This window comes from Schistocerca americana, chromosome 8 (genome assembly GCF_021461395.2).
Source record: "Schistocerca americana isolate TAMUIC-IGC-003095 chromosome 8, iqSchAmer2.1, whole genome shotgun sequence".
Lineage (NCBI taxonomy): Eukaryota > Metazoa > Arthropoda > Insecta > Orthoptera > Acrididae > Schistocerca > Schistocerca americana.
Genome location: NC_060126.1, coordinates 397,711,255 through 397,999,612, shown reverse-complemented (window position 1 = coordinate 397,999,612; position 288,358 = coordinate 397,711,255). Strand labels below are relative to the sequence as shown.

The 288,358-nt window shown below is 44.3% G+C and overlaps 1 protein-coding gene across 1 annotated transcript; it reads right to left on the bottom strand.

Annotated features, from left to right (window-relative positions):
- Positions 1 to 120,334: 120,334 nt before the first annotated feature.
- Positions 120,335 to 236,812, bottom strand: LOC124545886 (brain-specific homeobox protein homolog). The gene is made up of 7 exons (XM_047124846.1): positions 236,719 to 236,812; positions 184,947 to 185,076; positions 176,130 to 176,335; positions 172,479 to 172,555; positions 152,155 to 152,177; positions 121,208 to 121,259; positions 120,335 to 120,404 (listed from the first exon to the last, which is right to left on the bottom strand). Exons 1-7 carry the CDS (start codon positions 236,809 to 236,811, stop codon positions 120,335 to 120,337), a joined length of 651 nt encoding a protein of 216 aa, XP_046980802.1. The 5' UTR covers position 236,812.
- Positions 236,813 to 288,358: the final 51,546 nt, after the last annotated feature.

Sequence of the window (288,358 nt, the reverse complement as noted above, 5' to 3'; positions counted from 1 at the left end):
TACGTTCTAGAGATGGGCAGTCCGCTCCTTGTTTCAAAGAGCCAGACCCTTCAAAAGAGTGGATGATGGATGACTCAGAAAAACTCATCTTATTTCAAAATGATTCTCTGGTGGCTGTAATGAACAGAATGAAAATTCTCTGGTAGGCTGCTGCAACGGCGCCCCACGCTACATCCTTTAGAAAAGGTTTCCCAAGATACAAAAAAATTGTTATAGGCCATGTGCACATGGATCTGCATATCTTGTTAGTACGTGGAGCTTTTCTCATCCATGATAACAACAGAATCTAAAGAAAGCTCCTTTTTTCAGTTTGTTGGCTGTCAGGCTATATCCATTCAGCCATCTCAATAGTAATCCCAATTATGGTGGTACGAAAGTAAGCACAACATGACACCTAGTCCTCGAGTGGAAAAAAAAAATCTTTGAGTCGGCCGAGAATCGAACTCAGGTCTCTTCACTTCATAATCCTCCACGCTGACTACACAGCTACTGAGGGTACCGACAGACTGTGCAATATTATACGAGGGCAGTTCAATAAGTAATGCAACACATTTTTTTTCTCGGCCAATTTTGGTTGAAAAAACCGGAAATTTCGTGTGGAATATTTTCAAACATTCCCGCTTCTTCTCGTATAGTTTCATTGACTTCCGACAGGTGGCAGCGCTGTACGGAGCTGTTAAAATGGCGTCTGTAACGGATGTGCGTTGCAAACAATGGACAGTGATCGAGTTTCTTTTGGCGGAAAACCAGGGCATCTCAGATATTCATAGGCGCTTGCAAAATGTCTACGGTGATCTGGCAGTGGACAAAAGCACGGTGAGTCGTTGGGTAAAGCGTGTGTCATCATCGCCGCAAGGTCAAGCAAGACTGTCTGATCTCCCGCGTGCGGCCCGGCCGTGCACAGCTGTGACTCCTGCAATGGCGGAGCGTGCGAACACACTCGTTCGAGATGATCGACGGATCACCATCAAACAACTCAGTGCTCAACTTGACATCTCTGTTGGTAGTGCTGTCACAATTGTTCACCAGTTGGGATATTCAAAGGTTTGTTCCCGCTGGGTCCCTCGTTGTCTAACCGAACACCATAAAGAGCAAAGGAGAACCATCTGTGCGGAATTGCTTGCTCGTCATGTGGCTGAGAGTGACGATTTCTTGTCAAAGATTGTTACAGGCGATGAAACATGGGTTCATCACTTCGAACCTGAAACAAAACGGCAATCAATGGAGTGGCGCCACACCCACTCCCCTACCAAGTTTAAAGCCATACCCTCAGCCGGTAAAGTCATGGTTACAGTCTTCTGGGACGCTGAAGGGGTTATTCTGTTCGATGTCCTTCCCCATGGTCAAACGATCAACTCTGAAGTGTATTGTGCTACTCTTCAGAAACTGAAGAAACGACTTCAGCGTGTTCGTAGGCACAAAAATCAGAACGAACTTCTCCTTCTTCATGACAAAGCAAGACCTCACACAAGTCTTCGCACCCGAGAGGAGCTCACAAAACTTCAGTGGACTCTTCTTCCTCATGCATCCTACAGCCCCGATCTCGCACCGTCGGATTTCCATATGTTTGGCCCAATGAAGGACGCAATCCGTGGGAGGCACTACGCGGATGATGAAGAAGTTATTGATACAGAACGACGTTGGCTCCGACATCGACCAGTGGAATGGTACCGTGCAGGCATACAGGCCCTCATTTCAAGGTGGCGTAAGGCCGTAGCATTGAATGGAGATTACGTTGAAAAATAGTGTTGTGTAGCTAAAAGATTGGGGAATAACCTGGTGTATTTCAATGCTGAATAAAACAACCCCTGTTTCAGAAAAAAATGTGTTGCATTACTTATTGAACTGCCCTCGTATTAACATATAAAACACTTCCAGCACAATGTTTTCGCGTTTCATTTGAAAAGAAAACCTCAAATTTCAGAAGCTCAGTAAGTATCCCACTTTTAGGTGAGTTGTTACTTATTATCTTTTGACATTGTATCGCATTCTGGAACTGTTGTCAGCGATCGTATAAGCCATAATCTCCAGCCACTGTACACTGGGAGCATATCGCAAGGTGATTCAGGCATCACTGCCATCCCAATAGCCCGCATCTCCCATCACTCTAACCAATCGGACTGTAAGCTGTCCACTAGCTCACTGTTCTCCAGTGATCAGGGATCAGATCACAAGGTAGCTCATTGCTCCCCACCACTCTTACGGATCGGATTGCAAGATAGCTCACTGCTCCCCACCCTTCTCACAGATGAGATCGCATGGAGCAGATCATGTGGTGTCACCGCCAGACACCACACTTGCTAGGTGGTAGCCTTTAAATCGGCCGCGGTCCAGTAGTATACGTCGGATCCGCGTGTCGCCACTGTTAGTGATTGCAGACCGAGCGCCGCCACGTGGCAGGTCTAGAGAGACTTCCTAGCACTCGCCCCAGTTGTACAGCCGACTTTGCTAGCAATGGTTCACTGACAAATTACGCTCTCATTTGCCGAGACGATAGTTAGCATAGCCTTCAGCTACGTCATTTGCTATGACCTAGCAAGGCGCCATTATCATTTGCTATTTATCTTGCGATGCATGTACCGTCCGACCAATGTTCACCAATTATGGATTAAAGTTAAGTATTCCAGCAGCTATGTACCTTTTTTTACTAGACTCAACTCCTTTAACTGTTCCAGACCTCACGCCAGCCTGCGTGAGCTTAAACGCGTGCCTTTCGGCTTCACCTCCAAGTGGCTTGGCTGTCTTGCCAAGTCACAACAGATCACATGGCAACTTGAGGTGTCACTGTGTCGTCTGTGGCTCTAGGCACAGTGATACAGCCTGCAAGTCGCTTTCCTGACTCAACATTTCTCTGTCTGAGTTCAACTTTTTATAAAAGTTATGGTATGTGTAAAATATAATTATTTTAATGTATTTGATAGGCCATGTATATGGGTTGTCTCAGAGGAAATTGCTAATAATGAAGGATATGGCACGAACGATCACTTGAAGCAAAAAACTAAATGTGGACATATCCCCCGTTCCAAAGTGTTTCTGAGACTACCACATTTAAAGTTACTATTGTAGGTTTTCTTGAATAACTCGAAATTGCGGCCTGTAGCGAAAACGTGTCGCAGTACAAAATTAAACTACATTTAATTTCCTATAAAAAGGTCCTATTCATTTTTTCTCTAGAACTTATAGTTTGCGTGAAGAGAACGAGAAATAATGAAATCTCGCGTGATGCACGTGCGTTAAGATGTAGCCAGGTTTTTTTAAAGCCAATTGGAGGTAGTTTCCCAACTTGATAGCCCTCATGTCCTCTATCATATTATTCGTCTCGACTTCGTCTACACTACTGTGGTACATTGTAAACAATGTAAATGTACTGAATAATAAAGAAAACACATAACAATGTACATTAAATATGTTCTATCTCGGAAACCATTCAGAATGGTGCATATGTCCACACGTAGTTGTTCTTCAAATGATCGTTCCCTTCATCCCCGAATATTGACCATTCGTTCTGGGACAACCTGCATGTTATGTTTAATTTTTTAGTTATTCATTTAACCGCGACAGATCAGTGCCTTCAGGACCCCTCTTAAATCAGACCACAGTTTTATATGTAATTAAAAAACTTATTAAAATCACAGTTACTTAAAAAGATCACAATATTTTAATACGATATCTCTTCTTCTTCTACCTGAATATATTAGGTATTTGGCTGTCACGCGCTCTTGGTTGAAATGGTTGATTTTCCTCGGTCTTCCCAAATATATTCTGCCTACTGGGTAATAGTATCATAAAGAATGCACCCAGCTACTCTTCTTAGGAATCGGTTCTCTAGTGTTAGTATTCTGATGGGAACGAGCGTTTCTGCTGTGTTGTCCTGCGAAAAGCTTAAAGGTCTAGGGAGCAGTAGTTATTGTGAACAGTAGTGGCTCAAAATAAGCTTGATCGTTTGGACTGTAACGCCTTGCTGTATAGTAAATGCCGATCTGAAGGATTTTTCGACGGCGCTCACAACACAAGACAGAATTTTTCGCGACTACCGTCATTTTCCTCCGTGAAATAACCAGTGAGTCTATGCTTGGTTTACGCTTCAAAATGGTTCAAATGGCTCTGAGCACTATGGAACTTAACATCTGTGGTCATCAGTCCCCTAGAACTTAAAACTACTTAAACCTAACTAACCTAAGGACATGACACACATCCATGCCCGAGGCAGGATTCGAACCTGCGACCGTAGCGGTCGCGCGGCTCCGAACTGAGCGCCTAGAACCGCTAGACCACCGCGGCCGGCGGTTTACGGTTCAATGACGGTTATCGCTAATGATAAGTAACGATCTAATTCCTTGGTTGGGACAAAGGGATCACCTGGAGCTTCTACTTTGCCTGTACTTCTCTAGAAAACACAATCTTTTGTATAGGACATCTGGCCTTGTGTTTTAGATTAATGTATTGGAATGCCTTAGTTATCGTTTCTCTCAAATTGATTGACTCTGTTTGCTTTTCACTTGTAATCAGTTTCATTTTCAATGGTAGGAGGTCGTTTGTAAGTCCGATGTGCAATGTCTCTGAGATTCATGAACTATTTTAGTTCCTCCACCAGCTAAGGTGCAGGTTTTCCCTTCAGGTTTCGGTATTTGGGAAAGCATATTTGTTATGTAATCTAGTTAGTTTGGCAGTAAACCCATGGAGCTTGACTTTCAAGTTCAGGAACGGAACGGAAGTCGTCTCCCAAATTCTTTTGCACCTCGGATGCCAGTTCAGTACACTGATACAATTGAAGTCTCCGTATGTTGTCATTTTCAGTTTATTCCTTGGATATTTTAGAAAGTAAGTCATGAATATGATGTTGTGAGCTGATTCCAGGTACTAATTTCTTTGCTTGTGGATTTCGTAGCAAATATATGTATGAGGGTTTGACTATAGGCTGCACTGTGGGTACGTGCAAGCTGAAATGCTGTTACATTTGAAGAAGACACTACACATGTGAATTTCAAAGTGAAGGGGCACAATATTGACGTGTTATTAGTATTATTTGTATACTTCCAAGGCGAACCGAAGTTTGAAAGGTTAGTTTTGAAACAGGCTATCCCACTTACTTGCACAGTCTGTAGAGGACGCATATTAGGCAAATTTTTTAGGGGATTTGATATTCACGAACATATATTCGCTTTTTTTGTCTTCATTACTATTGGGTATGAGTAGCAAGTCAAAGCGTTTGTATGCCGCTACTCCACCTCCTCACCTTTTACTACTGGGGTGGTTTAGGACAATGAAGCCTATATTTACGGGACTGGAGAGCATTCTTGGCTTGAGACAGGTGTCCATGCTCGTCAGAAGAAAGACATGGATGTAGCTATTCTGAATTATATGACGGAGTTCGTCAAAATGAGTTGAAAGTGATGGCTAACTATGTTCTACAGTCACAATAACGATACACTGGTAGAACCTGTGGCTGCTTGAGTAGACAAATTCGTGTCTCCTAACGCACAGACTTTACATTACATTTGCACTGCTTTTTACCACCTTTAACGCACCATTATTCTGCCATCTCTTGTTCACAGGCTTTGTAGCATAAATTTGGACATCACATTATTCAAAATTCTTAGCTTTCAGCAGTGAAATCCTCGCATATTATCATGTTTGCCTATTTCAGATCTTTTCGTTCACGGTTTTGGATCTAGGTTTCGCAGATCACAACTTCTACATCCTACTCTATAACATCTGATTGTGGAATGTGCTGCATGTATATTTGTCCTCGCTTTAATCTTTTACAAATTAAAATCGCTATACTCATTTAACTGACGTTCGAAGCTCCTCTCGATGTTCTTCCATGTTTGCGATTTAAAATTGGGTTGTTCTGAAAATCAGTCTTATGTAAACACAATGAGTTTATTTTTGTATTTACCCAGATATGTTTCGACACCTATGTGTCATCTTCTGTGGGTAATTTTTTTTTAATTTTTTTATTTCTGTAAAGTACAATATCAGACTTTATAATGATTTAAACGTTTTAGGCCTAAGAATTACAATATGTGCAATTTTCTTTTTTTTTGTTTAGATGCTCACCTTAGAACTACATTGTCAGATGAACTGAATTATTATACACCGGTTTTTGTGCTCCTTTTCGTGTTTTTCTTTTTGACAGCATGTCATCTGCAAAACTAGCCATGAAGAACCATGCGTATTTATCAAGAACTGATCCGTGGGTAGAGGTTATGTGCGTTTCTGTACTTACATTTTTCGTCGTGTTTCGTGTCCGGTTGGTGTATCGATCAACTTCTATTCAGTGCAGTATCCACAGTTTTTCACACAACTAGTTCACCTCACATGCACTTACACAAAATGTGGCGAAACGTGATCCCAGCAGACCCTCCTGACTCCATTGTCAGTGAGAGGTGTTAGGTTATTGTTGTTGCTCACTTATTCATCGCTGGTCTTGTATTTGTTGTGGCGCTAATTTTGAATGTTTCGTCTGAACTGGTGCATTGTGGCTGCCGGGAGAGGACTCAATGTATGTAATGTGTATATGTGTGTGTATGCGGAATATGAGAGAGGGAGAGAGAGAGAGAGCTGGAATGAGGGGTTGGGGATGGAACCGAGAAAACAGATCCCTGTATGCTGTAACAAAAGGCGAAAAAGAGCACAAAAAATCGGTGTAAAGTAGTTCATCTATCGATGTAATTCTAAGGTGAGCGTCTAAGCAAAACAAAGAAAATTGCACATATTGTAATTCTTAGGCCTACAACAGTTAAATTATTATAAAATCTGGTATTATACTTTACAGAAATAAAAAAAATATAAAAAAAATTGAGCCATGGAAGATGACACATAGGTGTCGAAACATGTCTGGGTAAATACAAAAATAAACTAACTGTGCTTGCATAAAGCGGATTTTCAAAACAACCCAATTTTAAAATTGCTATGTTGTTAGCAAAAAATTTAATTTTGCCAGCGTACTTTTCAGTGCTGCACAACGTCATCCACATTGCCTTCGCCTAGATGAATTACGAACGATGTTCGGTACCATTTTACCAAAATGGAAAAAAGGAAAATGGCGCTGCTGTCAGCAGATAATTGCCATGGCCTCTGGTTCATCATCATACTTGAAGAGACATGTAAAATCTAAACATTCTACAGTACCTCTGGAACGATGTGGGTCAGGAAGCCGGTTAAGGACGCCATCAATCGATGCACAAATTCGACTAATCATTTCTCGTGAACCATTCTCATTGATATCTGCTTCCACCTCGGGTGAAGATATTCTCCCAGAAAGGCAAACTGAGTCTCAAGCTGTATCCAGCCCATCAGTGTCATCGGGTTCTGGACCAAGTCCTGATTTATTTCCTTTTGTGATGTCTTCACCCTCAACTGCTTTTCATCTACAACAACTAATAAGTCAATCTTTTAATATTGTGAAGCCTCTCACATTAAATAAAAGTATGGCATTAGATACACAGCTTTTAAAAATGATTTGCGGAGAATACCATCCTTTCTCTATCGCTGAAGACACAGAATTAAATTATATGCATTGCCCAAATTTTAATTTACAAAGTCGATAAACTTCGTCAAATTCTCTAATTCCTAGTTTGTATCACGAGTTATTCGATAAATTAAAAATTATTTGGCCACTGCAAAGGTAGTCTGCCTTACGTCTGTTACTTAACGAGTGTAAATAACATTAGTTATGCTCTCACTGCACATTTCATAGATGAGAAGAGTGAACTAAAGTCATATCTTTCACACTTCTCACAAAAATGGCTCTGAGAACTATGGGACTTAACATCGGAGGTCATCAGTCACCTAGAACTTAGAACTACTTAAACCTAACTAATCTAAGGACATCACACACATCCATGCCCGAGGGAGGATTCGAACCTGCGACCGTAGCGGTCGCGCGGTTCCAGACTGAAGCGCCTAGAACGCTTCTCACAGTTGGAAGACAGACGCACTGTGGAAAACATCTCAGACTGGGTAAAGTCTGTTATTTTCAAATACAATATCGATTTTGAAATCACCTCCATACTAACAGACAATTCGTCGAATGTGAAATTGACTGCTATGTTTTTCGAACTTCCACATATCCTATGCTTTGCTCATTCTTTAAACCTCACTATGCAACATGTAATTCAGAAGTCCACACAGAAAACAGTTGCCGAAGTCAAAAGAATTATGGTTTTTAAGGAGAGGCCCTTTGGTCTAAGCAAACTTGCAGGAATGCATGAAAATTTTAAAAATGACCCATTGAAAGTGAAACTAGGTGTCCCAACCACATGGAATCCCACTTGTGAAATGTTGGAAATATTTACTTTAAGTAAGGATCCCATAATTTCCAGCCTCGCTATTTTAGGTGCAAAATCGATCACCTTAGACATTTTGGGAGATAATGCAACAGGCATTACAGATTTTGAAAGTTTTCGATGAGTTAATCAAAGATGTGTACTCAGAGAAAACAGTTTCAAATTCAAAAATGAAAATCTTGCCCAGATGAATGGAATGGCAACTGAAGTCTTTTAAACACAAAAATGTAAAATGTCCCCAAGAAGTAGATTTATTTGTTTATAATTTCCTTAAAGGGTTATCAGAGTGGTTTGCCGTTATCTCCAGAAACGAATTAAGCGGTCGGGTTAACGTTACTGGACCCCCAATTCAAAAGGCAAAGATTTTCAGCAGACAAAACATTTCGGGATTGCTATATGAAGGCCATTGCAGAAATGAAAGCATCGGTTGTTCGACAAGAAAAAACAGCTCATTTCTCAACCAGTTACCACACTAATGCATGAAACTTCTTCAGCCTGGGAGGAGTTTTTGAAGAAACTATTGGTCAGCTTCAAGTAAATCACGAACCGGAAAGTGCCGCAGTTGTCGACTAGGGCAAATATTTAGAGGAAGGATATTTGTCGAGAAACAACGATCCCTTAAATTGGAGGGAAACGAGAAAATTACCTTGGCCAACGCTGTCTGAATTGTTTCAAAAACTTTTATGAATCACAACATCAGTTCCCTGTGAATAAGTATTTTCAAAAGCAGGACAAATATGCACTGCGAAGGGAAACAGACTCACATCGACTAACATGGGTCAGATGTTAATTATAAATGACTATGGTGATTAATTTTTCCTTTTTGGGGTACATATATGGTAATACTGACAGTAAATTACGACTACAAATATACTTTAATTACCGTTACGTTATAATTATTAAATTTTATTTTTTCCAATAAAAGGCCCAAAATATAACAAGAATCAGTCTTAAGTCTTAAAAATTTTCCACTCGATAATAAAGATCTAGGATTTTGTTGTAATATTTAAAATTTTTACAGCAGACGGTAATTAAAACTTTTATATCTCAAAATTACGAGGGGACATTACACAAAGGGATCAAATGACAAAAATACAGGTTTAGTTACCTGAATTACAAGCCAATGTGCTCTGCTTTTACTTACTTTGTGAGTGTGTGGTGAGTTTGAAACATAATTAGTTGATTCTAGTGAGTAACCGGTTCTGATTCGATCTCTGAAAAGAACAATTTTCTCCATATCTAGCATGTCTACTGCAAGTGCACAAACGTAATTGCCCTATAGTGCAAAGCACTACGAAGCACCTGTGGTGAAAACTCGCGGAAACGACGAATCGATATCAAACACTGTTGACGTCTTTTGATGACCGAAAGAGACTGCTACTTTTTAATGTCAAACAAAACAGGATTCCAACTATTACTTAAAGGATATCCCTTATCTCTGTTTATAATATCCTCAAATGGGTTCAAATGGCTCTGAGCACCGTGGGACTTCACGTCTGAGGTCACCAGTCCCCTAGAACTTAGAACTTCTTAAACCTAACTAACCTAAGGACATCACACAGATCCATACCCGAGACCGGATTCGAACCTGCGACCGTAGCGGTCACGCGGTTCCAGACTGAAGCGCCTAGAACCGCTCGGCAACACCGGCCGGCTATGATATCCTCCGACAGCCAGATTTCAATAGCTTCTTTCTCTACACGGATCCAATAATGCGACGAAGGGGAAGCCGTTTGCGTCTAATCATACAACATATTATGCCCGTCGGTAAGACAATGTTCCCGGCTACTTCCAGTTCCAGACAGAGTGGTGGGTTTGTGTGCTTGGAGATAGGTTCCATTTGTAGTGCGCTTAGTGCTGTGTGTTTTAAGTATATGAATCCTAATTATGATATAGTGTGTGTTTTATTAAGAACACCCTTTTCACGTTGTATATAGTTTTGTAGCACAAAATACTGGATCGTGGTTTGACGGAAACGGAAGAGAGATATCGCGACTGTGAAAAAAATCAGTTTGTTTGCCCTGCCGACACCACAAAATTTGGAGAATACCACGCGTGATTCCCTAGGTACAATCATGGTTCCATAGGCAACTGCAAACTTTTTCCAAGCATGTTGTCTTACACTGAATAGCCAAAGAAACTGGAACTGCCCAACTCCGTCGGAATGCACAATGAACATGAATGGATGCAGGTGATCAGACAGGATGCTTACGTACGTGTCACCTGTCAGAGTCGTCTCTAGACGTATCAGGGGTCCCGTATCACTCTAACTGCACAAGCCCCACACCATTACAGAGCATTCACCAGCTTGAACAGTCCCCTGCTGACATGCAGGGTCCATGGATTAATGAGGTTGTCTCCATACCCGCACACGTCCATCCGCTCGGTATAATTTGAAACGAGACTCATCCGACCGGGCAACGTGTTTCCAGTCATCAACAGACCAATGTCTATGTTGACGGGCCCAGTTGAGGCGTAAAGTTTTGTGTCGTACAGTCATCAAGGGTACACGAATGAGCCTTCGGCTCCGAAAGCCCATGTCGATAATACTTCGTTGAATGGTTCACACGCTGACTCTTGTTGATGGCCCAGTATTGGAATCTGTAGCAATTTGCGGAAGGGTTGCACTTTTGTCTCGTTGAGGGATTCTCTTCAGTCGTCGTTGGTCCTATTCTTGCAGGATATTTTTTCTGCCGCATCGTTGTCGGAGACCTGATGTTTTATCGGATTCCTGATATTCACAGATACAGTCGTGAAATGGCAGTACGGGAAAATCTCTACTTCATCGCTGCCTCGGAGATGCTCGTGCGCCCACTATAGCTGCACGATAAAACTCACTTAAATTTTGATAACCTATCATTATAACCGCAGTAACCACCGACCTAAGTGCCGTGTTCTGTCTGTTTACATGTCTCTTTGTTTGAATACACATGCCTATACCAGTTTCTTTGGCGCTTCAGTGTATATTAACGATTATGGCGATTACCTTTGAAATAATAAACAGTTCACTAACTTTTTTTCCATCTGACTCGTTTGACTGCTCCTTATAACTCCCTACTCAGTCATGTTGCTAGCCGGACGGCCGGTAACATTTCGGAATTCACGAGTGATTCCTGTTGTTTGACGCGGTATTTCAGAGCGAGCGTCCTCCATGGTCGATAGCGGCTGTTCGTCAGTAAATGAGGTTTGCGTAGTCTTGGTATACCTGTGGTTGTTCTTTCGCATTTCCACTTCGCAGTTACATCATCAACCATCATCAACAGTCGATTTTTTTAGCTTTAGCAGCGTTGCAACGCCCCATCTGATTCATTGACTGCCCCTTTTAACTCCCTGCTCACAAGGGAACCTCCCCATCGCACCCCCCTCAGATTTAGTTATAAGTTGGCACAGTGGATAGGCCTTGAAAAACTGAACACAGATCAATTGAGAAAACAGGAAGAAGTTGTGTGGAACTGTGAAAAAATAAGCAAAATATACAAACTGAGTAGTTCATGGCAAGATATGCAACATTAAGGACTCTGGGACCGCAGCAGCGCCGTGGTCTCGTGGTAATGTGAGCAGCTGCGGAACGAGAGGTCCTTGGTTCAAATGTTCCATCGAGTGAAAACTTTAATTGTTTATTTTCAGTTTATGTGACAAACTCTTATGTTTTCATCACTTTTTTGGGAGTGATTATCACATCCACAAGAATACCTAAATCGGGCAAGGTAGAAGAATCTTTTTACCCATTCGCCAAGTGTACAAGTTTGGTGGGTCGACAACATATTCCTGTCATGTGACGCACATGCCGTCACCAGTGTCGTATAGAATGTATCAGATGTGTTTTCCTGTGGAGGAATCGGTTGACCTATGACATTGCGATCAAATGTTTTCGGTTCCGATTGGAGCGGCACGTCCTTTCGTCTAGTAATCGCACGGTTTTGCGATGCGGTCGCAAAACACAGACACTAAACTTATTACAGTGAACAGAGACGTCAATGAACGAACGGACAGATAATAACTATGCAAAAATAAAAAAAGTAAAATTTTCACTCGTGGGAAGACTTGAACCAAAGACCTCTCCTTCTGCAGCTGCTCACTCTACCACGGGACCACGGCGCTCCTAAGCTCCCGCTCTCCTTTATGTTGCCTATCTGGCCAAGACTGATGACCAGTTTGTATATTTTGCTTATTTTTTCACAGTTCCACACAACTTCTTCCTGTTTTCTCAATTGATCTGTGTTCAGTTTATCAAGGCCTATCCACTGTGCCAAGTTATAACTAAATCTGAGGGGGGTGAGATGGGGAGGTCCCCTTGTCAGAGTCATGTTGCTAGCTGTGTAAGGTGGCATCATTTTGAGCCACATTACAACTACCACTCCGGAAAGAAGACCCTTCAATAGTATAAACATCGAGACAGGAAACCATTAACGATACTGACATCGGCTAGGGATCTTAATTTGTAGCAGAATATCTGCACGTTGGGCGATAGTGAAGAAGACGGAGACGGGAGGCTGGCAGGAGAACAGGAAAGACACAAGCGAGGCAGGCAGGCCTGAGAGCTGAAGACAACAGCGCCCGTAAGCTACTCTGGAAACCCGAGGCGGGTGGACCGCGGCTTAGCGGGAGCCACGTGGCCGAGGACAAGGAGAAGACACAGGAGCTCACTCACAAAATGCGTGGCGGCGTGTAGGTGGTTTTCCCAACGGCCGGAGCGGAAGATTCTGGAACAGTCTGGAAGCTTCTAGAAGCTTCGGTCGGTTGCAAAACAGAGATTGGTCGGCGCTCGGAAACGAACGCCTTCCAGCAACATGACTGGCCACGCATATTAAAAGGGGGAAGAAAAAAGAACAGGAGCTACGAAAAAACGTAGCGACTGTGAATCACTTGTTCCTGGGGCATCGAGGAGAGAGGTTGGGCCTGGCGAGGTGTGCGACCTCGTTACTGGGACAGAGTACTTGTAGCGAGAGCCTGAGGATCGTCTGGTGTTCCACGGCAGCCGTGCAGGTGCCTACGGAAGCTTTTGGTGAGGTAGAATTTATGTTATCTCGCTGAGGCGAGAACCTTTGCAGCGATAAGCGTTAGATCACTATAGTCGTGCTTTCGCAACGGCGGTTAGGGAAGTAAAGTAAGTTGCTGATCACGTGTCTTTTACGTTCTATGCTGAGGCTTCACGTTGCTAGTCGCGAGTGTAGTTCTCAATATAATTACAATTGCCATAGCTGATGTCAGTATTCCGCGCTTGAGTTAACGACCGCGAATATATCACAGGACAGTGACAGACAGAGAGATTACCAAATGTGAATAGGCAGAACTAAAATGTTGCTCGTACTGTGTAATCCTGTATAGAGTAAATTGAGAAAAGTAAAGAATTTGACACTACTGAGTGTATCATTTCATAGCTAGTACTTTCCTCGGTCATTTTATTATCTCCCTATTTGTGTATTTCATGTTTGCAACCACCTGGTGGAGGCAATGTTTGTAGGTCAGCACATCTGAACATTCTAGCGTATACTGAGGATATGGTTAGAAACCAACCAGATTTGCATACGACTAGTTGATGTCACATATAGAGCAAAGGATAAGCTTACCTTTCTGGAGAGCGTATATGTGTCAGGGCGACAAATTAGCGTTATAAAATCCGTTGTGCAAAATTTTTCACTTATACGTTCGGCTCGCAGGCTTACCCATCAGCAGAAAAGAGCAAAACAGAAGCGGTAGCTTACGGCTGGACAGCCGGTAACATTTCTGAATTCACGAGTGATTCCTCTTGGTTTTTCACTTGGCATTCCAGAGCGATCGTCCTCAATGGTCGGTAGTCACTGTTCGTCAGTAAATGAGGTTCGCGTGGTCTTGGTATACCTGTGGTTATTTTTTCGCAGTTCCACTTCACAATCACATCATCAACAGTCGATTTGCGTAGCTTTATTAGGGTTGCAATGCCCCTGATGGATTTTTTACTCGAGTGACTTATAATGAGTAGCTTCGTTCCTAGCCGCCGAGCTCTACTGACGGCCTGACCTACCCACTCTGCAGGTGCTGCTTCTTACTGACAGCAGAATAATCAAATGTTCAAATGTGTGTGAAATCTTATGGGACTTAACTGCTAAGGTCATCAGTCCATAAGCTTACACACTACTTAACCTAAATTGTCCTAAGGACAAACACAAACACCCATACCCGAGAGAGGACTCGAACCTCCACCGGGGCCAGCCGCACAGTCCATGACTGCAGCGCCTTTGACCGCAGAATAATTCCCGCCGCCTTCTGTACTGGCGGGTGCGTCTCTCGTCACATCTGGCGGTCAGTTACGCATTACACAGTAGCTTAGCGATAACCTGGCGTATTGCTTCTATAACGTATCTTTCACTCTGCAGCGGATGTACGCTGTGCTGAAACGCCACGGCAGATAAAACTATGCCAGAATTACGCTACGAACGCTCTCACAGCTTCAAGCATCTTCGCTAACGGAGCCTGTATAAGCCCACAGTGTTCACCCACCTTCGTACCGCACATTCAAGTGAAAAGCGAGTGCGCAAGAAGCGACTGAATGCATGACGCGAGGGAAGCGTGGACAGATATTAGTGTCAGCCAGGGCAGTGCAGCGCAGCTAGTCGTTATGGTGAGTATCCTCCATCAGCGAGATGGGCGACGAGAGATAGCGAGCGGGCACTCAGCAGCAGCGGAGGGTGGCGGGAGAGGGCGAGAAGCGGTCGGCAGCCCCGCTTAGCGTCTGCGCTGGCGGGAAGCAGATTTTATTTTGGCGCAGCGCCGCCCTGTGATTACGGCTAACAAGGCTGACAAAACGTTTGTTGTGGGGTGAGCGGGTCGTAGGGGCCGGCCTGCGTAATAGACGGCGTGCGCTCTCAGGCACGGCCTGTCGGGAGAGAGAGAGGGCGGGAGGGTGCGCCTCGCGGATACGGTGGGACGGGCAGGATCAAAGCGGAGCGGCAAATGTCATCACACCTGACAGGGCCAACACCGCGACACGCCTCCCGGTCGTTTCTCTGGTATAAAACGACGTCAAGGAACGAATCACCACATAGGCAGGATAGCTGTGCATATGTACTGACTCAATCATGAAAGCTTACACAGAAAAAAAATCGTGAAAATACAAGGTGTACAACAATTAAAAGAAAACAGCCCTCGGCCACTAATTTTTAACGAATTAACCGGCTTTCAACACCGCTAGGAGTGTCTTCCTCAGAATTTAAACTGAGGAAGGCACTCCTAGCAGTGTTGAAACCCGGTTAATTCGTTAAAAATTAGTTTAAATTCCGAGGAAGACACTCCTAGCAGAGTTGAAACCCGGTTAATTCGTTAAAAATTAGTGACTGAGGGCTGTTTTCTTTTAATTGTAACTATTCACGGTCTCTGACCGTGCAGCCATGAACAAAATTTTACAAGGTGTACAACTTTGTTTCCGCCGTTTGCCGATAGGTGGCTGCATCGGTAAGTAGCGGTCGAGAGAAACTGATCGGAGATGTCAGGCAGTTGGCTTGGACCTCGGTCAACATAACCTCACTGAAACGTTAGTCGATTTGTGCCTGCATCATAAAGTTGTTCTTGATTGAAAATGTCAGCTTACGAGCTTAATCCTCGTCATTTGCGGGAGGTGTTGCTGTTTTGTTTCAGAATGAAGAAAACAGCGGTTGAGTCTCATCGAATGCTCTCGAGCACGTATGGTACGGACGCTATTAGTGAAAGAACTCGCCGTGAGTAGTTTCAACGCTTCAAGAACGGTGATTTTAACGTCGTAGACCGGCATGGTGGTGCAATAGAGAATGTTTTCGAAGATGCAGAATTGAAGACATTGCTGAGTGAAGACTCGCGTCAAACTCAAGAAGAATTCAAACTTCCTGGAAGATCAAAACTGTGTGCTGGACCGAGACACGAACTCGGGCCCCCAGGCTGTGGCTCCACAATATTCTTTCTTCCAGGAGTGCTAGTTCTGCAAGGTTCGCAGGAGAGCTTCTGTAAAGTTTGGAAGGTAGGAGACGAGGTACTGGCAGAAGTAAAGCTGTGAGGACGGGGCGTGAGTCGTACTTGGGTAGCTCAGATGGTAGAGCACGTGCCCGCGAAAGCCGAAGGTCCCGAGTTCGAGTCTCGGTACGGCACACAGTTTTAACTTGCCAGGAAGTTTCATATCAGCGCACACTCCGCCGCAGAGTGAAAATCTCATACTGGTCAAGAAGAATTGGCACGATTAGTGGGAGTGACACAGCAAGTCATTGAAAAACGTCTCAAGGCTATGGGCATGATTCAGAAAGAAGAAGGAACTTGGGTCTCGTGTCAGCTGAAACCAAGAGACTGCGAGGTGCCAGGGCTAGCAGTGTATTTAACACTAAATTCTTCTCGAATCTTCATATGGAAATGATGCTCTAAGCCCCCCTTTTTTAACTCCTACTTTTGCTGTTGCACATGGATTAAGAAAAAACGCGAACTGACTGTAATCGACCCTGCAAGTGGAGTAGAAAAGAGTTTGACACCTGCAATAATTTAATTTGATAGACATTAATTAAATAAAGGAAAGTTTCAGTAACGTAGTGAGAAGTGAAAGGGTTGCTCTACCGACTAACAGAATGAAAGTTCTGTCCAAAATACTAATTTGATTTATTATGAATAAACTCAAAATTATAAATAAAACACATGAAACATTTACAATACATCAAACTGGATCAAATTGGATACTCAAATAAATGCTGTGAAGGTGAAGTTGTCCATAAACTAGATTGTGACATTTATGACGAAGTGGTATGTGGAGCCAATTCCTTGCAGCTCAAATATTAAGAGAAACACCCAGCCAACTCAACATTAATTGCTGCTACGGTAGTGATAACTCAGACAATGAACACCCAAGACAGAACAAAGTTAGAAAAGACGAACAGGCGCGCTCTGCTGAGCTCTGATTATCACAGTGCAAATTCCCTAGTCTGCCGGTGCTGCGGACATACATTACCAAGCTGTCTTCTTAACGGCAAGGACACAATCTGGCGTACCAGAAGCGATGGCTAGTTGCTTCGACGTCCCATCGTGGTGATGATAATGTCGCGAGTATAGCCCGAAACAAATTGTCCTGGTCTGGTTGTTCCAGACTAATGACTTCCTATCAATACAAATGCGCCTCTGAGGGAGATGAAGAAGGCTCACCACACAATCACTGACAGTACAGTGATTGATTTTAACAAGCGAAGTCACACAGTAACTCCGATACAGTCAACTTTAGCCAAAACTGCCCAAGACAGACAACATAGGCCGCTTGTACACAGAACGCTCAATTGCCAACTGTACTCGGAATGTTACATTGAAGTCGAAACTTCAGCAACTTCGTTAAACAGTTACAATCAAATAAAAGTATATTAGACAGCCAACGGAAGGCAGGTTGTCCAGAGCAGCGAGAGCTCAGTCTTGTAACCTACTCCGACCGAAAGGCGAGAGCCGACTCCCACCAGAGCACCCGTACAAACCAAACGCAGAACATTCCCGCCCCCACGACAGTGGCCGTGGTTAAATGTTGCAATCAGCAACTCGAAAACCCGCGGAAAATTCCACTCTATTGCTGAAGCACTACCATCCCATCGATGGAGATTCTTGGCGCCAATTTCTGTGCCGATTTTGCTACGTCACGGAGCTATGCCCTGAGAAAGCCAATCACAGTTACGATTTTGCAGAAAACGCGGGAATTTGCCCGCCAAGACTGCCTGGGGACACAAGTCATTCCCACGCCTCGCTGGTAGCCCACCAGAAAGTGTTTTCGCTAAGTTTCTGCGAAGTAACGGAATCTCTAACCCAGCCGCTCCTTCAGGCCCCTGTGAGCGTGTCTCCGCCGCTATTATGACAATGTCGGCATCTGGAAAGCATTCACTCGACTCCCTCACACCCGTTGGCTTATCCCTTTCAAGATCAGCAGAGCCCATCTGTCACCGGACCACCCGGGTGATGAGAGACACTGCATGTGAAGTCCGCGTGTGAAGGAATAGCAACTTTTCACCGCATGTAATTAGAGAGGAAAATCGAATTACTCAGAGTAAGATAGAAATATGAGAGGGGGCTTCTGCCACCTCTCAAGACGTTGAACGGCGTTTGTGTGTTTGTGAACAGTTGCTTCAGAGGCAAAAACGGAAGGGATTTCTGCATCGAATTGTGACCGGGGCGAAAAATGGGTTCATTGCGATAACCCTAAACGCAAAAAATCATGGGAATATTCTGGCCATGCTTCCATGTCAACGGCCAAGTCGAATATTCACGGCTCCAAGATAATGCTCTGCATTTGATGGACGAGCTCGGCGTCGTGTAGTATGATGTGTTAAAACTAAGTGAAACAATCACAGGTGCTCGTTATCGAACGCAGTTAATGCGTTTGAGCAGAGCGTTAAAAGACAAACGGCCGCAATACAGCGAGAGGCAGGATAAAGTGATTTTGCATTTGCAGCACGACAACGCTCGACCCCACGTTGCAAAAGACGTCAAAACGTGCTTGGAAACGTTAAAATGGGACGTCCTGCCCCACCCGCCGTATTCTCCATACGTTGCTTCCTCTGACTGTCACCTGTTTAGAACAATGGCGCATGGCCTGGCTGACCAACACTTCCGATATCACGAAGAAGTCACAAATTGGATCGATCCGTGGATCGCATCAAAAGATGAACAATTTTTTTGTCGCCCGATTCGTACGTTGCCCAAAAGATGGGAGAAAGTAGTGGCCAGCGATGGAAAATACTTTGAATGATACATGTGTAACCAATTTGTTTCATTAAAGCCTCAAATGTTGGGGAAAAACGGCGGAAGCAAAGTTGTACTCCTAGTATGAAAATTAGCTGTAAACCTTGTAAGACGTACAATGCAAGCCACTTTCGTCAGTTCATTAAGAGGCCATAAGCACTGACAAGCTGCTGATTTCATGCTCACTGATTGAGAGCTGGAGGTAAGAAATGGCGCATTCACGTCTCATCTATAAGTAATCGGCCCCAACCGCCGTATACTGAGGCACTCAAATACCAAGCAATGCGGAGTTCGAGATTTCCAGTGACAGCAGCCTCGGGTGAACGAGCCTAAGCAAATACTAAGTGACTAAGCAATAAACTCTGTTAATCTTGAACACCAAGAACGATTTACAAAAGCTCGTCTGTACTTACCTCTGGCCTGTGCTTACTGGTTTCCATCGTACATTTGTCTACATGTACTTACAGGGTGACAATTATGAAACTATAAGAAAAAAACGTTGAGTAGTTACAAACTATGGCGTGCACACACTTTATTCAACACTAAAGATATTCGGATTTGGGTTCGATATGCCCACCATCATTGGCGATGATGCGGCGCAGACGAATAGCGAAATTCTGCATGACCCGCCGAAGTGTCGGAACGTCGATGCTATAGATGACTTACTGAATGGTTGTTTACAGGTCAGCAATGGTTTTGGGGTTATTGCTACACACCTTGTCTTTAGTATAGCCCGACAAAAAGTAGTCGCATATGTTTGGATACAGTGAATAAGGCAGCCAGTCGAGCTCCATGCCAGTGGCCTCTGGATACCCCAGAGTCAGAATGCGATCCCCAAATTGTTTCTCCAGGACATCACACACTCTCCAGCTCCGATGGGGCTGAGCTCCATCTTGTATGAACCACATTTTGTCGAAATCAGGCTCACTTTGGATAATGGGGATGAAATCATCGTCCAAAATCTTCATGTTCCGTTCGGTAGTCACTATGCCACGGAGGAAGATCGCACCGATTATTCCATGGCTTGACATCGCACACCATACAGTCACCCGTTGAAGATGAAGGGACTTCTCGATCGCGAAATGCAGATTTTGAGTCCCCCAAATGCGCAAGTTTTGCTTATTGACGAACTCATGCAAATGAATAGGGTTTCGTCGCTAAACCAAACCATACATGAGCATACTAATTCCTGTCATGCCCCTCGGCCAACAGTGCAGTTTAAACATCATAACCCAAACCACTCAGATGACGATTTAATATCATATACACTCCTGGAAATGGAAATAAGAACACCGTGAATTCATTGTCCCAGGAAGGGGAAACTTTATTGACACATTCCTGGGGTCAGATACATCACATGATCACACTGACAGAAGCACAGGCACATAGACACAGGCAACAGAGCATGCAAAATGTCGGCACTAGTACAGTGTATATCCACCTTTCGCAGCAATGCAGGCTGCTATTCTCCCATGGAGACGATCGTAGAGATGCTGGATGTAGTCCTGTGGAACGGCTTGCCATGCCATTTCCACCTGGCGCCTCAGTTGGACCAGCGTTCGTGCTGGACGTCAGATCACGTGAGACGACCCTTCATCCAGTCCCAAACATGCTCAATGGGGGACAGATCCGGAGATCTTGCTGGCCAGGGTAGTTGACTTACACCTTCTAGAGCACGTTGGGTGGCACGGGATACATGCAGACGTGCATTGTCCTGTTGGAACAGCAAGTTCCCTTGCCGGTCTAGGAATGGTAGAACGATGGGTTCGATGACGGTTTGGATGTACCGTGCACTATTCAGTGTCCCCTCGACGATCACCAGTGGTGTACGGCCAGTGTAGGAGATCGCTTCCCACACCATGATGCCGGGTGTTGGCCCTGTGTGCCTCGGTCGTATGCAGTCCTGATTGTGGCGCTCACCTGCACGGCGCCAAACACGCATACGACCATCATTGGCACCAAGGCAGAAGCGACTCTCATCGCTGAAGACGACACGTCTCCATTCGTCCCTCCATTCACGCCTGTCGCGACACCACTGGAGGCTGCACGATGTTGGGGCGTGAGCGGAAGACGGCCTAACGGTGTGCGGGGCCGTAGCCCAGCTTCATGGAGACGGTTGCGAATGGTCCTCGCCGATACCCCAGGAGCAACAGTGTCCCTAATTTGCTGGAAAGTGGCGGTGCGGTCCCCTACGGCACTGCGTAGGATCCTACGGTCTTGGCGTGCATCCGTGCGTCGCTGCGGTCCGGTCCCAGGTCGACGGGCACGTGCATCTTCCGCCGACCACTGGCGACAACATCGATGTACTGTGGAGACCTCACGCCCCACGTGTTGAGCAATTCGGCGGTACGTCCACCCGGCCTCCCGCATGCCCACTATACGCCCTCGCTCAAAGTCCGTCAACTGCACATACGGTTCACGTCCACGCTGTCGCGGCATGCTACCAGTGTTAAAGACTGCGATGGAGCTCCGTATGCCACGGCAAACTGGCTGACACTGACGGCGGTGGTGCACAAATGCTGCGCAGCTAGCGCCATTCGACGGCCAACACCGCGGTTCCTGGTGTGTCCGCTGTGCCGTGCGTGTGATCATTGCTTGTACAGCCCTCTCGCAGTGTCCGGAGCAAGTATGGTGGGTCTGACACACCGGTGTCAATGTGTTCTTTTTTCCATTTCCAGGAGTGTAGTTCAATGATTATCACCTGGTAAGTCTGTATGTCAGTTTCACTGTGAGATGTACTTGAGCCTAAGCGTTCAATTGGAGCAACAAAATCTGGTTCAGTGGCTCAAATGGCACTGAGCACTATGGGACTTAACATCTGTGGTCATCAGTCCCCTAGAACGTAGAACTACTGAAACCTAACTAACCTAAGGACATCACACAACACCCACTCATCACGAGGCAGAGAAAATCCCTGACCCCGCCAGGAATCGAACCCGGGAACCCGCGCGCGGGGAGCGAGAACGCTACCGCACGACCACAACCTACGGACAACAAAATCTGGCACTTGCATGGTTCGTGGTCTGTAGTACTACACTACTGGCCATTAAAATTGCTACACCAAGAAGAAATGCAGATGATAAACGAGTATTCATTGTACAAATATACTAGAACTGACATGTGATTACATTTTCACGCAATTTGGGTACATAGATCCTGAGAAATCAGTACCCAGAACAATCACCTCTGGCCATAATGACGGCCTTGATACGCCTGGGCATTGAGTCAAACAGAGCTTGGATAGCGTGTACAGGTACAGCTACCCATGCAGCTTCAACACGATACTACAGTTCATCAAGAGTAGTGACTGGCGTATTGTGACGAGCCAGTTGCTCGGCCACCATAGGCCAGACGTTTTCAATTGGTGGGAGATCTAGAGAATGTGCTGGCCAGGGCAGCAGTCGAACATTTTCTGTACCCAGAAAGGCCCGTACAGGACCCGCAACATGCGGTCGTGCATTATCCTGCTGAAATGTAGGGTTTCGCAGGGATCGAATGAAGGGTAGAGCCACAGGTCGTAACACGTCTGAAATGTAACGTCCGCTGTTCAAAGTGCCGTCAACGCCAACAAGAGGTGATCGAGAAGTGTAACCAATGGCACCCCATACCATCACGCCGGGTTATACGCCAGTATGGCGATGACGAATGCACGCTTCCAATGTGCGTTCACTGCGATGTCGCCAAACACGGATGCGACCATCATGATGTAGTAAACAGAACCTGGATTCATCCGAAAAAATGACGTTTTGCCATTCGTGCACACAGGTTCGTCGTTGAGTACACCACGACAGGCGCTCCTGTCTGTGATGCAGCGTCAAGGGTAACCGCAGCCACGGTCTCCGAGCTGATAGTCCATGCTGCTGCAAACGTCGTCGAACTGTTTGTGCAGATGGTTGTTGTCTTGCAAACGCCCCCATCTCTTGACTCAGGGATCGATATGTGGTTGCACGATCCGTTACAGCCATGCGGATAAGATGCCTGTCATCTCGACTGCTAGTGATACGAAGCGGTTGGGATCCAGCATGGCGTTCCGTATTACCCTCCTGAACCCACCGATTCCATATTCTGCTAACAGTCATTGGATCTCGGCCAACGCGAGCAGCAATGTCGCGATACGATAAACCGCAAACGCGATAGGCTACAATCCGACCTTTATCGAAGTCGGAAATGTGACGGTACGCATTTCCCCTCCTTACACGAGGCATCACAACAACGTTTAACCAGGCAACGCCGGACAACTGCTGTTTGTGTATGAGAAATCGGTTGGAAACTTTCCTCATGTCAGCACGTTGTAGGTGTCGCCACCGGCGCCAACCTTGTGTGATTGCTCTGAAAAGCTAATCATTTGCATATCACAGCATCTTCTTCCTGTCGGTTAAATTTCGCGTTTGTAGCACGTCATCTTCGTGGTGTAGCAATTTTAATGGCCATTAGTGTATACGTGAGTGTGTTTGCCCCAATCTTAATGCAGTCATAGGGTGTAGTGATCACTTGTTCTGGCAAATGACTGGAGAATCTAGTAAGTCTCATCTACCTTTTTTTTAACCAAAGTCTATGCCCTTCTGCATGTTTATTGCAAACATGTGAAAGACCAATAAAAGCAAACCAGTAAGCCAACCCAGAGTCTTATTTCCGTATCATCATGATACTCACCTCTTTAGGCTAACATCCTTCTCTACTGTACGCAATGACAGAGACCTGCAAAATCTTAGCTTTTACTCCATCGGCATTTCACTCCTGTCACAACCGCTCGCATACCACGAAACAGATGACTAAAATTCCCGCTTCACCCCCCGATCTGAGCGACGGCTATTCGAAATATAGGGTCCGATCGATCGCGAAATGGAAACCACTATGAAAGTCCAATGAAGTTTTCCATAGATGTGCAGGGCAGTGTCTATAGTACGACTGTAGATCGCGTCACGTCGCTCTTTTCCGTTCTGAGCGCACAGTGAGCACTTAAATATGCATAGAAAGTATTGTCTCCCGCCAAGTACGAGTGCCTGTGACAGATTTCGCCTGATTTCATGCAACCCAAGCAACGTGACTGTCACGCATTTCCTTCTTCATGTCAATTCTCTGCCGCACACTGCAGGAGCAATTAGGACGCTGTTGCAGCGTTTTCGGCGGTAAGTGTTTGATCATCCACCATACAGCCAGGACTTGGCTCCCTCGATTTTCACCTCTGCTCACATGAACTGCAGTGTATGAAGACAACATTTCGGTACATACAACAAGCTGCAGATCAGTGTAGAGAATTGGCAGAAAGCACAGGCAGCAGCCTTCTATGACGATGATTTTAGAAACTTGGTACAACGCTATGACAAATCTCTAACTCAGAGCGGCGACTTTGAACAGAAGTGGCTCGAAGGTGTAGCTAACTGTTGCTAATAAAACTTTTTTGAATTTCACTGTGCTTGCCATTTCGTACCGATCAACCTCACTTTCCGAATAGCCCTCATGAGTATGTCGTGATTGACGTCGGGTTAAGACAACAAGATGGTAAAATATGATCAAAAAGTCGCACGTCGCAGATACATCGAACGCAGGCGTTGGAAACTCATGGTGCTACAAATTGGAGATAAACGCCTGCATTCGATATACTGTTCAAGAGCTGGAATTTGAAACATTCTAAGTGTAATATTTTCACGTGTTCTAGGACTTCTTATAGGTCCCTATACATATTTCAAGTGCCAAATCGTGGAGAAAATGTTTAAAAAATTCATTACAAGATGATGCATGGTCTTTGTGCCAGGTATTTCCGTCTCTATAGGTTCCAGAGCTAAGCGGCAAGGTCTACATCTACATCTACATGATTACTCTGCTATTCACAATAAAGTGCCTGGCCGACGGTTCAATGAGCCACCTTCATGCTGTCTCTCTACCGTTCCACTCTCGAACGGCACTCGGGAAAAACGAGCACTTAAATTTTTCCGTGCGAGCACTGATTTCTCTTATTTTATCGTGATGATAATTTCTCCCTATGTAGGTGGGTGCCAACATAATGTTTTCGCAATCGGAAGAGAAAACTGGTGACTGAAATTTCATGAGAAGATCCCGTCGCAACGAAAAACGCCTTTGTTTTAATGAATGCCACTCCAATTCACGCATCATGTCTGTGATACTATCTCCCCTATTTCGCGATGATACAAAACGAGCTGCCCTTCTTTGTACTTTTTCGATGTCATCCGTCAGTCCCACCTGATGAGGATACCACACCGCACACCAGTACTCCAGAATAGGGCAGACAAGCTTAGTGTAAGCAGTCTCTTTGTTAGACCTGTTGTACCTTCTAAGTGTACTGCCAATGAATAGCAGTCTTTGGTCTGCTCTACCCACAATATTATCTATGTGATCGTCCCAATTTAGGTTATTTGTAATTGTAATCCCTAAGTATTTTGTTGAATTTACAGCCCTCAGATTTGTGTGACTTATGGCGTAATCGAAGTTTAGCTGATTTCTTTTAGTACTCGTGTGAATAACTTCACACTTTTCTTTATTCTGGATCAATTGCCACTTTTCGCACCATGCAGATATCTTATCTAAATCATTTTGCAAGTCGTTTTGATCATCTGATGACTTTACAAGACGGTAAATGACATCTGCAAACAATCTAAGACGGCTACTCAGATTGTCTCCTTTGTCGTTAATATAGATCAGGAACAACAGAGGGCCTATAACACTTCCTTGGGGAACGCCAGATATTACTTCTGTTTTACTCGATGACTTTCCGTCTGTTACTACGAACTGTGACCTTTCTGACAGGAAATCACGAATCCAGTCGCACAACTGAGGCGATACTCCTTAGGCACGCAGTTTGATTAAAAGACGCTTCTGAGGTACGGTGTCGAAAACCTTCTGGAAATTGAAAAATATGGAATCAATTTGACATCCCCTGTCGATAGCGCTTATTACTTCATGAGTATAAAGAGCTAGTTGTGTTTCACAAGAACGATATTTTCTGAATCCGTGCTGACTATATGTCAATAAATCGTTTTCATCGAGTTACTTCATAATGTTCGATTACAATATATTGCATGGGGGCTTAATTAAATAAAATGCAAATAATTTTAGTAGCTGTATGTCCGATTACGCTGTTTCGTAAACGGTTGGCCCTGACTAGTTTTTGTACGCAATCTGACTGCATAGAATAACAACAAACAATGAAAGAAAATTTTCGTTAACACAATTAATTAATTAAGTCCCCAGCAACTATGAAACCTACGAAACCAAAGCACAAGTATAACTGTTCTGTATGTGGAAGTGTGACTCAACGCACATCTGGCACCGTTCTTCTTCAACAAGACAAGAATTTTTAAATACCAATTTTACTGACGTGATAAAAGAAAATTAGAAATACTATAATTGCGCAAGAAAACCAGAATTACTCTCTAATACAAGAACACACGCCAGATGCTTTGTTGACTGAACCTGTAATGACGCATTATTTAGGACACTGAAATAACGAGAAAAAAAAAGGAAAGTAGTTTGTTACCTTAATTTATATTGATGAAAAGCACTCTAAACATTACAATCTCTCCACACCGACTCGCTACTACCACATCTCAACCAGAACTCTCCAATATCACATCTCAGCAAGCACTCCCTACAAACAATCTCTGCTACGAGTTCTTAACAAGTACTGACTGCTACGAGTTCTTAACAGGCACTGCCTACTACGAGTTCTTAACAAGCACTCCCTACTACAAGTTCTTAACAAGCACTCTCTGCTACGAGTTCTTCCCAAGCACTGACTACTACAAGCTCTGCCCAAGCACAGTGGAGGCGGCTGAATAATACTCTTTGGCGCAATCTCTGGCGCAGTGGCTCAGTGTAGCCACCTTTCATATGCCCCTCCTCCACAGGCCAGAATTTGATTATATTTTTGCCAGCATTGGTGGTGAAAATACCACCAAATTCGTCCACAAAAATACAGACAAAAATAAAAGATAATATTAATACCTAAATATCACATAATTAGTTAAAATTTTGGCTTTTCACTGACCTTTCAATAACCTAATATATGAAATACAGTAAGCAATACAACTTCTTTTCATACACGTGACTTTACATAAGAGTTCACACAATACACAAAAAATCAGTTTATACAAAAAAAACATCAACAGGTGACATCTTTTCAGTAGAAGCAATCCATCAGTGGCACCCAGCAATGTTGAGTAGGTGCAGACAGCAAGAAGTAATATCATTTCAGTAGAAACAGTTCTAACAGTGGCACCCAGTAGTGTTGAATAAGTGCAGACACCAACAAGTGACGTTATTCCAGTAGGATCAGTCCATTAGTGGCACCCAGCAATGTTGAGCAGGTGCAGACAGCAACAAGTGACATTATTTCAGTAGAAGCAGTTCATCAGTGGCACCCAGTAATGTTGAGCAGGTACACACACCAACAAGTGACATTATTTCAGTAGAAGCAGTTCATTAGTGGCACCCAGCAGTGTTGAGTAGGTACACACACCAACAAGTGACATTATTTCAGTATAAGCAGTTCCATTAGTGGCACCCAGTAATGTTGACAGGTGCAGACACCAACAAGTGACTTCTTTTCAGTAGAAGCAGTCTATCAGTGGCACCCAGCAATGTTGAGCAGGTGCAGACGCCAACAAGTGACTTCATTTCAGTAGAAGCAGTTCATCAGTGGCACCCAGTAATGTTGAGCAGGTGCAGACACCAACAAGTGATTTCATTTCAGTAGAAGCAGTTCATCAGTGGCACCCAGTAATGTTGAGCAGGTGCAGACAGCAACAAGTGACATTATCGCACTAGAAACAGTTCCATCTGTGGCACCCAGCAATGTTGAATAGGTGCAGACACCAACAAGTGACATTATTTCAGTAGAAGCAATCCATCAGTGGCACCCAGCAATGTTGAGTAGGTGCAGACAGCAAGAAGTAACATCATTTCAGTAGAAACAGTTCTAACAGTGGCACCTAACAATGTTGAGTAGGTGCAGACACCGACAAGTGACATCATTTCCATAGAAGTAGCTCCATCTGTGCACCCAGTAATGTTGAGCAGGTGCAGACACCAACAAGTGACATCATTTCAGCAGAAGCAGTACATCAATTGCACCTAGCAATGATGAGCAGGTCCAGAGAGCAGTCCATAATATTCACTATCACTGATCACACTGTTCATCAGAGTTTATTAGCAGAAATTAAACATGTCCTAGTGGCACCAATCATGTAGAAAAAGTACAAGTAACAGTCCATATTATTCACTATCCTAATCACACAGTTCATCAGCAGAAATTAATCATTCCTAAGTGGCACCCATTATGTTGAATAGTGCAGGTAACAGTTCATAATATTCACCATCACTAATCAGACAGTTCAAGCATGAACAATAGTTTGAATACACATACAAATGCTTTTACAATGCTCTTACACTAAACATACAAATTCTAATAAACACACAAATGATATCCGATAATTGTCATATTAACTATTACAAATACTCAAATATCAGTAAACCTATAATATTTATGGGTGTCAGTGCAAGCCACTACATACAAATAAAATAATATTTAGGAGATAGGTGGGTAGGATTAGGAAAGGAAAACACACAAAACACACTCACTCATCTTTCATCCACATTAAGTACTACTGTGTAATAGAATAGTGTTAACTGTGTAAATGCAATTCTGTCAAAATTTGATGTTCATCATGTGTATCAAGTAGTAGTGGCAGCAATGTATAACAGTCAATAATAGTTAAGTAAACGTCATAGTCATCATGTCAAGACCAATGTTTGCCAAGCCAAATCAAATGTACTGTTGCTGAACAACTGTCAGTGAGCCAAGGTATGCAAATACTTCCTCTCTCCAAAAAAAAGTATATACTGCTTAGTGATTTAACAAAGTGTGTGTAGACAATCTTCCTTCCACTTTAGTGTTCTAGTCTGCTATCTTCATCCTCCTTGTTCCATATAGACCAAAAAAAAAAAAAAAAAAAAAAAATGCACCTCACTTACTTTACCTCTTATACACCAAAACTCTAATAATCATCAGCATCACATAATCTCAATACTTCAATAATACCTCTTACGTCGATACATATAAACCTTATCATTAATAGCATTTACCTTACCTCTTGTCCACCAAAACTCCAATAATCATCAACTTCACATAATCTCAATAATACCTCAATAATACCTCTTCAATACGTCGATACATATAAACCTTATTACCAATATCATTTCACTTCCATAACAACACTTTCCTCTAGTCAGTCTCCTCGAACAAGTGCAGATAAAATCCTAATGCAAACCTCATCATCCCATACAATCCGAAGACACAATATCCACACACAACCTCTGTGTAATCCATCTGACCCAAATCTTCTGTCCATCATTAAATAAAAGAAATGCATACATGACCTCTAACAGACTTACTTCGAATAACTCTCAGTAATTAAGTACGATTACGGAGTGTGAATGATCATAATATTTCACAGTGTGTACACCACTTCAAGAATTATGGCAAACAGAAGCAAACATGTGGAGTATTTCTTGTGTCAAGTGTCACTTCCTATTTCAATTGCTCACGAAAAATGCAGTGTAATAACTGTCAATGGTCTAAACCTAGTTTTGGTATGTCATGTCGTTAGCTTCCTTCCTATTAGCATAAATTTATACAGCTTCCATAAAACCTCAGCTCATGTGACTTCTATGAAGTTTCTTGTACTAATGTCGTTCGTCGGATTATAGCAGTTCATTTTCTTATATTAAAAATATAAGGCACTGAGCGTAAGCAAAAGATGCAATAGCGAGTAAATATACCAGTAGTGAACAGAATGTCAACAAGTGGATGCAGCACAATTCTTACAACGAGGCTCTGCCAAGCGAACAATCTATAATTAATACAATAATGTGACCTAAACTCTATGTTTATACACAGTATATCAGCATTTCTATATACCAAATTAAAGAGTAGTTATGACAACAAAACAAAAATGTGTAAATATGCAATCCATAAGCATAGCAGCAAACAGGTCATTAGCATCATATCAGCATAAGCAAATAAATGTTCATATGTAATCTTAATAAGTAAACATGAAGGCGCAAGCAGATAAATCACAAAGTATAACTTACATACCTAACCACATCAGCACAATTAATCAGGTTACAATTATAATTTAAATAAATAAGCACAGCAGGCACATAATAAAAAAATATGACATCAGTGAAAAAGCATTGCAGCCAAGCGATGCATAATATATACAAATAACAACCCTGTTCATTAATAATCATTGTCAAAATCAGTTAACGTACGCAAGCACGTCGCTTCACAAGTAAATTCATAGAACATGAAATTAGCACAAAGTATGAATCACGTAATCGCGAGCAGCAAATTACTTCTAAAGTACGTATCTAAGTGGAAATATGTTACCTGAAAAATGAACTCAATTAATAGTTACCTTTTTTAGTTTATTAGTTTCTTCTTCGAAATTACATTCTTCCTGAAAATTTCTCGATAGCAAGTCGTCTTAACGTCGGACACGCACAGAATTTACCTGAATTTCTTAAATATTTTATACAACCGTATCCTGAAAAATACTGAATGTTAATAACAGAATTCATCGAGTCACTATAGCTTTATACTGAATTTAATCGGAGAAATTAGACTGTGTATTTGTTTACGGCTGTCTGTGCATTCGCACTGAGCGCTCGATCAGCTGTAGGCGCGTGACGTAGGAAGTAATTGTTTGCGGTCAACGACTGCCTTGTGCGGCGCGCAGACTTTACTGTTGCTTTGAGTATGTGCCGCCGCCAAAACACAGCGCGGTATCCTTGTATTCTCTGCATGTTTACATGTAGCTGTTAGTTTCTCTAAAGTATGTCATTCCACAAAAATTTTAACGTTAGATATGTGATGCATTCCCTTAGAGCGTCGTGATTTAAGAGTTTCTACTTCGACAGCGTTATCATGAATAATTTTGCGAATTCTATATGGACCGTTATAAAGCAGAAAAAATTTGCGACACAAGCCTTTTCCTTTGTGAGACAAACGGTGGGACTTAATTAATACCTTTTGGCCAACTGAAAAAGTTTTTAAACGACCAGGACGCTTAGCTGATTTCTCTCTTCTAGCAGCCGCAGATGCAATATTTTGCAGAGCCAGGTTCACAACTTCAGAATGCCGCAGTTTCCGTGAAGGCGGAAAAGGAACGATTTCAGATATGCGATTTGTCGGTGCTTTGTTTTTTAATATCAATATAGGCGGTAAATAAGTTGAATCATTAGGAAGTTCATTCAGAATGTTCTGAAAAACATGAAGATACTGATCCCACGTTCTGTGATTCTGATGACAATAAAGACGACACAATTTATTGATTTCCTTCATCCATCTCTCTGAAGCGTTAGATTGAGGGTGAAAAAGTGAAATGATGATTGGTTTAATTTTACGACGCCGTAGAGTACGAAGCCAAATTTTAGAACGGAACTGTGATCCATTATCTGATATAACCTTATCAACATGACCAACTTCTTTAAGAAAATGTTTGATGAAAGCATTAGATACTGAACGAGCTGTTGCTTTGCGTAACGGTGTAAAACACACATATTTTGATGTCAGTTCCACTGCTACGAAAATGTACGAAAACCATTAGTAGATCGAACCACTGGACCGAACAAATCGACTGCAGCCATGTCCTTTAATTTCGCTGGAATGATAGGAAACAACGGTGCTCTGTGAGAAATTGTTGGCGGCTTAGCCTTTTGACATAATTTGCATTTGGCCAGAACAGATCGAATACGTTTTTCCATATTATTGAAGTAGCAATTTTCCCGTAATTTATGAAAGCATTTTCTGGGACCAAAGTGTGCATAACTGAAGTGCGTATACCAAATCAGCTTATTAACCCACTCATCAGGAATACAAACTAACCAAACAGAGTTGTCGACCGATTTTCGTTTAAAAAGAATGTCATTGCGAACTAAATAATGCTGTCTAATCGCTACGCTTTCCTTTCTCCTCCACTTCTCCTTAATGTCCTTCCAGATTGGATCCTTATTTTGCTCCTTAGCGATGTCCTGGAGCGAAGACGAAATAAAGTTCTCAAACGCAACACCTTGAATATACCTCAAACAATAATTGTTTTCTATGCAGTCCTCTTCAGCACTTTGTTTCAAACCCATAGGTGCACGTGATAAAGCATCAGCAACAATATTTGAAGAACCCTGTATGTAAACAATACTAAAATCAAACTCCTGTAGGTACAACGCCCATCGTGACAATCTGCCGTGAGTTAATTTTGTTGACATAAGAAATTCCAGAGCTCGATGATCGGTATAAACCTTAGTATGTCTGCCAAACAAAAATGTGCGAAATTTTGTGAAAGCCCAAACAACCGCCGAAGCTTCAAGTTCCGTTATCGAATAATTCTTTTCTGATTTAGAGAGAACACGACTTCCAAATGCAATAGTCTTCTGTACTACAACGCCGTTTTCTTCTATCTCTTGAAATAAATGTGCACCTAGGCCTTTGTATGATGAGTCCGTCGCCAAACAAAAATCTTTAGATAAATCCGGATGTGAAAGAAGTGGAGCAGCAACTAAAGCATCACGAAGTTGTTCAAATTCTGATTGAGCTTCCTCATCCCAACACCAATTAGAATTCTTTCCGGATAGTTCACATAAACGAGGTGTGGCCAAATCGTCCAATTTAACAAAGCGTCTAAGAAAATTACAGACACCAAGAAAACTACGAACATCACGTTTTGTGGTAGGAACAGCATAATTACGAATAGCGTCTAATTTCTCTGGATCAGGAAGAATACCTTCTGTAGAAATAATGTGACCGAGAAATTTCACCTGAGAACGACCAAATTCAGATTTTTCTAAGTTCACTGTAATGCCAACTCTTGCAAAGATGCGTAATAATGAATCCAAAATTTTGTTGTGCTCACTCCAAGAACGTTTAGCAATAAGAATATCGTCAACATATGAAGTAATATTGTCACGAAGATAAACAGGTAAAATTTCATTTAAGCTACGAATGAATGCTGCTGAAGATACAGTAAGTCCAAACGGTAATTTCCGAAACTGGTAACAGTTACCAAAGGCTAAAAAGGCCGTGTATTTTCTACAATCAGGGTGGAGTTCTATTTGCCAAAAACTTGCGCGCATATCAATCGTGGATAAAACTTTAATTCCATGAAAATGTTGAAGAAGTTCATCTAAATTTTGTGGACGGACAGTTTCAGGAATGATGATATTATTTCTCTGTCTGGAATCCAGAACCAAACGAATTGACCCATCCTTTTTAAGAACAACGTGTAATGGGCTGGTATAAGGACTGACTGCTGGCTCAATAATGCCCTGATCTAACATGTATTGAAGTTCATTCTTAACCTTGTCTCTGTAAGCCAAAGGAATTTACTTTAAATAAATATTGTAAGCGTTGCATAGTTCCTGTGTGATGACTAAACACTGTAGCATGTGAAGTCAAAATGTGGTGCAGCTCTTCTCTTGCAACGTCATCTGGCACTTCAGCTTTCTTAACCTTTTCATTAATTAATTCTTCGCTATTAATTATATCATTCATCGCGTCTCTGTATCTATTGTCATTGTCATGAATAAACACACTGTCGTCATAATGCTCAACGAAAACATCAGAAGTAAGAAACCTTAAACATTTTGAATCTGATTCAGATCTTGCTAAACACTCGAAAAATTTCAAACATTTCGGCATTCCGGCAACAGTCAAATTCACACTTCCTTCTTTAAAGTTCAAAATTGCCTTATGTGCGTTAAGAAACTCCATACCTAATATAATTTGTGTACTGAGTAATGGAACAATAATAAAATTAGCAGAAAATTCGTATCCTTGACAAATGAAATTTAAGTTGGTCTGTTGTTTAACTTCCACACTTTTTCCAGGAATCGCTCCTCGAATTGTAGTTTTTGAAATAGGTAACACAGGACAGGCAATAGTTCTTTCACATATACGAAAAACTGATTCACTAATGACGTTCAATGGGCTCCCAGAATCTAAAACTGCAGTGAATTTATTCTTACCCACACATACTTCAATAACAGGATGTAAAAATGCGTCTACATTATTTTCCTTTTCGTCTAACAAAATGTCTCTCATGTCTTCCAGGCGCACGTAGTGTAAAGTCGTAGTGTCATTACTTTCTGAACCGTCTATATTGCTGCCAGAAGCCGAAGCTGCAAGTCATTGTCGATTGTTTGCGTCAGGTCTTTGATTATTCGCGTCATTTCGCGGATCAATTTCTACTATTTGCACTTGTCTCTCTGAAGTTCTGTCACGTGGAGGATGCCAATTAGGTCCTTCCTGTCTGTTAGATGCAAATTCTTGGCTGTGTCTGTTATTAAAATTTCTATTTTCCTGTCTGTCTGCATGACTACTCCTCGTATAATTTCTACTGTCACTTCTGAAATTATTGTTGTATCTACTACCCTGGTTATTTCTGTAGAAAGAATTTCTATTATTCTATGAATAATTTCTGCCTTGATGATACCGATTACTGTTTCCATATGATTGATCATTCCGGTACGAATTACCGTTGTTATAATTGTCTGTGTAATTTCTGTTAGAACGTCTGTTATTGTCATAAGGCTGGTATCTATTGTCCTGTCTGTTACGTCTGTCATTCTCAAAATTACCCCTATAACGCCCGTTCCGATCACTATCCCTTTTCTCTGAAAATCTATTGTAATTACTGTTACTGAAAAAGTTACAAGAAGTCCCGTCGTCGTTGTCATACTCAAGTTCTTGCAACAAAGTCTTAAAAGTCTCAATGTCGTCTTTACATCTTCCGGCTAAAGCAATTTGTCTTATGGATTGTGGCAGCTTAGTTAAACAAATGCGAATTAATTCAGTCGGGCTATAAGGGTTGGAAAGGAACTGATTCTTTCGAATCATGTCTTCAAAATATTCTGCTGGCGTGCGGAATTCAGACTGTCTGAAATTACGCTGCATAATAAGACTATGTTTGACTCTGTCTTGTGTGTTTTCGGACCAATATGCTGATAGAAATGCATGATAAAAATCATTCAGATTATTACAATCTCTAATGAGTGCGCGCATCCGCGTCGCCGGTTCGTTTTCTAAATATCCACACATAAATTCCAGTTTGTGACTTAGTGGCCAATTTGGTGGAAGTGCGTACATAAATTGATCTAACCATGCACATGGATGTATGTCATTCTTAGAATTGCGGAAGATCTTAAATTTCCGGACAGTCAAAAAGTGTTTATAGTCCAAGTTTTCGCCTCGTGGCGACAAAGACCTACCGCGTCTGTCCCAGTCCGAATGTCGATTATTGTAAAGTTCGCGCGCCTGGCGCTCTCTTGTTGCATCCCGTAAATGAAACAAATTATTTTCTTCAAACCCTTCTGGTATCTGTGATACTAAATTTCCTTTGCCGTCTTTTCCTACGATTTCGCCTTCAATTTGTTTGACTTGCTTTTTTAATGCCTCAAATTCCCTTTTCACGCGTTCATTAAATTTTTCCTGATTTTCAACATGCTTATTTATGTTCTGATACTCTTCGGTTTCTGCAAATGGTAATGGAGCTGTATCATCCGAATCTCTGTCCCCATGTAAACTAAGATTTGTCAATTTATCTGAAATCTCCTCAACTCTTTCCGATAAGTCACCTATTTGTTCTTTCTGTTTATTTACGTCTTTCGTAAGTGTCGTGACTCGGGTTTCAGTATTGACACATTTAGTAGTTAACTGTTCATACTGTTGTGTTAGGTTATTTAATCTGTCATTTGGTACGGATTCCTCGATTCTCTCAAGTATTTCTTCCTTACTTTTTGCACGTTGTAAATTTAACTCTGAAAATTTCTGTACTATCACGCGATCTCTTTCTTCCTGTTCTCTATCCTGTTCCCTTTGTCTAATCTCTACTGCAATTAATCTATTATTGTGAGAATTCAAAATCGGTTGTACTTCTTCTCTGATTTCTTTCTTTAATTCATCTTTCATATTTTTGAAACATGTCCCTATTCGTGAGTCTAACCGTGTTTCCAAAGTTCCCATCTCTGTTTTAATTGATCCAATCTCTGTTTTAAATTCAGATCCTAACCGTGTTTCCATTGTTCCCATATCAGTTTTAATTGTTCCTATCTCTGTTTTAATTGTTCCTATCTCTGTTTTAATTGTTCCTATCTCTGTTTTAAATTCAGATCACAAAGTTCCCATCTGTGATTTCATTGTTCCCATTTGTGAGTCTAACCGAGATCCCAAATTTAATATTGCACCCATCAACTGCTCCATATTAAATGGTTCAGAATTCTTTTCGCCCCTAACATTTCCCGCAAAACTAACTTCCTTCGTCATAGCTGTAAGGCTATCTGTGTCCGATACTATTTCAGAATCTTCTGTCGTTAATCACGTATTCTGTGAATTTTCTGATTGAGAAAAATTTTGAAATGGTTCCGGACTATTTTCCCGACTTATTACATTGTTTTCCACTTCATTATCCATCATACTGTTTTCCTCTGTTGGCGAGTTCGCCATGTTAACAATTTCGTTATTCTCACTATTCATCATTTTTGCCTTTTTCATTGATCGCGTAATCATTTACAAAATATACAAAACTCGTCACTGTACGAAAATTACACACAATGACTCTTTATCTCCAACAATACCATTCACACGAAATGTTTCCCTCAAAGACGATTAACGATCAATTGAAATAATTGCACTAAATTGTCAAATGCGTATACAAGACAACAAATTAAATTCTGAAAAAAAAGAATACCATTAGAAGAATGACAACTACCAAATCTACACACGCAATATAGACTACAATTACTAAACTACAAATTACTACAACAACACTACTGTCTACTATTTTTACAATCAGAAGAATTCCAAGGGACGATCCGAAGCAGCGGTCGCCACGTGCATGGGGGCAAGAACGAAATGAAAATTTCAGTTAATACAATTCATTAATTAAGTCCCCAGCAACTATGAAACCTACGAAACCAAAGCACAAGTATAACTGTTCTGTATGTGGAAGTATGACTCAACGCACATCTGGCACCGTTCTTCTTCAACAAGACAAGAATTTTTAAATACCAATTTTACTGACGTGATAAAAGAAAATTAGAAATACTATAATTGCGCAAGAAAACCAGAATTACACTCTAATACAAGAACACACGCCAGATGTTTTGTTGACTGAACCTGTAATGACGCATTATTTAGGACACTGAAATAATGAGAAAAAAAAAGAAAAGTAGTTTATTACCTTAATTTATATTGATGAAAAGCACTCTAAACATTACAATCTCTCCACACCGACTCGCTACTACCACATCTCAACCAGAACTCTCCAATATCACATCTCAGCAAGCACTGCCTACAAACACTCTCTGCTACGAGTTCTTAACAAGTACTGACTGCTACGAGTTCTTAACAGGCACTGCCTACTACGAGTTCTTAACAAGCACTCCCTACTACAAGTTCTTAACAAGCACTCTCTGCTACGAGTTCTTCCCAAGCACTGACTACTACAAGCTCTGCCCAAGCACAGTGGAGGCGGCTGAATAATACTCTTTGGCGCAATCTCAATATGTTCTAAAACCCTACTGCAAATCGACGTTAGTGATATAGGCCTGTAATTCAGCGGATTACTCCTACTTCCCTTTTTGGGTATTGGTGTAATTTGAGCAATTTTACAGTCTTTAGGTACGGATCTTCCTGTGAGCGAGTGGTTGTATATAACTGCTAAATATGGAGCTATTTTGTCAGCATACTCTGAGGGGAACCTGACTGGTATACAATCTGGATCGGAGGCCTTGCCTTTATTAAGTGATTTAAGCTGCTTTGTTACACCGAGGATATCTACTTCTATGTTTATCATCTTGGCAGTTGTTCTTGATTGGAATTCAGGAATACACTCCTGGAAATGGAAAAAAGAACACATTGACACCGGTGTGTCAGACCCACTATACTTGCTCCGGACACTGCGAGAGGGCTGTACAAGCAATGATCACACGCACGGCACAGCGGGCACACCGGGAACCGCGGTGTTGGCCGTCGAATGGCGCTAGCTGCGCAGCATTCGTGCACCGCCGCCGTCAGTGTCAGCCAGTTTGCCGTGGCATACGGAGCTCCATCGCAGTCTTTAACACTGGTAGCATGCCGCGACAGCGTGGACGTGAACCGTATGTGCAGTTGACGGACTTTGAGCGAGGGCGTATAGTGGGCATGCGGGAGGCCGGGTGGACGTACCGCCGAATTGCTCAACACGTGGGGCGTGAGGTCTCCACAGTACATCGATGTTGTCGCCAGTGGTCGGCGGAAGGTGCACGTGCCCGTCGACCAGGGACCGGACCGCAGCGACGCACGGATGCACGCCAAGACCGTAGGATCCTACGCAGTGCCGTAGGGGACCGCACCGCCACTTCCTAGCAAATTAGGGACACTGTTGCTCCTGGGGTATCGGCGAGGACCATTCGCAACCGTCTCCATGAAGCTGGGCTACGGTCCCGCACACCGTTAGGCCGTCTTCCGCTCACGCCCCAACATCGTGCAGCCCGCCTCCAGTGGTGTCGCGACAGGCGTGAATGGAGGGACGAATGGAGACGTGTCGTCTTCAGCGATGAGAGTCGCTTCTGCCTTGGTGCCAATGATGGTCGTATGCGTGTTTGGCGCCGTGCAGGTGAGCGCCACAATCAGGACTGCATACGACCGAGGCACAGCCAACACCCTGCATCATGGTGTGGGGAGCGATCTCCTACACCGGCCGTACTCCACTGGTGATCGTCGAGGGGACACTGAATAGTGCACGGTACATCCAAACCGTCATCGAACCCATCGTTCTACCATTCCTAGACCGGCAAGGGAACTTGCTGTTCCAACAGGACAATGCACGTCCGCATGAATCCCGTGCCACCCAACGTGCTCTAGAAGGTGTAAGTCAACTACCCTGGCCAGCAAGATCTCCGGATCTGTCCCCCATTGAGCATGTCTGGGACTGGATGAAGCGTCGTCTCACGCGGTCTGCACGTCCAGCACGAACGCTGGTCCAACTGAGGCGCCAGGTGGAAATGGCGTGGCACGCCGTTCCACAGGACTACATCCAGCATCTCTACGATCGTCTCCATGGGAGAATAGCAGCCTGCATTGCTGCGAGAGGTGGATATACACTGTACTAGTGCCGACATTGTGCATGCTCTGTTGCCTGTGTCTATGTGCCTGTGGTTCTGTCAGTGTGATCATGTGATGTATCTGACCCCAGGAATATGTCAATAAAGTTTCCCCTTCCTGGGACACTGAATTCACGGTGTTCATATTTCAATTTCCAGGAGTGTATTTACTTCGTCTTCTTTGTTGAAGGAGTTTCGGAAAACCGTGTTTAATAACTCTGCTTTAGTGGCACTGTCATCAGTGACTTCACCGTTGTTATCGCGCAGTGAAGGTATTGATTGCGTCTTGCCACTGATGTGCTTTATGTATGACCAGAATCTCTTTGGGTTTTCTGCCAGATTTCGAGACAGAATTTCGTTGTGGAAATTATTAAAAGCACCTCGCATTGAAGAACGCGCCGTATTTCGATCTTCTCTAAAACTCATCCAATCTTGGGGATTTTGCGTCCTTTTAAATTTGACATGCTTTTTTCGTTGCTTCTGCAACAACGATCTGACCCGTTTTGTGTACCATGGGGGATCAGTACCATCACTTGTTAATTTATGTGGTATATATCTCTCTATTGCTGTTGATACTATCTCTTAGAAAATATTCCACAACTTTTCTACTCTTACATGATCAGATCGGAAGGAGTGAAGACTGTCTATCAGCTTTTTTAAATAGATATACTTTGCTTTTCTTTTTGATGGTAGTAGGTGTTACGGTATTCAGGCTAGCACCAACTGCCTTGTGGTCGCTAATCCCTGTATTCGTCACAACACTCACTGTTTGTCCAGGATTATTTGTTGCTAAAAGGTCAAGTATGCTTCCGCAACCATTTACGCTCCGAGTGGGCCCATGAACTAATTGTTCAAAATAATTTTCTGAGAAAGCATTCAGTACAGTTTCGGATGACTTTTTATGCCTGCCGCCGGCTTTAAACGTATAAAGTTTCATGCATATCGAGGGTAGATTGAAGTCACCACGGACTATAATTGTATGAGCGGGGTACTTATTTGGAATGAGACTCAAATTTTCTTTGAACTGTCCAGCAACTATGTCTTCTGAGTCGGGATTTCGGTAAAACGATCCAATTAATAGTTTAGTCCGATTGTCAGATATAACCTCTACCCATACTATTTCACATGAACTATCTACTTCAATTTGGCTACAAGGAAAACTACCTCTGACAGCAATAAATACTCCACCACCAACTGTATTTAATCTATCCTTTCTGTACACTGTTAGATCGTTTGAAAAAATTTCGGCTGAACTTATTTCCGACTTTAGCCAGCTCTCTGTGCCTACAACTATTGGAGCTTCAGTGCTTTCTAATAGGGCTTGGAGCTCTGGCTCTTTCCCAACACTGCTACGACAATTTACAGCTACAATACAAATCGTTTCTACAGCTACCTTACTGTGTTTTACCTGCCCACTTTCTGACGGACGCCCCTTCTGTGGTTCCCTGAGACCCTCTAACCTAAAAAACCGCCCAGTCCCTTCCACACAGCCCCCGCTACCCGTGTAGCCTCCTCCTGTGTGTAGTGGACTCCTGACCTATTAAGCGGAACCCGGGAACCCACCACCCGATGGCGCAGGTCAAGGAATCTGCAGCCTACACGGTCACAGAACCGCCTGGGGCTCTGATTAAGACCCTCCACTCGGCTCTGCACCAAAGGACCACAGTCGGTTCTATCGACGATACTGCAGATGGTGGTTAATCTCGGCAGCAAGACTGGCAGTCTTTACCATTTCCGCTAGTCGCTCGAAACCAGACAGAATCTGCTCCGATCCAAAGTGACACACGTCATTGGTACCGACATGAGCCACCACCTGCAGCTGGCTGCACCCTGTACTGTTCATGGCATCCGGAAGCACCCTTTCCACATCCGGAATGATACCCCCTCCGGAATGCACACAGAGTGCACACTGGCTTCCTTTCCCTCCATTTAGTTAATGCACGGTTTGTGTGCTAAGCAGACTACATATTTTGTCTTTGCCTGTATTTCAACATCGTCTTTATAACGGAAGGAGGTAATTTGGGTTTCAAAAATAGCAAAATCCGTAGAAGTCAATAGACAAAAAACGTGTGTCTGGAAAATTTTATAAAAGCCGTCTCTTCCTCTCACATTTGACACTTGGAATGTTTGACGTTTCCAGTCTTCAGGTGATTCTTGATAATTCGATCCTCGATAAATCGTATTTCTTCATAAGTCGATCGTGTAGCGAGTTCCACTGAAAAAAAAACCTCGATAAATAGAAAAAATCCTATGCGTTTTCGATAAAATGAAGTGAATTTCATGACATACCAACTTGCTACAATTCTGTAACTCGAAGTCAGCGGCAAGGTAATAGTCAAATGCATCGCTGATAAGTGGTTTTGAAGTTGCAGCACGTCCTAGAATTTCCTGCTTGTGGAGCTCCTTTCGAATTGTTTTGCTGCTGACAGGGATCGCTAGCGCTATGTTCAGATCTGCAGTGATTTCTGCAACGGACGTTCTCTTATTTCTTGTCACACTCCTCTTGAATGACGGTCTGCCATGATCACTCAACACACGCTTGTGTCGGCGTTGTGACTTAGCGGGTGGTATTTTCCCGTTTCCCTGTATGTGGTATAAATGTACGATACGGTTCGCCTTGAAACACAGAACATTTCGGTTCGCATGATTACGGAAGCACTCAGCTGACGAGAACCAACAATGTGCCCACGTCTGAACTGGCTCAGCTCCGACATAGCGCACTACCGCCTACACAGAACGCTGCTCTGACAACGACTGACCCTTACACGTATTGAGCATACCGCACAAGTGTCGTTCGTGTTCAAATACAACAGTGCAACCAATATGATTGGCTAGCATATGCACTTAGTATGTTCAAGTACACATTTTTCGCGGCGTTTCCATGTTTTTGTCCAACCCATGTAAATGCTGGCAATAATGCGTTGTGTATGTGCCGGTTGGTTGTATGCAATCAGTGCAGTAAAAAGTGGTCCGACATCGAGACGTGACAGAATGGCAGAACTTGGAGCAAAAATGGCTCTGAGCACTATGGCACTTAACATCTGTGGATGCATCGCACCATTTGCAATCTCCCCCCCTCCCCCCTCCCCCCTCCCTATATGAATGAAGCACCACCACCCTAGAACCTCAGAAATTGTTGCTTTCATTGTGGTCTTTGGTCCGAAGACTGGTTTGACGCAGCTCTCCACGCCAGACTGTCTTGTTCAAGCTTTACCATCTCTCTCTAACTACTTCGACATAAATCAATGTGGATCTGCGTACTGTAGAAAGCTCCTTGGTCTCCCTACACAATTTTTATCTACCACAGCTCCCTCAAATACTAAACTGACGATTTTTTGATGTCTCGGGATGTATTCTACGAGGGTTGGTTCAAATGGCTCTGAGCACTATGGGACTCAACATCTGAGGTCATCAGTCCCCCCGAACTTAGAACTACTTAAACCTAACTAACCTAAGGACATCACACACATCCATGCCCGAGGCAGTATTCAAACCTGCGACCGTAGCGATCGCGTGGTTCCAGACTGAAGCGCCTAGAACCGCACGGCCACACCGGCCGGCGAACTTGGAGCAGTTCTTATAACACTAACAAATGGGTTCCTTGAAGTGAACTGATTACTTGCTGTTCAAATGCCATTTTTACTGACGCGCAACGGGCGCAGCCCATCTTAGAATGTCAAACAACTGTCTTCATACAAAACATGGCGTCCTCAGTGGTGAGCAAGTACGCATGTGACGCCATATTTTGAATGACGGCAATTTATTTGATTCTGGAGATCAAAATGCCATCGCTGACAGCTGCACAAAAAGCAACACTTCTACTATGGGCGAAGCAACACAGAAACTGCTCAGGAGCTGCCTGGAGGCGTGTGATATGGTACGACGAGTCACGATTTTACCGCTTTTCAAATGATACCAGGAGTTGCGTGCACTGACAGACCGATGAGGCATTTAACCAGCAGTTGTGGATCTGCCAGTTCAAGCAGGAGGCAGTTTTGATGATTTGGGAGCGGTTTTCACATCATGACTCGGACCCATCCACTCACGTTACAGGGAAAATGGAGCAGCATTTTCCTTTGACATTATTGGTGACCAAGTGTTGTTAGTTTTATGAGTACGCTATGGACATGGTCTTCCAAAATGACAACAGCCATGTTATCACGGTTCCATGCGTAGGTTCCCGAGTTGAAAAACTAGAAGCAGCCTATGACACCTTGACTGTCCGCAAAATCGCTCGATCTTAATTCTGTATAAAATTACTATACAGGGTGAGTCACCTAACATTACCGCTGGATATATTTCGTAAACCACATCAAATACTGACGAATCGATTCCACAGATCGAACGTGAGGAGAGGGGCTAGTGTAATTGGTTAACACAAACCATTAAAAAATTCACGGAAGTATGTTTTTTAAGAGAAACCTACGTTTTTTTAAATGGAACCCCGTTAGTTTTGTTAGCACATCTGAACATATAAAGAAATACGTAATCAGTGCCGTTTGTTGCATTGTAAAATGTTAATTACATCCGGAGATATTGTAACCTAAAGTTGACGCTTGAGTACCATTCCTCCGCTGTTCGATCGTGTGTATCGGAGAGCACCGAATTACGTACGGATCCAAAGGGAACGGTGATGGACCTTAGGTACAGAAGACAGTGGAACAGCACATTACGTCCACATGCTAACACCTTTTTATTGGTCTTTTTCACTGACGCACATGTACATTACCATGAGGGGCGAGGTACACGATCGACGGGCGTTTTATAGGACGTGGAGGACGCATAAATTGGCCAGCCCGTTCTCCTGATCTTACACCTCTGGACTTCTTTCTGTGGGCTACGTTAAAGGAGAATGTGTACCGTGATGTGCCTACAACCCCAGAGGATATGAAACAACGTACTGTGGCAGCCTGCGGCGACATTACACCAGATGTACTGCGGCGTGTACGACATTCATTACGCCAGAGATTGCAATTGTGTGCAGCAAATGATGGCCACCACATTGAACACCTATTGGCCTGACATGTCGGGACACGCTCTATTCCACTCCGTAATTGAAAACGGAAACCACGTGTGTACGTATACCTCACCCCTCATGGTAATGTACATGTGCGTCAGTGAAAAGGACCAATAAAAAGGTGTTAGCATGTGGACGTAATGTGCTGTTCCAGTCTCTTCTGTACCTAAGGTCCATCACCGTTCCCTTTGGATCCCTACGTAATTCGGTGCTCTCCGATACACACGATCGAACAGCGGAGGAGTGGTACTCAAGCGTCAACTTTAGGTTACAATATCTCCGGATGTAATTAACATTTTACAATGCAACAAACGGCACTGATTACGTATTTGTTTATATGTTCAGATGTGCTAACAAAACTCACGGAGTTCCATTTAAAAAAACGTAGGTTTGTGTTAAAAAACATACTTCCGTGCATTTTTAATGGTTTGTATTAACCAATTACACTAGCCCCTCTCCTCACGTTCGGTCTGTGGAATCGATTCGTCAGTATTTGATGTGGTTTACGAAATACATCCAGCGGTAACGTTATGTGACTCACCCTGTATATGTGTAGTGCCTGTTCTTTCGGATGTGCCCTTCAGGGTGGAAGCATCCTTGGTTCGATTTCTCGGGGGATCATGCTAAATGCTGCGAGCAGTGAGGATGGTGGACAGGGGGCGCTACGGAAGTAATGAGCGACAAGTTGAGAAGTCGAGTTGCACGGGAAGCGTGCTCAGATAGCCAAAGCTGTTAAGGTGACCACTTGTGGAAAGCCGGAAATCCGGATTCGATTCCTAGTCCAGCACAAATGTTCACTTGTCACCAATGAATTATTTAAATGCCTTTATGTTTCTGACGTCAGTATTTCTCTTTCATCCTGTGTAAAATGTCTGGGACTACTTGGGACAGAAGGTAACAGTAACAAATTGGTGTCCCTACCGGACTTAATCATCAGTTATTTGCTTCATTAGGGTACAATATACCTGAAGAAACTTGCGGACTCCGTTCCCCGCCGAATTGAGCCATTATTAAGGCTTAAGGCGGAATTACTCGGTATGAGCGTGAAGTCTCCTGGAAGTGACTAATTTTGTGCCACATGTGCTTACTGCAGTAGCTGACGGCAATAACAAATACTCAATAGCCACGTCTCTTTAGTATATCTGAGATAGTCTACATTGTGCTGCCATATTTCTGACACAAAAAAAAAAAAAAAATTCTAGCGGTATCACCTAGAAACTTACTATATGATATCAGTCACCACAACTCGGCTAACAAACTATCTATGTGACACGAATTACGTGGCAGGCTGGTATCAGACATCTGCTTCTGAAGCTAGAAGAAGCGATAAACATTCTCCATACTTTGACCTATAGGGAACATTTCTAATTCTGTCCACATGGCTGGCGCAACCTCAACTGGCTTACAGTGCAGTCTTCTACCACTGAGACACCAATTTAGAACTCGCCATATCAGGCAAAATTCTGTGCCGCTGCTTTATAATTTATTCTGATCAGCCAAAGTCCTATGACCACCTGCTTAAAAGCCTGTTGGTGTTTCTTTGGAACGCGACACAACAGTGATTCCGCATAGCATGGATTCGAAAAGTCGTTGGTAGGTTTCCAGAGGTATGTTGTACCAGATTTCAAAGCATGGCACACTTAATTCCCGTAAACTGAGGCCGGTGGTTTATGGGTATGGAGCTGGCTCCCAACAGAGCCCCAGAAGTGTTCCCGCAGAGTCATATCAGCCAAATTTGGTGGGAAGGACATCGACGAAAATTCACTATCATTCTTCTCAAACCACTGCAGCATGATTCTGACCTTGTGGCATGGACAATTATATTGCTAGAAGATGCCACCGCCTTCGGCGAAGATGTAAAGCATGAAGGATTGCAAGTAGCCTACATTAATGTTCATGTAATCCACAGCTGTCAGGCGGCCTTTGACTATTACCATATGTCCCAAGGAAGCGCAGGTCAGTGTATCACGCACAGCGCAGCACTGCTCCCTCCAGTCGGTGAAACTGTGCGTGAGTAGTGGGACAAAGTTCGTATGACCCCATTCTCCATTGTTGCCAAATTTATTCAAGATGGCGAATCCAAGATGGCGAATCCAAGATGGCGGTGATAGATATGGCAACGTCGCATTTACGTCATGTTGGGAAGACCAAATTTTGGTGGGAAGATAGATCAATGGGGCTACCTCCACTAATCTAACCCCTCCCCTCCCCCCTCCCCTCTGCTCCCCCAGATAATACTGGGAAGTTCAAATTCCAGCAGGACAATGTAACACACCACAGCTACCTCTACTAACCTAAGAAAATGGCGGGAGAAAGGGCACTTGGGCTAACTCTACGAACCCAAGTCATCTGACCAACACCTCATCCTAGGAATTGGTGGGAAAAGAACTCAGACTGTTCTGGGCTGCTGGAGAGAGGAAAGAGTGTACTTTATTTATTTATATTTTATTTAGGGACAGATTAGACATTGTATATTTATCACACTGATGCAAAACACTCATCCTGACCTGGTTGAGATCGCAGTAAATAGTCTACAGACCTGCAAACTACTCGTAAATAATGCAGTACACTGATGTGCAGAGATGCAAATAACTCGTAAATTACCGAAATAATGCAGTAAACAGCATACAGACGTGCAAAATACTCATACATCACCGAAATAATGCAATACACTGATGTACACACACGTAAACAACTCGTAAATTGTCAAAATAATGCATGAAAAACGCTCTGCAGACACGCTCGCTAACTATAAGCTGTCGAAATAATGCACTGCACAAACACTCAGTGCATGTATCAGCGAACTGTTCTAATGCACACACACTTTGCCGGGATAGCCAAATGCTAGCCAGTAACGGAGTGCGAGCTATTGCTCTCAGGCCGCTGCCGATGGCAGGTGAAAGTTACGTCTACAGATAGAGTTCTTCAAGAGTTATACTGACTCTCATGTGTATGTAAATAAGAGGCTAGTAACCCTCTGGGCCGCACGCGTATGTTTACTGTTGCTGGCGCGAAACCTCTCTACCTGTGGATACTGACGTCAGAGGTCGCGCTATAGAAATCTGTTTCAATGTTTCCCAGAATAGCCCAGGCTGCATTGTTCCTAGCGACCCCAACAGGACACGTGAGAAGCCTCCGTCCACATATGGGCATACCCAGCCACCACGTGTACCTGCTGATCCAGTGCAGGCCTAATTGCCAAGCGAGAAATGTCTGCATAGTGACTCACCCACACAGGTACAATTAAATGCTCTCAATGTTATACTGATGTCTCGTGTCTATGTAAATAACGGCCAAGCCCCCTCTCTGAATGCACTACAGAAACCTTCTGAAATGCTTTCAGAGACTTTCAACGAAAATAGTCCATAATAACACTGAAAGCTTTCTCCCTCGCGGTCCTAAAAGGACAGCCTATCCATTACTTATCAGTCCCTTCTAGGAATTGGTAACTTTTCACAGAAATAGTTAAACCTCGCGTTTGTTGCAGCTTTCGTGACGTCTCAGCTTGCCTGAATGGAAATTCCTGTCCTAACAGAACCTGTTCAGGAAAATAGCCCAGAATAACACCGATTGCATTCTTCCTGATGGTCCTAACGAGGCACCCAGTCCATCACGTGTTACTCTTCCTGAAAATCGTTAAGTCTTGCTTTCAAGAAACATCACCGAAACACAAAGTTCTCACTGCTGTGTAGACCCCTCTGTGCCCCACCACAAAGGCTTTATAAATCGGGGTATTGCATTATCTCGGAATGAAGTGTTTTTTTTCCAGACAAATACCGTGACACTGAATATAGACGGTGCTCGCTGCGGTGCTTAGTATCAGACCAACAGTATGGTTACACGTTGCTGACGGTGCAACCTCGTAATATGTTGTTGTTGATGTTGTGGTCTTCAGTCCTGAGACTGGTTTGATGCAGCTCTCCATGCTACTCTATCCTGTGCAAGCTTCTTCATCTCCCACCTACATCCTTCTGAATCTGCTTAGTGTATTCATCTCTTGGTCTCCCTCTACGATTTGTATCCTCCACGCTGCCCTCCAATGCTAAATTTGTGATCCCTTGATGCCTCAGAACATGTCCTACCAACCGATGCCTCCTTCTGGTCAAGCTGTGCCACAAACTTCTCTTCTCCCCAATCCTATTCAATACTTCCTCATTAGTTATGTGATATACCCATCTAATCTTCAGCATTCTTCTGGAGCACCACATTTCGAAAGCTTCTATTCTCTTCTTGTCCAAACTATTTATCGTCCATGTTTCACTTCCATACATGGCTACACTCCATACAAACACTTTCAGAAATGACTTCCTGACACTTAATTCTATACTCGATGTTAACAAATTTCTCTTCTTCAGAAACGGTTTCCTTGCCATTCCCAGTCTACATTTTATATCCTCTCTACTTCGACCATCATCAGTTATTTTGCTCCCCAAATAGCAAAACTCCTTTACTACTTTAAGTGTCTCATTTCCTAATCTATTTCCCTCAGCATCACCCTACTTAATTCGACTACATTGCATTATCCTCGTTTTGCTTTTGTTGATGTTCATCTTATATCCTCCTTTCAAGACGCTATCCATTCCATTTAACTGCTATTCCAAGTCATTTGCTGTCTCTAACCGAATTACAATGTCTTCGGCGAACCTCAAAGTTTTTATTTCTTCTCCATGGATTTTAATACCTACTCCGAATTTTTCTTTTGTTTCCTTTACTGCTTGTTCAATATACAGATTGAATAACATCGGGGAGAGGCTACAACCTTGTCTTACTCCCTTCCCAACCACTGCTTCCCTTTCATACCCCTCGACTCTTATAACTGCCATCTGCTTTCTGTACAAATTGTAAATAGCCTTTCGCTCCCTGTATTTTACCCCTGCCACCTTCAGAATTTGAAAGAGAGTATTCCAGTCAACATTGTCAAAAGCTTTCTCTAAGTCTACAAATGCTAGAAACGTAGGTTTGCCTTTCCTTAATCTTTCTTCTAAGATAAATCGTAAGGTCAGTATTGCCTCACGTGTTCCAGTATTTCTACGGAATCCAAACTGATCTTCCCCGAGGTCGGCTTCTACTAGTTTTTCCATTCGTCTGTAAAGAATTCGTGTTAGTATTTGCAGCTGTGGCTTATTAAACTGATTGTTCGGTAATTTTCACATATGTCAACACCTGCTTTCTTTGGGATTGGAATTATTATATTCTTCTTGAAGGCTGAGGGTATTTCGCCTGTTTCATACATCTTGCTCACCAGATGGTAGAGTTTTGTCGGGACTGGCCCTCCCAAGGCCGTCAGTAGTTCCAATGGAATGTTGTCTACTCCGGGGTCCTTGTTTCGACTCAGGTCTTTCAGTGCTCTGTCAAACTCTTCACGCAGTACAGTATCTCCCATTTCATCTTCATCTACATCCTCTTCCATTTCCATAATATTGTCCTCAAGTACATCGCCCTAGTAATAAAATTACATAATTTAGAAAGTGATTCGGCTAAGGAAAATGGTATGAAACCGGCATTTGCAACTCCTTCACGCCGCCGCCGCTAGATATTTCTGCAGTATTTGTAATGCATTCTGTCTCGATGCCATGTCAGAGGTTTGGTGATATATCGACTGGGTTATAGGCGATGGTTGATTGAGAAGGATCACAAACAGTAGATGGTGTGCTGATTGAGGTCATAAGACATGTACAGTAGCTTTTCAGATCTCTAGTGTTACGCTATCTGCTAGAAATGCTGTCTGGTCTTTGGTATCAAGTCTCTCCATTCAACCACATACCGGCGTTGGATCCTGTGGAGAAGTCCTTTATGATTACAGCCACTAGTGAATCATATTTCTGGCGCTGTCGAACCTTGAAAAGAGTCACCTTTCTCGAACCTATCTGCTGCAGTAAAATTCCAATGTTGTTTTAGGTAGTCGCTACACATCTTCCAACTGCTGCCATTTATGTAGCTTTATGCATGTGATCGTTCCAATTTAAGGTAGAACTGAGTAGAAGTCAGACAAAGCTATATCTACCATATTCTGCAACCCATGTAGAAACAGGCAAAGCTGAGTTAGTGCGACCGGACCATGTTCTGACGATTAGATGGAAAGGGGAACATACTGTCATAGCTCCACCAACTATGCACGATGTGTAATGTCAGCGACAAACGAAGCCCGCTCCTACAACACGAAGAAGTATAAAAGACAGTATGGGAACTGGGTGCATCGCATCCTCAAACTACGTACAAGTACGGCTGTCCAAAGCAGATCCATGTCCCTCAGGGTCCATTCGTGTCTATCACCCCAACACGCTGTCTTCATTATTCTGTAGCATCCAGCAGAGAAAAATTACGAACAATACAAGCTCCACTAACTTCACCTGATAGAGAGCTCGATAAATTTTTTTATCATATCTCTCTACTCCCATATACCGAAAATAAATACCGTATGCATGCCAGCATCGAGCACATGTGACAATCCAATTAAATATACAGCTATTGATCCATTCCATGGACCAGTGTAAAGGTGAATCGCCTGTACTGTAGGAGGATGACTGCATCCCACAAAATATACTATAAGTCGAAGAGACTCTCCCTGTGACCCTGTGTCATTGTTTGAAACATTGTTTTTTCTGCTGTAACACACTTTGTAGACTGCCATATTTTTTTTCCACCACCGCTGCAAGGTCTGTGTCAGGTTCTAAAGTGACTTTAACACGTTCCAATCCATTGCTACTCACTGAAAACTACACTCCTGGAAACTGAAATAAGAACACCGTGAATTCATTGTCCCAGGAAGGGGAAACTTTATTGACACATTCCTGGGGTCAGATACATCACATGATCACACTGACAGCACCACAGGCACATACACACAGGCAACAGAGCATGCACAATGTCGGCACTAGTACAGTGTATATCCACCTTTCGCAGCAATGCAGGCTGCTATTCTCCCATGGAGACGATCGTAGAGATGCTGGATGTAGTCCTGTGGAACGGATTGCCATGCCATTTCCACCTGGCGCCTCAGTTGGACCAGCGTTCGTGCTGGACGTGCAGACCGCGTGAGACGACGCTTCATCCAGTCCCAAACATGCTCAATGGGGGACAGATCCGGAGATCTTGCTGGCCAGGGTAGTTGACTTACACCTTCTAGAGCACGTTGGGTGGCACGGGATACATGCGGACGTGCATTGTCCTGCTCGAACAGCAAGTTCCCTTGCCGGTCTAGGAATGGTAGAACGATGGGTTCGATGACGGTTTGGATGTACCGTGCACTATTCAGTGTCCCCTCGACGATCACCAGTGGTGTACGGCCGGTGTAGGAGATCGCTCCCCACACCATGATGCCGGGTGTTGGCCCTGTGTGCCTCGGTCGTATGCAGTCCTGATTGTGGCGCTCACCTGCACGGCGCCAAACACGCATACGACCATCGTTGGCACCAAGGCAGAAGCGACTCTCATCGCTGAAGACGACACGTCTCCATTCGTCCCTCCATTCACGCCTGTCGCGACACCACTGGAGGTGGGCTGCACGATGTTGGGGCGTGAGCGGAAGACGGCCTAACGGTGTGCGGGACCGTAGCCCAGCTTCATGGAGACGGTTGCCAATGGTCCTCGCCGATACCCCAGGAGCAACAGTGTCCCTAATTTGCTGGGAAGTGGCGGTGCGGTCCCCTACGGCACTGCGTAGGATCCTACGGTCTTGGCGTGCATCCGTGCGTCGCTGCGGTCCGGTCCCAGGTCGACGGGCACGTGCACCTTCCGCCGACCACTGGCGACAACATCGATGTACTGTGGAGACCTCACGCCCCACGTGTTGAGCAATTCGGCGGTACGTCCACGCGGCCTCCCGCATGCCCACTATACGCCCTCGCTCAAAGTCCGTCAACTGCACATACGGTTGACGTCCACGCTGTCGCGGCATGCTACCAGTGTTGAAGACTGCGATGGAGCTCCGTATGCCACGGCAAACTGGCTGACACTGACGGCGGCGGTGCACAAATGCTGCGCAGCTAGCGCCATTCGACGGCCAACACCGCGGTTCCTGGTGTGTCCGCTGTGCCGTGCGTGTGATCATTGCTTGTACAGCCCTCTCGCAGTGTCCGGAGCAAGTATGGTGGGTCTGACACACCGGTGTCAATGTGTTCTTTTTTCCATTTCCAGGAGTGTAGATGTCAGACGATATAATTCATGTTTTTACTTCTGTTACCCTAACACCACACACACACTATATGATTTTAAATAAAAGATGGTTACAACATAAGGAAACTGGAAGAGTTAGGCTGCATTGTAGAGAGTTTCCAAACTGCTGTCTGAAGCTGATAGTCGACCTCTACATTTAAACACATCTGTCACATGATGGATGGGGTGCCTCGTTAGAAACAGGTCCTGTTAGGACATGAATTTCCCTTCAGGCAAGCTGAGACAGCACGAAAGCTGCAAAAAATGTGAGGTTTAACTATTTCTGTAAAAGTTTACCAATTCCTAGAAGTGACTGATAAATAAAGGAGAGGCTGTCCCATTAGGAGTGAGAGGGAGAAAGCAATCGGTGCTATTCTGGGCTATTTTCGTTACTCAGTTTCTGAAAGCATTGCAGAAGATTTCCATAGTGCATCCAGAGAGGAGCTTGGCTGTTATTTACAGACATGAGACGTCAGTATAACATAAAGAGGTTTTAACTGTACCAGCACTGTTGAGTCACTATACAGACATCTCTCGATTGACAATTAGGCCTGCACTGGACCAGCAGGTACACGTGGTGGCTGGGTAAGCCCATATGCGGCCAGAGGTGTCTCACGTGTCCTGTTGGGGTCGCTAGGAACAATGCAGCCTGTGCTATTCTGGGAAGCAGAGGTTTCGCGCCAGCAATGGTAAACACATGTATGCAGCCCAGAGAGTGACTCTCCTCTTATTTACATACAGATGTGACTTCAGTATAGCACTCGAAGAACTCTATCTGTAGAAGCGACTTTCACCTGCTGTCGACAGCGTCCTGAGAGCAATAGCTCACGCTCTGTTGCAGGCTTGCATCCAGCTGGCCTAGCAAAACATGTGTGTGTTGGAAAAGTTCGCTGATATGTCGCATTTTTTATGTGCACTGAGTGTTTGTGCAGTGGATTACGTCGACAGCTTATAGCTAGCGAGCGTGCCTGCAGAGCGTTGTACATGCATTATTTTGACAATTTACGAGTTGTTTACGCTTGTGTACATCAGTGTACTGCATTATTTCGGTGATGTATGAGTAGTCTGCACGTCTGTACGCTGTGTACTGCATTATTTCGGTAATTTACGAGTTATTTGCATCTCTGCACATCAGTGTACTGCATTATTTAGGAGTAGTTTGCAAGTATGTAGACTATTTACTGCGACCTCAAGCGCTTCAGGATGAGTGTTTTGTATCAGTTGTATAAATATACTATGTCAATTCTGTCCCTAAATAAATTGTTCCAAAAATAAATAAAGTACACTCCTTCCTCTCTCCAGCAGCCCAGAACGGGCTGAGTCCTTTTCCTGCCATTTTTACCCTCCAAACTGCAATCTTGGATTATGTCACAGTAGAGATGATGGCGCCCTCTAGTGGTGGTACTGTGTACAAGGTCAGTTGGACTCCGCAAGTTATGGTGAACACACTGGATGGCGGTACTGCTTCAAATTGTTTAAATAAAGACCGCATAAAAAATAAAGACTTATATCCATCCTATGCAGCACAGGCTGAATCCTTTTCCTGCCAATTCCTACAATGAGGTGGCAGTCGTATGAATTAAGTTCGTGAAGGTAGCCCAAGTGCCCTTTTTCCCGTCATTTTCTTAGGTTAGTGGAGGTAGCGATGGTGTGTTGCATTGTCCTGCTGGAATTTGAACTTCCTGGCATTTTCTGGGGGAGGGGAAGGGAGAGGGGATGGGAGGGGAGGAGGTTAGGTTAGTAGAGATAGCCCAATTGACCTATCTTCCCGCCAAAATTTGAACTTCCCAGCATGACATCATTGCGATGTTGCCATATCTATCGTCGCCATCTTGAATAAATTTGGCAACAATGGCGAGTGGGGCCATACGAACTTTGTCCCACTACTTGCATGTTTTGAGCACCTGCAGGAAGGAGTAGCCAGATACTAGTAGCGATGTGGTGTACCAAGAACCGTAGTTCGTCCAACCAAGTGAGACCTTTTCGTTGGTTAACGCTCCACCACCTGCCCATTAGTATCGTAAAGGACGATGTCGTTGGGTCAGCATGGGAACAAGTTGGAGTCATCTGCTGCGAAGCCCTACGTTGATTAGTGTACGCTGAGGGATGTGCTAGAGCTTTCCTGTTTTACAGAGTGCCAACCCTTCGACTTTCACATCATGTGATGAGGTGTGGATATCCCACTCCTTGTCGCCGACTCATGATTTCACGGAGATTGAACCACTTTCAATAACTCCTCACTACAGTACCACATGAATAGCTGACCAGCTTAATCGATATGCTCGTTCTCAGGCGCTGGGCCATAGCATTCTGCCCTTTGTCAGAGTAGCTTATGACGGTGTATTTCCCCATTTGCGCATCATATCGTTGTTGGAATAAGTTCCCATTTACCTCTGCTCCACTTGTATACCTCGCTTACACTTCACGAATCCGCAATCACACGAGAACCAGGATGCCTTCAATATTAATTGTGTCCTGAAGGTGTTAGAGTCGCACCCTAGCTTGGAGGGAGGCTTCAAATTATTGTTAAAGCAGAGTTGCGTTATTGTCTCTGTGAGGTATACAGATATGGCAGCCCAGAATGGCCACCTCAAACATGCCCCGAACGAATAAATGGTATAATATGGAAACATTTCTAACACATAGAGAAAAAAAGAGTTATATCGTCGCTGGGCCGGAAACGCTTTATTGTCATGTTACAGCTCAGTTTCTGCAACTCTTCAACATGTTAATCGTGGGAAACACAGGAAAAGAAAGTATCAGTACAGTATGAAGCATTTTTATAAATTAAATGTTCAAAATGCCCTTTGTTCACAGGCATATAGGCATCAACCCTCTGTCGCCTTGAATACCTAATGCACTGAAGTATATCTGGAAAGTTGCGTCTTGTTTCACAGCCTTCCACAATACAGGCAAGAAGTCTCTATACATCTTCTTTCGGCGTTACGTCTACAGCGGCATTCAAATGCCCCAACAAATACAAGTATAGCAGATGTAGGTCTAGAAAGCCTGGTGACCAAGGAAGTGATTCAACTCTGCCTACCCATCTGTTACGGAATATACTACGAGTATTTAGAAGCCTACGAACATTCATACTGAAATGAGGATCAGCTCCATCGTGCATGAACTACATGTTTTGTTGCAGTCGTAAAGGAACTTGTTCTAGCAGTACAGGTAAGTATTATCTAATAAAGCATGGTACGTTTCTCCGCTGAACATGGATGGAAGAACAAAAGGCCCTAACAAACAATCACCAACAATTTCGGCCCAGTCACTGACAGAAAATCTTTTCGATAATGTGACTGAATAATTTCTCGACGGTTTTTCCTTGTCACTAAATTTTTTTTCTCCTTCCAGCATTGAATTATTCAGCACAAACTTTTGTGTTCTGTTTGTTAATTATGATTCAAAGCAGTTGTTTTTCCCACGATTAATGTGGTTGAGAAGAGAATAGAAAATAGAGGAGGACCCGAAACTGAACCTTGTGGGACTAACTTCATGATTTATTCCTTGTCATTAGCCTTTTTTGCCCTTCCAACATTGTTTGAATTATTCAGCGCAGCGTTTTGTATCCAGCTTGTTAACTATGACTCAAATCAGTTGCGTTTCCCTCGATTTAAGAAAAATAGAAAATGAGATCTAACGTGGAAATAAAGCATTTCTGGACCCCTGTCCATGTAACACTTTTATTCCTCTATGTGTCAGGTATGTTTCCTGATGGTTTGGCCATACCTATTTGTTGCACCTTGTATCACGCTGTGTCGAGTTTTTTGATATATGCCAGCAATTTTTACCGTTTATAGCTGCCGAATTACAAATCTGACATTTCTTATAATTTAAATTACATTGTTTTTGTATTGTGACAATAGGATGAGCCTTCGAAGATTTTTTTTTTTTAAATAGAGGTGGAGCCCCTCCACGCCCATACCGGCATGATGGCCAACACAAAAGGTCTACTGCCATCTCTGCATAAGCGTTAGTGTTCACTAAGGTGAGGCGTCGCAGGATGTGGGTACTGCGATGTTTGCGTACGTCTGGTTAGGATTAACCATTAATACGCGCTCATCTGGAGATAGATTAGTCGAAATCTGACGAAGGGTAGCGGTTCGAAGGGCAGAGGAAAAAAAGTGCCAAGGCAAGAGCCAAGGGAAAAAAACCTCTGCGAAAGTTAGGTCGGGTGGTAAGAGCAGTAGCGGTTGTCTTGCTGCCTGCGATAGGTTGTGCAAGGATAGGCTTTGTTAGTAGTGGGTATCACGCATGTCGATACCTTGACGTTGTGCGTTTGAGCTGCTCGGCGGCTGGCGCTGGGTGCTGGTACAGAGTCCTCGTTCAGCGTCAGCAACCTGCAACAGTTAGGTTTGTTATCGATCTTGTGTCCGATAGGTCATATACCGGAGGCACAGTGTGAGGGAATGTTGGCAGATTGTTTGTGCGTCTGTGGGCGAGCTCGTCGGTGTCCCTGCTGTGGCTTGTTGGTCGGCTCTAATAGCAGCTGGTAGTTGCCAGTCAGTGTTGCTGGTATGCAGGGGCTTACCGACGTTTGTCGCTGTTTGCGTATGTTAGTTTACCATAGGTGGCTATGCCCTAGCTAGCAGTGTCTTTGGCCGCTTGTGTTTCCACCTGTGGTTGTGATCGTAGTTTCCCAGAGTGAGGATGAAAGGATTGTTCGAGTGTCTGTATAGTCGTGTGGCGTGTTTTTTGAATACTTCCTTGAGGGTATCAAGGCGGTATTCATGGTGAAGATCCACGGTGCGTGTGTAGCGTGGAGCGTTGCTAATGATTCGTAGCACCTTGTTCTGTATGATCTGCAGGCGGCGCAGTCGTGTAGGAGCTGCATATCCCCAGACGGGAGCTGCGTACGTCATCAGAGGCCTAATCAGTGTCATGTATATGGACCTCGACACCCTCCTATTCAGTGTGCTTTCCCTGTTGAGCATTGGGTAGAGCTGTTTGAGCCTCGCGTGCGCTCGGTTGGCAACGTATTCGATGTGGTCCCCCCATGTAAGTTTCCGGTCCAGCCAGACACCAAGGTACCTGACTTTCTCTCGGAAACCTATTGGGCGTGTATGTAGTGTTATTGGTCTACAGTGTTGGTGTTTGCGCAGTAGTTTCGGTCTGCGTGTGAACAGAACTGCTTCGCACTTGTCGACGTTTACTTTAATACGCCATCGCTCCAACCAAGGCTCAGCTGTTCTGAGTGCTGTCTGTATTCGTGAATTGATGTTCGACGGTTTCCAGTCATGCGCGAGGATGGCTGTGTCATCCGCGTAGACGGCTAACGTCGTGTTTTGTGTCGCTGGGAAGTCATTAATGTATAGGTTAAACAAGATGGGCCCTAGGATGCTCCCTTGGGGTACTCCAGCTTGGATACCGTGTTGTGTTGATTGTTTATCCTGCGCGTTAGTGTTGAAACATCTGTCCGTGAGATATGAGTGTATGAGACGTACGAGTCCGTCTGGGAAACCAGCTTCGCTTAGTTTGCGTATGAGTCCGTTGTGCCAGAGACGATCGAAAGCCTTTTCGATGTCTAGGAACACGGCCCCTGTGGCTTTGTTCATGTTGTAGCCGTGTGTTATATGCTCGACTACGCGGAGGAGTTGTTGTGTTGTCGAGTGGTGATTCCTAAAGCCGAATTGCACCGGTCTTAGGGTGTCGTTGGCGATGCAATGCCTAGTGATACGTTTTAGTATTACCTCCTCTACAATCTTGCTGAGCGAACACAGCTGACTGATGGGTCGGTAATTTTGTGGGAGGGAGTGGTCTTTCCCTGGCTTCCTGAACATCAGGACCTTGGCCGCCTTCCAAAAGTCAGGGAAGTGTTGGTGTGTCAGGATGGCATTCGTTAAGTGTGTGAGGTATTCTACGGCTTTATCCGTGAACTCCTGGAGGACACGGTTTTGAATGCCACCAGGCCCAGGGGCTTTTCTAGCGTTGGTGTGCTTGATAGCCCACGTGATTTCATTTGTGCTAGTACGTCTTATTTCGTTGCGCGAGGGCTGGGCTACAAGTCGTGTAACCTCCTGGTCCGTTTCAAGTGTGAATGCTGGGTCTGAAAGAACCAGATTCGGCATGAAGGACGCTGCAAGTGTTGTGGCCTTTTCCGTCGCGGAGTAGGCTGGGCCGTCTGGTCCTTGTAACGTGGGAATGTAATGTTTCTCCCTGGTGAAGTGTCTGGCCAGCTGCCACACGCCAGGACGTGTGGTATCCAGCCCAGCGAGTTTCTGTCTCCATTGCTCGTTTCTGAATGTTTGTATTTTATTCCTTCGAAGAGGATTTCAGTGGCATAATGAGTGTGGAAGTTTATCAAACAGCAACGAGATAACAGTGCTACATAACAGCATTCTGCCGTCAGAAGACGAGATCCCAGAAACTTGTGTCCTTCTGTACCAAATGTAAGCGGGCACGTAACTCAGGTATGGTTCGTGTTTATCATTATTGTTGTCATATCAAGTGCCCAAATGTTGACCTCGAACGTTGTTTCCCGGTATAAAGCGATTTCAGACAGACTATACTCCACCCTGAATTTCATCTGGACTTCGCGGAGGACGCACCTGTGTTATGCGGCATTTCGCGTCTTCGGAAATCGTCCTTATTACTTTTAGACCTGTCTTCTCAGTATTCGTTGCAGTTAAAAGTCAAGGGGTGTTAAATCTTGTCAACATGCAGACGTCTTCGTGTTTCCAGCACCTCCGATCCAACCATCTCCAAATGATCTGTGAGGGAGGTCCGTCATTGTCTGTGGGGACTGGTCGGGACGTGCTCAATTTTGACACGACATGGATTGCCTATTGTCCTGCGGGATCTGTTTCAACAGCTGCAGCAGCAGATATATTAGGAACAGTAGATACTTGTGGCTATTTAGAGTCTCATGAATGAAACAGGGATTAAAGATATGATTCTTCGAAAGCCGCAAAACATGTTAAAAAACGAAAGACGTTGCTGATACGCACATCTCAGCCAGAGTGGACTTCCGTCTGGCCAGTAGTTCATAACACCGTGGTTGATATGTACATGGTCTGCTTACGATACTTAATTCGTAAAGAAGATCTTACTTAGAAACGTAGTGTCAATTTGCAATTTTTGTAGACACCAGTCGTAGAATTTTTAGCGATTTTGGAAGTCGTTGCCACGACAATTACGGCAGAGCAAAATAAAGAGAGCATGAAATGTATTATAGTGTTTTCAGAGCACACCTTTGGATGACGCTGGCTGCACGATTGAGTTGTCTCGTAGGGGCCTGTGGATTGTGCGTTACCGTTGCTAAAACGGTAGTTGCGTCTCTCTATTCAGCCTCTTTTCATTTCTGCTTTACATTTTATTATTCTCAGATCCAGTTTCTTTAAAATTTTTGTGTGAAGTTTGCAAAGACAGATTGTATCGGCTTGGCGCCGTCAGGATACAGCTGAACATAAAATCGCACTGCCGACTCTGTTTGCCAACTGTCGTTCCCATTTTGATAGTCGGAATAGCTTCATGAGAAAGTCGTCTGTTGTTACAACAGCAGAGGGCAGGCCGACAGGCTTCAAGAGCGCACGTAAGCACTCGAACCATACCTACGTGCTTGCTTCCACTGGTATACACTACTGGCCATTAAAATTGCTACACCACAAAGATGACGTGCTACAGACGCGAAATTTAACCGACAGGAAGAAGATGCTGTAATATGCAAATGATTAGCTTTTCAGAGCATTCACACAAGGTTGGCGCCGGTGGCGACGCCTACAACGTGCTGACATGAGGAAAGTTTCCAACCGATTTCTCATACACAAACAGCAGTTGACCGGCGTTGCCTGGTGAAACGTTGTTGTGATCCCTCGTGTACGGAGGAGAAATGCGTACCATCACGTTTCCGACTTTCATATGGTTCAAATGGCTCTGAGCACTATGCGACTTAACTCCTGAGGTCATCAGTCCCCTAGAACTTATAACTACTTAAACCTAACTAACCTAAGGACATCACACACATCCATGCCCGAGGCAGGATTCGAACCTGCGACCGTAGCAGTCACGCGGTTCCAGACTGTAACGCCTAGACCCGCTCTGCGACTCCGGCCGGCCTCGACTTTCATAAAGGTCGGATTGTAGTCTATCGCGATTGCCGTTTATCGTATCGCGACATTGCTGCCCGCGTTGGTCGAGGTCCAATGACTGTTAGCAGAATATGGAATCGGTGTGTTCAGGAGGGTAATACGGAACGCCGTGCTGGATCCCAACGGCCTCGTATCACATGATAGGCAACTCATCCGCATGGCTGTAACGGATCATGCAGCCACGTCTCGATCCCTCAGTCAACAGATGGGGACGTTTGCAAGACAACAACCATTTGCACGAACAGTTCCACGACGTTTGCAGCAGCATGGACTATCAGCCCGGAGACAATGGCTGCGGTTACCCTTGACGCTGCATCACAGACAGGAGCGCCTGCGATGGCGTACTCGACGACGAACCTGGGTGCACGAATGGCAAAACGTCATTTTTTTGGACGAATTCAGGTTATGTTTACAGTATCATGATGGTCGTATCCGTGTTTGGCGACATCGCGGTGAACGCACATTGGAAGCGTGCATTCGTCATCGCCATCCTGGCATATCACCCGGCCTGATGATATGGCGTGTCATTGGTTACATGTCTCGGTCACCTCTTGATCGCAATGACGGCACTTTGAACAGTGGATGTTACATTTCAGATGTGTTAGGACCCGTGGATCTACCCTTGATTGAATCCCTGCGAAACCCTACATTTCAGCAGGATAATGCACGATCGCATGTTGCAGGTCCTGTACGGGCCTTTCAGGATACAGAAAATGTTCGACAGCTGCCCTGGCCAACACATTCTCCAGATCGCTCACCAATTGAAAACGTCTGGTCAATGGTGGCCGAGCAACTGGCTCGTCACAAGCCAGTCACTACTCTTGATGAACTGTGGTATCGTGTTGAAGCTGCATGGTCAGCTGTACCTGTACACGCCATCCACGTTCTGTTTGACTCAATGCCCAGGCGTATCAAGCTCGTTATTACGGACATAGATGGTTGTTCTGGGTACTGATTTTTCAGGATCTGTGTACCCAAATTGCGTGAAAATGGGCCCTTTTATCACGTGCATTTTTTTCTTGGTGGAGCAATTTTAATGGCCAGTAGTGTAATTGGGAGGACGGTGGGATTGAGATTTGCGGCGCTGTGGCCTTGTTATCGTTTGATTGTGTTCCATACGTACTACAGCATTGAAGTTATCTTGAAAGACTCTTGCTAATGCTACAGCAAACAGTACATACACTCTCTGATCAAAAGTATTTTATGTACTAGTGCAGAATTGACCGTTAGATATCTCTACAAGCGGGTCCGCCAGTATAGAAGAATATGGGGAATATTGTGTTGCCAGTAGAGAAGCTATAACAGAAAAATAAATTAGTCATTAGACGTCACCTGAGTAACATATCCATCAGTGACATTTCAACGCCGGCCGTGGTGGCCGTGCGGTTCTAGGCGCTACAGTCTGGAACCGAGCGACCGCTACGGTCGCAGGTTCGAATCCTGCCTCGGGCATGGATGTGTGTGATGTCCTTAGGTTGGTTAGGTTTAATTAGTTCTAAGTTCTAGCCGACTGATGACCTCAGAGGTTAAGTTGCATAGTGCTCAGAGCCATTTGAACCATTTTGAACCATTTCAACGGTTCTAAAGCTCCAGATGTCGATTGGAGATGATGGAATTGTGAAGTGGAAACACCAAAGAACAGCCATAGCTAGACAAAGAGCACGTAAACCTCATGTACTGACGGACAAAGGTGGTCGTGCATTTGTAACACCGAAAATGCAGGTAAGATACCTTCTGCACCATCCAGAATATCCGTTGATAACTTGTACTGTACTTCTAATTCTGAATCAGGAAGCTTTATCACAGACACTATATTTAATACACAATCGATGTAATAGTTTATTTATTTCTGACTGTATATAATTGACTGTAATTATAATGAAAATTTTGTAAGTTGGTGGGTAATAGCCAAGGGAACTGTATTTAAATGTATCGATAGCAACGACGAAACGGCCGTAGCTGTGCCGTTGTTTATCTTTGCGCATGGAGAGTCTCTGTCGCGTTGCCAGCAGAGAGGAAACAAAGCAGCTTTAGTCATGAAGGAGTGCGGAAGTGTTTGTTGGGCGCTCCCGCAGAAGCGAGGTGCGGCTAGCAGTGTGCGGCTATCTACATCTACAGCTATATGGATACCCTGAAAATCACATTCAAGTGCCTGGCAGAGGGTTCATCGAACCACCTTCACAATTATTCCAATCTCGTATAGTGCGCGGAAAGAATGAGCACCTATATCTTTCCGTACGAGCTCTGATTTCCTTTATTTTATCGTGGTGATCGTTCCTCCCTATGTAGGTTGGTGTCAACAAAATATTTACGCATTCGGAGGAGAAAGTTGGTGACTGGAATTTCGTGAGAAGATTGCGTCGCAATGAAAAACGCCTTTCTTTTAATGATTTACACCCAAATCCTGCATCATTTCTGTGGCACTCTCTCCCATATTTCGCGATAATACAAAACGTGCTGCCTTTCTTTGAACTTCTTCGATATACTCCGTCAGTCCTATCTGGTAAGGATTCCACACCGCGCAGCAGTATTCTAAAAGACGACGGACAAGCGTAGTGTAGGCAGTCTCCTTAGTAGGTCTGTTACATTTTCTAAGTGTACTGCCAATAAAACGCAGTCTTTGGTTAGCCTTCCTCACAACATTTTCTAAGTGTTCCTTCGAATTTAAGTTGTTGTTCATTCTAATACCTTGGTATTTAGTTGAATTTACGGCTTTTAGATTATACTTATTTATCGTGTAACCGAAGTTTAACGAGTTCCTTTTAACACTCATGTGGATGACCTCACACTTTTCGTTATTTAGGGTCAACTGCCACTTTTCCCACCATTCAGATATCTTTTTTAAATCATTTTGCAGTTTGTTTTGATCTTCTGATGACTTTATTAGTCGATAAACGACAGCGTCATCTGCAAACAACCAAGACGGCTGCTCAGATTGTCTCCAAAATCATTTATGTAGATAAGGAATAACATACGGCCTATAACACTACCTTGGGGAACGCCAAAAATCATTTCTGTTTTACTCGATGACTTTCCGTCATTTACTACGAACTGTGATCTCTCTGACAGGAAATGGCAAATCCAGTCACATAACTGAGACGATACTCCAGAAGCACGCAATTGCACTACGAGCCGCTTGTGTGGTACAGTGTCAAAAGCCTTCCGGAAATCCAGAAATACGGAATCGATATGAAATCTCTTGTCAATAGCACTCAACACTTCATGTGAGTAAAGAGCAAGTTGTGTTTCACACGAACGATGTTTTCTAAACCCATGTTGACTGTATGTCAATAGACCGTTTTCTTTGAGGTAATTCATAATGTTCGAACACAATATATGTTCTAAAATCCTGGTGCATATCGACGTTAACGATATGGGCCTGTAATGTAGTGGATTACTCCTACTACCTTTCTTGAATATTGGTGTGACCTGTGGAACTTTCCAGTCTTTTCCTCGCGCTAGATTCGTTAACCCGCGAGTATTGACAGCACGGCAGGAGTGGACAGATAGAGATGCTGCAATTCTAACTGCTGCCTGCCCCATAATTATCCGTGGCTCTGGAGACTACTCGGGCATCTCAAACAGCAGCAGCAACAGCGGCAGCTCAGCATTGTCGTCGGCTACATTCTTCGTCGTCCGCTCATCTACAGCATCGTAAGACTGTAAACTGACAGATATTGTGGAGGCTTTACCCAGTTGCATGTCTTTCACAAAGTGTGACTCACTTGAATAATAACCTGCAGTAGTGAAAACTTGTAAGGTTCCTATGTTGTCATTCTCCTCAGGCATAATTTCCAAGCATGCTCCTTTTCCTTTTCATGCAATCACCGAGTGTCGTAAATATATAAAAACTGATTTGCTGCCGGTTTGTTTGTTTGCTAATCAATAGTTTCAGTCCTTACCAAATAAAGAAACGTGGATATACGTTACGAATGCAGAAGTCGTACATGGTGATGGTGAAGATGTCTCATCTTGGAATTACGGATGCAAAGACAAAAGATACCTTTGCTCAACTCAAGTTCCTTCGAGACGACAATGCAGAAATGCTGAAGAATATTGTCGGCAGTTATGTATCTGTGACAGACAATGACACCTCAGGACGAGGAACAGACACATGATCGTTAGTAAGCACGTGTAGACAGTTGCATATCATTGTTAAGGATGGTATTGTGTCCTGCATATGTCTGTAATTGAATAAATGCATTTCTTTCACTTTGTGGCTGATTATTTTAATACTACGCTTTTAAAGAAGATTATTGTGTATCATGTTTGTTGGTAAATATAATGCCTTCAGGAACACCTTCACAGTGTACTGTTGTTTTGGAAAACTAATTAAATTTCTTGGGTAAAAATATGTTTTGTTGCTTTACGGTCTAAGTACGCTACTTTTACACTACTGGCCATTAAAATTGCTACACCAAGAAGAAACGCAGATAATAAACGGGTATTCATTGGACAAATATATTATACTAGAACTGACATGTGATTACATTTTCACGCAATTTGGGTGCATAGATCCTGAAAGATCAGTTCCCAGGACAACCACCTCTGGCCGTGATAACGGCCTTGATACGCCTGGACATTGAGTCAAACAGAACTTGGATGGCGTGCACAGGTACAGCTGACCATGCAGCTTCAACACGATACCACAGTTCATCAAGAGTAGTGACTAGCGTATTGTGACGAGCCAGTTGCTCGGCCACCATTGACCAGACGTTTACAATTGGAGAGAGATCTGGAGAATGTGCTGGCCAGGGCAGCAGTCGAACATTTTCTGTATCCAGAAAGACCTGTACAGGACCTGCAACACGTGGTCGTGTATTATCCTGTTGAAATGTAGGGATTTGCAGGGATCAAATAAAGGGTAGAGCCACGGATCGTAACACATCTGAAATGTAACGTCCACTGTTCAAAGTGCCGTCAATGTGGACAAGAGGTGACCGAGACGTGTAACCAATGGCACCCCATACCATCACGCCGGGTGATACGCCAGTATGGCAATGACGAATATACGCTTCCAATGTGCGTTCACCGTGATGTCGCCAAACACCGATGAGACCATCATGATGCTGTAAACAGAATCTGGATTCATCCGAAAAAATGACATTTTGCCATTCGTGCACCCAGGTTCGTCGTAGAGTAGACCATTGCAGGCGCTCCTGTCTGTGATGCAGCGTCAAGGGCAACCGCAGCCATGATCTCCGAGCTGATAGTCCATGCTGCTGCAAACGTCGTCGAACTATTCGTGCAGATGGTTGTCTTGCAAACGACCCCTTCTGTTGACTCAGGGATCGAGACGTGGCTGCACGATCCGTTACAGCCATGCGGATAAGATGCCTGTCATGTCGACTGCTAGTGATACGATGCCGTTGGAATCCAGCACGGCGTTCCGTATTACTCTCCTGAACCCACCGATTCCATATTCTGCTAACAGTCATTGGATCTCGACCAACGCTAGCAGCAATGTCGCGATACGATAAACCGCAATCGCGGTAGGCTACAATCCGACCTTTATCAAAGTCGGAAACGTGATGGTATGCATTTCTCCTCCTTACTCGAAACATGACGATAACGTTTCACCAGGCAACGCCGGTCAACTGCTGTTTGCGTATGAGAAATCGGTTGGAAACTTTCCTCATGTGAGCACGTTGTAGGTGTCGCCACCGGCGCTAACCTCGTGTGAATGCTCTGAAAAGCTAATCATCTGCATATGACAGCATCTTGTTCCTGTTGGTTAAATTCCGTATCTGTGGCATGTCATCTTCGTAGTGTAGCAATTTTAATGGCCAGTGGTGTAGGTTCGAAAACTGTGACTCGTTTAGAGATATGAGAGTGCCATGAATATGATTCACCAGTGGCTGTAATCATTAAATTAATCTCCTTAGAATCAATGCAAGTGTTTAGTGGAATAGAGATATTTGATTCCAAATCACAGACAGAATTTCTAACAGAAATCGTAACACTACAGATCTGAAAAGCCCATTTATTGGTCACAGGATTTTGTGCATTTCTTACGACTTCTATCTAGAATTGCATTTTGTAAATGATGCCTCACATAACTCACCATCTACTGTAAGTGGTTATTCTCAATCATCCATCTTCTTCCCTCACATATAACCCAGTGGAGGTAACACAGAACCTCTGTTACACTGTCTACATGGTATCAAGATAGAATGCATTACAAATACTGTTTGATAGTGCGGGAAATATCTGGCAGTGGCATGAGGGAGTTTCAAATGTCGGCTTAATACCATGACCCTTTGCCGAATCACTTTCTAAATTCAGTGAGAAGGGTGGTTTTATTACAAGCTTATACAGCTGGCAATGTGCACCCGCATTTTCGGTTTGTTAATACACGACCCCGCGATCACTGTCCGTATTCAACGTCACGGTATATGTATGTAAAACCACTTCACTTGTAAACAATACCATACCTCGATTTATAAAGCATGTACAGTTTTATCATGGATATTGTTAGTGATACTTGTGTGTGGCTCTAGAACAAAGACGCCTTGTTATCCAGGTTGACAGTAACTTAGTGATTGCGATTGTGTCTTTAATAGCTGGTCGCTTATAAGACGATTATGTCTGTCCTCCTAAGACGTGTCACTGGTACCATTTGCAAGAAAAACAGCGGGGGCATGTCCATCCATCGCAGATTTTCTCTCAGTATTGTTTGGTGCCACCAGCATTCTGTTCTTGGCAATGTATTACACTTAGCAGGGGGTGTATGGTAAATTAGTTGTGATCAGCAGGCTTGTAAAGTAGGTGTTGGGGCTTACAATTACTGTGGTTAATGTTAAGACAGATGCAAAGAAAATGGCTTTGTCCAGTCGTAAAGGAGGTATGGATTTCACGTTGAGAATTGCGTCTTAAATGCATCAATAGCCATAAGGGGGAGATTATTTACGGCCATAAAGAGGATATTGATACTGATATCTCAACGTGAGATTTGTCATAGAGCCACAGCTGCCAGGATATTGTCCTCACTGTCGAATGTCGCGAGACTGGGACTGCAATCGTAATATTTAATCGTAATTACAGTAATAAATATGTGCCTTGTTTCCTATAACAACTGTGCCTGCTGTCCAGGTGTGTGGTGGAGGTAGCTGGTGGCCAGAAAGAATTGACATTTCCAACTTAAGACTGGTATATAGAAAATTTCCAGCCTTCCGTGTAATCGGTTCTTCCTCACAGCTGCAGGGACAAGGCCCGGCGGTGGCATTTGTGGTACCCTCTGGGTAGCTGAATAGTGAACTAGTATTCAGCATGCACTTTACTGTCTGTTTCTTTTGACAATTGAGTGATTCAGTATCGATTACTGCCAAGTGTTGGCGCTGGACATATTGCTAGCATCAGAATTTCTATCACCCCAGCCATCCCTGGGAGACCTCCATGGCCGAGGTGGTGCACTCTAGGAGACACACACATCCACGATTGTAACTGTGGTCATGGCGGCAGTTTTCTCCTGCCTCTGAGCGTTGGCACTGGCAGTTTACGAGAGAATGAGTGCTCTGCATGTCGACGTCTGGGAGGTGAGTGGGCTGTATGTATGTGTTTTCAGCAATCTCGGGCATCTAGCAATGACAGCTAAAAGGATCAAGGTTTAGTGCTTCTCAATACATTGCATTGCACTCTGTATGTAAGTGGTATTTGTTGTTGTTATACACTATCACGTGGTAGACTCTTTCCTCCTCCTCCTCCTTCTTCGTCCTTGTGTAGCTGAGTGAACAAACTTAGCGGTCGGGAAATGCGCAACTATGACAATATGAATTCACGCCGAAATTTGAAATTCCAATTATCGTTTTATACTGCACAAATTCCAATCAAGACATCAAATTCCCGATTGGTCAATTCATTTCACTAGTGGTACTGCGAGCACACATATCAATCCAACTTCTCTACAGACTGTTTAAGGACATAGCTCACAGTTGAGTTGAAATTTGAAATTTTCAGCTCCCTCCAGTGTAATGGACTTTCTACCAAACGATGTAACTGTGCCAGTATCACCAACAGGAGGCAGGGGGAAAAAGTACAGAAGTGTTTGGAAACCGGGCAGTTACAGGATCGAATCCCACCAAATATATCAATTCTAGTATCCACAAATAGGCTGCATAGAAAAACTGTCCTGATTTAATTAATTAGTCAATCAGTCTTATAGAATGAGGGAATATTTGCAAGACATTCACAGATGGTGATTTACAGGTATTCACTGCTTTGTTCAGAATATGAGAGGGGTTGGTGTGGAACATGACAGATACTTTTCGGGCAAGAAACAGCAACTTGAGAGAGAGAGAGAGAGGCAAGTGTTTGAACAGGAATTTCTCAGGTGTCAATATCAAAGAGTTGCCGCCACCTAAAACTTTGCTAAGGGTCGTGTGATCAAAGGAGGTCGACATCCTGTCCTTGGTCGGTGGTCTTTACTATCGTGATCGATATGCTGGGTGTCTTTTGACTTCCGTGGCGGCGCCCAGATGACAGACACATGTGTGTAAAACCCCAAAAGGCGGCTACTATACCCCACTTCATTCCATTCCTTGGTGCTTACAGTTATTACATCGTGGGAAGCGGGGGTGGAGGGGTGCAGACATGAGCTCTACCAAAGTGGGGGAACCCTGTCTCCTGCAAACTGATTACATAAACAATATACATCAATATATTATTGACATTTATTTGAGTTTCATGTCATGAGATCCTTCCTTTCCACCACAGCGAGTATTTTTCCTGCCAATTTTTTCTGGGAGGAGGGGGGGGGGGAGGGAGGGAGGGAGGGGGTGAGGGTTGGGTTGGGACATCCTCTAGTGGTGGCACTGTGAACTAGCTCAGTCGCTATCTGCCCTGCAGGGCGAGCACATAAAGCATCTGATTCCACTGATCTTGTGTGGAAGGTGCGTGTGTGGGAACAAAACAGGAAGTGAGTATGGTTGTTGTTGTTGTGGTCCTCAGTCCAGAAACTGGTTTGATTCAGCTCTCCATGCTAGTATATCCTGTGCAAGCCTCTTCATCCCCAAGTAGCTACTGCACCCTACATCCTTCTAAGCCTGCTTAGTGTATTCATCTCCTGGTCTCCCTCTGCAATTTTTACCCTCTGTGCTTCCCTCCAATACTAAATTGGTGATCCCTTGACGCCTCAGAACATGTCCTACCAACCGATCCCTTCTTATAGTCAAGTTGTACCCCAAATTCCTCTTGTCCCCAATTCTGTTAGAATCACCTCATTAGTTACATGATCCACCCATCTAACCGTCAGCACTCTTCTGTAGCATCACATTTCAAAAGCTTCTGTTCTCTTCTTGTCTACACTGTTTGTCATCCATGTTTCACTTCCATACACAGCTACACTCCATATAAATGCTTTCAGAAACGACTTCCTGACACATAAATCTGTAATCGATGCCAAAAATTTTCTCTTTTTCAGAAACGCTTTCCTTGCCATCGCCAGTATACATTTTATATCCTCTGTAATTCGACCATCATCCGTTATTTTGCTTCCCAAATAGCAAAGCTCATCTCTGCAAATTTCAAAGGAAACCAACATCCAGTATCACGCATTCCTCTGTGAGTGACCGGCGCCTCCCAGTCGAGTACTTAGGGCTCAAAGGCTTCCGACAGTCTGCCACATGTGGTATGGTGCAGTGTGTGTCGGAGTACATGAACTGACTGGCATGTCTTCCCTGCAGTTGGTGTGAATATAATGTGACAAGAAGTTTAAGTTGCAGGCTCGTGTTTTTCATACAATTATAGTAACTTTTTCTGGTGTTTCACTCATTCACCACTCTTTCTTTGTAGGTAAAAAGAATCCAACTATTTTCTTGACACCTACTCGCTGTTTTGTGTCACAGTGTGCCGCCCCATACAATACTGTATATTATTTCATCCCCTATTTCACCACCTAAGTTCGTTACGTATGTAATAATATTTCATGATGATTCATTCATTCTGCACTCTTTTCTTTTGAGGTAAACGTCCAGTAATCCCCATGATAATTTCTCGGATATTTCGTGTCATAATGATTCGTCCCATACGATATTGCACAGTGTTCCATCTCCTATTATAATTATTTGGTGTAGGAGCCATATTTACTATCCTCACCCACTGCAAATATCAACCATACGCTGAAGACCTTCACTTATATCTAAGTGGAAGTCCAACAAACTTGCGCACAGCCATCCAATATCTAAAAGCTGACTTGCTTGTCTTTACCGGGTGGGCGCAGAACGCCGGCCGAAGTGGCCGTGCGGTTCAAGGCGCTGCAGTCTGGAACCGCGAGACCGCTACGGTCGCAGGTTCGAATCCTGCCTCGGGCATGGATGTTTGTGATGTCCTTAGGTTAGTTAGGTTTAACTAGTTCTAAGTTCTAGGGGGCTAATGACCTCAGCAGTTGAATCCCATAGTGCTCAGAGCCATTTGAACCATTTGGGTGCAGAACATAGGTTTTTAATTTAACCTATGTAAAACGCAAACAATCTTAGTCGGTCACAGAAGACTTATTACCACGCGGATCAGAGAATCTCTTCCACGCTTAATCCTAATCGGCACAAAAATAAGCTTTTCCACTCCTGCAAAGAACTTGGAGGTAATTATGGACCACCACTTAGACTGGACTGAATACTCAACTGAAGTCTTTAAGAAGGTGCTACCGTCACTTTATTCACTACAGAAACTTAAAAAAGTATTTCCTTTCGAACTTAAGAAGGACCTCGTAAAGTTACTAATACTCCCAAACTTGACTAAGGTGCTGCTATTCCACAACGACTTTCGTACGAAAGCTCACACAGGTTGGAACTGGCGTTGAAAGCTTGTGAGCGAGACATTAGTGACGTACGCTATTTCGACTGCATCACCCCTCCCTAAGAACAATAATCATGGTTGCGTTCTGTCGTAGAGTGTATCATATTCTATGTTTTCTCTACCGTATATTCAATAGTTTCACTCCGTCCTCTTTATCTTAAACTCTTACACTACTACCTGAACAGCACAGCAAAAATAGCCTTTGTCAACAGGGTAAAATCCTCTCTGTAACATTACGTAACACTGCCATGTTCTCTAAATCATTTTCAATTATCAGGAACACAACTTTAGAACAGTCTTCCTCAAAAAACCAGAGAAATAAATTCCCTCCAAACTTCAAAAGGCAGTTAATGGCCCACTTTCTATCACAGTAGCCATCCCTCTCTATACTAGTCTGCAAGTCACTCTCGTCATTTCCCATCCCCCATAACTTTTCCATCCCCCAACTTCGCAGATTTCTTTATTTAAATTCTGTTCGTTCCTAACAGCCACTGTCACTGTCATTTCAATCTTCTCCTCTTTCCATATCCCTTCCGCTTCTATAATACAAAACATGTATTGGAGTGTGCTAAACTAATGTACAAGGGGTGGACAAAATAATATGAACACCATGCAATATAGTATATCTTGTTGCACGTTGGCACCACTGCACACGTGTAAATACTGCTACACGGCTGCAGTGCACAGCTGACTTGGAAAGCCTCGGAGGTTACCTTCCAGTGTACTTTACACTTCGTTCTGCAACAGTGAACACAAGCGATCTCTCGGACATTCAAAAAGGGCAACCCGGTAGTGTAACCGACACGAAAACGGCTGAATTGTTTAACGTTTCACGAGCGACAGTATCAACGGTAATAACAGGACACACGAAAAATGGTAAAACATCGTTGACGAAGAGAAATAGGAAACGTCGAAAGTAACTGCCTGTGACCGACGAGAATTGAAAAGAAAATCGTGACCAGAGAACACAAAACTACTGCAGTAAAAGTGACTGCACAACTCAACACTCACTTGACTGATGCTGTGTCGAAAAAAGCGGTACTGTGGGAACCTCACCAGGCTAACATTCACGGAAGGGCTATAATTGCTAAACCCTTACTGTCGGAAGCCAAAGCAAAGCTGTGAAAGAAGTAGCGCCACGATCATAAAACCTGGGCGCTTGATGACTGGAAGAATGTGGTATGGTCCGCTGAACCATCGTTTACATTGTTTCCCACAAACTGCTGGGTCTGTGTATGGAGAACACCAAAAGAAGCATACGATCCGGCCTACCTCCTTCCTACGGTCAAGCATAAGGGAAATTGCGTAACGCTTTGGCCGGTTACGTCGCGGTATTCAGCTGATCCTACCATTTCCCTTACTGTCCGGATTAGTGCGAATGAATATCTCGACATCTTCGACAACGAAGTGCTTAGTATTACTAGCATATTGCTGCAGAACATTGCCACACTCCAAGATGATAGTACGCCCATACACACAGCCAAAACGGTTCAGGTATCATTCGTGGAGCATCCTAATATCATCATACGTCTTCCCTGGCCAGCACAATAACCTCAACATCATTGAAAAGTTATGAGCAGTTTTATGGCACAGGCTGAGGACCAGATTTGCAGCCCTAACATCGTTTATGAAATTGGCGCTTATTTTGGTGAAAGAATGAGAGAAGCTACACTACTGGCCATTAAAATTGCTACACCATGAAGATGAAGTGCTACAGACGCGAAATTTAACTGACAGGAAGACGATGCTGTGATATGCAAATGATTAGCTTTTCAGAGCATTCACACAAAGTTGGCGCCGGTGGCGACACCTAACACGTGCTGACGTGAGCAAAGTTTCCAACTGATTTCTCATACACAAACAGCAGTTGACCGGCGATGCCTGGTGAAATGTTGTTGTGATGCCTCGGGTAAGGAGGAGAAATGCGTACCATCACGTTTCCGACTTTGATAAAGGTCGGATTGTAGCCTATTGCGATTGCGGTTTATCGTATCGCGACAGTGCTGCTCTCGTTGGTCGAGATCCAATGACTGTTAGCAGAATATGGAAGCAGTGGGTTCAGGAGAGAAATACGGAACGCCGTGCTCGATCCCAACGGCCTCGTATCACTAGCAGTCGAGATGACAGGCATCTTATCCGCATGGCTGTAACGGATCGTGCAGCCACGTCTCGATTCCTGAGTCAACAGATGAGGACGTTTGCAAGACAACAACCATCTGCACGAACAGTTCGACGACGTTTGCAGCAGCATGGACTATCAGCTAGGAGACCGTGGCTGCGGTTACCCTTGACGCTGCATCACAGACGGAAGCACCTGCGATGGTGTACACAACGACAAATCTGGGTGCACGAATGGCAAAACATAATTTTTTGGGATGAATCCAGATTCTGTTTACAGCATCATAATGGTCGCATGCGTGTTTGGCGACATCGTGGTGAACGCACATTGGAAGCGTGTATTCGTCATCGCCATACTGGCGTATCACCCGGCGTGATGGTATGGCGTGCCATTAACCAATGCTCTCGGTCACCTCTTGTTCGCATTGACGGCATTTTGAACAGTGAACGTTACATTTCAGATGTGTTACGACCCGTAGCTCCACCCTTCATTCGATCCCTTCGAAATCCTACATTTCAGCAGGATAATGCACGACCGCATGTTGCCGGTGGTGTACGGGCCTTTCTGGATACAGAAAATGTTCGACTGCTGCCCTGGCCAGCACATTCTCCAGATGTCTCACCAATTGAAAACGTCTGGTCAATGGTGGCCGAGCAACTGGCTCGTCCCAATACGGCAGTCACTACTCTTGATGAACGGTGGTGTCGTGTCGAAGGTGCATGGGCAGCTGTACCTGTACACGCCATCGAAGTTCTGTTTGACTCAATGCCCAGGCGTATGAGGGCTGTTATTACGGCCAGAGGTGGTTGTTCTGGGTACTGATTTCTCAGGATCTATGCACTCAAATTGCGTGAAAATGTAATCACATGTCCAATGAATTCCCGTTTATCATCTCCATTTTAATGGCCTGTAGTGTATTCCGCGAAGAGTTGCTGCTGTTCTCAAAGCCAAATGTGGCCCATATCTTTGGTTCAAATGGTTCGAATGGCTCTGAGCACTATGGGACTCTACTTCTGAGGTCATTAGTCCCCTGGAACTTAGAACTAGTTAAACCTAACTAACCTAAGGACATCAGACACATCCATGCCCGAGGTAGGATTCGAACCTGCGACCGTAGCGGTCGCCCGGTTCCAGACTGCAGCGCCTAGAACCGCACGGTCACTTCGACGGGCCCCAACTCTTTATCAATAAGTAAATATTGTGTATATGTCAGGTGTTCATATTATTTTGCCCGCCCCCTATATGTCATTCTTAATCCTCTTTATTATTATTAGTGTTAACTATTATTTTCATTATTATTACTATTGTCAGTTATTATTATCATTATTAGTGTCTATTATTATTATTATTATTATTATTATTATTCCTGGCTGAAGACTCGAATCTGGTCGGCTAGCCGTGCGGAGTGGTCGAGCGGTTTGAGGCGCCACGTCACGGACTGCCAGAAGTTCGAGTCCTCCCTCGGGCATGGGTGTATGTGTTGGTCTTAGCATAAGTTACTTTAAGTAGCGTGTAAGTCTAGGGGCCGATGACCTCAGAAGTTTGGTCCCTTAGGAGTTCATACACATTTCTTTGGTCAGGCTATATAAGCAATAAATAAATACTTGACACAGGTGGAGACTGCATGAATGTACCGTAGTGGCCACCTGTAACAGCAGCCCGCTCTGCTGTGTAGCCCACCTCACTTCATCTCACGTGGTGTCGCTCGCTACTGGAGTTCCAGCGGCGAGCTCTCGCAGCGGGGAACCCCCTCAGAGAGGGCTGGGACTGGAGCGCCGGCCACGCGGCCGCCACGTGCCCGTCACCTGACATCAACGTCAACACTGACGTTACGCCCCGCCCCTAATTGCCGTGGAGGGCACCCGAGCACGCTTCTGCTCTCATTGTCGGACGATGGCGCTCCGTGGGTCCAGCCCAGTCCCTTCTGCTTCAGGGACAGTGGTACGGGAGACTGGTGAGCCACTGCCACCTGCTAAGTAACTTGTTTGTAACGCCATCTTCCGGTGGAGTAAGGGACTACGGCTGTTCAATGTTCAATAAAGACAATACCAATCGCTGTTACATAGGTTTATTTCTAAGCAACCGGTTTCGACGTTACTGAGCCGTGGTAAAAAATTCCTGTTTTGAAGAGCGCGCCGCAGCGCGTTGTGTGAAGCAGTCGCCCTCCGTTTCTGGCGGTGACGCCGCTGTGGTAATCGCAGCTTTGGTGTCTCCCTCTGGTGGGAAAGCGGAAAGGTTGCCTGTTCACGTGTATTTAAGCGGCGCTATCAGCTCGGCAGGGTGTCAGTCGGAGTGAGGCTAGGTCAGTCTCGCGTCACCAGTTGCTGGTCTGTCTCTCGTTTGCATTTGTGCGGCATACCAGAACTCAGCAAGTGGTCGCCCAGTCGGGGCTGAGTTCCTGCATCTGAGTCTGCGCGTTAGGCCTCCAGTCTGCTCGAGTTGCTCGGACAACGGTCATTGGCGGTTGGATCGGCCGGTCGGTTGGTCGGTCGCGCACGGAGACACGAGATGACTTGTCCGACTTGAGCGTCGGCGCATGTGAGGTCCCCAAGTGAGTCCAGTGGGCAGCGCCGTGTAGAAAGGGGTAGTAGCTTCGCGGTTCACACGAGAGCAACAGGAGCGAAACCACGACATCGGGCTGGCCGGGGCGAGCTGCGACGCCGTGAGACGGGAGATCGGCGCGCCTTCCTGCGTCCGTTGAAGTGGCTGGCAGCGGACGGTTCGGGAGAGCGTTGAGAGGTGCTGCGCCAGGTCTTCGCCAGAAATAGCAGTTTTTAGAAGTTAATTGACTGGAGATATGTTGTTTCATTTGCTTGTTAAATTCTACATGTTTTCGTGGTGAGGTCACCAGCCGCTTTGTTTTGGGGTCGTCCCACCATTCTTCTCCGTTTGCCCACCCGCGGGTAGGTGGTTATATGTGAATTGGGTGGTCCGTTTTTCCCTTGTGGAGTTGGGGAGGTTTAGAGCAATCTGCGGTTCGGGTTGCTTAGTAACCCTCCCCCCCCCCCCCCCCCCCCACGCGCCTGTGTATCTGTCTTGTTTGTCGGATTCGGTGTTAACGAATTTATTGCTTAAAGGCCGAATTCTTGAAATATGTTTTTATCTTGCCTATCGTCTTGCGAGGTGGTATATATGTAATGTAGAGCATGTTGTACATTTTATGTAAGTCTACATTTTATAGGTTTTATTTAAATAGTCATTTTAGGTTATAAGGTTGCCACCCTTCCACCGTAAGAGTCCTTTAAAAAAAAATTGAACTTTCGATGGCAAATAAGTTGAGTGTTGTACCATTTCCATCCCTCCTACGTGATGCATAGTTTACGTGTTTGTGTGAATTGTTATAAATTTTTGTTTAAAGTAATCTGGTGTGTTGCAGATTTGCACCAGTGTACTCTTTCAGAGGTTGTTGTGAGCGGTCATGACTACGGCTGTGTTGAAAGGGAGCAGGCAAGCTTTTCAGCCCGAAGACTCATACTGTTAATATTGTTCTTTCTGCCTCTAAATAAAATTGTAACTTGATATTTCGAGGATGTTTTTCTACTTATAATTTTGAATCTGTTTTTGGAAAGCTTTTAGGAATAAAATTCACATTTGTTAAAAGTAATTTCATTTGCCATAATTTACTTCCTGGCAACTACTTCCACGCTCACCTAGTGTGATTAAATGTGTTAATGTTCTTCGCTAGTAAATAAAGTAAATTCTTTAAGGAATGATTTTGAAAGTAAATTTACGATTCAGTTACACTACGTTATCTTCAGGCCTAAATTGTGGAGGACATAACAGAACAATGGATTTTACCGTGTATTATGGAGTTTATTAAGACTGAGTTCTTTTAATTAAGGAAATTTACATGTAACACTTGCAGCTTTTAAGCAATACGCTCTGTATTTTAATATGATTTTTTGCTCTGATACAACATGCACTGTATAATTCTCATTACGTAAAGTAATATGCAACACTAGATTCTTTTTGTTCTGTATTTCAGTATGTAATTATTTTTCTGTTATATCCTCCACAGTTTATGCCTGAAGATAACAAAGTATAACGTCGATACCGGTTGCCTAGAAATAAACCTATATCACGGCGGTTGGTATTGTCTTTATTGAAATAGCATGTTAGTACACCTTTGAAACCCAATACAGCAGCGATTATTCGTGACATGGATTGAACAACACATTGGAAGGTTTCCGGAGATATGTGGCACAAAATGTCTAACCAAGTGCCGTAAATTACGGGCCGCTGGTTCGAGGACACCGATCTGGGCCCAGTAGCGTACCAAACCAGTTCCATCGGATTTAGATCAGTCGATTTGGTGGCCAATAAATTAACGCGAGCTCGCTGTCATAAACCACCATAATTATGGCCTTGTGAAACAGACAGTTATCGTGCTGCAAGATGCCGCCACCACCGTGAAAGGCATACACTGATCAGACAGAACATTATGACCGCCGACCTACTATTGATATAACCCGTTCAGGCGATTGCAGCGTCACCTGGCGAGGAACGACAGCTAGTCACACACTAGCACGGTGCATATAGTATCTGTGAGAATGCTGTGTGTGTTTGGAATGGAGAAGACGAGCGATGTATCAGAGTTTGAGCGAGGGCAGGAGGCTCAGCACTAGCATTTCGGAAACTGCACGACTTGTCGGGTGTTCGAAGAGTGGCGTGGTGAGTGTCTTCAACACGTGGCGAAACCAAGGTGAAACAATGTTCAGAAGTCGGGCGCCCACCACTCATTACAGATGTCGTACGAGGTAGGCTGGAGAGACTGTACAAGTGGCGAACTGTGCCGGAACTAACGTCAGGATCTATCAAGGCCTCACATGTTTCCAGTTTACATCTCAGGATTTGTAAATATTACAGGCTATAAACAGTTTAAGTTCACTTACATGACTATGCGTCACAGTGAGGCAAGGGACAAAGGAAGAACACCATTTCATTATGAGAACGAAGTCTTTCGCAAAGGCACTTATATGTAAAACATTCTCGGTTTTCTTGCCGCGTCAATTCGGGATAAAATCTCAAGCTTTCGACGATAGCCTCCATCATCATCGTCAGGGGCAACTGACTGTCTTCACTGCTGCCCTGGTGACCTTATATAGCCCGTGGACGGCTTCTGACTGGTCGGCTTGCGATTTGACTGTCTTCACTGCTTATTTTTTCCCTTTATTGTTAATTTCACACCTGATACAGGTAGGCCAGCAGCGGCATACTACGCCGCTTTTCGGCCAAAGATACGACTAACGATACAAAAGGAGAGAATTGCAGAACAGACATGGTGGACATACAAACTTAGACATACAAAATCAAAACACACGAAGCCGTTCACAGGCGCAGTGTACAAAATAAAAACGTTCAGAAACGTGGACACGCACAGAGATGACACACGCGAACGTTGGAGCACAAACGATGAAATACTGGAACACTGGAAACACGAACACGACGGCACACACAAACACTAGGCGATGATCTCCGGCGCGCGAAAGTTCACTATACGTGTACGAGTCTGCCAAATAGGGGAAAAGTTGGAGGAGGAGGGAGAGGGGAGGGTGTAGATGCCAGTGGCAGAGGAGATGGGTGGGGGAGGAAAGAAGGTAGGGGGAGGCCCAGGGAGAGGAGGGAGGGAGGAAAGAGGAGGGAAAGAAGGGAGAGAGGGTGCCTTTGGGAAAAAACACAGAGGGTGGATGGGGGTATCATAGTTGGTAGGAGGGGTTGATGGAGGGGAGGAGGGCATCATCAGAGAGTTGGTGGAAGCCACCTTGGGTGAGGGTATGGAGAGTGGAGAGGTGGGCAGCAGGTGGAATGTGGGAATACAGGCGCAGCAGCGGATGGGGGTGGGAGAGGATGGTAGAGAGAAGTGGGTGAGGGGGATACAAGTTTGCGAGAGGTGTAGAGGATCCGTATCCGTTAGAGGAAAAGGACTAGGTGCGGGAACGGGATGAGGTCATATAGGATCCGCGCGGGGGTTGGGGGGGTGGATGCGATAGGCGACGTGGAGAGCATGGCGTTCTAGGATTTGTAAAAGGTAGGAGGGACAGAGAGTCAGGCAGGATGAGCGTAGCAGAGGATAGGGCGGATGAGGGATTTATAGATGTGGAGGGTGGTGGAGGGGTCCAGACCCCATGTACGGCCAGAAAGGAGCTTGAGGAGACAGAGTCGGGAGTGTGCCTTGGCTTGGATAGTCCAGAGATGGGGGGTTCAGGAGAGGCGACGCTCAATGATGACACCAAGATACTTGGGGGTGGGATTGAGGGGGATAGGACGGCCGTAAATGGTGACATAGAAGTCGAGGAGACGGAAGGAAGGGGTGGTTTTGCCTACAATGATCGCCTGGGTCTCGGTGCCTTCACTGCTGCTGTCGTGGCCTTATATAGACCGTGGACGGCTTCTATTGGTCGGCTTGTGATTGTTCGGCCATTATGTACTGCTGTCGCAGACGGTGTGAATGTGTGCGGTGGTGGGGACGTAAACCTTGGAAGGGATGTCTCTGCTGCTTCTCTGCATCCCATGCACTGCTCAGATAGTATCCGCTATCACGGTTAAAGTTCTTCTCACTCATTCTTATTTCAACAGCCTCCTTAACAGAATCCCAGTATGTGGAGGCATGGGACAAAATTTTTGTTTCATCGAACAGTTTTTATGTTTGTTCGTGAGCCTGTGTTCCGCCGCCGTTGGCGTTCTGCACAGCGGCCGGAAACGCTACGAATGGTCTGACCTATATAATTCCTTGCACATTCACAGGGGATATTATAAATTCCAGGGACCCTGAGGCCGAGACTGAACTTAATTTTCTTAGGAGGACGAAAAATCGGTCTTATACCCCCTGTCTACCCAGATCTCTTTCTATTTTGTCGGATATAGCGCCACAAAAAGGAAGAACTGCAGTCGGTGTTTCATCCTGTGAGTGTGCAGCATTTACAGGTTTCCTTTTCTTGGAGAACGTTACCTTCATATGGCGTGCACCATAGCCATTCTTTCGGAACCCGTACTTCAGATGGTTAATTACGGACTTCATAGCAAAATGGCATCACTATTGGAAGACAGTACGTACAAATGTCTTAAAAGAGACCTTACTTTGACGTACAGCAGGTGAGCCGTGGTAGATTTGCTGTTTTGAAGAGCGCGCCGCAGCGCGTAGTGTGAGAAGCAGTCGCCCTCCGTTTCTGGCGGTGGCGCCGCTGTGCCAATTGCAGCTTTGGTGTCTCCCTCTGGTGGGAAAGGGGAAAGGTTGCCTGTTCACGTGCATTTAAGGGGCGCTATGAGCTCTCTAGAGGGGAAGTCTGGTCAGTTGGTCAGTGTGGGGCTAGATGTGTTAGGCCGCCAGTCTGCTCTAGTTTGCTCAGGCAATTGGCATTGGCGGTTGGATCGATCAGTTGGTCGGTCGCGCACTGGGACACAAGATGATTTGTCCGCCTTGAGCGTCGGCGCATGTGAGGTCGCCACGTGAGTCCATTGGCCGCGCCGTATAGCGAGGGGTTGTGGCTTCGCGGCCGAGACGAGAGCAACAGCAGTCAACCCACGACATCGGCTGGCCGGCGCGAGCTGCGACGCCGTGAGACGGAAGATCGGCGCGCCTTCCTGCGTCCGTTGAAGCGGCTGGCAGCGGACAGTTCGGGAGAGCGTTTTGGGGGTGCTGCGCCAGGTCTTCGCCAGACATCGCAGTTTATTAGGAGTTAAGTGATTGGTGATATGTTGTTTCATTTACATGTTAAATTCTACTTGTTTTCTTGGTCAGTCTCTCGTCCATTGCTTGCCCGTCTGTCTCCCATCCGCATTTGTTAGGCAGTTAGTGTCTGTCTATCTGTCTGTCGGTTTGCCGTACGTTAATAGCTGCCTCTGTCATGTTTGCGGGATTCGGTGTTAGCGAATTTATTTCTTGAATTGTAACGGCCGAATTCCTGAAATATGTTTTCATCTTGCCTATCATCTTGAGAGGCGGTATATGTGTAATGTAGAGCATGTTTGTACATTTTATGTAAGTCTGCATTTCATGGGTTTTTATTTAAATGCTCATTTTAGTATATAAAGTTGCCGCCCTTCCACCGTAAGAGTTTTCTTTTAAAAACAAGTTTCACTTTCGGTGGCAAGTAATTTTTTTTAATGTGAGTGTTTTGTACCATTTCCATCACTCCTACGGGATGCATAGTTTATGTGTTTGTGTGAGTTGTTAAAATTTTTAGTTTAAAAATGGCTCTGAGCACTATGGGATTTAACATCTGTGGTCATCAGCCCCTAGAACTTAGAACTACTTAAACCTAACTAACCTAAGGACATCACACAATCACACACATCCATGCCCGAGGCAGGATTCGAACCTGCGACCGTAGCAGTCGCGCAGTTCCGGACTGAGCGCCTAGAACCGCTGGACTACCGCGGCCGGCTTTTAGTTTAAAGTAATCTGGTGTGTTGCAGATTTGCACCAGTGTAGTCTTTCAGAGGTTGTTGTGAGCGGTCGTGACTACGGCCTTGTTAAAAGGGAGCGGCAAGGTTCTCAGCCCGAAAGCTCATACTGTCAAAAAAAATTGTTATTTCTGCCTGTGAATAAATTGTAACTTGACATTTAGTGGGTGTTTTCTGATTATAATTTTTAAATTTGTTTTTCTTTTTTTAAAAAAAGAATGGGTTTTTAGGAATAAAATTTCCATTTCTTGAAAGAAATTTTTTCATCAGTTACCCACTGGCAACTACTTCCACGCTCACATAGTGTGATTAAATGTGTTAATGTTCTTGATGAATCGCTAGTAAATAAAGTAAATTCTTTAAGAAAAGATTTTGAAAGTAAATCCACGGTTCAGCAGGCAAGCCATGGAGCTACTGAAGAATTCTGGTCTGCCAGATGATGTTACGAAAAATCTCAGAGTCCGAGCTTGTAGACCTCCCAGGTTGTACGGACTACCGAAGATCCACAAGGATAAAGTTCCCTTGAGCCGTATTGTCAGTGCAATTGGTTCTCCTACCTACAAGCTGGCCTAATACCTAACAAAGTTGATGACTCCTATAGTCGGCCGGTGTGAACAACACATAAAAACTCCCAGGTGTTCATTGAGAAAATAAAACAGGTTAGAGCTGGTCCAAAAAAACATTTTAGTCGGCCTGGTTGTGCTATCACTGTTCACAAAAGTTCCTGTGGAGGACTCTTTGGAATTGCTGGCGGATCTTTTTCCTTCTGGAACTATAAAGTTGTTCCGGCATGTGATGATGACCACCTACTTCTTGTATGGTAATAAATTTTGTGAAATGACGGACGGTATGGCGATGGGCTCTCCGTTGTCTCCATCATTGGCTAACATTTTTATGGAGAATTTTGAGAAACGTGCATTAAATTTGGCTCCCCTCCGTCTATCCTTATTTTGTCGTTATGTTGACGATACATTTATGGTTTGGCCACACGGCGCAGAAGCTCTCGAACAATTCATGGAACACACGAACAGCAAACATCCGAAAATCCGGTTCACTGTCGAAATGGAGAAGGAAGGAAGGCTGCCATTCTTAGACGTTTTAGAACGGCAGGCGGACGGGCGTCTCGGCGGCTCCGTGTGCCGTAAGCCGGATCGTCGGAATGACTGGACGATCCATTAACACCAGGATCAAAGAGCATAAGCGACATTGCAGGTTGGGGCAGGTGGAGAAATCGGCCGTGGCAGAGCACGCACTGAATGAGACCGCCCACGTAATAAAATTCGCCGACACGGAAGTTCTGGCTGTAGAGAAGCACTATCACACGCGCTTGTTTAGAGAAGCTGTAGAAATACAAAAACACGCGAACAGTTTCAACAAGAAAGAGGAAAGCCTTAAGGTAAACGGATCCTGGCTTCCCGTACTGCAGCGAACGACCGTCGCAGGTAGCAAGAGGAGAACCGCACCGGAAATGACCGCGGAGAAGCCCTCGGACGTTGGCGCGCCAGGTACATATAGTCTGCGGCCGCGAGCTCGGCTCCAGTTCACCACCGGCAATGGAGGGTGAAGCTTTGACAATGCCAGCCAATCGTGCTGGCGAAACGTCAGAAAAATCATTATATGAACGCCGGCCGAAGAACCCGAGACAGAAGCCAATAGGCTCAAAATGGTTCAAATGGCTCTGAGCACTATGGGACTCAACTGCTGAGGTCATTAGTCCCCTAGAACTTAGAACTAGTTAAACCTAACTAACCTAAGGACATCACAAACATCCATGCCCGAGGCAGGATTCGAACCTGCGACCGTAGCGGTCTTGCGGTTCCAGACTGCAGCGCCTTTAACCGCACGGCCACTTCGGCCAAGCCAATAGGCAGTTTGTCAACAAGTGGCCACGAAAGCCTTAACAAAAGTGAAAATGCTGCGCACTCACAGGATGAAACACTGATTGCGGTTCTTCCTTTTTGTGGCGCTGTATCCAGCAAAATAGCAAGAGTCCTGGGTAGACGGGGTATAACACCGAGTTTTCGTCCTCCTAAGAAAATTAAGCAGATGACGCGCCCTGTTAAGCACAGCCTCGGCCTCAGGGTCCCTGGAAGTTATAATATCCCTTTTGAGTGTGGAAGCAATTATACAAGTTAGACCATTCGTACCGTTGCCGACCGCTGTGCAGGACACCAACGGCGTACCAAAAATAGAGATCTGGAGAAATCGGCAATTGCGGAGTACAGCCTCACGAATAAACATAAAATACTGTTCGATGAAACAAAAATTTTGTCCCATGCCTCCACATACTGGGATGCTATTATTAAGGAGGTTGTTGAAATAAGAATGAGCGAGAAGAACTGTAACCGTGATAGCGGATGCTATCTCAGCGGTCGAGGGAAACGAGCCCTCGACGCGGAGAAGTAGCAGAGACATTCCTTCCAAGGTTTACGTTCCCGCGGGAGCGATGGCGCCACCAGCGCACACATTCACACCGTCTGCGACATTTATTTATTTATTTCGTGTTCCATAGATCTATATGGGAACATATCCCTGGATATAGAACGAGTCAAGGTTTTTACAGATTATTGTTTTGTGCACAGATACATTGATCTTATAATTAGATTAAAGAAACTGTGAGGTTTAGCATATACCCTTACATATTAGTTAAGATACAGGACATCTGAAAGAATATACAGTCATACATAAATTTGGGTATTGTATTAAGTTACACTGTACTTACAGAGTATGATTAATCAGTTGCAGAGGGCACACAGTAAGGTTTAAGCACAAACAAGAGATTCTATGCAATTTTGCTAAGGAATTCATCAATACTGTAACAAGATCCATCTAAAAGGAACTGCTTCAGATTTTCTTTAAACTTTGGCATGTTTCCAACCAGTTCTTTAATGTCCGGTGGGAGGGCATTAAAAATCTTGGTGCCACTGTGTAAAACCCCCTTCTGGACCATACTTTTCGTTTTTAGCTCATAATGGATATCCAGTTTCCTTCGGGTGTTATAACTGTGGTATGAGCTATTGATTTTGAATAAGTTGCTATTTTTTGAAACAAAGCACATCAGGGAAAAAATATATTGGGCAGGTGTTGTAAGGACTTGTAGAGCTCTAAACAGATCCCTGCACGAGTGCCTAGGATGTACTCCACACATAATTCTTATTGCTCGCTTCTGTGCATGGAACACTTTTTTTGCTATTGGTTGATTCCCCAAAATATTACACCATAGGCCGTAAGTTGGTGAAAATAGCCAAAATATGCAGTTTTTATTGTGCTCATTTCCCTAGTGTCTGAAATTATTCTTAAGGCAAACGTTGCTGAGCTTAGCCTTTTGCACAGATCTTGAAAATGGTGGTGCCACTTCATTTTGCTATCTATATGCAGACCAAAGGAGGATATAAGATGAACATCAACAAAAGCGAAACGAGGATCATGGAATGTAGTCGAATTAAGTCGGGTGATGCTGAGGGAATTAGATTAGGAAATGAGACACTCAAAGTAGTAAAGGAGTTTTGCTATTTGGGGAGCAAAATAACTGATGGTGGTCGAAGTAGAGAAGATATAAAATGTAGACTGGCAATGGCAAGGAAAGCGTTTCTGAAGAAGAGGAATTTGTTAACATCGAGTATAGATTTAAGTGTCAGGAAGTCGTTTCTGAAAGTATGTGTATGGAGTGTAGCCATGTATGGAAGTGAAACATGGACGATAAATAGTTTGGACATGAAGAGAATAGAAGCTTTCGAAATGTGGTGCTACAGAAGAATGCTGAAGATTAGATGGGTAGATCACTTAACTAATGAGGAGGTATTGAATAGAATAGGGGAAAAGAGGAGTTTGTGGCACAACTTGACAAGAAGAAGGGACCGGTTGGTAGGGCATGTTCTGAGGCATCAAGGGATCACAAATTTAGCATTGGAGGGCAGCGTGGAGGGTAAAAATCGTAGAGGGAGACCAAGAGATGAATACATTAAGCAGATTCAGAAGGATGTAGGTTGCAGATGAAGAAGCGTGCACAGGATAGGGTAGCATGGAGAGCTGCATCAAACCAGTCTCAGGACTGCAGACCACAACAACAACATGCAGACCGATGAATTTGGAGGACTCAACCTTCAAAATCTCGTGCTCACCCATTTTTAGGTTCATTTCATTAGTAATATTTGTGTTGGAAGAGAAATGAATGTAATTTGTCTTTTTTAGGTTGACTGTAAGGCCATTAGTTTCAAACCAGTTTGTCAAATCTGCAAAAGCTTTATTTGCAGCCTCATTTGACACATTCCCTGAGAGATTATTAACTGATAAAATGGTGACGTCAGCAAACATGAGTATTTTCCCATATTCTGTGCATAGTGCTAAGTCATTTATAAATATTAGAAAGAGCAGTGGGCCCAATACTGAGCCTTGAGGTACTCCTGCAGTAATGGAGCCCCATTCTGAAGATACCTGGCCACCATGCAGTCCTTCCACGATTACTTTCTGCTTTCTACCACACAGATAGGATTCAAGCCACGTTCCTACGGTTCCACCCATTCCTAGGGTCTTGGCTTTACTCAAGAGAATATGGTGACTTACACTGTCAAAAGCTTTTGACAGGTCGCAAAATATTCCAACCGTCATCATATTATTATTTATGGCTTCCATAACATTGTCAACAAAGGCATGTATTGCATCCACGGTTGATACCCCTTTCCGAATATAAATTGGTCACATAAGCCCATATTTTAGCTTGTCGGGAAAAACACCTTCTTCCAGTGACGTATTACTAATATGGCAGAGGACTGTACTTATTTCTTTACAACAGTATTTCAGTAACTTGCTGGAAATGTTGTCAACTCCAGCAGAATTTTTACACTTTAAAGACATAATTATTTTTTCTAATTCTATCACTGTAGTTTTTCGAAGATGCATCTCATCTATTTTGTTAGTTAAGGTGTTATGCAAGTATTCTGTAGCTTTCTTTACAGAACCCTGGCATCCCATTTGGTTGGTGACTGTTAGGAAATGATTGTTAAAGATATTAGCCACCATTTCGGGAGCATCCACCGAAAGGCTCCCAGTTCTTAAGTTAATCACTTCTTTGCAGATAGGCTTTCCCCTTCTCGCTTTTAACAAATTTGCATATGGTTTTCATTTTGTTATTACAGCAGTACGTAATCGCCGACAAATCACAAGCCGACCAATCAGAAGCCGTCCACGGGCTATATAAGGCCTCCACAGCAGCAGTGAAGACAGTCAGTTGCTCCTGACTATGGCGATGGAGGCTATCGTCGAAAGCTTGAGATTTTATCCCGAATTGACGCGGCAAGACAACCGATAATGTTTTACATACCCTTTCATTATATCAGGTGGTTATAATTGAAGTGCACCTACTCACAGATGTCTAGAGTGGGCTTTAATTATCGCACGACAGCGAAACTTCGTAGATAATCTACTGCGTTAATTCGGAACTGGTTTACGCTGGAGCAAATTAGTTCCAGTTTTAGCTACCAGGTGCACATCTAGCGCTGTGAAGAAAAAATAATTACGGAAATGTTTTCGTATGTAAATGATTAGGAACGGGACGTGAGCAGAAAGAAACAAACAAGTGACAAAGACATAAAGCTGATTTTGTTATTAACTGCCGCTTAGATAGTTTGTTTAATATGAGCACCGAATATGCCGATGAGATGCTGCATCCGTAATACGATGTGATCAACAGTTGCTCGCAGCAGTTCCCGTGGAATCTGAGCAGCATGTTCATGTATAGTGGCCTTCAGATCAGACAGAGACAGAAAGTGTTCCTGGTAAAAGCATTATTTTAGATTCCCCAGAGTCAAAAGTCACATGTGTTCAGATCAGTGATCTTGCAAGCTATGCACCTGGAAACCCTCTGATGATAACACGTTGGTGGATAATTGCATCATGCTCATCTTTTTACTGGGCCAACGATATGAGGTGTTGCGCCGTTTTGTATGAAAACAGTGCTTTCCCCACAGGTCCGCTCTTCGAAACCAGGAACCACATGCTGAACAGGGGGGGTGTCGATAACCTAACCTACCCTGTGGGTGGATTCACTTCAAAGAAGAACGGTCCGAAGGTAAAGGTGCTTGTGAATCCTCACTACACAGTCACACACGGCGAGTAAAATGGTTCTTCGTGCGCAACATACGGTTTAAATTCGTCAGAATGCGCTACATCCTGTAGCATAAAATGTATCTCGTCACTCTACAGAATGTTTCCCGGCCATACGGCATCAACTTCAGTCCGTGCCAGAAATCAAAGAGCAAATCCAGAACACTGTTGCGGATCATGATGTTTCAGTTGCTGTGTTTGTATCTTTTCCGGATACAAGTAAAAAACACTGCAAAACTTTCTGTTCTGTTCGCCCTGGGATGCACAATTTTCGTGACACTGCACGACATCCTGCACTAAGCGTGGCATTTGCTGTTTGAGCAACAGCAACCTCGTCCATAGCTTCCATTGAGACAGGGCATAGTCCTCATCCAGGTGCCACATCAGGTTCATCCGTGGTTTCGAATTTGGTTACCGTCTTCCTTAAACCATTTAATGACATCGCGCTTCTCCTGAAACCTTGCAGTCGGTGATTCTCAATGCAGCACAGTAACTGCTACATAAGCCACGCTACGGCTTGTCAAATGACAGAGTCGACGTCATACCGTCAAATAAACAGTGTTCAGGACCAGAATGCTCCTGATGGCCATAATAGGAACCAATTTGTTTTCCAGCATATATCGTTAACGTTAACGCTTTATCATATCTACCAAGTTTCGCTGCCATTCGACAGTTGCAGCGCACACAGGACGTCCGTGAGTAGCTGTATTTTAATTTGTAAGGTGGCTATAATTTTGCACTTTACAAGCACCCATCCACATTCTTTGCCGTGATCCACAAACACAATTAGGTATCATGTGATAGATTGTACATCGTATATATGAATATATAAAGGAGACTGACATTGTCACGTTGTTGTTGTTGTGGTCTTCAGTCCTGAGACTGGTTTGATGCAGCTCTCCATGCTACTCTATCCTGTGCAAGCTTTTTCATCTCCCAGTACCTACTGCAACCTACATCCTTCTGAATCTGCTTGTGTGTATTCAACTCTTGGTCTCCCTCTACGATTTTTACCCTCCACGCTGCCCTCCAATACTAAATTGGTGATCCCTTGATGCCTCAGAACATGTCCTACCAACCGATCCCTTCTTCTGGTCAAGTTGTGCCACAAACTTCTCTTCTCCCCAATCCTATTCAATACTTCCTCATTAGTTATGTGATCTACCCATCTAATCTTCAGCATTCTTCTGTAGCACCACATTTCGAAAGCTTCTACTCTCTTCTTCTCCAAACTATTTATCGTCCATGTTTCACTTCCATACATGGCTACACTCCATACGAATACTTTCAGAAATGACTTCCTGACACTTAAATCAATACTGGATGTTAACAAATTTCTCTTCTTCAGAAACGCTTTCCTTGCCATTGCCAGCCTACATTTTATATCCTCTCTACTTCGACCATCATCAGTTATTTTGCTCCCCAAATAGCAAAACTCCTTTACTACTTTAAGTGCCTCATTTCCTAATCTAATTCCCTCAGCATCACCCGACTTAATTAGACTACATTCCATTATCCTTGTTTTGCTTTTGTTGATGTTCATCTTATATCCTCCTTTCAAGACACTGTCCATTCCATTCAACTGCTCTTCCAAGTCCTTTGCTGTCTCTGACAGAATTACAATGTCATCGGCGAACCTCAAAGTTTTTATTTCTTCTCCATGAATTTTAATACCTACTCCGAATTTTTCTTTTGTTTCCTTTACTGCTTGCTCAATATACAGATTGAACAACATCGGGGAGAGGCTACAACCCTGTCTTACTCCCTTCCCAACCACTGCTTCCCTTTCATGTCCCTCGACTCTTATAACTGCCATCTGGTTTCTGTACAAATTGTAAATAGCCTTTCGCTCCCTGTATTTTACCCCTGCCACCTTTAGAATTTGAAAGAGAGTATTCCAGTCAACATTGTCAAAAGCTTTCTCTAAGTCTACAAATGCTAGAAATGTGGGTTTGCCTTTCCTTAATCTTTCTTCTAAGATAAGTCGTAAGGTCAGTATTGCCTCACGTGTTCCAGTGTTTCTACGGAATCCAAACTGATCTTCCCCGAGGTTGGCTTCTACTAGTTTCTCCATTCGTCTGTAAAGAATTCGTGTTAGTATTTTGCAGCTGTGACTTATTAAGCTGATAGTTCGGTACATTGTCACGTACACCTTGTAAATAATTGTTAACGTCTATTGCATGAAAGGTGACGGAGTGTCTTTATTAACATACTAGTGGTTGGAGTGACAATGGAAATGAAACGGCAGGCGGAACTGAAGCCCTGGGTGGAAGGCACACAAAGGTATGTTGGTCCTGCTTAAAAACAGGAAGTACCAAGACAGACAATCTGGGCACCTGAGGGCGAAGATACAATACAGGGGCGGCCGGCCGCTATCGGTCGCTATTGTAGTAGGGCCGGAAGGATAACCGGATAATACTTCCGAAATCTGCAAATCTTGGACGCAGGTGAGAGGAACGAAGAAGCGGCACCTCGAAAATCACACAGGCTGGGTTATTTCCAAGTATTTTTACTCAGAAGTGTACCATTGTACGAGTATAGGTTTTTCCTCGCAAACTTTCCGCGCTGGACTACAAAGGACTAAAATATGGTTGGTCGGCGTTCGGAAGATTTTGTAGAGAAGGAGAATATTCCGTGGTTTCGGGAATATGGTTCGTTTTCGAGAATTACAATGGTGAGGGGCTGAGCCTTGCTGGGAAGCCAGCAGTGAAGAAACGTGGTCTTCTGTTTTGAGCGCCCGTGTGTGACGGTCGCTCGGTATCAGCTTTTGTTGGTACAGACGAACTTGCTGTCTTTGCCCTCATGAGAGTTTATAGTTAGAACTGTTAGGCCCTGTACTGTTGCGAACCTATACGATTCCGGACTTCACCTCCGTGTTGAAAGTCGTCGTTGAGTACGCAGCGTTCAGTAATTGAGAGCACTTCCTCTGCCTATACTTACGTTGAGACGTTGTATGAACTCCGTCCTTGTGGCTGGGAGTTCGAATGAATGGCTCTGAGCACTATGGGACTTAACTTATGAGGTCATCAGTCCCCTAGAACTTAGAACTACTTAAACCTAACCAACCTAAGGACATCACACACATCCATGCCCGAGGCAGGATTCGAACCTGCGACCGTAGCGGTCGCCCAGCTCCAGACTGTAGCGCCTAGAAGCGCTCGGCCACACTGGCCGGCTGGGAGTTCGCGTTTCTTGTCTGCAGAACACAGAGAGGAGAAGACAGTATTAGAGTACATTAGTCAGAGGACCGCCTTCTGCCGTCCTGGTGTTTGAAAGAGTTTATTTGTGGCTGGAGTTCTTCCATCGTCGCAGACGAGTACCAGAACCATCACTTCGACGCACCGGACGCAGTACATACGGTGATATCGCAAATTGCTTCAGCTTATTAGGGCTATAAAAGCTAAACAGCTGTGATCACGTTAGTTTATTTCCACTAAGGTTCCACACCACCGTAGATCATCTTTGAAAGTAGTGTCTTCCAGTGTTTGGTACGTAGAAGATGTCAGTCATTTCACGTTATTGAAATTAGATCGTGCAGTCATAAGGGGCAGAGTTGGGAAATTGATTAGTAATTTTACTTAGGAAATGTAAACTTTGTAATATAAAGTTTTTTTTAAAAATCTACAATAAATATATAAGCAGGAACAACGTTTATCATTTAGTAGTATTAGTTGCCTTAACTATTCATTTGTGCTTAGGTTGTAATTTATATGTTAAAGTCCATTAAGAGATCCTAAGATCTGCTTCAGGGGGTAGTCAGCCAGTGCCAAATCTTCATTTTAGCGTTTATCATTTTCCGTTGTGCACATTTATTTTTACACCCGTCTGGAGTGGCATCTTGGAAATTATAACCACCCAATATAAGTATCATGTTCCTGACTGTAGACAGCCATCGATGCCACAGTACCATTATTGTAGAATTATAGGTGCCCTCGAGAAATAGACAATCTTTGTCACGAGCATGCTCGCGGTATAAAGCATAAGATGAAAACGTTGAGATCTGAGGTTCGCGTGGGAAAGAATTTTAGTATTACTTCTTCAAACAGCTTGGACGATGCAGAATATGCCAGCGTCACAGGTCACGCCTTAATCTGTAACACATCATTTCCTAAACACCTGTGGAGGTTGTTCCTTACAGAAGTACTTCAACAGGAAGCAGAAAATGGCCAATCGGGATACCTACATTTTACTGGCTGAAAAGCCTATGTACCAAATAATTTTGTGGAGCAGAGTGTACTTCGCGTAATCGAGGAGTTGGGTGGCAGACCTTGAGGATTTAGGTTGTGTTGTGCACCCTCTGGGACGGAAGCAGTGTTCTAAACTGCGTTTCTGAAGTCAGTAGGTGGTGATAGTGAGTGATAAACCAAGATATTTTTTCCATTGTGGAAGGTCTACGAGGATTAGAAAATGCGTTCCCTCGTACCAGTGTGAAAGTGTGCTTTAAACACTTTCGAGTGTTCTAGGCGTGTGGATACCCATTAAGGACGACCCTTACAGCAGATCACGGAATCAGTAGCTGGGTGGACGGGGTGATCTAGTAAATGAGGTGGATTTGGCAAGTTTTAGTAGAAGTGGAGAAATTATCTTTGTTTCCGTGGGAATTTGAGAATGATATTTTTGTGTGAGGCTTTCGCTTATCAATACTGAAATGTATCCTTGTTTTATTTATTATGTGGAGATTATCGATGGTATTTTTTAGGAGTGAGATGAAGGAGGTGGAGGAACTGTAGGTGGTGAATATACTCCAGTTCAGTGGACGGACCTCGGAATCTTTATAAAAGTGCACGGTTACCGGATGTCTGGCAACCATTATACCAATCGTTAGAAGGATTTTTATTGTTATCCGTCTTATATATGGGAATATGGCTCTAGATTCAGTCGAATCTCGTATATTTGGATTGATTCCCCTGGTGTGAAGATTTTTCCGTTTAATATTGATTACAAGACAAGTAGTTCATGTTTCTGTACTCGTTTATATGTACTACGGGGGTCACCATGTTGTCACTTCGATCAAAGAACAAGCCTCCCTTGGCCAGAATCTGTACTTGACACATATCATCTTTCGCTTATACGAGTCAGGGCTATACTCCAGTTTTATCCTAATCATTTGGTGGGTCTTTTATTCAGAATAGTTTTACCTCCACTCTCATGATCGTTCTCTGAAATGAGTGGGTAGTCAATGTGTTTAAACTAGTAATTTTATACAAGAATAGGTTTATAAGGATAGGAGAAACGAGTGAGCACTTATGGTATAGTGATGACATAAATGTTAGACTTTAGTCTCCAGGTAAGTGGATGGTTAGGCGTTTTATTGATTGTTGTTGACTTATGTCAACCTTAGACTAGATTCATATAACAATACGAGAGTTATACTTTGTATATCTTACTGTGTACTCTCCTTTAGTAATTAGTTATTAGAGGAACTACAAGTATTTTACATATGTGACGAACTATTTTGACTGACAACATACTATTTACTTCTATTTGGAGCACTGTTATGTACTTGATCGTTCTTTTACTAATGCAGGCTTATTAGAATTAAATTATTTTAGACCTGGGTTACGGCCATAAATGAGACACCAACATTGAAATTGTACATTTTGGTGTCATGTTGGCTTACATTTCTCTTGTTGGAATGAGTAGATTCATGAACTGACTCATATGTATTTATTTTACACCATTGACTACCTTTTAATATATTAACTGGATTCCATACCATTATTCCAGTTCCTCCTCACTTGTGTTTCGTATCGTTATGAATGAGGTTGTTTAAGTAACCTATTTCACTTTGTTACTTTATAGTGATGACGATACAGTGTTATACAAACGTAACTCCTTTTCACCTTTCCCACTTTTCACTATTTATAAAAATACCATACATATGTCTGATTGGCAATGCATATTTTCCTTCCTGTTAGCTAAATTGTGCACACAAAGAAGGATTTAGGGTATTATTATTCGCTTTTAACACATTTTAGTACTGTTTCATGCCTAAATTATTATCTCTAAGAGTAAAAGTGTGTTACCTAGACTTATATATAATCCCATTTTATTCAAATGTCTGATATAGAACTGTAATGGAAATAACCGTGTATATATAAACTCATTTGTACTTGTTTGTACCATATAAATTGCTAATGGCAAGATAAATTGCATCTTAATGAAAAGGAACGAAATGCAACTATTTTTAATGAATTCATCCTTTATATAATATGTTTATAATATATTTATTTTGTACAATAGCTCACAGACTACTGATGTCTCACATTGTTTGTTTTATGTGTGGTGCGTTATATAGGGTCTGAAGATGGCGTTGACGCAACGTCGAAACTAGTAGCCAAATAAGTATGAAATCTTAAGTACAGCTGGAGGAGTTTAATTTTTAATAAAAACTTTATAAAAGTGGTTGAATTGCTACAGGGCTTCTAAATATGTACTTTGCAGTATCAAGAAACGAGATTAACGAACCCTATTTCAATTGATTATACATGAGTAGGAATGCAGAAAGACAATCCAGGTCTGTCAATCAACATTTCTACTAAATCAGCAATACACCGCTAAATTTTTCCCGCGTGCCTCACATCGACAAGAGAGTGTAGACGCTGGCTGCAGCCCAGTCAGTTTCCGCAAGACGCCACCGAAGTTCCGAGCAGAGACGAAAGGAACGTTTCGAATCCCCTCGCCTCCCCAGGATCGGGAACTATACGAGTTGCATTCAGAAAGTACAGTGAGGTGACTAAAGTCATGGGATACGTCCTAATATCGTGTCGGACCTCCTTTTGTTCGGTGTAGTGCAGCAACTCGGCATTGCACGGACTCAACTATTCGCTGGAAGTCCCCTGCAGAAATATTGAGCCATGCTGCATCTACAGCCGTCCATAATTGTGAAAGTGTTACCGGCGCAGGATTTCGTGCACATACTGATCTCTCTACGAGGTGCATTCAAGTTCTAAGACCTCCGATTTTTTTTCTCCGGACTGAAAAGAGATAGAAACATTGTTTTAAAATGAGGCCGCGTTCATTGTCAATACGTCCCAGAGATGGCAGCACCGTACGGCAGATGGAATTTTACCGCCAGCGGCGAGAATGAGAACTGTTTTAAATACTTAAAATGGCGACGTTTTCCTTACTTGAACAGCGTGCAATCATTCGTTTTCTGAATTTGCGTGGCGTGAAACCAATTGAAATTCATCGACAGTTGAAGGAGACATGTGGTGATGGAGTTATGGATGTGTCGAAAGTGCGTTCGTGGGTGCGACAGTTTAATGAAGGCAGAACATCGTGTGACAACAAACCGAAACAACCTCGGGCTCGCACAAGCCGGTCTGACGACATGATCGAGAAAGTGGAGAGAATTGTTTTGGGGGATCGCCGAATGACTGTTGAACAGATCGCCTCCAGAGTTGGCATTTCTGTGGGTTCTGTGCACACAATCCTGCATGACGACCTGAAAATGCGAAAAGTGTCACCCAGGTGGGTGCCACGAATGCTGACAGAAGACCACACGGCTGCCCGTGTGGCATGGTGCCAAGCAATGTTGACGCGCAACGACAGCGTGAATGGGACTTTCTTTTCGTCGGTTGTGGATGCCATTTTTCAATCCAGAAACAAAGCGCCAGTCAGCTCAATGGAAGCACACAGATTCACCGCCACCAAAAAAATTTCGGGTTACCGCCAGTGCTGAAAAAATGATGGTGTCCATGTTCGGGGACAGCGAGGGCGTAATCCTTACCCATTGCGTTCCAAAGGGCACTATGGTAACAGGTGCATCCTTCGAAAATATTTTGAAGAACAAATTCCTTCCTGCACTGCAACAAAAACGTCCGGGAAGGGCTGCGCGTGTGCTGTTTCACCAAGACAACGCACCCGCACATCGAGCTAACGTTATGCAACAGTTTCTTCGTGATAACAACTTTGAAGTGATTCCTCATGCTCCTTACTCACCTGACCTGGCTCCTAGCGACTTTTGGCTTTTTCCAACAATGAAAGACACTCTCCGTGGCCGCACATATTCACCAGCCGTGCTGCTATTGCCTCAGCGATTTTCCAGTGGTCAAAACAGACTCCTAAAGAAGCCTTCGCCGCTGCATTGGAATCATGGCGTCAGAGTTGTGAAAAATGTGTACCTCTGCAGGGCGATTACGTCGAGAAGTAACGCCAGTTTCATCGATTTCGGGTGAGTAGTTAATTAGAAAAAAAATCGGAGGCCTTAGAACTTGAATGCACCTCGTATTATGTCCTATGAATGTTCGGTAGGATGCATATCGGGCGATCTGGATGGCCAAACCATTCGCTCGAATGGTCCAGAATGTTCTACAAACCAATCGCGAACAGTTGTGGTCTGGTGACATAGCTCATTGTGACCTATAAAAATTGTATCGTTGTTTGGGAATATGACGTCCATGAGTGGCTGCAGATAGTCTCCAAGTAGCCGAATATCAAGAGGATCCATTCCTTTCCATGCGAACACAGCCCACACCATGTGAGCTATCGAGCATTTCCCTCTCATTTAAATGCCACAAAGAGCGCAGATTCGCCACGAGATGGGGAAACAGTGTATTGTGTTGAATGAGGCCTAAGCTCTGTAGCCTTCGAGTGAGACAGGCAAGAACCTACGTCACAGGGAAACCCCTTAGAAGCTGGTTGTGGCCAAGGAGACAGCAGTGTTAAAATGGCAGACCTAAGATTGGCCATAATGGGAAACATTAATGGAAACTATTTAATTCTGTAGTACAACAGGGAATGAAGCCACAGTAATTTTAATCTACGATCCTTCATAAATTTTCGTGATCATCCCAATAAAACTTGAATATCTATAATAGTTTAGGATTTACTGTTAAAGTGAAATTTACAAGTTTTGTAACGAAGAGCTGAATGCTAAAATCGGAACGCTTTGGTCGATCTTAACGATCGACGTTTCATATAGAAGTGCATCATTAAAATGATAAATTTAGTAAATATCAACTCTGTAACTTTATTTGCTTAGAATATATAGTAAATTTAAATTATCAGTATTTCCAGTTAAGCAGCAAATCATCATTTCCTCCACACAAAAAAAAAAAAAAAAAAAAAAAAAAGGTTCAAATGGCTCTGAGCACTATGGGACTTACCTGCTGAGGTCCTCAGTCCCCTAGAACTTAGAACCTAAGGACATCACACACATCCATGCCCGAGGCAGGATTCGAAGCTGCGACCGTGGCGGTCACGCGGTTCCAGACTGTATCGCCTAGAACCGCTCGGCCACCAGGCCGGCGCGCCATGTGTGAAATCTAACTTTTCGTGTAAATAACGAGGTGGAGTATTGGACTTGTGTTTCGCGATAAGATTGTGAATGATCGAACAGTGTCAATTGATATGCGCTCGAGTGTAACAGCAACTCTAAATGCCACCACTTTCGCTATTAGTTTTGCCGGTCGTGGTGGCCGAGCGGTTCTAGGCGCTTCAGTCCGGAACCGCGCGACTGCTTCGGTCGCAGGTTCGAATCCTGCCTCGGGCATGGGTGTGTGTGATGTCCTTAGGTTAGTCAGGTTTAATTAGTTCTAAGTTCTAGGGGACTGATGACCTCAGAAGTCCCATAGTGCTCAGAGGCATTTGAACCATTTTGAGCTATTATTTTGCTTTCTGAATAAACATAATTCTAACCAAATCGCAACTGTGTGGCCTATATCATTTATAGGTCGTTAATTTAGTTCCCGATATTATTATCACTGTTATTATATGTTATATTAATTTTGTATTTCGCGAACTTGCCATCAGCTAGACAGTGTAACCAAAGGGTCACAAGTGTCTAATTAAAGACGTGCGGTTCAACCCCTAGACGAGTTTGAGCCAAGACATTTCGATGAAGGGGAACCGCATGTGAGACCGAACATCTTTGGTGTCCAAGTAACCGAATATTAAGAGGACCCATTCCATTCTATGCGAACACAGCCCACACCATCATGAAGCAGAGTGCCTTGTTGATAACTTGGTTCCATGGCTTCGTGGGATCTTCGTCACACTCGAAGGGGAGTAATCTGAGCAGCCCACGGTTTTCCAGTCGTTTAGGATGCAGCAGATATGGTCACGAGCCCAGGACAGGGGCTGCAGGCGATGTTGTGCCGTTAACAAAGGAGCTCGCTTCTGTCGTCTGCTGCCATTACATATTAACGCCAAATATGGCTACAATCCTAACAGATACGTTCGTCTTACGTCTCACATTTTCCTCTCATTTAAAAAAAAATGGTTCAAATGGCTCTGAGCACTATGGGACTTAACAGCTGTGGTCATCAGTCCCCTAGATCTTAGAACTACTTAAACCTAACTAACCTAAGGACATCACACACATCCATGCCCGAGGCAGGATTCGAACCTGCGACCGTAGCAGTCGCACGGTTCCGGACTGTGCGCCTAGAACCGCGAGACCACCGCGGCCGGCTCTCATTTAAATGCCACAAAGAACGTTCTAAGCTTCTTTAGCATTGATGATGTTAATCCTGTAACAGCGCCAGCACCATCATCAGATTTGTGCTGACGTGCATAAAAACGCACATAAGGACATGTCCAGTGTTCCGTATAGGCAAGCTGTGGGTAGTCTGGTGTATAAGTCAGTAGGAACACGGCCGGCATTACCTTCGCAGACAACAGTGCCCAGCCAGCATCTTGAGAAACCAAAGAAAATTCGTTGGAATTCTCTGAAAATGTTAATGAAATGTATTGAAGGCAGCCGGCCGGTGTGGCTGTGCGGTTCTAGGCTCTTCAGTCTGGAACCGCGTGACTGCTACGGTCGCAAGTTCGAATCCTGCTTCGGGAATTGATGTGTGTGATGTCCTTAGGTTAGTTAGGTTTAAGTAGTTCCAAGTTCTAGGGGACTGATGATCACAGATGTTAAGTCCCATAGTGCTCGGAGCCATTTGAACCTTTTTTTTTTTTGTATTGAAGGCAACACGAACTACGGACTTTACTTTCCTTCAAAACATAAAAATTAAATGTGCTGATGATGTGGAAACAAAGAACCTCGCAACTGTTGCGTTGTTAAAGCTTGGTGAATCCACTACAGAATTGTTGCTTCAACAATCAATAGCTGTTAGCGGCCACTACAAGTGAGGCGGAATATACTGCTGCTGGTCGGACAGTGAAAGAAATTGTTTGGGTTAAGAATTTGTTCAATGACCTGGCTTTCAACACAAAACAACGTTCTACATTGGCAATTTCAGTACAGTGAGACTTACTAAAAACAGGAGTTTCATCAAAGAAGTATGCACATTGATGTGCATTATCATTTTGTGCTCAGTAAGTACAAGGGGGATGAACTTGTACTGGATTATCTTCCACTCAAGGACCAGCAGGCTGATTTACTAACCAACCATTACCAAACATTACACTTCAAGTGCAGAAGAGGATGCTGAGCATCCGAAGCAATAAGTGCAGAGACTTCTAAACCCTTGATAATAAATTTTCTTCTGTTTAAGTCGGAGTGTCAAAGTGTGTAAAAGAAGGACGAATTTATTTTTGTTGTATACAGGGCGATTTTTTCTCACCGCGTACAAAGTCTAGGAATTGATCGATGAGAGGATACGGAATAAAAAAGGTCTAATGAACTTATGTCCGAAAACGGATGGTTTCCATGCTACAGACCATTTATTCAATTATACAGCGCTATTACAAATGATTGAAGCGATTTCATAAATTCACTGTAGCTCCATTCATTGACATATGGTCACTACAGATACGTAGAAAAACTCATAAAGTTTTGTTCGGCTGAAGCCGCACTTCAGGTTTCTGCCGCCAGAGCGCTCGAGAGCGCAGTGAGAAAAAATGGCGACAGGAGCCGAGAAAGCGTATGTCGTGCTTGAAATGCACTCATATCAGTCAGTCATAACAGTGCAACGACACTTCAGGACGAAGTTCAACAAAGATCCATCAACTGATAACTCCATTCGGCGATGGTATGCGCAGTTTAAAGCTTCTGGATGCCTCTGTAAGGGGAAAACAACGCGTCGGCCTGCAGTGAACGAAGAAACGGTTGAACGCGTGCGGGCAAGTTTCAGGCGTAGCCCGTGGAAGTCGACGAATAAAGCAAGCAGGGAGCTAAACGTACCACAACCGACGGTTTGGAAAATCTTACGGAAAAGGCTAAAGCAGAAGCCTTACCGCTTACAATTGCTACAAGCCCTGACACCTGATGACAACGTCAAACGCTTTGAATTTTCGGCGCGGTTGCAACAGCTCATGGAAGAGGATGCGTTCAGTGCGAAACTTGTTTTCAGTGATGAAGCAACATTTTTTCTTAATGGTGAAGTGAACAGACACAATGTGCGAATTTGGGCGGTAGAGAACCCCCACGCATTCGTGCAGCAAATTCGCAGTTCACCAAAAGTTAACGTGTTTTGTTCAATCTCACGGTTTAAAGTTTACGGCCCCTTTTTCTTCTGCGAAAAAGACGTTACAGGACACGTGTATCTGGACATGCTGGAAAATTGGCTCATGCCACAACTGGAGACCGACGGCGCCGACTTCATCTTTCAAAAGGATGGTGCTCCACCGCACTTCCATCATGATGTTCGGCATTTCTTAAACAGGAGATTGGAAAACCGATGGATCGGTCGTGGTGGAGGTCATGATCAGCAATTCATGTCATGGCCTCCACGCTCTCCCGACTTAACCCCATGCGATTTCTTTCCGTGGGGTTATGTGAAATATTCAGTGTTTAAACCTCCTCTACCAAGAAACGTGCCAGAACTGCGAGCTCGCATCAACGATGCTTTCGAACTCGTTGATGGGGACATGCTGCGCCGAATGTGGGAGGAACTTGATTATCGGCTTGATGTCTGCCGAATCACTAAAGGGGCACATATCGAACATTCGTGAATGCCTAAAAAAACTTTTTGAGTTTTTGTATGTGTGTGCAAAGCATTGTGAAAATATCTCAAATAATAAAGTTATTGTAGAGCTGTGAAATCGCTTCAATCATTTGTAATAACCCTGTACATTCTTCTGCGTCCTAAAGCGCGCTGTACGATGCAGCCACACTTACAGTATGCGTGGTTTCCTCCTAGAGCAGGCTCGTCCAAACTGTGCCCCCGGGGCGCCAGCGCCCGCGATCGCCCGCGGCCAGCGCCCCGGGCGAATTCGTATGTTGCTGCATTGGCCGAGCCGTGTCGCTCAGCTGGCCGTGCGGTCCGCCCGCAGCGCCTCGCCATGCCCCTGTACACGCCAGCAGCGGCCAAAAGCGACACAAAACCGTTAGGCAACAGACGTAAGGTTACAGTGGATCGAGATAGTTGGTCAACAGCAGCAGACAAAAAGAAAGAGGAGCGGCAAGTCCGCACTATATAAACCAGAGTGGGAAATTAGTTTCCTTTGTACTGCAGTCAAAAATCGTGCCAAATGTTTAGTATAACATCGGAACCTCACGTATTTAAAAAAGTACTCGATTGAACGCCACTTTAATACCTGTCACAAATATCAGTTCGAAAATTTGTCGCAAGAGGAGCGCCAGTCAAAGCTTGAAGACCTGAAAGAAAATTTCAAGCAGTATTACAGTGAAGTAAAAAAAATGGTTCAAATGGCTCTGAGCACTATGGGACTTAACATCTATGGTCATCAGTCCCCTAGAACTTAGAACTACTTAAACCTAACTAACCTAAGGACATCACACAACACCCAGTCATCACGAGGCAGAGAAAATCTCTGACCCCGCCGGGAATCGAAGCCGGGAATCCGGGCGTGGGAAGCGAGAACGCTACCGCACGACCACGAGCTGCGGACAGTGAAGTAAGTGTCTCCTATCATATCACTCTTTATAATTTATAAAGATGATAAATAAAACTATATTTTATAATATGTCACTTAGCAATGTGCCAGTTATCGAATATCAGATTGCCAGCAACAAGGAACATTTCTTTTCGGTTAATTTTTGTATTTGGGTTGCATTAAATCGCGTCGCACAGACGTAAGAAAAAGTTTCAGTGCGTTATTTTTTGCCACTTTCTGAAAAGCCGTCACAAACTCTCTCTCGGGCAGCAAAGTGTCATTAAGACTCATTCTTTGTTTTTGTATATTTGTGTTTTTAGGGATGGGAAAACATATGTTGTAGTCTGATCTATATTTTAAATTAATTAAAACGCAGATATTCCAATAGATAAAAATTTATTTTGCGACGACATTTCGCTGTCCTGAATAGCGTCTAAGGCCGCTTTTTGGAGGAACTGGGGGGAAACGCACCTAAAACCAATCTTTTCTTGTTAGATTTTTTATTTGAGTTTCAATGAATGAAACAATTGTTAAAATGATAAAACTGTTTTAAAAAACAGGATTGTACAAAATTAATCGTATGTTCTTTTTTGCCGTGGTAGGAGCAGGAAACAAGTGGGCAAAGTCTGCGCACAAGTTACAAATGCTTGCTGAGAGTTGCGGAAGCAGGTAAATCCTTTGCGGCTGGGAATCTCATCAAGAATTGCCTGGTCGACTCGGCGGCTTGTATTTGTCCAGCAGACCTCACGGAAAAATTTGAAAAAGTAGCTCTTTCGCCTCAAACTGTTGCTCGCCGAGTCGGAGATATGGTCTCAGATATGGAGCAGCAATTAGTGGAGAGAGCGGCAAACTTCATTTCACTTTCTATCGCTCTTGACGAGTCCGAGGACGTTGCGGACATATCTCAGCTCGTCATATCCATTCGAGGTATCGACGTCAATGTGCGTGTCACCGAAGAATTTCTCGACCTTATACCACTAAAAGACACAACCACGGGTTTGGATATTTTTCTAGCAGTGGAAAACGTGTTAGAGTCAATGGGTTTAAAATGGGAACGCCTGACCTGTATAACAACGGATGGATCCCCTGAGCTACGAGGTATACGCACTGGATTTCTGAGTTTTGTCATGTCAAAAATGGCTGAAGTCGGCTGTTCCTTATTCGCGGCAGTCCATTGTCTGATACACCAGGAGGCACTTTGTGCGAAGATTGTCAACATAAAAAATGTTATGGACACAGTTCTCCGAACGGTTAATTATTTTCGATCGCATGGACTCACACATCGCCAATTTAAAGAATTTCTGGCTGATATCGAAGCGGAATACCCCGACATCCCCTACCACGCCGAAGTAAGATGGCTGAGCAGAGGAAAAGTGCTTCATCGGTTTTTCTCCTAGAGAGGCGTAATAAATACCTTTTTGGAAATGAAAGGACGTCCAGAAGAATTACTTTGTGATCCTATGTGGGTGGCGAATATGGCTTTTTTGAGTAATCTTAGTCGTCATTTAAATACTTTCAACATTTCACTCCAAGGCGAAAATCACGAGAACGGTTGCGCGAGGAGAATTGGTGTCACTTTCCTGCACTAGACAGCGTTGGAGAAGATGTGGATTTTTCAGATTATGTTCAAATCATTATCGAATTACAAGAATAGTTTGAAAACAGATTTTTGGTGATAAGTGAGCCTCAGCCGCCCTTAGATATATTTGTTCGCCCGTTTTCCCTTCGGGCAGAGGACGTCTCATAAGTGCTTCAACTAGAGCTGATTGACCTGCAGTGCGATATCCGCCTGAAGGACCGCTTTCTTACGTGCAAAACTCTGGATGACTTTTACAGTTGTCTTCCACGAGAGAAATATCCTCTTTTGCACAAGCACGCGGCCAAAGTTCTGTCAATGTTTGATTCCACATATATTTGTGAGCGCTTTTTCTCTCTGTTAAATCTTGCTAAAATTAAGAACCGTTCATTACTTGGCGATAAAAATTTGACTAATTCTTTGAGGTTAGCAGTCTCACGGAATACTGTACCAAACCTAGACAAAATCGTTTCTTCGAAAAAGAAACACATATAAATGTGAACTGTCTTCTTTAACAATGTTGATTGTAGGAATTAAAGAGCTTTATAACATTAATTGTGTTTTTAATAAGTTTTCAGCCTTGGTCAGTTAAAATTATTACGTACAAAACAGCAAACTAAGCATCCAATTTCTGAACTCTGAAAAGTGATACAAAAAGCTGTAGCACAAAGTACAACAAAAAATAATTACTTATAACTACTAACAGTAGGAATGAGACTTTATATCGCTTACATAAAATTATTTCTAAAATAGAATATTTATGACTAGTTCATTTAAGAAACTGATATTTTTTCAGGAGACGCCTATTGCACATACGACGAGTGTGCATGTACAGTACTAGTAGAATCAACCTGTGGGTCATAAAACTACTAAGTTGTTCTTCGATTCTTGTTTTTGATGTTGTTTTCTAAAGCTTTGCCCAGTAATTCTGCCACACGAACACTAGTTGTTACCTCAACAGTAAATGGTTTTCTTGTTTTACGGCTCATGGACCGCTTTTACAGAGCTGCGCTTCCTTTGTTAATTTGTTTGCGTTAGATCTGACCGTGGGACAGTCCAGCGCAGAGCAGTGCTGTTCGCTATCACTCGCTCCACAGCTCGCTCTCTCGCTGCTACGCCGACAGTAGCGACACACGGTCGCGGACGGGGCGCTGAACTGCACTGCCTTGCGCCCCCGGGCGCGATTCTTGGATGAGCCTGTCCTAGAGGGTAGTACTGTTCCTCATACGCCGTACCCTAGCGCCCTCTCCAGCCATAGTACACACATCAAAAAAAGTTCTGCATCACCCCGGTTCCCAGAACTCCTGAAGTAAGATGTTGACTGTGGATACTGTATCAAAGACACAGTCGCTTCGACTGTTCAGAGACGTCAATAAACCCGCCCGAAGATGTAAACAACCATGCATGAGCAGCGCCTATTAGACGGAGGGGGTCCGACACGGCGATCAGTTCCAGTCATTCCACCAGGGAGGTACACGGCTCGTGTTGTCTGTAGTTCAACCATGTCTAGACGGTCAATACCGCGGTTCGATCGCGCCTTTGTGCCAGGAAGGACTCTCAGCAAGGGAAGTCTCCAGGCGTCTCGGAGTGAACCAAAGCGATGTTGTTCTAACATGGAGGAGATACAGAGAGACAGGAACTGTCGACGACATGCCTCGCACAGGTCGCCCAAGGGCTACTACTGCAGTGGATGACCGCTACCTACGGATTATGGCTCGGAGGAACCGTGGCAGCAAGACCACCTTGTTGAATAATGCTTTTCGTGCAGCCACAGGACGTCACGTTACGACTCAAACTGTACGCAATAGGCTGCATGATGCGCAACTTCACTCCCGACGTCCATAGTGAGGTCCATCTCCATAACGACGACACCATGTAGCGCGGTACAGATGGGCCCAACAACATGCCGAATTGACCGCTCAGGATTGGCATCACGTTCTCTTCACCGATGAATGTCGCATATGTCTTCAACCAGACAATCGTCGGAGACGTGTTTGGAGGCAATCCGGTCAGGCTAAACGCCTTAGACACGCTGTCTAGCGAGTGCAGCAAGGTGGAGGTTCCCTGCTGTTTTGGGTGGCATTATGTAGGGCCGATGTACACCGCTGGTGGTCATGGAAGGCGCCGTAACGGCTGTGAGATACGTGAATGCCATCCTCCGACCAATAGTGCAACCATATCGACACCATATTGGCGAGACATTCGTCTTCACGGACGAAATTTGCGCCCCCATTGTGCACATCTTGTGAGTGACTTCCTTCAGGATAACGACATCGCTCTACTAGAGCAGCCAGCATATTCTCCAGATATGGACCCTATCGAGCATGCGTGGGTCAGGATGAAAAAGGCTGTTTATGGACGACGTGGCCCACCAACCACTCTGAGAGATCTACGCCGAATCGCCGTTGAGGAGTGAGACAATCTGTACCATCAGTGCCGTGATCAACTTGTGGATAGTGTGCCACGACGAATACAGTCATGCATTAATGCAGGAGGACGTGCTACTGGGTGTTAGAGGTACCGATATGTACAGCAATCTGGACTACCTACCACTTCTGAAAGCCTCGCTGTATTGTAATACAACAAGCAATGTGCGGTTTTCATGAGCAATAGAAAGGGCGGAAATGATGTTTATGTTGATCTCTGTTCCAATTTTCTGTACAGCTTCCCAAACTCTTGGAACCGAGTTGATGCAAAACTTTTTTTGGTGTGTGTATTTGGTAATGTTGTCTCCGATTCACTTCTCTTGCTGACTCACTTTGTAGTGGATGTGATACAGCTTTGAACACAATGGTTCCGCATTCGAATCGAGAGCTTACCGACATTGTCTTTACCTACCGAAAGGCAAATGGCAACGGGCGGTGGGCAGCAAGGTTGTATCAAGAGACCTATCCCTACCGACAAAAACCACAGCATTCAGTGTTTCGCTGTTTGTCTGAGACAGGGTCGTTTCAGGAAGCAGAAAATCATGAAGGAAACACCCGAAATATTCAGACACCAGACTTGGAGGAAAATGTGATTAACACTGAGGAAGGCGGCCGCCGTGTCAGTACCAAGCAGTTGGTTCGTCAGTACAGGATAAGCCAGACGACCGTGGGGAACATTCTCCAAGACAATTGTTAATGCCGTTATCACTTACAGCGTATGCAGGGCTTACTAGAGACAAACTTCCCACGGGTTGGAGGAGCTTTGTCACTGGTTTCTCCACCAGGCAACCAGGATTACTTGTATAATATATACACATTCACAGATGAAGCCACCTTTGTGGTATCCTTAACTTCCATGACAGTCATCTGTCGGATGGTATGTAGAACCATCATGGTATGGTGACAACGAATCATCAACATCGGCGTAGCTGGAATCTGAGGACCGGGATAATTGGCGACCATATTTTGGGACCAGTCTTTCTTCCACGTCGCCTAGGGGGCAGAACTATCGCCGTTTCTAGCGGGTGGCTTTGCCTCCGCTGCTAGAAGAAGTCCCATTGATGATTCGTAGGGTTATGTGGCTGCTACATGATGATGGTCCAGCCCACTTCACCGATAACGTCTGGATGCATCTTAATCGTCTCTACCCTTGTCGATGGATCGGACGAGGGAATCCAGTTGCATGGCCTCCTCGTTCACCGGATCTCAACCCGCCGGATTTCTGGTTATGGGGCCATCTCAAAAGTATCGTGTATGCAGGGAGCATTACAGATGTGGAGACAATGGAGGAACGTATTCTTGCTGCCTTTGAAACTGTTTGGATGCAGTCTGGCCGATGAACGTGTAAGACTGAAAACGGTACGGCGCGTACACACATGCTTTGAGGCACAATGAAGCCATTTTCAACACATATACACTCCTGGAAATGGAAAAAAGAACACATTGACACCGGTGTGTCAGACCCACCATATTTGCTCCGGACACTGCGAGAGGGCTGTACAAGCAATGATCACACGCACGGCACAGCAGACACACCAGGAACCGCGGTGTTGGCCGTCGAATGGCGCTAGCTGCGCAGCATTTGTGCACCGCCGCCGTCAGTGTCAGCCAGTTTGCCGTGGCATACGGAGCTCCATCGCAGTCTTTAACACTGGTAGCATGCCGCGACAGCGTGGACGTGAACCGTATGTGCAGTTGACGGACTTTGAGCGAGGGCGTATAGTGGGCATGCGGGAGGCCGGGTGGACGTACCGCCGAATTGCTCAACACGTGGGGCGTGAGGTCTCCACAGTACATCGATGTTGTCGCCAGTGGTCGGCGAAAGGTGCACGTGCCCGTCGACCTGGGACCGGACCGCAGCGACTCACGGATGCACGCCAAGACCGTAGGATCTTACGCAGTGCCGTAGGGGACCGCACCGCCACTTCCCAGCAAATTAGGGACACTGTTGCTCCTGGGGTATCGGCGAGGACCATTCGCAACCGTCTCCATGAAGCTGGGCTACGGTCCCGCACACCGTTAGGCCGTCTTCCGCTCACGCCCCAACATCGTGCAGCCCGCCTCCAGTGGTGTCGCGACAGGCGTGAATGGAGGGACGAATGGAGACGTGTCGTCTTCAGCGATGAGAGTCACTTCTGCCTTGGTGCCAATGATGGTCGTGTGCGTGTTTGGCGCCGTGCAGGTGAGCGCCACAATCAGGACTGCATACGACCGAGGCACACAGGGCCAACACCCGGCATCATGGTGTGGGGAGCGATCTCCTACACTGGTCGTACACCACTGGTGATCGTCGAGGGGACACTGAATAGTGCACGGTACATCCAAACCGTCATCGAACCCATCGTTCTACCATTCCTAGACCGGCAAGGGAACTTGCTGTTCCAACAGGACAATGCACGTCCGCATGTATCCCGTGCCACCCAACGTGCTCTAGAAGGTGTAAGTCAACTACCCTGGCCAGCAAGATCTCCGGATCTGTCCCCCATTGAGCATGTTTGGGACTGGATGAAGCGTCGTCTCACGCGGTCTGCACGTCCAGCACGAACGCAGGTCCAACTGAGGCGCCAGGTGGAAATGGCATGGCAAGCCGTTCCACAGGACTACATCCAGCATCTCTACGATCATCTCCATGGGAGAATAGCAGCCTGCATTGCTGCGAAAGGTGGATATACACTGTACTAGTGCCGACATTGTGCATGCTCTGTTGCCTGTGCCTATGTGCCTGTGGTTCTGTCAGTGTGATCATGTGATGTATCGGACCCCAGGAATGTGTCAATAAAGTTTCCCCTTCCTGGGACAATGAATTCACGGTGTTCTTATTTCAATTTCCAGGAGTGTAGTAACTGTGGCTGCATGGTACAGCGCGTATTAGACTACAGAGCAATACATGATTGAATAAATGGTCTTTAGCATGGAAACCATGCGTTTCCGGACGTAAGTTCATTGGGCATTTTTTTGTTCTGTATCCTCTTTAGTTTCTATAAAATCGTTTGAGAAAGACTGCAGGCTGCGCGCCTCGATTCTGTTATCGCTGATTCTGTTATCGGCCTCCCCTTCTGAACAAACTAATGAATTCGCCCAGCGCTTGGAACGAAAACTGCTCACTGCGCATCGGCCACAGTAACCTGCAAGAGCTATAAGCAACCTGAAACCTGGATTTGCAGCAATTCCCTGCCAGTTTCGAGAGGGCTGTTCCTGTTGGAAAAAAATCTTTGTTTTCGTTGTGAGCTATTGGTGTCCTGTCGTAGTGTTGTGGAGGCGCTGTCTAAACCTTGCCTCAGTGAATGAAAACTTTGACGTTTCATACAGATCTTGAGGTCGTTAAATTGTGTGCAGTTATGGTGTGTTGGGCCAAAAGTTTTTCTGCCAGAATAGGGCAAAGGCTGCTCTCAATCTAATTTGTGCGATTCCCGAGTCAGTTCGCGAGTTTAAATTACTATCCTGCTTTATAATTGGTGTTGCGATACAGGCCGTAACGGCCCTCTTCCTAAGAGTCCTGAAATTTTCAACTCTTTCCTTGTCGATTGTATAGGTAGTCTTAAATAAACTTATTGATTAAGCTTCCTGGCCTCTTGTTAATTTGTGTGTTCATGGTTGTCAGTAAACTGCGACATGAGTTTGAGCATGGTGTTAATTTAGACTTCTAGGGGTCTACTGTTTACCGTATCTAACGGCCGTTAATTTTTGGACAACATGGTTGTGGAGAGAAGCAGCGATTAGTATAATTAATTAGTAATTCAAAAACAGTCTTAATCGCATTTATTATTATTACTTCTTTCTTGTCTCAGACGTTATGTCTGGTTAAAAATGGAAGGTGACGCGGACCTTGATCAAGCGTGACTTCCTTTTAACTGTACGGTATATGTTACATTGTATTTAGGAACTTTCGGGTAATTGAACAAGTGTCAATAATTACAGATTTCTGTAGTTGTATATATAAGTTTGGATGTAGCTGCATTGCGTTGATGTACTGGTGGATATTGTGTGGTATGACTCCTGTAGTTGATAGTATAATTGGTATAATGTCAACTTTATCCTGATGCCACATGTCCTTGACTTCCTCAGCCAATTGGATGTATTTTTCAATTTTTTCTCCTGTTTTCGTTTGTATATTTGTTGTATTGGGTATGGATATTTCGATTAGTTGTGTTAATTTCTTCTTTTTATTGGTGAGTATGATGTCAGGTTTGTTATGTGGTGTTGTTTTATCTGTTATAATGGTTCTGTTCCAGTATAATTTGTATTCATCGTTCTCCAGTACATTTTGTGGTGCATACTTGTATGTGGGAACATGTTGTTTTATAAGTTTATGTTGTAAGGCAAGCTGTTGATGTATTATTTTTGCTACATTGTCATGTCTTCTGGGGTATTCTGTATTTGCTAGTATTGTACATCCACTTGTGATGTGATATACTGTTTCTATTTGTTGTTTGCAAAGTCTGCATTTATCTGTTGTGGTATTGGGATCTTTAATAATATGCTTGCTGTAATATCTGGTGTTTATTGTTTGATCCTGTATTGCAATCATGAATCCTTCCGTCTCACTGTATATATTGCCTTTTCTTAGCCATGTGTTGGATGCGTCTTGATCGATGTGTGGCTGTGCCTATTATTATTATTATTATTATTATTATACCACCAACCGGTTTCAACCCGAGGTAGGGGTCATCCTCTGGGCGTTTACACCATTGGTCGACTGCTAGTGGTGTCACTCCTGTCTGCATAACGGCAGGAAACTGTCTACTAACAACTAACTATAGTTTCCTGCAGTTATGTAGACAGGAGTGACACCACCAGCAGTCGAGCAATGGTGTAAACGCCCAGAGGATGACCCCTACCTCGGGTTGAAACCGGTTGGTGGTATAATAATAATAATATTAACAATAAATGCGATTAAGACTGTTTTTGAGTAATTGATTAACGGCTGTTAGCTGCAGGCCAAATTACTCTAATTGCGTAGCAGTAGGAACAATTCCCTGAAAATTCCTCCAGACTGTAATTACAATTTTGGTGCTAGTTGGTGAAATACGAGTGTTGACACATTAATATTTATTTACAGCTCGTACAAAACAGATATGTGTTTCAAAGTTTTACTGCCGCGCGGGGTTAGCCGAGCGGTCTCAGGCGCTGCAGTCATGGAGAGTGCGGCTGGTCCCGGCGGAGGTTCGAGTCCTCCCTCGGGCATGGGTGTGTGTGTTTGTCCTTAGAATAATTTAGGTTAAGTAATGTGTAAGCTTAGGGACTGATGACCTTAGCAGTTAAGCCCATAATATTTCATGCACATTTGAAAGTTTTACTGACCTTCAAAGTAGTCACCAGCATTGTGTATAACCCGTTGACAGCGATGTGGAAGGTGTAGGATACTCTTAGCAGTGCCAGTTGTGTTGACAGTTCGATCGGCGCGGTCTATTGCCCGACGAATTTGTAACAGTTCTGAAGCGAATGCCGTGAAGTGTTTCCTTCAGTTTAGAAATCAAGTTGAATTCACGAGGGCTTAAGTCAGGGGAGTGCAGTAGATGGTATAGCACTTACCAGCCCCATCAGTCAAACAAACCAGTAACAGCTTGCACTGTACGTGCTTGAGCATTGTCCTGCAAAATGATGGCCAGGTCCTGCAGAAAGTTTCATCACTTATGTCTCTAAGCTGGTCGTAGGTTGTGATCCAAAAATGAACAGCATAGAGACAGAAGTGATCACACTTTCTGCAGGATCTGAGCATCATTTTGCAGGACAATGCTCAAGCATGTACAGTGCAAGCTGTTACTGATTTGCTTGACTGCACCAGCTGCACTCCCCGACTTAAGCCCTCATGAGTTCAATTCGATTTCTAAACTGAAGGAAATACTTCACGGTATTTGCTGCAGAACTTTTACAAATTCGTCGGGCAATAGACCGCGCCACTCGAACTGTCAACACAACTGGCACTGCTAAGAGTTGGTTCAAATGGCTCTGAGCACTATGGGACTAAACATCTACGGTCATCAGTCCCCTAGATCTTAAACCCAACTAACCTAAGGACATCACACAACACCCAGTCATCTCCTGCTAAGAGTATCCTACGACTTCCACATCGCTGGCAACGGGCTATACACCAAGCTGGTGACTACTTTGAAGGTCAGTAAAACTTTGAGACACGTACCTGTTTTGTACGAGCTGTAAATAAATAGTTGCCACTATTAATGTTCCAACCCTCGTATTAAGGCCACTTATTTAAACCCATCACTGTCTGGGATGTCATGAAATGGTTTCTCGATTTTTTTGTGTTAATACTTAGGCCAATTTCACTGTGGCTACTGGCATATGCCAGCCTTTGTGACCCTGCGGTTCTAGGCGCTTCAGTCTGAAACCGCGCTGCTGCTACGGTTGCAGGCTCTAATCCTGCCTCGGGCATGGATGTGTGTGATGTCCTTAGGTTAGTTAGGTTTAAGTAGTTATAAGTCTTGGAGACTGATGCCCTCAGATGTTAAATCCCATTGTGCTTAGAGCCATTTTTACTGGCATATGTTAAAAGGTATTTTGCAGGATTAGGTCTTGTCAGTTGAGACTGGCCATTTTACTACCACGCCTCTCTCTGGGTCTTCTAGCGATGTATTGCTTTGTGTGTTAATCGGCCTTTAATTGTGTAACCTAACTTAAGTTTTAGTTTTTTATAGGCTTCGGCAGTGCTCTGCCTGGTCTGGCCGGCTGTTAAATCGCCTCGCCGCGCGGACCTGGCCGTTATTTCCCAGCCAGTGGCGTCAGCGTCCCACCTGACTGCGACGTCACTGCGGTTTCATACGGATCCTTGGCCAATTCATTTCTTGGTGCACCTAGCAACTGATGTAAACGAAAGTTTTGAAGATTCTGAATTTTGTCTGCTTTTACATTTGTGAAATTCGCTAGCGTAACAGCTGTAAATAATTTTGAATCCCAAGCAGAAGCTGCTACCACGTATGAGAAATAATCCAAACAATTGAGTAAGATCTTTTTGCAATACTTCGTCACCGTCACCTCACTGTTCTACTAAGCTGCTATGGTTTTATGTATTGCCCCATTTTGCTGTATGTTTGAATCATGAACAATGCTGTTGTTGTTACACACTTGTCAGCCATTGCCAAGTGTGCTGAATACTAATGCGGTTTGTTAAAGGAATGCATTGCGTTCTTATGGTGTATCAAAATAAAATCCAATTTCGTCTCATTGGTTGTATTATTTGTTAACTCAGAAATAATCATTTTTAACCCCAAAACTAAGCTTAGCTATGAAATTAATATTAACTGTTGTCTGGAGTAAAGCGTTGTCTGGATGTTAGCTTGTTATCTTGCCTTATCGTATTGGTCATCTTACCTGTACTTCGAGGAGGTTGTTGCTGGTGTGGTCTTCAGAGCGAACACTGGTTTGATGCATTCCGCCGCCCTAGTCTATGCTGCGCATGCCTCTTCATCTCTGAATCCAATTAAAACTGCTTACTGTTTTCATTTCTTGGTCTTCCTCCTTGATTTTTAACCGGGAGCACTTTCATTACAAGATTCACGTTTCCTTGATGCATGAGGATATGTCCTTATCACTATCAACCGTGCTTTCTTTTAGTCAAGTTGCTCTACAAATTTCTTCCCCCCCCCCCCCTCCCCCCTTATTCAGTTCAGTACCTTCTCATTAGTTACTCGATCTATCCATCCAATTTTAGAAATTGTTATGTACTGCCACATATCAAAAGCTTGTTTTCGGTTCTTGCCTGAAATGCTTATGTACACTTTTCACTACCGTACAACGCTACACTCTAATACAAATTCCTTCAGAAAATGCTTCGAAACACTTAAGCTGCTATTCGATATTAAAAAATTTCTCTTGGTCAGAAACGATTTTCTTGCTGTTGCCAGTCTACCCTTTCAACATTTCTCGTTTGTTTCCTACACAGCTTACTCAATGTACAGACTGTATTCATTTTCAATTACTGCTACTTTTCGCTCTCTGTACTTTGCCCCTGCTACGTTCAGAATTTGAGTGTATTACAATCAACATTGTCAAAACTTTTGTCTACATTTACAATTGCTATAAACGTAGGTTTGCCTTTCTTTAGGGCCAGTATGGCCTCGTGTGTTCCTACATTTCTGCGGAACCGAAACTGATCGTCGCTGAGGTCCGCATTCATCTAGTTTTCCATTCTTCTGTCAGTATTTTGCAACCATTGCTTATTAGAATCATAGTTCGGAAATATTCGCACGTGTCAGCTCCTTCGTCTTCCGGATAAGATGACGAAAACAATTTTTTTTCGGCAAGTGCAATTTTTTAGAGCTGACTAGAAAATTCTGCCAAGACTGTAGTTTCCAGACACAAATATTACGATCAGGTTAAATATGCTAGGCTTAAGTTCGTCTACTTACCATACTTTCATCTGCACTTATTTGCAGATGGAATTATACACGTTACCGTGCTGCTACATTAGCAATCGGAAGTAGTGTATGGCATGCGGGAGCTTCTCAGTAATTAAGGTAATGCTAATAAATGAGTTGGTAATAAGGCGAATATTATTTCAGAATGCTAACATCAGGTATTACGGTTGTTCTTTATTTGAAATCGTTTGAGTGCATACATAAATTATTTCACATACATATTTCATGCCTCATTGTACAATTCAAACGTGTTCAGTCGTAAAATTCGTCCACAGTAAACTATTTCCATGTATTTAAGTGACTTGAGACTGTCAACAAACTCATTATTATTAATATTTGTCTACAAAAAGAAATGTTCCTTACAAAGCAGAACTCTGTAGGACTACAAAAAATGTCCTTAGTCGAAATTAAAGCCGGTGTTTTTTAGCGGTTAACATGCATGAATTCACATTTAACGTCTTTGCTGAACTGCGGTTATGATAAAAGCTCTGCAGGTAAACTCTTACTCGTGTCAGTTTGTCTACGCAGTATTCTAGCACTACATACACATTCAATGCTGTCTTGGACAGTCGTTATCTAGTTATGTACACGATGTATGTATTTACAATGTCACTGAATTACACATTTTACCCTGATTTCCGAGGATGCTCTTTTCTGTGGTAGTTGTTACTGTTCTCGCACTTCCAATTTTATATTAATTCCTTTAGAACTACATGTGCAGACGCAATATTTTTTAAAAACATATTGATAACAGGTCTCGAAAGAAGTTTTCTGCACTCACTTGCGGTCTCTGAATTTCTCCTCGTGGAAAAATACTTGCATATGCAACGTTTGATTTTAAAGATATTTTCCCTTTTGTTCTGCATTCACAAACCTCATCTCTAACGTTCGTATGCCTATTATGAAGAACACTTTATACACTAGCGTTTATGGACATTAGTCCGTTATTGATAAGTTCGGATAGTCGTTGTCATTTTCACTAAACGTATTGAATCGTCGGTGCTCCTGGGGAGATTTACCTGACAAAATATCGTTGATAATGATTATAACATAACCTTAACTTTCTTCCCCGGAGACTCAAGGGAAGACTATTCTCAGTACTTTCGGCGAAAGAGACTGACAGAAGAAAAATATGTGGGCCACATAAAGTAAGAAAGAAAATCGTTTTTGTGAAGGGCGGTGTACTATCGGTAAAATGCTAAAATCAGTACTTGGTCCTCAGTGCGGTGCTAGGTAAGTTGCAGGAAAATACGAGAAAAGGTCCTGCGGTTCTCGAGTACAGGGTTTGTGATATGATTCAGAGTTTTTTGACATCGAGGAAACGTCTAGGAGTATCGTGACGAGGCGACTTGAACGGGAGCAAACATGTAAAACCTGTTTTATGTAAGATAAGTGGATGACTTTGACGTGTGGAAAAGGACGTGGGACAATGTAGTGCATCTACAAGCAAGACTCTTGTGGAGTAAAGCTCGATTATTTGTAGATGGCAAAAATTCAGCAGATTCGTGTTGCTATGCTTGCGACAGACTGGTTCACTCAGTACGAGAGTGGCACGAAGGTGCTCCGGCTTTTGAACTGAAAATAACTGAAAGAAAGACGACGTGCTTTTCAAAATTACTGTTTGATAAGTTAAGCTGGAATGCGGGTCTGGCGGCGTTCAAATCGAGATTTAAGCTTTCACTGTTCACTCGCAACTGGGACAGAAAAGGGGGAAATGGCAGTGGTACACAAACCACCCTCCGCCACACACCAGAGAAAGTCAGTCAGCATTGCATTGCCATACAGTTCTGAGCCATGTGGAAAGTCTTACCTCTGTAGCTTATCGGGAAGTTAGTTTAAAATCAATTTCAAAATTTGATTGACAACAAAGCGACCTAATAAAAACGTGGTAAAAAGAGATAATTACCCTACTTGCCACATGATAAATAGCTCTTTCCGAAGAGCATATCTAAGTCTACAAGTATAGCTACAGAATTTTCGCCAGCCTTCACCTATTCAGAAAGTGAGAAAAACTCGTATATAGCCCAACAATGTCAGAGCAGGAAAATAAACAAATCAACCACGGTGGTGGCATATTTATATATGTTTATAACGTAATATGACCTTTTGTTACCTTTCCGCGGTTGCACATGTATGTAGAGAGGATATTATGTTAAATGATTCTTCCGTCTCTTCCTGGTACAACTTCATACTTATAAACGAAATGCACAAAACTGTGTATGCTCTGTAAGTACGGTTTACAAGACCATCATTAGACTTTAACTGACTATCGTCATAAAAGAGGCTACATTACTGGCCAACAACATTAAATTACATGTCACACATAAAGAGACGCAAACGTAGAATAAATGTCATTTTTAGCAAAGAAACACATTCAGCTCCTATCTAAAATTTTAAATTAAATTGCACCCGTCCCCTGTGCTACCTCTGCTGTTGCTTCCAATGTGTGGTGTAACTGGTGCACTCTTCCATACTTTGGACAGCTGTCACAAAGTGTAACCAAGTTACTGAAATCTTGCAGCTTCAAGATTCCCAACTATGTGAGGAACATCAAAGCCAAATACATTTTCAATAATAAAGATAATATCCATTTAATCATCAACAGTGATGTACATAAAATCATTTGTCCGCACTGTGTTAAGTTTTATATTAGTCAGTCAGGCAGAGATATAGCAACTATTCTTGCTGAACATGAACACAACTGGAGGTTACAGGATTCTACTGCACATTTGCTTAGTACATACTGACTGACGGCCATACATCTCAGCTACAGTGCCATTTTCTCCACTTAGAAGACAAAGGGCAAAAACTTTTGGTAGCCCTGGAAATCAATAAAAGTCCTGATTTAATATTAAATTAAGACGCACAGATCAGTAATTCCAATCACCTAAACTTCTATTACGCCTCAAATTTCTTCAGTTCTTCTCACATTGGCAGTTCCATTCTATTTCTCCACCTCTTCCTACATTTATTTAATTGTGATTGTTTATGTGCTCCACATGTTATGTTGTTTTGTTGCATATACATTTCCCTTAGAATAAGAGACGTTGTTCACAACACTGATACGCAGTTCTATTTTCTGTTAAAATTGTCAGTCGTATCTTTTATTGCGTCTGTGCGTCAAATTTCATATGTAATACCTCTTACAGCTATTCAACAATACTCTTGAATTAATTTTATTATGTTTGTCACTTTAATTTAACTTTCTATATATGCTACTAGCTTGTTTTGCCACAGTTACATGTACTCTTGTTTGTCAGTGTTGTTCACTTCCTCTTCCACTTCAAAAAAAATGGTTCAAATGGCTCTGAGCACTATGGGACTTAACATCTGTGGTCATCAGTCCCCTAGAACTTAGAACTACTTAAACCTAACTAACCTAAGGACGTCACACACATCCATACCCGAGGCAGGATTCGAACTTGCGACCGTAGCGGTCGCGCGGTTCCGGACTGAGCGCCTTGAACCGCTAGACCTACGAAGTTTATTCAACAGTATCGTACTCTCTTTGACGACAATAGTTAGTCTGATGATAGCTTGTAAGCTGAAAACCGATGAACGAAATAAATTAATATTGTAGAGCATCCACAACTTTGTGCATTCCATTTTTAACAGAGGTTATTAGTTTTTGTCCATTTCAACTACATCTCTAAAATCACTTTCAGCACAGATTGTCTTGTGGAGAACTAAATCTGTAACCTATTTGTACTGTGTAAGCCCATATCTACGAGGTGTGTTTTTTAAGTAAGTACTGTTTTAAAATTAAAAAAAACAGGTGCTAAGATATCTCAATAATTTTATTTTTACATGAAAGCCTGTACCTTAATCTACGCATTGACGCCATTACAGTCTGATTCTTCCTTTTTTACGTTGTGTACTGAGTGTTTAAGATGTCTCCGATTATCGTGAATCCCGCCGACTGTGAAGTACGGGCTGTTATAAGAATTCTTAGTGCTAAAGGCCTAAAGGCGATCGATATTCATCGTGAGATCTGTGCAGTTTATGGAGAAAACATTATGAGTGATGGAATTGTAAGAAAGTAGGTGAGAGCATTTAAAGATGGCCGTACAAATGTGCATGATGAACAACGGAGCGGGCGTCCTTCGGTCGTTAATGAAAATTTGGTGCAGGAAGTGGATAATAAGGTGAGAGAAAAAAAGACGCTTTACGATTTCCTCCTTGCGGTATGACTTTCCTAATGTTTCTTGTAGTGTTTTGTATGGCACTGTGACCGAGCACTTGAATTACCGAAAATTGTGCGTACGTTGGGTACCGAAAATGTTGACGGATGTGCACAAAACCAAACGTTTAGACAGTGCATTGACTTTCCTTGAACGGTACCACAACGACGGTGATGATTTCTTAAGCCAAATTGTTACGGGCGTTGAAACATGGGTGATCTACGTCACACCAGAATCAAAGCAACAGTCCATGGAATTTGAGCAAGAGCATCGTTTTGCTGCAAGACAATGCCCGTCCGCATGTCGCGAATCAGACCAAAGATCTCATCACACCTTTTCGATGGGAAACTCTAGACCATCCTTCGTACAGCCCCGATTTTGCGCCCAGTGACTGCCATCTGTCCCTGCACTTGAAGAAACACCTGAGCGGTCAGCGTCTTCAAGACGATGACGAAGTCAAAAAAGTGGTGATGAAGTGGTTAACAAGCTAGGCGGCAGACGTCTATGATGAGGGTATTAAAAAACTGGTACAACGTTGTGACAAGCGCCTCAGTATTGACGGAAATTATGTAGAAAAGGTACAGGCTTTCATGTAAAAATAAAATTATTGAGATATCTTAGCACGTCTTTTTTTAATTTCAAAACGGTACTTACTTAAAAAAACACGCCTCGTACACCAAGATATAGTTGAAATTTCGGTGTCAGTGGTTGAACTGGTTAGTATTTATCATAACTATAGTGGTAACTTCTCTGGTTCTTCTTCTTTTTGCTTAAGAGCACTGATGATCCAAATAAAATATACTACCAAATCTCCACACCATGGAGGATTCGGGTATCATTCAAGGAAGTTCTTACTAAAACCTTAAGCACTAAAAGCACCCACATCATATTTCTGTTGTAACCAGCGTGCTGGGAAAGTTAGCGAAGCTAGGCTGCCTGATCAGCCTCAGAATTCACCTTGTAGTCACTGAAGGCCATGTAGCTTTTCACAAAGAAGCAACAGCCGGCTTTATTTTAGCGATAAATGAATATAAATTGCAGTTTCACTCATTACATTTTACCTATCAAAAGATGACACTCTTGCTTTCTGCCGTCACCAGGAGGATAATATTGCTTTACGTCTAAAATTTCATGTCGACATACAAAAGAAGAAACAGCATACTATGAAACATACCACGCTCATATAATCAGTAGAGTGCTAAGAGCGGGTATATGTGTTCATTACATACTAAGTATAAAAAATGACCACAGTCACAGACTTTGCAGAAATTCCACAGCCACCATGCGATGACACTGATACACCAAGGATACGAAGGTAAGTTTTGTAACAACGTGGAATGGAGTTTTATAAAATAATGGCTGTTCCAACAATATTATGTGGTAGTTAATACTAAGAGAACCGCATTCGTTCTGGGCGCTTCAGTCTGGAACAGCGCAACCTCTACGGTCGCAGGTTCGAATCCTGCCTCGGGCATGGACGTGTGTGATGTCCTTACATCAGTTAGGTTTAAGTAATTCTAAGTTCTAGGGAACTGATGACCTCAGATGTTGAGTCCCATAGTGCTCAGAGCCATTTGAACCAAGAACCGCATTCAGGTATATTAACCGAGATACTTGAGAACGAGAGAAAATGACTAGCGTTTAATGCCTCACAATGCATCGAAATGTTGCTGGACCAGGTACTCCTTTCGCGCAGAGCTTTCTGATATCCACCAGCTTCGGTCAACGTGTAGTACTGAGGAACACCGTCGTACTGGCTGCATTGTCCAGATCGTCCTTCCACTGGATAGAAGCGACGTCTTTGTCTCTGACCATACCGACGCAATCCAGCACGGAAGTGTGCAATGAAAAACTGCTTTAAGTTGTAGTTATTGCTGCATGAATATTGTGGTTTCACGTAACGGTTTCAGCAGCGCTGTTTAAAAAAAGTCAATAACTGGCGTGTTTCCCCGGAAGTAAAGTGTTTATTGTAACTGCAAACATTCTGAGCAGGAATCTTCATATGGATCGAAACAGTCGCATTATGATTCTAGTTCATAGTAAAAGATCAGTTTATTTTTCATTCCAGTTACATATGTGTATAACTATGTGTACTGTAACCAAACTGTATGCGATAGAAAAACATCTAATGGCCCGTCTGCAATTGAGTGAGGGGTCAGCATATCGTGTAAAACTGAGCAGACTCTATCAGGAAAGATATGACTGAAAGGAGACTGTAAACCGTCATCAATCTGGCTGTAAGTTGTCGCATAATTCCATGGCAACCACTGTTTCTTCAGATTCTAATAAGTGGGCCCTGTAATTCCATAACATAGATCTAAGCCACATGATTATCTTAATAGTTACGAGATTTACCGATCTAGTGAGTCACATGCCTGACTCGAACTCCACAACAGTTGTTTCTCAAGACTTTCTTCGATTTACTATAAGAAGAAGATTTACAACAATTCTGAGTGCACCCATTTTCACGCAGCATGATTCGTCAGTAGTCTATCCTATGCTCATTGCTCCACTTCACCCACCACCGATAGAGTTCGATGTCGCATCTGGGAGGGTCACCAGAGTGCCTCTGGGCGTCCTTGGAGAACAGTGCTCCCGTCGTGGGAATCCCCACGCAACGTCACTGCGCGGGGAACCTGTTATCGTCGAGAATGACCCGGCAGCAGTCCAGCGCATGCTAATGTCTCCATTTCATGCACCAATAACGGAATGCGACGGCACACATTGGAGTAGCACATCGCCCCGTGCGTCACTGTTCACATCTCGGGAATCCCCGCGTACCGCCGCTGCACTGGGAATCCCCACATGCCGCAGACAGCGCCCGGCACCTATTGGCCCAGGAAGGGTCCCCCAGGCCGGATGGGCGCCGGTCACACGAGTGGTGGGGGCGGCGGCGGCAGGGGAAGAGACTGCTGGTGCTGGTGGTGGGGGAGGGGCAGCTGCGGTGGCGGCGGGGGCGGCGAGAGGCGGCCGCCGTGCCCCACGATGTCGATCTCGTCCTCGCTGTCGTCGGACGAGCACACGGACGAGCTGAGCGTGGGCGTGCCGTGCTGCGGCACCTGCGGCTGCGACTGCGCCTGCAGGTGGTGCTGGTGCGACGGCTGGGGCGCCGTCGCCGTCGACGGCCGCGACGAGAAGTCGACGGGCCCGTCTGCAACAGAGGGAGCGAGCTCAGCGTGTCGTGCGAAGCTGCACAACTGAGAGCAGACACTCTATGGAAAAGGACTTAGCTTGTGGTTGTATATCTCACCTTGCCTCCACCCCCACCCTGTCCTCTAAAAAAGTGAAACCCAACAAAGGTGATGCAGTGAATGCCATCATCTACTGGACCCTTACAGCTTACTGCCGACAAAAATAGGAAAGCCGAACACACGAAACACAAACAAGTCTCTCACCATTCTATACAGCGAGTGGCCGATTTTGTAACGAAACTGACATCTCTGATGGCGCCTTTTGCATGTTACAGATACCCTGACGGAGAGAAACCAGAAATAATGTGGAACAATATAGAGAATTAAGGAGAAGAGCTAACAGACTGTGCAAGAGAAAGAAAAGAGAGTGGAATAAGAAGAAATTTCAAGAACTAGAAGAACTAAAGGAACAGAGTGAAATAAGAAAGTTCTATCATGCCATAGGCAAAATGAAGAATAGATTCCAACCAAAAACAATGGCCTGTTCCAGTAAAGATGGGAAAATGATAAGGGAAGAAGAACAGATAGTGGGAAGATGGACAGAATATTTCAAAGATACACTAAGCACCAGCTTAGAAGATGAAGAGACAGCTGCACAGGGGGGAAGAGTGGAGCTGGAAGTAGACAATGAAACCAATGAGGCAAGAAAACCAACACTACAAGAGGTCTCCCAGGCTGTGCACAAGTCAAAAAACAATCGAGTCCCTGGGGAAGACAGCATAATTGCTGAATTAATAAAAACTGGTGGTGAGGCTGTAATAAAGGAACTGCACACATTAATATCAGATATATGGGAAACAGAAACTATGCCAGATAGTTGGAAAATTGGAATAATAGTCCCCATTTATAAGAAAGGGGACAGAACAGCATGTGAAAACTATAGAGGTGTAACACTCCTAAGTACAGCTTATAAGATCTTCACAAGTATATTAAACGAAAGGATACGGAAGTGTGCAGAAGGCATACTAGGGGAATATCAGTGTGGCTTTCGACTGGGCAGAGGAACAACTGATCAAATATTTGTGATAAGGCAAATGATGGAAAAGTTCTATGAATATGATATAGATCTGCATTTCTTATTCATTGATTTCAAACAAGCCTTTGACAGCATAAATCGGCAAGAACTATACAGAGTACTGAAAGAAGTTGGTATATGTGCTAAATTAATAAGACTAATCAGAATGACAATGACAGAGACAAGAGCAAAAGTAAAGGTCCTTAGCAGAACAAGTGAAAGCTTTGACTTTAATAAAGGTGTGAAGCAAGGGGATAGTCTCTCCACTGTCCTATTCAACATTGCCCTGCATGGTGGAGTAAATAAAATCAACAAAAGAGGCACCATATTTATGAAAACTAGCCAGATATGTGCATACGCTGATGACATTGCTTTAGTAGGAAGAAATACCAATACACTCCTAGAAACATACCGGGCAATGGAAACAGAAGCCTTAAAAATTGGCCTCATAGTAAATGTAAACAAAACAAAATATATGGTAATGTCACAATCTGAGGCCAGAAGAACCCCTAAAAACCTAAACATCAATGGGAAATGCTTCAATGGAGTGTCCTCTTTTAACTACTTGGGAGCCCTAATAACAAATGATAACAGTATTGGAAAGGCTATAAGGGAAAGAATACAAGCAGGAAACAGAGTTTACTTTGCAAATATGCAGCTTTTCAAAAGTAGCCTTGTTACAAGAAAAACTAAATTGCTAATATATAATTCCCTAGTCCGCCCAGTTATCACATACGGCTCAGAGGTATGGACGTTGACAGAACACGATAAAAATGCTCTAAGAAGAATTGAGCGGAAAATACTACGCAAAATCTATGGGCCAATAAGGGAGGAAGAAGGCTGGAGAATACGCTACAATGCTGAATTACAGGAGTTAGTACAAGGCAGGGACATAGTAAAATTTGTTAAATCACAGCGAATACGATGGCTAGGACACTTGAAGAGAATGGCAGAGGATAGAATTCCAAAGAAAATGATGAAAGGTATGATCCATTCAGTTAGGCGAAAAAGGAGACCTAGAAGAAGATGGATCGATGAGGTAATAATGGATATCAGCAATATGGGAGTCCGGGGGTGGAAAAGAGCAGCAAATAACCGAGAAGTGTGGAGGAAGATTGTTGAAGAAGCCAAGGCTCACCAAGGGCTGTAGAGCTACTGAAGAAGAAGAAGATACGCTGACGCTGCACGTGTCCCAGGAGGCATCGTCGGTGACATCCGTCTACTAACATTTCCAAGCACCCACACGTGAACTGTCGCCACTGGCACAAATCCTCTAGCAGGCCTGCCGTATGTCCCAACTATCGCAGAGATTTCTTCCCATGACGCTTCCACTCCCCCCACCCCCTTTCTCTCTCTCTGCCCTTAAAAACAGCTACCCTTCAATCGGTATCCTGTCTACAACCTCTCGATGGGATCATATTAGTGGGTAAACGCACGGATCGTATGGTCAACGCCACGGTCCCACGTCCTGTGACTCCTCGATTAATGTAGTAATCCTTTTTTTTGCAGAGGTGGCACTATAACTTTTTGTGATAGTCACCAAGGAAGTGCCGGAAGTTCTTTGCAAAAAATTAGACTCGATCCTACTTAAAGGACTATCAGTTTGAATATCGATTAATCAAACCTTATCGGAAGAATGTAGATCAAAATGGAGGACAGTAACACAATTATAAGAATGGGAAGAGCTAAAATTTGACTCGTTAATAGAATTGTAGTCTACATTTGACATTGAGAAGAAAACAGAAATATTAAGTACTGAATTGGAAGGAACGAGTGCACTAGTGTTCAGTATCAGTTTTCACATGCGATCAAGCATCAGTTAAAATTAAGACTATAAAATGATATCAGGGAAGACGCTACAGGTTTGAGACGACCGTGCGAGAGATATACTAGCAACGACGAGCTAAGAGTGGAGCATGATTGCGTCTTAAGTACCCAACTTGAGTAATTTTGAAGTGTATACGCTCGGCGTAGCGAAAAAATTAAATTATTTAACAAAGCAAACCCTTATACGAGGGTTATTCCAAAAGTAAGGTCCGGTTATAAAAAAAAAATCAAAACTAAAATGTTTTTTCAAAACAATTGTTTTATTTACATTCCTTACATCTTTATCTATTTTTCTACATAACTTCCATACTTATTTAAACATTTGTCACATCGTTCAACAAGCTTTTGAATGCCCATGTTATAGAAATCGGCCGCCTGTGACGATAACCAGTCCTTAACTGCTTCTTTCACTTCATCATCTGTGTCGAAGCGCTTGCCGCCGAGAAACTCCTTTAAGTAACGGAACAGGTGGAAATCACTTGGCGCCAGGTCCGGACTGTAAGGAGGATGGTCCATCTGTTCCCATCCAAATTTCTTGATCAGAGCTTGCGTTTCATTTGCAGTGTGGGGTCTGGCATTGTCATGCAACAACAAGATTCCAGAAGACAAAAGACCACGTCGCTTATTCTGGATTGCACGTCGAAGTTTAGTCAGGGTAGCGCAGTAGGCGGCTTTATTAATCGTTGTTCCTCTCTCCATAAAGTCGACTAACAATACTCCACGTCTATCCCAGAACACAGTCGCCATAACCTTACGTGTTGAGATTGTCTGCTTTGCCTTGACCTTGACTGGCGATGACGTGTGACGCCATTGCATTGACTGACGTTTAGACTCTGGAGTGATGTGAGAAACCCATGTCTCATCCCCTGTGACAACATTGTCTAAAAGACTGTCACCTTCCTTATGATATCGCTCCAAAAAATCAAGAGCAAAAGCCATTCTTTTCATTCGTTGGGGCTCAGTAAGCAGCCTGGGAACCCAACGGGCACACAATTTGTGAAACTTCAAATGTTCAGACACAATTCTGTACAAAGTTGTTCTACTCACATTCGGAAAATGCATGTCTACGTCTGTAATAGTGAATCGGCGATCTTCACGAATTTTTTTGTCAACCGCATTGACCAAATCGTCTGAAATCACTGATGGTCGGCCACACCGTGGTTCATCGTGCACATTATCCCGTCCTTCATTAAAAGCTCGCACCCACTTGCGCACTTTACTGTCGCTCATTATGTTAGGACCGTACACTTCAGTAATCTGCCGATGGATTTCCGCCGCTGAATTGTTTCTTGCAGACAAAAACCGTATCACTGCCCTTACTTCACAATCGGCGGGCTGATCAATTGTCTTAAACATTGTAAAGTGACACTGTGAACTACACTCAGCAACAGTAACAAAGCGAATGGCGGCGTTTGACGCGCAAGGCTTGCCGGGAGTCGGCGCGCATGCTTTTTTTGTCATTGGCGCCAAATTTCAATAGTTACAGCGAATCGGACCTTACTTTTGGAATAACCCTCGTAAAACTTCCTGGCAGATTAAAACTGTGTGCCGGACCGATACTCGAAGTCGGGACCTTTGCCTTACGCGGGCAAGTGGTCTACCAACTGAGATTCCCAACCACGACTCACGGCCTGTAGTCACAGATTTATTTCTGCCAGTACCGCGTCTCCTACCTTCCAAACTTCACAGAAGCTCTCCTGCGAACCTTCCAGAACTAGCACTCCTGAAAGAAAGGATATTGCGGAGACATGGCTTAGCCACAGCCTGGGGGATGTTTCCAGAATGAGAAAATTTAATTCTGGAAACATCCCCCAGGCTGTGGCTAAGCCATGTCTCCGCAACATCTTTCTTTCAGGAGTGCTAGTTCTGCAATGTTCGCAGGAGAGCTTCTGTGAAGTTTGGAAATTAGGAGACGAGGTACTGGCAGAAGTAAAGCTGTGGGGACAGGGCGAGAGTCGTGCTTGGGTAGCTCTGTTGGTAGAGCACTTGCACGCGAAAGGCAAAGGTCCCGAGTTCGAGTCTCGGTCCGGGACACAGTTTCAATCTGCCAGGAAGTTTCATATCAACGCACATTCCGCTGCAGAGTGAAATTCTCATTCTGGAAACCATTATAGTTTGTTTATAGTCACTATGAGCCATGGCAGTGTACTTTCTGTACGTGAAGAAATTTATGTAAAATAATAGATTTTGAGAAATCAGTCTAGGTGTTGAAGTTCCACACAGCACGTCTAAGGAGTCGTTTTATTGTCGTGTTAGCAAGGAAACTCAGTGAGGAGAAAGACTGTAACTTTTAAACGTACTATTCAGATCTCAAACTTTCGCGACGTCATGTAACAAAAATAATAAAAATGCGAATAGGACGTAGGTGTTGCCTTGGACGTTTCCACTGAATCTCAGTATTACGAAAAACATCCTCCACAACTAACTGGCATAAATCAATAACTACTCAGATGTTTCCACTACGGCAGCCAGTAGGTGAAACTCGGCAAGGCAGCAGTCAGACTGGAAATTCCAATATCCACAAAGCATCAAGAATCTTGCCCGACAGCCGAATACTCCTCGTTAAATTCCAAGATGAGAAGACGCCAAGCCACAACAATCGCATCATCTGTTGACTCCACATACGCACACCACTCTAGTTGATCCCAGAACAAGAAACCATCTGCACTCATTGAATTATAAAGTGGTTTATAGACGTAATGTTAATCCCTAGTTTGTATTAGTAGCTTGTCTCTAGCCCCATAAATTTCACAACGAGTACCACACAACTGTCAATAATTATCATCAGCGCACGGCTATTACATTAGATGTGAAAGAAAAAAAATGCCAAAGTTTATTTGCTTGTGTTATTTAGAGTGACAATATGTAATTAACAGGGATCCGAATGATGAACGTAAGTTTCGCAGTAAACATTTCACATAATTATATAGTGCGTGAAATACAGGTTTATCAAAAAGTGTCTCTAGGAACCAGAAGATAGGTGCTCGAAAACTACAATACATACAAAGAAAAATTACACATATCTGTGGATACAGCATCTCCCTAGGTTTGGATTTTCGATTCGATATACTAGCAGTGGCGTAGTTCCACTAGGGAGAGAGCGTGACAGAAAATTTAGACAAATCATCTGCTTTTCACTGTCGCACAAGCTTAGTGCCCACTGCTTCGGTCGCATGGACTGTACAGTCAGTACAGATCTTTTTCTTTTTTTGTTGTAGCGAAATATTTTTATAAAAATTTTCACCTATTTCACCTCCTTGAGGGTAGAATTTCCAAAAGAGAAAAACACTTAAAAAAGTATTTTTTAAATTTTGAAACGAGTAGTCAAATAGAAATTTTCATAAATATAGTTTCAAAAATGCTTTCTTAATGAAATATTTTCGTGAAACTTTTCATCCCCCTTTTCACCCTGTCATGGGTTGAATTTTCAAAACATTGAAGCACGTATTTTCTTATATCTAACCGGGAAGTCAACTACCAATTTTCATAGATGGTTCTTTAATAATGATTTATTTAAAAAAACTTTCACCTCCGATTTAACACCCTTAAGGATTCAATTTCTAAAGATGCTGAAACATTTTTTCTAAATTTATGGCCGATAAACCAAATACCAATTTTCATATTCGTAACTTCAGAACTGCGTTTATACCAACAAATTTTCAAAATACCTTATATCTCCTATCTTATTCCCTTAGGGGTGGAATTTCGAAAAATACTTTCTTAAACGATCCCTACAGCATAACATAACGCCCTCTCAAAATTTCGAGTTTCTGTCCTTAGTGGTTTGGGCTGGGATACAATGAGACAGTGAATCAATCAGGAGATTTCCTTTTTTACAGGGTGGTCAAAAGAAGTCTGAAAAGCTTGTCAGGGTAGGTTGTGCTGAGAAATAATTGTTAAGAAAAAAATTCGATACGTTGCGGCGTTTCGGAGGTAATTGACACTGAAGGCCGTTGCTCGGCCAAATCCAAGCTATCAGCCAGATACAATCAGTGACCTTAAAGCGAAAATGATAGAGCATGAGACTCCTCCGCTTTTCCTTGGGTTCGATATCACGTCTAATTTTTGTATCGCTCTGTTCTTCGGTTTTAGAAAACCAAACGAAAAACACATTGGGTAACACCGTCTGTGGCGGGCCGCTAGAATCTGCGAGCGCAACGGGCCGATTGGCTAACTTCAGTGCTACTTGTAGGCGGGACAACGTATCGAATTCTTTTTCTTATCAATTATTTCTCAGCAAAACCTAATCTGTAACACGCTTACAGGCTTATCAGACACTTTCTTACTGACCTGTATATACAGGTTGAATTTGTTCACACCTGCAGATAGGCAACAAAATGAACTGATTTCCATAGCAGGCTGCTTTCTCAGGACGTTCGTGCCAGCGACTTCAAAGAATTGCTAGTATGTGTTTATTTATGCTGCGTCTCAAACAGTGCCCACATTGTGCACCTGTAGTATGAGGTAAGAACTTGGACAGATGCTCTGTCCACTGAGACGCAGCAAGTACTTACGAATAACCCTGTATTAAATAACTATGTGGGTGTGTAAATATGATGAGGTTTCAAAAAGTAAGTTACACATTGTTATTGCAGACCAAATAACTTTTACTGAATTTTGCGCTACACTTCAAAGTGACGCAGAGGCACGACGCTGTTGTTTAATATAGTCATCAAGTCTTTGCAAACAAAGGACGGAATTCTGTACCACTTGTTCATTTCTCCAAAGACGGAGCTGCACGCTTTGTTCACGAAGCTATTTAAGAACATTTGCATGAACGTGCTCACTGTCGGAAAACCTCTTTCCCCAATATGTTCTTTCAGACTGGCCAAAATGTGGAAATCGCACTGTTGCAACACCTAAAATTCCAGAACAGCGCCACGCACGACTGTGCGGCCTTAGCCAAATTGTTGGCACCATTTCACTGCGACTGGACGCGACACTGCATTTGGTCCACATATCACCAGAATTTGACGGTGAATATGTGTGCAGATTAGGCGTTTTGCCCACAAGAATCGTACTGTCCCCCGTACTTCAACTCTAGAGTATCAGGGCGCCGGAAAGTAATGTCGTTTCTGCGCAAGTAGATATTCGTTTGTCATTTATCTGGTCATTGTGTACTTCAGATTTTTGAGCCGTGTCAGACATTTTAAGGTTACAGTGACTTGTTTACTCGTAAATATTTTTTTTTTTCAATTTGTAGTGAAATGGCCAGCCAAATACCAGAAGAGGTACACTGTATTCTCTTTGAGTTTCCAAAGAGTACCGACGCAACAATTGCTACCAAGAATCAAAAAATGGTTCAAATGGCTCTGAGCACTATGGGATATGGGAGGCAGGATTCGAACCTGCGACCGTAGCGGTCGTGCGGTTCCAGACTGCAGCGCCTAGAACCGCTCGGCCACCCCGCCCAGCACCAAGAAACATTTGCGATGTTTACCCAAGTTCATTAGACATTTGTAAATGCCTGTGGTGGTTTTCGAAGTTCAAATCCGGCTATTTTCTTTCGGACCCGTATGACATGTTAAGGTCAGAAATGAAAGCAAATCCGTGTCAGACAATCAAAGAAGCGTCAAACACTGTTAACCAACATTGCTCGGCCATCCAAGAACATTGCAGCAGATTGGTAAATACAAAGAAAGGTAACCGATCCACCTCATGCATCTTATTGCTTCAGCAGCGCAATACAGAAGCGCTTTTAGATCGCTTGATCACAAGGGCTCTATGATAGCCAAAAGCGCAAAAAACAGTGGCTCTGAAGTGCAGCTAAGCCAGGTCTACACCCCAAAAAGGAGCTTTTGTGTGTTTGGTGGAGTATTCGCGGAACCGTTCATTTTGGAGTGCTGAAACCTGGACAAACTGTGAATGCAGATATTTACTGTGAACAATTGGATCAAATAAATCAGTCTATAATTGAAAAGTGCCCAGCAGTTGACAGCAAAAAAGGCGTTGTTCTGCAACAAGATAATACAAGACCGCAATGAGTAAGATGAACACCTGAAGAAATTGGTAGCTGGAGTTGGAGGTACCACCTCATCGACAGTACTCGTCCGATAAAGCGCTATTGGATTTTCATTTCCCCCGATCGCTATAACATTTTCAAAAGAAGGTGAAAGTACCGATGACGTCCAAAGTGCCACCTCCAGATGTTTTGCTCAAATACCAATAGATATTTATCGATTCAGGATTGAAAATTTTCACATCAGATCGCAAAAGGTTGTTAATAACAGAGGATTTTATATTACGGTTTAGAAATTAAACTTAATTAATAATTTATCTTTTTCAATTTGATTTAAATGGCTCTGAGCACTATTGGACTTAACAGCTGAGGTCATCAGTCCCCTAGAACTTAGAACTACTTAAACCTAACTAACCTAAGGACGTCACACACATCCATGCCCGAGGCAGGATTAGAACCTGCGACCGTAGCGGTTGCGCGGTTCCAGGCTGAAGCGCCTAGAACTGCTCGGCCACACCGGCCGGCCAATTTGATTTAAAAGTACGGCATTAACTTCCAGTCCTCTATTAGATTTCCAGCTGCCGCAGTCTCACTGCCACGCACCTGTTACCCGTACCGAAGCAGAGGTGCGTCCGAAGGAAATTCGAACGAACTCTCTTCTGATAATGCGAAACTCTTGCTGCACAATGACCTTAGCTTGAGATGGCATGTGTAAGTTACTTGTTGAAGTCCCTACGTGGCTGTGCAACCGGAGGCCGTTTAAAAATAATAACAATAAAAAAACACATTTTCTTCCACTTTGAAGGAAGGCGATAGTGAGCAATCCTCCGTGAGAACGCACAGGAAATACCACGCAGAAATGTTCTGTGGAGGCCAGGACATCTGTTATATTCTTTTAATACCTTTCACTACTTTCCCTTTTAGCGTACGTTTTTCGCTTTTGGTTCGCTTCTTTCGTTTTCTCTTTCGATGTGGTTCCCCGTTACTTATACGCCCTTGTTTGCATGAGGAAAAAGGGACTGATGACCCTGTAGTTTGGTCCCTTTACACCCCGAACCAACCAACCAACCAACATGAGGTCTAAACTCGCAGAGTGCGACTATCTGGGATGTTGTCCCACTCTTGGACAGTGCCGGCGAGCTGACTCTCGGCGCCCGCCGCGGTGGCCGAGCGCTTCTAGGCGCTTCAGTCCGGAACCGCGCTGCTGCTACGCTCGCAGGTTCGAATCCTGCTTCGGGCATGGATGTGTGTGATGTCCTTAGGTTAGTTAGATTTAAGTAGTTCTAAGTTATAGGGGACTGATGACCTCAGATGTTAAGTCCCATAGTCCTAAGAGCCATCTGAACCACTTTCCGACTCTCGGCGCTGTTTACACGAGACATATTACTCGCAAAAGCTATTTGACAGTGAAAAACTCTCACTTGTACACGTGGCTTAAACTATATTGCATGCCCGCGAGTGGTACATCACACCTTGTAGACCTGTAGAATGACGCGTTGATACACGAACAAATGTGGCAGCTTCAATGACAGTGTGATCGTCGGCACAAAGAAATGCGAAATTTCATGTCTGTCATTCGGTCACGTAACCGCGTCGACTGCGCTGATTCCATACAAGCGACTGGTACATACACACCACAGCCATGCATAAAGTCATTGGTGGATGGTCAAACGATCTCCTGCTACCAATTCCATAGTGTGAACTTTTAATAGGGTGACCAATATTCTGACCAATGATTTCACTGATTCTGTTACTGTACTCATAGGTAATACCAGTATATTTGGCTTTCTCGCTGCATCTGTGCTCCCGAACAGGGGAATGCCTCTGACACGGCCAACCGATTCGACTTACTAGGTCTACAACTTTGCCTCCGCCATTTTTTCTCGAAGTTCGGAGCTTTATTGTGAAAAACTTACAACATTATGATTCGTAGTATTGGCCATCGCTGGCCACTACTTTCTCCCATCTTTCGGATAGCATACGAATCCCGTGGCGAAAGAACTGGGCGTCTTTTGTAGGGATCGATGAATTGATTCAATTTTGCACTTTTTCACATGATCGGAAGTGTTGGTCAGCCAGACTGTATGCCACTGATCGAAAAAGGTGGTAGTCAGAGAGAGCAACGTATGGAGAATATGGTGGGAGGGATAGGACGACTCACTTCAACGTTTCCATGTATATTTTTTTTGCGACGTGGGGTCCAGCACTGACCTACTGCAAAATTACCTTTACGTATCTGTCGCCGTATTGTGACCGTTTGTGTTTCAGTGCTAGGCTCTAACGCATCACGTTCGATAATCATATCCTGTGACTGTCTCCTTCCGTTTCAGTAGCTACGAAAACGTTCTGTCTTCCACCGCCATGCCGGCCTTCGTCATCAAAATCACTGTTCTTAAGGCACTGAAAACATTCTCTGCGTGTTCTTCCACTAATAGTTCCCTCACCATTGGTATTACCTAGCATTTTAAGAGCCATAGCCGCAGATTTCTTCATGTCAAAGCAGAAAATTAAAACTTCCCGCAAATGGCGAGTAATGGGTACGTAAGTTGACGTAATTAATCAAGAATAGCCTTACGTTGCAATCACAAACCGACTAATATTTTTATGGCAATATGTTTACACATGCCTAAGCTTATTGTATTACACCTAAGACCAACCACGCGAACCCCTCTTGCCGCTACTGCCGTCTCTTGCAGAACGGCGAAGCAAAGTTGTAGACCGACCTAATATGTTTGGCAGGTCGCTCGTGTACGACACAAAATGAAAGAGTATAAGGTACTGCGGCTCAACAGTCTCTCTTTTTCGAGAAAACCACCCCTAAAGTTCCTGAAGCGCAGTCGTCCCAATATTGAGGAATCGGTAGATAATTGAAAATTAAGTATTTTTCATCATCACACACGTTCCTAGAAATCGAGGAAAGATACTGTTAAGACAGCCGCTTTGTTTCGATAATGCAGATGATGTTCAACGAAAGCGCTGCTGACTTAGCGACCAAGGCATCTGTTCGAGGAGGTGAGAACCTCTGGTCGATTCTCAAATGCGCTCTGCAGTTTTTTGTGTGTATATTAAAATTAGTAGGAATACAACGGTTGATAAGGTAATCGATAAGGAATAATAGCAATACAAACAAATAAATTTCTCAAACGACTTCGGTTGGTAAAGAATTAAAATACAGTGTAAGACAATAAAGAAAAGAAAAAAATGCGTCCCACAAAGGCACTGTTCGAACAGGACTGAAATTGGTGGTCTAAATGTAGAGACAAACAAATGATTAAAATTTCAGAAAAATTGGGTAATTTATTCAAGGGAAAGAACTTGACAAATTGAGCACGTCTGTAAGGCGTTGGTCCATCTCTGACCATTGCGCGAGGAGTTGTTACGATTGGCACTGTTTGATAAAGTTGTTGAAAAAAAAATGGTTCAAATGGCCCTGAGCACTATGAGACTTAACATCTACGGTCATCAGTCCCCTAGAACTTAGAAATACTTAAACCTAACTAACCTAAGGACATCACACAACACCCACTCATCACGAGGCAGAGAAAATCCCTGACCCCGTCTGGAATCGAACTCGGGAACCCGGGCGTGGGAAGCGAGAACGCTACCGCATGACAAAGTTGGTGGATGTCATGCTGAATTCTGTCCAACTGGCGCGTCCCGAGGGCACTGCCCATAGTGTGTCAAACGTTCTCGGTTTGGGGGAGATCAGGCGACCTCGCTGGCCAATGGGGGGTACGAAGACAAGCAGTAGAAACTCTCACCGTGTGCGGGCGGGCATTATCTTGCTGAAATGTAATCTCAGAATGGCTTGCCATGAAGAGCAACAAACGGGGTCGTACAATATCGTCGCTGTACTTAAGTGCTGTAAGGAAGTAGCGGATGACGACCGAAGGAGTCCTGCTATGAAACGAAATGGCACCCACACCATCACTCCGTGTTGCCGGGACGTATGGCTGGCGAGCCACCGCTGTGCTGGGCGTTTCCTGACTCGTCTTCGCAGTTTATCGGCGCTCAGTTCGTAGCGGGGCTCGTCACTGAAGACAGTTCTACTGCAGTCAATGGGAGTCCTAGACGAATGCGCCCGATGACACTGCAAATTCTAAATTCTAGGGGACTGATGACCTAAGATGGTGCTCAGAGCCATTTGAACCATTTTTTTGCATTTGGGAAACGAAAACAGTTTCTCTTCATCCCAGACAGATGCTATGGTCGCTACGAAAGTGCTCTTTCGTTGACAGATGTTACCTTGCGGGTACACGAGGGGTAATCGTAACAGTTTCTTCGAGCCGCGCGGAGTGGCCGCGCGGTTTGAGGCGCTCTGTCACAGATTGCGCTGCCCCTCCCGCCGGAGGTTCAAGTCCTCCCTCGGGCATGGGTGTGTGTGTTGTTCCTACAAGGGAACCTCCCCATCGCAACCCCCTCAGATTTAGTTATAAATTGACACAGTGGATAGGCCTTGAAAAACTGAACACAGATCAATCGAGAAAACAGGAAGAAGTTGTGTGGAACTATGAAAAAATAAGCAAAATATACAAACTGATGAGTCCATGCGCAAGATAAGCAACATCAAGGACAACGTGGTCCCGCGGTTAGAGTGAGCAGCTGCAGAACGAGAGGTCCTTCGTTCGAGTCTTCCCTCGAGTGAAAATTTTACTTCCTTCATTTTCGCAAAGTTAAGATCTGTCCGTTCATTCATTGACGTCTCTGTTCACTGTAATAAGTTTAGTGTCTGTGTTTTGCGACCGCACCGCAAAACCGTGCGATTTGTAGACGAAAGGACGTGCCTCTCCAATAGGAACCGAAAACATTTGATCGCAAGGTCATAGGTCAACCGATTCGTCCATAGGAAAACACGTCTGATAGATTCTATACGACACTGGTGACGGCATGTGCATCACATGACAGGAATATGTTGTCGATCCACCTAACTTGCACACTTGGCGAATGGGTAAAAAGATTCTTCTACCTTGCCCGATGTAGGTTTTCTTGTGGATGTGATAATCACTCCCAAAAAAGTGATGAAAACATAAGAGTTTGTCATATAAACTGCAAGAAATGAATGCAACAGTTTCACAGTCGCACAGTTTTCCCTGTGCTCTGTCAAAACATATGTTTTTTACGTTTTCAAATGTTTCCGTGTGTAGACCGTGAAATCCTGCATATGTCCAAGCAAATCTGAACATGTCCTGGAATTTTGGAGAGCGAAGTTGATTATGTGTGAGTGCTTGAACTTTGAGAATTGTCTGAAAATAAAAAAAAATTAAACTTTTCATTCGAGAGAAGACTTGAACCAAGGACCTGTCGTTCCGCAGCTGCTTACGCTAACCACGGGACCACGGCGCTCCGAAGCTCACACTCTCCTTGATGTTGCATACCTTGCGCATGGACTACTCAGTTTGTATATTTTGCTTACTTTTTTCATAGTTCCACACAATTTCTTCCTGTTTTCTCGATTGACCTGTGTTCAGTTTTTCAAGACCTATCCCTGTGCCAACTTATAACTAAATCTGAGGGGGGTGCTATGGGGAGGTTCCCTTGTTAGCATGTTGTTGTTGTTGTTGTTGTTGTTGTTGTTGTGGTCTTCAGTCCTGAGACTGGTTTGATGCAGCTCTCCATGCTACTCCATCCTGTGCAAGCTCCTTCATCTCCCAGTACCTACTGCAACCTACATCCTTCTGAATCTGCTTAGTGTATTGATCTCTTGGTCTCCCTCTACGATTTTTACCCTCCACGCTGCCCTCCAATGCTAAATTTGTGATCCCTTGATGCCTCAAAACATGTCCTACCAACCGATCCCTTCTTCTAGTCAAGTTGTGCCACAAACTTCTCTTCTCCCCATTCCTATTCAATACCTCCTCATTAGTTACGTGATCTACCCACCTTATCTTCAGCATTATTCTGTAGCACCACATTTCGAAAGCTTCTATTCTCTTCTTGTCCAAACTGGTTATCGTCCATGTTTCATTTCCATACATGGCTACACTCCATACAAATACTTTCAGAAACGACTTCCTGACACTTAAATCTATACTCGATATTAACAAATTTCTCTTCTTCAGAAACGATTTCCTTGCCATTGCCAGTCTACATTTTATATCCTCTCTACTTCGACCATCATCAGTTATTTTACTCCCTAAATAGCAAAACTTCTTTACTGCTTTAAGTGTCTCATTTCCTAATCTAATCCCCTTAGCATCACCCGATTTAATTTGACTACATTCCATTATCCTCGTTTTGCTTTTGTTGATGTTCATCTTATATCCTCCTTTCAAGACACTGTCCATTCCGTTCAACTGCTTTTCCAAGTCCTTTGCTGTCTCTGACAGAATTACAATGTCATCGGCGAACCTCAAAGTTTTTATTTCTTCTCCATGGATTTTAATACCTACTCCTAATTTTTCTTTTTTTTCCTTTACTGCTTGCTCAATATACAGATTGAATAACATCGGGGAGAGGCTACAACCCTGTCTCACTCCTTTCCCAACCACTGCTTCCCTTTCATGCCCCTCGACTCCTATAACTGCCATCTGGTTTCTGTACAAATTGTAAATAGCCTTTCGCTTCCTGTATTTTACCCCTGCCACCTTCAGAATTTGAAAGAGAGTATTCCAGTTAGCGTTGTCAAAAGCTTTCTCTAAGTCTACAAATGCTAGAAACGTAGGTTTGCCTTTTCTTAATCTTTCTTCTAATATAAGTCGTAAGGTTAGTATTGCCTCACGTGATCCAACATTTCTACGGAATGCAAACTGATCTTCCCCGAGGTCCGCTTCTACCAGTTTTTCCATTCGTCTGTAAAGAATTCGCGTTAGTATTTTGTAGCTGTGACTTATTAAACTGATAGTTCGGTAATTTTCACATCTGTCAACACCTGCTTTCTTTGGGATTGCTTGTTAGCATAAGTTAGTTTAAAGTAGTGTGCAAGTCTAGGGACCGATGACCTCAGCAGTTTGGTCCCTTAGGAAATCACACACATTTGCACATTTTCTTTCTTCGATTTGTAGGAAAATACGCGTTTGTGGTCTCCGTATGTGATGATGAAATATGCTTATTTTTCAGTTGTCTATCGATCCCGTCAGTTTTGAGTCTATTATGCGCCACGAAATTTAGGAATGGTTTTCTCAAAACTGGAGGGGGAGCGGGCAGAGTGGTGTGGGTGGGGGGGGGGGGGGGAGGAGGTTTGAGCCAAAATACCTTCGGGGCTTTCATTTTACGTTGTACACACAGGACATGCCAAGTACGAGCCGAATCGTTTGGCCGCGTTTGAGGCCTTCTCCTTATTAGAGCAGACATCAGTTAACTTATGGTCTGCACCCTTTCAGATCTTGTTGTTTGTATCAACGGTACGTGTACCGCTTGATGACAGGGAGGCTTACAAAACACAGGCTGTGAAGCGTGGCGCTCAGCGTTGCTGAGACAGCATCTTTCCCCCTGAACTTCCTGCGTGTCTCGACCGTGGCCTCGAAGACGGCCTCCTTGTGCGGCCGCGCCTCTGAGGCGCCTCGGCCGCCTTGCACGCCGCAAGTTCGACGTAATTAGGTTTTCCCGCCGCCGTCGACTGAACTTTACACAGTATCGATTGCCGGCAACGTCTTTAAGCAGGCGTTCTTTCGGGCGGCCGCGCTCCCTTTGGGCCCGGACGACGTCTTGCTAACTTGCTAGTTACCGGGCGTCCAATTAGGCGCCGCCGGCGGCGGGGCGGGCACAAGTGGGCCGCGCCGGAACGAGCCGAAGTGGCGCGACGACGCACGAGCGCCGTCTCGGTCGGGGCTTCCCCCTCGCTGGCGGGGTAATAGTTTAACTACACGCCGCGCGGGCCGCCGCCTGCGCCACGCCAATTACGTTCACGGCTACGAGAGCGCGTTGTCGCTTCGTGCAGCCCTGTCGTCACTTCCTTTCCACACGGCGCCTGCCAGTCTAAAAGCGGCGGCTCCCTTTTGCAGACCGCGCGTGGGAGTAATGTCGCCTACACAGCTTGTCAGAGGTTGTTGGAAAACAGTCGAGGGCCTTGCTAAAATAACCCATTTGGGAGCCGAATGGATACTATCGGCGGAGCTACTTGGCATATAAACCTGGACTGCTGTTCATAGTAATTTATCCGCATTCCTGTTTTCTGATTCATTATTAAACCTACTCCTACGTTAGCCTTGTTCTATTTTGTATTTATAACCCTGTATTCACCCGACCAGAAGTCCTATTCCACCTGCCACCGAACTTCACTAATTCCCACTATATCTAACTTTATCCTATCCATTTCCTATCTTAAACTTTCCAACCTGGCTGCCGATTAAGGGATCTGGTGTATCACATACCGACCCGTAGAACACCACTTTTGTTTTTCCTGATAACGACATCCTGCTGAACAGTCCCCTCCCGGAGATTAGAATGGAGGACTATTTTACCTCTGGCATATTTTAACAAAGAGGATGCCGTCATCATTTAACCATGCAGTAGAGTTGCATGCCGTCGGTAAAAATTACGACTGTGGTTTTCCCTTTCATTTGCAGCCGTTCGCAGTACCAGCACAGCGAGGCTGTTTTGGTTGATGTTAACAGTCAACCATCCAGACTGTTTCCCCTGCAACCACTATACTTCAGAAACCATACGTTTGCCTGACCTCTCAAAAGAAACCCCTCCGTCGTGGTTGCACCTACGGTATCGTTACCTGCATCGCTGAGGCACACAAGCCTCCCCAGCAACGGCAAAGTCCGTGGTTCGTTACTAAAGTAATTTCACATAAAATCGGCTAAAATGCTTAAAATTAAAAGGTAAAGTATGAAATAGATATCTGATCCACTCAGTTCCATTTTCACTCGCACTTTGACACAGAAGCACAAAATACTCTACGTAAGACTGAGCCCACAGCCAATTTGTAAACCGAAACAGATTGTACCTAAACAACAGCTAAAATAATGTAAAAGGGAAGTGTGATTAGCTAATCACTGAGAAATGATAAGAGAGTCACACACCATGAAAACATATTAAGAACTTTTATGTAATAACCTATGCAAAAGGTCGCACGGACCCACTTAAAAGAAAGACTAAAAAGACTTATTAACTGATGTGCCATCTAAAATGTGGTTTATGTTCTTAGAGTTTCTGCAGCACCTGACCTTTTGCATAGGTTATTACATAAAAGTTCTTAATATGTTTTCATGGTGTGTGGCTCTCTTTTCATTTCTCAGTGATTAGCCAATCACACTTCCCTTTTACATTATTTTAGCTGTTGCTTAGGTACAATGTGTTTCGGTTTACAAATTGTCTGTGGGCTCAGTCTTACGTACAGTATTTTGTGCTTCTGTGTCAAAGTGCGAGTGAAAATGGAACTGAGTGGATCAGATATCTATTTCATACTTTACCTTTTAATTTTAATCATTTTAGCCGATTTTGTGTGAAATTAATTTAGTAACGAACCACGGACTTTGCCGTAGGTGGGGAGGCTTGGTGCCTCAGCGATGCAGGTAACGATACCGTAGGTGCAACCACGAGGGAGGCGTTTCTTTTGAGAGGCCAGACAAACGTATCGTTCCTGAAGTACAATGGTTGCAGGGGAAATAATCTGGATGGTTGACTGTAACATCAACCAAAACAGCCGCTCTGTGCTAGTGCTGGTACTGCAAATGGCTGCAAATCAAAGGGAAAACCACAGTCGTAATTTTTACCGATGAGTAGCAGCTCTATTGCATGGTTAAATGGTGACGGCATCCTCTTGGGTAAAATATTCCGGAGGTAAAATAGTCCTCCATTCTAATCTCCGGGAGGGGACTGCTCATGAGGATGTCGTTATCAGGAAAAACAAAACTGGCGTTTTACGTGTCGGTATGTGGTACATCAGATCCCTTAATCGGCCAGACAGGTTGGAAAATTTAAGATGGGAAATGGATAGGATAAAGTTAGATATAGTGGGAATTAGTAAAGTTCGGTGTCAGGAGGAATAGGAGTTCTGGTCAGGTGAATACAGGGTTATAAATACAAAATAAAACAAGGCTAACGCAGGAATAGGTTTAATAATGAATCAGAAAACAGGAATGCGGATAAATTTCTATGAACAGCGTAGTGAACACCCTATTGTAGACAATATAGACACGAGGCCCACGCCCATCGCTGTAGTCCAAGTTATATGCCAAGTTATATGCTAAGTAGCTCCGCAGATAGTGAGATTGAAGAAATGTACGACTAGGTAAAAGAAATTATTCAGATACTTAAGGGAGACGAAAATTAAATAGTCATGGGGGACTGGAATTCTGTAGTATGAAAAGGAAGAGAAGGAAAAGTAGTTGGTGAATATTGACTGGGAGAAAGGCATGAAAGAGGAAGTCGCCTGCTAGAATTTTGCACAGAGCATAATTTAATCATCGCTAACACTTGGTATAAAAATCATGGAAGAAGTTTTTATACATGGGAGAGACCTGGAGACACCGTAAGGTTTCAGACTGATTCAATAATGGTATGACAGAGATTTGGGAACCAGATTTTAAATAGTAAGACATCTGCAGCGGCAGATGTGGACTCTGACCACAGTTTATGGGTTATGAACTGCAGATTAGAACTGAAGAAACTGCAAAGAGGTACGAATTGCAGGAGATGGGACCTGGATAAACTGAAAGAACCAGAGATTGTTGAGAGTTTGAGAGACAGTATTACGGAACGATATCCAGGCACAGGGGAAAGGAATACAGCAGAAGAAAAGTGGGTAGCTTTGAGAGATGAAAGAGTGAAGGCAGCAGAGGATCAAGTAGGGAAAAAGATGAGGGCTAGTAGAAATCTTTGGCTAACACAAGAGATACTGAACTCAACTGAAAAGAAGAAAATACAAAAACGTAGTAAATGAAGCAAGCGAAAGAGAACACAAACGTCTAAACTAGAAGATTGACAGGAACTGCAAAATGGCTGCCGGCCGGATTGGCCTAGCGGTTCTAGACGCTACAGTCTGGAGTCGCGCGACCGCTACGGTCGTAGGTTCGAATCCTGCCTCGGGCATGGATGTGTGTGATGTCCTTAGGTTAGTTAGGTTTAAGTAATTCTAAGTTCTAGGGGACTGATGACCTAAGATGTTAAGTCGTATAGTGCTCAGAGCCATTTGAACCACTTTTTATTTTGCAAAATGGCTAGGCAGGAACGGATAGAGGACAAACAGAAAGATTCAGAAGCATGTACCACTAGTGGAAAGATAGATACCGTCTACAGGAAAATGAAACAGACCTTTGGACAAAAGAGAACCACCTGTATGAATGTCAAGACCATAGAGGGAAACCAGACCCAGGCAAAGAAGGGTAAGCTGAAAGGCGGAAGGAGAATACAGGGTGGTCCATTGATCGTGACCGGGCCAAATATCTCACGAAATAAGCGTCAAACGAAAAAAAAACTACAAAGAATGAAACTTGTCTAGCTTGAAGGGGGAAACCAGATGGCGCTATGGTTGGGCCGCTAGATGGCGCTGCCATAGAACAAACGGATATCAACTGCGTTTTTTAAAAATAGGAGCTCCCATTTTTATTACATGTTTGTGTAGTACGTAAAGAAATATGAATGTTTTAGTTGGACCACTTTTTTCGCTTTCTGATAGATGGTGCTGTAATAGTCACATGCATATGGCTTTCAGTTTTAGACGAACAGTTGGTAACAGGTAGGTTTTTTAAATTAAAACACAGAACGTAGGTACGTTTGAACATTTTATTTCGGTGCATGCTGTTACAGCTTGATTACATGTAAATACCACATTAATGCAATAGATGCTCAAAATGATGTCCGTCAACCTCAAAGCATTTGGCAATACGTGTAACGACATTCCTCTCCACAGCGAGTAGTTCGCCTTCCGTAATGTTCGCACATGCATTGACAATGCGCTGACGCATGTTGTCAGGCGTTGTCGGTAGATCACGATAGCAAATATCCTTCAACTTTCCCCTCAGAAAGATATCCGGGGACGTCAGATCCGGTGAACGTGCGGGCCATGGTATGGTTCTTCGACGACCAGTCCACCTGTCATGAAATATGCTATTCAAAACCGCTTCAACCGCACGCGAGCTATGTGCGGGACATAAATCATGTTGGAAGTACATCGCCATTCTGTCATGCAGTGAAACATCTTGTAGTAACATCGGTAGAACATTACGTAGGAAATCAGCATACACTGCACCATTTAGATTGCCATCGATAAAATGGGCGCCAATTATCCTTCCTTCCATAATGCCGCACCATACATTAAGCCGCCAAGGTCGCTGATGTTCCACTTATCGCAGCCATCGTGGATTTTCCGTTGCCCAGTAGTGCATATTATGCCGGTTCATGTTACCTCTGTTGGTGAACGACGCTTCGTCGCTAAATAAAACGCGTGTAAAAAATCTGTCATCGTCCCATAATTTCTCTTGTGCCCAGTGGCAGAACTGTACACGACGTTCAGAGACGTTGCCATGCAATTCCTGGTGCATAGAAATATGGTACGGGTGCAATCGATGTTGATGTAGCACTCCCAACACCGATGTTTTTCAGATTCCCGATTCTCGTGCAATTTGTCTGCTACTGATGTGCGGATTAGCCGCGACAGCACCTAAAACATCTGCTTGAGCATCATCATTTGTTGCAGGTCGTGGTTGACGTTTCAGATGTGGCTGAACACTTCCTGTTTCCTTAAATAACGTAACTATCGCGCGAACGGTACGGAGACTTGGATGATGTCGTCCAGGATACCGAGCACCATACATAGCACACGCCCGTTGGGCATTTTGATCACAATAGCCATACATCAACACGATATCGACCTTTCCCGCAATTGGTAAACGGTCCATTGTAACACGGGTAATGTATCACGAAGCATATACCGTGCGCACTGGCAGAATGTTACGTGATACCACGTACGTATACGTTTGTGATTATTACAGCACCATCCACCACAAAACGAAAAAAGTGGTCTAACTAAAACATTTATATTTCTTTACGTACTACACGAATATGTAATAAAAATGGGGGTTCCTATTTTTAAAAAAACGCAGTTGATATCCATTTGACCAATGATAGCGCCATCTAGCGGGCCAACGATAGCGCATTCTGATTTCTCCCTTCAAGCTAGAAGAGTTTCGTTCTTTGTAGTTTTTTCGTCTGATGCTTATCGTGAGATATTTGGCCCGGTCACTATCAATGAACCACCCTGTATAAAGGGTCTATACAAGGGAGATGTACTTGCGGGTAATATTATTGAAATGGAAGAGGACATAAATGAAGATGACGTGGGAGATGTGATACTGCGTGAAGAATTTAACGGAGTACTGAAAGACCTAAATCGATACAAGGCCTGGGGAGTAGACAACATTCTATTAAAACTGCTAATAGCCTGGGGAGAGCAAGCCATGAAAACACTCTTCCATCTCATGAACAAAATGTATGAGACAGGCGAAATACCCTCAGACTTCAGAAAAAATATAGTAGCTCCAATTCCAAAGAAAGTAGGTGCTGACAGGTGTGAATATTACCGAACTATCAGCTTAATAAGCAATGGCTGCAAAATACTAACATGAGAAAAACTGGTACAAGCCGACCTCGGGGAAGATCAGTTTGGATTCCGGAGAAATATAGGAACACGCGAGGAAATATTGACCCTAAGGCTTCGTAAGAGATAGGTTAAGGAAAGGCAAGCCTACGTTTATTGCATCTGTAGACTTAAAGAAAGCTTTTTGCCATTGTTGACTGGAATAATCTCTTTGGAACACTAAACGTGACAGAGGTAAATTACAGGGAGCGATCGACTGTTTACAGTTTGTACTGAAACCAGATGGCAGTTGTAAGAGTCGAGGGGCATGAAAGGGAAGCAGCAGTTGAGAAGGCAGTGAGACGGAGGTGTACCCTATCCCTGATGTTATTCAATCTGTACATTAAGCAACCAGTAAAGGAAACAAAAGAAAAATTTGAAGTAAGAAATAAGTTCAGGGAAAAGAAATGAAATCGTTGAGGCTTGCCGATGATATTGTAATTCTGCCAGAGAAGAATAGCAGTTGAGGGGAGTGGACAGATCCTTAAACGAGGATATAATATGAACATTATTAAAAGCAAATCGAGGATAGTAAAATGTAGTCGAATTAAATCTGGTGATGCTGAGGGAATTAGATTATGAAAGGAGACGCTTAAAGTAGTAGATGAGTTTTGCTATTTGGCAAGAAAATAGCTGACGTTGGCCTAAGAAGAGTGGATGTAAAATGTAGACAAGCCTTGGCAAGAAAAGTGTTTCTGAAGAAGAGAAATTTGTTAACGTCGGGTATTGATTTAAGTGTCAGAAAGTCTTTTATGGAAGTATTTGTATGGTGCGTAGACATGTATGGAATTGAAACATGGGCGATAAACAGTTTTGACGAGAATAGACTAGAAGCGCTTGAGGTATGGCGCCATAGAAGAATGCTAATGATTAGATGGGTACATCATGTAACTAATGAGGAGGTACTGAACAGAATTGTGCAGAAGAGAAATTTGTGACAGAACTTGACTAAAAGAAGGGATCGGTTGGTAAGAAACATTATAATATAGTACATCAAGGGGTCACGTATTCTGTATTGGACGGAAGTGTGGGGGATAAAAATCGAGGAGGGAGGCCACGAGTTGACTACAGTAAGCAGATTCAGAAGGATGTAAGTTGCTGCAGTTACTGAGAGATGAAGAGCCTTACACAGGATAGAGGAGCATGGAGAGCCACATCAAACCAGTCTTCTGAGTGAAAGCCACAACAATACAAGGGCTCTGATGGCCGTAGTTTCGAGCACCATGTGCATACAGGGTGTTAGTGGGATAAGTGCAGATATTTCTGTTGGTAACTGAGGACCGTGTACTGAACAGGATTACATACCTGTAAGTTTTACTTCCTTTGTAGACTAATAATTACAGTTATTACGAATAGTATTATTTTAGGTTGGATAGTATCTCCACGTACGTGTGGCACAAGTAACTCATTAGTGCTCATTTTCCGCTGAGCTGCAGGTCAGGTACTGAAGTGTGGATGCGTGGAGGCAAAATGGAAATTCTACACTGACAGGACATGTCCGAAAGAACAGAGACCACGCATTCATACAACTGTTTCGCCTAGGTGGGAAATGGATCCACCTTCTTCAGTGCGGATGCGCTAGTACGTCCGACTTCTTGGGGGAATCTCAGAGTAGCGACAAAGGGGGAAATGGAGAGGGACTGTGGACAGGTGTCGCTGGGTGGGAATGTGGGTGGACCGGGAGGTGTGCTAAGATAATCCGTGCAGTTGTGCTAAGCACTATGCCCCAGGTAGTTCAAATGGCTCTGAGCACTAAGATAATCCGTGCAGTTGCGCTAAGCACTATGCCCCAGGTAGTTCAAATGGCTCTGAGCACTATGGGACTTAACATCTGAGGTCTTCAGTCCCCTAGAACTTACAGCTACTTAAAACTAACTAACCTAAGGACATCACACACATCCGAGCCCGAGGCAGGATTCGAACCTGCGACTGTAGCAGTCGTACGGTTCCGGATCGAAGCGCCTAGAACCACTCGGCCACGGTAGCTGGCGCCCCAGGTGGCACAGTGGTTAACACACGTGCCTAGTAAGCACAAGATGCCAGGTTCGAATCCCTGTCCGGCCCACATTTTTACTGGTCACTGCTGATCCTGTGTAATTTCCAGATTCAGGTGCTATCAGCAACCGCTTTTCTTTCCTTTCTCCTCCCTTCACCTTCAATTTACATATAAGTTATTAAAGGTGGCTGACAGATTTACACGCTGGCCTGAGGCCTTTCTGACTACTGCCATGGCCGCAGAAACCGTAATCACAGTTTTTGTAGATAGCGAGATTTGGGGTCCCTCAGACGACAACAAAAGACCACGGAAGGCAATTTGAATCGTCACTGTTCCACGAGCTCTCGCGACTGTGTGGCCGGTCGCATATTAGAGCAACCAACGACTGCTGCACTAGCAACGGGACAGTGGACAAAGAAGATCAGGGCTACATCGCAGCTCAACTGGTGTACATAGAGCGTCTGAGACTTCTGGCAGAAATCATCTCTGCAAAACCAAGGCTTTTGTCTAATGAGGAAGCCGCAACAGAATTTGAACAGTTTCTCCAAAGAAGCATGATGCAAAAACGATCTTCTTCTCTAAAAGCTCATGGTACTAAACCTGTCTTCGTACCCAAGACCTACAATAAATCTCGTACACTTGCTTACCGGGCGATGCTGTACGACTACCTTTAAGATCTCCTCACACAAAACCTTATAACGTCATCCAACGTGGAGCAAATTCGTTCAGGATGGCGTAGAATGACAGGGAAGAAACGACTGAAGCCAGCTGGCTTGTAGGTCATTTGACTTTTTTGCTCGTCAAACCAAGGGTCACTGATATACATGAATTTACCGACATTTGGTCAAACCAACATTGGAGTCTTCAATCACATTTTGTATCCAGCCAGCGTACAATTATTTGAAAGTGACTCACTTCACAGGTTAAGATTTGAAAAGATGAACAGTTTTTGTTCAAACCAGTAACACAATCATCTGGTGGAACAAGACAGTTGCGAAAATTTTGTAAACTCACAAAAATAACTCAATATCTCCTACAGACGTCCTCCCCCCCCCCCCCCCTCCTCCACGAACCACCCCTGCCTCCCTTCCCCGATTCTTCCACGAGGGACGTTTGCAAATGTGTCCAAAAATTTAATTCTTCGATTTTGTTTTCATTCAGTAGTAATATTTGCTGACAAATAGTTCCCAAAGTTTCATTTTAGAAATCACATATGAACTGGTGGAGAAAAAAAGAATCTACGTTTCTCGATGTTTCCCGGGCACGCTTCTTTTCGCAACTGCCTGTGGAATAATAATTTCTACACCGACTAGAAATGCATTCCAGAATGTGTAATCATTGATGTTAGGTCCACATAAGTGTTTTAGCGTTTGGGCTTCAGTGTAGATGCATTCACTCTAACAATTCTTGAAAAAATGACAGTCGTCGTGTGTCTAGAGCTGACGTGTCTATTCAGGACCTAGAAAATGAAACAAGACAACGGAAAAGAAGGTACAAGACAAGTCTTGAGGACGAAGAACATCCTGAACACTATCCTGGCGCATCCTGAGAATGTATAACTGAAGAAAATGTAAGTGTAATCCTTAAAATCTTTTTCCTGAAAAATACATTTGCTGACACTACGCACATTTTTCTCAGGACATCTGTGATACGTCGAATAATGCCTTGAAATTTGGCTCACACGTTTCTTAGAGTGCAGCAAATAAACACACAGAGTCAAATGTTGTGTTTCAGATGAGATATGTAGTTGTTGAAATTCCTATACCGATTCCTGTCAAATGGATATACAACGTTATAATTTTTTTTATTAAAGCTTTTCAAAATTGCTCATGTACGAGGGGCTTTCAGTATGTAATATAATACCTTTTCTGTGAAAGTAGATTTTTTTTTTAGTATTCGAATACATCATATTATTCATCACTCTTTTGGCTACAAAACCATATTTTTCAACATAATCTCCGTTCAATACAACCGGTAGACGAGGGTGTCAGTACTACCATCAGAGACACCCAGTCAAGAAGCGAAATGATTGTGATCCACAGATCACCTCGAATGAGAGTATCCGCACGTTCCAACATTAAAGGAGTCACAGCCGTGCGCGGCTGGCCGGTAGGCGGGAGATTGGACAGATTTGGGCAACCCCGTTGTAATGATTACAAACGCCACGCCCAGCGACTCGTCGCGCTGTTGTTCACTGCCAGGTATCCGTAGACATTCTGCAAGCGCCTATGGATATCTGCGATGCTATGGTCTTCCGCCAAAAGAAACTCAGTGACACCTCTCTGCTTGAAACACATCTCCGTTACAGACACCATTTTGAAGACTACACGGAGCGCCGCCATCTATCGAAACTTAATGAAACTAAAGGGGCCGAAGCGGGAATATTCCATGATGTCCTACAACAAATTCTGTATTTTTCAACGGAAATTGGGCGAGAAGAAAATTACGTATTGAACGCCCCACGTATAATTGTTTATATGGATGTAGACATAACACAATTCAAATTTGCCAGTAGTTGGTGTAATAGTTTATCAAGAAAAGAAACACTAATAATTATAGATGTAAGAAAATTTATATTTTTACAGTGATATCTAAATTCGAAGAACAGTTTTGTGAACTGAGTTTCAAGTTGCATTATACTATTGCTAACCATCATATAAAATTTTATGATGTTTATCTTAAATATCTTTGGCGCACTGTTTGGTAGCATAAGTGTATGCGTTTCATGCACGTTCCCCATCAAACAATCGAACTCCTATGCATACAATAACCACAAAATTTTGATTATGTCACAGATATTGACGTGTTAAATATTTGACGTTAAGGATGGGAAACATTACGCGGATATATGGGAGGAAAAGGATTAGGAAAGATTTGGACTTATGTTGAAGATTTATTGAAAGTCACTAATTATCAAATAGTGGAAGAGTGGTTCTGGATAATTAGCGCTCCGTTATATAAAAAACTTGTTTTTCACATATCTGAATGTTTATGACATCATATCTCTTGGATTATGTGTCGTAAAATGATATCATTTTGCAGGTACATACAGGGGTGTATATGGATATTGTCTGCATATTGTGTTGCGAACAGAGTTAGTAGTAGGGAAGTAAATTAAAAAGCTATGTCTAATATTGAAATTTTACTGAATGAACAGCAAAAATGCGGTAAGCGATAAACTCGTTTCTTTTCATTATTCTGCGTGGGGTGTCAGCGAGAAGAAGTTGTGAAAATGTTTAAAATTGGTCATAAAGTTTGCTGGAAGTTACTACGCGCTCTCGTTCACAAATAATGGATGTAGATAGTCTGTGTAATTTGCGCGCTGCGAATTATTCTGCATCAAGACACGTCTACTGTCTCTAACTTAAATACTTCACTACTGCGTTCTACTTTTAACATAAGCTCGTGCCTCTTAATGAATAGAATACGACAGCATATTAACTTTTTAAATTCGGCCAATAAATGTATGAAATATTGCAAATCAAGTTTTTGTTGCCTTTGGAAGCCAATTTGCAGTTGGGACAAAGTGACTGGGTAACCGGGTTACCATTTTGTGCTACAGATTGTGTGGCAAATGTTGCAGTTCTAATTCTCTAATTTACATCTAAGCCAGATCATCACATCACAAATTAAACTGCAAGAAGGAATTTCACACTTTTACTGTTACCATTATTAGGGCTCTGTATCTGAATCAGTGAAAATGGAACACTTACATGATTACTTTGTTATCCGTCTGTTTATCTGTCCGCTTTTCGAAAACCTTTTTCCTGAGGAACGGGTACACGTAGCAAGTTGAAATTTATGTCACATACTAGGGTCTGTAGTTCGTATACGATATAATAAACGGTAGCTTACAGGTCAATGCAATCAAAAGAACCGATTATTTACGTCACATGTGTTGATACTCGCAAACTCACTCATCAAAACCTGTACGGTACCTCCTGTTAGTCTGAAATCTCGAAATTTTGGAAAGAAGGAAGGTTCCTCAGTTCAGGTAAGTGGAAAAATCCGAAATTGTTAATTTGTAATTACATTACACGAAAACATTTTTGTCATTTGTTATCGGACTGTCGGTGTGTCCCCCCGGCTGTTATAACCTCTTTTTCTTAGAAACTGGCAGATAAGTTGAAATTTATGTTATATACTGAGGTCCATGGTTCTTTGGTGGTGCAAAATCGTCAAGCTTCTAAGTCAGTACAATTAAAATATCGGCCATTTATGCCACATATTTTAATACTTCTTGCTTGCTGGGGTAGTTGCTTCACCGCGTAAGATCGTAACATCGTTCCTCTTTGCAATCGTCGTGCGAACGTCGAAATGGCAGATATTGAGATAACCGATCGCAGAATTGTTAAAAATTCAAATGTGTGTGAAATCTTATGGGACTTAACTGCTAAGGTCATCAGTCCCTAAGCTTACAGGCTACTTAACCTAAATTATCCTAAGGAGAAACACACACACACACCCATGCCCGAGGGAGGACTCGAACCTCCGCCGGGACCAGCCGCACAGTCCGTGACTGCAGCGCCTTAGACCGCTCAGCTAATTCTGCGCGATCGCGGAACTGAAAAGCACCTACAATCGCTAAGTAGTAGAAAGGCGTCAGGACTAGGTGAGATACATATAAGATTCTGTAAAGATTATGTGAAAGAACTTGCAGATCCCTTGAGCAACGAAAGGTACCTAGCGACTGGAGAAAAGCGCAGTTCATTCCCGTTTTTAAGAAAGCCCGTAACACAGATCCACACAACCTATATCGTTGACATCAATCTGTTGTAGAATTATGGAACATGTTTTATGCCCAAGAATTATGGCGTTTTTGGAAAATGAACATCTCCTATATAAAAATCAACATGGATTCCGCAAACAGAGATCCTGCGAAACTCAGCTCGCTCTGTTCCTCCATGAGATCCACAGCACAGTGGACAACGGCGCTCAGGTTGATGCTGGGTTCCTTGATTTCAGTAAGGCATTTGACACTGTCTCGCATTGCCTTTAATGGAAAAAATACGAATTTAACGGAGTTTTGGAGCAGACTTCTGATTGGATACAAGACATTGTTGCAAACAGAACTCAACACGTCGCTCTTAACGGAACAAAATCGACTGATGTAAAGATAATATCCGGACTACCACAGGGAAGTGTGATAGGGGCATTGCTTTTTACAGTATGTATAAATGATCTAGTAGAAAGCGTCGGATGCTCTTTAAGGCTATTCGTAGATAATGCAGTTGTCTATACCAAAGTAGCAACGCCAGAAGATAGTAAAAATTCGCAGAGCGACCTGCAGAGAATTGATGATTCGTGAGGACTCTGCCAGCTGACCCGGAAAATAAATAAATGTAGCATATTGCGTATACAGGGTGATCCATTGATAGTGACCGGACCAAATATCTCACGAAATAAGCGTCAAACGAAAAAACTACAAAGAACGAAACTCGTCTAGCTTGAAGGGGGAAACCAGATGGCGCTATCGTTGGCCCGCTAGATGGCGCTGCCATAGGTCAAACGGATATCAACTGCGTTTTCTTTAAATAGGAACCCCCATTTTTTATTACATATTCGTGTAGTACGTGATTTTAGTTGGACCACTTTTTGCGCTTTGTGACATGTCGCTGTAATAGTCACAAACGTATAAGTACGTGGTATCACGTAACATTCCGTCAGTGCCGACGGTATTTGATTCGTGATACATTACTCGTGTTAAAATGGACCGTTTACCAATTGCGGCAAAGGTCGATATCGTGTTGATGTATGACTGTTGTGATCAAAATGCCCAACGGGCGTGTGCTATGTATGGTGCTCGGTATCCTGGACGACATCATCCAAGTCTCCGTACCGTTCGCGCGATAGTTACGTTATTTAAGGAAACAGGAAGTGTTCAGCCACATGTGAAACGTCAACCACGACCTGCAATAAATGATGTTGCCCAAGTTGGTGTTTTAGCTGCTGTCGCGGCTAATCCGCACATCAGTAGCAGACAAATTGCCCGAGAATCGGGAATCTCAAAAATGTCGGTGTCGAAAATGCTCCAATATCGATTGCACCAGTACCATATTTCTATGCAGCAGGAATTGCATGGCGACGAATTTGAACGTCGTGTACAGTTCTGCCACTGGGCACAAGAGAAGTTACGGGACGATGACAGAGTTTTTGCACGCGTTCTATTTAGCGACGAAGCGTCATTCACCAACAGCGGTAACGTAAACCGGCATCATATGCACTACTGGGCAACGGATAATCCACGATGGCTGCGACAAGTGGAACATCAGCGACCTTGGCGGGTTAACGTATGGTGCGGCATTATGGGAGGAAGGATAATTGGTCCCCATTTTATCGATGGCAGTCTAAATGGTGCAGTGTACGCTGATTTCCTAAGCAATATCTACCGATGTTACTGCAAGATGTTTCACTGCATGACAGAATGGCGATGTACTTCCAACATGATGGATGTCCGGCACATAGCTCGCGTGCGGTTGAAGCGGTATTAAACAGCATATTTCATGACAGGTGGATTGGTCGTCGCACCACCATACCATGGCCCGCACGTTCACCGGATCTGACGTCCCCGGATTTCTTTCTGTGGGGAAAGTTGAAGGTTATGCTATCGTGATCCACCGACAACGCCTGACAACATGCGTCAGCGCATTGTCAATGCATGTGCGAACATTTCGGAAGGCGAACTACTCACTGTTGAGAGGAGTGTCGTTACACGTGTTGCCAAACGCATTGAGGTTGACGGACATCATTTTGAGCATTTATTGCATTAATGTGGTATTTGCAGCTAATCACGCTGTAACAGCATGCGTTCTTTAGAAAGCATCGTTCCTGCGAAAAGCAACTCGCCCTTTTTTCACATATCTTGCGAACCATGGATGATGGGTATCAGACGGATGCCATATTCCTTGGCTTCCGGAATGCGTTTGACTCGCTGCCCCACTGCAGACTCCTAACTAAGGTACGAGCATATGGGATTGGTCACCAAATATGTGAGTGGCTCAAAGACTTCTGAAGTAATAGAACCCAGTACGTTGTCCTCGATGGTGAGTGTTCATCGGAGGTGAGGGTATCATCTGGAGTGCCCCAGGGAAGTGTGGTAGGTCCGCTGTTGTTTTCTATCTACATAAGTGATCTTTTGGATAGGGTGGATAGCAATGTGCGGCTGTTTGCTGATGATGCTGTGGTGTACGGGAAGGTGTCATCGTTGAGTGACTGTAGGAGGATACAAGATGACTTGGACAGGATTTGTGAGTGATGTAAAGAATGGCAGCTAACTCTAAATATAGATAAATGCAAATTAATCTATCTACATCTACATCTACATTTATACTCCGCAAGCCACCCAACGGTGTGTGGCGGAGGGCACTTTACGTGCCACTGTCATTACCTCCCTTTCCTGTTCCAGTCGCGTATGGTTCGCGGGAAGAACGACTGTCTGAAAGCCTCCGTGCGCGCTCTAATCTCTCTAATGTTACATTCGTGATCTCCTCGGGAGGTATAAGTAGGGGGAAGCAATATATTCGATACCTCATCCAGAAACGCACCCTCTCGAAACCTGGCGAGCAAGCTACACCGCGATGCAGAGCGCCTCTCTTGCAGAGTCTGCCACTTGAGTTTATTAAACATCTCCGTAACACTATCACGGTTACCAAATAACCCTGTGACGAAACGCGCCGCTCTTCTTTGGATCTTCTCTATCTCCTCCGTCAGACCGATCTGGTACGGATCCCACACTGATGAGCAATACTCAAGTATAGGTCGAACGAGTGTTTCGTAAGCCACCTCCTTTGTTGATGGACTACATTTTCTAAGGAGTCTCCCAATGAATCTCAACCTGGTACCCGCCTTACCAACAATTAATTTTATATGATCATTCCACTTCAAATCGTTCCGCACGCATACTCCCAGATATTTTACAGAAGTAACTGCTACCAGTGTTTGTTCCGCTATCATATAATCATACAATAAAGGATCCTTCTTTCTATGTATTCGCAGTACATTACATTTGTCTATGTTAAGGGTCAGTTGCCACTCCCTGCACCAAGTGCCTATCCGCTGCAGATCTTCCAGCATTTCGCTACAATTTTCTAATGCTGCAACTTCTCTGTATACTACAGCATCATCCGCGAAAAGCCGCATGGAACTTCCGACACTATCTACTAGGTCATTTATATATATTGTGAAAAGCAATGGTCCCATAACACTCCCCTGTGGCACGCCAGAGGTTACTTTAACGTCTGTAGACGTCTCTCCATTGATAACAACATGCTGTGTTCTGTTTGCTAAAAACTCTTCAATCCAGCCACACAGCTGGTCTGATATTCCGTAGGCTCTTACTTTGTTTATCAGGCGACAGTGCGGAACTCTATCGAACGTCTTCCGGAAGTCAAGAAAAATAGCATCTACCTGGGAGCCTGTATCTAATATTTTCTGGGTCTCATGAACAAATAAAGCGAGTTGGGTCTCACACGATCGCTGTTTCCGGAATCCATGTTGATTCCTACATAGTAGATTCTGGGTTTCCAAAAACGACATGATACTCGAGCAAAAAACATGTTCTAAAATTCTACAACAGATCGACGTCAGAGATATAGGTCTATAGTTTTGCGCATCTGCTCGACGACCCTTCTTGAAGACTGGGACTATCTGTGCTCTTTTCCAATCATTTGGAACCCTCCGTTCCTCTAGAGACTTGCGGTACACGGCTGTTAGAAGGGGGGCAAGTTCTTTCGCGTACTCTGTGTAGAATCGAATTGGTATCCCGTCAGGTCCAGTGGACTTTCCTCTATTGAGTGATTCCAGTTGCTTTTCTATTCCTTGGACACTTATTTCGATGTCAGCCATTTTTTCGTTTGTGCGAGGATTTAGAGAAGGAACTGCAGTGCGGTCTTCCTCTGTGAAACAGCTTTGGAAAAAGGTGTTTAGTATTTCAGCTTTACGCGTGTCATCCTCTGTTTCAATGCCATCATCATCCCGTAGCGTCTGGATATGCTGTTTCGAGCCACTTACTGATTTAACGTAAGACCAGAACTTCCTAGGATTTTCTGTCAAGTCGGTACATAGAATTTTACTTTCGAATTCACTGAACGCTTCACGCATAGCCCTCGTTTGACATCGTTTAGCTTCTGTTTGTCTGAGAGGTTTTGGCTGCGTTTAGACTTGGAGTGGAGCTCTCTTTGCTTTCGCAGTAGTTTCCTAACTTTGTTGTTGTACCACGGTGGATTTTTCCCGTCCCTCACAGTTTTACTCGGCACGTACCTGTCTAAAACGCATTTTACGATTGCCTTGAACTTATTCCATAAACACTCAACATTGTCAGTGTCGGAACAGAAATTTTCGTTTTGATCTGTTAGGTAGTCTGAAATCTGCCTTCTATTACTCTTGCTAAACAGATAAACCTTCCTCCCTTTTTTTATATTCCTATTAACTTCCATATTCAGGGATGCTGCAACGGCCTTATGCAGATGAATAGGAAAAAGAATCCCGTAATGTTTGAATACTCCATTAGTAGTGTAGCGCTTGACGCAGTCACGTCGATTAAATATTTCGGCGTAACATTGCAGAGCAATATGAAGTGGGACAGACATGTAATGGCAGTTGTGGGAAAGGCGGATAGTCGTCTTCGGTTCATTGGTAGAATTTTGGAATGCTGTGTTTCTTCTGTACAGGAGACCGCTTATAAAACACTAATACGACCTATTCTTGAGTACTGCTCGAGCGTTTGGGATCCCTACCAGGTCGGATTGAGGGAGGACATAGAAGCAATTCAGAGACGGGCTGCTAGATTACTGGTAGGTTTGATCATCACGCGAGACTTACGGATATGCTTCAGGAACTCGGGTGGGAGTCTCTAGAGGAAAGGAATCGTTCTTTTCGTGAATCGCTACTGAGGAAATTTAGAGAACCGGCATTTGAGGCTGACTGCAGTACAATTTTACTGCCGCCAACTTATATTTCCCGGAAAGACCACAAAGATAAGACAAGAGAGATTAGGGCTCGTACAGAGGCATATAGGCAGTCATTTTTCCCTCGTTCTGTTTGGGAGTGGGACAGGGAGAGAAGATGCTATTTGTGATACGAGGTACCCTCCGCCACGCACCGTATGGTGTATTGCGGAGTATGTATGTAGAAGTATATGTTCTCAGAAATGATAAGCTCACAAAGGTACATGTATCACATTGGAACAAACGAAATAAAATGTTCAAACATACCTACGTTATGTATTTTAATTTAAAAACCAACCTGTTACCAACTGTTTGTCTAAAATTGTGAGCCATATGTTTGTGACTATTACAGCGCCATCCATCACAAAGCGAAAAAAGTGGTCCAATTAAAACATTCATATTTCTTTACGTACTACACGAATATGTAATAAAAATGGGGGTTCCTATTTAAAAAAATGCAGTTTATATCCGTTTGACCTATGGCAGCGCCATCTAGCGGGCCAACCCTAACGCCATCTGGTTTCCCCCTTCAAGCTAAACAAGTTTCGTTCTTTGTAGTTTTTTCGTTAGACGCTTATTTCCTGAGATATTTGGCCTGATCACGATCAATGTACCACCCTGTATATAGGAAAAGAAATCCACTACTGTATAGCTACACTACTGATGACAAACAACTGGAGACAGAGCGACCTTAAGTGGAATTACCAAATAAAACAGATAGTGGGAAAGGCAGACACCAGACTCAGCTTCATAGGAAGAATCTTAAGAAAATGTAACTCATTCACAAAAGAAGTGGCTTATAAGGCGCTTGTTCGTCCGATTCTTGAGTATTGTTCATCTATCTGGGATCCCCATCGGGTAGGACTGATAGCGAAGATATAGCGGCGTGTTTCGTCACGGGATCGTTCAGTCGGAGAGAGAGCATTACGGAGATGCTAAACAAACTCCACTGGCAGACGTTACAAGAGAGGCGTTCTACATCACGGAGAGAGTTAGTATTCAGATTTCGGGACAACACTTTTGAGGAGGAGTCGGACAATATATTACTTACCGACAATCATTCTTCCCACACACTATTCGTGAGTGGAACAGGGTTGGAGGGAACAGGTAATGATACCGAAAGTACCCTCTATCACACACTATTAGGTGAGTTGCGGAGTATGACGTAGATGTAGAATCGAAGAATTTGGCAAGAAGCTAGGTTTCACAGTACAAGTAAAGGGGAAAAAAATCAGAAAAAAATATTCCTTCTGTCATTTGTTGTCCGACTTCACACATGAAATTATAACATGCTCGAAAGTCCTAGAATCCCTAGAATCGATAACTTGCGAGTATCAATGTCGATAATAGGCAAAAATCGTCAAGATCCTCATTCCCGGAATGGATGAACTGTCTATATGCGTAATGAAGTCTGTACGGAACCCTCAGTGCGGGAGTGCTACTCACACATGGTCAGTTTTTCTTATAGAAATTCTTGCTTAACTTAATAATTTGAAAGCTTTTTTGATAATGGTTAAGCTTTGCATCAACATTTATACAACATTCGTAAGAAGTGTGTCAGCACTCTCTATTACATTGATTAAAATTACATTGAGTATCGAAAACAATATGGCCAACTTAAGGCTACTCTTTGCATTGTGTAAGATTCTGCGATTCTCTATGGAAATAAATAAGCAGATATCGATAGTAAAATCAGTGGGCGAAACATGGGAGCGCGATCTAAGCACTGTTGAGATGGCCAGAAGAGATTTAGATGACTTAACTACGCATGAAGTTGGAATTCAAGGTAAAATTCGCAAGCATAGCGCAAAAGCAATTGCAGGGTTAGGCTCGCGATTGTTAGTCCGAGTTTGCAATAATACCGTGTTTTGCTTGTCAGTTAAAGAAGCCTCCTTATCCTCCAAATAATAATAATTATTCTCCACATCTAATTCATAAATATGCTGTGGATGTTAAATGTTAATGTAACTTTGCAATTGAAATTATTTGTTAATCTGGCACTCAGTCATTATTGATACTTACAAGGTCATTGTCAGGCATGTCGCCATTATTAATACTTGTCAAACTATTATTGGTCTTGATGATTTCTGAAGTGTTTAAATAGACTTAATTTATGAAATCCCTTCTTACAAGTTATTTAGTAGTTAACAGGACCCAAGCAAACGACTTTTTATTTTACTCGTTCTTAGCAATAATAAGCTTTTTGCCGTTGCTGCTGCATCTGCTGCGAATTGCTGTAAACCACTTGGAAAAAGGCAGTCATCTAAAGAGGAGAGTGTAGAGCTTAGGGCCAAAACCGAGACACTGACACACCACAACATGTCATGTACTCCAATCCAGTAAATTCCGTTGCACAAGCCAGATTCTGTATCACTTGTAAATTCTTATTCAAATACGCAGCCAGATAGCTTAGGTATTTATTGTTACTGCTTCATTTGTTCCTGTAGTTTTTCATATTCAAATACGCAGTCAGACAGATTATCCAAATGTTAGTTTTAAGTATTTCGTGTAACGATTTGTTGAGGGCTTAAATGACAGTGAAACTGACACTCATACAACACGCACATAGGGTTACGCAAGTCAGATTCCGATTACTGATAGCTGAGGTTGTTTATCGAGTCCATTTTCACAGACGAACATCGGCTTTATTTGTTGAAGGCACGTTACACATTGTAGTTCACTATATTTCACAACAGAAAAAATCTTTTAAGAAAAAAAAGATAGCTCCATCAATAAGAGCAGTGCCCGCTACAAGCAAAATTGTGGTTTCCATTCCCGGTTCGAAACAGTTTTAATCTGATAGACGTTCCAAAACAGCGCACGCGGCGCTGAAGTGTGAAAAATTTATTCTAAGACGGTTTTGTTTATATAATTACATTATGCAGTTCAATTGCAGTTGCTGTTGGCGATTCTGTGCTCCCGACTGCATTTTTTCATTACTACCTTGACATATGTTAGTTCCGCCACAATGTCACACACTGACTTACGCATCACCAAACGTGCAGTTTAACGCTACGTTTATAGTCCCAGCGAATATGATTTCGGTCACGAAATTTTGTTCCGTTCTGGCTTAATCTTTGGAAACGGTACAGGGTTATTTTCGAAAGTACCACGAAACTTTCAACCAGCAATTTATGCACTCCTGTTACGCAAATGTGGAAAACGCGTGACATCGTCAACAGCTTTAAAGGTTGGAAATGCTCTTGATAACAGTAATGCGAAACTAATTGCCGCGAACGTGCTGGCAGTTTTATAATCCGGCGCCGCGCTGCCTCTAATACATTATTGATTGTATGGCGTAGCGTGGCAGTTACGAAGAGTAATTTTCAGCGGGCCATCATCGGCCCCACATTCTGCCAATTTGATGAAGCGCTGCCGGGCTAATGATGCGATCGCGTAGTGCTGCGCTGCGTTTACAAAGTTTAGTTTCGACCGAGCGATCGGCGGCTCTCGCATGGCGTCGGAAGCGCGCTTGAATGGTTACGCTGCTTTGCGCTCGTCGTCAGGGCTGCACGAAATGTCTCGTCTACCAGGTGTACCGGTATGAAATGAGCGTTAAGATACAAACGTGTCGATAGGGAACATTTGTTGTGAACGTGCCTTACTTTTTTTTTGTTTGGTTGGTATGACGTCTGTCAAAGATATTTAGTATACATCAAGTCATGGAACAAACAACATCATATGTTTTCATCGTGTTAACAATGTCGAATTTTGGATCAGGAAATGATGATTTGCGGAAAGCGTTAATTTTTTGTTTTCATTTGAAAAAAAGTGCTGCAGAGTCGCATCGAATGCTTTTCGAGGCATAGGTGATCATGCTCTATCAGAAGCAACATATAAAAGATGGTTTCAACGGTTCAGAAATAATGATTTTGATGTAAGAAATGAAGAACGGGGAAGACCACCAAAAAAGTTCGAAGACACCGAATTGCAAGCAATATTGGATGAAGATGATACTTTGAGTCAGAAGCAAATGGCAGCAATGCTAAATGTTGCACAACAAACAATTTCTGACCGTTTGAAAGCTATGGGAAAGATCCAAAAGTGTGGAAAATGGGTGCCACATGAATTGAATGAAAGACAGATGGCAAACCGAAAAACCATTTGTCAGATTTTGCTTCAAAGACATGAAAGAAAATCAATTTTGCATCAAATTGTTACTGGCGATGGACTTATTTTAAGAATCCTAGACTTGAAAAATCATGGGTTAATCCCGGGACAACCATCAACATCGACTGCAAAACCAGATCGATTCGGCAACAAGACAATGCTCTGTGTTTGGTGGGATCAGAAAGATGTGGTGTATCATGAGCTTCTAAAACCCGGTGAAACTGTGAATACTAATCGCTACAGGCAACAAATGATCAGTTTGAACTAAGCGTTGAAAGAAAAAAGACCAGAATGGGCTAGAAGACATGGCAAAGTAATTTTTTTACACGACAATGCACCTGCACACACAGCAAAACTGGTTCAGGATACAATCAAAACACTTGGCTGGGAGCTGCTATCCCACCCACCGTATTCACCAGACTTGGCCCCTTCCGACTACCATTTGTTTTAATCAATGGGACACGCATTGGCTGAGGAACACTTCGATTCCTACGAAGAAGTCGAAAATTGGGTGTCTGATTGGTTTGCTTCAAAAGACGAACATTTATATTGGCGTGGTGTCCACAAATTACCAGAAAGGTGGTCAAAATGTATAGAAAGCAATTACCAGTACTTTGAATAAAATGTTTTTACTTTTCAATTCAAAATTAGTGTTTCAGTTTCACAAAATGACGCCCATTTCATACCGGTACACCTGGTATATTACAAATAAGCGAGCATTTAGTAGACGAAAAATCTGAAGTTTCATCTCACTGAAAACCATATCTTCTCATTCGCTTGACAACTGGAAGGATATGAAACCGGTAATACAGGAATGTGATAGGTGTGTTCGAAGTGTAGGTGATGAAGTCTTCTCGGGTTATCAACCGAGTAAAGGCGTCGTTCTGAGGCAACGTTTCAAGTTTCCAATATGTCATCTTCAGGTGAATTGTCGGATTCGCGTTCTGACCGCACGCCGCACGCCTCCGGAAGGGGTTGTCGCGGCCCGAGGGGGGGGGTGGGGGGGAGATTCGGAGGCCTGTGGTGGTGAGGCCTCCCTGCGTGCTGGAGGGTTCGGGTGTCGCATTCCGTCCGCTGCCTTCGCCGGTTTCGCATCGGAGCTTTCTTGTCGTATTTTTGTTATGGCTGCATCTCATGCGAAGCTAAGTTGGAAGCTGCTATTTCGGTTGGCACGGTTATCACGGACTCGTATTTCCACGGCCTCTTTAAAGATCGAATCATAGAACACATTCACCCTACACAGCGGCCTTGCTTGTTTGAAGCCAAACACATACTTTTCCTTGAGACTGTGATCCGCCGCTGCAGATTTCTCCTTTTGGCCTAAGCGAACGCTCCTTATGTTTTCCGAGTAGCGTTGAGATATACAGGGTGGTCAATTGATCGTGGCCGGGCCAAATATCTCACGAAATAAGCGACAAACGAAAAAACTACAAAGGACGAAACTCTTCTAGCTTGAAGCGGGAAACCAGATGACGCTGTGGTTGTCCCGCTAGATGGCGCTGCCATAGGTCAAACGAATATCAACTGCATTTTTTAAAATAGGAACCCCAATTTTTATTACATATTCGTGTAGTACGCAAAGAAATGTGAATGTTTTAGTTGGATCACTTTTTTCGCTTTGTGATAGATGGCGCTGTAATAGTTAGAAACGTTTGGCTCACAATTTTAGACGAACGGTTGGTAACAGGTAGGTTTTTTAAATTAAAATACAGAATATAGGTACGTTTGAACATTTTATTTCGGTTGTTCCAATGTGATACATGTGCCTTTGTGAACGTATCATTTCTGAGAACGCATGCTGTTAAAGCGTGATTACCTTAAATACCACATTAATGCAATAAATGCTCAAAATGATGTCCGTCAACCTCAATGCATTTGGCCTTCAGGCAGGCAACCCCTTCGACACCTATCAGATTCCACATAACTGCAAGCAGGTGTTAGAGCAGCTGTATTGCACCACTTACGAGGGCTATTCGGAAAGTAAGGTCCGATCAGTCACGAAATGGATACCACTGCGAAAATTCCTCTCAACAGCGAGTAGTTCGCCTTCCTTAATATTCGCACATGCATTGACAATGCGCTGACGCGTGTTGTCAGGCGTTGTCGGTGGATCACGATAGCAAATATCCTTCAACTTTCCCCACAGAAAGAAATCCGGGGACGTCAGATCCGGCGAACTTGCGGGCGATGGTATGGTGCTTCGACGACCAATCCACCTGTCATGAAATATGCTACTCAATACCGCTTCAACGGCACGCGAGCTATGTGCCGGACATCCATCGTGTTGGAAGCTCATCGCCATTGTGTCATGCAGTGAAACATCTTGTAGTTACATCGGTAGAACATTACGTAGGATATCAGCATACATTGCACCATTTAGACTGCCATCGATAAAATGGGAGCCAATTATCCTTCCTCCCATAATGCCGCACCATACATTAACCCGCCAAGGTCACTGATGTTCCACTTGTCGCAGCCATCGTGGATTTTCCGTTGCCCAATAGTGCATATGATGCCGGTTTACGTTACCGCTGTTGGTGAATGACGCTTCGTCGCTAAATAGAACGCGTGCAAAAACTCTGTCATCGTCCCGTAACTTCTCTTGTGCCCAGTGGCAGAACTGTACACGACGTTCAAAGTCGTCGCCATGCAATTCCTTGTGCATAGAAATATGGTACTGGTGCATCGATATTGGAGTATTTTCGACACCGACATTTTTGAGATTCCCGATTCTCGGGCAATTTGTCTGCTACTGATGTGCGGATTTGCCGCGACAGCACCTAAAACATCTGCTTGGGCATCATCATTAGTTGCAGGTCGTGGCTGACGTTTCACATGTGGCTGAACACTTCCTGTTTCCTTACGTAACCTAACTATCTGGCGAACGGTCCGGACACTTGGATGATGTCGTCCAGGATACCGAGCAGCATACGTACCACACGCCCGTTGAGCATTTTGATCACAATAGCCATACATCAATACGATATCGACCTTTTCCGCATTTGGTAAACGGTCCATTTTAACACGGGTAATGTATCACGAAGCAAATACCGTCCGCACTGGCGGAATGTTACGTGATACCACGTACTTATACGTTTGTGACTATTACAGCGCCGTCTATTACAAAGCGAGAAAAGTGGTCCAACTAAAACATTCATATTTCTTTACGTACTACACGAATATGTAAAAAAAATTGAGGTTCAAATTTTAAAAAACGCAATTCATATCCGTTTGATCTATGGCAGCGCCATCTAGCGGGCCAACCATAGCCCCTATCTGGTTTCCCCCTTCAAGCTAGACGTGTTTCGTTCTTTGTAGTTTTTTCGTTTGATGCTTATTTCGTGAGATATTTGGCCCGGTCACTATCAATGAACCACCCTGTATAAAGGGTCTATACAAGGGAGATGTACTTGCGGGTAATATTATTGAAATGGAACACGCTGTACACTGAAGAGCCAAAGAAACTGGTAAAACTGCCTAATATCGTGTAGGGACCCCGCGAGCACGCGGGAGTGTCGCAACACGACGTGGCATGGACTCCACTAATGTCTGAAGTAGTGCTGGAGGGAAGTGACAAAATAAACCCTGTAGGGCTGTCCATAAATCCGTAAGAGTACGAGGGCGTGGAGATCTCTTCTGAACAATACATTGCAAGGCATCCCAGATATGCTCAATATTATTCACGCGTGGGGAGTTTGGTGTTCAATCGTCCAATGTTTACGCTATTTACACCCAGCGAGGCGTCGTTTGGCATTTTCCGGTGTCATGTGTGGCTTATGAATAGCCGGTCGACCATGAAATCCAAGTTTTATCACCTCCCGCTTAGCTGTCATAGTACTTGCAGTGGATCCTGATGCATTTTGGAATTCCTGTGTGATGGTCTGGATAGATTACTATCCTCTTCAACTGTTGGCAGTCTCTGTCAGTCAACAGACAAAGTCGTCCTGTACGCTTTTGTGCTGTACGTGTCCCTTCACGTTTCCACCTCACTATCACATCGGATGTTTAGGAGTACAGACGTATGACAGAGGTGACACCCATTCACTTGACCACGTTCGATGTCCGTGAGTTCCGTGGAGTGCCCCATTCTGCTCTCTCACGATGTCTAATGACTACTTAGGTCGCTGACATGGAGTACCTGCCAGTAGGTGGCAGCACGATGCACCTAATACGAAAAACGTAGGTTTTTGGGGGTGTCCAGATACTTTTTATCACATAGTGTATGTGAGTGGCTCGAAGACTTCTTAAATAATTGAACCCACAATGATGTGCTCGACGGCGAGTGTACGTCAGAGACAAGGGTATATATATATATAAATGATTTGCCGGACAGAGTGGGCAGTTGGTGTGATAAATGGCAGCTAGCCGTAAATGTGGAAAAATGTAAGTTAATGCGGACGAGTAGGAAGATCAAACATGTAAAGTTCGGATACAGTATTAGTAGTGTCCTGCTTGACACAGTCACATCGTTTTAATATCTGGGCGCAACGTTGTACAGCGATATGAGGTGGAACTAACATGTGAGAATTGTGGTAGGGAAGGCGAAGGATCGACTTCTGTTTATTGGGAGAATTTTAGGGAAGCGTGGTTCACCTGTAAAGGAGAATTCTGAGCAGAGTTTCAATAAATTATAATCAACAGAAAAATACTAGTGTTTTTTTGTGGTGTACACTACCAGACACTTCTCATTTCTTTTCTGGTAAAGTAGCAAATGGTGGACACACTAAGTTTTCTTTTATTTATGAATTTTAGTTAATATTTTTGTTTTTTGAACGTATAATGCAGAAGTGTGAGGGAGCCTTCGAATTTTTCAGTGTTTGTTTGATGTCCACAATTACTTCTGAAAACAACAACCAGTTATTTCAGAAACCGGTTAAGCCGGCCGGTGTGCCCAAGCGGTTCTAGGCGCTTCTAAGTTCTAGGGGACTGATGATCTCAGATGTTAAGTTCCATAGTGCTCAGAGCCATTTGAACCATTTAGAAACCGGTTATTCTGAGCAGTTTTGATGCTCAGGTTGAATCGGAAATGCAGAAAATTGATATAAATGAAAACCAGTTTTTTCCAGCGATAAACATCGTCCATGAAACATCTCTTTAAAAGCATCAGGGGTAGATTTGCGCTCTACCAAACCTACGATTCGGTAATTTCGATCCACTATATAAATGACGTAGTGAATGGTAGGATTACTGGTAACATTGGTAGAATTGATAGGAGAAGAAACATAAATGAATGTCTTAGTGAGAAAAGACATCTCTTTGTTTTTTGTTTGTTTGGTTGGTTGTTTTGCGCATTATGGGAACCATACATCATTTATTGGTAGTCCGTTGTATGTTCTATATCCTTCCAGAATATAGATAAGCAATAAAAATTAGCTGATCTCGAAACTTCGGTGCTTTTGTGTAAGAAAAACAATTACTTCTGATGCAAGTATAATTTACATGCACAAACGTACAGAGCAGAAGACTCTTAGCGTTGGATTGAATAACTGTTAAAGTTAAGTGGGTCCAATCTCTTCTGACAGTAGCTATATTTCTTCTACTAAAATAGGCCTATTGTACTTAAATCTGAAAAAAAAACTTACCTGAAACCGAATCAGACTCCTTCAGCACATCAAAGTATCTCCAGTTCCTTAATTATGTCTCAGATACTATTAAAGTATATTTCATTCAATTAAAATTCTACAATTTCCTTAGGTGATGAAGAACTTTATTTTAAAATTGCTCTTTCAAGAGTCAGACAGTAACTGTAGCAACCTAATTCATTTATAAAACAAAGCGGAATGCACGAATACTGTGAGCTACAGTTTATGCATCTTAACATTGATTCGCGCATTGATTTCAGCTAGACTTCTAATATATGCAACCTCATAGATAAATTAGTATTAATCCATGATAATATGATTGTACAGTCTTTGATTCAAACAAACTCCTCTGTGACCTACAACATATTTTGTTGTTTGTGTGACTTTTTTTGCAAGTATGTTAGGGTTGTGATGGTGGGAATCAATGTTCTAAGGATATTCCGAATAAGATATTTGATAGTAGAACATTGTTCTTGTAGTAAAACTTGAAGACATGGCGAATCGCCTTTGCATAAGAGACCCATCTTATTGCACATATGATCACCAGCCGCGTTACAATGTAATCATCGCTGTACTATGCATATTGTCCAAACACTACGTAAACTAACTTTAAAATTATATACTGTCAGCCCGAGGAATAAATTCGTAGTCCCGAAATCAAGATACATATTACTACAAAAGTAAAGAAAAACATATTTTTATATCATTGTTTCTACAACTTGTAAGCATTACAGTCTGAAGATTATAACAAAACATCTGAAAATGAATGAAAACTTCAAAACAAAATAATATGAGTAAAAATAATTACTCTGAATAATTTTAAATAGATTAATGCAATATTTAATCTGTAGTTCTTTCACACAAATCGTTAAGTGAATGTCTTGTATATCAATTATCTTTGTATGATAACAACAAGAAAATTACAAACTGAGTTAATCAGTTTAACTAAAAACTTTTTAATATACTACAATGAATTGAAAGTACTATTTCCGTACACTATCCACATCATAAAAAATCAGGCTACTGAATGAAGATTAGATAGGATCATTTGTTTTACATGAAAGACAGACTTGTTATGTTTGTTGTAACTGAAATTTGTCACTGATTTTCTTAAATAACGTTAAATTTGTATATATGCACCTATAAGTAACGCAGAACTACTTTGATAACAGTAGTAAAAGTTTTCGTTTTCCTTCGCTTACCATGACTATATGATATTATCTACTGTAAAACAAAGGGTACAGTACACCGACATTAATGCTATTGAACTGAAGTAAGGCCAACAGTGTAAAGTGGTTGGTCTTGGCTAAAATAGGATGGCGACAGCCGATAATGCTATCGATATAGCGATAGTTTGAATCTATCTATGGTCTTGTTGGCTGTTAATAGTGCATGTCCATTTTTCGTCATATGATGTAGAATCTTTTTCTGTTCCACTGCATGACAGTTAGGTCGTATGTCACTCCATTTATGACGGAGAGGGGAGGGTTCCAGACACCCCCCCCCCCCCAGAATCCCCCTACCCCCCCTTGGCTACATTCTTGCTCTACCCCAGCACTGCAACACCCTCACACTGAAGTCACTATAGAGCTGAGCTTGGAAGAGTTCTACCCCAGTTCGTGAGCTCAGCTTGAACAGCCAACATCGTCTAATAGCACAATGTTGGTCGAAGTCCAGTGGAACATCTAGGCGTGTTAATGTTGAACGCTATACTCCACAACTAGAATTTGTGTGATGATATGCATCAAGTGATATTTTTATAGTCAATGACAGTCGTATTCTACACTCTCCTGTAGCAAATAAATGTCTCAAGTTAAGTAAATATTTTGTCCATTCATGTAATGAAGGTAAATAATCTTTCATCTGTTGCAGTTAAAAATGAATCATCTCGCAGAGCACTCAGAGAATCCACAGTCGTTGCCTGACGGGCGTAGTTTTGCCTGGTCACAATATCCCTATTTTCCGAGAAACTACTGATGCACATAGGCCCAACTAAAGTTTAAAAAAAGCAAAATTTCGAAATTAATAGAGGCTAGAATCTTCCTGATAGCGAATTGTCGTAACTAGCTTGAAACCACGCCGGCTATGGTCAGAGAATGGGTTGTGGTCAACATCGCTCTTGCAACTCTTCTTTATTTATTATTGCTTACGGTCTCGACGCTCACCACGTAGAACCTAATGCGGGTAATATTTCCTCACAGCCACAGGAAGATGTATACAGCTTTCGTTAAACACCCACTTCCTGATTTGTAATGTAGTTTAAGCATTTGCAATAAAGGGTGAAACAACACTGACAAAAGAAGTAAAGCAACTGAAAGATGTGATTGTATGTCGATGTAATGTCGGACATGTACACATAATTGGCGGGTATATAAATAGAGTTACAATTCTCTGTGACTGATATAATGACCACTAGATGCATTATTGTTGTTCGTGTTTCGTGTTGTTACCAGGTTTGGCAGGGTGTATAAGGGACGTGAACAGCGTCGGAGGTTTAGTGGTTACTGTGAACGATATGGATATGCTGCGTACTTGTGTAGCACAGCGTTATCAACACCTGGCAGAGTTCGTTGTGGGCCTCCATTTGGCTGGCTCCCCGATGATGCAATATCCTTATTTGTGTGGCATTGCTACAGAACAGTGTCCCGATGTTGGGCTGTGTGGGAAACTAAGGGCGGACGTACCCGTTCTCAAGGTTCCAGTCCACTACGTGTGACTACCAGAATTGAGTAACGCCATACTGTGCACCAAGCACATAGTGTTCCTACCACCTGAGATCCAGTAGTGCCGCGCGGGATTAGCCGAGCGGTCTGGGGCGCTGCAGTCATGGACTGTGCGGCTGGACCCGGCGGAGGTTCGAGTCCTCCCTCGGTCATGGGTGTGTGTGTTTGTCCTTAGGATAATTTAGGTTAAGTAGTGTGTAAGCTTAGGGACTGATGACCTTAGCAGTGCAGTCCCATAAGATTTCACAAACATTTGAACTTTTGAACATCCGGTAGTGGACTCGCTGAAGTATACTGTGTCATCTGGCACCATTGGGTGGAGACTAGCAGCAGTTAGACTGTGGAATTGCCGCCTCACGCAGAGGTTCCCATTAACACCGCAACACCAACAGTCGTGACAGGTGACCATGTCCTACTGATGAATGGCCTTGCAATGAGTCAAGTGATGACTGACGATTCTGTACTACCCCGGTTGACTATTGTCGGTAACCGTACGTGTTGGCACAATAGTTAGCGCACAGGATTCGCATTCTGGAGGATTACGATTCAAATTCGGTCCGGCCGTTAAGATTTAGCTTTTCTGTGATATCCTTAAATCGCTCCAGGCGTATGCCATGGTGGTTCCTTTTAAAACCCCACGGCCGGTTACCGTCCATATCCTTTCGTAATCCGAGCTTGGATTCCGTCTCTAACGGCCGCGCTGTTGACGGGACATTAAAATCCACATCTGCACGTGGTACGCATCTCTATGAACTGCCTGTGTGACATGAGGTGCTCTTGTGACCAGCAAGATCCCCAAACCTGTCCCTGGTACTACGTGTGGCACCAGCTCGGCTGCCAATTGTGCCCCACAGCCAGTATCCACAATATCAAGAAGTTATACTATTGCCGGTTTCGTTGTACATTCGAAATAACAAAACTTACGTTCTAAACCCATGAAACCTGATTTCGTTTTACAACACCCCAACGACCCCCTTAAAGTCAATATATATCATAACATGAAGTAGGGAAGAGTTATGTTGGCAAATACGACATCTTTGCCTATAAGCTAACACCAAGAAGTTTTGTTATGAAAAGAGGAGGAAGAAACCTCAGATTTAATTAATTGACAAATATCCAAGTGATAATTGCAATTAATATCTTGGAAGCTAAGTCCAAGTTGATGTTAGTCAGAGATAACTTTTATGTGGAAGAGAGTTGTAAGCGCAACGAAAAAATTCAATGCGCCTACAATACTCTTTCACAGAAGATGTCGCTTGCTGGCTCTCGTCCTGTAAAGACGTGCGAGAACAAATCTTGTCTTAGTTACTGAGAGCACGGAACGCGACGAGATTGTTTTGCGTTCAGAAGTGTTTCTTGCGTGACGTGATTCACGAACTTCGGAAACTGATTTTCTAAACAGAGACAGGAACTGATAGACGCGTTTAACTGTGCATAACGGGTTAATTGAACTTTATTGACGAAACTAGTGAATATTGGACTTGACTTTCAAATAGTTGGAACTAAAAGAAGAGTGGATAGTGTATCAAAGGACTATACTCAATTAGTGTCGAGTAGGACACAATTACACGACTTCACGAAGATAATACAATTACGCTGAAGAGTCAAGTTGTCGTAATTGTCAAGAAACTTAATTTTAATAGAACTGACTTTACCAGCCAACTGCGTGTGCGTGTGCGTGTGGTGTGAAAGTTATAAAGTATTTAGTGGCCAAGGAACAATAAACTGTTCGTTCCAAGTGAAATATCAAGCTTGGAGTACATTATTAAGTGATATAATCAATGATAGTTAACCAAAGACTGTTCAGCAAGGACAATTTAATCTGAATATCAAAATACCTACTTCATTAATTGAAAAGAGAACTTTTGAACTTTTTTTTAACATTACGGCGTAGGTTCACTCAGACGTGATCAAAGAGTATCTGTGGATCTCGCTTCATACAGGTTCAACAACTCCATAGCAACGAGCCAACAACGTACGAGAAGACTGATAATTACAGTTTCCTCGCAATTGGTGGTGTGTACGATGCGGATGAGGTAAGATTTAACAACCACTTCATATACAGGCAATGAGTCATTCAATCTTAAATCAGAAGAAGCATCCATCGTACGAGTTCGCATTTCTGTCTCCCGTTCACCAGCGGGGACCTGCGTCATCGCGCATCGTGTCTCAACTCCACTGCGAGAGCTGTGGCAGCAGCAGCTCTACGGAGTCGACAATATCAGCACGCGGTTGGAGTGCGGGGACGCCACAGTTTCCTCCTCGCCGTATGATAGCTTCATCTGTTTTGCCAGGCAGTGTAAATATAAAATACAAAACAAAAAATCACCCAAAACCCTTAAAACGGGGTACCATATTTGTTGACCATGTACACTTCCATCGTCGTCGTCGGCTGATACTCGTATCCGAGTTTTCATTTCTCTCCTGAGATTTCCTTTGTCACGGTTCAGGCGTGGAAGTGCCGTTGATGGCTTAGCAATCCAATCCTAGCGTGGAACAGGCGGCCACAGACATTACAGCTGATGGAAGGTGGAGGACGTGGCTGAGCCTGGAGGAGTTTACGTCTCTGGCGTTTGTCATTCTCCATTCTTCGACGTTCCAGCTCAAAGTTTTGAAGAGCATTTGAGGTAACTGAGCGCCAGCGACTTCGGTCTTCTGCTATTGTGGACCAGTTACTCGGATCGATGTTCAAGTTTTTCAGATTTTTCTTGTACTGATCCTTATAACGTTTGAGAGGGGCACCTCGTGGCCTTTTACCTGTGCTCACTTCGCTGTACAGCATTTGGCGTGGAAGTCTGTCATTTTTCATCCGCTGGACATGTCCGACCCATCTGAGTTGATGCCCAATGATAAGAGCTTCCATGCTATGCATTTTTGCTTTCTCTGGAACAGCCGTGTTGGATATGAAGTCATCCCATTTCAGGTTCATGATATATCTTAGCTTCTGTTGGTTGAAGCGTTCTAGTTTCTTCAGATCGCAGCGATATAACGTCCAGGTTTCGCAACCATATAGCAGGGTGGAAATGACTACAGCTTTGTACACCATCAGTTTGGTGTACAGTGTTAGGTCTTTATTCAGGAAGACACGCTTTGTAAGACGACCAAATGCTACATGTGCAGCACGTAATCTATTCTCCACATCTTTTCCAGATGAGCAGTTGGATGACAGTATGCTTCCCAGGTAGAGGAAATGGTCCACTTGTTCCAAGGGTGTATCATAGATGGATATGCTGAAGTCAGGAACGGAGGAGCCAGGAGTTGGCTGCGCCATCACCTTTGTCTTTGGAATATTGATGGAGAGACCAAATCGTTCCTACGCCCTGCTGAAGGAATCAACTGACAGCTGCAACTCTGCAGGTGAATGAGCTGGAGAGGCATTGTCATCAGCATACTGCAGCTCTGTCACACGAGTGGTACTGGTGAACCTTTTTGAATGGAGTCTGGACTGGTTGAATAATCCTCCATCAAACCTGTACTTTAGTTCTATTCCTGCATTGTTTACGGTTGTCTCGCAAAGCATAGCTGCCAGATACAATGCAAATAATGTTGGTGCAAGAACGCATCCTTGTTTAAGCCCACTTGTTATTGGGAATTCACCAGTCATTTCATTCTGGCAGAGGACCTGTCCAGTCATATCAACGAGGAGAGCTTCAATCAGGTCAACAAAATGTTCAGGGCAGCCGAAGCGTTTTAAGACCATCCACATGGCTTCTCTGGGAACTGTATCAAAGGCCTCTTCTAGATCGTAGAAAACAAGTAGTAAAGGCTTTTGCTGTTCTCTGCACTTCTCCTCTTCTTCTCTTTCAGAGACTATACTACCTGAGTCTCAATACGGGTTTCGACCTTCAAGAGGGACAATTGACATGATCTTCTGTGCACGACAACACTTCCATCACATCAGGAGCAACAGTAGAAGACTCACTGGCACTTTCTAGCCTTAACCATTGGTACATCTCAGGGTTAAGGAATTTATGTTCTCCAGGAAGTCTCTGCTATTGAATTCTACATTTATTATATGTACTAATATTACTTACGTTCATGTGAGTGAGACCCTGATTGCCAGGGACAACAATGTGAATCCTTAGAACCGGAGTTCCACGAAATCCCTGCCATCCCCAAACAGTCTCGAACGTATCGCACGCCAGTCCTGAAATGGGGCCACAAGTGATCATTCCGAGTGGGGTTAACCAACTGGGAAGCCACAGAACCAACCCTCCTTTCCGGACCCCCACTGCTGCACAAACCACCTACAAGTTTTAATTCAATCGTTCTCTATACAAATATGCCAAGTCCGCCATGAATAATGGAGGGCCTATGGTGGATTCAAGGTGAAATGTCGATACACAATTAAAGGTCCTGCGCCTAGTGATGCTTCTGGCACGCTACATAGTGTGTGAACAGTCAACAAGTCCCCGTGGACAGTGGGCATGTGAAAGAGAGATCAAGGCTCTACAGGTTGCCAGCAAAGAAAGAAGACTCACCAGAGGCAGATTCGCCGGACGGATGTTTGCCTTCTTCACTGAGCTTCCTCAACTGCTTCTTGTGTTTCATGCGCCGGTTCTGGAACCACGTCTTCACCTGGAACATTGGCACACGCACCATCAACACATGTCTCATCTATGGACCTATTTGCACAAATTCAGCCACATGGTGCGTGTCTCCCAAGAGATATTTAACGCAATCTGTATCCCTTTTTTATTCAGCATATACTCTATGCAATTAAGTTAACATCGAACTGAAATATACATTATCTGATTAAAACTGCCTGGACACCCTTACCGACTGCTTCACTCCAGACCCGAGCATCCAGCATCACTATCTTCTCTGGTTTCGGCTCTTGACGAGAATGAACTGCCTTTCCTCAACAGCCATTCAGGCACCTCTTTGCAAGTGTCCCAGCAGAGGTCAAGTCGTTATGAAGGAGAAGAACAGACACACACCATATTACATTGAAGAGCCAAAGAAACTGGTACACCTGCCTAATATCATGTAGGGCTCCGCGGCACGCAGAAATACCACAGCATGACGTGGCATGGACTCGATTAAGGTCTGAAGTAGTGCTGGAGGGAACTGACACCATGAATCCTGTGGGGCTGTCCATAAATCCGTATGAGTACGAGGGGGTGGAAATCTCTTCTGAATAGCACGTTGCAAGACATCCCAGATATACTCAATAATGTTCATGACTGGGGCGTTTGGGGGCCAGTGGAAGCGTTTAAATTGAGAAGGGCGTTCCTGGAGCCACTCTGTAGCAATTATGGACGTGTGGGGTGTCGCAATTGTCATGGTGGAACTACCCATCGGAATTCACAATGGACATGAATGGATTCAGGTGATCAGACAAGATACATACGTTCGTGTCACCTGTCAGAGTCGTATGTAGACGTATCAGTGATCCCACATCACTCCAACTGCACACGCCCCACACCATTACAGGGCCTCCACCAGCTTGACCAATCCCCTGCTGACATGCAGGATCCATGGATTCATGAGGTTGTCTCCATACCCGTACACGTCCATCCGATCGATATAATTAGAAACGAGACTCGTCCGATCAGGCAACATGTTTCCAGTCATCAACAGTCCAATGTCGGTACGGATGGGCCCAGGCGAGGCGTAAAGCATTGTGTAGTGCAGTCATCAAGGGTACACGAGTGTTTCTTCGGCTCCGAAAGCCCACATCGATGATGTTTCGTTGAATGGTTCGCACCCTGACACTTGTTGATGGCCCAGCACTGAAATCTGCAGCAATTTGCGGAAGGGTTGCACTTCTGTCACGCTGAAGGATTCTCTTCAGTCGTTGTTGATCTTTTTCCGGCCGCAGCGATGTCGGAGATTTGACGTTTTACCGGATTCCTGATATTCAAGGTACACTCGTGAAATGGCCGTACGGTAAAATCCGCACTTCATCACTACCTCAGAGATGCTGTGTCCCATCGCTCGTGCGCCGATATAACACCACTTTGAAACTCACTTAAATCTTGATAACCTGCCATTATAGCAGCAGTAACCGATCTGACAACTGGGTGGAGAAGAATTGTGTCACGAAATTTTAACTCTGGATTGTTGATGCCAGTAGGAACTAAAATTATTAATGTTGTGTAGGTCGACAACGCACCATTTTTAAACTACAGAAACTTGGCGCCACGGGCTCCGGTTGGCGGTGGGATTGCGCTGTTGCCGTTCTTCGGTTGACGGGCAGCGCTATGGTTTTCGGTTCACACATACAAACGTCCCTCGCCCCGTGACTCCCCCAACGTGATACGCGCGCGTGTCGATTAGGTCTTGCCGTTTGTCTCCACCTCACGTCAGCGGCATTCACACGTAAGCTTCGCTTCGGAGCACACACGTCACCTGTGATTTAGTCATACAGTAAGCATGGCGGCACAGTACTCGTTTGAAGAACAACGAGACATGCTTTTTGTTTATGAACTATCCGATGGTAATGCGCATGAAGCTCGACGGTTGTAGGAGGAACGGTACCCAGCAAGACGCCACCCACACCCTCAAATTTACTGCAATTTACCAGCGACTTGGTGAAACAGGCTCGTTAGCGGGATATCATTGCGATGACTTCGAACACGACGGGATGCTGCCTTTGGAGAGAGTGTTCTCGAGCGCTTCGAGGAAGCACCTACGACAATTACTCGAGCGGTTGGACACGACATGGGGGCCACTCATCGGTTAGTCTGGGAGGTTTTGAGAGATGACGGCCAGCATCCATTTAGTTTCTACCCTGTACAAGACCTAAATCCGGTGGCGGTGTATGGACACAGGGTAGGGTTTTGCCGATGGTTTTTGCGACGTGTTGCACAAGATCTCGACTTCCTTGCCATTGTGTTGTTTATCGACGAGTGCACCTTCCACCAGGGTGGCCATACAACACTCAAAACGTTCATTACTGGGCAAGGGGAAATCCTCACGTCACGTACACCCACTGGCACCAGGAACGACTTTCGCTCAACATTTGGGCAGGCATTGAGGGTGACGATCTGATTTGGGCGGTCCGTCTACCTCTTCGACTTACCGGGACAAATTACCTTCACTTTTGGCAAGAAACTCTACCCGGCCTACTGGAAGATGTTCCCCTGAACATATGTCTACGCATTTAGTTGCAGCATGATGAGGCGCTCGCGCATAGCAGTCGTGCTGTGCGCGGATTTTTAAATGAACTCTTCGACGGCCGGGAAATTGGCAGAGGTGCTCTTAGGCAATGGCCCCTGCGATCACCAGACCTCACGCCACGGGTCTTTTTCCTGTGGGGATTCTTCGAGGTTCTAGTTCACCCACCAAGACACGAACTACCTAGAAACGAAGAGGAATTAATGGATCGCATTCAACATGCCACTAGTCACATCAGGACAGTGTCACGAATCTTTGAAACATTTTGGCAAAACACCATTCGACGTTACCAAGCTTGATTCGCGTCAGAGGGTCTCGAGTTCGAGCATCTGCTTTAAGTAAACAATGGCCTAGCTACAAAAAAGGCCCTTTTCAGGGCGACACAATTTGTAAAAGACTTTCAGTATGCGAATTAACAGCTATTGACGGGTTTGTTCCCGGTACGTGTTATCATGAAACTACACTGGATGTGTCGGGTCACTGGCGAATTCGCACCCAAGCCCCCAGAATGGAAGGCTGGCGCGCTACCACCGAGCCTGCGGGCCGCCTTGGATACATCGCCATCTCCGGCAGGCAAAGCATTCGCGGTCATGCGTTGTCCAGAGCATCCGGCAACAGGGCAATCCCGCGGCCAATCGGAGCGCGTGGCGCCAAGTTTCTGTAGTTTAAAAATTGTTGTCAAGCTACACAACATTAGTAATTCTGGTTCCTACTGGCATCAGCCATGCAGGGTTAAAATTTTTTCGTGACACAATTTTTCTACACCGTGTATAGGTGTTGCCGACCGTATGGCCATCTTTTGACTGTTTATGTGTCTCCGTATTTAAATACACATGCCTATACCAGTTTCTTTGGCGCTTTAGTGTAATATCAACTAATAGGTGTGCGGATACTTTTGATCAGATAGTGTTGATAAAGCTTACGTTATAAAGGAGTCTGATACTTGTGAAAAATATCGCTTTTGTTTTTGTAGCTAAGTGTTATTGCTACTCAAAGGTTGGAGGTTTTTCCCTGTAGCGGTGAGCGGTACCTGTGTCTCGGAGAGGTTGAGGGCGTTGGCCAGCTCGACGCGCTCTGGCGTGGAGAGGTACCGCTGCGCCTCGAACCGCTTCTCCAGGCCGGTCAGCTGCTGGTCCGAGAAGACGGTGCGCGCCTTGCGGCGCCGGCAGTGCTTGGCTGACAGCTCCGCCGCCGCCGCCCCCGCACTGCCCGCCAGCAGCGGCCCGAACGGCATGCCTCCTGCACAGCCCGACACACGCCGCCCGTCACCAGCTGCTGTCTGCTCAAGACGTGCGCGTGCAAAGTGCAAGTAAACTTCTTTCTCCTGAGCACTCAATACAAGCTTTCCTCGCTTCTTATAAACAGTTAAGATTATTAAATTTTTTCTCTCTCTTTCAGATGTCTGTTGCTACTTTTTTCAGTATCATTACGTATTTACTTTGATTTAATTTAATTTTATGTAATTTCTGTTTCTCTTCTCCCAAAGGTATTCTCTAGATTAGAATGAACCTTGTAGTCTGCAGAGGCAGAAGCAAAACTATGAGGCTAGGTCGTGAGTCATGTCTCGATAGCTCATATGCTGAGAGCATTCATTGCCTGTGGAAGCCAATAATCCAGTTTCGAGTTCCGGTGCGGCAAACAGTCTGAGCTGTCAGGATTTTTTAAGGATTATTCTACACGCAAATGTTTAGTCTTCTGTAGATTCACAAAGCAATTCATGACAATGAACGTGTTGTCTGTGAGTGTGCGCATATGCGTGAGAGAGAGAGAGAGAGAGAGAGAGAGAGAGAGAGAGAGAGAGAGAGAGAGAAAGAATGAGAGACGGGTGCTGGTAAGAGAAAAGTATTAAATTAAGAAAAAGATGATGACTCAAAATAAAACACAAAGAGTGAAGGAAGACTTGAAAGTTAGCGAATGTTATAGGCTAAGAGAAGGGAGTGAAATTAGAGGAGGAAAGGGAGATCTAAAAGAGAACAGAGGTTGGCTGGCTCTGAGCACTATGGGACTTAACATCTGTGGTCATCAGTCCCCTAGAACTTAGAACTACTTAAACCTAACTAACCTAAGGACATCACACACATCCATGCCCGAGGCAGGATTCGAACCTGCGACCGTAGCAGTCCCGCGGTTCCGGACTGAGCGCCTGAACCGCTAGACCACCGCGGCCGGCAAGGACAGAGGTTGTGAAAAGGAGATGTAGAGAGAGAAAATCGAGAGGCGCTTAAAAGTTTTTGAGAGAGAAAGAGAAGGAAAGTGGGAAAGAAAGGAAAAGACAGCGATAGAGAGAGAGAAAGTGGAAGTTGGGAAAAGGGAGACACAGACCAGTAGAAAGAGTGAACCAGACACATGTAGCATGTCGGTCAGACAAACACCGTGAGAGAAGGCAAACAAGTGGGTGTGTTAAAGGGGAAAGAGGATGTTGATAAGCAGAAGAGAGAGGGGGGGGGGGGAAGGGAGAAAGGAGAAGTGAGACAGGGAGACAAGTGACACTCGCGAGAGGACCTGGGACAGAGGGGGAGGTAGAGAGTGAGAGATGGCAGCGAGTGGGACAGAAAATGGTTGTGGAACAAACGGGGTGGGGAGAATTTGAGTGAAAGACGGCACAGAGGAAAGGAGGAAGAGCGCAAGATAACATGTCTGCTTGACGGGCAGAAGGGGGGAGAGGGTCGTCACTTTACGAGGAAGTAAGTGAAAAAACTGATATGAAGGGAGATACGCTATGAGCGATCGAAGCGTTATAACCATTTCAGCAAATATGTAGAATGAGAAATGTATCAAACTTAGACAAAGTACGCCCTAATCTCATAGCGTACAACTAGACAAACGCCAGTGGGACTTGAAAATTCGCGAACGAAATGACGGTGCCTAACCGAGCCAGATGGCGCGGTGACTCAGGCTTCTCGAGGGAAGCTAACTGTAAGATGAAACCCCACTTTAGCAAACGCATTCATATTTTCCGTGGTCTCCGTAGTTCGGTTAAAGCAAATTTCGTGATGGTTTTGTTTGGGAAGGAATCGGTCTATTTCCTTCCTCATCCTAGTCTCTTGCGAACTCATGAGCCGTTTCTAATAACATTGTCATCCACTGAACGTTAAATTAGTATCTTTTTTCTTCTTTACTGGTTTTTGATAAAGAACTCAAAGGCCTGGTGGAAACGTCTCCACTTTGTCCTATTCTCCAGCACTGTGTCGATACGGATAAGTGATGAAATACCAGCATACCCCCAGAGGACCGAAAAGATTGATAGTCAGGAAGAGTGCAGCATTCGTGGAATGGTAATTTCCATTAAATGTAACACAGAGAAACGGCTCACCACTGAATGAAATCGTGGTTAGCCAGTGAAATGCTGCACAAAGTGTTGCCAGAACATCCAAAAGGAGGTCAGGGATAAATCGAATGAACTAGTGTCCCATTCCATTAAGTCGTTAGAGTGTACTGCAGGACTGAGTGTTGATGAATTCGGTGGCTACGGAGTGTGTTGGATAGTTCGGCCGGAATTGTTTAAGGATTCCCAGATGTGAATTACATGATACCTCGAAAATGGGCACAAAGGTGCAACGAAAGATGGCTACGTTTTGTGTCTGTGGTCCTCTGTAGCTGACGCTGAATAAGTGCACATCGTTCATGAAATGGCGAAAAACCGGCTTCTCAACAAATGGATTTGTTTCTATCGTCTCCCGTTCAGCTGGAATGTTTGATGCGTCAGGTAACTCATTGTCGGTGATGTGTCCATGTGAGGCTTACGTGATACAGGGAACATCAGCGTTAGTATGTTTAATTTGTGTTGACTTGATATATTCAGGCTACCTGTATCAGGCATTATTTATATTCGTCATCTGTGCTCTTATTGAGCTATTCTTCTGTGAAATTGGTAGCTGATTATTTCCAGACGTATCAGCAAATGGGAAATCTACACTACTAATTAGAAAACTCTATAATTCGGGGTAACGAACATACTGATTACTACCAGTTTATTAGAAGTTCATTTTACTCATATATATTTCGAAATCGGAGTATTAACTGCCAGATACATCTACAGCATCTACATCTACATGGATACTCTGCAAATCACACATAACTGCCTGTCAGAGAGTTCATCGAACCATCTTCACAATAATTCTCTATTATACCACTCTCGAATAGCGCGCGGGAAAATCGAATGCCTATATCTTTCCGTGCGGGCTCTGATTTCCCTTATTTAATTATGACGACCGTTTCTCCCTATGTAGGGCGACATAAACAAAATATTTTCGCATTCGGAGGAGAAAGTTAGTTATTGAAATTTCGGGAGAAGATTCATCCGCAACGAAAAATGTCTTTGTTTTCATGATGCCCCGCCCAAATCCTGTATTATTCCCGTGACACTCTCTCCCTACTTCTCAATAATACAAAACGTGCTGCTCTTCTTTGAACTTTTCTGTATAGTAAGGATCCCACACCGCACAGCAGTACTCCAAAAGTGGACGGACAAGGCTAGTGTAGGCAGTCTCTTTAGCAGATCTGTTGCATCTTCTAAGTCTCACACTTTTTATTGTTTAGGTCAGCTGCCAATTTTCGCTCCATGCACATATCTTTTCTAAATAGTCTTGCAATTTGTTTTGGTTTTCTGATGACTTTACTAGGAGGTAAACGATAGCGTCATCTGCAAACAACCTAAGACGGCTGCTCATATTGTCTCCTAAAACGTTTGTATACAGGGTGTCCCAGCTATCTTGTCCACCCAAAATATCTCTGGAACAATAACAGCTATTGGAAAACGACTTTCACCGGCATCAATGTAGGGCTGAGGCCCATGAATGTACATATTTGGAAACATTCTAAAACGAAAGCATATGTGTTTTTTAACACAAACTTATGTTTTTTTAAATGGACCTCCTATATTTTTTCTTCAGCAATCCATAGCATGACAAAGCACATACACAATGGCATTGATTGCATCGCAATATTCCCATTATATCCCGAGATATTGAGACGCGAAGTTGACGCTTGAAACACCCGACAGGCGCTGCTAGCGCACGTCCTGAGGCTCAGGACGTTAATGCAGGATGGCAGAAGACCGTATTATTCGTTTCGGACCTCTTGATAAGTATGGACGTGTGATTACGCATGTCAATCACATAGCGATTACGGGCAGCATGGGGTTCACGCCTGAGCCTCAGGACGTGCGCTAGCAGCGCGTGTCGGGTGTTTCAAGCGTCAACTTCGCGTCTCAATATCTCGGGATGTAATGGGAATATTGCGATGCAATCAACGCCATTGTGTATTTGCTTTGTCATGCTATGGATTGCTGAAGAAAAAATATAGGAGGTCCATTTAAAAAAACGTAAGTTTGTGTTAAAAAAACACATATGCTTTCGTTTTAGAATGTTTCCAAATATGTACATTCATGGGTCTCAGCCCTACATTGATACTGGCGAAAGTCGTTTTCCAATAGCTGTTATTGTTCCAGAGATATTTTGGGTGGACAAGATAGCTGGGACACCCTGTATATAAGCAGTAGCAAAGGGCTTATAACACTACCTTGGGGAACACCAGAAATCACTTCTGCTTTACTCGATGACTTTCTATCAGTTACTACGAACTGTCTTCTCTCTGACAGGAAATCACGAATCCAGTCACACAGTTGAGACGATATTTCATAAGCTCGCAATTTCACTACAAGTCGCTTGTGAGATACAAGGTCAAAAGCCTTCTGGATATCTAGAAATACGGAATCAATTTGAAATACCTTGTCAATAGCATTCAACACTTCGCGCGAGTAAAGACTTGTGTTTCACAAGAACGATGTTTTGTGAATTCGTGTTGACTATGTGTCAATAGGCTGTTCTGTTCGAGGTCATTAATAATGTTCGAACACAATATGTGTTCCAAAATCCTGCTGCATATAGACATTAATGGTATTGGCCAGTAATTTAATGGATTACTCCTGTTGCCTTTCTTGAATATCTGTGTGGCCTGTGCAACTTTCCAGTTTTTGGGTACGGATCGTTCGTCGAGCGAGCGGTTTTATATGTTTGTTAATCATGGAGCTGCTGCACCAGAATACTCTGGAAGGAACCTAATTGGTATACAGTCTGCACCGCCGAAAGATTTGTGTTTATTAAGTGATTTAAGTTGCTCCACTGTCCCGAGGATGTCTACTTCTAAGTTACGCATGTTGACAGCTGTTCTCCTTTCGAATTCTGGAATATTTACTTCCTCTTCTTTGGTGAACGAATTTCGGAAGGCTGTGTTTAGTAACTTTGCTTTAGCAACACTGTCATCAATTAGTATTTCCATTGGTATCGCGCAGAGAAGGCATTGATTGTGTCTTGCCGCTAGCAAACTTTACATACAAACGATCAGAATCTCTTTGGGTTTTCTACCAGGTTTCGAGACAAGGCTTCGTTACGGTAGCTATTATAAGCATCTCGCTTTGAAGTCCGCACTAAATTTTAGCATTCGTAAAAGATCACCAATCTAGGAGATTTTGCGTCCGTTTAAATTTGGAATGTTTTTTTTTCTTTTTTTTTTTTTTTGCAACATCTAACAGTGTTCTGACTTGTTTCGTGTAGCATGGGGGATCAGCTCCGTCGTTTGATAATTTATTTGGTGTAAATCTCACAACTGCTGTCGATACTACTTCCTTGAATTCAAGCTACATTTGGTCTACACAAACATTGTTAATTTGGTACGAGTGGAGATCGTCTCTCAGGAAAGCGTCATGCGAATATTTAACTGCTTTTTTGAAGGATATATTTTTCGTTTATTTTTGGAGGATTTGGGAGTTATGGCATTCAGTGTCGCTAGGACAACCCGGTGTTCACTAATTCTTTTATCTGTTTTGATGTTCGTTATTAGCTCAGGACTGTTTGTTGCTAAGAGGTGAAGTGTGTTTTCACAACCGTTTACTGTTCGAGTGGGCTCATGAACTTATTAGTCGAAATAATTTTCAGAGAATGCGTTTAGCACAATTTCGGATGATGTTTTATGCGTACCTCCGGATTTAAACATATATTTTTTTTAACATTTCTAGGGTAAAATGAAGACACCACTAACCATAATTTTATGTGACGGGTACGTGTTTGAAATTAGAATCAAGTTTTCTTTGAACCTTTCAGCAGTTGTATAATCTGAGTTGAGAGGTCAGTAAAAGGATGCAATTATTATTCTATTCCGGCTGCCAAGAATGTCCACTACTCATATGAACTCAGAGGAAATATCTGAATCAGTTTTGCTACAAGATAAACTACTTCTAACAGCGACAAACATGGCACCGCCAACTGTATTTAGCCTATCTTTTCTGAATACCGTTAGGGCCTTCGCAAAAGTTTCGGCTTCAGCGTAATAATTAAGCAAACTTCAGCACATTTTTTATTGGTAAGGCTACATAATGAACCAATGAGACTACGTTTGAAACATGTGGATTTATTTATCGATGTATCAGTGAAAATCCTCATGGGTTGAGAAGTTCCGCATTATGCAAGACACCTTTTTCTGTTTTGTTTCACCTATACATGTTTCAGCACTTTTGTGCTATCATCAGTGGGTTCAATTTCTATTTTTAACTTACATGATGTTATTGTCCACGAACACAACAAGAAGAACTGCACCACAAGACGAAAATTCTCATGAAATTCAAGAACATGAATGTGGCTCTCCTTAGGTGAATCTCTGGTCAACTGTAACCCCCACTGTGGATGCGGACGTGTACTTCACGATGTTGCAAGAATATCTCATTGACGTAATTCCGCTACATCTGACACTTGAGTTTCTTCTACCAAGATGGCATATCAACGCATTAATGCACGCACCAATCGTAGAGATCTTGACCGAACATTCTCCACAAGATTCTTCGGTCTTGGTTAACCATTATGCTGGCCTCCACAATTACCGGACGTGATTTTTGGTTATAGGACTATGTATACAAATGGAAAGTTAAATCAGTGATTTGAAAGATGGAATACGAGAAAAGATATTATCCATTACCCAAGAAATGTGTCTATAGGGCTTTGCAAGCTACGGTAGATAATTGGTTTCTACATGATATACATGAAGGAAAACAAGTTGAGACCACTTTGTCACTTACAAATTTTGGTAACTTTCATTTAAATACACATTTCATGACGAGAGACATATCTATCATTTCAATGGTAAGAGAATTTCGAATCATTCTGTATGTCTAGAATCTTTCAGTTACTTTTCAGGTACTGTGTTCCATGAATTCTGGCAAGAAGAACACTCAGGGACTAAAATTAAGAAAAAAAATATACTACTGGCCATTAAAATTGCTACACCAAGAAGAAATGCAGATGATAAACGGGTATTCATTGGACAAATATATTATACTAGAACTGTCATGTGATTACATTTTCACGCAATTTGGGTGCATAGATCCTGAGAAATCAGTACCCAGAACAACCACCTCTGACCGTAATAACGCCCATGATACGCCTGGACATTAAGTCAAACAGAGCTTGGATGGCGTGTACACGTACAGCTGCCCAAGCAGCTTCAACACGATACCATAGTTCATCAAGAGTAAAGTCTGGCGTACTGCGACGAGCCAGTTGCTCCGCCACCATTGACCAAACGTTTTCAGTTGGTGAAAGATCTGGCGATTGTGCTGGCCAGGGCAGCAGTCGAACATTTTCTGAGAAAGGCCCGTACAGGACCTGCAACATGCGGTCGTGCATCATGCTGCTGAAATGTAGGGTTTCGCAGGGATCGAATCAAGGGTAGAGCCACGGGTCGTAACACATTTGAAATGTAACGTCCACTGTTCAAAGTGCCGTCAATGCGAACAAGAGGTGACCGAGACGTGTAACCAATGGCACCCCGTACCATCACGCCGGGTGATACGCCAGTATGGCGATGACGAATACGCGCTTCCAATGTGCGTTCACCGCGATGTCGCCAAATACGGATGCGACCATCATGATGCTGTAAACAGAGCCTGGATTCATCCGAAAAAATGACGTTTTGCCTTTCGTGCACTCAGGTTCGTCGTTGAGTACACCATTGCAGGCGCTCCTGTCTGTGATGCAGCGTCAAGGGTAAATGCAGCCATGGTCTCTGAGCTGATAGTCCATGCTGCTGCAAACGGCGTCGAACTGTTCGTGCAGATAGTTGTTGTCTTGCAAACGTCCCCATCTGTTGAGTCACGGATCGAGACGTGGCTGCACGATCCGTTACAGCCATGCGGATAAGATGCCTGTCATCTCGACTGTTAGTGATGCGAGGCCGTTGGGATCCAGCACGGCGTTCCATATTACCCTGCTGAACCCACCGATTCCATATTCTGCTGTCATTGGATCTCGACCAACGCGAGCAGCAATGTCGCGATATGATAAACCGCAATCGCGATTGTCTACGATCCGACCTTTATCAAAGTCGGAAACATGATGGTACGCATTTCTCCTCCCTACACGGGGCATCACAAAAACATTTCACCAGGCAACGCCGGTCAACTGATGTTTGTGTATGAGAAATCGGTTGGAAATTTTCCTCACGTCAGCACGTTGTAGGTGTCGCCACCGGCGCTAACCTTGTGTGAATGGTCTGAAAAGCTAATCATTTTCATATCGCAGCATCTTCTACCTGTCGGTTAAATTTCTCGTCTGTAGCACGTCATCTTTGTGGTGTAGCAATTTTAATGGCCAGTAGTGTATATTGGGGCTATAACGTAAAACCTTGTCACTTCGTTCGTGACATTTCTGACATGAGTGAAATCCCCTGGAACATGGAACTATTGATGATAGAGCGACTGGATCTCGTCAACACAGTTAAAAAGCTGCCTAACAGATATGTAATCTGCAGTGTAAATAATTCATTAGTGGCTGTGTGGATGTTGCGAGCCGCGGCTTACCTGGGGTGAGGAAGAAGGGCTCGGCCTTGTGCAGGTACGGGTGTGGGTGCAGGTAGGCTGCCGGCAGCAGAGGGTAGCCGGGATCCATCACGCCCGCGCCACGGCTCAGCGTCGGGCCCATGCTGCCCACCTGCGGCACCAAAACACCCAGCGTCACCAGGGCCCAATCTCCCAGTCTACGACACCACACCAGTCAGCTCCAGCTGGTCTAAGGCTGGCCCTGGACCACCAGTCTGCTACTGCAAACCATTCAGCTTCATCAGGCATAACACTGGGCGCACCCTTAGACGTGCAACACCAAATCACACGGCTCCAGTTGGCATAGTAGTTGGCCCATTTCATCAACCTGCATCACGACACCACTCAGCTCCAACTGACGTAATGTTTGGCTCCTAATGCCATCCTGCGACACCAAACCACTCAGATTCGTCAGCCGCTGCAACACCAGACCACTCACCTCCATCCAGCATAGCAAGCTGCCCATGTCAACAGTCTGCAACACCACGAAATTCACCTGTAAATGTAAAATGCTGGGGCTGTACTACAAAGCTGAAAATACGAACTACTCAGATTTGTCAGGCATAATGTTGGAGCCAAATTACCAACCTGTAATACAAAACCACGCAGCACTATCTGGTATAGCAATGGAACTCCTTACAGGCGTAACACTTAAGTCGTATTATGAACTGCAACGTCAAACCACACAGCTTCATCTGGTGTAGAAGAGAACACGTAATGGCAATCTACAGCACCGAAACACCTCGACTCCAATCGGCTTAGCATAATACGTTTCTTTTCGTCCCACCCAATGAGCTTCTGCGGCGTCTGGCGTTGTCCGACTAGCGGCCACGGCCAGAGCCCATCTACTCTACATCTACATGGTTACTCTACAATTCACATTTAAATGCCTGGCAGAGGGTTCATCGAACCATTTTCATACCACTTCTCTACCACTCCACTCTCGAATGGCGCGTGGGAAAAAGGAACACCTAAATCTTTCTGTTCGAGCTCTGATTTCTCTTATTTCATTATGATGATCATTTCTCCCTACGTAGGTGGGTGTAAACAAAATATTTTCGCAGTTGGAAGAGAAAGTTGGTGATTGAAATTTCGTAAATAGATCTCGCCGCAAAGAAAACCGCCTTTGTTTCAGTGACTGCCACGCCAACTCGCGTATCATATCAGTGACAGTATCACCCCTATTACGGCGCGATAACACGAAACGAACTGTCCTCCTTTGCACTTTATCGATGTCCTCCGTCAGTCCTACCTGGTAAAGATCCCACACCGCGCAGCAATAGTCCAGCAGAGGACGGACAAGTGTAATGTAGGCTGTCTCTTCAGTGGGTTTGTCGCATCTTCTAAGTGTTCTGCCAACAAAGTGCAGTCTTTGTTTTCTCCTTCCCGAGAATATTATCTATGTGGTCTTTCCAATTTAACTTGCTCGTAATTTTAATTCCTAGGTAATTAGTCGAATTGACAGTCCTTAGATTTGTGCGATTTATCGTATACCCAAAATTTATCGGCCAACTTTTAGTACCCATGTGGATGACCTCGCACTTTTCTTTGTTTAGTGTTCTTCGTATCCTGGGGTGTGCGAGACAAATCACATGATGAATTGTTCTGGAAGCTTACTCCGAAACATTTGTTGGTGGACCTGTATAATTTCTGTGCACTGCTAAAAATATACTATCAAGCCAAATAAGAATCGCCAGTCTCATTTTGAGTCACGAAACAGGTCTACAATAGTCAATTCTTCCATTTCACTAATCAATGCCCTGTAGTTATCCGACAACTTTCAAAAAATTCCCCAATCGAACCACTGGATAGGACAGCGAACACTGTACTCAGCAAGTTCACGATCAATAACAATATCCTACGATCGTCTCTGTAAGCAACAGGGTCACAGTTGAGCGACAAACAGGAGAAGGCGGTACACAACAATTCCATACTTGGTTCAAATGGCTCTGAGCACTATGGGACTCAACTGCTGAGGTCATTAGTCCCCTAGAACTTAGAACTAGTTAAACCTAACTAACCTAAGGACATCACAAACATCCATGCCCGAGGCAGGATTCGAACCTGCGACCGTAGCGGTCTTGCGGTTCCAGACTGCAGCGCCTTTAACCGCACGGCCACTTCGGCCGGCTAATTCCATACTTCAAATCTCCATTGGAGCAATACTCAATTTATTATCTTCCAATAAGCGCCGCCAAATCTGATTCGTTCATTAGAAAACACACCTCCAACTAATTTTTTGCTCAACACTCGGCTAGATGGCCTCTTATTACAGAGTCTGTATACGGTCGCTAATCACCAGCAACTAACTGCCTTGAAAACAGGCATTTGACTAAGCCAGTTCACATACCCGTCCACGGGATCGGCCTTCCCAAGTCTTTCTGAACTTCCCACACAGAGAGAACAGCTTTATTGATCGCTGACTACTAACTCCCAAAACACACACTGCCACACTACCTCCGCGGCAGAGAGCTCAAAACGTGTCTCCTACACTCCAAATGAGCTGTTGGTTGACTGATCGATTTCGCCCAATCCCTGTCTCTCCACGAAATTATTTTAAAATGCAGGTTGCTGTGTTGGCAGAAGAGCCAACACCGTGTTGCTAGAGGGGGCCGAAATGCACGCGTTTAATCACACGCAGACTGGCGTAAGGTCTGGAACAGGTCAGAGAGTTGTGTCTAATAAAAAAGGTACGTAGCTGGTAGAATACTTAACTTTAATCCATAATTGGTGTACATCGCTCTTGACGGTACATTAATAAGAAGCTCAATATAAACTAGTAATGGCGCCTTGCTAGGTCGTAGCAAATGACGTAGCTGAAGGCTATGCTAACTATCGTCTCGGCAAATGAGAGCGTATTTGTCAGTGTAGCATCGCTAGCAAAGTCGGCTGTACAACTGGGGCGAGTGCTAGGAAGTCTCTCTAGACCTGCCGTGTGGCGGCGCTCGGTCTGCAATCACTGACAGTGGCGACACGCGGGTCCGACGTATACTAATCGACCGCGGCCGATTTAAAGGCTACCACCAAGCAAGTGTGGTGTCTGGCGGTGACACCACGCAGGTGTTTGCGCCAATCTTGAAGGTTGTATCAGCGCTGTCATGGACGCTATAAAAATACATGGACGTCACATGCTGTGTGGTGAATACTTTCTTTAATTACTTGTTTCCTTTTATACATTATCATCAGATTAACCAAGGTTTGGGTGAACACGTCGTACATAGGTATGCAGCCATCAATGGGAAATACACGTCAAATTTGGTGTGAGGCGAAAACGGCCGGCCGGTGTGGCCGAGGGGTTCTAGGCGCTTCAGTCTGGAACAGCGCGAACTCTACGGTCGCAGGTTCGAATCCTGCCTCGGGCATGGCTGTGTGTGATGTCTTTAGGTTAGTTAGGTTTAAGCAGTTCTAAGTTCTAGGGGACTGATGACCTCAGATGTTAAGTCCCATAGTGCACAGAGCTATTTGAACCATTTTAGAGGCGAAAACGTAGTTTATCAAGTTACGTACCACGGAGAAATATGTTGAAAAGTGTCTCCGCTATCATCAGAAGTTTCTGGAAACGCCATGTCGTGGTACTAAAGCACATGCAAAAGTTTTGTGCACGTAAAATACTGCCACAGGTGTAAAATTAGTTTTGTGTTATCTCAATTTCACGTAAGTAAACAATCAAAATTTTACTGACTCTTAACATTCTTTTCATATGAGTCACATACTCTTCTGTGACAGGGGAAATAAGGGAACAAGCGTGAAAGTTTTCCTATCGGAGCACAAAAATTGCTAATATGCTCCTTTTTAAAAGACTCTGAGTGTCAAGTTGGGGTATTAGCCGCATCAGTAGCTTTAAAAATGTTCCCAGAAACTGTCATGCGCACATATTCGCGAATTTTTATGTTGAGAGAGAAGGAGAAGTGGCAGTGGGAAAGAAGCAGAAAGTAATAAACACTGGAAGTTAGCAGAGATTGGTTGTAGTACAGAAAAAAGTGAAGGAGATAATCGCAGAGTGAGAGAAAGGGGGCAGCGGAATATAGTTGACAGTGATAGAACAGCGCTAGGAAAAAAATAAAGGATATAATGCCAGTGGGAGAGGAATAAAGAGAAAGCGGAAATGGATGGGAGCCAGTGACAACGAGGTACAGACTCTATGACAATGACAGAGCGGAAGAGAGAGATAGTGACAATGAGAAGAGACAGAAGTTGTTGAAATGAATGAATGTGACATCAACAGTAAGAGAGAGGAAGAGGGAAACAGCGATAGTATTAGGGTAGAACGAAGGAGGCAGTGGCTGCGAGACAGGGGATGGCAACATTTAGAGAGACAAAGAGATTATGATAGCGAAATGGGCTGAATAAGTGAGCGAGATGCGAAAATGGGAGTGGATGGGTATGAGCGACTTGCAGAGTTTAATTAGCGGGTGTGAGGGAGTGACCGGGGAGCTTGTAGGAGTGAGAGGTGAGTTGCATGTTAAAAAGAGCGCGAGTATGTTTGAAAGCCAAAGATTTTAAAGGTGCTGAGGAAGGTAGAATGAGGCAGTTGGTACCCCACTTCTCCGACAGCCTTTTAAAATGGATTTTATTCGCGTTTTTTGTGCTCTGATACGGGAGTTTTTCCGCTGGTAAAACATTTCTACGACCTGTTCTGCAATGCTGTTCATCGTTCTACGACTATTATCGAGCGTGTTAATACATCATCCTCATAAATTAAGGAAAATGCTGATACATGGTGAAACAACGCTCTAGTGGGCGGTTTGCGGGTTTAAATCACCTCGGGGTACGACAATGCGGTGCATTTGACCTGCAGTCGTCGCACGGTGGCGCTGGCAGCAGTCCACATACGCAGAGGTGTGTTGGTGCATGTCAGAGTACGGTGCAGCGAGTAAGTGTGCAGACGTTTTCAGACGCGCTAATGGAGACTGTGTGTTGAAAATGGCTCAAAGAACACATATTGATGACGTTATGAGGGGTAGAATACTAGGGTGACTGGAGGTTTAACACAGCAGGTCGTAGCACGGGCCCTCCGTGTGCCGCAAAGTATGATCTCAAAATTATGGCAACGATTCCAGAAAACAGCAAACGTATCTATGCGCAACAGTACGGGACGTCCACAGCGTACAACACCACAAGAAGACCGATATCTCCCACGCCCGGGTTCCCGGGTTCGATTCCCGGCGGGGTCAGGGATTTTCTCTGCCTCGTGATGGCTGGGTGTTGTGTGCTGTCCTTAGGTTAGTTAGGTTTAAGTAGTTCTAAGTTCTAGGGGACTGATGACCATAGATGTTAAGTCCCATAGTACTCAGAGCCATTTGAACCATTTTTGAAGACCGATATCTCAGCATCAGTGCTCGCAGACGGCCACGGAGTACTGCAGGTAGCCTTGCTCGGAACCTTACCGCAGCCACTGAACAGTTGTCTCCAGACACACAGTCCACAGACGACTGAACAGACATGGTATATTCGCCCGGAGACCTGCAAGGTGCATTCCACTGACCACTGGTCACAGGAGAGCCCATAAAGCCTGGTGTCAAGAACGCAGTACATGGTCATTGGAACAATGGTCCTAGGTTATGTTCACGGACGAGTCCAGGTATAGTCTGAACAGTGATTCTAGCCGGGTTTTCATCTGGCGTGAACCAGGAACCAGATACCAACCCCTTTATGCCCTTGAAAGGGACCTGTTTGGAGGTCGTACTTTGAATGTGTGGGGTGGGATTGTGATTGGTGTACGTACACCTCTGTATGTCTTTGACAGAGGAACTGTAACAGGTCAAGAGTATCGGGACGTCATTTTGCACCAGTATGTTCGCCTTTTCAGGGGTGCAGTGGGTTCCACCTTCCTCCTGATGGATGATAACGCACGGCGCCACCGAGCTGCCATCGTGGAGTATCGGGCGAATGGAGTGGCCTGCCTGTTCTCCAGACCTAAACCCCATCGAGCACGTCTGGGATGCTCTCGGTCGAAGCATCACTGCACGTCTTCAAACCCCTAGGACACTTCAGGAGCTCCGACAGGCACTGGTGCAAGAATGGGAGGGTATACCCCAGCAGCTGCTCGACCACCTGATCCAGAGTATGCCAACCCGTTGTGTGGCCTGTGTACGTGTGCTTGGTGATCATATCCCATATTGATTCGGGGTACATGCACAGGAAACAGTTGCGTTTTGTAGCACATGTGTTTCGGGACGGTTTTCTCAACTTATCACCAATACCGTGGACTTGGAGATTGTGTCGTTAGCGCCAGTTTTGTGTAGTCCCACGTTGTGTGGCACCACATTCGGCAGTTATCTTTAATTTATGAGCATGTGTGTACAACTTCGTGACTGGATCCTTTACTCGGCGCGAGACAGTTACGGAGATGCTCAACAAACTTCAGTGGCATATGCTACAAGAGATGCGCTGTGTATCATCGAGAGGCTGACTATTACAATTTCGAGAAGATATGTACGTTCGGCCAAGAATCAGTCGATATATTATTTCCTCCGAAATTCGTCTTGTGAAATTATCACGAGAAAATCAGAGAAATTAGACGCCATACGGAGCTTTACCGATAAACAATCTTCTCGTGCTGCATCCATGAGTAGATGAGGGAAGGGGAATCAGATAGCGGTACAAGAAATACTGCCCGCCACAACCGTAATATGGCGTGCGGGGTACAGAAGTATTTAAAAAAAATAAAAAAAAAGAAAGAAAAGAAAAGAAAAGAAAAGAAAGGACCTCGAAGGCGCACCTTTTCTGTTGCTGCAGCATTATCGAGGACGCAGCAGTGGCGGAACAGAGGCTGTCAATTTATAACCCTCAGTAATTTTGATTCACGCTGCACCAAAAGTTCGCGTTAATTTTAGTATTAGTGGGGACATACGACTCGTACTATCCTGCAACACTGGACCACGCAGCTTCAGGCTGCTGCAGGCGAATATTGATTACATCAGACAGGTCGTCTTCTTTTCGTGCTGCAATGAGCTCATTGTGCCAAATTACTACGAGGGCATGCTGAAAGATAATGCCTCCGAACTTTTTATTCTGTTCTCAGTATCAGTTGAGTTATTACATGTCACGCATCTTGCTCGGCCGACTTTTCCGCTTTCCTGACGCAGGCTGCAGCCCTCTGCCTCTAGATGGCTCCTCTCTCCTTCAGCTGTCATCGGTCATCCTCCACACAGTCCCGACTTGGCCCCATCCGATTTTCATCCGTTTCCAAAACCCAACACCGTCGAGAACTTCACTTTGATAGTGATGAAGCCTTGCAAACATGTGTATGAGGTTGTGGCTCCGTCAACAAGGTCAAACGTTCTACATTGCGATGCCAACAAACTGGTCTCTCGTTGGGAGAAATGTGTTCGTCGCTAGGGTGGCTATGTTGAGAAATAAATATGTAGACATGAAGGATAGAAATGTAGAATATTAATAAAGTTAATAACTGTATGAGAATTCACATAAAATATTCGGAGACATTAGTTTTCAGCATGCACTCATATACTGAATGCTACATGCTTGTTTGGTGAAGAAGTGAGCCCATATTGCATCATGAAAGAGATCTTCGTCTTCTGGCATACTGACTATCAGATTCTGCCAACCAGTTACAAGGGATATTCGGAAAGTAAGGAAGAATAGGTCGCGGAATGGAAACCACAGTGAAAGTCAAAACTGTTTTATTTGCAACAGTTAGCTACAACTTCCAGCTACTTATCTCCATAGTCGCCGATGCGACTTAGACGTTTGTCGTAGCGTTGTACCAATTGTCCGCCAATTCTCTACGCTGGTCTACAGCTCGTTGTCGCTGCCAAAATGTTGTCTTCATATCCAGCGGTTCATGTGAGCAGAGATGAAACTCTGAGGGGGGGGGGGGGGAGACAATTAAGGGCTGTATTCTGGGTAATCAAACACTTCCAATTGAAAACGATGCAGGAGCATCTTCATTGCCCCTGCAGAATGCGGCTGAGAATTGTCTTGAAGAAGAAAACGTATGACAGTTAGGTAATGATGGCCGTATAGCTTCAGGCGAAATTTCTCACCAGCCCCTCGTACTTGGCGGGAGGCACTATGGTTCTAGGTATCTTTATGTGCTCCCTGTGTGCGCTCGGAACCAAAATGAACTGACGTAACGCGATCGACGGGCATACTAGAGACACTGCCCAACACCCCTGTGCAAAACTTCATCGGATTTTCACTGTGGTTTCCATTTCGCGACCGATTGTTCCTTACTTTCCGAATAAACCTTGTACATCAAACATCTCAGCTTCATTTGACACAGAAGTGATTCCATGCTGCCAACATGGAACACAGAACAGTTATACTTTATTTGGTGTAGTACTAAGTAAATAGCACCAACCTTCAAGCCCAAATGACGCTGTTTCACGTGGCGTGGCTGAGGGTGCCAAACAAGTCTATTGCTTGTAATAAATTTTTGGCAAAATCAAATGACAATACTTTGGACAAACGTAACTCACAGCCTCACAAATAAAAACAGAATAATTTTGTATGAAACTGGAAGTGTTCTCCCATGCTTCTACATACTGGGAGTCTGATGTAATGTTAGTGGTGCGTGCAAGAAAGCGATCGTGCTGAGCATATAATACTCATAATAATTTGGCCTGGCTCAAAGGCCAGGTGCAAGTCTTTCAAATGAACGCCACTTGGCGTGTCCCTACCCAATCCCAGGTATCCAACTGGGAAAACATGACCTACAGTTTAATGGAACTCGAATGATGTGTCGCTTCTGGCGATCTCCAGATCACAGAAAAGTGAATGCCAGGTTAAAGGCAGACTGGAAAATCAGTGGTTCTACCCTGCATGCTTTCGATTTCCATACAGGTGCCTACCCACCGTTTACACTTTTTTCCATTTTTTCTTTTTTTATTTAAACAGCCTCGATGACTGACGAGTCACATTTAAATTAGACTAATCGTGTACCATCGCAAACAGTGCCACCAACTGCAGGAGCGTGACATATTGATGACCTACGCTAATCAGTCACAAGATGTCCATGGGCTGTTTTGGCCACTACAGTTAATCGCTCCTGCCGAAGCCGGTGGTGGTGACTGTTTTTTTACCTTTATTGCATTTTGATTCCCCCCCCCCAGAGAGGAGCGGGGTGGGCTGGCAGCAGTGTAATATGCTGCTCTACAGCCAACAGAAAAGTTAAAAAACATGATGAGAAAATAAGCAAACAACTAAAAAGGCTATAAAACAGTAACATTATAAAAAACTGTAAAATAGGGGAAAGTTGTGGAGTTTAAAATATAAAAACACTGCAGTGATGATGCGGATGAAGACACACAATAAGCAGACAGGTACAGTCTGGGCGGCAGTCTGGTGTCTGTTTGCACGAGAAAAAAACACAACTAGCGACAGTATGGTGGCTGTTCGCAACACTGACAGGGGACACACAACACTGAACACTCACTTAAAACAACACTATACAGGTGACACTGCGGTAGTGGGGGGGGGGGGGACCCAGACCAATGAGGGGAAAAAGGGGGAAGGAGAGGAAAAGGAAAAAAGGGGAGCCGATGGAGGGAAGGGACATTGAAAAGGGGGGGCAGGGCAGATGCAAAAAGGAGTGGGAAAGGCAGTGGAGGGGAGAGCAAAAAGGAATCAGGGGAGAGAAGGGAGGCAGAGAGAGGGTAAGCAGGGAAAAATCAGAATGGGTGGGGGAAGAAGAGGGAGCCTGGGAAAAGGACAGAGGAAGGGATGGGGAGGTGAGGATCAGAGTTGATAGGAGGGATAAATGAAGGGAGGGAGGGCATCATCCGGGAGGGGGAGTCGACGGAAGCCACCTTGGGGAAGGAGATGGTGTTGAGGTGAAGGGTAGGGGGGGACACAACAGTGAAGGTGTGGCAGAGGGTGGGGGTTGGAGAGGAGAGGAGCAACGAGGGGATGAGGGGATCAAGGCGGCGGGAGGTGTAGAGGATGCGGATATGTTCGAGGAATAGGAGCAGATGGGGGAAAGGATGAGGTCATAGAGGATCCATGTGGGGGACAGGAGGCGTATACAGAAGGTGAGGCAGATTGCATGGTGATGAGGATCTTCAGGGACTTATAGAATTAGGTGGGGAGGGGGGGTGGTGGAAGGAGGGCGGATATCCAGGCGGGACTGGCATAACAGAGGATGGGACGGATTAAGGATTTGTAGGTGTGGAGGATGGTAGAGGGGTTCAACCCCCATTTCCGGCCAGAGAGGAGTTTGAGGAGTCGGAGGCAGTTGTGGCTTTGGCTTGGATAGAGCGGAGATGAGGGAGTGGTGACTGTCAGGAGCCTGGGGCTTTATACAGATCTTACGTGCAAGAAAAACGGAGAATGTTTTATACTAGGCCGTCGTTACGAGGAACTTAGTTTTCATGACGCCTGGAAGTTCGATATTGTTGTACCCCGTAGTCCGCTGGCTACTTCCGGCACACCGGTTGTAACCGGTGGGTGGCCTGCTTCTGAACCGCTGACGCTTCTTCCACAGAGACCTTTTACGAGTACCGCCAGCATATCTCATGCAAACAAACGTGAGCACCGCAGACACGAAGAGCAGTAGACACAATGCAGCATCAGGCGTGTTGCCATCGAGTCGGGCGGAGTGCGCCAGTAGAAAACACTCTGGGAGAACACATTCGAAATGGAAAATTCCATCTGTACAAAGCATGTTAAAGGGCAAATTTCTTCATAGCCAAGCACAGGAATCGTTGCAAATGTCTACCACTTCATGAAAGAGAAGCTCTGCTAGGTGCTCCATTGAAACTAAAATTTACATTTCCGTTCGCTGAATCATGAGAGAATTGGGAAGAGTGCATGCAGAACAGGTGAATCCACAACATTTTCAACGCACGCAAAATTCTTCGCGCTCTAGGATTTATGTGGAACAATATGGCAGATAACCGAGAAGTTCTCCAGGAACAATGTAATATAAGGACAAAACGAATTGCTTACTTAAAAAGTATCCGAGAATACAGACGGCAGCCCGCATCTCGTGGTCGTGCGGTAGCGTTCTCGCTTCCCACGCCCGGGTTCCCGGGTTCGATTCCCGGCGGGGTCAGGGATTTTCTCTGCCTCGTGATGGCTGGGTGTTGTGTGCTGTCCTTAGGTTAGTTAGGTTTAAGTAGTTCTAAGTTCTAGGGGACTTATGACCACAGTAGTTGAGTCCCATAGTGCTCAGAGCCATTTTACAGACGGCAGTGCATCCTATTGTCTATATGGACGAGAGATATGGTCGCACTTGCCACACAGCATCGTACAGATGTAGTGACAATTCACTACAAGATCTGTCGAAACCTGCTTCAAAAGGAAGTTCAAGTATCATTATCTGTGATGGCGGGCGAAACGCCTTTGCAGCGAAGTCAGAAAATGGGTGATTATCACGACGACTATGGAAACTAGCTGAAGGAGAGATTATTACCTAATCTACTACCTCATGCTGTCCTTGCTAAAGATAACGTCCCTTACCACAATAAGCGACGGACTCGAGCTCCAACATCAAAATCCACGAGGAGAGAAAAGATCTCCTAGTTAATAGAAAAGTGAATTTCCTGCCATAAGGACATACTGAGAACCCATTTTTACTCACTGATCAAAAGGCCACTTATACACTACTGGCCATTAAAATTGCTTCACCACGAAGATGAAGTGCTACAGACGTGAAATTTAACCGACAGGAAGAAGATGCTGTGATACGCAAATGATTAGCTTTTCAGAGCATTCACACAAGGTTGACGCCGGTGGCGACACCTACAACGTGCTGACATCAGAAAAGTTTCCAACCGATTTGTCATACACAAACAGCAGTTGACCGGCGTTGCCTGGTGAAACGTTGTTGTGATGCCTCGTGTAAGGAGGGGAAATGCGTACCATCACGTTCCCGACATTGATAAAGGTCGGACTGTAGCCAATCGTGATTGCGGTTTATCGTATAGCGACGCTGCTGCTCGCGTTGGTCGAGATCCAATAACTGTTAGCAGAATATGGAATCGGTGGGTTCAGGAGGATAATACGGAACGCCGTGCTGGATCCCAGCGGCCTCGTATCACTAGCAGTCGAGATGACAGGCATCTTATCCGCATGGCTGTAGCGCAGCCACGTCTCGATCCCTGAGTCAACAGATAGGGGACATTTGCAAGGCAACAACCATCTGCACGAACAGTTCGACGACGTTTGCAGCAGCATGGACTATCAGCTCGGAGACCATGGCCGCGGTTACCCTTGACGCTGCATCACAGACGGGGGACGCCTGCGATGGTGAACTCAACGACGAACCTGGGTGCACGAATGGCAAAACGTCATTTTTCGGATGAGTCTAGGTTCTGTTTCGAGCGTCATGATGGTCCCATCAGTGTTTGGCAACATCGCGGTGAACGCGCATTGGAAGCGTGTATTCGTCACCGCCATACTGGCGTATCGCCCGGCGTGATGGTATGAGTGCCATTGGCTACACGTCTCGGTCACCTCTTGTTCGCAGTGACGGCACTGTGAACAGTGTACGTTACATTTCAGATGTGTTACGACCCGTGGCTCTACCCTTCATTCGATCCCTGGGAACCCCTACATTTCAGCAGTATAATGCACGACCGCATGTTGCAAGTCCTGTACGGGCCTTTCTGGATACAGAAAATGTTCGACTGCTGCCCTGGCCAGCACATTCTCCAGATCTCTCACCAATTGAAAACGTCTGGTCAATGGTGGCCGAGCAACTGGATCGTCACAATACGCCAGTCACTACTCTTGATGAACTGTGGTATCGTGTTGAAGCTGCATGGGCAGCTGTACCTGTACACGCCATCCAAGCTTTGTTTGACTCAATGCCCAGGCATATGATAGCCGTTATTACGGCCAGAGGTGGTTGTTCTGGGGACTGACTTCTCAGAATCTATGCACCCAAATTGCGTGAAAATGTAATCACATGTCAGTTCTAGTATAATATATTTGTCCAATGAATACCCGTTTATCATCGGCATTTCTTCTTGGTGTAGCAATTTTAATGGCCAGTAGTGTAGATGAGCTTTGATATTTGCCTCGGTCATGGATGTGTATGATATCCTTAGTTTAGTTAGGTTTAAGTAGTTCTAGGGTACTGAAGACCTCAGATGTTAAGTCCCATAGCGATCTGAGGCAGAGTACCTCCTCATTAGTTACGTGATCTACACATCTAATCTTTAGCATTCTTTCATAGCATCACGTTTCGAAAGCCTCTATTCTCTTCTTGTCTAAACTAGTTATCGTCCATGTTTCATTTCCATATATAGCTGCTCTCCATACAAATACTTTCAGAATGGACTTCTTGACACTTAAATCTGTACGCGATGTTAACAAATTTCTCTTCTTCTTTCTTTGTCATCGCCAACCTACATTTTATATCCTCTCTACTTCGACCATCCTCAGTTATTTTGCTGCCCATTTCATTCAGCTGTTCTTCCAAGTCCTCTGCTATCTCCGACGGAATTACTGTATATGCACAGTAAGTACCGGGGTGTACTGAAAACTAATGCCTCATAATTTTTTACGTGAAAATTCTCACAGGGTTTTAAATAAAACAAACGTTATTAACATACTACATCGTTATTCCTCATGTCTACGTATCTGCGGCCCTCTACCGCTAGAGAGCTCCGAATTGTAGCTTGTAACATGGCGGAATGTAACATGTCAGGGCGTGAGACACCTTCAGAAAACTGAAAGCACGAATTCGAATAGTTCATCCACACATGGCGCATCCTCTCCTACAGCATAAGAATGCCAGACCAGCTACCATCGCTGCGGAATCTGCAACAATCCGACGCCTTGCGTTCTCTGCCGCGCTTGTCAGGGGCGCCTTGTCCCCGTCGGAGGTTCGAGAGCTCCCTCGGGCATGGGTATGTGTGTTGTCATTAGCGTAAGTTAGTCTCAGTTAGATTAAGTAGTGTGTAAGCTTAGGAACCGATGACCTCAGCAGTTTACCACAAATTTTGCGTTCTCTGTCTTAGATCATCCTCTGTACGGTCCCTACTTGGCCACATCGGATTTTCATCTGTTTCCAAAACTTAAAAACACCTGTGGTAGTGATAAAGTGGTGCAAGCGAAGGCGATGTTGTGGCTCCGTCAACAAAGTCAAACATTCTGTAGGCAACGGCATCAACAAACTGGTCTCTCGTTGGGAGAAATCTCTTCGTCACCAGAGTGAATATGTTGAGGAATGACTATATAGATATGAATAACAAAGATGTCGAATGTTAATAACGCTTGTTTAATTTTAAAAAAAAAAATTATTCAAATGGCTCTGAGCACTTTGGGACTTAACTGCTGAGGTCATCAGTCCCCTAGAACTTAGAACCCAACTAACCTAAGGACAACACACACATCCATGCCCGAGGCAGGATTCGAATCTGCGACCGTAGCGGTCGCGCGGTTCCAGACTGTAGCGCCTAGAACCGCTCGGCCACTCCGGCCGCCCTGTTTAATTTAAAAAGCTTGAAGGTTTCACATAAAAAATTCATAGGCATTACTTTTTAACACGCCCTCGCATGTCTGCCAGGTGCTAGTAGGTAATTCAGTCTTTTATGTATATAATGAATATTTCGCGCTTTGTATATCTGCAACTCCTTCCATCCGTAGTCCATGTATGTTCACAACGTATGAGCACATCTGTAGCTTGCAATGACCACTTACTTCCATTACCCCTGCTTGTAAATATTTTGTTCTGTTTAATTCATCTCCAATCAAAGAGTATGATATGATACTCTCTGAATTTTCGTCCAGTTTTGTTTACTGTAACCTAATGCACATAAATACTACGTGCATGTTTGTGTAAGCTGAATGAAAGTCATATTATCGAAATGAATTTATCATGGATATCACTACGCAGTTCCATGTAAGTATTCTAAAACATAATGACCTTTCCGTTGCGTACATATTCCATTAACTTATGCCGAAATATTCGTTATTTTCGCAAGCAATACGACCTGAGCGCCTTGCTGCAAGTGGTCCAGGTGATAATGTACCCGTAACAACTACAGCTGCTGATGAGCCCGCAGTACCTCGAAGACTAGTTAATTCTGCAATTGCCAGCCGGAGTGGCCGAGCGGTTCTAGGCGCTACAGTCGGGAGCCGCGCGACCGCTACAGTCGCAGGTTCGAATCCTACCTCGGGCATGGATGTGTGTGACGTCCTTAGGTTGGTTAGGTTTAAGTAGTTCTAAGTTCTAGGGGACTGATGACCTCAGAAGTTAAGTCCCATAGTGCTCAGAGCCATTTGAACCATTTTTTGAATTCTGCAATTAAACATACAAAATTCAAAAAGGGAAACGGTTGCTATGTAAGGGGTGTGTCAGAACTCTCCATTTCATTGAAAACAATATAATCTTAACGCTATTCTTTGCTTGTGTAAGCACTCAGATATCGATAGTAACAATCTGAGGGCGACACGTGGGAGCGCGATTCTAAGAATTGTTGTGAGACGGGGTCTGTCTGCGTGAGTGAAAGTAGTAGAGTCGGTCGAGAGCTCGGAGACAGAAGCCGCGTCACGCTGCCCTCACGTCTTTGATGGCAGATCTTACCACACCCAAGACCTGATTTCATTTTATATAGCCAGGAGAGATTTAGATAGCTTAACTACGGTTGGAGATGGAATTCAAGGTAAAATTCGCAAGCATAGCGCAAAAGCAATTGCAGGGTTAGGCTCGTGATTGTTAGTCCGAGTTTGCAATAATCCCATGTTTTGCGTCTCAGTTAAAAAAGCCTCCTTATGCTCCAGATAACAATAATTATTCTCCACATCTAAATCATAAATATGCCGTGGTTATTAAATGTTGATGTAACTTTGAAATTGAAATATTTTTTTAATCTGGCACTCAGTCATTATTGATACCGATGTCATTGTAAGTGTCATTGTTTATTGTTGGTTACGGGTTTTGATGATTCAGAAGTTTTTGAATAGACTTAATCTATGAAATCCCTTCTCACAAGTTATTTAGTACTTAACAGGACCCAAGCGAACTCCGTTTTATTAAATTCATTCTTAGTAACAATAAGCTTTAGCCACTGCTGCTGTATGCTGCTGCGAATTGCTGTGGCTGTTAAATGTTAAAGTAACTTTTCAATTGAAATAATTTAGTAATCTGGCACTCAGCCATTATTAATACGTATAAGGTCATTGTCAGGCCTGTCACCATTATTAATACTTGTCAAACTATTATTGGTCATGATGATTTCCGAAGTTTTTAAATAGACTTAATTTATGAAATCCCTTCTTACAAGTTATTTAGTAGTTAACAAGACCCAAGCAAGCCGGTCGGGGTGGCCGAGCGGTTCTAAGCGCTACAGTCTGGAACCGCGCGACTGCTACGGTCGCAGGTTCGAATCCTGCCTCGAGCATGGATGTGTGTGATGTCCTTAGGTTAATTAGGTTCAAGTGGTTCTAAGTTCTAGGGGACTGATGACCTCAGAAGTTACGTCCCATTGTACTCACAGCTATTTGAACCTATTTGACCCAAGCAAACGACTTTTTATTAAATTTGTTCTTAGTATCAATAAGCTTTTTGCCGCTGCTGCTGCTTGCTGCAGCGAATTGCTGTAAACCACATGGAAAAAGGCAGTCATCTAAAGATGTGAGTGTAAAAGTTAGGGCCAAAACAGAGACACTGACACACCACAACATGTCATGTACTCCAATCCAGTAAATTCTTTTGCACAAGCCGGATTCTGTATCACTTGTAAATTATTATTCATAAACGCAGTCCTATAGCTTAGGTATTCATTGTTACAGGTTAATTTGTTCCTGTAGTTCTTCATATTCAAATACGCAGTCAGATAGCTTATGCAAATGTTAGTTTTAAGTTTTTCATATAATGATCTGTTAAGGGCTTAAAGGACAGTGAAACTGACACTCATACATCACGCACACAGTGTTATACAGATTAGATTCCGTTTACTAATAGCTCAGGTTGCTTATCGAGTCTATTTTCACAAACGAACATAGGCATATTTGTTGTAGCTACGTTACGTATTGGTTGCATATACGTTACAGCTATCAAGCCTATACAAACACCCAATAATTTTTTTCTGTTACTGTTCCGACCTTTTTATATTCTTTGCGAAGTTGTAAGCGTAGCGAGCATTGCCTAATGATTATGGGTTTGGAGGCTGGATGGAGTTGGGTTGGGTTCTTTGCAGGAAGAGACCAAATTGCGAGGTCATCGGTCTCATCCAATTAGGGATGGACGGGGGAGAAAGTCGGCCGTGACATTTCAAAGGAACCATCCTGGCATTTGCCTGGAGCGATTTAGGGAACTCACGGAAAACCTAAATCAGAATGGCCGGACGCGTGATTGAACCGTCGTCCTCCCAAATGTGAGTTCAGTGTGCTAGCCACTGCGCCACCTAGCTCGGTGATTATGAAGGAGAATAATTCATCTATAAGCCCAATTAGTATAGAGACTTTGGGGTAGTTCTGTTTGAAGATTATTTATACTTCTAAATTAAAACCAGGAGGTCGCAAGCTTTCTGCATTCCGGCAGCGCTTTGAAGACAGCGAATCCGTGCCATTGCAGTTTGATTTCCGGGAACAGTGTGGCTTTCATCGAACAGAAATTATAGAGCGATGTTGCCTTTGCTTACCAGCAGCATGTACCACAGAAACACTTGAGCTCAAATAGTAGCGGATTTAATACTAAATCCGTTGAGAGAAGGATATAATGGTCAGAAATGAATATTTATTTTTTGCCTGCATAAACAGCTCTCGGCACACAGTAACAAGTTAAGCAACTGACCAACACCAGGATCAAAGCATGGATTAAAACAGTGCATAAAACTTCGTCGCTCTGTCCAAAACATCCCTGAGGTATGGTGTAATCTGAGCCACATGGTTAGACTCAACCAATTCCTGTCATTTTCTATTTGATATTCACACATCAAAGACTTTACGTAAAATTTACGGAGGAGGAAATCCGTTGGAGTTAGGTCGAACGATCGCGTTGGCCATGAGAAAGATCCTGTCCTTCTACGCCAAAGAGTAAGGTACCTCACAGGCATCAGTATCGAAGTGAAATGGTGTACTGTCATGTTGAAACTACAGCAGTTATAGTCGCTAACTGCTGAACCAGCACATCTAGAACAAACGACAGGTAACGTGCGCCATTCAAACGCACTGGCAGCAGACATGACTCTTAGGGCTTTCTGGGAGATTAAAACTGTGTACCGGATCATAACATGAACATTGGCGCTTTGCCTATCGTGAGCAAGTGTTCTAACGACTGAGCTACGCAGGTAACTCTAGATCTGTCCCCTCAGTTTTATTTTAGTAATACCTCACACCATACATGCAATGAACAGTTTCGTTGAGAAAATAAGTCTCATTTGTAGGCTTCCAATCCTTCAAGAGCTTTGTCAGTACCTCTCACAACAGCAATTGTTAACCATGCATTACCACTAACTACTTCTGTTGTAGTACAAGAAAATTGAATCTTGCAACCAACAAAAGTAATAGGTCCTTGCAATAACTCCTGTTGACCAGTCTCATTTGGTGTAATTGAAAATGTATCCACTGTCTTGTACACTGGAAGTGTGCTCCTCCTCCTGTATCTTCTACGACGGTACGGCATGGCTGTGTGCTTCGTGCGGCTGCCTCGAGTCGAATGAGCCTGCAGCTGCCTCAGAACAGGATGCGAACTTCCTGCCCCCACTCGCGCGCACAGAGCCAGCGCGCCTTATCAGTGTTGCGCAATCTTGATTTTCCAGCAACACGGTGCTAGTAATACTAGGGCCCGTGTTGCCCGACAGCCTCGCTCAGCGGCTAAGTCCGCTTCACGGTCACACGCCTTACACAGCGGCATAAGGCATATTCACACAGCCATGACGTCACGCTGCCTGCGTGGTTTTCTTGGAAGCCGCCTCGAGTGCTATCTTCAGGGACTTCATGATATCTGTCCTGTTCCTCTTGGCAACCACGACTTTCTTATTTTCTTCTCACTAATATGCTACCGGCTTACCTACGAGTCGAGAGCCAAGTCACGAGGGGGCGTTAGCGACCTCGGCCACGGAGGGTGGTTTCCATGGGATGCCTCGGACCGTATACACTGATGAGCCAAAGTATTCTGACCAGCTGCTTAATAGCGTGTTGCTCCATCTTTGGAAAGTAATGCAGCAATACTGCATGGTATGCAGTTGTTGGGACTGCGTGGTACGCGTTCGACAAGTTGTTGGGACTGTGTGGTACAGGTTCGACAAGTTGTTGGGACTGCGTGGTACAGGTTCGACAAGTTGTTGGGACTGCGTGGTACACGTTCGACAAGTTGTTGGGACTGCGTGGTACAGATTCGACAAGTTGTTGGGACTGCGTGGTACACGTTCGACAAGTTGTTGGAACTGCATGGTACAGATTCGACAAGTTTTTGGGACTGCATGGTACGCGTTCGACAAGTTGTTGGGACTGTGTGGTACAGGTTCGACAAGTTGTTGGGACTGCGTGGTACAGGTTCGACAAGTTGTTGGGACTGCGTGGTACACGTTCGACAAGTTGTTGGGACTGCGTAATACAGGTTCGACAAGTTGTTGGGACTGTGTGGTACAGGTTCGACAAGTTGTTGGTAGGTGTTGGCAAATAGCTACATGGCACCAAATGTCTATGCAATTCCCTGAAATTACGGGCCGGTGGTTTATAGGGATGGAGCTCGCACCCGATAATATCCCACATGTATTTAAGCGGGTTCAAATTGGTAGAAATTTGCGGCCAAGACACCGACGTGAACTGACTAGCATGATCCTTACATACTATGAACTTGTGACCAGGACAGTTATCCTAATGGAAGATGCCTCCACCGTCGCGGAAGACGTGTAACACGAATCGATGCAGATGGTCCGCAGTAATGTTCAAGTAGTCGACGGCTGTCCCGGTACTTTCAATTTCTACCACAGATACAGTGGAATCCTAAATGAAAGTCTCCCACAGCTCTGTACTAGCCCTACCGGCCAGAGTTCGTGACGTGGTGCACGTGTAACAATAAATGTGCTTCATCCGACCAGGCGAGACGTTGTAAGGTGTCAGGCAAATCCAACACCTTCCATGAAAACCCTGACATGATAGCAAATCCGGCAATATGTCAGATAGCTCCAAATAAATCCTGACATTAAATTAACCAAAGTAATACGATCAACGAGTGAGCAAATGGAATATCACAGACGAACACAAGAATGCCTAAATGCATGTCATACCTCCAAACCGTGAAACAGACGCAGTTCTGAGGGGAGAAACGAGAAGCCGAGAGCAGAGTCATGTAAGCTAGAAGGCCCTACGATAAGGGACGGACACCCACATAGCCGGCCGACCGCCAAGACCACCCCCCAGCCTATGTTAAAAGATAGAGCCCTCCGAAGAACAGTATAGATCTTATGATAACACTAAAAGGGCCACACCAGCTGCAAGTCTTAGCGTGAGACTATACGCGTCTCTGTTACGTTGCAAACTTTAAAAACATTGCCCCACCACGAAAAGTATAATGTTTCTCATTGGATAGACAGAATTTTTGTAGGCGGAGCTTAAGGTTAACATTGAGACCCTGATTGGTCAGTTGAAAACACAGCTAGATATCTTTTTCTTAAACCAATTTCGGGAAATTCACTGACTAACCACCGACAAGGTAATGAACGCACGCGATCCCGCATAAGAGCGCATAAGGCTTCACTCAGAACTGCAGAATTCTCATCTGTTATATCCCCTTTTTACGTAATACTAGTGTCGATCGTCAATTAAACTTCGTGGTATTCACATATGCTACTAGAAGTTAAAATCTCAAACGCGATGATTTTTCTGTTATATAATTATTGAGAAGCCACATCAGCCACTGTAATTTACGACAAGTTAAATAAGTAATTAAAGATAATTGAGGGTCACTGTAGACCATTTTAATAGTTTTCTCTTTTATGAAACTTAACTTAAACCTAGATTATAGATGTGATGTGGCATAGGTCATCCTCCGATCCATTATAGAACTTGGAAACCCATTCAGGGAGTATTCGTTCACATTTTTGTTGAACACAGTTGGTTTTTATCATCATGTATTAAAATGTTTCCTTTTATCAATAGTGCAATTTATAAACAATGTTTTGTGAGTAGAATAAAAATTCCAATGGTAAACTTAACTGCTTTTTCGACGTTATTTTACCAGCTAACTAAAAATAGGAAAGCCTTGAACCCCTTCCACTAAATTTAGTTAGTATTAAGATTATTTTACAGCGAGTGCAGTGGAGCTGACGCTGAAATCATTAAGTATTTGATTATATCATCGCTAGTCTCACTGAACTCTTCTGAACTCTACATGTCATGTGTGGTCTGGCGTCTCCTTACCAGCAACAGGTCCCAGGTTCAAACTAGTCAATTCCCTAAAAAACACGCTCAGAGCGTCGTTGCGTGAAAGTGGTAGGGAGACACGACTTAGAACAAACAGACACCACGCAGAATGCTAGAACGTTTCAATTGATCCACGGTCGAATCCCGATGATCCCTTGCAGAATACAAACAATGATGTCGTTGGGACAACATGGGAAAATGCAGGGGTCATCTACCGGGGAGCCCCATGTCGTACAGTGGTCGCTGAACAGTGTACTCCCAAACACTTGTGCCTGGACATGAATTGTACACTGTCGTCAGACCTGTCGCAGATCGCCGTCTTTCCTGCTTTACAGAGGAGCAAGCCTCTGTACTCCCCATTCTGCGATGGCACGTGGACCTCCAACACAGAGCCGTGGGGGCTGGCGCTAGGGTACTCCACTTGCATCGCTGATATCGATATTCGTCTGTCCTGCTATCTTTGACTGCTCCCCCGGCGGTTTTTCGGGTGAACGTCTGACGAGTGAGTCTCCGGTCGGCGTTCAACGAGCCAACTTGAAAACAAGCCCGCGTCCCTAACCGCGGTGCACGGGCCTCGCCGTGCTCGCCGCCCCTGTCTTTCGGCGCGCGCCGGATGTACGGTGCCGGTCATAGGGCGCCTTGACGTGCAAAATTGTGGTGGGTTCGTCGTCTCACGCTGAACAGCTTCCCAGCTCGTAATTTGCAAGCTCCAAGTTACGTATGACTTCTTTTCTGTGTTCAACTAAGAAGATCGTTGAAACTTATGGTGGCACGGGTAGCTGTCGGAGATGGTTCTGAACTTGTTTCCACAGTGGCTACTTTAAGGAGACTTAAGTTCCACATTCCGTTTCTTTTTATCATTGGAGTGTGTGTTTTAAGTGGTTTTCACGCAAATTTTAACTTGTTTTAGCGCATATTGCCAGCTTTGGGATTGGCTGCGAATATGTACATGCCCGGCAGCCGTAGAGTTGATGGTTTAATCATTTGTCACGGAAGCATTTGGTACGTTTATTTAATGTTGAAAATTCCTTAAGGCAGCTGGAAGTGATCTCTAAAGTTTCCCGCTGATTTACTGGGAGACGGGGAATTTGGGGGTGTGCTTATTATTCCTGTGTGGCTGTGATTTGACCTTGTTTTCATTGCAATCTACACTCCTGGAAATTGAAATAAGAACACCGTGAATTCATTGTCCCAGGAAGGGGAAACTTTATTGACACATTCCTGGGGTCAGATACATCACATGATCACACTGACAGAACCACAGGCACATAGACACAGGCAACAGAGCATGCACAATGTCGGCACTAGTACAGTGTATATCCACCTTTCGCAGCAATGCAGGCTGCTATTCTCCCATGGAGACGATCGTAGAGATGCTGGATGTAGTCCTGTGGAACGGCTTGCCATGCCATTTCCACCTGGCGCCTCAGTTGGACCAGCGTTCGTGCTGGACGTGCAGACCGCGTGAGACGACGCTTCATCCAGTCCCAAACATGCTCAATGGGGGACAGATCCGGAGATCTTGCTGGCCAGGGTAGTTGACTTACACCTTCTAGAGCTCGTTGGGTGGCACGGGATACATGCGGACGTGCATTGTCCTGTTGGAACAGCAAGTTCCCTTGCCGGTCTAGGAATGGTAGAACGATGGGTTCGATGACGGTTTGGATGTACCGTGCACTATTCAGTGTCCCCTCGACGATCACCAGTGGTGTACGGCCAGTGTAGGAGATCGCTCCCCACACCATGATGCCGGGTGTTGGCCCTGTGTGCCTCGGTCGTATGCAGTCCTGATTGTGGCGCTCACCTGCACGGCGCCAAACACGCATACGACCATCATTGGCACCAAGGCAGAAGCGACTCTCATCGCTGAAGACGACACGTCTCCATTCGTCCCTCCATTCACGCCTGTCGCGACACCACTGGAGGCGGGCTGCACGATGTTGGGGCGTGAGCGGAAGACGGCCTAACGGTGTGCGGGACCGTAGCCCAGCTTCATGGAGACGGTTGCGAATGGTCCTCGCCGATACCCCAGGAGCAACAGTGACCCTAATTTGCTGGGAAGTGGCGGTGCGGTCCCCTACGGTCTTGGCGTGCATCCTTGCGTCGCTGCGGTCCGGTCCCAGGTCGACGGGCACGTGCACCTTCCGCCGACCACTGGCGACAACATCGATGTACTGTGGAGACCTCACGCCCCACGTGTTGAGCAATTCGGCGGTACGTCCACCCGGCCTCCCGCATGCCCACTACACGCCCTCGCTCAAAGTCCGTCAACTGCACATACGGTTCACGTCCACGCTGTCGCGGCATGCTACCAGTGTTAAAGACTGCGATGGAGCTCCGTATGCCACGGCAAACTGGCTGACACTGACGGCGGCGGTGCACAAATGCTGCGCAGCTAGCGCCATTCGACGGCCAACACCGCTGTTCCTGGTGTGTCCGCTGTGCCGTGCGTGTGATCATTGCTTGTACAGCCCTCTCGCAGTGTCCGGAGCAAGTATGGTGGGTCTGACACACCGGTGTCAATGTGTTCTTTTGTCCATTTCCAGGAGTGTATATATATATACCGCCCGCTATGTGACCCTGTGCACAAGCCGTGGGCAGTATTGTCTGCCGGCCGTAGCGTTATTGCTTCCAAACACTGCTATGGGCCTTGACGCTATTTTCTAAAATTAAGTACAATTTGGCAGTCATTCTGAGCCATCATGTTCGTTAGTTAAGTGAGGCTACCCTGTTATAATATTAGCATTGCTGTAAGTTATTTTACTGTTTGAGTTATTAGTAGCCGTTCTTATTTAACACCTATTTTAATCATCTGTGTATCTTTAATGAACATGCAACTTGTCATTATTCCTGTGTGGAAGTTTTGCGACCGTGGGTGGCCCACCTTGTATTTTTAGTATAAGCATGTTTCACTGTGGACCTTTATGTGGACAGTTCAGTTTTATTAGGCTTTAAGATATCTTGTTGTTTATGAAGTTGTGGTATTGTGCGGCTGTGTAACTTTGGTTGGAAGTGTATAGTGTTATTAGTCTTATGAGATATGGTTAAACAAGAACGATTGTTTGTGATCGATTATTCACCGTACCTACTATCAGTGATTTTGGTTGGGGACGCAAAATAATATGATTCTTACTCGTGCTTATGTAATTCATTTGAAGTGAAGATTTGTATATTGCATCAGCAAGAGGGCAAATGTCCGAATTGAAGTTTATAATAAAATTTGTTTTGAGTCAAATTAAAATTGTACAATAATCACAAGTTTGTCCATCATCAGTGATCCCGGGCTTCCTATCTCCTTTAAATAACCGTGGTCAGGTTGCAATTTTGATTTTCTAAAGAATTGAGTAGAATCAGGGTTCAAACACGTTGTCTCCAAGTCATGTTTTCGTAGTCATTTAACCGCTTTAAACTGATGCTCGCAGCAGTAGTAGGAGCAGCACGTAGATCCTCACAATAGTAACACGCGAGCAGAAGAGGAGGTTCGCCGTTTCCGAGATGCCATGCCATAACAGTCTGCCCTTCGACAAAGTCGCATTTGTCAGCGTTCTTCATCCATTTTTGCGGCCGGAATCGTCGTTTGAATGACTCTTCATTCGTCTCTGCTCCGCTTCTCTACCTCGCTTACCGTAGTACATGCCTATAACGCCACCAAGCAGCATTTAATCTCGCGGAGGGCAGTGATCATAAACGATTTGGTTGTCAGCGTACTCTTCTTGCAGCGTCCGCCAAGGTGAGCCGTCCTTTACGTGCATCAGGTGTCCCTATACTTGGCACATGCAATCACACTTCTCTACATTCATACCGTGCTGTGGCCTTCTCCATCAGACATCACGGCGCCTAGAGTATCAGCAACCGAACTGACAGCCTGCAGCCGCGGGTTGCCCGCTCGCAGGCACACCGAAGCACTACACAACCGACAGGCAATAATGATGAACGGCCTCAACAGCAACAACAACAACAACAACACTGCAAAGACACCAGGGGCCACTACCGGCCCACATAAACATACGGAAGAAGTCGCTGCAGCTCCGGGAACTATTTTCATACGTCAAACCACGTGATGTAAAATAGTTCCGAGGTACTCATCCGCCGAAGCGCTATAAAGGCCGGCGCTCGGCCGCACATCGGCAGTTCATCGACCGCCAGCAGACGTGGATAGCTGCCGCCCCGGCAGCCCGGCTTGGATCTTCTCACTGATCTCTGGATTAGGCTTGGTATATCGGAGAAGTCTCTGGCGGAGACTAGTAGGAAATTATTTCTGTTGTTTTCTATATTATTCTTGTATGTAGTTGTGATTCGAAGACGGATCTCTATTTTGCGTTGGTGTTATACTCGAATTTTTTTTGGTTAAGCTGGTATAGCGGAACATGAGATCAACGTGACGGGTGCTAAACTGCACTGTATACCATCAAACGAGATGATGCACTGGAGCAATGAGTTTCATATTACTGTGGGCCATAAGATTTAGGTTGTACGCACTTTGTCTAAGACAGATGAGGTATATGCCAGGAAGGTTAATTTGAAAAAGATACGTCCAGTTTCCTTCCCCAACTCCCCCCAGTTCGAGTTAGTGCTGTCATCAACGGTCTCGATGCCGGAAAAACGTGAAACCGTATTCTTGCTCCTTTTGTCTGTGCTGCAGACTTCTCTCTTGCTGTATAAATCAGATCCTGGCCAACAATGGCCTCTGACATCCGTATCTTGCCTCCGGCGGCTGACAGCAATAGAAGTGGGTCGTTCGAGAAGGAAGAGGTCAAAAGAAACGGTTCACTAAACTGAATGCAAGAAGCGAGGAAGTACTTCCGATGCACGGTCGTTCACCGGTCCCTTCATGTCAGTTTCGTCCCTCCCTCGATCTCCTTCGGTCGCTCACATTCTTTGTGGCCTGCTCACCTGTTCCTCGTTCCGTTTCCGATGTTTCTCGTTTCCGCTCCGATCTTGTCCTTGTTCAAGTAGTAATCGTTCCTCGTGTCAGATCCACCGTTCTCCGCCAGGTCCTTTCGTTAATTATGCTTGCCTATTCCCGTTCAGTTTCAAACCTTTCCCTAAATTTCGACTTCTCGTTCTTTTCGTACGACGTTCAGCGATCACTGACGGTGGTTTGCAACTTGCCATAATAATATATTAAAATTAAAACGACGAGTCTGGATTCACTATAATTCGCTCTTCAACAAGCAAGCCCGTTCTTTCGAAAAAGAAAATTGCCCATAATTTCCGTTTTAGGTTTCACAAATAATACAGGGTGTCTATAAATATCGGTTTTAACGCTTTATAATATTTATATTACTTATAAATGATGTTAAATGAAAGAGCAACTCAAACAGTTTTACCAAGAAACTTATAAATGTTTAGTGTGAGCACCATTTGTCCCACGGCACACATAAAGTCTATAGCATAGTTCTTCCCAAACGTTGATAAGTGTGTCTTCAGTGATTGTAGCAACAGCTGCTTCAATCACCTTTCTTAATTCAGGAAGGTCTGCTGGTAGAGGAGGCACGTACACACGATCCTTGATGAAATCCCAAAGGAAAACAAATCGCATGACGTTAGGTCGGGTGAACGTGGAGGCCATGCAAAGCAACCCTGTCATTGGGCCCCTTGCGACCTATCCAGCGCTTGGGTACAGTGAAATTCAACCAATCGTTTACGTCGCTATGCCAGTGAGGTTCTTGGTAAAACTGTTTGAGTTGCTCTTTCAATTAACATATCATTTGTAACTAAGTTTAATTTGATAGTGTGTGTGTGTGTGTGTGTGTGTGTGTGTGTGTGTGTGTGTGTGTGTGTGTGTGTGTTCCGTGAATTGTTAAAAAACAAAACCCGTTGAAGGGATTAAAGGACAGTTGTACTACCTGCACTCTATATACGTTTCATTTGCTCAAGTCGCCAATACCAAAACTTCTGATCTCGCTAGAGTATGACGTATAAATGATGTTTACACATGTGCGACAATGCTGGATGTAGCCTTATATGGCGAGAGGGGAGAATACGTAAGGCACCCAGAAACATTGTCGAATATGATCGTTATAGTGATCCAGGTGTTATGGGGGGGAGTTATGATGTTGTACGGACACACTGACGTCCAAATCTTTGGACGCGGTACACTCACCACTCACCTTTATTGTGACGCTGTATTCCGTCCCATGTTCGTCTTTTCAGGGGTGCATTCGGAGCTGACTTCATTTTTCGGTTGACATCACACGACTGCTTCCAACATCGCACGTGGAAGAGCTCGTGGGACGAGACGGTGTTCGGCGAAAACGCGAATGAGCTTGGTGTGGCACCTGGAACAGGAATGCGTCCTATCCCGGTGCAAGTCATTGATGAGATTGCTGTTGCTGTAACTGCCCATGGGTAGCGCTAGCGCTTGTGCAGTGACTCGAGAATGGTCCATCCCATGGTCCACAGTACAGAAAGTTTTGCGATCTACGTGTTTCACACCGGTTTCCGTGCAAGATCCAGACATTGCAACAACTCATACCTTATCATCCCCAGCAACTTTCTGAATTTGCTGTTCGGTTTTCGGCACATATCGAATGACATATGACTGGACAATATTATGTAGCGTACAGAACAGGGTGCAATGAACAAACAGTACTGCTGCGTTTGGGGTATTGTGAACCACGTGTTGTGAACGAGGAGCAGTTGCATTCGCCGAATGTGAATGTGTAGTGTGCATCCACAAGCACTTTTACCCTCGGGCTGTTGTTCTTTGAAGAGAATACACCCAGAGGGCTTGTCAGATGTACCGTGACGCCTGTACGTTACGGAGACCTCCTCGTACAGCATGTGATGCCTACTTTGGAAGACCGCAACTGTGTGGAAACTGTTTTCTTGCAAGATATGGCAACACCTCTTGTCTCTCGTACAGTAAAAGATCTCCTTAAAGCAACCTTCCACGAATGTGTTATGTCCAGACATTCTCCAGATGTATGCCCTGCAAGATCAGCAAATCCAAATCCATATCCATATCCATATGACATTTGGCTCTGGTGATATCTAAAATAAATCGTTTACTAACGACACGTTCGGTCTCTACCTGAGCTGAAGGCTGGTATACATGAATACGTTGGTTAAATTCCAACACAACTGATGCGAGCAACTTTTGATCACATCGTTTCACGGATATAGTGTAATTAAGATGTTTAGGTTTTTATATTGGTAACGCCACGTAGCGCTCTGTATGAAAATCACTGGCTGTGCTGTGCAGTCTCTGGCTGGTTGGCATTGTTGAAATATTCGCTATTGTAATGTTGGGCAGTTGGATGTGAACAGCGCATAGCGTTGCGCAGTTGGAGGTGGGCCGCCAGCAGTGGTGGATGTGGGGAGAGAGATGGAGTTTTGAGAGCGGATGATCTGGACGTGTCCGTCAGATAAAGTAAATTTGTAAGACTGGATGTCATGAAGTGATTTTATAATATATATATATATATATATATATATATATATCTCTCAAGGTAAATACATTGTTTGTTCTCTATCAGAATCTTTCATTTGCTAACTATGCCCATCAGTAGTTAGTGCCTTCAGTAGTTAGAATCTTTTATTTAGCTGGCAGTACTGGCGCTGGCTGTATTGCAGTAGTTAGTGACGAAGAGTTTTGTGAGGCAAGTGATTCATGAAAGGTATAGGTTATTGTTAGTCAGGGCCATTCTTTTGTAGGGATTATTGAAAGTCAGATTGCGTTACGCTAAAAATATTGTCAGTTTAGTGATCAGAATACATAAAGAGAGAAATGTCTGAGTATGTTCAGTTTTGCTCAGCTGTTTGAAAATCAAATAACGTAAGGGGTTCATCAGCACAGTAATTCATAAATTTTTTAAAGGGGATGTTTAAGTAGCACATCGTCGACGTCTCCGGCGCTCATACTGATCAAATTGTGAAAGCTCCTGTTAGTAGTAAAATCAACGTTATGCCTTTCTCACTTGGTTGAGCGTTTCTGCTCACGTCCCATTCGCAATCCAATAGACATGGAAACATATCTGTACGTCTTTCTTGTCTTCATAGCGCCAAACGTGCACCTGGTGACCAAAATTGGAATTAAGTTTTTTGCAGTCTAAATGGGTTCCGTACCAAGGCATAATTAGCATATACAGCAAGTTTCGCTGCCGATAGTTACAACCGTCACTAGACCTCTGCGCGTAGCTGCATTTTAATAATAACCACTCGGTATATTACTACTGTGACACGTCACGCAGAAGTTACTTCCGTCCTAAGATTTGCACAGCTGTGTGTAATGCGCTTGCTCGTCGCGATACTCGTGAGTCAAAATTCGCGCACTTGGGCGTCATAGCGCGATTTCTTGCATACTAACATTATAAGAATGCCTGTAACAAAATTTCGTCCCGTGCAGTTTTTCGGCAGAAAATCGACAAAGAAAGGCAACATGTCAACACTGTTATCACACGTCTTCATACAATAGGGTGTAGCGTTCCGCACAGTTAGGACAATCGTGGCGATTTGCGTTACACTACTAGAGTTGGAGATTTAATTTCAGCGTCTCGGTGACTCTTTTAAATGTGTAATTTCACACAGGGTGATGCGGTATTTGCCTTATTATTCATAATAATGCAATTGTGGGAAGTCTTACGCAAACGAAGTATAATTACTTAATTCTAACGCGGAAATGACAGTGCAATCAAAGACATGCTGTCGCCATTGATAATCTTTTTAAAATAGTACAACTGCCTGGTCTTACTCAATATGGCGTTTATGATGATCTCGGTAGTTAAGTGTTCTAAGGTTATTACTGCCCTATTTAATTTTAACCGTTGATAGCTCTTCACGAATATTTGTTACACGTCTGATGAATAATCGCTATTTCCAACGTTAAAACAACTGTTGCAGAAAGGCATGTACGATTTAGAAACGCTGTATACTGCAGCATTGGACAGATCAAAATTAGAAAACAAAACTTACACTCAGACCCTTAATTGAACTCTTTAACTCAAATGGCACAACGAAAAGCTTCACCCACTGTCATAACTGAAGACAGGTTCCAAAATTGCCTTTCTTTTAGGACCATTTTCTACAGAGAATATAGGAACGCAATTTTGCTAGATTCCTTTTGTACTGACAGCATGCAAGGAATTGCACTTCAGCGCCCCTGAGCGCGAATATTTGAATGACTAATATTCGGGGATACGACAGGAAGTATCATTGGAAGCAAAAAAAATGTGAACATGGGCTCTAAAATGTATGCTTTAAAAACCATGAACATTTATTCATCTTCGACCGTCTGTAATAAATCTCTTCCACTGCAAGCTCTTTGCTTTCGATGTTTCGGGAAGGAGTAGTATGGACCAAAACAAAAAGTTGTCTAGTAAACAAGGATTCTAAAATGCGTAGCTGAAGAGCTTTTGGAAGTTTAGTAGAAGTGTTTCACACTATCTAAGATGGACAATTCATAGAGATTTTAAGGTATGTATTTTAGAACCCATGTTTACTTGATTTTTGTTTTGTTTCGAATGATCGATCCGTCATATTCCCAAATATTTGCCGCTCTACTGGGACACCCTGTATATATATGGTCACCCATATACCTCTTGGTTAGATACAATCTGGAAAGTTTCTAAGAGTGTTGCAGGGTAGGATGTGTTGAGAAATAATTGTTCGGAAAAAAATCGATACGTGGCAACATATCAGATTTAATTAGCACTCAAGTTAGCCTGTCAGGCCGTCGGGCGCGCAAAATTCAAGCGGCTCGTTGCATGCAATTAGTGTTACTTGTTATCTGAGTAGATGATAGCGCACGAGGCTACTCAGCCTTTCGCTCGGGTCAGATCCTTACTACCGTCCCATGTCCAATTTTTATATCCCTCTCTTGTTCGGTTTCGCAAACCAAACGAATGCATCTGTCGACACAGCCTCTGGCTGCCCTCCAATACTAAATTGGTGATCACTTGATGCCTCAACACATGACCTACCAACCCATCCCTTCTTCTAGTCAATTTGTGCCACAAACTTCTCTTCTCCCCAATTCTATTCAATACTTCCTCATTAGTTATATGATCTACCCATCTAATCTTCAGAATTCTTCTGTAGCACCACATTTCGAAAGTTTATATTCTCTTCTTGTCCAAACTATTTATCGTCCATGTTTCACTTCCGTACATGGCTACACTCCATACAAATACTTTCAGAAACGACTTCCTGACACTTAAATCCATTCTCGATGTTAACAAATTCCTCTTCAGAAACGCTTTCCTTACCATTGCCAGTCTACATTTTATATCCACTCTACTTTGACCATCGGTTATTTTGCTCCCCAAATAGCAAAACTCCTTTACTACTCTGTCTCATTTACTAATCTATTACCATCAGCATTAGACTACATTCCATTATCCTCGTTTTGCTTTTGTTGATGTTCATCTTGTATTCTCCTTTCAAGACACTGTCCATTCCGTCAACTGCTCTTCCAAGTCCTTTGCTGTCTCACACAGAATTACAATGTCTTCGGCGAACCTCAAGGTTTTTATTTCTTCTCCATGGATTTTAATACCTACTCCGAATTCTTCTTTTGTTTCCTTTACTGCTTGCTCAACACACAGACTGAATAACATCGGGGATTGGCTACAATCCTGTATCACTCCCGTTCCAACCACTGCTTCCCTTTCATGTCCCTTCGACTCTTATAACTGCCATATGGTTTCTGTACAAATTGTAAATAGCCTTTCGCTCCCTGTATTTTAGCCGTGCCACCTTTAGAATTTGAAAGACATCCTCATAACACCCTAAACTTCTTATTCGGTAATCCACTTCCTCTTCTCAAGATATATTCAGAAACAGACCGCAGTGTACCATTTATATAATCGTGACATTATTAGAAAGGTAACACAAAACTTTGACATTCCTGTACTAGGACACCTCGGGTAACGTAACTCATCAGTTTTCTGTTCAAATGGTTCAAATGGCTGTGAGCACTATGGGACTTAACATCTGAGGTCATCAGTCCCCTAGAACTTGGAACTACTTAAACCTAACTAACCTAAGGACATCGCACACATCCCTGTCCGAGGCAGGATTCGTGCCTGCAAGCGTAGCTGTGGCGCGGTTCCAGACTGTAGCGCCTAGAACCGCTCGGCCTCCCCAGCCAGCATCCGTTTTCTCTAGTTGATAGTAAACAAATGGGAGTGCAAGGAAAACTCACACCAGTCAATAGGTCAGCCGTGTTCACTTGAAGGTTGCTGTGAGTACAGTACACACCAACGAAAAGATGACTGACTAAATGACCGGCGTGCGTTTCTTGTGTTTTAATTTATTTACTGTTGACGCTAATAAGTGGCGAGCGCTTGTACCGGAGAGAGAAATTTCTGCTAAGCTGGTAGAGAAGTACGGCAATAATGTACCATTATGTGCCACTGTATTTAAGTAACGCAGACGCTTCGGAAGTGCTCAGACAATTCTGAATTTACCTTAGAATGGGGTGGCAAACCATCTCTCAGTGAAGAATCGGGACTGAGAGAAGTCGAGTCCCTGGCGTTCGGAGAACGTCGTATTGCACTCGAGGCGACAGTGGGAACTGTCTACAGGGGCATGGATCAGTGTTCTACATATCGCACGACGTTTTGAACATAACAAATATCTCTGCCCTTTGGGTTCTGCGACGGCTCATATCCACACAGCGTACTAAACCTAGGTAGCAATTGGAAATTTAACAAAACTACACTGATCATGGAGAACATTATGACCACCTGCATAAAGTCCGGTACGTTTACCTTTGACACGGATAACAGCGGCTACGCGTCATGGAAGAGAAACAGTGAGCCCTTGGCAGGCAGCTGGAGAGAGCTGGCACCACATGTTACGTCTGCCACAAACGGCCCCTGCCAGGCAGACTACACTCAAGACACCCCTGTGTACCATGTAGCATACGCAAGCACTTGCAGGCGCAACCAAGAGGAAAACAATTCTTCAAAACAAACAGAACCTGTAGAGACAAATGCGAACCTTTTTCTGCAGAGGTCGCCTCACAGATACAGGGAAAGTTGGAGTACTCTGCTGGCCTCCACCGGCTTTATAAGGCCAGCGCAGCAGCAGTAGTACAGCCAGTTCCTTGTGGAGCTAGGACCAGCTCCAATGGACCTCACTGAGGCTCTTGATGAATGGTCGTCTACAAGTCATTTGTTTCTGTGTGTATATAGTGATTGTTCGAGAAGTGTAGTTCAGTTTCAATAAACGACATAATACTGAGTGTTCTAAAATACTGAGTATTCTCCAACATCTGCGCACACACACACACACACGTCACATAAATCCTGTAAATTCCGGGGATGAGGGCAATGAGCTCTGACGTCACGTTCAATCACATTCCTTATGTGTTCTTTCGGGTTCAGATCTGGCGACTTGGAGTACATCGTTCTTGCAATACCGGCCATGACCTCCTTCTGTGCAGATGCACACATATTCCACGAACTTCTACGGGACTTGGTAAGAATGTCTTCCATGAGTGAGTTTGTTGGGGTGGGACACTATGAATGTAGTATGTAGTCATACAAGGTGAGAATGTGGGTCACGTGGGAGGCGTGCACGAGATAGTTCATGCAGTGGCACTATCCTGTGCCCTCAGTGGCTCAGAAGGATAGAGCATCTGTCATGTAAGCAGGAGATCCCGGGTTCGAGTCCCGGTCGGGCCACACGTTTTCACCTGTCCCTGTATTTATATATCAATGCCCGTTAGCAGCTGAAGGTATTAATATAATTCTAATTTCAATTGGGACTCGTCACTATGTTCCCCAAACCACTCCATAATACTCTTGGCCTTATGACATGGTGCATTACTTTGTTGAAAAATGTCACTTTCATCGGGCAACATGATTGTCGAGAAGGTGTGTACGCGGTCTGCAGCCAGTGTACGATGCTCCTCGGCCGTCATGGTGCCTTGCGCGAGCTCCCCTGGACCCATGGATGCCCACGTGAATGTTCTCCAGAGCAGAATGGAGCCGCCTCCGTCACGCAGTATACGTTTCAAGGAACTGTTCTCCTGCAAGACGACGGATTCGCCCTTCCCGTCGGCATGATGAAGAAGGTATCGGGATTCATCAGACCAACGACCTGTCATTTCGCCGACGTCCATTGCTTATGTTCATGTGCACATTTTAGTCGTAGCTGCCGATGTCGTGGTGTTAACATTGGTACATGCATGGGGGCCGTTGTCTGAAGAGACCCATCTTTAGGAGTGGTACATGCACTGTGTATTCAAACACACGTGTACCCGGCCCAGCATTTAAATCTGATGTTAATTCCGCCAGACGGTCGCTGTGGCCGATCGGTTCTAGGCGCCTTCAGTCCGGTCGCAGGTTCGAATCGTGCCTCGGGCATGGATGTGTGTGATGTCCCTAAGTTACTTAGGTTTAAGTAGTTCTAAATCTAGGGGACTGATGATCTCAGATGTTAAGTCCCCTAGTCCTTAAAGCCATTTGAACCATTTTAATTCTGCCACAGTTCGCCGCCTGTCCTGTTTACCATTCCTCTCAGCTTACGACGTCCGACGTCTTAATGAGGAGTGGTCACCCAACCCCACGACGTCTGGACATGGTTTCACCTCGACTTCGCCACGCACTGAAGACACTCACTACAGCACTCCTCGAATACCTGACAGGTCGTACAGTTTCCGAAAGTCTCGTCCCGATCCTCTAGGTCATCACAATCTGCCCTCTGTCACAGATAGACAGTGCGCCTTCTCCTTTCTACACGCGGACAGAACGCCCACTAACACTACATGCACCGTGCGTGTGTCTGACTAGTAGTCATTGCTGGCGCTGCTATCGCCTGGGCCAGTTTATATCGATAGTAGGTTGGTGGTCATAGTGTTCTGGCTGATCTGTGTATGCCAGAGACCGTTTAAAGTATCCAGCTCGTATGATCTATGTATGAAGACTGAAGCGACTAATGAAAATATGTACAAAAGCTGGAATTCGAATCTAGGTCTCTTGCTCACTAGGCAGATGCGCTACGCCATCCTAGCACAGTGGCTTTGCACAACTCCAAGGACTACCCTATCAAACTTCCCTCCTCGATGCAAATACCAAGTGGGCTGAGCCTAAATAGAAATTTCGATTGAGGAGGAGGCATAAACTTCGAGAGCTTCTCGGCGACTCACTAAGGTATTCCAAGGAGGGATTCTCTTAATCCGCGTAAGACTCGGATGGACAAGCACGGTCAGTTGTACTGTACGCGCCTTATACCATCCTCTACGGACTCGCTAGCTAAACTGAGAGGTTTAGTACAAGCGGGAGCTCTTGCAAGTCCATCACTAACAGTTTCATAGAAAAACAGAACGTAACATTTCAGGAAAGCACAAGCTTAGTCCATCAATAATGAAACGTCTTTCCTCGATTTGAGTTCGAAAGCCACACCTGGAGGCCACCCTGTACGTTCTTCAATATGCATAAGTTTGCCTCTCTTTAAACATGTTGCGCCATTTTCGAAATGAAGCTTCTTCGCTCATCACATTTCCACAAACTTGTCTGTAAATTTCAATATGGCGGACATTTTTTTTGTGCGTGTGCATTGAAACTGTACTCCACTTTCAGCCTCACACCTTGTAAAATGGCTAATTTTGTCACACATTTTAAAAACGCACAGATCAACAGTAAACGACCGTTCCTGCTCGCTTTTAGTGTCATGGCCCCCGTACACGATCAAACAATTTGTCACACTGTACTAAGTTTGCCAAAAACTTGACAGTGTGCGGAGCTGTTTGACGTGTTTATCAAGCATAGATTGTGTCTGACGTGTTTGCGTGATAGTTTGACGGAAAGTTTGACTAGACGGCGGAAGTTTTGTGTGTCGATGTTTCGCCGCATATGTTTAGTGAAAATGTGTTTTACTACAATTTAACTCGTTGCATCGTGAGTTTCCACAACTATGGAAACTACGATCAAGGATAAAACAAAATAGCACTGACAATTACCAAAATTCAGGAAGTATTAAATCTTTCCCAGCCGTATATGAAGCAGAAAGAAGATATGAACAAAATATTTTACACATAACATACAAGCGGGAGTGCCATGAAATAATGGAAATCGGACTCCAGTTCACCTGTGGTGTAGTCTATATGTTCCCACGATTTGGTATTTTAATGAACTGTCATTGGAAGACCAAGTAGAGAAGAATACATTTCAGCACCTATATGTCACATTTTCCAATGTGAGGGCAAAGTAACACTAAAACAAGTAATTAAGTTTCACTGTCCATCCCAAAAAAATTGATGCAATCCTCAGGGTCTCAGTGTAACATTTCACTTAACAGGTTTTCATATGTGCATTTCTCTCTCATTTTAAACCATTCCCTTGAGCAGCGACTTGTTTACTACTTCTTTCTTAAACACAGAGCGAGTGCCAATGTTATAAACGCTTTCTCTGCATTTGTAGCCATTCCCATTAGTGCCAAAATAGAAAACACACGAGAAACGGCTACCTCAAATGTAAACTTAAACTGACAAGCTTTCATGGTACACGTATTAGCTTTTTTGACACATCCGTGACTAGGTAAGAGCGAATTTGACACACCAGTTTGCACTTTTACGAGAGTCTTAACAATTTTTGAAAGTATTACTTTCCATTCGAAGAAAGTTGACGCTGTCATCGACTTCAGAGAGTAATATATCCGTTGGCAGATTTTTCATGGGTAGATCTCTCTCACACTTTAAGCCATTCCCTGGATCAGTGTCTCTTCTTCTTCTTCATTAAACAGTGCCAAAGGCAATACCAGGACCGCTTTATCTGCATTTGTGGTCATTCTCACTGCTGTCAAAATACTCACGAACGCGGACAGCGTCTGTTTCAAAATGACGTTAAACTGACAAAATTTGTTTGTACCTTACGGACTTGCTTGACAAATCCGCGTCTGGATAAGGACGTATTTGATACACAAGTTTGCTCGTCTACGTGGGCCTTAGAATTGGCGCCAACGATTAGGAAGGTCTATGGCAGGGTGGCTTGGGTGTGAGAACTGTGCGGGTCGTCAGATCAGAATGTTCTTTACATTTATAATGACCCTCGTACATTACTATAATAGAGGCGAACGCGATTCCCAACTATCTTGTCATTAATCGGCTGTCACTTTCCAGCAAAATATTGGACCGACGCATCGGTCCCTGCAAAAAGGACGCGGTCTCTTGCCGTTTGACAAATCCAGATTGACGGCATTTACAGGCCTGCCTCTTGTCCTGACGTCGAACTGTCTGACGCTGTACGCGGGGTCGAAGACTGCTTTTATCAAACGCTACTCAGATACAATGTTCTCAGCACCATAATTACGACTTCAGCGGTGACGACATATTGCGCCGATCGTGAACGACGTTAGAATACATATCAGATACTCACACTGAAGGAGACTGATGAAAGAAAAAAATAATTTTGAGTTGACATACAGAATTCAGTCTTCAGTATCAAATGAAACGCCATGTTATGGCGCCGTGTTCGCAAATCGTACTTCTGGGAGTTCCCGTAGCTCTGTCCGAAATTTGCTGCGATAAATTCAATGCGGTCGCCCTTGACAGAAATATGCTCTTTTTGTGTACAGACAATAGCAAGTGAAAGCAGTTGAGCCGCTGAAAAACTAAAGTAAGTGCCTCATCTAGTAGCGAAAGTACGCAATTTCATCAAAGAAACGAGAATGTAATGCAAAGTTAGAATCTCCTCGGATATGACTACTAACGACGTGTTCCTTCTGAATTAGCTTTTCATTACTTAATGGAATTTCGGTGCTTTAATAATATTCTAAACACAATTTATAGACTTGCTGGATTTTCCTGTATACCTGATGGACATGAGTTACTTTGTTGTTTGTTCCCCTAAACAAATGCTCTAAAGCATATTACTATATGAATATAACAATATTTTATGAATATTTAATCAACGCTTTAATTCTGACATTAAATCCGGAATTTATAGTTGTTAAACACATAATGTCGCTGTTGCAGCAAACGTATAATGTTATTATTGAACAGGAAGTACGTTTTATCCGTTTCCGTCTGTCACCTTATCGAGGATCCTACGGCATAGAACTCAACCTGCAGTAAAGGTACGATCATCAAAATGAGGAATGGGTACTACAAAAGTGCAATGGACGCAGTGCCGTTGCTGGCGAACTAATATTTAAAGCATCATATGTTTCTAACAATAGGTTGAGCAACCTTTTTCTCACTGTAGGATACTGTTTCTTTTTCTTTATCTGTGGTATCAACGTTCCATACCACACTTGTTAGGGGTTGCAGTTATCGACCGCGGTCCGTATTAGTATCTTTGGACCCGCGAGTCGCGACCAGCGCCGCTTCGCGGCTTGTATCAAGTTTCTAGCGAGCTCTCGTCCACTCTTCCTCGGCACGTCAAGTAGTAAAGTAACATAACTTTCAGCTGATAGAAAGCAACCTCTAACAAGGCGCTTAGTAACGTTTGGCCTAAGCGAGGCCTCAATAGCAATCTGTGTATAATTATACGTATGCAGCGAAGAAGAATCCTGTACAATATATATTATTTTTTTACCAACGACTTCTAATTATTTTAGTCGTTGCAGATCCAGACCATGCAGCCAGCACCTTATCGTCGTTACTGACAAACCTGCTGTGATTCGTATGTTTCTATTTGGCATTGGCCACCAGTCAACATTGGCGACGACTCGTTCGTCGTCGTCATAACATTATCTACCATTCTTTCTTTGGAGTATTGTAATTGCCCCTTGAATTTTGCAGGTATTATAAAAATATATGCTCTTTATGGCTATAGAAGTTTAAACGTTAAGTGGGAAGAATGACACATTCTAAATACATTCTTTTCAATTGCTATTCTGGAACAAAGGCAACGGAGGCAACTGTAAACATTTTTACTGTCTGCGAGGAGAATGTGATTGCGGAATGCTCGTGAAGACGTTTGTTGTCGTCTGAAAGAGGTCTCTAATGACCTCGATATCGATGATACATTAAACCCTACTCTTCCTTTCTTCCTCCTTTCCTTTCTTCCTCCTTTCCTTTCTTCCTCCTTTCCTTTCTTCCTCCTTTCCTTTCTTCCTCCTTTCCTTTCTTCCTCCTTTCCTTTCTTCCTCCTTTCCTTTCTTCCTCCTTTCCTTTCTTCCTCCTTTCCTTTCTTCCTCCTTTCCTTTCTTCCTCCTTTCCTTTCTTCCTCCTTTCCTTTCTTCCTCCTTTCCTTTCTTCCTCCTTTCCTTTCTTCCTCCTTTCCTTTCTTCCTCCTTTCCTTTCTTCCTCCTTTCCTTTCTTCCTCCTTTCCTTTCTTCCTCCTTTCCTTTCTTCCTCCTTTCCTTTCTTCCTCCTTTCCTTTCTTCCAAGGATGATTTATTACGTGGGGGTGGGGGGGTGGGGGGGTGGGGTGTGTGTTATGAAATTCAGTAGGAACACACGTATGACTTTGACAAAGACATTCTGAACACTTCAGATCCGTATGAGCCACGACAGTCACCCAGGGTATGACGAGCTGTGACCATTCAGTCATCGTGGGATATCTTATTTTAGCAGGGAAGGTGCAGAGGATGACAACAGCACGTTTCAAATGACAAAACGACACAGACCAGTGCCTAACAATATATGAATATCTACTTGTTCATCATCTAGCTCTTGAATAGTCTAAATCGATCCTGTCTGAGATTGTTAAAGATGACGCCATCTGCAATCAATAGTTTTCCAACATGGAATCGTAAATGTTGGCATCTGTTGCTAACAGCGCAGGTAGTTTGTGGACGCAGCGGCAGTGATAGTGTATAGGGTTCTCAGACAAGATGTTAACGCACGGCTGTATGAAGGTAACACAACGAAAGCAGCTAGTCATGGGCGTCAGCTGCCGATTCTACAAGCCCTGTGTTCTACAAATATATCCCCAGACATGCTCTTATTAGTTCTCGTTTTGACAATTATTTAAATAATGAGTAGACTTGTAGAACTCTGCAAACAACGCAGCGGCTTTATTCAGCAATCCCCTGGAACTGGAATAACGCCACAGAAAATGGAGAAGTACTGAGCGTAATTTCTGTATGCTATTGATTTCGAATAAACCTATCGCAGCTTATCAATTGCCGTGAGGTAATTTTTTTCTGTTACGAGCTCCCACGCTCGTTAAAAGCTTTTAGTGTTTCAGACGCAATGAACTACTTAAAATTGTTTACTCTCTTTGGGACTGGAGAAAAAAAGAATACAATAGACTCAGATCCATCCATTATATTGTGTTTAACACAGATCAAATGACAGTTTGCTAGCTCTACTGCAAGTGATATTGATTTGGGAATACAGTCCAAGGAACTTACCTATTTCTAAAAGTTTCTTGAAGAGGCAAAATAACGGAAAATTAAAATTACAAATTTTCCCATCATTGTTGCGTTTGGACCCTAGCGCAATGCCAATTCTCGAACTTTTGTTGGAGCAGTACAGACACCAGCCGTTACATTCGTAGGAAACGGGCCACATTACATGCCTGAAACTCTTACTGCTACTGCCAAATACAGAGTGGTTGACGAACAAAAGGTACAAAAAAAAAAGGGCGAGCAGGGTACAGAAGACATGCAAATAAATCTGACAAACATAGGTCGGGAAACCTGTGGTGCTTCCGAAACGACTTGTTATGACTGAGTACGCGAAAACCTCCGCGAAAATCCGAACTGCAGGTATGCGCTTGATGACAAACATAATACAAGTGTTTCCCATAATAACTGTACATGTGAAGCCAAGCATCAGCACGCCTTCAGTGTGTGCCGGAGTTCATCGGCACTGTCAACAAGGCTGGAATACACCGCAGTTTTTAAATATCCCCACACCAAAAAAACCAACGGGTTCAAATCGAGGGACCTGCGTGTCTATGGTATTGGTCAATACACTTGTTGTCGAAGATTAGTGCTACGTATTCCAGAACAGCCAAATGAAAGTGCACCGGTGCACCATCTTGCATGTACCACGTACGGAGCGTATCGTCATGTCTAATAACATTCAAACTTCGTTAACAGTGTTGTAACATTGGCATATGTCGTGTCGGCGGAATCAAGTTTCCTGACGTATGTTTAATACTATAAGTTCTTGGTTTCATTATCCTTTATTCATCACCGAGCGAGGTGGCGCAGTGGTTAGCACACTGGACTCGCATTCGGGAGGACGACGGTTCAATCCCGTCTCCGGCCATCCTGATTTAGGTTTTCCGTGATTTCCCTAAATCGTTTCAGGCGAATGCCGAGATGGTTCCTTTGAAAGGGCACGGCCGATTTCCTTCCCCATCCTTCCCTAACCCGAGCTTGCGCTCCGTCTCTAATGACCTCGTTGTCGACGGGATGTTAAACACTAACCACCACCACCTCCTTTATTCATCCCTTTCGTTAGTACCTACAATAGTCCGTATTTGGCAGCGCCGATAAGAGCTCAGACAAGTTACTTGCCCTGTTTCCTGGGAATGTGAAAGCTTGTGTGACTGACTGCTTCTTGATGTCATTTGTCACTGGCCTCTGCGGACGAAATTGGTCTTCGTCCTCAAGCAAATAAATTTTAATTTTGGTTAAAAGTTTACAGCTGCTGTAGAAACACTTACAAATCTTTAGCGGCTGTGGACCCGAAAGAGATGATGCGGGTTTACAAAAAAGGACCTTTCTTTAGCTGTTTGTCCAATCCAGGTCCGGAAGAGGGTGAGAACAGCCAAAGACAGTAAAGTTTAAATGTTGTGGCAGCATAATTTGTAAAAGGCCTGGGGTTCGGTGGACTATTGTCCGGTGGTCAGTATTCCCAAGAGAAAACGCTGACAGTAATAAATAGATAATCTTGCACTGTACATCGTAGTTACTAAATGGAACTAACATGAAACACATTTCCAGACATATACTTCCTTGCGGTGCAGATTACGAAAGTTGTGTGTCAATCATACTTTTAAGATGTATCTCCCGTCTACATGGCAAAATAATCCGTTCATTACATATTTCATTGCGAAATTGCCTACTGCGTGAGGTGACTGGTTCTGGATGGGGTGCCCACCCCCAGACAGTAAGAACAACTGCCCTGGCACTCTGCTACTCCGCTGCCGAATATATCGCTCCAGTGTGATAAAATTCTGCACATAAAAAACTGAACACTGCCCTAAATGAAATTTTCAGGCTGATCACAGGCTGTCTGAAGCCAACGCCAATACAGAAGCTGTATACACTTGCAGGTATAGCCCCATCCGATATTAGACGCGAGATGGCTGCTAGCAACGACAGGCAAAAGGTCTGAAATAACCCGGCTCACTCCTTGCACGAACATCAGCCACCAGCACCTCGACTGAAATCCAGTTGACAGAGATCAAAGTATATCCAGGGTTGAACTGTGGAAGAAAAGACATCCTGTCGATCCAGAGCGAGACGTTATTGAAGAAACTCTGCCACCTGGTCACCAAGAGGGATAGTGCACATGGAAGTCCTCGAACAGATTGCGCTACGGCGTTGCAAGAACAGAGGACAAATTGAAGAAATGGGGCATCGCACAAGGCGGAGACACATTGTGTGAGTGTGGAGGTGAACAAACTACAAGTTGTCTCCTGAAGTGTCGTCTCTGCCCATAGTCTTGTACAGGATTCGAACGTGCCTTGGCTTATAGCAACGCAGGCAGTGTTGCCAAATACCGGACACAACTAGTGTAAATGTGTTTACTATGTAAAAATTGATTTCTTACTCCTGTGCGTATTATGTAAATATTGATTTCTTACTATTGTGTGTGTTATGTAAATATTAATTTCTTACTCTTTTCCATATGTGTTCATTTTATTACGTTTGTATGTCTTTGAATTACTCATGTATACAAATACGTATATTTTAAAATCAGCACAGTCTGTGTCCTGGTACTTCTGACACGAATAAATAAATACACATTTCGGCCCATGCCACCTTGTGATGGGAGTGAACTTTTTAAATCAATGAGCTTCTTTCTGACTTTGGAAATGGTCGCGGTGAGCTCTACGTGTTTGCGTGCAAAGGTTTAGTAGCATCAGAAGATAGCGTGGCGTAGTGAAAGATAAGCAACAAATTACTTCTACGGCCTAGACGGAAAGTACGAGGGGCGTTCAATAAGAAATAAAACACATTTTTTATGAAAGCAGGCTGGTTTTATTCAGGATTACAATACATGTTATTCGCCACTCTTTTGGCTACAAAAGCCTACTTTTCAACATAATATCCGCCACGCGGGGTAGCCGCGCGGTCTGGGGCGCCTTGTCACGGTCCGCGCGGCTCCCCTCGTCGGAGGTTCGAGTCCTCCCTCGGGCATGGGTGTGTGTGTGTTGTCCATAGCGTAAGTTAGTTAAAGTTAGCCCGCCCGGTTAGGCGTGCGATCTAACGCGCGGCATTCCGGAATGGGAAGGAGCGTCGGTCCCCCGCACGAATCCTCCCGGCGGACTTGTGTCGAGGTCCGGTGAGCCGGTCAGTCTGTGGATGGTTTTTAGGCTGTTTTCCATCTGCCTCTACGAATGATGGCCGTTTCCCCTTATTCCGCCTAAGCTACACTATGTCGGCGATTGCTGGGCAAACAAGTTCTCCACGTACGTATATACCACCATTACTCTACCACGCAACCATGGGGGTTAGACTCGTCTGGTGTACGACGTTCCGCGGAGGGAGGGTCCACTGTGGGCCGAACCGCACAATAACCCCTGAAAGGGTGGTTCGGTGTAGGGCGGCAGAGGGGTGAAGTGGACTGCGGCAGTCGTCGTGGGGGTTGTGGAGCACTGCGGCTGCGGCAGAGACGAAGCCTCTCCGTCATTTCTAGGCCTCCGGTTAACATATAATACAATACAGTACAATAGTTTGAGTAGTGCGTAAGCTTAGGGACTGATGACCTCAGCAGTTTGCTCCCATAAGGCCTTACCACAAATTTCCAAAAATTTTCCAACATAATATCCGTTCAAGGGGGCGCCTTAAGGCACCATACTGGTAGGGCCTGTATGCCCGCATGCTACCACTCTACTGGTCGACGCCGGAGCCACTATAGTGTTGCATCAATACACTCCCCATAATCCACGTACTGTTTCCCGCGGAGTCCTTCGTTGCTCTTCATGCCTTCTGCTGGGCTACGAAGCACTCACCCTTAGAGTATCCCAACAGGTGGACGAGTGTGCCAGCACTAGCCACAGACACGTCCAGTTGTGCAGCGAGATGTTTCATTGTGATCCGTCTATCTGCTCGAATGAGAGTTTCCGCACGTTCCAGCATTCCGGGTGCGTCAGCTGTGTCCAGCCGGCCGGCACGCGTGAGATCGGACAGGTTTGCGCGACCTTGTTGCCATGATAACAAACGACGCGCCCAACGACTCACCGTGCTCTTGTTCAGTGCTAGGTCTCCGTAGATACTGTGCAAGCACCTACGAGTATCTGCGATGCTTTAGTTTTCCGCCAAAAGAAACTCAATGAAAGTTCTCTTCGTGCAATGTACCTCGGTTACAGACGCCATTTTGAAGGCTGCGTATAGCGCCGCCACCTGTCGGTACTTCAAGAAACCATTGGGGCTGAAGCGGTAATGTCCCACAACAATTTCCGCATTTTTTCAACTGAAACTGGCCGAGAAAAAAAGCCCCTCGTACATTACAGTAGTCATTGCAATCCCATACTCCAGACTGAAGTCCTTCCTTCATTAATTATTCACGTTTTATAACTAAGCTTCAGTGATGTTTCGAGGGTTTTCACCTCACAGAATACGCTACTGGCCATTAAAATTGCTACACCAGGAAGAAATGCAGATCATAAACGGGTATTCATTGGACAAATATTTTATACTAGAGCTGACATGTGATTACATTTTCACGCAGTTTGGGTGCATAGATCCTGAGAAATCAGTACCCAGAACAACCACCTCTGGCCGTAATAACGGCCTTGCTACGCCTGGGCATTGAGTCAAACAGAGCTTGGATGTCATGTACAGGTACAGCTGCCCATGCAGCTTCAACACGATACCATAGATCATCAAGAGTAGTGACTGGCGTATTGTGACGAGCCAGTTGCTCGGCCACCACTGACCAGACGTTTTCAATTGGTGAGAGATCTGGAGAATGTGCTGGCGAGGGCAGCAGTCGAACATTTTCTGTATCCAGAAAGGCCCTTGCAGGACCTGCAACAAGCGGTCGTGCATTATCCTGCTGAAATGTAGGGTTTCGCAGGGATCGAATGAAGGGTAGAGCCAAGGTTCGTAACACATCTGAAATGTAATGTCCACTGTTCAAAGTGCCGTGAATGCAAACAAGAGGTGACCGAGACGTGTAACCAATCGCACCCCATACCATCACGCCGGGTGATACGCCAATATGGCGATGACGAATACACGCTTCCAATGTGTGTTCACCGCGATGTCGTCAAACACGGATGCGACCATCGTCCTGCTGTAAACAGAACCTGGATTCATTCGAAAAAATGACGTTTTGCCATTCGTGCACCCAGGTTCGTTGTTGAGTACACCATCATAGGCGCTCCCGTCTGTGATGCAGCGTCAAGGGTAACCGCAGCCATGGTCTCCGAGCTGCTAGTCCATGCTCCTGCAAATGTCATCGAACTGTTCGTGCAGATGGTTGTTGTCTTGCAAACGTCCCCATCTGTTGACTCAGGGATCGAGACGTGGCTGCGTTACAGCCATGCGGATAAGATGCCTGTCATCTCGACTGCTAGTGATACGAGGCCGTTGGGATCCAGCACGGCGTTCCGTATTACCCTCCTGAACCTACCGATGCCATATTCTGCTAAGAGTCATTGGATCTCGACCAACGTGAGCAGCAATGTCGCGATACGATGAACCGCAATCGCGATAGGCTACAACCCGACCTTTATCAAAGTCGGAAACGTGATGGTACGTATTTCTCCTCCGTACACGAGGCATCACAACAACGTTTCACCAGGCAACACCGGTCAACTGCTGTTTGTGTATGGGAAATGGGGTGTAAACTTTCCTCATGTCAGCACTTTGTAGGTGTCGCCACCGGCGCCAACCTTGTGTGAATGCTCTGAAAAGCTAATCGTTTGCGTATCACAGCATCTTCTTCCTGTCGGTTAAATTTCGCGTCTGTAGCACATCAACTTCGTGGTGTAGCAATTTTAATGGCCAGTAATGTAATTTGTTGGTCTAAATGCCAAAGACTGATTTGATGCAATTCTTCACGTTAGTTTGTTCCGTGCAAGCCTGTACTCATCTCTGCATAACTACTGCAGATGGCGTCCATTTGAAACTACTTACGGTAATCAAGTCTTGCTCTGCCTCTCCATTACAAAACTGACTGTATTGAAGCCTAATAATATGTCCTATCAACCTGTACCTTCTTTTAGTGGAATCGTACCATGAATGTTTCTTCTGAATTCATCCAGTACCTCTTCCTTAGTTACCTGGTCTTCACACCTAATCTTCAGCGGTGTTCTGTTACTTCATACTAACAGCGCTTCTATACGCTTCTTGTCTGAACTATTTATCGTTGACATTTGACATCAGCACAGGGCTGCACTCCAGACAAGTACCTTTAAAAAATTTATAATTCCTAACCCTTGAATTTATTTTCGATGTTAAGAAATTCCTCTTTTCGGAAGCTCTTTTCTTGTTGGTACCAGTCTGCGTTTAATATCATCATTACTTGACCTATCGCGAATTTTTTCCAGCACAAATAGAAGTCTTTCAACTAATTGTCTCAGCATCGTCTGATTTAATTTTATTACACTGCAATATTTTTGTTTTCCTTTTTGATAGTGTTCATCTTATACCTTCTTTTCAAGATAGAGCCAATGTTTTATTAGTAAAGCTAGATATCGTCTTGCATTTTTTCCAAATTTTTTCGGTAAGACGCATACTGGAGGGTATTACTATACAACGACGTTATACCACTGACTGCAGTCAAAAAGAGATGGCCTCTTTTGGAGTTAACACAACGAAACCAACGTATCCACCAGAGGATGAGGATGAAAATTCTCGAAATCCATCGTATACGTTCAGTAAAAAATATGAGTGACACAGATAACTGTTTCAATTTGTCATATATCATAATCACAGATTTCCGTAAAACACTACTGCATGGGTGACGGAAGGATATGTTCTTTGTTTCAGTGCGGGGCAATTGCTTCCGAAATAAGTTCAAGCGTTTAAACGGGGATGTGAAACGTAACAACCCTTGCAAAGAGTACACGAAGTGGTTTTAATGACACACTGAAATTCAAACACGACTAATGTCATCAGCATACTGCGACTGCAGGGACACCCAAGAGTTCAGTCACATATAATTTGGGTGTCCTAGGCATAGCAAGGAATCAGATTGCCTGCTTATGGGCTTGGTTATAATGAAATACAAACTTCCCTGTAATGTACTGATACTCTTGGAAACAATGAATTTGCATATTTATAAATTGCGCATAGAATTACAGTTTAAAGTTCGAATTAAATTATAATCGATGAGTGTGTGTGTGTGTGTGTGTGTGTGTGTGTGTGTGTGTGTGTGTGTGTGTGTGTGTGTGTGTGTGTGTGTGTGTGTGTGTGTGTGTGTGTGTGAAGGTTTATTGGGCGTGTTTAGAACAAAAACAATGCGTCTTGCCCTGTAGGAATACCCGTAGAGATGGGGAAAAATTTCCCTTTGTTGGCATCAGAAATGCTCGCAAAATAATTTAACAGCTGTGTGGATGGAGAGTATATCTTCGATAAAATAGATTTCAATAACTGTAGGAAATCATTGTTATGTGGGTGGGCTGTATAGACGAAACATAAAATAAGGAATAGAACAGCAGGTAGAAGATTTGGAAGAACAAAGTGGAATTAGGGCTGGTAGATCATACACAGGCAATATGTTTTGTCTCAAACAGCTAGCAGAAACCATGGAAGGACGAGGCATATTATATTTATTAAGTTGAAGAATGCTTCTTACAATGCGCCACTTAAATATCTGTGGGAAGCAATAGAAGACAAAAATGTTTCTGCAGATTATTTCAGTGTAGTGAAACAGCTTTATAACGCTAATGCTTACTGTCTCAAAAGAGATAACTATCTGTTGGGAGAGTTTACAGTTGACAAGTGAGTGAGACAGATTTGTTGCAAATTTCCTACGTTGTTTATGACATATATTGATAAGAACTTTAAAAACTGGAGGATAAGATGTTCAAGTATGGCTCTGCGAGCAGGAAATGATAGTAGAGATTGGTGCCGAGATTGAAGAAGACATAAGCTGCACATTCAGAAAATTAGTGGAGGAATGCGAGGAGTGGGAATCAAGATAAATGTTGGAAAATCACGGTATACGATCATAAGAGCGGAAGGGCATGGCTTAAAAACCAAGAAGGCTGTTATTAAAAATACAACTTCATATATGTACTTAAGAGCCACAGTGACAGCGGATGGAAGGTATGTTGAAGATGCACTGAATAAAATATGGAAAGCAAAGGTCAGAACGAAGAACCTACAACCACTTTTATACGATGAGAATAGTTTCAAAGCTATGAAGAAGCAACTGTACAAAAGGTTTGTGGAAAATAGTGTACTGCACATAGGAGAAAATGTAGATACTGACAAAGAAAATGAAAGAAAAGCTCCGCGCAATATATTTGGAGAAAGTGTTGAAAAACTACAATAACGGACCGGTAAGAACTGAAGTCATTAAGGGAGTGACGGAAATATGTTTGACATTGGTACAGTGAATGGAAAGAAAACAACTGGAGTGGTGTGGCTGTGTTACACGTACGGATGACCAAAGAATACCTCAGAAAGTATGATTATGGGGAGCTCCAGGGAGTCAGGAAAGAGGTAAACTTAGGGAGAGCGGGATCCCAGAAATAGCAGGGTTGTGCAGGAGAGACAGCTGACAACAAACTTTCAGATAAAGAAGCATTGAGACGGGGTGGTGGTAGACGGTCAAATATTTTGTTAACCAACCGCTACAAGAGAATAATATACAAGTTAGATGATAAGTACTACACAATACTTGATGTGGTAGGGTGGCTTGCCTGCATCAACGATTCAGACAGGCATACGGTAGATACAGCCACAACAGATGGGTATCTATACACCGACAAAAACAATTGGTTTACCCAAGAGGCTGAGACGTTTTGCTGTGGTGTAATCGTTTATATCACAGTCATTCATGTTTAAAATAGTCATTAATACTTGGAAAAGGTAGATACACGGCTTCCATGGAAAGGCAGCCCTGTGATTTTGATTTGGCTATATTGATATGTTCCCTCGTCAATAAAAACTATAGTGAAATGCTGAATTACAAGCGGGGGATCGATCATTTGTGCAAGGACTAGCAGATAACTCTGAGCGTAAATACACGTGACATACAGCGTTTAAATAGGAGGTGAAATCAATTACGATTCGATTACGCTACCGGAGAAAACTCGCTGGAAAAAGTAACAACCGTAAGATTTCTAGGAATTCGGAGAGATCACAACTGAGCAACTACATACAATTAATTGTAGGAAATACAAACGCACTGTTGAGACTAATTGTAAGAATCATAACGAAATGTTATTCAATGTGCACAGTGGGGAGCACGAGCGACTGCGCCTCCTAGGTATTTACTGTGTGATGCGTCAATGCAGTGCTGATTGTTTCAGCGGATGTTGACGGCGCAGTATATCGCGCGACGGCCTTAAAAAAAATTTTTAAAAAATTGGCAACGGCAACTACCCACTAGGGGCTTTTATGTGTTTTAGCTGCCGATTGTATATTTCTCATGTTCTGCACCAGACACCACATAAGGTTTTTTCAAATTCTGAGCGCGGCTGTTTCCTACTGGGATATCTGTATGCGCGACATCCTATATACGAGTACTTAACACCACATTTTTCCATTGGCACATATGAAGATGCGTCATTGGAGGATAAATAAAATAAAAATTCCAGTTTTGCAATCAAGACTGGTTGTTCTTTCATATCAGAAATGTAATTCATCCGTAAAAGAAGTGCCTTGCGAATCACTTGTTTTACCGATTCTTAAGTGCTGTTCAACAGTGTGGGACCGTTGCCGCGTAGGATTAAGAGAAGAGATGGAGGAGATCCAACTAAGAGCGGCGCTTTCCGTCACGGGATGGTTTAGTTCGGTCGAGGGTGTCACGAAGACCCTCGACAAACTCTGGTGGCAGTCACTGCAGGAAAGGTGTTATGTGTCACGGAAAAGGTTACTGCTGAAATTCAGAGAACGTTAATTTTAAGAAGGGTCGGACAACATATTACTTCCTCCGATATACGACCACGATGAGAAAATCAGAGAAATTGGAGCTCATACCGAAGTTTACTACCAGTTGTTCCCATGCTCCCTTCGCGAATGGGACGCGGATGGGGAACATGTTATTAGTATCAGAGATGCCGTATCGTGTAGATGTAAATTTGTAAATTATTTTTGCGGAAAGTTTTAACGCCAGCATTAACGAGCGTTATGTCACTGTTCGAGTTTCCTAAAGCTTTAGAATGCCACTAAAAATTAGGCTAATCATTCCATTAAAAACAAAAATTCTTGCACCAATGTGTAGGTTGGTACAAGAGGTAAATGGTATACACAGACAACAAAATTGCGTGGATCTCTGAGTAATGCTGAAAAGCACATTTCAACAACTGGCTACCTTCACGAAATACTCGGTACATCTAAAAGGCCGTGCCTGATTTTATTCTTGACATACAAGCAACGTCGGCGCAGTTAACTGCAGTGGTTCAAAATGGTTCAAATGGCTCTGAGCACCATGGGACTTAACATCTGCGGTCATCAGTCCCCAAGAACTTAGAACTACTTAAACCTAAAGACATCACACACATCCATGCCCGAGGCAGGATTTGAACCTGCGACCGTAGCAGTCGCGCGGTTCCAGACTGAGCGCCTAGAGCCGCTAGACCACCGCGGCCGGCTTAACTGCAGTGGCAGCTCGATCTAATTACTGTAAACAGCAGATCCGCATCCGACCAGGCAGTTGCGAGCAGGCGGTTTTAAATACAGGGCGTGCGGTCGCCCTGTGTGAACGTTGTTGTGTCACAAATCATAATGGAAGAAGACGTGTGAATCATATGTTCAAGGCATTCTATAGAATAACGCCCGAATGAAAACAACGACGCGTAGACGCCTACCACGATTTGATTGAAATGCAAAAGGTGGCCATTTCCTTTCCGGAAAAGAAATCATCATGAGTGATGAGACACGCGTTATCAATACGAACCTACCACAAAACAGAAATTCACATGACGAAGTCAGCGCTGCCACGACATAACGACGTTCAAGCCAGTTTGATGTGCGAGCTCAACAGCATTTCAAATGAGTTTTCTGGCAGTTTCGCGCTGTGGTATGAACATTATGAGCGCTGTACTCATGTGTGGTTGAGACGACGTAGAATACTAGAAGCATTATTACTAGTCCATCGCAAAATTTTTGGACTCACGCGGTAGGAATCAGGAGTGCTGCAAGTTTCAGGTGGTTCATGGTAGTAGAAAGCAAGTCCAGCAACATGACTATAGAAATGAACCCAGCGGCTATCTACAACGTGATGGAGACAGACACAAAGTAAGCGCCGTGCGTCCCACGTGGTCCTTACCTGCGGGAGAGTCGCCTTGGGCCTGAAGAGGATGTCCTCGATGAGGAAGGACGTTCTGCTGCCCCTGGGGTCCTGCAGCCTCTGCTTGTCCATCGTCAAGTGACGCCGACGAGCAACGCACCAGGCCGCTACTGAACCATCGCAGGTCCCCCAGAGAGGGAAAGACGTTCTGAAACTGCGTCTGTGCCGCCGAGCTGTCAACCGCCCGCCACGGGCGTAACTGTCCAGCGACTGGCGTTCTCTGGCGCTGAAGACGTGGCCGTCGGTGGGTGCGAGAGGGAGGGTAGGCGTGGGCACCCTAGCGTCTCTGGAGTTCCCGCCTCTGCACCGGAGGAATGGGCCTTGGCCGTACAAACGCGACCAATCTGCGGTGTAGCTCTAGCGGCTAAGGGGCAGCAACTGAAGGGGTTATGTCGCTCGTTGCTGCAATCCGTACTTCCGGAGGGGGTGGGGAAACTCTTCCCCTCCACAGTTGCGCCCTACCTCCCTCCTCCCCTCTCCCGGCCGCACCGATGGAGGCCGTGAGAAACGGAAAAAAGGGAATCTCTTACGAGCAGATTTTGCTATCGAGCCTATCTGCCCTCTTTCTCGTTCCTTCCTCGATTTTTCTGCCGTCGTCCCCTGAGGGGTAGAGCGTACGATACACCGTGCCCCGCGTTCGTCGCTGCTGGAATTGCTTCTAAACAGAGACAACGCACACACATACACAGCACACACACACACACACACACTCGCACGCCCTCTTCACTCGTGTGCGCGCATCCCAAACTCTCCGCGATCCCTACACCGCATTCGGTAAGTCGTCCACAAGTGTGGGGTGGAGGGAGCTTCTGCTAAGGGTAGGGGCGACGTCTGTAAAAATGGCCACTGACGACGCTTCGCGCCGGTTGGTCCGCGACGCTCTCCGGGCCGGTCGCCATTGGTCCGCGCGCCCGTGACCACTCCCATCGTCGCTAGGCAACGAGGCGCAGTGGTGGGGAGCGTCGGGTCGCGACGCGCCGAGCCGCCGCTGCGTGAGGGTTGAGAGGGACGCCCGTAGTGGGGGGCGGCGAGCACGGGAGGGGTGGGTCAGAGCGGTTGTCGGCGGGCGGCGAGGGAGGGGTAGAAGTTGCCAGCGAGTTAATTAACTACAACGACGCCCGGAACGTGCGCCTAATCCCAGCAGCCGCTGCCCCCAACCCCGCGCGCCGCCGCGGTCCTACCCCTCACAGCAGCAGTAATGGAGCATACCAATTAGGTTAATATTCGTGTTATTGGCGAGTACACAAAGACAAGCTTTGAGCTGATATTGAATTACTCTGCAGGGGGCGCGAGCAGGGGCACGCCCGACGTTACAATGCACCCCCTTTCCTGCTTCCCGGCTTCGCCGGCAGAATTGCGAGCGGCCGGAGATTCAGTTATGACGATATAACGCCACCGTCGACGACGACGGATTGCCCTCGCCTCGCCTCGCCTCGCCTCGCCTCGCCTCGCCGTCGCGTCGAGCTCATCCCTTCTGGACAGCACAGTCCTCTCTCTCTCTCTCTCTCTCTCTCTCTTTCTCTCTCTCTCTCTCTCTCTCTCTCACCCTTTCTGTCGTTACCGCGAGCCTTTTACATTTTGCTCACACAGCGCTACGATAAGTCTTCTAACTACAAACACTAACACACTAAGGGCGGTCATAAACACTTAATTACTGGGTTAGTGCACAACTTCGTAGCGTTTTATCGTATCTTTCATAAACGCAACAGATACACATAACAGAGACTTAAGTCATCAATAGCATATTTTCTCCACTATTTACAACAGTCTGCCAACGCTGGGATAACTTTTCCATTCCGAGATTGTAGAAATCGCATGGTTTTGAGACGAAGAACTCGTTCGAGCCATGTTCGAAGCGCATTTTCATCCGAAAAGGAAGTTTCTTGAAGGTTTTTCGAAAGAGGGCGGAAAAGGTGAAAATCCGAGGATGCAAGATCAGGTGAGTAAGGGGGTGCGAAATGGCTTCCAAGCCCCAAGGAAATTTCATCATTTGGGAAAAAGCTACTGTAAAATGTATCGTAACGTCAACAAGCCGCCTGAAGATGAAATTTTCGGTTCGAAACCGGTGACGGCACTATTTAAATAAATAAATAACATTGTAAAAAGTGGATGGTTGCTGTTGTCTTCTCTGTAAGAGTCAACCTGTATTATTTCAAACGTTTAGTAAGCAGTAACTGAATCTAAACTTCCAATTATGTATCTCTTTTATTTGAAGCCGTTTTGACTATCTTTCGACTGTGAATGTCTCAAGAAATATGTAAAGGTTTTTTTAAATTACCGCTACCAGTCACGAACTTTGTCAACTACTGTATGTTGTGTAATGGTCACTCACTTCGTTCTTCTCGCGTGGTAGTCTCGTTGTGATGGAAATGGATACACCGCAACACATCATAACGAATTTAAGAACGAAATGAGTAAGCATCACACAACATTTTCGTGGAAACATCAATCCAGCTTCCAAAGTGACATCGCCTCTTACTAAGTTTTCTCTTCTTCCACAGGATGACCACAGAATTTACGAAAATACTATGTAATATCGGTATGACCTCAATGTAAAGTTGTTTTTGTAATACCATTTAGCCTGAAGATGAAGTTTAACCCTCGAAACATGTAGCTAAATAAATCAGTAATACAGTAGTTGACAAAGTTTGTGACTGGTAGCGGTATTTTAAAAAACCTTTACATATATATATAAAAAACATTTACATATCTCTTTTATGCTTTATTTATTACAGCAAGCAGAAATGAAATGACATTTTGAATCGCAAATAACTTTACTCTTCACATACAAGGAGTTGAGGTTCTAGCAATTACGTATTTTTGCACATGCACTTCACATACCCTTGTGTGGTTCCGGTAGATTGATGGCAGAGTTCACAGATGTGTATGAAAAGCTCTGTGCCGTTTGTTATATTAATTTATCTGGTAGACAATTCCTTTAACATCCTGCCTCGCCCATCACAGCCAATACAAAAATATGTTTCATAAAGTATGCTCAACAACTCACCATCTGGTGCGTAAAATTTGGTTCCATCACATATTTCCTTCAGAGTTTGTATAAGTTTCTGTGTTCCCTGTACGTATATTACACTGTATTTCTTTCATTAAACAATGATGACGAGGTTGTTTTCTTTCCCACAGTCTTATGCGCATTGGCGCCCATTGTTATTTCCTTAAAGTGAACGAACGCCTGTTAGAAAAACACTGTTTCTTGAAGAATTACTCTTTGTTGTCTGTAAATCTCTACAAAAACTTTTTCATTGTATTTGCACAATCATTAACGATAAATTTTCAGAATCATCACGTGCAGCCTCCATTTTAAGGAAAGTGGCACTCTGATACAACTGAACTCCGGCCAAACTGTACTGAAACTGTTACAATAATGATATCTGTGGATCTTGTACTGTCAAAATAAAGAGGCTTTCGTAAAGAGTGGTACTCTTTAAAATCGTAATTTCTAGTTTCTAATATTTTTATGCACTTCCAGATGTGAAAATATCCAACAAAATTTGTCGATTCGCCGCGCAGTGACGCACGCTTCCTGAACGTTTAGAAATCATTTAAAAAATCTACCAAAGTGGCGGCTCAGTTGTGGGTGCTCGTCGTTTGTTCATCTGAGAATTGGGTCGCCATCATCGTTTCTCTACCCAGGCTATACGCCACATTGTGGCCAAGTTTGGGCGGGATTTCACTCTACACGGCCAGAAGACACCAAGAAGACAACGTAAAGCGCGAAGAGAGAACACTGCAGTAGCGGCCAGTATTGAGGAAGAGCCGAATGTGACAGTTTCGGGACGATCTCAACGATTGCGGCTCTCTGAGACATCAACGTGGCGATTGTTGGTAAAGGATTTGGGCCTGCACCCATACAAAGTGGTACTGACCAAAGAATTGAAGCCAAAGGATCACAGCTTGCGTCGTGAGTTCCTTGACTGGGCGTACAGCAGTTGGGAGTTGACTCTTAATTTAGTGGAAAAATCATCATCTCAGACGAGGCGCCTTTTTGTCTTAATGGCTTCGTAAGTACGCAAAATGGTCGTTATTGGAGTTAGAAGAACCCACAAACTTTCCATGAAGTGCCATTGCATTCAGAAAAACTCGCTGTGTAGTGCGGTTTATAGCGTGGCGGCGTCATTGGACCTTATTGCTGTCGAGATGTTGAGAGAAGAGCCTGTACAGTCAATGGTAACCGCTACAAACTCATTCTGCGCAAATTTCTGTAGCCAGAACGTGAGACTACAAATACTGAAAACATGTGGTTCCAGCGGGATAGCCGGCCGACGTGGCCGTGCGGTTAAAGGCGCTGCAGTCTGGAACCGCAAGACCGCTACGGTCGCAGGTTCGAATCCTGCCTCGGGCATGGATGTTTGTGATGTCCTTAGGTTAGTTAGGTTTAACTAGTTCTAAGTTCTAGGGGACTAATGACCTCAGCAGTTGAGTCCCATAGTGCTCAGAGCCATTTGAACCATTTTTTCCAGCGGGATAGTGCTACGTGCCACACAACTGACGCTATTCTTGGAGGGAGAAGTTTGGCGGCCGGATCATCTCAAGATATGGAGCAGGGAACTGGCAGCCACGGTCGTGCGATTTTTTTTTTCTTTTGGGCTGCATGAAAGCGCAGGTCTATGCTGACAAGCTACGAACTTTGGAACATTTGGAGGCGAACATTCGTCAGACCAGCGCGGACATAACACCACTAACGTTGGATAGAGTAGCCAATCACTGGGGCAATCGTGTGAGTCCATGTTTCGTGGACATTTCAACTATATATTGCTCAGAACATACCTGCAATGTGTAACCTAAAAAACAAAAAAAGCCAAATTACCTTGATACGTTGAGTGGCACTTTTTTTTAATTTTGAAAAGCATAAGTCTTAGTGAAAGAAATAAGATGTACTCCGTACCCTGCTTCATGATTTTTGCTATTCAATATATCCTCTAGGCATTCCGTTAAACGCTGGATTTCACAGTTGGTCGGTAACATGTACACCACAAGCCACTACGCTGAGCAGCCTGTGTCAATATTAACATCGCTCTCTCTCCTGTTCTGTGCCAGTGTGATGCGAGGGAAAAAGTTACTGTCTAAATACTTTCGTGCGTTGCAAAAATCTTCATCGTTCTTGGTAGAGCACTTGCCCGCGAAAGGCAAAGGTCCCGAGTTCGAGTCTCGGTCCGGCACACTGTTTTAATCTGCCAGGAAGTTTCATTTTCATCGTTCTTGTGAAACACAAATAACTCTTTACTCACACGAAGTGCTGAGTACTATTGATAAGGGATTTCAAATTGGTTCCGTATTTCTAGATTTTCACAAGGCTTTTGACACTGTAACTCACAAGTGGCTTGTAGTGAAATTGCGTGCTTATGGAATCGTCTCAATTATGTGACTGGATTCGTGATTTCCTGTCAGAGAGGTCACAGTTCGTAGTAACTGACGGAAAGTCGTCGAGTAAAACAGAGGTGATTTCTGGGGTTCCCCAAGATAGTGTTATAGGCCCTTTGCTGTTCCGAATCTATATAACCGATTCAGGAGTCAATATGAGCGGCCGTGTTAGGTTGTTTGCTGATGATGCTGTCGTTTATCGACTAAAAAAGTCATCAGAAGATCAAAACAAATTGCACAACAATTTAGTAAAGATACCTGTATGGTGCAAAAATTGACAATTGACCCTAAATAAAGAAAAGTGTGAGGTCATCCACATGAGTGCTAAATGGAATCAGTTAAACTTCGGTTACACGATAAATCAGTCTAATCTAAAAGCCGTAAATTCAACTAGCTACCTAGGAATTACAATTACGAACAACTTAAATTAGAAGAAACACGTAGAAGATATTCCTGGGAAGGCTAACCAGACTGCGTTTTGTTGGCAGGACACAGAAAATGTAACAGATCTACTAAACAGACTGCCTTCACTACGCTTGTCCGTCCTGTTTTAGAATACTGCTGGCGATGTGAGATCCACACCAGATTGGACTGACGGAGTACATCGAGAAAGTTCAAAGAAGGCCAGTACATTTTGTATTATCGCGAAATGGAGGAGTGTCACTGAAATGATACAGGATTTGGGGTGGACATCGTTAAAACAAAGGCGTTTTTCGTTGCGGCGGAATCTTCTTACGGAATTTTAATCACTAACTTTCTTCTCCAAATGCGAAAATACTTTGTTGACACCGACCTACGCGGGGAGAAACTATTATCATAATAAACTAAGGGAAATCAGAGATAGCACGGAAAGATATAAGTGTTCGTTTTTTCCGCGCGCTGTACGTGATCGTAATAATAGAGAGTTATTGTGAATGTAGTTCGATGAACCCTCTGGCTGGAACTTAAATAAGATTTGCAGAGTATCCATGTAGATGGTGATGTAGAAACCGCGCCACTTATCAAAGAGACAGCACAGATCTTGCACAGCCTTCCTCGAATACCGGTCGTCTAAATTTACCCAACGTCACCTTTCTTCCAAACATTCTATTTGAAGTTCCCTGATAATATTCATAACTTTTTTGTGTAGTTATTTGTGATGTGCTACGATCGTAGCGTCTCTAAACTGTTCGTAGTTTGCTGTCTGCGGCAACACATACGAGAGCGAGACTCCTAACTCAGCACTCTAGAATTTGTCGCTCTTTCGTCGTCTACGCCGTTTCCTTTACAGGTGTATCACGTTTTCCCAGATCCCTGCTAACAAATCTAATTTGTTCCTTCGCTGTCCCCGCTATTTATTTCATGTGTCTGACTCACCTCACATAGCTACACGATGTAATATTACCATTAAAAATTTAGAGATCATCACGGGCACCAGAAGCTTATATCTGAACTTGAAATCGCGTGCTGTCGAGTTTTCCTCTGAGCCATGAGAATTATATTGCGTTTATCAACATTTTATGAGAGCCATTTTTCAGTATTCAAGTAAGAAGACTATGTATAAGGAGTGTTCAAATGAAAAGGTACGAAACGTTGTAACAACAAAATCGGTTGAAATTTGTATGTGCCGCTCTGTGATAGCGCAGTAACACATCTATGGACGGGAAGCGTGTGTCGTCACCTGCCCTAAAAAATTCAAAACTGTGCCCCTCAGGTAAGATGATATTCACCGTCATTTTCGACGTCCTAGGTCCGAAGCTCATCGAATTCCTCGAGCACGGAGAAATCATTAACAATGACGTGTACTGTGAGACACTCCGTAGCCTACGCAAGTTCTCTCAGAGCAAACGGCCTGGACTGCTCACGAAGGTGTGAGGGAGTAATTCTGCTCCACGATAACACCCGTCCACACCTCTCAAAGGCCACACATAGTGTGATGGTCAAGTTCAAGTGGAAAAAGTTTGATCATCCGCCCTACAGCCCGGACATATCACCCTGCACCTTCCATGTGTTTGGTTCGCTAGAAAAACATCTCAAAGGAAAGCGCTACAACTCAGATAACGAACTGAAGAACACAGTGGAGGGTTGGCTCCTGTCACAGTCACAGGAATTCTGGGAACAGATAATTCTTCGGCTCATCAAACATTGGGATAATTGTGCTCGGCATGTAGTGATTTACTTTTGAATAAAGACTTCAACTATAACCACAGCATTATTTCGTACCTTTTCTTTTGAACACACCTCATATTCGTGCTGTATTTTTTTAGCGACATAATCTAGTGACGATACTTTCCTGTAGGGAGCAGGAAACAATCTCTGATCGGAGCTGACAGTCTATAATAAATCATATACGTATTTTAACTGTATTATCGTCCAAAAAGTTCCTCATGGCACGCGCATTGATACTGTCACCTCTGCTGAACATACAATGGTAAATCGAAACATTACAGGTACCTACGTGATAGTATGAGCGGTCGCGAAATGGAAACCACAGTGAAAAATCCGATGACGTTTTCCACAGATGTGTTGGGCAGTGTCTCTAGTATGCTCGTCGATCGCGTTACGTCGTTCCCTTTAGTTCTGAGCACACAGGGAGCACGTAAAGATACCTAGAGAAGTAGTGTCTCCCGCCAAGTACGAGGGACTGTTGAGAAATTTCACCCGAAGCTATGCAGCCAACATTACATAACTGTTGTGCATTTTCTTCTTCAAGATAATTCTCAGACGCGTTCTGCAGGGGAAATGAAGATGCTTCTGCATCGTTTTCAGTTGTAAATGTTTGATTACCCACAATACAGCCCGTAATTGTCTCCCTCTGAGTTTCATCTCTGCTCACATGAACCGCTGGCTATGAAGACAACAATTTGGCACTGACAACGAGCTGTAGGCCAGCGTAGAGAATTGGCGGAAAGCACTGGCGGCTGCCTTCTATACCGATGGTACTGGAAAGTTGGTACAACACTACGACAAACGTCTAAGTCGGATCGGGGACTACGCAGATAAGTAGCTGGAAGTTGTAGCTAACTGTTGAACAGTTTTGAGTTTCACTGTGGTTTTCATTTCGCGGCCTATCGTTCCTTACTTTCCGAATAGCCCTCGTACATTGGTCTACCTTTGGAACGCAATAGAGCAGCGAGGTTGTATGGCATGGATTCACAAATTCTTGGTGGGTTTCAGGAAGTGTGTGGCACCTTATGTCTTCACAAAGGTCACACAATTCCAGTAAATTAAATATATTCTGCGGAGTACGAATTCGACAAGTTCTTGGAAAGTTTCCAGAGGTATGTGTCAGCAGGCTCATATGCAGTTGCATAAAACATAGGCCGGTGATTTGTTTTAATGGAGCTTGTGTCAGACACTATCCTAGACATGTTCTATCGGATTCACACCAGGTGAATCTGGTGCCCGAGACATCAACTGGAGGTCATTATCGTGCTTCAGAAACCATTGCAGCACGATTCTGGCCTTGTGACGTGGACAGTCATGTTGCTGGAAGATGCCATCACAGTCAGGGAAGACATCAAATATGAACGGATACCGGTGGTTCGTAATTATGCTCACGTAATCCACATTTGTCATGGTGCCTTCGAGTGCGACCACAGGACGCCTGAAAGTCCAGATGAATGCCACACACAGCACGATGCTATGATACTGCCCCCACCTGCTAGCGTCCATGGCGAGGTGCATTTTTCGTGCAGCCGTTCGCATGAATGGCGGCGTATCTGGGACACGACTATTGACCTGTCAAAAAATAAATAAACAAATAAATGCAATTTATCCGAGCAGGTGACTCGTTTTCATTGGTTCATGGTTCAGTCTCAAAGCCGCGCGGGATTAGCCGAGCGGTCTAGGGCGCTGCAGTCATAGACTGTGCGGCTGGTCCCGGCGGAGGTTCGAGTCCTCCCTCGGGCATGGGTGTGTGTGTGTTTAGAACGATTTAGGTTAAGTAGCGTGTAAGCTTAGGGACTGATGTCCTTAGCAGTTAAGTCTCTTAAGATTTCACACACATTTGAACAATCTCAAAGGTGGCGTACCCACTGTAATAGTAGCTGATGATGTCGTTGAGTCAATGTGAACAAGTGTTCAACAATTTCCGCTGAACGGTTTGCGCCCAAAATCTTGCGTCTATACGAACATTGTACTGTGTCGTCAGATCTGACACAGGGAGCCTGCTATCCCGCTTTACGGGGCGGGCAAGCCTATGATCCCCACGTTCTATGCTGGTACTTGGAGGTCCAGCACTTTATCGCCCACTTGTGGTTTAACCATCAACCAACAACGTTACATAGCCCCCCCCTCCCTCCCCCCCCCTCCCCCCCCCCCCCCCCAGCTTCGCCGTTTGAGAGCTGCTCATTCCCACGCAATCTGTCATAAAAATCTGCCCTTTGTCAGAGTCGCTTATATCAGTAGCTTTCGCTGTTTGCGGACCGCATGGTTGGTAGAATGTTTCCACTGAAAGAAAAAAGAAGGAAGATTGAGTTTAACGTTCCGTGGACATCGAAGTCATTGGAGACGGAGCACAAGCTCGGATTGCGTCAAGAATGGAGAAGGGAATCGGCCATGCCCTTTGAAAGGAATCATCCAGGCATTTCCTCGGAGCGATTTAGGGAAATCAGTAAAAACCTAAATCTGCTTGGCCGGATCCGTATTTGAAGCATCGTCCTCCCGATTGCGAGTCCAGTCTGCTAAGCACTGCGCCACCTCGCTCGGTGCCTCTGCTTCCATAGTATACTTTGTAATGTTGTTGCTTTAATTTCTTCTGAAAGCGGTGCTGATAGACAATAAAAGCGGGTTAAAAGCTGTGAGCTGTCTGGGGAAGTTAACCTTCCATTACTGAGCAACTGTTTCACCAGATACCCAGTCTAGCTTACCAAATTCCCCACCAGACTAACATTAATTATAATCTTTTAATAGTCAAACGACAACCGGTGATATGTATATACACTCCTGGAAATGGAAAAAAGAACACATTGACACCGGTGTGTCAGACCCACCATACTTGCTCCGGACACTGCGAGAGGGCTGTACAAGCAATGATCACACGCACGGCACAGCGGACACACCAGGAACCGCGGTGTTGGCCGTCGAATGGCGCTAGCTGCGCAGCATTTGTGCACCGCCGCCGTCAGTGTCAGCCAGTTTGCCGTGACATACGGAGCTCCATCGCAGTCTTTAACACTGGTAGCATGCCGCGACAGCGTGGACGTGAACCGTATGTGCAGTTGACGGACTTTGAGCGAGGGCGTATAGTGGGCATGCGGGAGGCCGGGTGGACGTACCGCCGAATTGCTCAACACGTGGGGCGTGAGGTCTCCACAGTACATCGATGTTGTCGCCGGTGGTCGGCGGAAGGTGCACGTGCCCGTCGACCTGGGACCGGACCGCAGCGACGCACGGATGCACGCCAAGACCGTAGGATCCTACGCAGTGCCGTAGGGGACCGCACCGCCACTTCCCAGCAAATTAGGGTCACTGTTGCTTCTGGGGTATCGGCGTGGACCATTCGCAACCGTCTCCATGAAGCTGGGCTACGGTCCCGCACACCGTTAGGCCGTCTTCCGCTCACGCCCCAACATCGTGCAGCTCGCCTCCAGTGGTGTCGCGACAGGCGTGAATGGAGGGACGAATGGAGACGTGTCGTCTTCAGCGATGAGAGTCGCTTCTGCCTTGGTGCCAATGATGGTCGTATGCGTGTTTGGCGCCGTGCAGGTGAGCGCCACAATCAGGACTGCATACGACCGAGGCACACAGGGCCAACACCCGGCATCATGGTGTGGGGAGCGATCTGCTACACTGGCCGTACACCACTGGTGATCGTCGAGGGGACACTGAATAGTGCACGGTACATCCAAACTGTCATCGAACCCATCGTTCTACCATTCCTAGACCGGCAAGGGAACTTGCTGTTCCAACAGGACAATGCACGTCCGCATGTATCCCGTGCCACCCAACTTCCTCTAGAAGGTGTAAGTCAACTACCCTGGCCAGCAAGATCTCCGGATCTGTCCCCCATTGAGCATGTTTGGGACTGGATGAAGCGTCGTCTCACGCGGTCTGCACGTCCAGCACGAACGCTGGTCCAACTGAGGCGCCAGGTGGAAATGGCATGGCAAGCCGTTCCACAGGACTACATCCAGCATCTCTACGATCGTCTCCATGGGAGAATAGCAGCCTGCATTGCTGCGAAAGGTGGATATACACTGTACTAGTGCCGACATTGTGCATGCTCTGTTGCCTGTGTCTATGTGCCTGTGGTTCTGTCAGTGTGATCATGTGATGTATCTGACCCCAGGAATGTGTCAATAAAGTTTCCCCTTCCTGGGACAATGAATTCACGGTGTTCTTATTTCAATTTCCAGGAGTGTGTATATATATAAAGAGAATTTAAATAAAAAGAAATAAATCAGTTTAAATTTGGAAATTTATTTTAACATTGATCACTGAAATTTCAGCATATTGAACTTGATTCATAACTAAACTGGTGCATTATTTAGGATTGTGAAAATGTGAGTTTGTAATCTTACAGAACACATCAAATATGGAGCCAAGATTTGGAGACTGCATACAACACTGCGTTCATAAAATAACACACGAAGAACGTTGAAACATATGCAAGAGGAAATTAACCACTACCAACCGATTCAATTTTCACCCAAAGAAGTTACGTTCACAGTGCAATCCTGTCCGTCATATAATTACCACACACTGGTATACTAAATTCATACTAGCTCTCTGTGAAATTTTCCCGAAAAGAAAAGCTGAGGGCTACTTTGATGATTACACCACATGCTTCACGTGGTCAACTTGGTTTACACAAAGAGTGTAATTCCACAATAATTTTGATAATTAAAATAAATTAGATCGAAAAGCAATTTACAAAAGGAAAACCTCGAACTGGTTAGTATCGCCTTACTATTAACCTGATGGGTCAAACAATTGTATAAGCACGTGGTACTGGTCTCACAAAGGACATCCCACGTGGGTTGAACATAAAGAAAAGTTGCTATATTGAAAAATATTCTCAAGACGAGACGTTATAATCTCACGCACATTCGCATTTAAGATTGATGATCTTAGTTAGAGTTACTGATCAACACGTGGTTCCACTTTACTCACAAAGTGGTGACAAAGCAACTACTGGAAGATATTCTGAACTTCACACTCGAAATACACTGCGTTGCAATTTAAGATAACATTAGATATTTTATAGCTAAACCTGAAATAAAGGTGATTAAATTTTCAGTTAGGCTGAACTTAAGAAATCCATTATCCTACGGACTTAGCAGACACGCGCTTAGCCGGAGATCTTACCATTTCAGACGCTCGCCGCGGACAGACTGACCTGGGCTCCTACCAAGGGTGCTTCCGTATACAAAACGGAAGTGACCAGAGAGGCAGCTTCCTATACCAACATGACAAGGGACGGACAGGACCATACTAAGGATAGAAACCTCTTAGCTTTTAGAAAGCGTAGCTAACTGTTCCGAAGTTAGTCCTACTGTTCTCTAGCAGACAGGCTTGTCTGCTACCATCCAGCATGCAACTAGAAATACATTTGCTCATTCATTCTTTCACACAGAAGGGAAGGGGGATGACAGTATCCTATCATATACAGTATATAAAAGAAAGCGGATGTAGGTTCCATATGAGACTGTGTGACATGAATTACATATAAACTGTGTTTTAAAGTGTAGTAGTGGGACAGATCGTTCTTGTTTATGTGTAAAAGTAAAACGTTTCACTGCTCAGTCTCCTCCCAGATAGTCAGAAACACCACAGTAAATTTAGAAGTGGAATGTATGCCGTAAATGACAGCAGATTTAAGAAATTAACATGAAAGGAATCCAACAGAGACCTGTCAACTTTCCTTGCCACATGACGTGCTCGCAGCACCAGGCGACATTCTATGCTTTGGTGGGCGGTGGTCATTATGTTTTGCCTCAACAGTGTAGTTTCATGTGCCTATTTCATTTGGTAAAGGCTTGTTTGATACTTGAATTTTAATTCTTTTCTGCATCTTGTAAATAGAAACTGTGTTTATACAGTTGCTATAACATAGTTATAGTGGATTAGCAACCTAAATTTACCTGTCTGATACATAAATCCAGCGGTGTTCAAAAGTTAAAGACTCAAGTAACTTTAGCACTATTTGTCACTGGCATGGAACATAGCCCGATGAAACTTGTAATATACATAGAAAAAAACTGCCATAGTATATAATAGAGAAGGTAACTGAAAGAAATACGTAAAGAGATGAGCAGAAATGGCACTCTCATTCAAAGACAAATAATTACAATGCAGTCACCGAGACTTATGATGGTCCCCTGGACATTACGAAACGCAGAACGCGGTTCTTAACAGGGTGTGTGATCACCATAGACAGCAATGCGTGCTCTGCAACGTACTCTCATATTGGCCACAAGGTTGATAGCGAGTTCTTGAGGTAGGAAACTTCCATCTCTCCAATAGCGCGGTTGACAACCAAATGGTTCAAATGGCTCTGAGCACTATGGGACTTAACATCTGAGGCCATCGGTCCCCTAGACTTAGGACTACTTAAACCTAACTAATCTAAGAACTACAAACAAATCCATGCCCGAGGCAGGATTCGAAGCTGCGACCGTAGCAGCAGCGCTGTTCCGGACTGAAGCGCCTAGAACCGCTCGGCCACATCGGCCGGCAGGGAACAATCGGTAGAACAGAGGGGAACAACTGCTGGACACTCATGGGTGTGTATTGATGGGCTGTGATACGCCCCCCTTTGCATCCTACTCATGTTCGATGGGATTTAAGACACCAAAACTATCATGCTCTACATTATTCCTGGCTCCATTACTTGTTACAGCCTCTCGCCACATTTGAGTACGTCCGGAATTACTACCGGACTGAAACTGCTCTCATCCGAGAAAAGCACGTAACCGCACTCTTTGTTGGTCCACTTACTGTCCTGTTGACACCATCGCAGATGGTTCCACTGATTTGTGGGTGTGAAAGGAACGCAACGTACTGCTTGTCGGGCAAAGAACCCATCCCCATGAAGTCGCCGTGCCATCGTGAAGCGTGAGATTGTGTGCCTTGTAATGCTGTTAAATGCGTTTCCAATTGGACCCGCTGTTTAACGTGGATCCCTACTTGCCCGTTGCACAACGTAGCGGTCATCTGGTACTGTAGCTGACCGTGCTCGACCATCTCCTCTCCTTCGGGCAGCAGTGCCTGTGGTTCCGAAAGCTCCCCACGGTACGTGAAACAACGCTGTGAGGATACCAAACTCCTGGGATACAGTCGCCACTCTTCGTCCTTCTTCCAGTTTCCCATTGATTCGTCCCCTCTAAACTCATCCAAATGTTGTCTATGGGCCACGTTGTAATGAAGAACACCACTACACCGTTCCGTAGCTGCTCGATGATTGACTCACAGTATTTTTCTGTTCCTTCAACTACCTCGTGTTGCGGGGCCAGCACCATTTGGCAATATACTCAGGCTGACCTCACGTGACGTGATGTCCAATTTCTTGTGCACGACTGGGAGGCCACTGGCGAAATGCTCCTCTACTTTAATTCATATCCATCTTGTCATTAATACGTTAGTTTATCTATTCTCGTCGTTAAGTTTTTCTGAACAGAGCAACATACGCAGCATATACGATTATCGGGAAAAGGTTACTGACCCGCAACACGCTAACATTGTGAAACACCGCCTCTACAGACATTTAGTAACTGATTTTCTTTATAGATGTGCGACACTTTTCCAGCAAACTGTTGTCGACCGTTAGCCTTCAATACAAGTGCTGTTACGTGCTCGTTTCGTGCCTCTAACTCATTAGCCGGGTTCAGTGGCCGAGCGGTTCTAGGCGCTTCAGTCGCTACGGTCGCACGTTCGAATCCTGCCTCGGGCATGGATTTGTATGATGTCCTTAGGTTAGTTAGTTTTACGTAGTTCTAAGTCCTAGGGGACTGATGACCATAGATATTAAGTCTCATAGTGCTCAGAGCCATTTGAACCTCTACCTCATTAGCATTTAGCCTATTTACATTGATCCACTTATTTGCTTGCTCGGTGATTAACTGTCTGAAGGGATTCTCTGTTAATGTGAAACTGTGATTTGTAGATTGGATTGGTAAGATTTTAATAATGGTGCATGTAACAGATGCGCGCAGTTCAGTAAGCATAGCGAAAAGAAATTAGTCACCCCCTCCTCAGGAGACATAAGTTTCTCGAGGCATGCTATATCAAACTAATGCCACACTTTGATGATTAGATCCCGTAGAGTTACGAAATTACGGAGGTATTGATAGTGCGCTTCATCAGCTTTTACAATAGTCCCACACATTTTCCATGTGATGAGCCCTTTGTCTGCCATTGGAAGGTATGTGTCCCACGATAGGCCATAAGAGGATTATTGGTAATGAGTTACATTATACTGCTATGTATCAGTGTCCCACTGGTGAAGGAATTTACTGCACATTTAACTGGTAGTAATGATAGGCTTCTAAACGATCAGTTGGTCAGTAAGAATCAGGCTAATTACGATCTCATGTTACGTATTATAAGATCGACCTCATAAGACAGCTGGTTCCCTATAGTTTCATCTCACCCCTGAGTCCTCCTGCATTTCCCTCCTCTGCCTTCTTTCCGCATTCCCTCTCGCGTCTGTACTCCCTCCCCCCCCCCCCCTCCTCCTCTCGCTTATGAGTCCTCTCCCTCCGTCGGTCCCCCCCTTTCGTTTTTCCTCTCCTCCTCCCTTTTTTCCCCCTCATCTGTCCAGGTCCCCCCCCCCCCCCCATCTGCCCCATGGCTGTGGTGTGTCGTCTTCGTGCCGACTTTTTAGTGCAGTGTTTCCAGTGATTGTTAACTGTTGTGCGCCTTTTCAGAAGTGTTGAAGTGTTGCGAACGGACATCATACTGCCGCTGGATGTGATTTCTATATCTCTTGCGAACAGAAACCAGACTGTCGCCGTGTTTTTTTATTGTCTGTCTACTATTTTATCTGTCTGCTTCCTGCGTATTTTATTAGCAGCGCCCACCCTTTGTTTTATGTTTTAACTGTCCACAATTTTCCGCCGTTTTACAATTTAAGTCACCGTTTTATCGCCTGCTTTTATTGTATCTTATATTCTTATGTTTTAAAAATTCGGTAGGCTGAAGAGCAGCGTACTAAGCTGCTACCAGCCCGCCCCCTTCGGGGGGGTCCGAATCGAAATTCAATAAAGGGGAAAAAACTACAGTTTCATGAAGTTCCGACAGGTGGCGGTACTATTCGTAGGCTTCAAAATGTCTGTAACGGAGGTGTGTTCCAAGCAGAGAGTAGTCATTGAGTTTCTCTTGGCGGAAAGCCAGAGCATCGCAGATATTCATAGGCGCTTGCAGAATGCCTGCAGAGACCTAGCAGGGAAGCAAAAACACGGCGAATCGCTGGGCGAGCCGAGTGTCACATCGCAACAAGGTCGAGCAAACATGTCCGATCTCCCTTGTGATGGCCGGCCGCAAACGGCTGTGACTCCTGCAAATGTTGGAACGTGTGCTCTCATTTGAGGTGGTCTATGCATCACAATCAAACACCTCGCTGCTCAGCTGGATGTCTCTGTTGGTAGTGCTGAAACACTTGTCCACGAGTTGCGATACTCATCATCTGCCCTACTCCCCGGATCTCGCACCTTCCGACTTCCGTCTGTTTGGTTCTTGATGCAGCAAGACGTTCGCTCCGGCATCGACCAGTACGGTGGTAACATGAGAGCATACGGGCTCACCCAGTAAGATGACGTAAGGCGTCGCACTGAACGGAGATTACGTTGGAAAACTGGGTATTGTAGTCAAAAGAATTGGGAAAAATATGGTGTATTGGAATCCTGAATCAAACCAACATGCTTTCAAAAATAAAACCTGTTGCACTATTTATTGAATGTCCCACGTATTTCACTTGTCTTTGGCGCTTGTTGCAGATTGGTCATTTTACAATAAAATGTTTTTAATAAATTTGACTTCTTACTTTTGACACTTTCTTCTTTAGTTTTACGCCTACCTGAACCGAATATTTTCCGACATTTGCGCCCCCTATGCTCGTTCCACTCTACTATCGCAGTCCACATGTATGTATTTCACAGTCTAGTTCCTTTGTGGCCGCCTTGTAGACAGTTTACTTACCTGAAACTTCCCGGCAGATTAAAACTGTGCCGGGCCGAGACTCGAACTCGGGACCTTTGCCTTTCGCGGGCAAGTGCTCTACCACCTGAGCTACCCAAGCACGACTCACGCCCCGCCCTCACAGCTTTACTTCTGCCAGTACCTCGTCTCCTACCTTCCAAACTTTACAGTAGAGCACTTGCCCGCGAAAGGCAAAGATCCCGAGTTCGAGTCTCGGCCCGGCACAGTTTTAATCTGCCAGGAAGTTTCATATCTGCGCACACTCAGCTGCAGAGTGAAAATATCTTTTTGCAGTTTACTTATCTGATTTTTACGTTTATGTGATGTAGGCGTGACTCTACGCTGCACTTCGCTCGGTGGTGCTCACGATCTCCGAGGTAATTTCCCGTTACCTCAAACGTTTTGTAAAGACCTTTCTTTTACTTTCAAATGTTTACTCCCGGTTTATTAATATCACCGTCTTATATATGGATTTGTTTCAGTGGATCTGGCGCGATAGAAACTCCTTTTACTTGGTTTATTTACCATCAGTTCTGACCAATCACCTTTCTAGCCGGTATTATGAAACGCTCTTGATAGCAGCTTTCCGTGAGTGTTTACCTGTTCCCTCACTTCTGGAAAAAGAAATTAAATAACTTTCTGGCGGAGCTTAGAATCATGCCCTACTACACTTTTATATTGTTATGCCCTTGCTTTTCTTTTATTTTTAGATAAAACGTTATGAAGTCTTAAACAGACAAAGCGTATTATGTGTAATAAAAATGACTCTTTCTTTATACAACCCTTCTAAAAGTTTGCAGAATTCTTATACACTAAAGAGTCAAAGAAACTGGTACACCTGCCTAATATCGTGAAGGATAACCGCGAGGCCGGCCGCGGTGGCCGTGCGGTTCTGGCGCTGCAGTCCGGAACCGCGAGGCTGCTACGGTCGCAGGTTCGAATCCTGCCTCGGGCATAGGTGTGTGTGCTGTCCTTAGGTTAGTTAGGTTTAAGTGGTTCTAAGTTCTAGGGGACTTATGACCTAAGATGTTGGGTCCCATAGTGCTCAGAGCCATTTGAACCATTTGATAACCGCGAGCACGCAGAAGTGTCGCAACACGACGTGGCATGGACTCGACTAATGTCTGAAGTAGTGCTGGAGGGATTTGAAACCATGAATCCTGCAGGGCTGTCCATAAATCCGTGAGAGTACGAGGTGGTGGAGATCCCTTCTGAACAGCACGCCGCAAGGCATCCCAGATATGCTTAATAATGTTCATGTCTGGGGAGTTTGGTGGCCAGCGGAAGTCAGAAGACTGTTACTGGAGTCGCTCTGTAGCAATTCTGGACATGTGTGGTGTCGCAGCTCGTGGTCGTGCGGTAGCGTTCTCGCTTCCCACGCCCGGGTTCCCGGGTTCGATTCCCGGCGGAGTCAGGGATCTTCTCCGCCTCGTGATGACTGGGTGTTGTGTGATGTCCTTAGGTTAGTTAGGTTTAAGTAGTTCTAAGTTCTAGGGGAATGATGACCATAGATGTTAAGTCCCATAGTGCTCAGAGCCATTTGAACCAATTTGTGTGGTGTCGCATTGTCCTGCTGGAATTGCAGAAGTCCGTCGGGGCGCACAATGGACATGAATGGATGCAGGTGATCAGGTAGGATGCTTACGTACGTGTCACCTGCCAGAGTCGTATCTAGGCGCATCAGGGGTCCCATATCACTCCAACTTCACATGCCCCACACCATTACAGAGCCTCCACCAGCTTCAACAGCCCCCTGCTGACATGCAGCGCTCATGGATTCATGAGGTGTCTCCATATCTGTACACGTCCATCCGCTCAATACAATTTGAAACGAGACTCGTCCGACCAGGCAACGTCTTTCCGATCATCAACAGTCCAATCTCGGTATTGGCGGGCCTGGGCGAGGCGTAAAGCTTAGTGTCGTGCAGTCATTAAAGGTACACGAGAGGGCCTTCGGCTCCAAAAGCCCATATCGATTATGCTTCGTTGGATGGTTTACACGCTGACGCTTGTTGATGGTCCAGCACTGAAATCTATAGCAATTTGCGGAAAGGTTGCACTTCTGTCGCGTTGAACGTTTCTCTTCAGTCATCGCTGGTCCCGTTCTTGGAGGATCCTTTTCCAGCCGCAACGGAGTCGGTGATTTGATGTTTTAGAGGATTCCTGATATTCACGGTACACTCGTGAAGTCGTCGTACAGGAAAATGCTCACTTCATCGCTACCTCGGAGATGCTGTGTCCCATCGCTCGTGCGCTGGCTCTAACACCACGTTCTAACTCACTTAAATCTTGATAACCTGCGATTTTAGTAGCTGTAATCGATCTAACAACTGCGCCAGACACTTGTCTTAAATAGGTGTTGCAGACCGCAGCGCCGTATTCTGGCTGTTTGCGGATGTCCATATTTGAATACGCATGCGTTCACCAATTTCTTTGGCGCTTCAGTGTAATTACAGAATGCACCTGTACATTCTGCAGTCTTTAAGTTTCAGTGTTACCCTTCTGCTGCGTATTGTCACTTCAAATTAGCTCGCGCCTACAGACTGGCAACATAATGAACAGATTTGCAAAGTGGGACAGTAATGTCAATGATTTTCACCCACGTATTGAAGTTCGCCGCATCACAAACGGTGCCCACAGTGAGAGTCTGTAATGTGGGTTATAATCTTGGAGAGTTTCTCCGTCCACTAATATGGGTTTGTTTTCTGACTTGAAGTTTTTGCGCATTTGTCTTCTGAAGCCCTGGAGATACAAATAACCCTACATATCACGCCTCCCCACGTTGGGAAACGAAACAGCGGGAAATATTTGTTTCATATTGATCCTTCTGACTGACACAATACTTTAAAAAAATGCTCATTAATGTCTCTAACTTAGTAAAAAAAATTAGTAGCCAAAGATATGAGGGTTGTCCAGAAAGTAAGTTCCGATCGGTCGCTAAATGTAAACCACAGATAAAATCAGAAACATCTTATTTGCAAGAGTTAGCTACACTTTCCAGATACTTCTCTACATAGTCGCTGCTCCGACTTAAGACATTTGTCGGAGCGTTATACCAAATTTCCAACACCATCGTCATAGAAAGCAGCCGCCTGTGCTTTCCGATAATTCTCTATGCTGGTCTATAGGGCGTAGCCTGCGCCCAAGTGTTGTCTTCGTAACCAGCATTTCATGTGAACAGAGATGATACTCAGGACGAGCCAATTAGGTCTGTGTTGTGGGTGATCGAACACTTCCCATTGGAAAGGCTGCAGGAGCGTCTTCACTGCCCCTGCAGAGTGCAGCTGAAAATTGTCACGAAGAAGGAAGTGCGTGGCAGTTGCGTTAGGTGGGCTGCATTCATTAAGGCGAAGCCTCTCAGCTGGCCCTCCTACTTGGCGGGAGACATCGTTGTTCTAGGCACCTTTACTCGCTCACAGTGCGCTCACAACTGAAAAGAGCGTCTTGATGCGATCGACGGTCATACTAGAGACATTACCCAACACATATGTGCAAAGCTTCATTGGGTTTTCACTGTGGTGTCCATTTCGCGACCGATCGGAAATTACTTTCTTGACAACCCTGGTATAATGTGAGGTGATTTAGCGAGCTGGTTGAGATGTGACAGGGTGTCCAAGTGCTCGCGACTCAGTGCAGTGGCATAGTTGTTAGTACACTGGACTCGAATTTGGGAGGACCATGGTTCAACCTGCGTCTGGCGACAGAGATTTAGATTTTCCAAGATTTCCCTAAACCGCTCCAGGCAAATGCCTTCTTCAACCTTGAAAAACTCCGACCTCGTGCTGCGTCTCTGCTGTTGGCAATGTCAACGGGATGTTAAACCCTAATGTTCCTTCCTTTCTCCCACGTGTACGTCAATAAAAAAAAAAGTATGCGCGCAGCCCTGTGAACAAGCCTGTTGTCATCTTGGAAGACGGGCGCATCTACATCATACTCATCGTGAAGAAAGGGCAACACTTGTTCACCGAGAATGTTGAAGTAGTCGTCCCGGTTCACGATCAGGGTAACCTGATCTGCGCTCATCATACACTGCTGTTGCAATGCCTCACAGTGTTGTCGATGCACTCGACGTCTTGCATCATGTAAAAAGGGGCGAAATCGCGACTCCTTGGAACGCAGTACACGTCTCTAACAAACTACTGTCCACTTTCCGAGTTGTTTGGTCCATTGAAAACGTGCAAATTTATTTGCGTCTGTAAACAACGCTCCCTTGCGAGGTTAGCAGTTGCGAAGGTCATTGTATGCAGTTGCATTCGCACTGTTCAATCTAGTACTGGCTGAGATGGACCCGCATTCACTGACAGCAATAACTCCCGACCTGTCTAAAATCGATTTTCATAGATAAGGCGTGACACTCGTCTTCAGTCCCTGTCGATTAGGATCTGTTAACGACCAGTTTTCTCACGCCGTGTAACGCGGCTACGTGTGATATACCATTCCTCGTAGACACTGTCTGCTTTCATGTAAGAAAGAACCGGGCAACTTCCTTCGCAGTGTGCTCATGGCCATGTCGAATCGCGATAGCCCCTTTCTGACATCGTCACGTCTCGACGTCGACACATCTTAACGAGCTGATTCCCTAAAACCGACTGGTGCAGACACACAACTATACTGTCATTCGTGGATCTGTTAGCGGCTCCACATCGTCTACAGCCCTCCAAAGCGACCAGTGTGCTTTTTTAAGTGCGCGACCAGTATTTTGTCAAGGGAGATTATATATCAGCCACACCGCTGAATTTAGAACGTACGTGCCAAGTGATGGTGTACTGACGGCTACATAAATAAAAGTGAAAGCTGTTCCCTCGACATAGGAGTAACTACTAGGGTTAAATTTCAGAATTACCGATTTCTTTTGACATTCAAACCATAGTTAAACTAAGTTATTGTACTGCCTTTCTCTCTTTGTTAGCACAGAAAAATAAACCACAACTCTAAAAGTTGTTTGTCTGTAGTTTCACTTGCTTAGCGTCAGATGCTTCGCTCACGTATACTGTATGGTCTGCACTGATTTTTTTTGTTTTCCTTCAAACGAATTTTTATTCTGTTCTCAAGTTCAATACCTTCAAAGCTTTTTATGCTAAGTAAGACCAAACAGCGATTCTGGTAGCTGGAGCCCAAGATTTTTGTTAATCATAATTTTTGGGTGCCTGTGGTGATATTTCCATAGAAACTTTCATCCCCTAACACATTTTTTTTAATGTAAGCGAGAAATGAAACGCCAATTTTCGTAGATTTAGCTCTAATTTTTTTTAATGTAACGCAATATTTCCTTAAAAATTTTCATCCCTTATTTCACACACTTATTGGCTGAACTTCCAAAAATGCTGAAACACCTATTTTTTTATTTCTGGCTGAGAAACCAAACAACAATTTTCGTAGTTCTAGCTTAAATTCCCGAAATGACATATTTTTAAAAAGCCATTCACTCCATGTTTCACCACCTTAGGAATGGACTTTGAAGATTTACACTCTCAGCCAACTTCAAATTCCCATCCTTTCCTAGAAAACTGAAACACGCATTTTTTATTTGTGATCGAGAAACCAAATAGCAATTTTCGTAGTCTAGCTTCAAAGTTGCCTTAATAGCGATATAGCGATACATTTTCAAACACTCTTTCATCCCCTATTTCACCCCCATAGTTCTTTCTTAAACGACACCTAGAGTATAATTTCTCAAGTCAAAAAACTTTACCAACAGCCATATACTTTAGGTTATTTCATTTTATTTAGAATTAGTTGCACAACGATTGGGATTCACGGTATCCAGTTTTATGGCGCTATACGATAAGTTGGTTGGTCCGAAAAAAGCGTATGGGGGTCTGAAGATGGCAAAATAAATAGCCGAAACTGGTTGCGTTCGAAATAAAGTAAAAAACCTAAAGTATACAGTGTAACACCCTAATGAACCCCAAAACCCAATTAGGAAAGACCATCATGATGTAAAGTAGGGAAAAGTTAGCCTGACAGGTAGGACAACTTTGCCGATGATATAACACCAGAAAGTCTTGATAAACACCAACATTAAGCATTACAGAGTGTGTTTTGATAGGAAGGAAGAAGAAAGAAAGGTCATCTTTAGTTATTTGCCAAACATCTAAGTAATAATTGCAAATTAATATCATGAATGTTAAGTCCAAAGAAATGTCGGTCAGAGATAACTTATGTGGAAGAGAGTTGTAAACGCAACGAAGAAATTCAATGCGTCTACAATACTCATTCACGGAAAAAGTAAGTCGCTTGCTAGCTATCGTTCTATCAAGTCATGCGAGAGCAGCTCTTCCCATAGTTGAGCGAACGGAGCGCGACGAGATTGTTTTAGTTTCAAGAGTCGTTGTTACGTGACGTAGACGCACGGATTTTGTGAACTGATATTCAGACTAGAGACTTGAACCGAGATAGTATGCTGACTGTGTATACCTAGTTGTTGGACTTTATTAACAGAAGTAGGCAATATTGGACTCAACATTCATATAAGTGAACTTATAGAAAGGAATGGACAAAGTTTCAAAAGACCGTAATACACGTTTAGTCTCGAGTAGGAGACATTGAGACGAATAGCACGAAGAAGATACAATTACGCCGAGGGTTAAAGCTGTCGTAATTGTCACGATACTTGAAACTAACAGAACTGCCAGTGCTAATTAACCGTGTGTGCGTGTGGCGTGATGTTTATAAAGTATTTAGCGAAAAGGAACAATAAAATTGTTCATCAAAAGTGGAAATGCAAAACGTGTCGCCTCCATCGTTCTATGAATATTTGGTAATTGCTCATCAAAAGTTAATGAACAGTGACTATTTAACTTGGAAGTAAATTCGTGGACTGTTAGTTGTGACAAGGAAGGTTTGTACATAAATAATATTACGACGCAAGATAATTAAGACATTGTTAAAGAGTATCTGTGGATCTCGCGTCATATAGAGCGAACAATTGTACTTAGCAACTAACAAACAACGACCAATACGATCTGCAATTGAACTTTTTCCTCGCTTTTGGTAATGTGGACGATGCGCATGAGGGAAGATTCATCAATTACTGCACTAAAGTGTTAACCGGGCACATAATAATTCAACTTCAAACCATAAGAAACAATCAGAGTGGGCAGTTCGCATTAATAAGGAAACTGTGCGGACTCGCAATATAATCATTACGCGAGGAACGATTTCTTAAGCGCTTTTTCAGATCTTGTCTCTCGTTAACCGACGGAGACATCCATCATCGCGCATCGCTTATCGACTCCACCGACCGAGCTGTAGCAGTAGCAGCTCCACGGCGTCGACAACACCAGCACGCGGCGGAGGGGGGACGTCATATTGGTAAAATATATTGAGTTGAGAAGTACGTACCAGCCCATGTCCCCTGGCCATAATGGGTCGACAGAGACTTGTAATATAAAGTTAACACCCTCTCCAAATTTGCAGCTTCTTTCCCTGGCGATATGGGCTGGGTGATGATGAGGCCGTCAGGCAGTATATTGGCGTTCACGTCTTTAGACTGAGCTCCATTGTATAACCTTACAGGGGTTGGTCAAAAATAGGGAAACATCGCGAGAAATGAATGTTTGAACATAAATGCATGTGCTAGCCAAGCCTGCAAGTAACGTTGTATTTTATCACGAGCGGCACCTGTCCAGTATCCCCAGTCGTGGTCAGGTGTTCTGTGCAGTTGTGAGCGCATTATGTCAGAGCTGAGTGAATTCGAAAATGGGTAAATTGTTGGCACTCGGATGGTGGGTGCTTTCCGTAAACAAGGCAGCCAAAGAATTTGGTGTTCCGAGAGGCACCGTGTCGAAGATTTATACAGGACACAGTGAAAGCGGAAAAATATCACCCGGTAAATCAATGCGGGTGAAATCGTGTGTTGGTTGATCGTGATATATGGTCATTAAAGAGGATTATAACGAAAAATAAGAGGACAACAGCTGCTAAAATGACTGCAGAGCTGAATGTCGCACTCGCGAACCCCGTCAGCACCAAAACAACACGAATGGAGTTCCAGAAGCAGGGAACTGCAGAGAGACCTGGAATTTCAAAACCACTCGTCAGTGATGCAAATGCCCGTAACAGATAAACATGGGGCCGAAGCCAACCAAAATCTAGATTATGGAGTTACCCCCCCCCCCCCCCCACTCCGTCTACAGGCCATAAGTGGCCCATCGGGACCATCCGACTGCCGTGTCATCCGCAGTGGAGGATGCGGATAGGAGGGGCGTGTGGTCAGCACACCGCTCTCCCGGTCGTTATGATAGTATTCTTGACCGAAGCCGCTACTATTCGGTCGAGTAGCTCCTCAATTGGCATCACGAGGCTGAGTGCACTCCAAAAAATGGCAACAGCGCATGGCGGCCTGGATGGTCACCCATCAAAGTGCCGACCACGCACGACAGCGCTTAACTTCGGTGATCTCACGGGAACCGGTGTATCCACTGCGGCAAAGCCGTTGCCATGGAGTTACGGAAGAAAGTAATTTGGTCGGCTGAGCCTTGTTTCACACTGTTCCAATGTTCTGAACGACTTTACGGCCCAAGAATGTTACATGCGGGGGAGGCGGGGCGTTCAGTGAAGATTTGGGCAGCCACATGGTGGTTTTCCTTGGGTCCCTGGTTACTCTGCCGAGGACTATTTGACCGTTACTCTGCCAAGGATTATTTGACCATCTTGGCTGTTCGAGGTCGATTCCATGGTACAATGTTTGTTCCCCAGTGGTAGTGTTGCATTTCAAGATGTCAGGCCGTAATGTTCCCTGATATGCTCTCGTATAATCGCGGAGAACCCTGAAAAATAAACAGTTCCACGTTCTACCACCAGGCGAGTATATGGCGCTGTAAGCAGTCAGAATGTCCATTGTTTCCTGTTTCGATGTCAGTATGCCGTTTGTTGCTTCGCGATTTATGTTGATTTCCTTCCGTGAACTGACTGACAGCAGAAATAGTAGCCTGCGTCACAGGTATATGACCGACAGAAATAGCTGCGAAAAAGCCCTATATCAATAAATGGGCTAATGAATATGATCAAGAAATTTGAAGAAACACGTGAATTAGGTGGTGCAGCAGTGAGAGGGAGGCAGCCCATTCCCATGGCGGTTGTTGATGAAGTTGCTGTAGCTACAGGCGGCGATGCAGCATGCTCCTCAAATTCTGCAGGCAGTGCTCGAGCTGTGTCAAGGGAATTGTCTCTCAGTTCAAAAGATTTTACTGCGCATTTTACACTGGTATCCCTAGAAGATTCAGAATGTGGACCAAATGAAGCTCCAAGATAGATTACAACGCCATGGCCCTTTGATTTCTGGCACGCATGGAAATGGATGACATGTGGTCGGGGAATATTCTTTGGAGGGACGTAGCTGATTTTATTCCGCACCGTACCGTGAATACAAAGAACTGTCGCATTTAGATGTTCTGCTTCGCCACATGCGTGCAGGAACATCCACTGCACTCACTTTGTGACTATGTGGTGTGGTTTCACAAGCTCCTTCATTCTCGGTCCATTTCTCTTCGAGGAGAAGACACCTCGAAGACGTGTTACGTGAACAGTGTCATCTGCACGTTGTAACGACCTCCTTGTGAAATACATGATTCCTGCTTCGCAAGAACACAACCGTGTCCTTCATGCAAAGTGGGGCGACACCACACGTCGCTTGTCAGCTGAACGATTTGCAACGATAAACCTTCGGTAACGACTACATCATCTCTAGGCAATTTCAAGATGTGTGGTCTTGCAGATGCCGCGACCTAAATCTGTGTGACTTCTGTTCCTGTCGACTGTGCTGCGTTCCCATGTTGCTGAGTCGGGAGACCACACTGAACATATGCTGTAACTTGTGACCGCATTCTAACAAAAGTGCCAGAACCACCGCTACCATGCGTTTGATGGTTCCTCCCCATGCCCTCCACCCACACCACATTCTGACTGGTTACTGCGCCATATTTTCACTTGGTGTCGGAGAACTGAACTATTACTTTTTCATCGTACTCTGCTAGCGATGTATACAGCCCGCATTTACAGCACTCAGAACCCTGCCAGTTTAATATAACTGCCCGGTGCATGGCAAGCTGTATCGATTAGTGCAGTACAGTTGCCGCATGCTGCATCCGAATCACTTTGTTGAAGCTAAGTAGCGACGTTGGTTTCCGCTGCATGGCTCCCGATCGAAATAGCCGCCGCCAGTAAATTACGAATAATAATCCCTCATTAGGTGGCGATTCACTTGCATTGCAATCAGCATGGCAATTTGGCCTCTAAACGCAGCAACCTGATCCCGATTGCAGCAGGAAGAGGTGAGAACTGGCGAGACAAGAGAGGCGGCGTGATTCTGGGTGAGGGGAGGCGGCCACGCTGCCCATCCTCTTTAATTGAACGCCGAGCGGCCGGCAGGCAAACGGGCCAAAGCGGATAAGCGTGGCTTACGCTGATCCCGGTCTTGAGCGACGGCTGTTAGGCCGTCAAAACGTTGCCACGGGTGGACGTCGGCTGTTCCAACAGTACTTCTGTACGGGAGGCAGAGTCCCAGATTCATCGACTACTTGCCGAGCCCGTAGCAAGCCTGTAGTAGAACTCTGTTGAGTTGACGTCTCCTTTCATGTGGTCAAAAGTATCCGGAAACCTGGCTGAAAATGACTTAAAAGTTCGTGATGCCCACCATCGGTAATGCTGGAATTCAGTATGGCGTTGGCTCACCCTTAGCCTCGATGACAGCTTTCACTCTCGCAGGCATATGTTCAATCAGGTGCTGGAAGGTTCCTTGAGGAATGGCAGCCCGTCCTTCACGGAGTGCTGCACTGAGGAGGGTTACCGGTGTCAGTCGGATGAGGCTTGGCACGAAGTCGGCGTTTCAAAACATTCCAAAGGTGTTCCATAGGGTTTAGGTCAGGACTCTGTGCAGACTAGTCCATTACAGGGACGTTATTGTCGTGTAACTCCTCAACCACAGGCAGTGCATTATGAACAGGTGCTGAATCGTGTTGAAAGTTGCAATCGCCATCCCCGAATTACTCTTCAACATAAAGAAACAAGAAGGTGCTTAAAACATCAATGTAGGCCTGCACTGTTATTGTGTCACGCAAAACATGAAGGGGTGCAAGCCTCTTCCATGAAAAACACGACCACACCATAACACCACCGCCACAGAATTTTACTGTTGGTACTACATACGCTGGCGGATGACGTTCAGCGGGCATTCGCCATACCCACACCCTGCCATCGGATCACCACATTGTGTACCGTGATTCGGCACTCCAAACAACGTTTCTCCACTGTTCAATGGTCCAACGTTTACGCTCCTTACACCAAGCGAGGCGTCGTTTGGCATTTACCGGCATGATGTGACTTAAGAGCAGCCGCTCGAACATGAAATACAAGTTTCCTCACCTTCCGTCTAGCTGTCGTAGTACTTGCAGTGGATCCAGATGCAGTTTGGAATTCGTGTGTGATGGTCTGGATAGATGTCTGCCTATTACACATTACGACGGTGTCTAACTGTCAGCGGTCTCTGTCAGTCAACAGACGAGGTCGTCTGTACGCTTTTGTGCTGTACGTCCCCCTTCACGTTTCCACTTGACTATCACATCGGAAACAGTGGACCTAGGGATGTTCAGGAGTGTGGAAATCTCGCGTACAGACGTACAACACAACTGACACCCAAACAATAGACCTCGTTCGAAGTCCGTGAGTTCTGCGGAGCACCCCATTCTGCTCTCTCACGATGTCTAATGGCTATTGAGGTCGCTGGTATGTTGTACCTGGCAGCAGGTGGCAGCACAATGCACCTAATATGAAAAACGTATGTCATTGGGAGTGTCCGGATACTTTTGATCACATAGTGTACGTCGACTGTAAGTAGTCGACCGACGTCTAATCGATTACCTGCTGTGAAGTATCACGGTATCCGTTTGAAGATTATGACGCGTCAGTTGTTCAAATTTGTAATGCAGTTAACTTAAACACGCAATATGTTTCGGGAAGACATGATTCCATTACAGAATTCTATAAAAAGGAAAGGATTGAAAATGAATTCGCATTATTTCACACACTTAAATGCATGTAATGAAAGTCTATCTACACTAAAAAGCCAAAGAAACTGGTACACTTGCCTAACGTCGTGTAGGCCCCCGCGAGCAGGTAGAAGTGCCTCAACAAGACGTGGCACGGACTCGACTAATGTCTGAAGTAGTGCTGGAGGGATATGATGCCATGAATTCTGCAGGGCTGTCCATAAATCCGTAAGAGTACGAGGGGTGGAGATCCCATCTGAACAGCACTTTGCAAGGCATCACGGACATGCTCAATAATGTTTATGTCTGGCGAGTCTGGTGGCCGGCGGAAATGTTTAAACTCAGAAGAATGTTCCTGGAGCCATTCTGTAGCAATTCTGAACGTGTGGGGCATTGCATTGTCCTGCTGGAAGCTGCCAAGTCCGTCGGAATGCACAATGGACATGAATGGATGCAGGTGATCAAACAGGATGCTTACGTACGTATCACCTGTCAGAGTCGTGTCTAGACGTATCAGGGGTCCCTTATCAATCCAACTGCACACGCCCCACACCATTACAGATCCTCCACCAGCTCGAACAGTTCCCTGCTGAAACGCAGGGTTCAAGGATTCAAGAGGTTGTCTTCATACCCGCACACGTCCATCCGCTCGATACAATTGCAAACGAGACTCGTCCGACGAGACAACATGTTTCCAGTCATCAACAGTCCAATGTTGGTGTTGACGGCCCCAGGCCAGACGTAAAGCTTTGTGTCGTACAGCCATTAAGGGTACACGAGTAGGCCTTCGGCTCCTAAAGCCCATATCGACGATGTTTCGTTGAATGGTTCGCACGATGACACTTGTTGATGGCCCAGTATTGAAATCGGCAGCAATTTGCGGAAGGGTTGCACTTCTGTCACATTGAACGGTTTTCTTCCGTCGTCATTGGTCCCGTTCTTGCAGTATCTTTTTCCGGCCGCAGCAATGTCGCAGATTTGATGTTTTACCGGATTCCTGATATTCACGGTACACTCGTAAAATAGTCGAAAGGGAAAATCCCCATATCATCGCTACGTTGGAGATGCTGTGTCCCATCGCTCGTGCTCCAACTATAACACCACGCTGAAACTTAGTTAAAGCTTAATAACCTGCGACTGCAGCAGCAGTAACCGATCTAAGAACGATACAGACATTTGTTGACTCAAAGAGGTGTTGCCGATCGCAGCGCCGTATTCTGCCTGTTTTCCTCTCTCTGTATTTGAATATGCTTGCCTATCCATTTTCTTTGGCGCTTCAGTGTTTACTGTCCATGTAGCATTACGTACCTGAAAAGTGTTACGCCATTCCGCACGGCTAAAAATAAGCGAACAGCAATAACGCATTATCAAACGTATAAGGTTCTCTATTATATATGTATCTTGGTAAAATATTCTAATTGTTTGTGATGGTTAAGACTTCCATACGGTTCTTTTCTCACTAAAGAAAGTGAACTGTCAATCATGTACCGGAGACTGTAGGTCAACGGCTGTATCCATGGTGGCTCTTATGTACACAAAACGACCCACCACGAAGTAATTATCCGTAAGGGAAGGAAATCGGTAGACTTCATGCACATATAAAGACAAACGAATGATTACAATTTTAGAAAAATTGGATGAATTATTCAAAAGAAAGAGCTTCACAATTAGAGCAAGTTATTCGGATTGGCATTGGTTTATAGATTTTTTGGCTGTCCTCCTGAGGGATATCGTGACGGATTCTGCGCAGCTGGATCGTCATAATACCGAGATGGTTGGAGGTCCCTGCCCATACACATTCTCAATTGAAGGCAGATTCCGCGACCTTGCTGGCCAAGGTAAAGTTTTTTAATCACACAGACGAGCAGTAGAAACTCTAGCTATGTGCGGGCGGGCGTCACCTTGCTGAAATGTAAACCAGGAGTAGCTTCTACATCTACATGTACATCTACATGGTTAATGTGCAATTCACGGTTAAGTGCCTGATAGAGGGTTCATCGAACCATTTTCATGCTACTTCTCTACCATTCCACTCTCGAATGGCGCGTGGGAAAAAGGAACACCTAATCTTTCCGTTCGAGCTCTGATTTCTCATATTTTATTATGATGATCATTTCTCCCTACCTAGGTGGGTATCTTAAAAATACTTTCGCATTCGGAAGAGAAAATTGGCGATTGAAATTTCGTAAATAGATCTCAACGCAAAGAAAACCGCTTTTTTTTTTGAGTGACTGCCACCCCAACTCGCGTATCATCTCAGTGACACTCTCACCCCTATTGCTCGATAACACGAAACGAGCTGCCCTTCTTTGCACTTTCTCGCTGTCCTCCGTCAATCCCACCTGGTAAGAATCCCATACCGCGCAGCAATATTCCAGCAGAGGACGGACAAGTGTAATGTAGGCTGTCTCTTTAGTGGGTTTGTCGCATCTTCTAAGTGTTCTGCCAACAAAGCGCAGTCTTTGTTTAGCCTTCCTCACAATACTGTCTATGTGGTCTTTACAATATAAGTCACTCGTCATTGTTATTCCTAGGTATTTAGTCGAATTGACAGTCCTTAGATGTGTTCAATTTATCGTATACCCAAAATTTATCGGATTTCTTTTAGTACCCATGTGGATGACCTCGCACTTTTCTTTGTTTAGTGCCAATTGCCACTTGTCGCACCATACAGACATTCTCTCCAGAACATTTTGTAATTGGAAATGATAGTCTGATGATTTTACTAGACGGCAAATTACAGCGTCATCTGCAAACAATCTAAGGGGGCTGCTCAGATTATCACCTTGATCATGTATGTAAATCAGGAACAGCAGATGGACTATGACACTACCTTGCGGAACGCCAGATATCACTTCTGATCTACTCGATGATTTACCGTCCACCACTACGAACTGTGACCTCATGACGGACAACAAAACGGAGCGTAGAATATCGTCGACGTACCGCTGTGCTGTAAGAGTACCGCTGTGCTGTAAGAGTGCCGCGGATGACAACCAAAGGCGACCTGTTTGAAATGAAGTATCACTGCGAAGCATCACATCTGTCTATAAGACACTATGGCGGGTGATCCTCAGGTTGGTATTCTGCCGTTGTCTGGGGCGTCCCCAGACGTGTCTTCGTTGGCCATTGGGTCTCAGTTCGAAGTGGGACTAATCACTGTAGACAGTTCTGCACCAGTCAGATTCCAGCTCGAAGATGTATCTGGAGACGTCCCAGACAGTGGCAGGAAACCAACCTGACTGTCGTCCGTCCTACGGCCCAAAACCAGAAGTGATGATTTGAGAGTGTCATTTCTTTTCATGGTAGGACCATTTTGATTGCCATCCGCAGCACCCATGCAGCACAGTGGCACGCCTCGTCTTCATTGCCCTTCATGGCAGCCATCCTGGGCTTTCGCAAGATAATGTCCACCCATACATGGCTAGAGTTTCTACTGTTTGTATTCGTGCTTTCCAAACCCTGCCTCGGCCAGCAAGATTGCCGCATATCTCCCCAACTGAGAACGTTTGGAGCATATTGGACAGGACTCTCCAACCAGTTCGGGATATTGACTATCTAACGTGCCAGTTGGACAGAATTTGGCACGATATTCCTCTAGAGGACATCCAGTAACTCTATCAACAATGCCAACCCGAATAACTGCTTGCATAAGGACGAGCGGTGGGCCAATGCGTTATTAACTTTGAAACGTCTCTGTGGAGTCGATTCATAGACGCTTGTCTCACTGGATTCTGTGCATCCTATTCTGTCCACTACCTGATTGAGGTTTAATTCATTAACTCTCCCAGAAAGACTAAGCAATCAAAGTAAGGCTTATTAAATGATATTATGTTCGATTTTTTTGTGTTTAATAGGAAATCATGACCCGTATTTATTACGTTTTTCCCTTCACCCTATCCTACGTGTGTGTAAATGTGAGTGAATGAGTGTTTTTTACGAGTGGTTTCGGGTTTCTTTTGTGGGGGACGCGGAGTTGGTTGTCGCCTGCTAGGAGTAGGTGATGTTTGCTTCTCGTTTGGAGGGTAGCACAGGATGACAGGATCCCAGTAACTGGACAGAGAGGTTTACCCCTTTTAGTCTGAGATTGGTTTGTCTGTCAGATTGGTGACGGAAGCCTATCCCTCTGGTAGCTTCCGCTGGACCGGTATTTAGGCGAAGTTCGGTGGAGAAAGGATTAAATGCAGCTAGCGGTTGGTGAGTACAGTTCGTAGCTCCTAGAGAGGGTTTCCGCCTTGCCGAGTTAATTTTATTTCGTGACGGCAAAATCATTCTACTATTGCACCATTCAATTTCTTACATTTGTGCCTGGTTTAATGTCTAGTTTCTGAACAGTTAACTCGTAATCAAGTTTACAACGTGCTGAAGTTCGGCCGTTCGTAAGCGGCAGGCGCGAATTCCATGTCGTATATCTACTATACAAGCCTTGCGAATCGGATAAATCTCTTTGCAATCCAGTGCATGAGCATTATGGTGATAGGTACCTCTCTGAACTATTTCTGTGAATTATTGTGTTCCACTTCCCTTTTGTGTGTTTTTTTTCTTTTTTAATTGCGCTGTTCTACCATTTCTTGGCGAATTATTTAGTTGAATTTTTCATTCAGGCACCAGTCATGTGTATTCATAGGATGTGCATCAAATTCAGGAATGAAATAAATGTGCTACGTAAAAGATAAACTCTGCGGCCTTTATATTTCTCATTGATGCCAGTTTTCAAATTAATTTTCTATTCCCCGATTTTTTTTAAGTTAATCTGCTTCCTTGTGATGAACAAAAAAGTGGAAGAAAAAATCAATTTAATTAAACAAGCTCATTGATATACGACTTACAATGCTTTTCATCTTATTAGTGTCTTTAAAAACAATTGCATTCTTATAATTAAATTCTTAATTTAATTGAACTGATAATTTGCAGTTCGGTCTTTTCTTAATTATTAGGAAGGGCTAGGGCTGGTGGTGACCCTGTAATTTTTAAATTTATAATTCTCCTTGTGAGGTGGCTTAACCAGAAATCGCGCACAAGGGTTACATCTCCATTATTCTTGGTACGTAACGTATGTCGAGCCTTGGTTAGGTTCCGATTAAAGTTCTACATACATACTTTACAACTTACTCAGTTTTTGAAGCTTTTTCTTTTGAATAAATCATCAAATTAAACTGTAATCATTTTTCTCTACATGTACAGTATATCACATCTACAGATTTCCGTGCCATTCGGGTAATTTCTTCGTGGTGCGTCCTTGTTTTTTGTCTTAGAATGTACTGACTTTCATTAGCTCTGGAAAGTGTTAAGAGCTACCGCTGATTACGAACGTTATAGGATAATGCACATAATGGAGAGTCTCGCAGGTTCTGTCGTGATCAACTGTGGAAAGTGGTTCATGAGCGGTGAAACCATGAGTAGGCGACAAGGCACTGGACGTCTGCACCTCACCACAGAACGGCGAGATCGGAGGCTTCCAGGCTCTGTAAGGCGGGACAGGCGGCCACCTATGGCAGATCAAACGACAGAAAAATGGTTCAAATGGCTCTGAGCACTATGGGACTTAACTTCTGAGGTCATCGGTCCCCTAGAACTTAGAACTACTTAAACCTAACTAACCTAAGGACATCACACACATCCATGCCCGAGGCAGGATTCGAACCTGCGACCGTAGCGGTCGCGCGGTTCCAGACTGTAGCGCCTAGAACCGCTCGGCCACTCCGGCCGGCTCAAACGACAGAGTCCAGTTCTGTTGCAGTCACAAACTTTTTTGCAGCACACCGTTCAGTGCACATTGTGGAACACAGGGCAAGACAACAGACAACCTCTATGTTTTCTCATGTTGTACCAACAACCTCGACATGAGAACGTTGAGACTGCACCATGTATCAATGGGAATGTGTCTCGCCTGGTCAAAAAAATCAGGTTTTTTGTTGCATCATGTCGTTGTTCGTGACTGAATACTCCATCATTCATGCGAATGGCTTCTCGAAACGTGCACCCTTTCACGAATCTGGTAGAGGCAGTACAATGCTATGAGGAACAATCATCTGGGCTTCCTTAGCATCCGATTATGTTTGATGTCTTCCCCAAAGGCGATGGCTTCTGTCAGCAGAACAACAATCCATGTTACAAGGCCAGAACTGTACTAATGTGGCTCTGGGAGCATGATAGTGGACTCACGCTGATGTCCTGGCGTCCAGATTTCTATAGAATCCAACGGGGTGCTGCCGGGAACTTAATCTGTACCCCCAAACCGCCGGCCTGTGATGTACGGAAACTGCGCAACCTTTATGTAAGAATCTACTGCTACATACCTGCACAAACGCCCCTCCCTCCTCCTCCCCCCCCCCCCTCCCCGAATTCATGAAACGCAGAACTGCAGCTGTATTGCGGTTCCTAAGTGATTCAGCACGCTGTCAAACACGCAGTCGTAACACTTTGACTCATTCAGTGTATTCATTCTGCGTGTCACGAAATCCATATTCATGAGGATGACTCCACAACGGGCAATAGAAGGCGGTTCAATAAATACCACAGATCCCATCTAATTTACAAGAGAGATAGCTAGACAGTGTCACATCGTCCTTGCGAGCAAACTGAGTACTTCCTCTGGAAAGCAGATACGCGGAAGTACAGCCACATTGTTGGGCAGACCCAACCTCGCTAGCTGTGAGATTTGGTTCTTGCTCCGATGAAGATGTGAGCGCTTACAGGAACTTCGCGCAGCGACAGGTTTGTCGTCGAATGAATCGTGCTGAGCACAGCAGGCCCAAGCTGATTCAACCGGCAACAGTGCTCTAGTGTATTATATATTATTATAAATATCATTATATGTATATATTATTATATTATATACTATTACGTTGTAATTAACAAGTAAATGTCTTGGTGGCGAATTCGAGTAAGAACACAGCCATACGTTCACCGACCATTCGTGCACAGAAACTCAGTGATGCTCATAACACTTGACCGAGCGAGCTGGCGCAGTGGTGAGCACACTGGACTCGCATTCGGGAGGACGACGGTTCAAACTCACGTCCGGCTATCCTGATTTAGGTTTTCCGTGGTTTCTCCAAATCGTCTTATGCAAATGCCGGGATGGTTCCTTCAAATGGGCACGCCCGACTTCCTTCTCCATCCAGCCTGGTACTGTGTGATTTAGTTCACGCACCAATACTGAAGCGGCAGGGTTTCAGAAGCCTTTCCGCACTAGTGGCCACCGAAAATGTTTAATATATTTGCCAAAAGATGTATCACACTCCAGACACATGCAGGGTGTCCCATTTATCTTGACCACCCTAAATAACTGTTTGTCCAAATGAAAATACAAAGTGTTTCAAGCAAATGTTCTTTAGCCGTCAGGGGGACATCAATCAGCATGATTGCATTCGTTACAGCGCTATGACTTTTTTAAATGGCACCCTGTAGTTTTTATTCGGTAATTCATTTCCTCTCCTAAAGACCTATTCAAAAATGTATCACAGTGTACCATTCACTGAAACACAACGTTATTCATTACATACCACAACACCGACGTTGACGCTCCCAGCGCTTGGTGCAGGTACTCGGGGTAATGGAACACATCCACGTACTGACGCTGACAAATGTAACCATAAGTAGACTGCATACCCGTCATTCCGTCAACCATGGTCGGTTGAAGAGCTGTGTGAGTAGAATGTACACCAACGAAGAGAAGGTAGAAATGCTACTCATCTATGGGGAATGTAAGTTAGCAGAACAGTAAATGCGATACTGTTTCCTTGTGTATGGCTACATTTAGTACAGTAGTTTAGTCCTTTTAAATACTGTTGTGTAGAGTAGGTATACAGTAAAGGCTGTCCTTCCTACAAACTGCGTCGACATAACGTTTCTTTTATTGTTGTTGTTGAAGGTAGGCGAAATGCTACGCAGGCAGCGGAACTGTAAAGAGAGCGATATCCTGACAAGAACCCACCTTCCCGACGGATGTTTCCTCGTCTTGTTGCTACGCTTCAAGAAACGGGAAGTTTCAATCCACGACAACGCAATCGTCGTAGTACTCGCACAGACGAAGCTGCCGAAGTTACTGTTCTCGCTTCCGTTGCTATGAATCCACATGTGAGCACACGACAGCTTAAACAGGAGATTGGCATTCTTAAAACCAGTGTACATCGCATTCTTACATGTCACCGGTTCCATCCTTACCATGTACACCTACATCAAGAATGGCATGGGAATGATTTCCAGAATCGTGTACAGTTCTGTCATTGGGCACAGCAGCAAATCCTCGCCAATCCGAACTTCTTCTCCAATGTTCTATCTACCGATGAATGTTCCTTCTCAGATAAAGGACAGGTAAATGCAAGGAACATGCATTATTGGTCCAGCGACAACCCACGATGGCTTAGACAGGTGGAACATAAGCGTCAATGAAGAGTTAACGTCTGGTGCTACAGTTATTGACCCTTTTTTCATCAATGGTAGTCTAAACAGCACAGCGTATGCCAACTTCCTCAGACCATCCTCCTCTTCTGGATGAAGTGCCGCTAAGAACAAGAATGCTTATGTGGTATCAACACGATGGATGTCCAGCACATAATGCCTTGCGTGCACGCCGTGTTCTGAACCGAAGGTATCCTGCCAGATGGATTGGTCGAGCAGGAACAGTTACTTGGTCTGTTAGGTCTCCTGATTTAAGTCCTCTGGAGCGTTTTCTTTGGGGATGCATTAAAGACGTTGTCTATCACGATATTCCAACAACTCCAGAGGACATGCAGGAACGTATCGTACTTGCTGGTAATTCCCTTCAGCAGGCAACACCGGAAGCAGTAAATAATTCTTTCATTCAACGAGTGCACCAGTGTATCGGTGTCCAGGGTCACCATTTTGAGCGCCTTTGAATATTCTACTCCTGGGCAATGGTACAAGAGAGTGAAAGTCTTTTGTGTGTTATGTTTTTACTTGGTTCTCATTTGTTTTCTCACAACTCCAGCAAGTGGGCGAGTTTGTGATCCCGGGCTCAAAGTCAATGTTGTGTTGTGTAATTAATAACGTAGTGTTTCAGTGAATGGTGCACTTTGATACATTTTTGAATAGGTCTTTAGGAGAGGGTATCATTAAAAAAGTCATACTGCTTTTCATATCTTTGGAAAAAACAAATCTACAAAAATGATTAAAACGGCTCTAAGCACTATGGGACACTATCTGAGGCCGTCAGTCTCCTAGACTTAGAACTACTTAAACCTTAATTCAGCTGTCGCCACAGTGGGCCAATTCGGGTTCGATTCCCGGCCGGGTTGATGATTTTCCCTGTCCAGGGACTGGGTGTTTGCTTTGTCCTCATCCTTTCATCATCATCATCATCATCATCATCATCATCATCATCATCATTGGTGACAGTGGCTAGATTGGACTGTGCAAAAATTGGACTGCGTAAAAATTCGGACTTCGTACGGGCGCTCATGACCGCGCAGTTGAGCGCCCCACAAACCAAACATCGTCATCACAGCGAGCCAACGCCACAGCAGGGTAGCAGCCTTAGTCACTAACGAAGGGGCAGTGGATCATTCTCCTCTACGTCACGTGTCAGCCGCCTTCCAACACGTTGGAGAGGCCGGGCGAGGAACGAACAGCACCAACACAACGGGCTTCGAGAGGCCACTGAGCACGAAGAAATACCACTGACGAAGAAAGTTGTGTCGCGAAGATAACGGCAGGCCTACACTGCGCTCCATCGGCAAGACCCGAGGCAGCAGACTTCCTCAGACAAATCACGGCCATCCCGTACTGCGGTGGAGAAAGATGCGTTAATAGAGACCATAAAGTATTTACTGTCTGTTTTCCCGGTGATGCCTGGCATCCATCCAACATACTAAACTACCGACATCGTTACACAATAAAAGAATGAAAAACGGTCAGGATATTTTTTGGAGCAAACGTAGCATCCACGCTGTCAGGTTCCACTATGGACAAGATACCGTAGATTCTCTGCACACAGTGGGTGTGTACAAGGTGGACAGTGAGCATGGAGAAGTCTACATTGGCGAAACTGCTAGACCCGTAGCATTACACATCTGGGAGCACGAACGCTACAATCGGCTCGGACAGCAGAAGAAAACTGCGGTGCCCGAACGCCGAAAGGAAGGCAACACAAAAATAAAATTCAATGAAACTTGGGTACTCGGCAAGCGGAAAGGTGTTGTGAAGCAAGATCAGGAAGGTCGCTGACATGTTAAAACACGCTAACAATGTTAATAGAGAGGACGATCTTAAGGTAGCATCATTCCGGCTGCTAGCTGTCGAGAGCCCATCAGACCACACAGTCAATTTGTGACGCGAGCGTTACCAGCGAGTAACTACTCCAGCGCGACTTACATGCCACATGACGAGCACAGCAGTATACACTCTATTCGCCGATGATTGCGACGTGTCTCATACTGTAATGAACAATAGACAACAGCGAATCTCTACTCCTTCAACAATCGGAAATCAATCTAATAAAGTTTCCCATTCCTCCCACCACTAGAGACCAATGACATCAAAATCACCTTTTCTTTCTGACGTAATTTACTGCTCAGTAGAGGAGTCCTAACGAAATATAATGGGCCCTTCAAAACAAAGTACACCAGTTTTATCCAGTTACAGTTACACTGAGGATCAAAACAAACTGGTACACCTGCCCAATATCGTGTAGGGCCCCCGCGAGCACGCAGAAGTTCCACAGCACGACGTGGCAAGGACTAGACTAATGTCAGAAGTAGTGCTGAAGGAAATGGACACCATGAATCCTGCAGGGCTGTCCTATTCTCAAGAGTGGAGATCTCTTCTGAACAACGTTGCAACGCATTCCAGATGTGCTCAATAATGTTCATGTCTCAGGAGTTTGGTGACCAGCGGAAGTGTTTAAACTCATAATAGTGTTCCTGTAGCCACTCTGTAGCAATTCTGGACCCGTGGGTTGTCGCATTCTCCTGCTGGAAGCGCCCAAGTTCGTCGGAATGCACGATGGATATGAAAGGGTGCAGGTGATCAGACAAGATGCTTACGTACGTGCCACCTGCCAGAGTCGTATCTAGACGTATCAGGAGTGCCATATCCTCCAACTGCACACGCCCCACACATTTACAGGGCCTCTAACATCTTGAACAGTCCTCTGCTGACATGCAGGATCCATGGATTCATGAGGTTGTCTCCATAGCCGTACACGTCCATCCGCTCGATAAAATTAGAACGAGACTCATCCGACCAGGCAACATGTTTCCAGTCATCAACAGTCCAATGCTGGCGTTGGCGGGCACTGGCAAAGCGTAAAGCTTTGTGTCCTGCAGTCTGACACTTGTAGATGGGCCAGCATTGAAATCCGCAGCAATTTGCGGATGGGTTGCACTTCTGTCACGTTGAACGAATCTCTTCAGTCGTTGTTGGTCGCGTTCTTGCAGTATCTTTTTTCCGCCCACAGAAATGTCCGAGATTTTATGTTATACCGGATTCCTGGTATTCACGGTACACTCGTGAAACAGTCGAAAGGGAAAATTCCCATTTCATCGCTACCTCGGAGATGCTGTGTCCCATTGCTCGTACTCCGAGTGTAATACCACGTTCAAACTCACTTAAATCTTGGTAACTTGCCATTTCAGCAGCAGTAACCGATCTAAGAACTTAGCCAGACATTTGTTCTCTTAAAGAGCTGTTGCCGACTGCTGCGCCGTATACAGCCTGTCTGCAAATCTCGGTATTTGAATACGCATGCCAAAACCAGTTTCTTTGGCTCTTCAGTGTATTTTGTAATTTAACGCTGTATCATGCCCAGAAAACGTTTATGCCAACTTACTTTAGCAGCGGAAGGCTATGTAATGCACAACTGATGAAGAGGATCCGGACACATATTTGCGGAATTCGCCGTTACGATGACTTGAACTCTGCTGGAGACACTTTCAGTGAGGTGACAATGTCTGCGGAACAATGGCTGCCCGTTCTCCCACGAGAGTCGAAACCAGAGAAAGTACTGACGCTAGTCGCTGGGGTCCGGAGCGAAGTCGACGTTGTATCTCATCCCAAAGGTGTCCCATTGGTTTCTGGTCGTGACTCTACGCAGGCTAATACATTTCATAAACGTCATTTTCTAGAAATCATTGTCTCGCAGATGCTGATTAATCGCATTGCTACACCAAGAAGAAATGCAGATGATAAACGGGTATTCATAGGACAAATATATTATACTAGAACTGACATGTGATTACATTTTCACGCACTTTGGGTACATAGATCCTGAGAAATCAATACCCAGAACAATCACCTCTGGCCGTAATAACGGCCTTGATACGCCTGGGCATTGAGTCAAACAGAGCTTCGATGGCGTGTACAGGTACAGCTGCCCATGCAGCTTCAACACGATAACACAATTCATCAAGAGTAGTGACTGGCGTATTGTGACGAGCCAGTTGCTCGACCACCATTGACCAGACGTTTTCAGTTGGTGAGAGATCTGGAGAATGTGCTGGCCAGGGCAGCAGTCGTACATTTTCTGTATCCAGAAAGGCCCGTACAGGACCTGCAACATGCGGTCGGGCGTTATCCTGGTGAAATGTAGGGTTTCGCAGGGATCGAATGAAGGGTAGAGCCACAGGTCGTAACACATCTGAAATGTAACTCCACTGTTCAAAGTGCCGTCATTGCGAACGAGAGGTGACCGAGACGTATAACCAATGGCACCCCATACCATCTCGCCGGGTGATGTGACAGCCAGAGCGAGAGCACCAGCAGCAGCGAGTACTGTTTGTATAAAGCGTTTATTTTGCATTTTGTTTACGACCTTCCACTAAGGAAGGGATTCTATTTGTGTTTATCTGCTCTGCATAGTAACTAACAGTTCTTGATAAAACTTTACGTAGTTTTCGTGTTAGATTTCTTAGTGTTTTCTTGATCGTTTAGAACAGAAAGCGCCCTAAAACCGTCTTTTGTTTGTTTCGCGGCCGTTAGCCACTAGTCACTTGAATCAGCAGTTGTCTTGTGACAGCCAGAGCGAGAGCACCAGCAGCAGCGAGTACTGTTTGTATAAAGCGTTTTTGTACTTATTTGCTGCGCTTAGCTTTTAAATAGTTTTTCTGGGAAAACCTAGCGTAGTTTTCGCGTCTCGTATTTCAGTGAGTGTTTCTTGATTATCAGAGTAGCTCATCAGAAGATTATCTTGGGAATTTGTCACCGTATAGAGTAGGGTAAACATAGTCATGTGTAGGGACTGTGGTTGTTGTGAGCGGACGCAAGGAGAATTGGCCACTCTTCGGGGGCAGGTGGAGGCTTTGTCTGTTAGGCTCATCGAGCTCGAGGCGCAGGCGTCGGCTCGTAGTGGCGTTGGGGCAACTGTGGTGAGACCTATGCCTACTTCGGTGGCCTTGGAATCACATGGAACCCCTGATGTCGCTGCGTCTTCCGGCAGTGAGCATCTTACCGGTCAGCCATCACTCCAGGGTGAATGGCGGACAGTGGTGGGCTCGCGCGTGCCTGGCCGAAAGGCGAAGGTGGGATCTGGCCGCGTGGCAGCTGCCTTACCCCTTTCCAACAGGTACGGGGTGCTTCCTAGTGGTGATGACATCGTTTCCGAGCCACCACAGGATGCCTCGCCTGTTGGGCCAGTGGCCGATTCTCCGGCAAGGTCCCGACAGTCACAGAGGGCGGGCCTATTAGTTATAGGGAGCTCCAACGTTAGGCGGGTTATGGAGCCCCTCAGGAAAATAGCGGGTAGGTCGGGGAAGAATGCCAGTGTGCACTCGGTGTGCTTGCCGGGGGGTCTCGTCCGTAATGTGGAGGAGGCCCTTCCGGCAGCTATTGAACGCACTGGGTGTGACCGGCTGCAGATAGTAGCACATGTCGGAACGAATGACGCCTGCCGCTTGGGTTCTGAAGCCATCCTTGGGTTCCTTCCGGCGGCTGGCTGATTTGGTGAAGACAACCAGCATCGCACGCGGAGTGCAAGCTGAGCTTAATATCTGCAGCAAAGTGCCCAGAGTCGATCGCGGTCCTCTGGTTTGGAGCCGTGTGGAGGGTCTAAACCAGAGGCTCAGACGACGCTGCGACTATAATGGTTGCAAATTCATCGACCTCCGTTATTGGGTGGAGAACTGTAGGGCACCCCTAGACAGGTCAGGCGTGCACTACACACCGGAAGCAGCTACTAGGGTAGCAGAGTACGTGTGGCGTGCACACGGGGGTTTTTTAGGTTAGAGGGACCCCCCCTTGGGCGAAACGATAAAATACCTGACGGCTTACCAGAGAGGACATTATCATCGTTGATAAAGAACGTCCGTCCTCAGAGACCAAAAACAGGAAAAGTTAACGTAATATTGGTAAACTGCAGGAGTATCCAGGGCAAGGTTCCTGAATTAGTATCTCTTATTGAAGGAAATAGTGCGCATATAGTATTAGGAACGGAAAGTTGGTTAAAACCGGAAGTGAACAGTAACGAAATCCTAGACACAGAATGGAATATATACCGCAAGGATAGGATAAACGCCAATGGTGGAGGAGTATTTATAGCAGTAAAGAATTCAATAATATCCAGTGAAGTTATTAGCGAATGCGAATGTGAAATAATCTGGGTTAAGTTAAGTATCATAGGTGGGTCAGATATGATAGTCGGATGCTTCTATAGACCACCTGCATCAGCAACCGTAGTAGTTGAGCGCCTCAGAGAGAACCTGCAGAACGTCGTGAAGAAGTTTCGTGATCATACTATTGTAATAGGGGGAGACTTCAATCTACCAGGTATAGAATGGGATAGTCACACAATCAGAACTGGAGCCAGGGACAGAGACTCTTGTGACATTATCCTGACTGCCTTGTCCGAGAATTACTTCGAGCAGATAGTTAGAGAACCAACTCGTGAAGCTAACGTTTTAGACCTCATAGCAACAAATAGACCGGAACTTTTCGACTCCGTGAATGTAGAAGAGGGTATCAGTGATCATAAGTCAGTGGTTGCATCAATGACTACAAGTGTAATAAGAAATGCCAAGAAAGGAAGGATTAATATATTTGCTTAACAAGAGTGATAGGGCACAAATCGCAGAATATCTGAGTGACCACCATCAAACGTTCATTTCTGAGGAAGAGGATGTGGAACAAAAATGGAAAAAATTCAGAAACATCGTCCAGTACGCCTTAGATAAGTTCGTACCGACTAAGGTCCAAAGCGAGGGGAAAGATCCACCGTGGTATAACAATCATGTACGAAAGGTACTACGGAAACAAAGAAAGCTTCATCATAGGTTTAAGAGTAGTCGAATCATAGCTGATAAGGAAAAGCTGAACGAAGCGAAAAAGAGCGTAAAGAGAGCAATGAGAGAAGCATTCAACGAATTCGAACATAAAACATTGGCAAACAATCTAAACAAGAACCCTAAAAAGTTTTGGTCATATGTAAAATCGGTAAGCGGATCTAAATCCCCTATTCAGTCACTCGTTGACCACGATGGCACCGAAACAGAGGACGACCGAAGAAAGGCAGAAATACTGAATTCAGTGTTCCGAAACTGTTTCACTGCGGAAAATCGTAACACGGTCCCTGACTTCAGCCGTCGCACGGACGCCAAAATGGAAAATATTGAAATAAACGATATCGGAATTGAAAAACAACTGCTATCACTTAGTAGCGGAAAAGCATCCGGACCAGACGAGATACCCTTAAGATTCTACAGTGATTATGCTAAAGAACTTGCCCCCTTTCTATCAGCAATTTATCGTAGATCGCTGGAAGAACGTAAAGTACCTAGCGACTGGAAGAAAGCGCAGGTCGTTCCCATTTTCAAGAAGGGTCATAAATCAGATGCGAATAATTATAGGCCTATTTCGCTTACGTCAATCTGTTGTAGAATAATGGAACATGTTTTGTGTTCTCGTATTATGACGTTCTTAGATAATACAAATCTCCTTCATCATAACCAACATGGATTCCGCAAACAGAGATCATGTGAAACTCAGCTCGCCCTATTTGCCCAAGAAATTCACAGTGCCGTAGACACTGGCGAGCAGATTGATGCCGTATTCCTGGACTTCAGGAAGGCATTTGATACGGTTCCGCACTTACGTTTAGTGAAAAAAATACGAGCTTACGGAATGTCGGACCAGGTTTGTGATTGGATTCAGGATTTCCTAGAAGAAAGAACACAACATGTCATTCTTAACGGTTCAAAATCTGCAGATGTAGAGGTAATTTCGGGAGTACCGCAGGGAAGCGTGATAGGACCTTTATTGTTTACAATATACATAAATGACTTAGTTGACAACATCGGTAGCTCCGTGAGGCTATTTGCAGATGACACGGTTGTCTACAAGAAAGTAGCAACATCAGAAGACTCGTACGTACTCCAGGAGGACCTGCAGAGGATTAATGCATGGTGCGACAGCTGGCAGCTTTCCCTAAACGTAGATAAATGTAATATAATGTGCATACATAGGGGCAGAAATCCATTCCAGTACGATTATGCCATAGGTGGTAAATCATTGGAAGCAGTAACGACCGTAAAATACTTAGGAGTTACTATCCGGAGCGATCTGAAGTGGAATGATCACATAAAACAAATAGTGGGAAAAGCAGGCGCCAGGTTGAGATTCATAGGAAGAATTCTAAGAAAATGTGACTCAACGACGAAAGAAGTAGCTTACAAAACGCTTGTTCGTCCGATTCTTGAGTATTGCTCATCAGTATGGGACCCTTACCAGGTTGGATTAATAGAAGAGATAGACATGATCCAGCGAAAAGCAGCGCGATTCGTCATGGGGACATTTAGTCAGCGCGAGAGCGTTACGGAGATGCTGAACAAGCTCCAGTGGCGGACACTTCAAGAAAGGCGTTACGCAATACGGAGAGGTTTATTATCGAAATTACGAGAGAGCACATTCCGGGAAGAGATGGGCAACATATTACTACCGCCCACATATATCTCGCGTAATGATCACAACGAAAAGATCCGAGAAATTAGAGCAAATACGGAGACTTACAAGCAGTCGTTCTTCCCACGCACAATTCGTGAATGGAACAGGGAAGGGGGGATCAGATAGTGGTACAATAAGTACCCTCCGCCACACACCGTAAGGTGGCTCGCGGAGTATAGATGTAGATGTAGATGTATGGCGATGACGAATACACGCTACTAACGTGCGTTCACCGCGATGTCACCAAACACGGATGCGACCATCATGATGCTGTAAACAGAACCTGGATTCATCCGAAAAAGTGACGTTTTGCCATTCATGCACCTAGATTCGTCTTTGAGTACCTATCGCAGGCGCTCCTGTCTGTGATGCAGCGTCAAGGGTAACCCCAGCTATGGTCTCCGAGCTGTAGTCCATGCTGCTGCGAACGTCGTCGAACTGTTCGTGCAGATGGTTGTTGTCTTGCAAACGTCCCCATCCGTTGACTCAGGGATCGAGACGTGGCTGCACGATCCGTTACAGCCATGCGGATAAGATGCCTGTCATCTCGACTGCTAGTAATTCGAGGCCGTTGGGATTCAGCAACGCGTTCCGTACTACCCTCCTGAACCCACCGATTCCACATTCTGCTAACAGTCATTGGATCTCGACCAACGCGAGCAGCGATACGATAAACAGCAATCGCGATAGGCTTCAATCCGACCTTTATCAAAGTCGGAAACGTGATGGTACGCATTTCTCCTCCTTACACGAGGTATCACAACAACGTTTCACCAGGCAACGCCGGTCAACTGCTGTTTGTTTATGAGAAATCGGTTGGAAACGTTTCTCCTTTCAGCACGTTGTAGGTGTCGCCACCGGCGCCAACCTTGTGTGAATGCTCTGAAAATCTAATCATTTGCATATCACAGCATCTTATTCCTGTCGGTTAAATTTCGCGTCTGTAGCACGTCATCTGCGTGGTGTAGCAATTTTAGTGTGCATACAGTCATACATGCTTGGCAAGCTACCGTATGGTGCGTGGCTGTTGTCCCTTGCGCCAGTATTAATCGTTTGCATTACTGTTCCACATGTAAACTGACCGACAGAAAAAGCACTGTCTTTATGCCGCCGCACTAGCCCTAATATCTCTTCGTAGTCCTTACGCGAAATGCATGTTGGCGGCAATAGAATCGATCTGCAGTCAGCTTTAAATGTAAGTTCTCTAAAGTTTCTCAACATTTTTCCTCAAAAAGAACGCCGCCTTTTTCTCCAGGGATTTCCATTTCAGATCCTGGAGCATCTCCTTAATACCTACTGGTGACAAATCTAGCAGCCCGCCTCTGTACTGCTTCGATGTCGTCCTTTAATACGACCTGGTGTGGATCCCAAACACTGGAGCAGTACTCAAGAATGTATCGTACTAGTGTTCTATAGGTGATCTCTTTTCCACTTTCCTAAATCTCTTCCAGTAAACTGAAGTCGACCATTCGCCTTCCAGGCTACACTTCTTAGACGCTCGTTCCATTTCATATCACTTTGCAATGTTACGCCTGGAGACTTAATCGACGCCACTCTGTCAACGCAGCACATTGCTCCGAACTATTAGTAGACAATGCAGTAGAATGTTCTTGAGCATATAACGTTGTGTTACGCGCAATAAGGTGACCACACAGTAACCATGAAAAACCCTCTCATACCTTAACACTACTTCTTTCGTACTTTATTGTTTGCACTTCATGGCAGTATGAGAACGTGTTATAAATGTTTGCGAATCGTGTAACTGAGGCAAGACGTCTGTACCAGTCCAGTGTATACTAATCGAAATTTGGAAACCGCCTACAAACCAGATCCAAGCTGGCCGCACATCGGCTCTCGTCGTTATTCGAATACCGGAAGCAGCGTGCTAATGCGTGCATCTATACGGGCGGGTATTTTAAACTACTGAAGAAAAGAAATCTAACCGAATGTAGAAACTGGAGAGGTATCACACTTCTCTCTGCGCCAGGCATAGCTTTTGTCTCGTTCTTCTAAAAAGGATACAACGGCAGCAGACTGTCGATTACGAGAGAAACACACTAGCTTTCGAAGTGGAAAATCCAGCTGTGAACAAATATGTGTTCTGCGAAACGTAATAGAACGATTCAGAGAATTCAGCTGTACAGTTCATCTCAAATTTGTTGATTTTAAAAAAGCTTTTGACGGTAGACACCGAAATCGTTGTAGTGAACAAACTAATTTATGTATCTGGATTTTCCTGTTTATAACTAATGACTACCAAGCTGGATGGAATGGCCACTTCTGCAGGCTAAAAATAAATGGAGCTAAGACAAACACAATGTGCATAAAAGTGGAAATGTATCTACCCAAATAATTGTGCAACAGAAGATGCGGATCGATTACCATATGTCAGCAACCTAACCTGTAATAACGGGATCGCAGATGCAAACATAACCAGCAGAACTCGGAAAGCTTTTGCAGTCTTCCAACGTATGCGATCCATATGGCAATTAGAGTCTATAAGAACGTCTACAAAGCTTCGGCTGTATTCCTCTGTCGGTGGTATCTAACACAGGTAAACACTCACACAAATAAGAACTTAAAACTTCTTTACTATAACATTTTATAAGACGTGAATTGGCGTGTTGCTTAGGCAACGATACGTTTTACAACCCTCACAAACAATACAATCTTCTTTTGTCTCTTGTGACATTACAGGCCACATAGCTCTGAAGCCAACCTTATCGATGTCACATTCACTAACACACCAAAACACTATATGGAAGAGCAACTTGCTCCCACACCTCTCTATCATCACGCCGATGGCCATATATGCACTTGAGACCTGGAAAATGTCTGTAGAGTCAGCACACAAGCTCAATATTTTTCATCCATGATGCCTGCGACGTATTCCAAAGAAGCTGTCGCGATCATGTTTCAAATGATCTAAGCAGCCTGAACAGAATCGTTCCACGCGTAAATGACGGAGGAAGCCCCAAATCAACACTGTTGTGGAAACCAATGGATGCGTACAGAAGTAGAGGGTGACCTTGTAAAAGCTGTAAACGAACTATTGCGAAGGATGTTCAATGAAAGGACTTGAACTGGGAAGAAGCTGAAAACCTGCCAGCTGATAGAGTTTCCTGGAGCAAGCTTGTTGCCCAATAGGGTACTTAGCTTTTGTGGAACTAAGTCTAAGTACATGAGATCATGAATGTTGTTTTTGCAAATTCGCGACCAGGGGTGGTGACAAGGGGGGAGGGGGTGCTATGGGGGCTGTAGCCCGCCCCCCCCCCTCCCCCAAATAGAGTATCATATTACACTGGATAAGATCACTTCAGAAACCAGCGAATATATTACATTTCTTTTATATAATTATGTACCAATACAGGTTGCAATGTATTTCAAATACATTTTAACAAAAGAATAAGAGCGACAAAGAGCTTACTATCTAAACCAATAAATTTCATTTAACTTAAAATGGGCGTCTTATTATTTATTAATATACACTGGATGGATATTAATGTAGGAGTACCAACACTTAAATTGCTGACCACAGACAAAAGCTTTGAAATCGCTGGACATCTGGGTCAAATCGTATTATTTTCCCGGGCACACACATTCCGTAGACACTTTTTTACCCTGAACTCCAAAATAGTTACCAAAAACTACTTTAAGCAATCAAATTTTACCGATTTGTCGGTGGAGGACCCCCAACTCTCTTTTTGTTAACCGATATTCCATTTCCATTCCCTCCCGCCATTAGCATCCCACCCCCTTGACCGACTTCTAGAATCTCCCCTGATCGGAACAGTGGACTAAATAGAAAACTTGTGATTTCTTTTACGCATGACACAACAGTACTTTCCACATGTTGCTGTTTACGTGATTTTGAAAATTATTGAAATAAGGATTTCACATTGATGGCCTTTTATAATAAATTCTGATAAAACTGTTGAAACACATGATCTAAAACTTTTGACTTGGCAATGGGGGGGGGGGGATAATTAGAGAATGGATAGATTTAGTTCTTCTTGTGATGTAAGGTGTGGAACATCAATGGAGCATGATATTTTACACTTTAGAGTTCGTATAATGAGGGAAAATTGGTGGTAAACAAACATGATTGTGGGGTAGGAAAGAGTAGGAGAATGTATGTGTGTGTGTGTGTGTGGGGGGGGGGGGGGGGAGAGAAAGTCCTGGAGTGAAGTACGGGAGGCGGGGATTGGGATAGATCTCATAGGAACAATAATTTTAGCCATGGATTTCATTGTGTGGAAGGAGGAGTTTGTTAAAACCGCTCTGGGAGAGGCTGTGAGGAAAGCGTAGATGTAGATTTAGTGGGATGAACTGACACTAGCGCGGCAGCACAAAAGTATTGGAAATTAGATGAGGTGCAGCGCGGTTGTTGGAGTCGAGCTTGCGAGATGTGAAGTGTGTATGATGATCATTCTGTGTAAGGAGTGCGGGAGGAATGATACACTGGTAAACGAGCTGTGTAGAGAAGGATACACGGACGTGGAAAGCAAGGTGGGGTGCGCGGCGTTCAAAGGTTAGGAGATATTGATGGGACTTTCTTACGGCGGATGTCCAGGCTACACGAAACAGTGGCTTTGCAGCGCTGGAAGTTGATGGAGGGATGCAATTTCAGTGTTCGGTACAGTTGTAGTTATTGCACTAGTGTGCAAAACTGAAGGACAAAAGTAACATTCGCAAGATGTCTCACTGCCATATAGTATAACTCGATAGCTCGATGAAACTTGGACCACACAAAGAAAGAACTGCTACAACAGTATAGTACAGTATAGTACTGGACATTAGCGAAAGAAACACGTAATGAGACGAACAGAAACGGCGCTTTTATTCAAAGGCAAATGTTGCACTAAAATCACGGCCATTCATGATGGACCCTCTGGACATTACAAAACGCGCGACGTCTACATCTACATCAACATGGATACTGTGCAAACCACATGTCAGTGCCTGGCAGAGGGTTCATCGAACCACCTTCACAATTCAGTTATTCCATTCTCGTATAGCGCGAACACCTACATCTTTCCGTACGAGCTCTGATGTCCCTTTTTTTTTATCGTGGTGGTCGTTTCTCCCTATGAAGGTCGGTGTCAACAAAATGTTTTCGCATACGCAGGAGAAACTTGGTGATTGGAATTTCGTGAGAAGTTGTATGAAGATGGTACGGTATCTGATCTTTCGGACATGTCCGAAAGAACAGATACCATCTTCATATAGTTAAGGCTAAC

Bases quoted from the DNA above. Each gene is read 5' to 3' on its own strand.
- LOC124545886 (XM_047124846.1), bottom strand. From the start codon at position 236,811: ATGGACAAGCAGAGGCTGCAGGACCCCAGGGGCAGCAGAACGTCCTTC. The intron at 185,077-236,718 runs GTAAGGACCACG...TTGGTGCCGCAG, and splicing joins CCAAGGCGACTCTCCCGCAG to GTGGGCAGCATGGGCCCGAC. The intron at 172,556-176,129 runs GTACCGCTCACC...CCAATGTTCCAG, and splicing joins TCAACCTCTCCGAGACACAG to GTGAAGACGTGGTTCCAGAA.